The sequence below is a fragment of the Phyllostomus hastatus genome, unplaced genomic scaffold (assembly GCF_019186645.2).
Source record: "Phyllostomus hastatus isolate PE091 unplaced genomic scaffold, TTU_PhHast_1.1 phas_contig_65, whole genome shotgun sequence".
In the NCBI taxonomy this organism is placed as follows: Eukaryota; Metazoa; Chordata; class Mammalia; order Chiroptera; family Phyllostomidae; genus Phyllostomus; species Phyllostomus hastatus.
In genome coordinates this window covers 1,579,267-1,823,059 of record NW_025333932.1, presented here as the reverse complement: position 1 = coordinate 1,823,059, position 243,793 = coordinate 1,579,267, and the positions used below count along the sequence as shown (strand labels likewise).

The window sequence follows — 243,793 nt, the reverse complement described above, 5'->3', positions numbered from 1 at the left end:
CCTCATCCCCTCTGCTAATCACCCTTCTGTTGTGTGTGAGCTAAACCAAATATCTTTATTCAGTAAGACTCACAGAGTTGAAGTTTGGAGTGTAAGTATGCATCAGACATTAATCCCTAAGTGTGTAATGAGGACATTTATTATCCTGAGCAATTGTACCAATGTCTGATGAACACTATCTACTGGAACTCTTCCTTTTCATTGCCTGCTCATGGGTTCTGACAGCATTTTCAAGCAGAAGCTTTGAAACTGGATACACACGCCCAGTCATCTTGTAACAATGAACTTATACTGACATAAAAAGTAGTTGTCAAAAAACAGGATTTCCCATAATATGAGGATTTAGTTAATGAATATAGTTCACATTTTCAGGATTCAAGTGAAAACGATGGTTATTTAATAGGCTTGTTTGGGTTGTTTTTATGCTGTAGCAAAATATTTTTACTAGATCATATATATACTGGGTTTTCACAAACAGGATCACTTACTGTTCCTTAAAGATGAAATCTCTTTGAATAGATACTATTTGTTGAGAACACAGGCATTTATTTTTAACACCATAATGCATTCAATCTGTCAGTAACAGAGTAAATTTGAGAGTAAACAGAGTAGAGAGAGATATAACATATAAGATGAACATTTTGCTTTTGAAACTACATAAAAGCTATACACTAATTTGGGGAAAAAAACTTTAATGTTCCATATTTTTAAGATTATTATTTCTCAAAATCACACGAGTTTCCAGATATAAATGTTGGAAAACAATAATAAAAAAAAGTTGAAGGAAACCTGAAAACAGTCCCAGGTGGTAGAGGAGGGGAAGAGATTTTGTGAATGGAAAGAAAGACATTTTTTGTATTCCATAATTTGATCTTGCTGTTCTAGAATGCATGTTTTCTCTCCAAGTGAGGAATCTATTTCATATAGAGATTTATCTGATTTTCCTGGAATTGAAATGCTTAGTGTCAACCCTATCATCATACCTGGAATTCTTGAAGTTATCCTGAGTTTATCTATCTATTCATTGTGGTTCAGAACAACAAAAGTGAGTGCTAAGACTTTTTTTTTTAATCTGTCCTAAATACTCTCTCTTCTAGAGAACAATTCTATCATAGATGTCAAAACTAAAAGAATAAAATGAAAAAAGAAAATACTCTACAAAAATATCCTAACATATCAAATGCAATCATATCTGAATATAATAAGCCACAGCCACAGCTTTACCTGCTGTCATTATTCCTGCTCTGCTAACAGAACATAGCAACGTGTCAGTTGAGTGGTGGGCTTTACTTAGTGAATACATTCATCACAGTCTTAGTGATGAAGTGTATGGGTGTGATTTCCAATGTGCCCTAATTACCAATTAGAACCCTGAATGGAATGTTTACATATACCATTTATCAAGATAGTTGGTTTATTTAAGTCACAGCACTTGTAATATGCTATAATCTTTGTATGCATATGAGGCTGGGTATGTGTTTTTTATTAAAAGTCTGTTATAACCCTAGCCTAATTTTTATTATAACCCAAATATTCATTCATTTCAATATTCACTTATTCATCATGATCTTGATAAACTTCTGCTCTAAGACTATATCACTAATTAGATTTCTTCTCTTTAGTGCTTAAGGAAAATCAGCTCATTGAAAGTTTAGGAGATTCTTTAAACACTTTCATGTTTTTTATCTGCTGATTCCTACAGACCTCACATCCAGGGCTCCCATCCTGCCCAGGTTCTGCCCAGGATGTTGGGGTCTGTTGCCTGGTCAATCAAGCACTTCACTTGAACTTCTTCTGAGAGCCCACTCTCTGGTTCTTGGGCACGGATGTTGTGATCCTTGCTTCCTCGAGCTACAGCCACAAAATCATCGAAGGCAGGTGCCTTCTCATGGCCCAGGAGTAACTCCTCACTGGAAAAAATGTTAAACAAGTTCAGAAACACAAACCATGCATTTTTCCTTTGTTGCCTGCATCCTAGCTACTAAATATTCCCTCTCAGCGCTTATAGAATATTTCTGTTTTTCATAACCATGAAGTTAAGAGATTCACTTTGTAGAAAAATAGAACATGAATAATGCTGCTATTAATGTTTGTCTACAAGCTTTTGTGTCAGTCTATACTTTCATTTCTCTTGGTTATACACTGAGGAACTGCTAGACTGCCATTTTACCTTCCTACCACCAATACATGAGGGCTCCAACATCTGCACATCCTCACCAATACTAGATATGTTCCACTTTTTATTAGTGGGTGTGAAGTGGTATCTCTTTTGCATTTCTCTGATGACTAATGATGTTAAGCATTCACTTGTAAAATAAGGATAATATGGCTAATACCAAGACTAAATGTAAAGTTCTCAGCACTTTACACAGCATTTAGTAATCCAATAAATGGTAGTATCAAGCGTTTTGTTTGTTTTTTCCACAAATGATGATCTTACCAAGTAATAACTGCTGGATTGGAACCTGCTAACTTTCTCTTAGCATAAGATATTTTCTGCCGGGGATACCAACTTTTTTCTGTTATATTTATTTTTTGAATCCATGATCCTCCTTTTTTCAGCATTTTCTGTTCAAAATTCTAAAGGAAAAGAACACGATTTTTTTTTGCTTACAATAATAGTATATATAACCACATTTGAACAGATTAAATAAGTAATGATCTTAAAACAAACAAACAAACATCTCTGTAACTGGGAAGAGCTCCATAGCTTTTAATGGTAGTACATATAAGAGTGACAATGATCTTGAGGGGCAGTAGTTTGGCTTAACATATCACTCTCTACATAAAGGGTGCCATCACTAAGCTTCATTCTTTTGGGGCCATATTATAAAGAACACTTGATATTTAAGAAAGAACTATTTGCCTTTATGATCAAGAAACACTTCTTATAGGACAGACTTTAAATTAAAAGCTGTCTCCTAGAAAAACTGAACCCTCCATCAAAGGGTCCATGTTTCCTCTCCTAGTTAGAAATATTTTCTATTTAAATAACAGTTTTATCCAAATAAAAGTATGTTTTTTATTTGGTTTTCAGGCCAAATAATCCCAAATGTTAATTTCGAGAAATGCTGTAAACAACCAGGTAAATACTTCAGTAAACACAATTTGATGCATTTCAATCATATGAAAGTAGATGGCGCATCAATCACTGGTGCACTGTAATAAATGTGAAAGTGCATATAAACAACCCTACCTTCCAGTCGAAGGAAGGTTCCTTCACAAACACGTCCATGGTGGCAGTGAGCAGGTCAGGATGTGAGCGGAAGGCTCTCAGTGCGTGCACCATGACACTGTACATAACACCTGTTTCTTTCATTGGTAACATCAGATTGATAAACTGGCGAGTCAGACGGAAAGGCATCAGCTCAGGGACTGGAAGAAACTAAAGAGAAAAAATACATGCAAGAAACAGAATATATTAACTAGAAAGAAACCTCAAAATAACAAGCACAAACAGAACATCTCCCCATAGTTACTGTTCAAATTTAGTGAGAATATGAACAACTCTTTTCTCAAAATCAGCTGCATAGATATAAATTTACTGTGCACAAGAGGAATCTACAGAATCATCCTTGCAATGCAGAAACCTATGTGCAGAGGACCATATAACCTGCAGAGATTTAGAAGTGCAATTTAAAACTTTCAGAGTTCAGAGAAAATATTTGTATCATGTCTTGTACAAAGGTATATTGATTATGGGGCTTCAAAAACATCCTTATAGTCTTCCTTTTTCATAGGGACTCATTTCATTCTTAGCTCTGATTACATAATTTATGACCACACCCTCCATAACCTGTCTGAACCAGGACAAAATGAAGCTGAGAATATCCCTTTCTGTAAGAATGTCAAATTTAAAGTTCATGATAAAACTGACTCAACTGATACGTTATTTCTTTTTTAAAAACTATCCATTTCCATACTGTGCAGCCATAAAAAGAAGGAACTCTTACTTTTGCAACAGCATGGATAGACCTGGAGATTATTATGCTAAGTGAAATAAGCCAGTCAGAGAAAGAGAAATACGAAATGATCTTACTTATACGTGGAATCTAATGAACAAAATAAAACTAATGAAAAAAATAGAAACAGAGGCATACCCTGGCTGGCGTAGCTCAGTGGATTGAGCGAGGGCTGCGAACCAAAGCATCGCAGGTTCGATTCCCAGTCAGGGCACACGCCTGAGTTGCAGGCCACAGCCCCCAGAAACTGCACATTGATGTCTCTCTCTCTTTCTCCCTCCCTTCCCTCTCTAAAAATAAATAAATAAAATCTAAAAAAAAAGTATTAAAAAAAAACAAACAAACAGAGGCATGGATACATGGAACAGACTGACAGCTATTGGGGACAAGGGACTGGATAAAAGGTCTTGAAGGGATTAGCCAAATAACATACATGCATAACCCACAGATACAGACAACAGTGTGGTGATGGCTAGAGAGAAGGGGGAGCATGGGTGGAGGCAGGCACAGGGGAGGAAAATGGGGACATCCGTATTAGTGTCAACAGTAGAAATAAAGAAGGGGGAGAATCTATCCATTTCCAGAGGGTATTACAAAGTCCTATGACAATTGTAAATAGCCAAGAACAATGACAGCAAGATGGGCCTACCTGAGTAGCTGATCCAAATGCATGTCCAAAGTCGATTCCAATCATTCTGCCTGTCTCCATGCTCACCATAAAATTATTCAGATGTCTGTCCCCAATGCCCAGAATCCAGTGGCTAATGCACATCAGAGCATGAGAGCTGGCAAAGTGGGAGCGGAGTGCCAGAAAGGCCTCCGGGCCTGTGCTCATCTTCAGGAAGGCGCGCCTAGAACAGGGAGACACAAGTCTGTGGGCTCTGCTGCCCTACCAGGAGGCTGATTAAGATAGAAGTATACTCGTACTTACTTTAAGAGACCAGCTGGTACTCTACTTTCTCTTTTTCTAAACGATGAGACTGTTTCAGTACGATTAGCTTTCCTATGATTTAATAATAGAAAATGTCTGATTAGAACAAACTTCTTGTGACTGGAAATGTAAAATTCTTTGTTTGCATTGAAGCTCAAATATCAAGTAACTGGACTTTGACCTCTTTGAGATAAAACTTTCTAAGAAACAAAAGTATATATGTAACTCCGAGAAGCATGAACTAGTTATTAAAGGGAAAAATCAGAATAAACTTACTTATATATTAGCATGTAAGCACCAATATCATGTTTTCCAGATACCTTTCTCAGCCAGTCTCTATATTCAGATGGTGGTGCTTTGGGATCCCTAACAAATAGGAAAAAGGGAATCAGCATTAGGAAGATATTTAGCATTACATGATTTTAGGGGCAAAGATCACCAAGACTTCATTGAAAAATAGTGAAGAGGTAGGAGAAATAAGTATGACTTTTAATCGCATTTAATGTTACCAATGAACCCATGTTACTCTGAATCCAGAATTTCAACATATCATTATCCATTCTTAATTTCTCCTAAAGAAACCAAAGCTATTTCCTGTATAAAAATGCAGGCACAAAACAATCAGATAAAACAATCTTCCCACTTCATACAGAGAGAAACAAGATGACCTAAATATAAGTGTTTAATGATCTTGGCAAATGGTTCTAAAATTCTTGTCCTAGAAAATAACCACAACAACAGGATGACAGTACTACATGCAACATTTGAATTAGGCAAGAAATGTGAAACCATATTAGCACTTCAAACAAGACATACAGATTATTTGTTGAAGACAGACCGAGTCTGTTTTTGTCATTATTTAAAACATCGCCAAACTCTTTTTCTCATTTCCAGTACGCAGATACCTACAAAATCCATATTAAGAACAATAAAGTATTTTTTTTAGATGATAATAGATTTGAATTGAATTTGAAAAGCTTTTTTCAATAATGCTTCATAGGCAAAAGGCAAGTATGTAGGTAGTTGGAAACAATGTGATATTTGTATGCTTAGCCACTTTTGGGTTTGTGTCAAAAGCTTTAACAAGTTTTCCTAAACACAAAACAAACAAAACAAAAACCAGAGAAAGAACAATTTTGCAACATATTACTTAACAGTTCAATCACGTAAGTTGAATATAATTTCATTAATAGACACTCAATTTTGAGCTAAATTCTCTCCTAGTTCCAACTGGGATGAAAATTGTTAGTTTGAAAAACTGCATTATGTAAAAAAAAAATAGCAATGATTTTTAGTAATGAGGGTTGGAGGTGCCTTGCTTTAAAAAGGTGTAGTGGGAAGTAATGTATACATTTCTGTATCTGAAAAGCACTTTAAACTCTGTTGACACCTATATTTATCTTATTCATTTTACATTAGTATCCCATCTTACTAACTGGGGCATTGGAATAAGTAAGAGGTGAGTTGCTTGTCTAAGATTCTGCTTGTGAGTCAGGACCACTGAGTTAGCACCTGAGTGAGCTTTGGAATTTCTGACTCCAGGAAGTAATGTTCATCAGTTTTCCTGTCTCCCAGGGAAGGCAGAAACGATTCCAGACAAAGGACTCAAATGACTGAAATAAAAAGGTGGTAAATACTGTCTTATGTAGCAACTATAACCCACAAATAAGAATTTGATCAAAATGATTAATTTTATAGAAATCGTTCCTGACCAATGAGCATATTGCTCCTATGGAAATACTTTCAGGAAAGAATGAGAGCACAATGAAGAAAAAATAGGCCTTGACACTGTTTGTCACTTCTTCTACCTTTACTCTATACCTCATCATCAAAGCTGGTCAACTGCTCTTTCAAAATCCATTTCAAAGCTGTCCTTATTTTTCTTTATAGAAACAAACAACAAATAAAAAACCTTCTGATTAGCTATACCACTTACATGCTGGCTGATTGAGCACAAATTACTTAAGCTCTTTGGGCATCAGCATCCTCATCTGTACAGAGGTAATAATAATACCTCGTAGGTTTTTGTAAAAAATAAATGACTTCATTTATCTTAAGAACTGAGAATAGTGTCTAGCACATAGAAAATGTTTAATGAAATGTTAGCTGCTATTCTTATTATTTATCTTCTTCAAAATTTTCCCTTTTTTTCAAAGTTAGTACTTTTGTTTTTATTGTGGCAAAATGTATGCAACTACTGTTTAGACTTCTCTATTCTGTGTCTTATTTATCCAGACAAAGGCAGATTAAAGACTGGGCTAGGTGTGGCTGAGAGTACCAATTAAAAGGGGCCCTAAAATGTTACTGGAAACACAAGGTGGAGGAAACTGAATTTGAAACAACTCTACTGAGAATATTGTGTCTGGGTAGCAGCAGGCTTGCTGGGGTAAATCAGAGCAGAGCTGGAGAAAATATTTAGACTCCATATTACCTTGTATAAGCTGTTTTCTCCTCTTCTGACATGTTACTCAAAAGAAGGTCCTTTAAGGTAAAAGTATTTTCAATCCATTCAATCAATCCTAACCTGAAAAGGAGAATAAGAGGTTTATGAATACAAACCCAAACTGTCCTTTCTTCAGTAGAATCAAAGAAAAATAGATTTTTTCATGTCAATTCTTCACTTACCTTCTCCACATTAAGATGAAAAGCATAGGTTTAGGGTGGGAGGTGGGAGATGGAGGTGGGTGGGGTGGGGGAAAGTGGTGGTAGGAAAATGGAGACAGCTGTACTTGAACATTAATACAAAAACAATAAATAAATAAATAAATAAATAAATAAAATAAAATCATAGATTTAGAAGTGTTTATTAGTTCTGGTTAGCTCTCTGAGAAATTTAAAACACTGAATTGTAAGTGACCTCCTGCCCCATCTCAGCAAAATTAAACAAGGATTTGGCCCAGTGCTGAAACTTCCATTCATATAAATAAATCTTCTCTAGAATGATAATACCCATGTGGTCATACCTGGAGGTCATGGGAATGACGTGGTATGTCTTTAACTGCATGTTTCTCTGACTACAAGCAGCATCTTGGGACAGAATGACATTCATAACCTCGAAAAGCTGCTCAATGCGTTGGTCCTGCCGCAGGTCTTCCCCACCCTTCACAAGGAAAGGGTACTCTCGCTCATCATGGCCTCGGATGATGATGCGTTTTGGTTTTCTGATAGAAGTCATTGTTTTTACCTGTAAAAATTAAGACAATATTTTTAGGTGTAATCTGAAAAACTGAGACACTAATCCATCAAATCATCATCCAAAGGGAAAAGTAAGGAGGCGCACATTACTCAAAGAGAGATCTCTCTTTGAAGACAGAGTCAGGTGATACAGAGAAAAAAAAAGAGAACTTGAGGCCAGTGAAATATTTCTGATAACTGTTTCCACCGTACTATTGTGCCCACAGAATTTCATATTCCTGGTTAAAATAATTGCTTGTAAATGTGGATGTCCTTAGCAACAAGCCATATACAACTTTCTATAATTACTTAATTTTACATATATTTGATAGTGTATACACATACAGTTTACTCTTAAAGTGTATATGTCTTTAAATATGATTGATATTAAAACATTGAAAATATTAAGAAATTCAGTAAATAAGTGGACCAGAAAACTACATATATTTGAGACCAACAAAGGGAGCTAAATGTCTTTCTTTAGTCATGACAAATACTCTCCTATCTGAAGAACTGAGTGCCACACACTAACAGTCCTGACTGTGATGAATGGGGTCATGATCACCCACACCTACCCGCTCATCAAACCCAGCAACTCGTACGTGGTATTCTGGCACTGGTTTTCCTTTGCCATCATACTGACCTAAAACAAAACAAAAAAGCCTTATTTAGATACAGCTATTACAAAACGAGCCCTGTATTTTAAAATGTATCTGTTGATCTAATTTTAAAAAGCTTATCAAACATAATAAAATTTTTTACTAAAAGTTTACATTTAAAAAAAATGGCCTTAAAAAAATAAAATTAGCCCTGGCTGGTATAGCTCAGTGGATTGAGCGTGGGCCTGTGAACCAAATGGTTGCCAGTTTGGTTCCCAGTCAGAGTACATGCCTGGGTTGCAGGTCAGGTCCCCAGTTGGGGGAGCATGAGGGGCAACAACACACTGATGTTTCTCTCCTTCTCTTTCTCCTTCCCTTCCTCTCTCTCTTAAAAACAAATAAATTAAAAAACAAAACAAAACAATGTAATTACTTCTCCTCAATTTGACTAATGATAGAATTCCAAACAGGAAAAGTAATGCACTGAGCTAGAACACTGTATTATTTTAAGGAGAATCAAGTTGCATATGAGGAGGCTTATGTTTCAAATACTTTCCTTGAAACTTCCTGTATGCAGTGCACAGCTGTTGATAATAACAACGAAAAGTACCTCTCCAAATGTTTTTTGATATCCACTGGAATGAATAACCATATTAAAACATATTTTTTTTGGTCTTGTGAATTCTAGGGTGAAGAACATGGAATGTACAAAGATTGGCTTTGAAAAATCATGTCAGCTTCATCTGACCAACTTGTCTTTATTCTCAATGTCACAATTCTTTTTCCTGGAGGTAAGTTATTGATCATTATCTCATCACTTCATATGGGACCAACATGTACATCCCAAGAAATGACTTGCATTGATACCTATATTATATTTCTGAGAAAAGGTTATTCAGGAAGAAAGCATGGTGTGTTTACAAGAAATTACCAGTTACCATTATTATTAGATAAAAATCTGAATAGACAGACATCTTAATCAAGAATATAAGAAAACTATGATCTAATTGGACACTGGGTAAAGTGTACTGAATGACAGTAATTATTAATTTTCCTAATGATGAAAAATGTAGGAAAGTTTTAAAATTACAAAAATTACTGTCAGGATCCTGATATTATTTTAGAAATCAAAGATTCTTGCTACAGTACTATTCTCCTTCAAGTAGTTTGTCACTTCTAAAAGGTTAACTCACCAGGAATCTCCAGCTCATTTCTCAAGAATTCTACTCTGAAGTCACTCATCCAGGGGGAGCATTCTTTCAGGTTCCCAGGTGGCTTTGAGTCTTTGCCCATTTTTGAAAGTAGTAAGTTGGTAATGTCTTCAAAGTCACAAAGCTTCATTCCAGATAGCTTAGAACCTCCTTTCCCAAAGTGTTTATCAAATTCTTTTCCAAAAGCCTAAAATTAATAGCTTAATTAAATATTAACATTTATAGTAAATTTGAACTTTGGAAAAGGTTCTAGGCTTACGAATGTTTATAATATATAAGTACCCAATTAATTATATAGGTTTTTTTTCTATGTTTTCACGATTTATAGTTTTGCTTTCCTCGAATGTTTCAACACTCAAAAACACCTGAAGCCTGTCTTTGTTTGTGTTCCTTTGAAAGAGAAACAGAATTAAATGACATAGAGACTTAAAGAACAATTCAAAGGATCAAAAATACAGGAACTAGTTCTTTGAAAAGATAAACAAAATCAACAAGCCTCTAACCAGACTCATCAAGAAAAAAAAAGGACCCAAGTAAATAAAATCAGAAACAAAAGAGGAGAAATTACAATAGACACCACAGAAATAGAGGGGATTTTCAGAAATTACTACGAACTATATGCCAATAAATTTGACAACCTGGGTGAAATGGAAAAATTTCTAGAAACATATAATCTTCCAAAACTGAATCAAGAAGCAGCAGAAAGCCTGAATAGACTGATAACAATTTGTGAAATTGAAGCAATAATTAAAAAACTCCTGGCATACAAAAGCCCTGGACCAGACAGCTTCACAGGCAAATTTTACCAAACATTTAGGGAAGAGCTAATTCCTTGTCTTTCTCAAACTATTCCAAGAAATTCAAGAAGAGGGAAGACTCCCAAACTCTTTCTATGAGGCCAGTGTTACCCTCATTCCAAAACCAAGTAAAGACACAGTAAAGAAAGAAAACTACAGGCCAATGTTGCTGATGAACATAGATGCTAAAATCCTCAACCAAATATTGGCAAATCAGATCCAGCAATACATGAAAAGATCATACACTATGATCAAGTGGGATTCATCCCAGGGATGCAAGGATGGTATAATATTTGCAAATCAATAAATGTAATATACCACATAGAGAAAATCAAAGACAAAAATCACATGATCATATCAATAGATGCTGAAAATGCATTTGATAAAGGACAGAATCCATTTATGATAAAAGGCTCAGCACAGTGGGAGTAGAGGGAGCATACCTAAACATATATATAAAGGCCATATACGAGAAACCTACAGCCAACATTCACTCAATGGGCAAAAAAAAAAAAGCTTTCCCCTAAGATCAGGAACATGACAAGGGTGTCTGCTTTCACTACTTTTATTCAAAATAGTACTGCAACTTCTGGCCATAGTGATCACACAAGAAAAAGAAATAAAAGGCATCCAAATTGGAAAGGAGGAAGTAAAACTGTCATTATTTGCAGATGACATAAAGGTGTACAGAAAAAACTCTATAGATTCCACCAAAAAACACACAAAAAAATTCTACGTAATAAATGAATTTGGCAAAATACCAGGATACAAAGTCAATATTCAGAAGTAAAAGGCATTTTTGTACACCAAAAATGCAATAACAGAAACAGAAACTAGGAAAAGAAATCCCATTTACTATAGCAACAAGAAAAATAAACATAGGAATAAATTTAACCAATTAGGTAAAAGACCTATACTCAGAAAATTACAGAATACTGAAGAAAGAAATCAAGGAAGACACAAACAAATGGAAGCATGTATCGTGCTCATGGATTGGAAGAATTAACATCATCAAAATGTCCACACTACCCAAAGCAATCTATAGATTCAATTCAATCCCTATTAGAATACCAATGACATATTTCACAGATATAGAAAAAACATTTCAAAAACTTATATGGAACCAAAAATTACCGCAAATAGCTGCAGCAATTTGAGCAAGAGGAATAAAGGAGGAAGGATCACAATACCTGATATCAAACTATACTACAAGGTCACTGTAATCAAAATAGTCTGGTACTGGCATTAGAAGAGACACATAGATCAATGGAACAGAATAGAGAGCCCAGAAATAAACCCATGTCTCTATAGTCAATTAATATTTGACAAAGGGGCAGAAGCATAAAATGGAGTAAAAGTAGCCTCTTCAACAAATGGTGCTGGAAGATCTGGAATGGTACATGCACGAAATGAAAGTAGACCACCAACTTACAACATACACCAGAATAAACTCAAAATGGATAAAACACTTAAACATAAGCTGCCACGCCATAAAAGTCCTAGAGGAAAACATAAGCAGTAAAATTTCAGATATCCCATAAAGCAATATTTTCACTGATGCATCCTCTAGGGCAAGAGAAATAAAGAAAAGAATAAACAAATGGGGGCTATATCAAATTTAAAATCTTCTGCACGGCTAAAGAAAATATCATCAAAATGGAAAGGAAACCAACCATATGGGAAATCACATTTGCCAACAATACCTTGGACAAAAGTCTGATTTCCAAAATACATAAAGAACTCATAACGACTCCACATCAGGAAGATAATCCAATTAAAAAATGGGCAAAGGACCTGAATAGAGTCTTTTCCAAGGAGGACATACAGAGGGCCTGGAGACATATGAAAAGTTGCTTAACATCACTCACTAGCCATCAGAGAGATGTAAATTAAAACCACAATGAGATACCACCTCACACCAGTCAGAATGGCCATCATAAACAAATCAGCAAATAAGTGCTGGCAAGGATGTGGAAAAAAGAGAACCCTAGTGAGCTGTTGGTGGGAATGCAGGCTGGTGCAGCCACTATGGAAAACAGTATGGAATTTACTCAGAAAAAGAAAAATGGGAACTACCTTTTGACCTGGCAATTCCACTGCTGGGATTATACTCTAAGAATCCTGAAACACCACTTCAAAAGAACCTATGCACTCCTATGTTCATAGCAGTGTTTTTTACGATAGCCAAATTTTGGAGAAAGACTAAGTGCCTATCAGTAAATGAGTGGATAAAAAACCTGGAGTATATATAAACAATCGCATACTACATAGCAGAAAGAAAGAAGGAACCATGGATGGACCTGGAGAATATTACACTAAGTGAAATAAGCCAGTAGGTGAAAGGCAAATACCATATGATCTCACCTATTAGAGGAACCTAATGAACAAAACAAACAAATGAGCAAAATAGAACCAGAGGCATGGAAACAAGGAACAAACTAACAGGGAACAGAGGGGAGGCAGAGGGGGATGAGGGAGCAAAGAAGGGGAGGGGTCTAGTTAAAGAATGAGTACCAATGACCCATGGGGGACATGGACAACAGGGTGGGGACTGACTGGGGGGTAGAGGAGAGCAGTGCAGTGAAAATCGGGATAACTGCAATAGAACAACAATAAAAAAGAGAAAAAATAGAAAAGATTAGAAATAATATGGCTGGTAGTGACTTCTAGTCATAAATTTTAATAAGGGCTTTAAAAACTTGAGAAAGTCATTTAACCTCTTTGAGCCCATTATCTACTTACTGATCTACACCATTATGATAATAGGAGTAATTAGAAACAAAGCATAAAACAAATGGAGTAATTCAATTAAAATGAAGTTACTAAATATTCATCACAGCAGAAGAGAAAAATATAAGCATGCTACTTTCCTTAGTAAGGGTCTTTCAAGTCATTATTTTGAATCATAAACCAGTGTAAACATTAGATAATTTATATTTCTAAAAGCAATTATTATTATAAGTATCTTGGAACATATCAAATATTTCTTTATTTTAGACTCTACTGAAATATTTAAATTATAATTCTGGTATCAAAATGTAAAAAAGAGTTTTTACTAAATTTAGAACTAATCCCACAACCTAAATATAGTTTAAATGAAATATATTCTCTATTTTAACACAATTCATTATAGGAAAATTGACATACATAAAACAAATTTCTTCTTTGATCTATGTATGGATTAAAAATATAGAAACAATCTGCAATTCTTAGAATACATGGAAAGATCGGCTATTTCCCAAACATAACTAGTACCAAAAATAAATCTGAATGACTTAATGCCCTTAGGATCCTCTAAAGTGAAATTTGAGGCAATTTTGTTTTGGTAGATTATTATTTTAATTGATGCAAATTATTTGTTGATTTGGTACAAAGTAGAAAATTCTGGATTGATTTTCCCAGTAACCTCAAGATAAGTATCATGCCTAGTAGAAACAAGGAAGGTAGGTTTTGCCTCTGACATACTCCCTCAGTTAGGGCTGACGGCAGCCCTACTCAGCAGCAGTTGGGAAGAACTGTAAGTGGTCCACACTAAGAGATTTTCACATGGAGTCTTATGGTATCCAGCATGCATGGAAAGGAAGTGGCTATGAATTCAAAAGTTGAACATGCAGTCTTTTCTGGGGGCTGTGTAGAATTATTCAGCACAAAACAATGAACAGGACCACTGTAGACATTTTCACACTGGTTAAGGAGACAGACAGGTGGGAAACTACAGTGAAACACCTCCTCTCAGTCTGGGGTAGGGGCCAGAATCTCCTGGAGAAGAGGGTAGATTAGGGAAGGTTTCAGAAAAGAGGTACTGCTTGAATTAAATCTTTTTACACATGATGGATGGGACCTACTAAGTTGGGAGACTGGGTTCTAATTTCCATTCTGCCACTTTGTTTGACACTGGGCAAGTCACCTGGTTTTCAACTCGAGCTTCTTTGTTTAGAATAAGGTTTGGCAAACTACCAGTCAAATCCAGCCCCCTGCCTGTTTTTATAAGTAAAAATTTATTGGAATCCTGTCAGCTATGATTTTCATTTACATACAATATAGGGCTGCTTTTGCACTATAATGAAAGATGTGAATACCTGTAACAGAAACTGATATATGGCCTACAAAGCTGAAAATCTGGGTCTTTACAGAAAAAGTATGCCTAGAAGTTTACTAGGCCACTGGTTTAGGAAAACAAACAAACACACACTTTTCTAAATATAGTATTCTGTAATTCTATAAATTTGTTAATGCTAGTATATTAGTTTTAAGTATATTTACAATATATGTATTTCCTGTTCTGAGACCCTTGGCATGTCCAATGTGCAGCGGTATTGTGAGACAGATTTGATATGATGTGGAGCCTAATGCATGTCATAAAATGAAATACAAAGGTTTATGATTTTATCTTAACTTTTAGGATACATTCTTGGTCACATTTAGGCAACAATAGTTCTGTATATACTTATTCACTCATACCAGTAATTAAAACTACCCTAAGTAGGAATGACCCACCAAAATCTATCTCTGTTTATTAAAACTATACCATTCAGTCATCTAATTCAAGATTCCTCTTTCACATCAGGCAGAGTATTGTAGGTAGTGAAAAGAAAAGATGAACAAGACAAAAATCCCTGTATACAAGTCTAATTTAGGAGGCATAAATTAAAGAGTTAAACATAAATACGGCTTTCCACTCCTTAGGATTTCCCCCCAAAGAACTTGTACACTGATGTTCACTGCAGCACTATTCATAAGAGCTAAGGAAGCGGAAAAACCCTAAATATCCATCAGTTAATGAAAGGATAAACAAAATGTGGCATATTCATATAGTAAAATAATATTCAACAATAAAAAGGAATGATGTACTGACACATGTTATAACATGGATGAACTCTGAAAACATCATGTTGAGAGAAAGAGGCCAGGTCACATATTGTATGATTTCATTTACAGAAAATGTCCAGAACAGGCAAATATATAGAGACAGAAAGAAGCTCAGTGGTTGCTGGGGGCTGGCAGGAGATGAGGAGGAGTAACTGCTAAGAGGTACAGGGTTTCTTTTTTTGAGTGATGAAAATGTTCTAAAATTGATGTGGTGATTCACAACTCTGAATATAATAAAAACTATGGCATTGTATACTTTAAGGTAAACCGTAGGGTATGTGAATTATATCTTTTTTTTCCGGTTTTGTTTATTTATTTTTAGAGAGAAGGGAGGGGAGGGAGGGAAAGAAGAGAGAGATACATTAATTGGTTGTCCCTTGCTTACCTCCAATTAGGGACCTGGCCCCCAACCTAGGCATGTGCCCTGACTGGGAATTGAATCAGTGACCTTTTGGTTGGTGGGATGATGCCAAACCCATTGAGCCACACCAGTCAGGGCTGAATTACATCTTAATAAAGCAGTTATTAAACAAAACAGAAGGGGCAAAGACCTTCCTTTGCACTAGAGATTGTGGAACTTGAGAACTCTAGTGACATGAGTATTAGGACTTCTCCTTTAGGCTAACATCCTGAGGTTTAATGAATAAAGGTAGTTCAACCAAAATTGAGCGAAAAACCAATGTGATGAATGCTAAGAGAGGTGTACATACATGCTTTAGACAGCAGAGAGGAAGGGACACCTCATTCTTCTTGGGGACAGTTAGGAGAAGGAGGTTCAGGGAAAGGCTCTAAAGGAGAAATGGTACATAAGCTCCATTTCAAAGGGTGAGTTCTCCAGATGGAGGAGGGACAGAAGATGAATTCATTCAGAGGGAGCAAGAAGCACACGTATGGTGGTGTCAAATGCAGATACATCAAAGCTCATTTCCATCTCTACTTGCTCCAAGAGGCTTTTCCTCATTCACTCCAAACTGAGGTATATTCTCTTCCTTTCAACTCTAGAACAACTTTAAAACAGGTCTCACATATCACATTTGTCTTTATGTCCCAGTTCTTTAAAGACAATATTCGCCAAACTGTCCCTCTGAATTCAGAATCTGGGTCAATCTTCCCTTTGCACCTCTGTAGCACCCAGGAGAGTGCCTTGAACAGAGATAAGTGCTCACAGATAATTAACCTATATATTTTTATGATAACCTATATTTTTATATAAAAACACGTATTTTCTTGATTCAATATTCAAATCATTCTGAGAATTAAAAATATTAAACTACATGTAACCTTCATATCTAGGAATCTGTGCATGAAGGACATCAATGTAATAAAATCCCCAAGATTTTACCTATTATCCCACTTGCTATATACGTCCTAAAAATATGACATCAGTATCTGAGAAAGCATCAAATCTAAAGAGAGTTTACATATTCAACAGACATTTTAAAACCAGAATAGTTAACAAACCAGAAAATATCATAAGTATGGGTCTTCACAATCATTCTGTCATCAGAAAGGCAGACTGCCATTTACCCGTACCTGAATAAACTTCCTCCTAAAAGCCCCAAGGCCCGGAGCCTTCGAGTCTCCCAAGGCTGCATACATTCTTTCATACATCTTTTCAATGTTTCTTTTATTTACAGACTTTTTTGTTAATTCAACTTTGATATCATCAGTCCAGTCCTTTTCAAGGGAAAAAAAGAAAAAGAAAAATCAAGCTAGATTGTAAGTTTTACCCAAGTTCTATGTTTCATGTGCTAGAAGATATAACATTACCTTAAAGATCATTTCAGGATTAGAGAGCTGTTCAAGGGCATTAATAAAATCTTGAATCACTCCTCCTAGATCCAACTTATTTTTAATCCTGTAAAAAAGTTACCAAGTTCAGGTAATCAAACATCTCCCATAGATCAAGGCCTACAGTTTATAATTATCTTTACTTATATACCTATAACCAATTATAGTCCAGGGAAAAAGCAATTTAAAAATTCTATCCAATAGTGGATGAAGGACAATGCATGTACAGTAGTCCCTCTGATCTGTAGTTTCCACGGTATAACTTGCCCAGGGCTAACTGCAGTCCGAAATATTAAATGGAAAATATCCAGAAATAAATAATTCATAAGTTTTAAACTGCATGCCAGTCTAGTACAGTGACGAAATTTTGCGCTGTCCTGCTGGGACATCAGTCATCTCTCTGCCCAGTTTACCCAGCCCACTTCATCTCATCAGGTAGGCACTGTGTCATCTCACACCATCACCAGGAAGGTGAGTACAGTGCAACAACATATTTGTGCAAGAGACTGCAATCACAGAACTTTTATTACAGTATGTTATTATAATTGTTGTTTTATTATTAATTATTGTTATCAATATTTCTTACTGTGCTAATTTATAAATCAAACTTTATCACAGGTATATATCTATAGGAAAAAACAAAGTATATATAGTGTTTGGTATAATCTGAAGCTTCAGGTACCCACTGGGGGGTCCTGGAACATCTCTCTCATGACTGAAGCAGGACTACTATATTCTATAAAGAGGTTAGAATCTCAATGAGATACAAGTAAATCTTCTTGCAAATAACGTCAACATTTTGATGTATACAATTTGATACATGGAGTTCTGAAGTAATGCTATCAAAGAAAAGGCATTTCTCAACACATTTTCAAACCTTTTTCCTTTCATTGTTTTTAAAAAATATTAGTTGCATTGCAGTTGGTTCTGCAGAGTGGCCATGGGGCAGACACCAGCAGTGGCAGATGGTGGAAACACGGCCAACCCACTGACAAACCATGACAAAGCTATGCCCAACTCTTTGCTGTTTTCTTAGAAACAAAGCACTCAATAATACAGCAAATCAGCTCACAACAACAAAAACAACATAAAGCCTTTGATAAAGAATGTCAGCCTTGGCTGGCATAGCTCAGTGGATTGAGTGTGGGTGTTGCAGGTTCGATTCCCAGTCAGGGTACATGCCTGGGTTGCAGGCCATGACCCCCAGCAACTGCACATTGATGTTTCTCTCTTTATCTCCCTCCCTTCCCTCTCTAAAAATGAATAAATAAAATCTTTAAAACAAAAGAATGTCAACTAAAATACCATGCATTTATAAAATATTCTTGCAAAAGTGATACACCACTGGTAGTTATGTCTCCAGTTATAAATCAACTAAAGAAGTGAAAAGAATGAGACTTCAGGCAGTCTACTAAATCCTAATTAAGAAGAGGGTTCTCCCAGATATTTTCAATTAAAGAAGAATTTCAAGAACTGATTTCATAAAGCATCTCAATCAAATCTGTTTCCACCAACAGATTGCTATTAACAAAAGAACAGAATGTTTCATGAATAACATTCTAAGGAGAAATGTATTTTAAAAAGGAAAGAAATTCTGTAACAAATAACATACCCACAGTAAATGCATTCAACAAATATCTAAGATTTTCTACTCTTCAGTGAAAGCGCTAATTAATTAGAAGACAAATATAAGCTTTCATGTTTGCGCTTTTTATTAACTGTAATATTTAATGACAGTAGAAATCAACCTAATTTCTCTGCAATATTACCTTGCCACAAACTCCTTATTCTTATGACCAGTGGAAGTATCTTTGAAGGAATAGCTTTCACTGCTTATTATAAATGGGTAGACAATTGCCTGCGGATAGTTATCAGCAATCTCTTCCACAGTGCGCTGGACAGCAACGGCTTCCTCTTTGTCTAGTAAGGCCACCATGTGGCTGATCCAGCCAATGAACTGCCAGCAAGGAATGGAAGAAATCTGAAACACAGAGAGCTGTAACTTTGAATAATGACTACAACACTGAACATTGTTCTGCTATAAAAGTAATGTGTCAAAATAAAAAGTATATATATATATATATTTATAATAAGAAGTATCAAAACAGACAACTGTAAAATAAAGTGTCCTCTTCCTCTGGCCTCTCAGTTCCTATTCCACTGAGAACCATTCAATTCCTCCAGATGTTTTCTATGCAAGTGCACACATATCCTTTCTTTACAAGAATGTAATCAGACTAAGCATACTGTTGCTGATATTTCTTAGACTTACCTCATTCCTTTCAATGGCTATATGGTATTCCATTTCATTTAGCTACTGCTCTAAAATGACTTTTTAGAGTATTTTCTAATTTTTGCTATTACAGATAAATGCTACAATGGAAATCCATATGTTTATATCTTTGTACTTGTGCTATACACCCACAGGATAAATTCCTAGAAGTAAAATTACTATGTAAACATTAATTATAAAAAACATTGCTAGACCTCTCTCCAAAAGACTTCAAATTTTCTTATCTAAAAGGAAATTATGCAAGTACCAGGCTGTTTTGCTTACTATGGTCCAACTGGGTACTAGAAATATCAGGGGGAACACTTTGTAAAGCATGTTTGTCTAACCACTATGCTATACACCTGAAACTAATATAAAATACTATTGACTGCAAACTGCACTTGAAAAAAAACAAAACACAATACTCAAAAAAAGTAAATTAGATTGATACTTTCCAAAATCCTTAGAATCATTTTTAAAAATTCACTGTCAATCTGAAAAGGCAAAAATATCTAATTTTAACTTTCATGTCTTATTATGCATATGGTTGACCAGTTTCTTTGCCTCACCTACATTAATCATGCGTGCATTTCTCTTGACTACTTTCTGCTGGTGTATTTATTTCTTAGAGTGGAGACATCAAGTCTATCTCCAATATATAGTACAAATAGTTTTCTTCTAGTTTTTTAACTTGGGAATTTTTTTCCCTGTGTATCAGTGTCAAATTACTTCCTTCATGTCTTCTGGTTTCTCTTTACTCCAAGACCGTTTTCAAAATTTCTTTATGTTTTCCTCTAATGCCTCTTCATGTGTTAATTTTAAGATAAAATCTGACATACTTGGTATACTGGCATGAGGAGTGAATGAATGTAGGCAAGCTTCCTAACTTCATCCATAAAATGAGGAATGAGCAGGGTATGTGAAGATAAAATGCACCAGCCTACACATCTCACAGGGAATATTTGATAAAGCTTAGCTGCCCCATCTCAGGGGTCTCCCCCAGTGTCAAGACATTGACTAAATGCCCTGTTTATTTTCTCAAAAATTGAAAATGCTATCTTTATTATATATGCATGGAGTATTATTTAAAAAAATAATACTTATTAAAAAATAATAATAATAAGTATTATTATTTAAAAAATAATACTTATTATAACTTAAAATTATAACTTATTTCTTATAACTTATAAAATTATAACTTATTTCTTTACTTATCTTTAAGAAAAAATACATTTACACTGCATCTCTGAATTTACTTTAATCTGCTGTTTAAGACCTACTGAGAAACCCACCCCCATTCCACATGCACAGGAGGGTCAGAGGAGTGGTAAAGCCCTGACAGGCACTGAGTCTCCACAGCTCAGAGACCAGCATTGTTTAAAACTTACTGTACATAGCTAATAGGGTATTATGTCACCCTTTTTGAACTATTAATTATCAACTCAAAGGTTGGCCCTATTTTCCTGTTAAACACTTATTAAAGTCATTAAGGGGCCTTCCAGGTGGCCCTTTACTTTTTAGACGAGGCCTAACTGACAGGAAGGCAGCAGGATGAAGGAGCCCTGCATGGGTGAGGGCAGTGGGGCACACAAGCTGGTGAACAGAACCTATGAGGAACGGCAGCCTGCTCCTGCGAGCCCGCACTCACCAGCTGCTCACTGTGAATTGGGGTCCCTAGAACCCCTCTGGACACCGTGCTGCTGGCAGGAGCCACAGCCACTGGGGGCAGGATGCCAGCCAAAATGTACTCCTTTCTTCCTGAACTAAATAATACACTGAGCACGGGCATTAACAGTTATTACCAACCACAGCTTTGTCTCTATAGACAGAGAACTGAGCTACAGAAAATTGCCATCTCTGTCCCAACTACACCTCCTCCTCTCTTTCTTAGGGTCCTTGTTCAGACATAGCATTATCAGCACCCACTAAAGAAAAGTAGGTAAATGTGGACATTTCTTTATATGGTTTTAAATTACATATGTTCTTAGAATGTAGCAAAAGTGCATGTCTGTTAGAAAAAGCTGTAATATATGCATTATACACATTAATGTGTTTGGATGTAAATAAGAGCATGTCTTTGAGTTCTGCAGATGAAAGATATTACCTCTTTTGTCATTAGGCTCAGGGTCTCCTCGGGATACTGTTCTATAATCTGCAGTAGTCTGGGAAACTTCAGCCTGGCTTCATTGGAATGTAATTTTAAAGCTTTCAACATTTTGTCCACCACAAGGGCTGGATACATCTGCAGCTCTACAGACTCAGTAACTAACAAGGAAAGGAAAAAAAACAAAACAGTGGTACATATACATAAATTATAAATTTACCATGTAATTATAGTTTCACTTTTTGGCTTCTACTTTGTAGTATGTCATTTTTTTTCTAACAACTATTTTATATCAACAAACAGCAGACGCAATTTGGACTACGGGTAAAAGTTTCTATCTGAAAGCTGAACTTTTCTATTAGATTACCCACTCTGCATGAAGCAGTTTGCTTTCTTGGTGGGAACAAAAAGGGAAGAGCTGGTTATTGAGCAAGAGGCAAGACACATAAAGCCAATAATACCAAAGCTATAGGCAAAATATGAAAGTATAAATTAAGTAACTGGAAAGACAGAAGATAGTTTGAGAAAATAGTTTGTATCAGGATAGAAGATAAGCAGAACGTGTTGCTTGGAGATATCATTCCTTATTAAAAATGCAAGACTTTTCCCATTTACAATAAACAAACAAGCAAACAAAACCCCAAAAATATGTACAAAGTTCTTGAAATGCTACATGAACACAATGTGACACTGATTTTTTTCTTTTGTAATTCACCTGATGCAGTCTCTTCCTGTTTGCGGAGCTGTTGGTCACAGAAATCCACCAGAGTCATGTAAGCATCTGCTACCCCAGCTGCAGGCCGCTGGCCCCCATTGGAAGGACAGGCCTCTTCCTCGGCTGTCTGCACGGCCTCAGAAAGGTAATGAAATGCTCTCCGGTATAGCCCTGTGATCACCTAGAATTCACAGAGATCTCAGAAAACCTGTTGGTGTGATGGAGGCTTTGTGGAAAAACTATTTTCCACTTGTGATGATAAAGGAAGAATACCTGTGAGTCATTAGCCATAAAATAATAAATACAGAAAGCTGGCTAAATGAAAAAGGGAGTCTGCCCTGATTGTGAAAGAGTAAGCCATTCCAGTAAGATCCTGAGCACGTAAAATACAACCAAAGAGAAAAGTAAGCCAAGTGTGGGCCAGACAGTCCACTAGTCATACAGAGAAGGTACCAAAAGTCAATCCGATTGTATGGCTCTGTCAGAAATTTAAACAGAGATAGAAGTTGGCACCCTGTGGTCAATGTCCTGCATAGATGTTGGTAACACTGTGAAGGAACAAGGCAAGGCAACCCAACTACAGTGACGTGGACCATGGTGAGATAAGGAGAAGTGGTTAACTATCAAAATACAAATAATTTTTAAAAGCAGGCATTAAATAAAAAAGAGAAAAAGGCTGATTTGTACCACAAACTAGTGGAACACCTGAGTGGCAACTACTGGTGAAATTCCATTAGGGAAGTCATGCAAGAATACCCATATCATCCCCACACAAATTTCTCACTTTTAATGCTAAAAAAGTGTATCACTCAAATACACAGGAAAAACATGAAGTATGTGAATTTCCCACTAATAAACTTGGTTATGCATAATTGTCAAATATATTAGAAAAACATAAAGCAATGTCCATTATTTATTTATTTTCTTTAATTGTTGTCCCTTTTTTTTAGCCTTTAAGGTCCAGGTTAAAACTACCTCGGATCCTGAATGATGGCCCTCTCTCAGCTCACCAAAAGCAGCCTAATTCCCAACAGACTGGGAGTGTATTTCCACAATTTATTCTTTTGCAAACTGGTGTGTGACTATTCAAATAATGGAACAAAGTAGAATAAAGGAATTTCAGAGGTTTGTACTTTCTCCTAAAGATGTAATGTCTCTTTCTTGTTTGGTGCTGAGTTTTCCGTACTTTGATTTTTTAAATTTACTTTTCAGTTATAGTTCACAAAAAGTATTATATTAGTTCCCAGTGTAAGACATAAAGATTAAACATTTATACCTTACGAAGGGATTGCCCCAATGTGTCTTGTACCCATCTGGCACCATACAAGAGTTATCACAATGTTACTAACTATATTCCCTTTGCTCTATTTTCCATCCTCATAAATATTTTTATAACTGGCAATCTGTACTTCTTAATCCCTTTCACCATTTACGTCCATCACCCCAAGTCCTCCCATCAGGCCATGATCAGATTATTCACTGCATCTATAAATTTATTTTTGTTTTTTTCGTTTGTTTTCTAGATTCCATATGTAAGTGAAAGCATACAATGATTGTCTTCGTCTGACTTATTTAACTTAGCATACCTCCTAGGTCCTTCCATGTTGTTGCAAATGACAAGGTTTCATTTTTATGGCCTGGGAATATTCCATTAAAAAATGTACATCTCCCTTACCCATTTTTATATTGATGGGCACTTAGATTGCTTGCATACCTTGGTGACTGTGAATAGTGCTGCAATGAACACAGGGTGCATATATCTTTTCACATTAGTGCTTTGGATTTCCTTGGGTAAATACCTGAAGTGTGACTGGTGGGTCATATGCTAATTGTTTTTAATTTTTGAGGAACCTCCATACTGTTTTCCACAGTGGTTGCACCAATTTACAATCTGACTAACAGTGAAGGAAGGTTCCCTTCAATCCTTGCCAACTGTTTTGTTGATTTATTGATGATAGCCATTCAGACATGTATGAGGTGATTATCTTATTGTGGTTTTAGATGCATTTCTCTGGTGATTAACGATGTTCAGCATCTTTTCATTAAGTCTATTGGCCTATTTGGAGAAGTGTCTATTCCACTCCTCTGCTTATTTTTAAATTAATGTGGGTTTTTTTTGGTGTTGATTTGTATGTATTCTTTATAAATTTTGGATATTAATGTCTTATTAGATATATCATTGATATCTTCTGCTATTCAGAAGGCTGTCTTTTTGTTTTGTTGATGGTTTCCCTTGCAATGCAAAAGTTTTTTAGTCTGATGTAATCCCATTTATTTTTGCTTTTGTTGTATTTGCCATGGGAGACATACCCAAAAAAATATTGCTAAGAACAACATAAAATAGATTATTGACTGTGTTTTCTTCTAAGGAATTTTATGGTTTCAGTTCTTATATTTAAGTCTATAACACATTTGGTTTAGTTTTGTATATGGTGCAAGAAAGAAAGTAGTCTTTTTTTTTTTTTTTAATTTATCTGCCCATTTTCCCAATGCCATTTACTGAAGGGACCATCTTTACCCAACTGTACATTTTTGCCTCCTTTGTGCAGATTTAATTGAATATACAGATCAGGTGTGAATCTCTGGGCTCTCTATTTTGCTCCGTTGATTTATGTTTGTTTTTATGCTAGCACCATGCTGTTTTAATTACTATAATCTTGTACTGTTTGATATCAGGTAGTGTGATACCTCCAACTTTGTTTTTCTTTCTCAAGATTGTTCCAGTAATGTTTTGGGATAAATATTTTAGTATTATTTGTTCTAGTTTTGTACAAAGCTAGATATTTTGTACAAAGCAGTGATATTTTGATTGGGATTACATTGAGTCTGTAGATTCCTTTGGTGTTATAGAAATTTTAACTATGTTAATTCCTCAATTTATTTCTTCAATGTCCTAGTTTTCTGAGTAATGGTCATTTACTTCCTTGGTTAAATTTATCCTCAGGTATTTTATTCTTTTTGATGAAATTGTAAATGGGTCTTTCTTATTTTCCCCTTGTTATTGGTATATAAAAATGCAATTCTTTCTAAATATTAATTTTGTATTCTGTTACTTTCCTGAATTCATTAATTAGTTTTAATACTTTCTTGGTGAAGCCTTTAGGGTTCTTTATATATAGTATCATGCCATGTGCAGATAATGAAAGTTTTACTTCTTCCTTACAAATTGGGTCTGCTTAATTTCTTTTTCTTGTTTGCTGAGGTTGGGACTCCTAACACTATGTTGAATAAAAGTGATGAGAGTGAACATCTTTTTCTTGTTCCTGATCTTAAAGAAAAAGCTTTCAGCTTTTCATCATAGAGTATGATGTTAGCTGTGGGTTTGTCATATGTGGGCTTTATTATGTTAAGGTATATTCCCTTTATCCTCACTTTTCTGAGTTTTTTTTTTTATCATAAATGGCTGTGTTTTATCAAATTATTTCTCTGCAACTATTGATATTATCATGGTATTTTCTCCTTTTTATGTGGGTTATCACCTTAATTTGCATATATTAAACCTTGCATGTTTGAAATAAATGCCACTTGATTGAGGTGCATGATCTTTTTAATGTATTGCTGACTTTGGTTTGCTAATAATTTGTTAAGATTTTTGCATCTGTGTTCATTAAGGATACTGACTTGTATTTTTCCTTTTTAATATTTTTTAGTGCCTGCCTAGTTTTGGTATCAGGGTAATGCTGGCCTTATAAAATGGGCTTGGGAAACACATAGGCATCAATTCTCCTTTGGTAGAATTCACCTATAAAGCCATCTGGTCTAAAACTTTTATTTAGTGGATGTGTTATGATTACCGATTCTTTTTAATTACTAGTTATCAATCTGTTTAGATGTTCTGTTTCTTCCTGATTTATCTTGGAAGATTATATATTTCTGAAAATTTATCCATTTCTCTTAGGTTGTCAAATTTGCTAGCATATAAATTTGCACAATTTCCTTATAAAACTATGTATATTTCAGGTGTCGTTTCTCACTTTCCCTCTTTCATTATTGCTTTTATTTATTTGGGGTCCCCTTTTTTTCTTGATGAGTCTAGCTAAAGTTTATCAATTTTATCATTTCAAAGAACCAGATCTTATTTGCATTGATCTTTTCAATTTATTTTTTAAACTCATTTATTTCTGCTTTGATACTTATTATTTCTTCTGTCTATGTACTTTGGGCTTTGTTTGTTCTTCTTTTTCTAGTTCCTTTAGGTTTAAGGTTAGATTGTTTATTTGAGATTTTCCTTTTTGCTTGAGGTGGCCTGTATTGCTATAAATTTCCCTCTTAAACCTGCTTTGATTGTGTCCTATAGGTTGGGTCACTGTGTTTTCATTTTCATTTGTTTCTAGACATCTTGATTTCCTCCTTGACCTCATAGTTAATTCATTCATTACTTAATAGCATGATGTTTAGAATCTATGTGTGTGTTTTCCAGTTTTCTTCTCATCTTTCATTCCTAGTTTCATACCATTGTGTTCACAGAAGATGCTTGATATGATTTCATCCTCTTAAATTTATTGAGACTTGTTTTGTGGCCTAGCATGTGTTCTATTCTGGAAAATGTGTCATGAGTCCTTGAAACAAACATACATTCTGCTGCTTTGGGGTGAAAAAAGAAGTCAATCAAATCCATCTCTTCTAATGTGTCATTTAAGGCCTCAGTTTCCTTAATTCTGTCTCACCACCCACCCCACATTTGTTTTTGCCAGTATGTTTTACCTGTGTGTGTGAATCTCTTAATATATTGTATTTGCACATAAATTCATACTTTTGACTTTCAATCTAATACCTTTATAATTTGTTGAGTCACTGTTTTTACTAAGTGTTTGCCTGTGTCAGTGAGATTTTTTTCTGTTCCATATTTTATTTTTACTTTTGATCTTTTTTTTCCTACTTAAAGAAGTTCCTCCAACATTTGTTGTAATGCTACTTTAGTAGTAATATATTTGTTTAGCTTTACTTATCTGGTAAAACATCTCTCCTACAATTCCAAATGATAATGTTGTTGGGTAGAAAAACCTTGGTTATAGGTTTTTATCTTTTGTCACCTGAGTAGAATGTGTAATTCACCTTTGGGCTTGCAAAGTTTCTGTTCACCTGATGGTCTTATGGGAAATCCCTTGTATGTAAGTTGATGCTTTTCACTTGCTACTTTTAGTATTATCTTATCATCTTTAACTTTAGGCATTTTAGTTGTGGGCCTCTTTGGGTTCATCTTTTCTGGGACTCTCTATGCCTCCTGGACTTGGAGGTCTATTTCCTTCAAGAGGTTAGAAAAGTTTTCAGTCATTTTTCCTTCAGATAGGATTTTAATCTCTTTCTATCTTCTTCTTCTGGGACACCTATGATGTGAATGTTGGGACCCTTAATATTGTCCCACAGGTTCCATAAACTCTCCTTTTTAATGTTTTTTTTTTCTCTTAGCTGTTCTGATTGGATGTTTTCTGCTAACTTGTCTTCCAAATCACTGATGTGATTCTCTGCTTCATCTAATCTGTAGTTGATTCTCTGTAGTGTATTTTTCATTTCAGTTATTGTAGCCTAAAACTCTGGTTCATTTTTGTGTTTTCCAAGTATTTGTTGAAGTTCTCCCTCATTTCATCTATTCTTCTCTCATGTTTTTTAATTTAGGACAAGTTTCTCGTCTCCTTCTTTTTGCTGACTCTGTTTGTTTCCATGTATTAGGTATATCTGCTCCACCTCCCATTCTTGAAAGACTGGCCTTAAATAGAAAGTGTCCAGCGGAGTCCAGTGATGCAGTCTTCCCTGTCACTTGAGCCACAAGCTCCAGAGATGTTTCTGTGGGGGGGGTATATGCACCCTCCTGATATAATTTGGGCCTCAATTGCTGCTGGGACATTAGTGGGTGGCACTGACCCTCAGGTTGACTGGCTGTGAGGGATATCTGTGACTTCAGTGGAGCTGTCATTCTAAGGCTGATTCCACAAAGTGGGAGTCACTTTACGGGACTCTGGTGCCAGCTGAGGCTTTCTATCATGTGTGTTGATGAGATGGTTTAGTGGGGCTCTGGTGTAATCTGAGGGTATCCACGGGATATGTTGGGTCTGGAGCCTCTTGGAAGAGGCTCTGGTATGGGTCAAGGTCAGCCACAGCTTGTGCTGTTTGAGGCCAGTTAGTAGGAGCTATAGATTGACCTGTGGTTGGCTGCTGATTGTATTGGGCTTGGAGGTGCATGAGAGAGCTGAGCCAACTATTGCTTGTGCTGGTCTTAGGACCATTTGGTGGGCACTATGATGTCAGCTAAAGCTGGTTGCTGCTTGTGCTAGGTTTATGGCTGCTTAGTTGGAGCTATGCTGCAGCCTGAGACTGGCCACCTCTTATGTAAAGTTTGGGGCCACCTGGTGGGAGATACAATGTAGGCTGAAGTCAGATGCTATTTGTGCTATTTGGGATTACTTGGCAGGAGCTACAATGTACATTGAAGCTGCAGGTATGAAGCTTGTGGAATTTTGAGTCTTCTGCATGAGCTGAGAGGGTGGACAATACTCTTGTGAATTTTGTGGATTTTTGGAGAATCCTCAGGGCAAGCTAGGGAGGCTTGTGATCAAGTTTGGTGGGACATGGGGTCTCAGGGAGATATCAGGGCAGGGCAAATGTTCTTTGTCAGGTTAACAAAGAACACAGATTGGTAGTCACCTGTGCTGGTCCCACTGGGTGGCAAAAGAGTTCAACAAAGGAACACTGGTGTGACTACCAGTGCTTCTGTTCCCTAAAGGGTTCCCCTGTTCCCCAACCCTGCAGTTGTCACCCTGAAGTTATCAATTTAGTTCCTATCCTATATCACAAGCACAGGCTGGAGCATTGAGCAAATGAGTTTGCGCATGGGCCCTTCAGAAACAGCAATTCAGTCTCGCATAGCTATTTCTCTCTCTCAACATAATCCCTTCTGGTTTTCAAAGTCAGATGTTATGGGAACTCCTTTTCCCACATCAGGTGCCCCACACTGAGAGCTGGTGTGGGGTTGGGATCCCTCGGTCCTCAGGGGGGCACCTCCAAAGCCTGTCTATCCTCATTTCTTAATTGCCACACTATGGGATAGGGCTTGAATAGTCTGTATCTTTGCTCCTCCTACCTGTCTTGATGTGATTTTTTCTTTATATCCTTAGTTATGGGAATTCTGTTCAGCTAGGCTTCAGGTAGTTCATAAAGATGATCGTCCTGTTATTGAGTTGTAGTTATTATGACTGATTGGGGAAGAAGCAAGCTCAGTTTACCTACTCCACCATCTTGACTCTGCCCTCTACCTATTATTTATTTCATGTAGCCAGAGGCTGCACATTAAAGACATACAACACACAAAAATAAAAGGTTCATTCTTGCAATAAACATTACCTTTTCTGCATTCTCTGAACTGGATCCAGAAAGCTCTAAGATTCTTCTAGCCTTGCTTTCCTCAATTTCAGCAAGGCAGCTTGGCTCACTGCTGAGAGCATTAGCTATGATCCTGTAAGTTGTACCCAAGAGAATGTTATGGTGACGGAAAGCCGAAATATTTTTGCTTAAGTAGCTGGATGTGTTCTCGCCTGTTGGATTAAAACACACACATACAAACACACAAGATTTTTTCAGAAATAAATACCAAAAATTTAAAAAAAATTCATAGTACACAAAGTTATTTTCTATTAAGAAATCAACTAAAATAAATCTTTATGTTATAAGAAACTGAATTCAAACACTGGCTGGGTAACCTTGAACTAACTTTAATGAAAAATGTTCTTTGTTAGCAGTGAATATATCTAAGTACACAGAGGCTAAACAAGCAATTAAAACCCTAACTTTTATTCAAGTATCATCATTCCGCATTTTGTCAAAACACCTAATTCTATCTGTTACAAAGAACATGAGGTGCATCTGTGTATATACATTAATAACCCATTGTAGTATTTAAATTGATACTGTCACCCACTGCTGATAAAGCAACAGTGCCACATTTAAAGGCCCAGTTCTTCCCAGGTAAAAGCAATATTTCAAGAAATAGTACAGGGACTTCTTTAAGAAAAAGAAAAAATGAATATGAAAATACTGCAAAAAATTCTAACTAACAAAGTTAAACATAATAAAATCAGTGGATCAACCACAGCTAGTACAATGGTTAAAAGCCCCAAGTAGAGAGAACATATATAAATATAACAGTAGATTAAGCGGTATACAGAAACACACACAAAAGAAATAAAAAATAATGACAAAAACATAAACATGGAGGGGTTTAGTAACAATGGTAGTGATTTTAGAATGTCTCAAAACTTAAGTGACCATCAACTTAAAGCAGACTGCTATAAAAATGCTTGGTATATATGAAGTACAAGGTAGCCACAAAGCAAAAAATCTAGAAGAGATATATAAGAAATAAAGAGAAAGGAATCCAAACACAACACTACAGAAAGTATTCAACATATAAGAGAACAAGAGAATAAGAAAGCAAGAGAGAACTACAAAAACAATCAGAAAACAATTAATAAAACTACATACTATTACTAATTACTTTAAATGTAAATGGATTAAATACTTCAATCAAAAGACAAAAGGATAAAGAAGATGCAGCACATATATCATGGAATATTACTTGGCAATGAAAAAGACTGAAATCGTATCATTTTTGACAGCAATAGTGGATCTTGATGGTATTATGCTAAGTGAAATAAAACAGAAAGAACAATGCTATTCATTTTCACTCATATGTTGTACCTAAAGAACAAAGTAAACGAATAAAGAAAACAGAAACAAACTCATAAATACAGACAACAAACTGACTGATGTTTACCAGAGGGGAGAGGGGTTGGGAGGCTAAATGAAAAGGTGAGGGGATTAAGAAGTACAAACTGGCGGTTACAAAATAGCCATGGGGATATAAAGTACAGCTTAGAGAATACGGTCAATAATATAATATTATAATATTGTAATAACTCTATATGGTGTCAGATGGTACAAGATTTATTGAAGGAATTACTTCATAAACTATATAAATGTCTACCCACTATGCTGTACCACTGAAACTAATATAATATAGAATGTCAACTGTGGTTGGAAAAAAAATAAAAGGTCTAGTTCTTTGTCTTACTATGTAGCTCTAGAAAAGGAGCTCCCGTCTAGTGAGAGCAGCTTAGCTTGCAGAGATAGGAGAAGGAGGCATAAAAGAGAAGGGCGGTCTCCCTGCAAGTCCCATCAACTACACCACCCTGTTCATCCATGAGAAGACAATTCTGACAGATTTCTCTCAGATACATAACCACAACTACTAGCTCTGCTTATTTCACAAGACTGTTACAAAGTACAACCATACTGTAACTACTCAAAAACTAGAATTATTTTTATGAGTACCAATGTTTATCTTCATATCAGCACACTCCTCTTAGCTCTCCTTCCCCCTCAAAAACCCATAAAAATATTTAAACCATTGTAAGGAGGATTTTCTGATCCTGGGATCAATAAGGAAAGACTGCTTTTCTTGGTGGCACATTCCCTGAGGCCGATTCCCTGCTGAAGAGGCAGATTTGGGAATATGGTTGGGAGCATGTTCACTAATGGTGCTACAATGTACCTTTGGATATGAGGTAGCAGTGCCAGCATACCAGGTCCAAAACCCACACAGAAAAAGTTCTTCCCTCAGTCTTAAAGGCTATATTGTTATGAAAAGAGAAAATCTGAGGAGGATAAAGGCTTTTCATATCTAATTTTTTACAAGGTAATTCTTATACGTAAACATAAAGTTTCCTAAATAATTCAAATATTAGATTCATAATCAGACTATTTAAAAAACTTTCACTTTCAATTCCATTTTATAGATACAGAAATAAAAGCTCCAAATGTCATATTCAATAGCAATACTAAGATACAAAGTACCCTGGCTCCAAAGATTCAATTCCCAAATGTCAAATAAAGCAACACACATAATAGTTTTAAAAGACAGAGACATAATATAAAATACCGTTCTTAAACTTAAATAGATAAGAGCAGTCTAATACCCAACAAAGGGACTGTTTTCAACACAGTCAGAATCTGCTCAGGATGCTTCTGGGCCTGGCTCCGGCTGTGGCTGAGTCGACAGTAGCTATGCACCCATTTCACCAGCCAATCGTCTTTTGTTTTTGACTCTTTATGCATCTCCTTCAGTAGTTTCATGGCAAGTGCAAAATTGTTCTATATTAACAGAAGAGAGAAAGTGGTTTGATGACATAAATATAAATTTAGAAATAAAACTATTTTACAAGAGAAGTTTTTTGTTAATAAGCCTGGTCTCCTTTTTGCATGACACAATTCACCTTAGAGCAGCTAATCCATCTCCTTAGCTTAAATTAAATGCTTCATGATCCACTTCAAACCAGCCATCATGAGATCCCCCCCCGCCCACCATCTCTCTGTTCAGAGCACACTCTGCCATTCCCAGTTTCTCACCTTCGTGATTTGGTTGGAATACATCTTATACCTATAACACACTTGTCTCCTCTCCAAGTCCAAATGCTACCATTCCCATAGAGCCAGGTCAAGATGCCTCCTTCTCCACAAAGCCTTTCTATTCCAGGTAGAATTTCTCTTCTTCCCTGTGCTCTTTTAGCATTGTTGACATCTCTTTTCTCTGCCCACCTCATGCTGCTGTTAGTTTTAAGTGCAGTTCATGCTCTGTCACTAGACAGTGATCGTGAGGGCAGGGATAATATCTTTCCTCCTTAGAGCACTGGTGTAGTTTCTCAGCTATTCCACAATCCTCATCGTTATCCAAAATTCCCTCACCACTAAATTCTTAAACTCAAACCATCCCATTCAGACCACAAACCTGTTCTTCCACTCACCCAATTCCTTCTACTGTTAACTGTATAATCTACTTAAGATCTCTGGTAAATTTACTGGCCTTTTTTTCTGCTTTTATTAACACTTCCTTCTACACCCAATTGAGCAAACCAGCATTCCCACCATTCTCTTAGTGGTACTCTCAGAGCACTGGCTTTTAGGTGTCATTTGCCAGGTGTCACACCTATCCGGAACACACACACTCTGGGTTAATCGAAGTGCATGCCTTCTCTGCTCTTTCACTTCAACTCCAGACTCACTGGAGACAATGCTAGCCAGGTTCAATGACATCTGACAATCCTTTCCTAGTGTGCCGGTCAGCTTTCCACACCACAGGCCCGAGTCATCTTCAAATCTCCTCACTTTCTTCAAGTCTCCTTCCTGCTCACTAGCTGCAGTTGACATCACCTCCCACTTCTCAGAGAAAACAGATGAGCTCTCTCGCTCTTCCTCACACATGTAAGCTCATTCTTCCTTCCTGCCCTCCATTATGATACAACACTCACCTCTACCCTGAGTCCTGTCCCCATCTTCCTCCACAAGGAATCTTATTTCACCAGTGAATCCTCCTCTGTCAAATCTCTCCTGATCTATTAGTTCCTTTCATTAGGATTTAAACATCTCCAGTCTCTTTAATCCAAAAAATATGTCCTTCATGACTCTACTTGTCATGGTTTGTTGAGAAGCAGCCTATGCTCACTGTCACTATATCCTTTCTTCCAACTTTTATCCATCCCTCCATCCACTATAGTCTCATTTCTTTTACTCCAGGGAAACTGGTTCTCAGCAAACTCAACACCAACCTCTTTTTGTTATTCTTTTAAAGATTTTATTTATTTATTTTTAGACAGGGGGTTGGGAGGGAGAAAAAGAGGGTAAGAAACACCGATGTGAGAGAGAAACATTGATCTTTTGCCTCTCGTATGCCCCCAAACCAGGGATCAAACCCACAACCCAAGCATGTGCCCTGACCAGGAATTGAACTGGTGACTCTGTTTTATAAAAAGATGCCCAACCAATTGAGCCACACCAGTCAGGGCTGAATTCTTAAAGTTGTAACACTCATTTTGTTCTGAATGTTTTACTTGTCTTCATCATAAAATGTGACAAAAAAAGAAATTTTATTTTTACTTGTTACTACCAAAAAAACCCCCTACCTTTTTGATGTAGTATACACATAATTATTGTACTGCAGAGTTCCTGGGTGAAATGCCCTGACGGAATTGAATTGGTGACCTTTTGCTTTTCGGGATCATGCCCAACCAACTGAGCCACAAAGGTCACTTTTCAATCTTTTTACACCTGCACTCTCTTTGGTATTGACACTGATGATTACTGGCTTGCTTCTGTGTTCTCACAGTTCCTTTGCAGACACCTCCTCCTGTGCTCACCCCATAACTATTGGTCTGTTTTGGGGATTGATACTGGTTACCTTATCCACTCCCATGGTTTCAGTGACATGCTGATCACATTGAGACCTCCATCACTAGAATAACTTTTTTTAAAAATCCTCACCTAAGGACACATTTACTGATTTTAGGGAAAGAGGAAGGAGGGAGAGAGAGAGAGAGAAAAACATCAATGTGTGAGAGACACATCTATCAGCTGCCTTCTGTGTGTACTCTGACCAGGGATAGAACCCACAACCTTTTGGTGTATGGATTATGATCCAAGCAACTGAGCCAGCTACCTGGCCAGGGCATCTTTTTCTACAGAGCTTCAGATTTCTTATATACAAATTATTTAGTGGAAATTACAAATTGCTTGCTTTAAAGGCCTTGCAAATTCAACATGTCTCAAAATCAGTATAACATCTTCCCTGCAAACTATTCTTCCTCTTGCATTCCCATCCACTCAGCTACTCAGTTAAAAAATATGGGTATCATCCTTTCTCCTCCCAAATAGAACTATTCACCATGTCTCACCTGAGCAAGTCTTCTCATTTTTCTTAAATTGGTCCACTCATCCTCATTTCTTTAACCTCTAACCTAGATACGGCCACCATCATCTCTCAAATAGGTTAATACAAAAGTTTGCTAATCCTTTGCCGTTTCTTAGATCCTTTCTTATCACAACAACCAAAGTACATTTTAAGATTGCACATCTGATCACCTTGATTACAGGGCTTTCTGGCACAAAAGTTCATAGACGTTAAGTAGGGGCTAAAATTTATCCTTTGCTCCAGTCAGGAAACCAAGTGCTATGCAACATTCCTGGGTCTTATATGTTATTCCCACTGCCCTATTTCATCCTTGAGTTCCCAGCATTACCTCCTACTCCTTTCTCTGTTCTCATAAGGCTAAGTAAGGTCCTTCCCATATGACTGTCTTAATATTATATATTGTAATTGTTTGTCCATTTGTCCATATTTTGTTCAACGTGGTATCTCTAGCACCTAATGAAGTGCTTAGTAATGAAAAAAGGCAAAATTCAAATTTCCCTTCTGCTATTTTTAAGTTTTGAAGAGTATGGGAAGGTTCAGTTGAAAAAGCCTGAAGGTTTTATGTCATCTGAAGATTTAAATTATTCCTTTTTTCTCCATCTTCAACATTACTGGTATTGACAATTAACTCTATTTAGCCCATCTTTATAAGTGAATATATTGCTAAAATATTCTGGGTAATTTTAAATGTTTCTTATTTTCTTATACAGAGAAAAATTACTAACTACTCCATTAATTTTAAGATTCAGATTATGAAGAAAAGTCAAGTTAAAAAAGACTAATCTTAAAAAATTCTGTGATACAACAGAGGAACAAAAATACAATTACCTACCTGTTTTCTTGCGCTCTCTATCATCTTCATTTTCATGGAAAACTTACAGCTCTTAACCAGAGAACAAATATCCTCTTCCTGCTCCTGCACTTCCATCCTGTCATTGGAATCTGCATCTCCATGCATATCTATACTATGATCATCTGGAAGAAGAGTGAGTTTCTCCTCTATTTTGTTGAAAAAGAAACATCTCCACAAAACAAACAAAAATGAGAATTAATGCCTCATTAAAGAAATATTTGACATATTGAAGGTTACTGGATAGCATTCACAGAAAAAAATTCTACAGATACTAAATGTTTGCTCCTTTTCTAGATTAACTTTCCATTCACCCAGGAATTAATTTCAATTTTCTTAGAAAAACTGGGGCCTGATAAACTAGCATGTCTCATAAATCTCTTCCTTTTTTTTCTTTGGTTATTCCAAAGATATAAGCCTCTCTAATAATCTATCTGCTTCTGTGTTCCTTGGCCTCTACCCAATAAACAAGGGTCCCCACCCTCCCAAGAGCTGCTACAGTTTTTTAAAACTTTCTTTTTTTAATTATAAGAATAAGCAAGTAAAAGTGGTGTAAGTACTTAGTAAATTTGAGGAAATAATTAAAGAATGAAACATAAATGTTATACTACCAGTATGAATAAAGGGCTTTGGGCTCAAAGAAAGGAGAGCGGGGATGAATAGATGACATGAATAACTTTTCACAAAATGAGGTAGACTTTTTCCTGGGCTTTGAAAAATGGATTCAATTTCAGGTGATAGCAGAGGTAATTAAGTTTCTGATAGAAGAACAAGTTAAACAAAGGTAGAGATCTGTTATAGAGCATAGAATATTCTTCCATCAGATTGTGAAGAATGGAGCCAGGAAAAGCACTATGTTTTTTTTCTTTTATTTTTTAATTTTTTTTTTAGATTTTATTTATTTATTTTTAGAGAGGGAAGGGAGGGAGATAGAGAGAGAGAGAGAAACATCAATGTGTGGTTGCTGGGGGCCATGGCCTGCAACCCAGGCATGTACCCTGATTGGGAATCGAACCTACGACACTTTGGTTCACAGCCCGCACTCAATCCACTAAGCTATGCCAGCCAGGGCTAGAACCATGTTTCTTAATAACAGAGTTCTGGTTCTGGTATGTCAGTGTGAGTCCCTACAGCCCATGCTTTTGCTGGTAACACCTAGAAACTCTGGATAAAATGCATAGTATAGTCACCTAAGAATTCTAAGAGTATATATAAGACAGCAGACTGTATATGCAAGGAAGTAAAAACTGGGAGATGGTATGAGGTTCCTGTTTTTTCTTTCCATCTCCAGTTTTGCCATAGGATAAAAAGAGTTGTGGAGTGGTGTGGCAGCGTGAGTGACTATGGATTCTAATAGAAACCCTCTCGTATTGTGTTGGAAGAACCCTGAAAGGAGCCTAGGCAGACCAAAGATTGTTATGGGACCCTGGAGGGGAGAAAGCCAGAGAAGGGACCCTTTAATTCTGTACATGAAGCCACACAGGTCTCAGCCTACCCCCAGCAGTACGCATGTGCCAGACGGACTCAATACAGTGAAGGAAAGGATTGAAAAATGAACTAAAACAGAAAGCAAGACAGAGTCTACTATCTAAATCTAAGTGGGATCATATAATATACATTCTCTTGATAATTATAAAAGAACTCAGAGTCGACACAAGATGATATTCACAATTTTCAAGATACAATTGAAAATTAACTGATAGACAAGGCACTAAGAAATTGTATTGTTCTCAATGGAAGACAGTTGATGCATGCCAACAAGAAAAAGCAGTCCAAATACAGACACACATATACATCACATACAAATAGGCATATGTCATTTTATTGCAGTGGGCTGGAACTGCATGCAGTATCTCTGAGGTATGTCTGCATATCAATATATTACTTCAACAAAATGATAGAAGAACATTTCATCAATAAGACATAGGAATCATCATTGTATGTGTACTTAATAGCAGAGTTCAAAATACAGTACTTAAAGAGAAAAGAGAAAAAACAGACAATTCCATTATCATAGCAGATTTTTGAAGTCCCTATTTCAGCAGCTGATAGAATTGTACCAAGAAAAAAAATCAGTGAAGACATTTAGATTCTGAAAAATAACCATGAACTACTCTGAACTAATTAAAATGTATCAATATTAGCTTGTTTAGCTAGTTCCGGCCAAGAGGGAAGCATAGGTAGAAATATGTTGCCTCTTTGCATAAACAAAAGAAGGATAACAACCAATTTAAAAACAATAAACAACCAGAACTGCCAGAAAATCAAACTGCATGGAACTCTGACAACCAAGGAGTTAAAGAAACATTCACCCAGACCAGTAGGAGAGGCAGAGACTGGCAGAAAGGTGGAGGATGGCATGGGCCAAGCAGGGCTGGCTGACCAAGAAACTAAAGACTCAAAACCTCTAGCTACAAAATTCTGTGGGGGATGAAAAGGCGGGAGAAACTCCGTCTCACAGGAAAGTTAATTGGAAAGTGGAGATAGAGTGGAGCAAGACAGAGGCATTGTTCCCTCTCTGACCCCACCCCTACAAACAGCTCCAGGGTGTAGCAAAAAGGGTTGTTCTGCCCTGGTGAATATCTAAGGCTCCATCCCTTACAACAAAACAGGTATGCAGAGACAAAGAAATAGGTCCCAAATGAAAGAACAGATCAAAACTCCAGAAAAACACCTAAATAGCAAGGAGACAGCCAACCTATCTGATGCCAAGTTCAAAACACTGGTCATCCAATGCTCACAGTATTAACTGAGCTCAGTTGCAAAATGAAGGAAGAAACGAAAGCTATACAAAGTGAAATAAAGGAAAATAGACAGGGAACCAACAGTGAAAGGAAGGAAACTGGGACTCAAATCAACAATTTGGAACAAAATAAAGAAATAAACATTCATCTAGAACAAAATGAAGAAACAAGAATTAATGGCCAAGATGAGGGTATAGGTAGACACACTGTACCTCGCACAACTAAAAAGGACAACAATATATTTATTTAATTCTTGGGGGGGCATTTATTTTTTTCATTAAATGTATTTTATTGACTGTGCTATTATAGTTATCCCATTTCCCCCCCTTTATTCTTCTCTACTCTGTACATGCTCTCCCATCCACATTCCCCACCTTTAGTTCATGCCCATGGGTCATACATATAAACTCTTTGGCTTCTACATTTCCTATACTATTCTTAACTCCCTGTCTAATTTCTACCTACCACTTGTGCTACTCATTCTCTGTATCATTTGCCCCTCTCTCCTGCTCCCACTCTCCCGCTGATAAGAATCATGGTGATCTCCATTTCTCTGATTCTCTTCCTGTTGCAGTTGTTTGCTTAGTTTGTTTTTGTTTTGTTTTAGGTTTGGTTGTTAATAACTGTGAGTTAGTTGTCATTTTACTGTTCATATTTTTTATCTTCTTTTTCTTAGATAAGTCCCTTTAACATTTCATATAATAAGGGCTTGGTGATAATGATGAATTCCTTTAACTTGATCTTATCTGGGAAGCACTTTATCTGCCCTTCCATTCTAAATGACAGCTTTGCTGGATAGAGTAATCTTGGACTAGGTCCTTGCCTTTCATTACTTGGAATACTTCTTTCCAGCCCCTTCTTGCCTATAAGATTTTTTTGAAAAATCAGCTGACAGTTTTACAGGCACTCCTTTGTAGGTAACTGTCTCCTTTTCTCTTGCTGCTTTTAAGGTTCTCTCTTTATCTTAAATCTTGGGTAATGTAATTATGATGTGCCTTGGTATGTTCCTCCTTGGGTCCACGTTCTTTGGGACTCTCTGAGCTTCCTGCACTTCCTTGAAATCTATTTCCTTTGCCAGATTGGGAAAGTTCTTCATTATTTTTTCAAATAAGTTTTCAATTTCTTGTTCTTCCTCTTCTCCTTTTGGCACCCTTATGATTTTGATGTTGAAACATTTAAAGAAGTCCTGGAGGTTCCTAAACTTCTCCTCATTTTTTTTTAATTCTTGTTTCTTCACTCTGTTCCAGGTGGATATTTATTTCTTCATTTTGTTCCAAATCATTGATTTGAGTCCCAGTTTCCCTCCCTTCATGGTTGGTTTCCCGTCTATTTTCCTTTACTCCACTTTATACAAGCTTTCATTTCTTTCTTCATTTTGTGACCAAGCTCAGCCAGTTCTGTGAGCATCTTAATTACCAGCGTTTTGAACTATGCATCTGATAGGTTGGTCATCTCTTCATTGCTTAGTTGTTTTTTTCTTGGGAGCTTTGATCTCTTCTTTCATTTGGGCCATTTTTTAAAAATCTCAGCATGCCTATTAAGTAGCAAGGGGCAGAGCTTTACATGTTCACCAGGGCAGGGCAACCCAAGTCACTGCTATATGTGGGGGAGGGGTCAGAGAGGGAACAATGCCCCTTGCTCTGCTCTCTGCCGATTTTCAGTCACTTCCTCCACCACCTACAATCAAATTGGGCCCTTCTGGTGTTGATTCCCAGGTGGGTGGGTTTGTGCACATTCAAGGACCCTGTCGGTCTCTCTAATAAACTCTCCTAAGAGGCTGGGAGTTTCTCCCACTGCCGCTTCAATCCCTGAAGGTTTTTTCAGTCAGAGTTTTTGAGGCTTTATTTCTCTGTGCTGGAGCCCTCAGTTACACAGTCTGTCTCGCTCCCCAGCTGTTCCTCCCACTCTACCAGCTGCCGCCTTGCCCTCTCTGGTCTCCCAGCTATAGCCTTGCTGGGAGTCCTCTCCACCTGGTGCCCATCTCCGCCCCTCCTACCAGTCTGGATGAGTGTTTCTTCTTCAACTCCTTGGTTGTTGTACTTCCATAGAGTTTGATTTTCTGTCAGTTCTGGTTGAATTTTTGTCTTTAAATTTGTGTTGTCTTTCTTTTGGTTGTGCGAGGCGGTACAGTGTGTCTACCTACACCATCATCTTGGCTGGAAGTCTATTTACAACAACAAATTTAAAAAACAAAAATGACCAGAACTGCCAGAAAACTGAACTGTATGGAAGGAAGCCTGGCAACCAAGGAGGTAAAGAAGAAACATTCATCTAGATCAATAGGAGGGGTAGAGATGGGTGCCAGGTGGAGAGGACACCCGGCAAAGCTATGGCTGGAGGACTGATGGGCAAGGTGGCAGCTGGCAGAGCAGGGGGTCCCACATTTGTTTGTGGATAAACTGGGAAGATCAACTGGGGAGCAAGACAGACTGTGCAACTCAGGGTTCCAACACAGGGAAATAAAGCCTCAAAAACTGACTGAAAAAACCTATGGGGGTTGAGACAGCAGGAGAAACTCCCAGCCTCACAGTATAGTTCCTTAGAGAGACCTAGAGGATCCTAAAGCGTACACAAAACCACCCACTAGGGACTCAGCACCAGAAGGGCCCAATTTGCTTGTGGGTACCAGAGGAAACAACTGAAAGCTGGCTGATTGCCAAGCAAGTGGCCTTGTTCCCTTTCATGCCCCTCTCCCACAAAACGTGCCACAATGCAGTAACTTGGGTTGCCCCACCCTGGTGAATACCTAAGGATCCTCCCCATACTACATAATAGGCGTGCAAGACCAAAAAAAAAAAAGGCCCAAATGAAAGAGCAGATCAAAGCTCCAAGAAAAATACAAGTAAGCAACAAAGAGATAGCCAACCTATCAGATGCATAGTTCAAAACACTGGTAATCAGGATGCTCACAGAAATGGCTGAGTATGGTCACAAAATAGAGGAAAATGTGAAGGCTGTGAAAAAGTGAAATAAAGGAAAATGTATAGGGAACCAACAGTGACAGGAAGGAAACTGTGACTCAAATCAATGGTTTGGAGCAGAAGAAGTATAAACATTCAAACAGAACAGAATGAAGAAACAAAAAGTCAAAACAATGAGGAGAGGCTTAGGAACCCCTGGGACAACTTTCAATGACCCAATATCTGAATTATAGGGATACCAGAAAGAGAAGAGGAAGAACAAGAAACTGAAAACTTACTTGAAAAAATAATGAAGGAGAACTTCCCTAATCTGGCAAAAGAAATAGACTTCCAGGAAGTCCAGGAAGCTCAGAGATTCTCAAAGAAGTTGGACCCAAGGAAGCACACACCAAGGCACATCATAACGGCATTGCCCAAGATGAAAAATAAGGAGAGGATCTTAAAAACAGCAAGAGAAAAGTAGACAGTTACCTAAAAAAGAGTTCCCATAAGAATATTAATTGATTTTTCAAAAGAAGTCTTGCAGGCAAGAAGGGGCTGGAAAGAAGTATTCCAAGTCATGAAAGGCAAGGACCTATATCCAAGATTACTCTAGCCAGCAAAGCTATCATTTAGAATGAGGGGGTAGATAAAGTGCTCCCAGATAAGATCAAGTTAAAGGAATTCATCATCACCAAGCCCTTATTATATGAAATGATAAAGGGACTTATCTAAGAAATAGAAGATCAAAAGCTAAAACAGTAAAATGATGACAAACTCACAACTATCAACAACGAAACCTAAAACAAAAACAAAAACAAACTAAGCAAACAACTACAACAGGAAGAGAATCACAGAAATGGAGACCATGGAGGGTTATAAGTGGGGAGGGGGAGGAGGAGAAAGGAGAGGGAAAGGTACAGGGAATAAGAAGCATAATTGGTAGGAATAAAATAGACAGGGGGAAGTTAAGAATACTATAGGAAATAGAGAAGCCAAAGAATTTATATGTACAACCCATGGAAATGAACTAAGGGGAGAGGGAATGCTGGAGGGTGGGGGTTACAGGGTGGATGGCATATGAAGAGTAGAAAAAAACTGTGACAACTGTAAGAGCATAATCAATAAAATATACTTAAAAATAAAGAATAAAATATTCTTGTTTAAATAAAAAAAATAAACATTACCTCCAAGAACTACAGAATATATAGGATTTTGAAGTGCAATAATATATTTACTAAAACATGTAATATGCTAGACCCTAAACCAGGTCTCAATAAATTTAAAAAGATTGGTACCGTATGTGGTTTGTGACCACAATGGAATTATTTTAGAAATCAGTAACATTAAGGAGGACCAAACATTCACCTATTTGAAAATTAAAACAGTTCTAACTATTTGAAAAAGAAATCACATGAACATTAAAGTATTTTGAACTAAATGATAATGCAACCACAACATACCCAAATTTGAAGTATGCAGCTAATGTGATGCTTATAAAGACATGTATGACTAATGTTTATATTATGGAAAAAAGTATAAAATCAATTATCAAAGTTTCCACTCCAAGAAACTAAAAAACATAAGAGTAATGTAAGTTTAAAGAAAGTAGAAAGAAGAAAATACTAAAAATAAGGCCAGAAGTGAATGAAATAGAAAACAGATAGATAATAAATAAAATTAGCAAAGGCAAAGGCTGGTCCTTTGAGATCAATGGACAAACCTCTACATCTAGGCTGATCAAGAAAAAACAAACAAATAAAAAACACAAATATCACAAATGAAAAAGAAGTTCCCACTCAGATAATACAAATAATAAACCTCATGTCAACAATTTGACAACTCATATGAAATGGAAAAATGCAATTTAACAAAACTGACACCCAATAGAAAATTTAAATAGCCTTATATTTATTGAAATTACATGCATTATCAAAAACCTTCCCCAAAGCAAAACCCCAAGCCCATATAGTTTTATTCATAAATACTTTCAAATGTTCAAATAAGAAATAAAAAGAATATTACATAAGCTTTTCTAAAAGGGAGAAGGGAACTTGACTGAACTCATTTCATGAAAACAGCATCATCCTAATACCAAAACTTGACAAAGACAATACAAAATAGAAAATTAAAGACCAATATCCCACTTGAATATAGACACTACAATTCTTAAAAAAATATTAGCAAATCTAAGAATATATAAAAGGGATCATTATAACGATACAGGTTATTCCAAGAAGGTAATATTTGTTTCACATTCAAAGAGCAAGCAATGCAAACCACCATGAACACAAAGAAGAAGTGGTGTCATCAAGATGGAGACACAGGTTGCTCTCGAATTGTTTGAAAAAATAATGGCTAAAAACTTCCCTAATCTGGAAAAGCAAAAAGTCACACAAGTTCAAGAAGCACAGAAGGTCCCAACCAAGATGAACCCAAAGAGGCCCTCGCCAACACACATCAGAATTAAAGTGCCAAAGGTTAAAGACAATGAGAGAAATATTAAAAGCAGCAAGAGAAAAGCAATCAGTTACCTACAAGGAAGCTCCCATAAGGCTATCAGCTGATTTCTCAACAGGAACACACTTTCAGGCCAGAAGGGACTAGCATCAAATAGTCAAAGTGATGAAAAGCACTTTGACTATTCGACCCAGAAAGGCTATCATTAAAATTGAAGGCAAAATAAAGAACTTTCCAGAAAAATAAAAAGCTAAAGGAGTTTATTACCACCAAACCAATATTGCAAGAAATGTTAAATGACACAATTTAAGAAATAAGAGAAAAAGAAATTGAAAGATAAAGGTATAAAGAATAAAATGGCAAATAATAAGTACCTATCAATAATAACCTTGAATATAAACAAATTAATATTCCAATCAAAAGACATAGGGTAGCTGGATGGGTAAGAAAATATGACCAATGTATATGTTGTCTACAACAGACCTACCTCAGAACAAAAGATACACACAGACTGAAAGTGAAGGGATGGAAAAAATATTCCAAGTAAATGGAAACAAACAAACAAACAAAAAACGCTGGGGTAGCACTACTTATATCTAACAAAACAGACTTCAAAACAAAGTCCATAACAAGAGACAAAAAGAGTCACTACATAATACTAAAGGAGATCGATCCAACAAGATATAACCCTTGTAAGCATATATGCACCCAATATAGGAGCACCTAAATATATAAAGAAAATCTTGGTGGACTCATAAGAAGAGATCGACAGTAATATAAATCACTGTAGTGCTGGGAATGATCCTACCTGGTTTCAAGAGCTGAAAAGGCCCTACATCTAGAGGACCCTGGAACCATAAGCCACTAAGGAGACAAAACTTGTCCTCCCCATCTAGGCACAGCCTCTGCCCCCTTTACTTCAACCTGTTTGGCCCCTGGAGAATGGCTGGATAGTCAGTGATGGGTAAGATTCCTCAAGAAAGGAACAACCTAAGACAGGCACAGTCATGAAGGGGCGATCAGGGAAGGACTTAGGGGATTGTGGAGAAGGCACAAAAAAATCCCCACCCCTTGGCTTTATCATAGCCTGAGTCCTCATTCTATCTGTAAAAAGTTTCCTAATCTCTTGGCTGTCTTGCTTCCCCCACCTGATTCAGGCCTGAAACAATGCCCTGTGCTGGAACCAGCAGGTCCTGGTGGGAGAGTGATCAGGCCTAAGAAAGAATGCATAAAGTCCTGCGAAACCTGCTTTGCTAAGACTGTCCTCAACTTAAATGTTAAGGATCCAAGCACAAAATAAATTTGTTTCCCAAAGTTTTACTGCTGATTGGCATCACACTGTCTACCAGACCTTAACTCAAAAAGGACCCCCGTGATCCCAGAAATGTTATCTGTAAACTATACTTTTCTTTGATATACATCACTATGTAAGCTAAATTCAATAAAAGCCCATAGAGAGAGAGGCAAAAGACTTTTCTCCTCTGAGAGACTAGTTAGCCTTCCTCCTCAAGCAGATCATGTCTTGGTAGAATTTTTCTCATCTGCGGCAGCCAGGGGAGCTCTGCTAGACAAAGCTCCTGACACTGTAGGGGATTTTAACACCCCACTGTCACCAATGGAGAGATCTTCCAGACAAAAAAATCAACAATGCAACAGTGACCTTAAATGAAATACAGGATCAGATGGATATAATTCATATTTATAAAATATTCCATCCTAAAGCAGCAGAATAGACATTCTTCTCAAGTCCACATGGAACATTCTCAAAGATAGACCACATGCTAGGACACTAAATAAGTCTTAACAAATTCAAGAAGACTGAAATCATATCAAGCATCTACTCTGACCACACTGTTGTGAAACTAGAAATCAACTACAATTAAAAAAAAAAAAAACACCTGAGAAACATTCAAACACATGGAGGCTAAATAGCATGTTTAAAAAAACGAATGGGTTAACAGTAAGATCAAGGGAGAAATTTAAAAATTACCTGGAGAAAATGAAAATGAACACATAACAACCCAAATTCTACAGGACAGCAAAAACAGTCCTGAAAGGAAAGTACATAGCATTACAAGTCTACCTCAAGGCGTAAGAAAAATCTCAAATAAACAATCTAACTTTTCATCTAAAAGAACTCAAAAAAATAAATAAATAAACATGCAAACCCAGAGTTAGTAGAAGGGAGGAAATACTAAAGATCCAAACAGAAATAAATGACATGAAGACTAAAAAAAACGATAAAAATGTCAATGAAACCAAGACCTGGTTCTTTGAAAATAAAAGCAAAACTGATGAATTTTAACCAGACCCATAAAGAAGAGAGAGAACCCAAATAAATAATATCAGAAATGAAAAAGAAGTGACAGCTGACACCACAAAAATACAAAGGATTGTAAGAAAATACTATAAGTAATTATATGCCAAACAAACTGGACAACCTGGGTGAAATGGTAAATTCCTAGAAACATACAATCTTCCAAAACTGAATTTTGAAGTCAGACTCACTGCAACTAATGAAATTGAAGCACTAATCAAAAACTCCAGCAAACAAAAGTCTTGGACTGGATGGCTTCACAAACAAATTTTATCTAACATTCAAAGACGTAAGACCTATCCTCCTCAAAATATTCCAAAAAATTCAAGAGGAGGGAAGGCTTCTAAGCTCTTTGTACAAGGCCCACATAATTCTAATTACAAAACCAGATAAAAGCACTACAAAGAAAAAAAATTATAGGCCAATATCCCTGATGAACATGGATGCTAAAATCCTCAACAAAGTATTAGCAAACTGGATCCAACAATACATTGTATAGCTCATGCACCACGATGAAGTGGGATTTTTTTTTTTAAGATTTTTTATTTATTTATTTTTAGAGAGGCAAGGGAGGGGGAGAGAGAGAGAGAGAAGCATCAATGTGCGGTTGCTGGGGGTCATGTCCTGCAACCCAGGCATGTACCCTAACTGGGAATCGAACCTGCGACACTTTGGTTCGCAGCCCGCGCTCAATCCACTGAGCTATGCCAGCCAGGGCTCCGATGAAGTGGGATTTATTCCAGAGATGTAAGGTTGATACAATTTTGTAAATCAATAAACATGATATAGTACATCACATAAACAAAATGAAGAATAAAAATTAATCGATCATATCAGTAGATACAGAAAAAACTTGATAAAATCCAGCACTCATTTATGATAAAAACTCTCAACAAAGTGTGAATAGAGGGATCACACCTTAACATAATAAGGGCCATATATGATAAATCCACAGCCAACATCACACTCAATGAGCAAAACTAAGTGTTTCCCTTAAGATCAGAAATAAGACAGCAATGTCTGCTTTCACCACTCTTAAACAGCATAGCACTGGAAGTGCTAGCCACAATAATCATACAACAGGAAGAAATAAAAGGCATCCAAAACTGGAAAGAAGGAGGTAAAACTGCCATTATTCACAAATGATATGACATTATAAACAGAAAACCCTAAAGACTCTACCAAAAAACTAGTAGATCTAATCAATGAATTAGGCAAGTGGTAACATAAAAATTAATATTCAGGCATCGATGGCATTTTTATACAAGGCACTATCAGAAAGAGGAATTAAGAAAAGAATCCCATCCAACAAGGCTAGTGTAATCAAAACAGCCTAGAAATGTCATAAGCACAGGCATATAGCTCAATGGAACAGAATACAGAGCCCAGAAATCAACCCATGCCTTTATGGTCAATTAATATTTGACAAGGGAGGCAAGATTATATTATCGAGTAGAGAGTCTCTTCAATAAGAGGTGTTGGGAAAACTGGACAGGCAAATGCAAAAAAATAAAACTAGACCACCAACATATGACATACAGAAGAATAAACTCAAAATGCATGAAAGACTTCAATATAAGTCATGATACCACAAAAATCTTGTAAGAAAAAAACACAGGCTGTATAAAATATCATATATATTTTACAGAAATATTTTTGCCAATGTATCTCAGGCAAGGGAAACAAAGGCAAAATAAACAAATGGGACTACATCAAACTAAAAAGCTTTGCACAGCAAAAGAAACCATCAACAAAATGAAAAGGGAATGCCCTAAATCGGAGAATATATTTGTTAAAAATACATCTGGTAAGGGGTTAATTTCCAGAATATATAAATAACTTATACAACTCAACACCAAGAAGACAAACAATCTAATTAAAAACTGGGCAAAAGATCTGAATAGACACTTCTCTAAAGAGGACAAACAGAGGGCCAGTAGACATATGAGAAAATACTCAACATCACTAATCATCAGAGAAATGTAAATTAAAACCAAAATGAGATACCAACTCACACCCACCAGAGAAGCTATCATCAATAAATCAACAAACAGCAAGTGCTGACGAGGATGTAGAGAAGGGGGAGCCCTTGTGCACTGTGGGTGGGAATGCAGCTACTGTGGAAAGCACTGTGAAGTTTCCTCAAAAAATTAAAAATGGAACTTCCTTTTGACCTAGCAATTCCACTTCAGTGAGTATTTCCAAAGAAACCCAAAACATCAATTGAAAGAATATATGCACCCCTATGTTCACTCCAGTGTTATTTACAATAGCCAAAATCTGGAAACAGCCCAAGTATACATTAGTAGATGACTGGATAAAAAAGCTGTGATACATTTACACAATGGAATGCTATGTAGCTGGAAAAAAAGAAGGAAATCTTAACTTCTGTGACAGCATGGATGGACCTGGAATTTATTATGCTAAGTGAAATAAGCTGGTCAGAAAAAGACAAATACCATATGATATCTGTTATATGTGGAATCTAATGAACAAAATAAACAAAAAAGCAAAACAGAATCAGAGGCATGGATACATGGAACAGACTGATAGTGACCAGAGGGGACGGTGGTCTGGGGACTGGATGAAAGAAGGGGAAGGGATTAGCCAAAAAACACATATACATAACCCACAGGCACAGACAATAGTATGGTGATAGCCAGAGGGAAAGGAGGATGGGGGCTAGGTGGATGTAGGTAAAGTGGAGATAAATAGGGATGGAAAGAAACTTTGCTTTGGGCGATAGGGATGGGTGCACAATGCAGTGTGTAGGTAATGTTTTATTGAGTTGTACGATTGAAACATGTATGGTTTTGAGAACCAGTGTCACCCCAATAAATTCAATTAAAAAAATGAAAACTGTAAAGTTATTCTTGTACCATGGTTACATAAGAGAATAAATACTCTTTTTCTTAGGAAATGTTCACTGATAAAAAGTAAGCATACAGATACACATATTCGACTTATCCTCAAATGGCTCAGAAAATAAAATGTGTATGTGGAGAGAGAATTAAAAAGCTAATGTGGCAACATGTTAAAAATGTTAAAAAAACAGGCCATCATAAGTCAACGAACAAGTGTTGGAGAGGATGTGGAGAAAAGGGAACCCTAGTGCACTGTTGGTGGGAATGCAGACTAATGCAGCCATTGTGGAAAATAGTATGGAATTTCCTCAGAAAAACTAAAAACGGAACTGTCTTTTGACCCAGCAATTCCACTGCTAGGATTATACCCCAAGAGAGCTGAAACACCAATCCAAAAGAATCTATGCACCCCTATGTTCATAGCAGCACAATTTACAATAGGCAAGTGTTGGAAGAAACCTAAGTGCCCATCAATAAATAAGTGGATCAAAAAACTATGGTACATTTATACAATGGAATTCTATGCAGCACAGAGAAAGAAGGAGCTCCTACCCATTGCAAAAGCATGGATGGAACTGGAGAGCATTATGTTAAGTGAAATAAGCCAGGCAGTGAGGGACAAATACCATATGATCTCACCTTTCACTGGAACATAATCAACAAAAGAAAATAGCAAACAAAATATAACCAGAGACATCGAAATTAAGAACAATCTAACGCTAGCCAGAGGTGAGGGGGGAGAAGACTGTGAGGAGAAGTGTTTTCCAGAACTACTATAAAGGATACATGGACAAAACCAAGGGGGAGGGTGGAAGCAAGGGAGGATGGTGGGTTTGGCTGGGTGTGGGGGAGTGGTGGGGAGAAAATGCAGACAACTGTAATTAAACAATAAAATAATTTTTAAAAAATGTTAAAAACCAGTGAATCTGGGTGAAAGGTACATAGAAGAGTTCTACTTTTCTTGAAACTTTTCTACACATAAGAACCTATCCCCAAATCAAAAGTAAAAAGTAAGTATACAAAATTAAAAGTATAAAAAGTAAATTAAAAATATAGTGGCAAGACTACTACATGTGGGATCACAGTCCTTGAGTCCTATTTACTGTGTATATTTGCACAAAATAATTCACAACCTATCTGGATCTAATGCCTCTTCTTCTGAATATATGATTAATAACTGCTTTATGGATTACCCAATCTCAATTGATTGATTACCCAATCAATCAATTGAGATGCAGATATAGATATAAATATAGATATAGATATATCACTTTATATATAGACATAACAACCATTGTTACCAGTTGAGGAAAAGAAAATGATCTCAGACTTGGTAAAGTGATATATCTATATCTATATTTATATCTATATCTGTATCTCAATTGATTGATTGATCAATATAATTATGTAATAAAGTTGGGAGGCAGGGAAGTTATGATAACAGAATAAAAAAACATTAAGGAGTATTTTCTTTGCTTCCGTATCACTACCTCACATTTAGTCCTGAGACAGAAGGACATGGACCACATCCCCTGCTGCTCCCTTGCCTTCTCTCACTGCCAGAGCATGGTCATCAACCACCCAGCACAAGATGAACTCTAAGTGACTGGGCAGCAATTCCCCCACAGGGGACAAGTGGGGACAAAGGACATATTGCTGACATGGAGAGTTTTTTCAGAACAACTTAAATGGGAAATTGGCAAGATGAGAGATATCTACACTAGAATCAAACCCCACATTTTTCTAAATCATAGTTTGGGAGAAAAACAGTTCTGGCAGTTGCAGAAAATAATCTATATTCAACTCAAAAGGATCATATCTTACCGATTTGTGATGATGTCATCCCAGATGTTCATTGGATCCATTTTAGCATCTGGATATCTGTTTGTCCAGGTTTTTAGAAGTCTCTTAAGGGGAACTTGAGATGATAAATTACCTACAAATAATGTTAAAGGATACCTCTATCCACAGCTTAATGACCAAATTACAATGTAGGGCTGTCACTAGTAAACAGAAACTTAATTTAAATTTTTTGTCCAAATTAAATTTTTTTTCTTTTATCAACAGAAATACAAAGTTACCATATTAAATGTAATATATTCTGACATTAAAACTCAATTTTTAAGGCTAAAGTGGGGAAATAAACATATAATTTTTACATTTAGTAAAGGTCTACTTCATCCACAATTCCAAAGTCAAAAAAGCACTGAAAGCTGAAAAGGTTTTCTTGAAGTTGCAGCCAACTGTCTTGGCAAATCTAATCTGAACTGGCGTAGGGCTATGTATAATCTTTGTATGCCATTCACATGAATATTCACTACTGATGCTAGAGATGCATGGTTGTATTTAATTATGGAATACTGCCCCAGCCTTGATGTGTACACAAGGTTACATAATAATAATATCTGAAACTATCTGGTTTCAAGGGTTTTGGAAAAGGGATTCATAATAATTCTCATAAAATTTAAATTTTACATTGCTAATGCTTTCAAGCTTGACTTTTCTTTCTTTTGTTGGTAGAAAGTAGTGGTTAAGAACACAAGCTTAAATTAGACAGTTCTGGGTTCAAAATCTGGATCTTTAATAGTATGGGAAAATTAATCTTTAAGCCTCTATAAAATGAGAAAAAAGAATATTCGTCTTATAAAATTGTTATTAAAACTAGATAATAAAGAAAAAAGAGATTAACATAGCTTCTGAAAATAGAAAGCACTTAATTAGTACTCTGAAAAGTATCTTCCATGCTATTTTGAATTACTTAAGACAACAATTAAAATTCAGATTTACAAGGAAGTACTCTTTCCCTTTGGCTTTGGGTGGCCTCCAACGGGCACCAGAAAAAAAATCTATGTGATGACAGCAGAAAGACCACTGTCTGAGCACTGCAGCCTCCCTTCCCCTCAGGCCAGTGCACCTGGCAGCTAGTCACAGAACTTGGGCATCTCAAGGCAGTCTTTCTGTCAGGTAGGCACTCTGCAAACCCCTCTCCACTTCTACAGTCAACTCAGGCTCTTCCCCCAGGAGCCTTTTGCACCCCTCAGTCCAGGTTCTGTCACTGTGTTTCACATGGGATCCTGTACACACCTCTGCCTCAGCCTTTATCACACCATGTTGAAATCTCCCCACTAGTTTGAAAGCTTCCTGAAGAATGGCAGTCTGTTTTATTTGGCTTTGCATTCCCAGTGCCTAGAATAGTGCTTGATTTTTTTAAACATTAATTTCAATAATCTCAAAATGCATATTTTTACAATGAACTCAAAGCAGTTTCTAACTCATATACTAACAAGATAGATACTTTCAATAAGAAAAAAAGAAAAAATCAGATATTAAAATTCTTCCATAACTATGAAAGAAAAAAATAATGGTAGGTTAAAAAAATTACCTTGTTTGTTTATAAAGCTGATGAATTCCTGAGTTTCTATTAAAGTTTGTACAGACTGCAATTTGGTGAGTCTACTTCTGTGTAAAAGCACATCAATACTAGAATAGCTCTAGAAAAAAGGCATTTAGCATTGTTATAAATCAATTTAAAACTTGAAATTTTAATGTAGTGCTATAAAATGTGAAATACAGCAACTACCATACAAATACATAAATTACACAAAATGTCTCAGTGTGGTTAATAATTAGGTCATACAAGCAATTAACAAAAATTTTTTAAATTAGGTTTTCAATCATATTTTGGTTCATTGAAATAAAATCAATACAAATGGCCTATCATTGCCTCTATTTGACAATGCTTTTAAAAATCACAACATTCTATAATGTAAATTGCTAAGTATAGAAGCCAATTCTTCTTTCTTCAGCAGACTTTCTCCAATGAACTATTCAACTTTTTTTAAAAACAAGAATGTTTAAAGATAAAAGGCAATAAGTAAATATGCCTCCATGATCAATGTATGCCAATGATAAATGTGAGTAGGCTATATAAGACAATGATTTTAAAAATAAATATGAGAAGATTTTCAGACAAGCAAAAAAAGGCAAAATAGCAGAAAATGAACAGGGAAGATTGATATTATTTTCCACAAAGCAAGCAAATTTCTATTAAACTACTCCAAATGTGCTTTAATGACTTTAAAAATATCACAGAAATAGTACATTTCATATTAGTGTATCTCTATTACCTGTATAAAATTCTGAATGCAATTTTCAATATAATATTTGGCTCTGTCAACATCATTTTGTAAGATGTAAAGAAGACTCAATTCCTGACTATAATGAAGCTCTATAACAGACTTCTGGAGCTCCTTATTCACAGCCTCATCAATAAATGTCAACAGAGACTGGTCATCCTCTCCTTGAAGCAGTAACTTCAGCTTGCTGCGGATCATGTACGGTAGATAGGTCTCCTAAGGAACATAAGAATCTACTTGTAATTCCATAGAGACAATTCAAGCATGTTTAATTATTTTTATTACTATAATTTCTGTAGTACAACTTTATAGGGCAAGATTTAGAGCCAAAGTGATTATGTTCATTACTTCAAACCAAAAAACTGTGTTTTTTAAGACATATTCATTTACAATTGCTCACTGTGTAACCACAAAATATATAGGAACATGTTCTATAGAAAGGAGGAACTATGTACTTTTAGCTGAAAGAAAAGTGGATGTTACATACAAAGTGAGGAATCTTAAGCATAGCCAAGGTAGCAGCTGTGTGAAAGGGACCAGGAGAGCCACTTGCTGAGGAGTTGGGGTGACCCTGTGAATGGGGAACTCCAGGAATTAGGGCAGGCCCATGTGCTGCCCGTCACCCAGTGCACAGAAAACAGAAAATATCTTTCCATGCTGTCATATCAGGAATGTTAATTTTAATTTTTAAATGCATATAATTTATTTTGAAAGGGTTAGCTACAAGTGGTAAGAGATTTAACAAAACTAAGGAGTTTGTGGGGTGAGTCAGGTTATATAAATAACCTAATGCTTCACAAGTACTACTACCTTATTTTTAAAAGTTTTAAGCAACTTCATTAATTAGAGAATACCTGACCCTCTGAAATATTTCCTTTAGTGACAGCAAAAATTCTACTGACCTGATAAAATGGTTCACCCCACATTTTATTTAGATCTGGAGGGCTCTCACTATCAACATTGACTGTAGAACAATATGCCAATGATTTCCACTCAGCAAGTTGGTTATAACAGTCAAGGGATGCACGTTCCCAAAAATCCTTCTCAGCTTCTGTGGGCTCACTGTCCACCCACTCTTGTTTATTGAGAGCCTGGCAAAGAAAAGTTCCTAAGATTATGTTACAAAGTTTGAAAGAATACAAATGAAATACATTTGAAATAATGCAAGTAGTATAATATTCATAGCAAGGACAATCATTTTTAGGTTTATGATAAGGGAAGAGAAAACAAAAGGAATATTACAGTAACAAATAAATATAAAAACCCTAACCAAACAAACACCATTTCTCTGAGAAATTCACCAATGAAGCCAATTAACAAAATGAAGACTTTAAATGACCCATAAGTAGAATTAAATCAATATTGTGGGTTATTTACTATGTAAAAAGTTCTTAGAATAAAAATTGGAAAACAGAATATTTACAGAAAATTGCAGAGAATTATACAACCTGAATTGCTCATTCAAGGGTCTCAAAGGTCACAGACTCTGGATTTCAAATACTTGTGACACATCTACACTTGGGATAGCCACTGGCAACTCAAAACACAAAATTTATAAAAATTGAGTTTATAGTCATCTCCCCAAAACCAATTCTCACTTACCTCTTCATTTTTACTTGCCAAAGGAAAACTACTCAAACATAAATTCTTTAATACTAGCAGATATTGAAATATTGAAATATCTTAGTTTTATACTATTTGGTAATTTATGAAGTGTTTTCTCTTTTATTTTATGATGTTTTATTTTCTTTTTCTACTTATTGAGAAAGGGGGAGAGAGAGAGATTAATTTGTTGTTCCACTTATTTATGCATTCATTGGTTGATTCCTGTATGTGCCCTAACCAGGGATCGAACCCACAACCTTGGTATATCAGGATGAAGCTCTAACCAACTGAGCTACACAGCCAGGGCTTCAATGATGTTTTCTTAAAAAGTGTAAGTGACACAATATTTCACATTTTGGTTATTATAAAACCATTCTCTGCTAGTTGTGTAAAATCTAAGGAATAAAGCTAAAACACTATGAAGCTCTCAAATTTAAAACTAACAGTTTTTCCAACCAGGGAACACAAGTATTTAATCAACTGACATTTGCTAGAGACCAGTTTTACCTCGTTATACTGCTTAGCAGCTTCAGAATAATTACTTCTGGCTTCTTCTAATAATGCTTTCTGAGTGACTTGCTTTGTTCCTATCTCACTGCTAAAAATGCCACGGAGGACATCATATTCTCCAATTGATCTATATAATCTATAAAACAAATCAAAGGAAAAGTCCAAATTAATAAGTGTCTCAAAAATGTTAAGTATTTATTATAATAAAATGATATTAAGTCAAGATATCACATATTAGATTAACTATAAGGTATCTAATAATAATAACTATAAGATATCTAATAACTATAATTTTGTTTTATAAAATTACATAATCTTGAAAAATTTGAAGTTACCATTAGGTTTTACTACTTTAACCATACATAAGGCAGAAATTATTCTAAGGCACATTTACAGTGCAATATGAAAATATCACAGGTTTACAATGCACAAATTATGATATCAAATAAATTTTTTCCATGTTAATGGTACCATTACAGTAACACTGCACACATCCACAGGTGAGCTATTTAGAATCCTTGTCTAGCTCTAACATTTGGAAAGTAGTCAAGAACCCAGAAGTGAGTCAAAATTAATCCAGGTCTTACTGATGCCATGCTTTAATCTGTGTTCTATGGACAATCTCAATCCTATTGACAAATAATATTCTTATAGCTTAATGTTTGCTAGAACATTCTTTATCCTTTCACATTAATACGAATCTGCTTGACCCCATCAACCACATTTCTCCCTTGGTTATTCAGAAAACTAAGATATTCTAAATTAAGTATCTAATAAGTTTGTTTCTTTCCCCATGAAAATTTTTCCCTCCTATAAGTGCTTCAACACAAATGTCACTGTTCTTAAATCTGCAGTCACTTGACTAGTCAGGCAAGTGTGGCTTCCTCTGTGGTTTTTCTCCAGTTTAGTCCCTTCCCAGGTATGAAATCTTACATATCTTCATCAAAAGAGACCCATGAGCTCTCTCTCAGAGCCTATTGTTACAAACTTAGATAAAAATCTTATACATATGTCTCTCTTATTGCCCCACTCATAGAGCATTAAAGGTAAGAAAAAAGTAAAGGTAAACCTTAAACTTTAACAACTCAAGAGCCCAAGAGGAGATGAGGGCTATAAACATTTTTCAGAAACTTGGCAAACAGATCAGCCTCATGTCCAACTTACACTGGCCCTGAAATCCCTGGGTTCTATATACAGTAACAGGGAAAAACCATGACTGTGACATATCAAGAAAGGCTAAATTATGTTCTCAAAACTGCTTGAAAGGAATGCAAAAGCATTATATACAAAAGTATGAGAAAGTATTAAAGTTAGAAAAAATATTTAAAAGTGTGTGCTTCATTTACCCAGTAAATACACATTACATGAGTTATCCCTCCCCCAAAATGCTAAATACACAAAGTGTTACTTGCTGATCATACACAGGGTAGGGCAAAAGTAGGTTCATAGTTGTTTGTATGGAAAATAATACAATAGTTAAATAAATAGTACAAGAATAAACTGTGTTTCGTGCATTCACAACTATAAACCTACTTTTGCTCCACCCTATTCACACGAAAGACAGAAAGCCAAGATGCACTCTTTGAACCGTCCTAGGATTTATGTCGCCTCTCAGAGAACTCATCACCTCCTACTTTGTATTATGGTTAGTTAAGTATATAAGCACACACATTTTCTACTAGACAGCTAGTTTTGTGAGTTGTGAGAAAGGTTGAATTTATATTTTAATTCTTCTCAGCTGACACAATGCCTGATTTACTCATAGCCTAAATTTAAAAAGATAGAAATAATCATAAAACAGTGAAAAGTGCAAAGAATCTGTACTCCTTTACTCTCTTTTTTCCTAGAACCTTGAAGATCTAAAAATCAGTGTTATAAAATAGAAGTTCAAATTAAATTTCAACACAATCCAGCAGGCTTCTCAGGATAAGCCTTCTCAGGCTTCCCTAACCTGTGGTTTTACCTGTTATGATAAAACCACAGGTAAGGAAAGAATGAGATAATGCAAAATGACATGGCTACATGACAGGTGAATTTTTTTCCTGAAATAAAGAAAATAACTGGACAAAATTATTCCTAAAAGTTTGAATCCTGATGAAAAAAAAATAAATCACCCTCTATTCTGTATAGCAAAGCAGCAAAAACATTCAAAATACTAAAAACTGTAAGTTACAGCCAAACTTTATAGGAAATTAAACTTGGTGCATAATACCCCAAGTCCAAAAAGACTGAATAATGAAATAAATTAATCAGGGTTAATTAACCTTTCCTTGGGCAAGACACTCCTTGTCATGGCAACTATTCTTGACTCATGGAATGATACCCAACCTGAAAGATTTTTCAAAAAATTTTATAAGTGTTACTATCAACTTTATTTGTTCATTTTCTGCCAAAGTGAAGTCAAGATTTTTCTGTATTACTTCGGTGAAATTCACTGTTCTCCCAAGGGTGTCTGGATCACAGAGCTTACTTGGCAAGTTCCATCCATCTGAGAACATCAGGAGAGAGGCAGGGCCTCCCCCGAACTCGCTTAGCAGGTGGCTCTTGAGGTACCAGGTGGAGCAAGGCCTCCTCCAGAAGGCGGATGCCCACTGGCTGCTGCAGACTGGCCAGGCAGCCAGCACTGACAGAAGCTGGATCAAGGCTCAGCAAGTCTGTGTGTTGGCAACTTATTTCCTGTGAAACCACAAACACATGTAGCTAATTAGCTTGTGGAACTTTGGCTGTGTCTTCACAAGTCAGTAAGTCATTCTACTAAACATAAAAAAAAAAGAAGTTTTGATGTAAGTAGTGATATAACCAAAAGTTTCTCTGTATAATTCTTTTAAATTTTTCTCAACCTTCAATTTACTCAAAGGAGCTTTTATTTTTATACTTCCAATCCAGGTATTAATTTAAAGTTAAAAAAAAACTAGCAAAATATGAAGATTTTAATATATATTCTATATATCCAAACAATAATTGCAGTTTCCAGGAATATTCAGATGATGAGAATTGATGAGAAAAGCAGCTGAAACACAAAGATTTCCTGTCTGATCATCAAAAAGTAGGCACACATATCTCTGTTATTCTATTTCATACCTTTTTTCCCCATCTCTTATCACCCAGGAATTATTATATCGGCCTTTACATTGTAACTCTCAATTTGAGCCTCCTAGAGACACCAAAAAATGTTTTGTCTGATTGCATGTATCTTAAGATTTATCCCTATTTGCCCAAGAGATGTCTTTCATGAGATGGTTTTAATTAATAAACAACTATTATTGGGATATAATTTCTTTATATGTAAATATGTACTCATAATTTAAATGAGTTCTGTAAGTCTGTTTTGAGGAAGATTGACTATTCTGTATAATCTTGTTGACAGTATCATTTCACTCTATAAAGTATAATTTGCTAGCTCTGACTGGCTTGGCTTAGTGGGTTGGGCATCGTCTCACTGAGAGGTCATATTTCAATTTCAGTTTGGGGTACATGCCTGGGTTGAAGGCAAGGCCCCTGGGTGGGGGTGTGTGAGAGGCAGCCAATCCATGTTATTCTCACACATCGATGTTTTTCTCCCTCTCTTTCTCCCTCCCTTCCTCTCTCTCTAAAAATAAATAAAATCTTTAAAGAAAGAGAATGATTTGCTAAGCAAAAAACTTTAGGTAATTTTCACTTCTTATAATTCCAAAACAGAACAAATGAAACCTAATTTGTAAAATATTGACTGTTCCTAGAACTAATAAAATCACTCCTTGTTTTTAACCTTTATCACATTGTAGTAGGTGAAGGCAGGCAGACTTTCTAGGGTGGTTAGAAGTTATTTATTTACTTAATGACAGTTAATGGCTTTCCTAACTAACAATGAAAAAACCTATTTTTTAAAATAAATAAAGGAACAAAACTGTAAGTTCAGATTTTAAAAATCACTTCAAAATATCAATATAAAGAGAAAGTTACTTTGAAACACTGGCTGATTCAATAAAATTACTCAAACTTTATCTTTATGTGGCCAGGACAAAAACAACAAAGGAATTCTACTTGTAAATTATAAACCAATAAAATTAGAATGTATTTAAAAAACTGTAACAGTTTCATGCTACATCAGAAAGAACAAAACAGAAAAACCAAGTACTCATCTTAGGGAATTATTACCCAATTAGTGTGCAAACCAAAACTACTAATAAATAATATTTAAAAATGTAATTTAAAAAATTAGTCCATGAAGATTATTAAAAATACTAAAACAAACCAAAAAGATTTTGTATTACAGACTTATTAATGATCCATGTTTTTAATGGCAAAGAAAATATTTCTTAAATGAAAAAGTAGTCTTCTGAAAAGTATGTTTTAGCAAAACTCAGAGTTTGCCTACATTAAGTTCTCTGCTCAAACCACACTGCCTTAGAAAGGCCTTTTCTGACACTCCACCTAAGTGGTATGTATAATAATACACATATCCCAGATCAAAAGGCATCTTACATGTACCTGCTTAATTATAAGTTATATTCTTTAGTTAACTTCTACACTACTCAAGCTTTTTCTTTAAAGATATTATTTACTTTTAGAGAAGAGGGAAGGGAGGGAGGAAGAGAAGGAGAGAAATATTAATGTTTGAGAGACTGCATGCCCCTAACTGGGGACCTGGCTTATAACCCAGGCATGTGCCCTGACTGGGAATTGAACCAGGAACCTTTTGGTTCACAGGCTGGTACTTGATTCACTGAGCCACACCAGCCAGGGCTATACTACTTGTGTTCTAGGACATCTTCTACTACCTCAATTTCTATATCTGCCTTTTATTATTATCTATTACTCATCTGAAATATTCTTTGAGGATGGAGAGACTTATGCCTCTTCATCACGCCCCCCCCCCGCCACTTAGAACAATGTCACTCAATATCTCTTGAAGATAGTCAGGAAGCCAGAAAGAATTTGGTGCAATACTACCTAAGGAAAAACAACTACACAATATGCAGGGGTAAGTAAAACCTGAAACGAATGGCTTATTAAAAATCAGAGAACTGTGATATCAAGTTTGATTTCTGATTATCCTGTCACATATATATACATTTTAAGTACAAATAAATCACATTTACCAATCTGGGAAGAGGTAACCAAAACAGAGTACATTTCCTCTGTTGAATACCTTGTATCTGAACTTGTGAAACAAATGAAATTATTATGATACAGTCATGCAAAGGCAAAGTAGATAATGCACATATTATGAAGTGTGTGTATAGACTTTTACCTGGATACAAGAGACAAAAGGTGGGAAGAAATAGAAACTGGTGTTAAGAAAATGACTGAAGTCCTGGAGCAACTTTTGAATAATGTTGTTTTTCTCGGACATGGTCTTATATTTATCCATCTCTTTTATAATTGAGGAAAACAAGCTGCCAAAAAGCTGTTTTGCAATTACTGGGTCTCTCTGTAAAATATTCAAAACAAAGACATATTAGGATCTGCAGTAACAATGCTTTAATTTACCAACCGTCAAAGCTTTATTTGAAAACACTGTTTTTTTAAAAAATATATTTTATTATTATGCTATTACAGTTGTCCCATTTCCCCCTTCACTCCCCTTCATCTTGCACACCCTCTCCCACCCACATTCCCCCCTTTAGTTCATGTCCATGTGTCATAAGTTCTTTAGTTTCTACATTTCCCATACTATTCTTGCCCTCCCCCATCTATTTTCTATCTACCATCTATGCTACTTATTCTCTGTACCTTTTCCCCCCGCTCTCCTCCTCCCACTCCCCTGTTGCTAACACTCCATGTGATCTCCATTTCTGTGGTTCTGTTCCTGTTGTAGCTGTTTGCTTGGTTTGTTTTTGTTTTGTTTTAGCTGAGGTTGTTAATAATTGTGAGTTTGCTGTCATTTTACTATACATGTTTTTTATCTTCTTTTTCTTAGATAGTAAGAGCTTGGTGATGATGAACTCCTTTAACTTGACCTTATCTGAGAAACACCTTATCTGCCCTTCCATTCTAAATGAGAGCTTTGCTGGATAGAGCAATCTGGGATGTAGGTCCTTGCCTTTCATGACTTGGAATACTTCTTTCCAGCCCCTTCTTGCCTGCAAGGTCTCTTTTAAGAAATCAGCTGGCAGTCTGATAGGAACTTCTTTGTAGGTTACTGGCTCCTTATCTCTTGCTGCTTCTAGGATTCTCTCCTTCATTTTTACCTTAGCAAATGTAATTATGATGTGCCTTGGTGTGTTTCTCCTTGGGTCAAATTTCTTTGGGACTCTCTGAGCTTCCTGGATTTCCTTTGCCAGATTGGGGAAGTTCTCCTTTATTATTTGTTCAAATATCTTTTCCACTTGTTGCTCTTTTTCTTCTCCTTCTGATATCCCTATGATTAGGATGTTGGAACATTTAACGATGTCCTAGAGGTTCCTAAGCCTCTCTTCATTTTTCTGAATTCTCGTTTCTTCATTCTTTTCTGTTTGGTTGTTTCTTTCTTCCTTCTGGTCCACTCCATTGATTTAAGTCCCAGTTTCCTTCCCATCACTATTGGTTCCCTATGCACTTTCCTTCATTTCACTTAGCGTAGCCTTCATTTTTTCATCTAATCTGTGACCAAATTCAACCAATTCTGTGAGCATCTTGATCACCAGTGTTTTGAACTATGCATCTGATAGGTTGGCTACCTCTTCATCGCTCAGTTGTATTTGCTCTGGAGCTTTGATCTGTTCTTCCATTTCGGCTTTTTTTTTTTTATCTTGTGGTACCTGTTACATATGGGGGACAGAGCCTTAGGTGTTCACCAGGGAAGGGCAACCGAGTCCTCTGAGTTGTGACACTGTATGTGGGAGCAGGGTCCTAGAGGGAACAATGGCACCTGCTCCACTCTCTGACAGATTTCAGTCCCTTCCACCGCTTCCCCCAAGCAAATTGGGCCTTTCGGGTGCTGATTCTTGTGTGGGTGGGCTTCTGTATATTCCAGGACCCTGTGGGTCTCTCCAACGAACTCTCCTGTGAGGCTGGAAGTCTCTCCCTGTGCCTCAACCCCTACAGATATCCTCAATCAGTGCCTTGAGGCTTTATTTCTCAGTGCTGGGACCTTGGGCTGCTCCGTCTGTCTTGCTCTCCAGCCTTGCCTGGTTTATCTGCATACAAATGTGGGACTGCCAGGTCAGTGAGCAGCCTTGCAAGCTGTGCCTCACTTCACAATTGCTGCCTTGCTTGGTCTGCCCATTGCCATCCTGCGCCCAGGGTCTGCCCACTTCTGTCCTGCATACCCGGTTCCACCACTTTTGGTGGCATGACCCCTCTCTGCCCGGCCACCAGACTCTGCTCTGCCTGCTGGTCTGAATGAATGTGTCTATTTTAACTCCTTGGTTGTCGGACTTCCATACAGTTCAATTTTCTGTGAGTTCTGGTGCTATTTTGTTTTTAAATTGTTGTTGTCCTTATTTTGGTTTTGTGAGGAGGCACAGTGTGTCTACCTACACCTCCATCTTGGCCGGAAGTCCTGAAAACACTAACTGTTGCAAACATATCCACTAAACTTCTCTTTTCTATTTCAAAAATTTTAATAGGCATTGACAAGGGGACTATTTGGAATTTAACCAAAGCTATCTGTTTGACACGTGTCTTATGAAAGGCATGACAGCACAGATTTTGGACCCAAAGATAGGAATTTAAAAGCTGGCTTAATCACATATGTAACCACATACTTTAACTCCTGAGTGACTCTGGGCCTTCATATTCCTCACAATTAAAATGAGGGTAATAGAACACCTCTCATAGGGTTTTGGTAAAGGCTAGCCAAGATAATGCATGTCAAGTGTTCAGTGCAATAACTGATAAAATCTTGGAGAAAGACTAAAATAGATTTTTTGGTATTAATCTTCACATGAGCATCATTGTAAAGCTTAAGATAACTAACTAATGAACATAACTAAAATGCCACTTTTAACATTCAAAATCCCATCATTTTGACCATTCAAACTATTAAAACCAGAAGGAGCCATTTGTGTGTTTTTATGTTTTGGCTATTCATCTCTCCACTGCTTTTACAGCTTCACCCTCATACTCCATCACCTTGGAACACTACCCTTTGTCTGTGTCTGTAACACCAGTTCTAAGGAGAGTTTCTGGCATGTTGTGTATATTTTTTTAATGACGGCATGAGTGCACGAATAAAAATTTTAAATTACTTTGTTTCAAAAAAATTGTGTCTGAAGAAAAAGTACAATTTGACTTATACTTTGTTAATTTAAGAAATGTATTTATCTTATGAAAAGTTATAATAGTTGCTATATAAACTTTTAGAAAATACAGATTAGAATAAAAAAAGAAAATAAGTATCATCCATAATTATACTACATAAAGACAGTCACTGTCATGGTTAGTCTCTTACTGACACGCACAGTCTGTTACACAGTGTCTTGTTTTGTAACCTGCTTGTTTCACTTAACAAGTAGCAGACAGGTTTCCATGTTTAAAACCCACTGATTTTTGTGACTCATGTAGAAGTTCCTTTATTTTCCAGGGAGTCTCACATGGTCAGTCTGTTACGATAACTGCAGTGGTAACTAAGACAAACAATGTCTTCAGAGCAATAGGAGTCTGCTGCCAGACCTGTTAATGGCTAATTTACATGCTCCTTTCTCACTCTTTCTGCAGGCAAGGCCCCTGATGAAGACCAGCAGTCCCAGGACAGCAGAGGGGCCCTCCTCTGTTTCATCTGCAGCTGCATCCTAGCTTAGAACAGTCTGTGGCACATAAGAGGAGTTACTCCATACAGTAACATTTGTTGAATAAATAAAGTATTGGAATTTGAAAAATTAATAAAAATTTGAATAAACACACTCCTCCTTAAAGAAAAAAAATATATAGTCATGCTTTTTCAAAACAATGTCCACCATCTTTTTTTTATCCAAGAACAAATGAGATGAGCTGGCTTGTACACAGGCATCCAGCAGTCTCAGGCTTGCTAACCTATTACCAGCATCACAGATCGCATACCTCTCCAGTGTAAAGAGGAGTGAATTATGACTACAAGGGCAGGTGTCAACATCACTTTTGAAGCAATGATGTGAACACATGCATGCAAGGCACTGGAGAAATTGGGAAATAGTAGTAACATAGAAAAAGCACTGGATGAAGCATCAAAACACAGAGGCCACTGTCCTTACTCCACAACCAGTGAGACATATGGCTTTAGCCACACTATCCATTCTTTGCTAATCTTCAAGTCCTCATTTGTAAATGTGTCTAATAACTGCTTCAATGTCACAAAGTTACTGGGAGAATCCAGTAAAAGAAATGTGAAAGCAGTCCATAACAACCAAGAGCAACTGTGATGGTAATTACATGAACCTGTACATAGGATAAAACTGCACAAAATCTCTCTTTCAAACACACACACAAATGCAGAGGAAAACGAGATTGAACAAGGTCTGCAGTCTAGCTGACACTGTTGTGTCACTACTGAAGGAAGCTAGATGAAGGGTACATGGGACTATGTGTTACTTTCACAAATTCCTGTCAATATGTAATTATTTTATATTAAATAAAAAGCTTAAAAAATAGTCAGGGGCTATGCTGATATAACCTATTATTATAATCAATATTAGTATTGGAAACTTAAGTACAATAAAATATAAGGTATTATATTTTACTAACTAGCATACTATATACTATAAACCCTTTGATTTAAAAATTAACTCAATAAAAGTCAAAAGAATCTTAATCAAGCTGTTGGGGGATAAATATCCTGTTTTTGTAAAACAATTCAGCTAGAAAACTTCTAATGTTACGCCTAATGACTTAGAAAAAATATTTCTAGTCCTCTGCTATTTAGAGAACACAGAGAAGGAAGAATACTGATCCCACTGATAAACTGATAATCTACTGATTCTACACCTCTCCCAAAAGGATTTTATATATGCAGTGATATAAATGGCTTAGCACATTAAAGTGATTTTTTCCCTTTACTTCATTCTAACACTGTTGGTAAGATAATTACATTTTACTCCCTCATTTCAAAGATTAAAGCACTGGGTCAGAGCATTACACGTCTTGACAAGCATTCCCATCGTAGGGCTATCTTCTACAGGACTCCAAGTCAGAGTCTCACTGTGTGAAAAGAAGTTTTGGTGTGAGGAAATGGCAGAACTCAGACTTGGAACAAGGTCTTCTAACCAAGTCCAATGTTTAGGACAAATCAACACTTCATTTATGATATAGTGGGACTGTTTTAATGGTTTTTATCCACCCATAGAACATGCAGTGTTCAAGGACCAACCTGAGCCACAGCTTGCAAGGGGGTGATGAGGCTGCTATATTTAATCTGAATGTCAGGAAGGTCTCCTTGACGGTAACTTCTGTACAAAATGACTTGGGCATCATGCTTCATTCTTAACTCACTCTTCATCTCCTATAATAATTAGAACCAAAATGGATGATTTGAGATTTGAATTGCTATTTGAGAAAATCAGTAGTACGTGAGCTATGAAACTGTGAGTGCCTACCTTTAACATAAAAGTGAATCAATGACAATTTGTATACAAAATGGTTCAGTCACTATCTTTTACCAGTTGATAATAGATGCTAAGTCCAAAAAAAAAAATCACTATGGCAAATGAGCCGTAAAAATAATTTAAATATTTACTACAACATAATCTGAAAACTTTTTAAAGCCATAAATCAGAGAGTTGTATTTCCTTCTTAGAAAGGAAAGACATACAACTTAGAAGTTGTATTTTCTTCTTCTATTTCTTAGAATAAACCTTAGCTATGAGGCCCAGCGAGACCATGGTTAACGTTCAACAGTGCACATATTACACCCACCTATTTAACACCAGCACTGAGTAGTTCTAGACACTGAGCACAATGCTCCAACAAACAAATGACCACAAGTGCAAGGCCTTCCGATGATTGTTTTTTTCCATGTTGTTCTTAACAAGTGGCCAGCCACTTCAAATCAGAACGCCAATGTCAGAGGGAACGTGTGGCCTCATGGAGCAGGCTTTCCACATTTCTTAATTACTAAGAAGGCCTTTGGATCAGGCCAAAATAACTGCCAATTCTATCTAACCATCCTGATTTTCTCTTTTCCTTTTGCTGCCTACATATTGTTATTTCCTTCAGGCATGCCTAGTCAGGGTTCAGGTTTATTCAGGAGCCCTCCAGGTGTGATGGGGCCAGTAAGATAAACTTGGGATAGTGATTTTGGACCCTAGTCCTCAATAGTTGCAGTTACAGAGACAAGAGTAAGAAAAATAGAGTGGATACAGAAGATATGGTGGAACCATTTAACCACTTTATACTCAGATTTGGAAGTTAATTCTGTGGTTAAGGATTTAAACTGAATTAGAACAAAGACAGAATTTCTTCTTTTACTCATAATCTATTCTTTTTTTTCTTGAAAATTTTTATAATTATTGATTTAGAAGTAAGACTAAAACTATGGCAAATAAATTATTTCATTGTTTCCACATTCTGAAAAAGATTTAACTGTTAATTCATGCCACATTTGTGCCTCAAATCACTGCTTTCAGCAAATAGCTCTGGTCTTTCTGCCTAGCCCTGCTCACCCCTTCCTCTGTGCCAACCATTCCCTCCATCCAGATACCTCCAAGAAGAGTAAGTGGGTCAAGACTCTGGCCTTGAGGCAGAGGGTGGGGCAATCCCTTCCCTGCAGCTATAGTTATAATACATAAAATTCAGGGGTAATGGGTGGTCAGGGTTCCACCACATAGAGAAAGTCAGTCTGTTCAGAGAGAACAAATCTAAACTGTGATGAGAGGCTGAAAGAAGGGACAGAGATGGGGTCCTGCCAGTGCCTATGAGCCAGGATGCACCAGATTCAGGGGATGACCCACTCATGTTTCATTCCAATTTCCCACAACTTCATCAGTGAGTCTTGAATGCCCTCTACATCTACATCTACATAAATACCTTCAGGTCAGACAGTTGCTGCTTCAGTGATTTTGGTTTGTAGACCAATATTAGAACCAATTATCTGGCAGAAAGCTTGTTTCCTTAGTGTATGAGTATAAAATAAATATTTCAAACCAATCAAATTCTTGAGAAACATACCAACCTTCTCTCGTTTTTGTTCAACAACACTTTTTTTTGCATAAATCAAACTGAGCTTTTCCTGGTCCTTTAAAAATCGTCTGCGTAATCTTAATATTTCTGCCCAATTGTCTGTACCTGAAGAATAAAAAGCAGGTTGTTACAGTTGACCAATTTAACATTTATAGTTGACTCTGCCCCATTCCCAGAATCCCCTAAAATAAAAGTGAGGTTTGCTTACCTCCATTTTTTACTTATATTTTAGTTTTCCTTGTTTCTTTTTTTTTTTAGTTTTATTTTTTTCTTATTTTTAGAGAGGGGAAGGGAAGGAGAAAGAGAAGGAGAAACATCAATGTGTGGTTGTCTCTCACACGCCCCCCTTGGGGACATGGCCCGCAACCCAGGCATATGCCCTGACTGGGAATCGAACCGGCGACCCTTCGGTTCACAGGTCAGCACTCAATCAACTGAGCCACAGCGGCTGAAGCTTCTTTATTTCTTTTAAATGACATAAGCCTATGCAGTGGAAATAACTCACCAGTTTTGGAAACTAGAGAACAGAAAGCTAAAACTAGCTCAATCCACTCCTAGTGCTGCGGTGGAGAGAATGTGCCAGAACAGTGACAGTGGAGAAGACTTGAAAGGCTCAGGGACTGACAGCAATGGCACCTCCAGAGAAGGGGGAGAAAAGTGAGGCTGAAGCACGAGGTGTAGACTGAAAGCTCAGTCCCCAAGCTGTGGGTGTGGAATGGGGTAATGGACACAGGGTCTGGGAGTGAAAAAAGGTTAGCAGGGTTGGAGGCAGAGAAGATACAGTGATCATGAAGACATCTGGAATCTGGAGCTTCCTCCTCCCACTTGGTCCCCAGACTTCTGCACCCAGGCCTTTATCCTGCAAGCCGGAGATCAGAGATTTTGCCACTACACAATCAGCCAGTACAAAAGAGCACACAGATACAGTGACATGAGTTTCAATGTCCTGGTGCAGTCTGACCTCTGCTCAGTGAAGACTAGTCACTAGGCACTCCCAATTTGCAAGCTATTCCAAATGCCTTTTTAGTGCCCTACCTCGGAACACACACAAAAAAGCCAAAAATCAACAAGTATTAGGAGGAAAGCTTCAAATATGAAAGACAGAAACCAAAATAAACAATAGCAAATGAGCCATTGCTGAAATCGGACTATGCAGAAAAAAAATTAAAACATTATCATTTATCAGAAAGATAAGAGTAGATACTGCAACCATGAATCAAGTACTGAAGGAACGTTGAGAGAATAAGAAAGGTTACAGAAATTTAAAATATGATATCATAACATAAAAGCAAGGGTTAGAAAATAAGGTTGAAGAGATTTCTTAGAATATAGAGCAAAATGGACAAAACAATAAAATTAGAAGAATAATCTAGAAGATCTGATATCCAAGTAACAGGATTCCAAGAAGAGAAAACTGAGATAAGGAAATCATCAACACAATCGCCCAAGAACATTCTAGAACTGAAACATATGAATTAGCAGTCTGAAAGAGCCCTGAAAAATGGACTAAAATAGGCCTGAATCAAAGAATAGTTTTGTGAAATTTCTTAAAGCTGGTTTAAAAGAGAAGATCATAAGAGTATCCATAGAGAAAAGATCCAGTTCTTACAAAGGATCAACAAAAAGAATGACATCATGTTTCTCAGTCACAATGCTGTGAACTAGGAAACTTCTACGAGTTCACATTTGGAATTCTGTAGCTAAACTACCCATTAGGTGTGAGTACCACTAAAAGCAATGCATGGCATCAAAGATTCTTAATGCTTCTGATCCCCTTTCTCAGGAAGCTAACTGAGGAGGTATTCCACCAAAAAGAAGGAACTAAACTAAAAGAAGAAGAATCAGGAAAGGTGAACAGGACCCTCAGGATGTAGGGGAGGTCTCTAGGTGACAGGTAAGAAGACACACCAAAAGTAAGCACCCTGGAATGAGGCAGCTTGGAGGCTCCAGGAAAGATTTCTTTTATTTTTAAAGATTTTATTTATTTATTTTTAGAGTGGAAGGAAAGGAGAAAGAGAGAGAAACATCGATGTGTGGTTGCTGCTCATGTGGCCCCCACTGGGGAGTAGCCCACAACCTAGGCAAGTGCCCTGACTGGGGATTGAACCGGTGACTCCTTGGTTCTTAGCCCATGCTCAATCCACTGAACTACACCAGTGAGGGCGAGATTTCTTTAAGAACATGAACAATTTATATATGTTGGGATACAATAAAACTATACAACTCAGAGGAAATTTTTGATAAATATGTAGAAATCTAAGCATCTAAACCAAAATATTATTAATGCCCAGAAAAAAATATTGTATAAAAACGAAAACTAATCATCGACTCATGGTTCAACCACAAATACTATTTATGTAGTCAAAATGAAAGGAAACTGAATATTGATGAAATGAAGACTAAGATATAACTGTATCAGAAGATGAAGGCATAGAAAGAATTCATTGTGTGTGAGAGAGAGAGATGAGGGTGCGGGGCAAGAGGGAGCCAAATCCTTAATGTTTGTGATGTAAAGCCAAAAAGCATGACGAATACTGAAAGAAAATGAAGGTAAAAATATAAAGACTGTTTGGAGAGATGGAAGTAAACACCAAATCTTGGCTAAAATGGTATAATTGGTTGCATCTTTCATTTCTTCTAACAAGATTTGGAGAAGTATTTGACTCTTTAAACTACATGTATGAATTACTCTGATACAAATAACTAAAGGAAACTGAAATAAAAAAATTAATGACAGAAAAATGATATTTTAATTAGATTACAATTTCAAGTTTTTGCTGTATTCTCTTTCAATGACAGTAATTAGTAACATAGTAAGTACTAACTCTGTGTATTATAAACCTCCAAATGTTCTTCTTTGGGCAAGAAAATACATACATCTTAAAGAAGACAAGAAGTGAAAATATTTTAAATCTACAAAGGTACATGAGGAGATTCAAGTATAGTACTCGAATTACTCTTAGTATTTATTTTACCTACTCAGTTCTATGACTGAGTTTTTTCAAATCCACATATAAAACTTTTATAGCAAATGGTTTAAAAATTAGGTTTCACCTCTTATCTTCCTATACATGGTCCCCCAATTCTACTTACATCATCAGTGACATTTTTTTCACTCTAAAAACGTAGACAGGGGGAAAACTGCAACAATCTGCGTTCTGTACAATAACTCCTGTCATTCTTAACAATTTCATTTCTCTCTGAGCCTCATTCCCCATTCAGTGAAGAAATTCAACCAAGAAACTAACCAGCCCAGAGCTGGTCTGTTATAATCACTGTGAGTGAACTGGACTGCCCCAAAAGTACACATATCTGTAGCAATTTTACAGAAAGCTGCACATGGGTTTGAGATAAGCAGACATAAAGGGTCAGAGAGACAATCTATAAAAAATGGGAAGATAACAGTCACTTTGGGACTTCATTTTTAACTTTGGGGCTTTTATAATCAAAGTTATAGGGAGGACAGAGAACCATGCACTCTTGGAGGATCATACACTAGTTTGACGGAAAGACAGAAAAGGAAGAAGACTGTAAATAAAAAGACTGGTGGGAAGTAGTCAAGTGTGGAGGAAAAAAGAAATTGGATTCATAGCCCTCTGTCAAACTCACAGTTATGAACAAAAAGGACAGGGTAGATTTATCTTTCTGTAATAAACTTAGAGAATTGTGTATGGCCACAGATGTGCAGCATGAAATTGTGAAAAAAAAAAAAAGTAGTTGGGGGTAAGGAAAGTATTTGTGTGTGCAATTTTTAGTTCTTACAATTAAATAAAAAGGAGTTTACTGTCACTCTTAATTTTACTTATATCTATTTAAATCTATATGTTGGCATTCCCTACATTTCTGTCTTAGGACTGTTTCTCTCTTCATTTATTTTTCTTCCTCTGGGTTTTCACGCACTCCCAGAGCTACAATTCTCATATAGCACTAACTCCCAAACTGACCTCAACCTCGGCCCTCTCAGTGCTGCGTCTGGAGGCTCTGCCAGCCCTTTCCACTCAGCCCTCTTCCAATTGCCCATGGGCTCACCCCTTGTCTTTCCCATCCCACCTTCCTCCCGTGACCTGTAGTTGCTTTGACCTCTACCTGTCCATCCTCCTTAGGCATTCCATATGCTGTTCTACACAAACCTCCCCAAGAGATCATTCAGAGACCTTGGACCTATCTCTGCTCAGTTCCTGACCTAAAGCTGTGGTTCATTCTAAAGCCGCATCCCAGTCTGTTTTCTCAACGCTCTTTACTTTTACTCCCCGTGTGTTCTGAAGCATCATTTAATTGGACTACTACAATGCACTACTAGAGTGGTCTCTCAATAAATGTTCACATGTTCTGTACTCCTCCATCTCTGTCCTTGTTCATCCTTTCCCTTCCCCTATCTGAATCCCCCAATACTGGTCTCAAAGGCCAACTCCTCCTGCAGGTCTTTCCTGATGCTCCCTCTGGAAAATGTCTCTATTCTCTATCTGGATTTAAACCCTCTCTTTGAGACTTAGTTTACTAATTCTGCCTCATCCCAAAATCACCTACCTTACCCGCCCCTACTGTTCTGGAAAGTCACTAAATAAATGGATTAAGTTCAATTTATCAATAGCTTTTCTGGAACACATAAAACTATAATTTCAACATGATAAATGCCCAGACAACATTTACCAAATTAAATTTTAATTACGGGCTATAAGTATATGTGAATACAATCAGAAATGTGATTTCCTTATCTAAGCCTCTGCACTGATTTAGAGGGCAGGTCCTTTTAAACACATTTCAGCAAGCTTACTTTACCTTTTGCTTTGTCATCCACCTTGTCCCCTGGAAGGCCAAGCCTTTTTCCCCCAAAATCAGGTCCCACTGACTTCAAGGGTGTTCTTGGTGATTTTTCACTCCTCTTGTGAGCAAACAGTAAGGAGGAAGACAAGGAATCGGATGATGGAGAGACCATATAATCAACCAGTGGGTCAATACTGCTCCCAGTCAGCCAATTAAAGGAGCTTCTTCCATCTGCAAATAGGCATGACCAGAGATGTCACATCATGTCAGCACCGTACAGCCCTGCCACATCTGCCCCACTGCCACTGCACCAGGACAGTACCTGCCACAGCACTGCAAGAGAAGGAGGCTTCATCTGGCTGGCCCCTGGGGCCTCCATATGCACACCTGTGATAGTGACTATGGACAGCTCCTCCAGGGAGGCAGTTGTGTCATAGTAGGACACTGGGTGGAGGCTCCATGAAGTTACCAGTAGACAACCCAAGGCAGCTCAGGTGTGTCCTCATTTGTAAAGCAGAAAACACATCACCTGTTCCTTCAGCTGCTGTGATCATTACAGGAATAATATTTTGTATCTACTAGGATCCTTGATTTCTAATATCAGTGTCATAAAATTTCCATTGTAGTTATTCAAATTAGCCCTACTTCTAGAACCAATAGAATGTGAAAAAATTTATACAAATGAAACATGTTAAAGTGTTTCTATAAAATAATTCAGATATTTTACTCTACAACTTGTACTGTGATGATCAAATGAAACAGCTGAAGCTTTTGAAAAAGAAAAGTACAGTATACTATAAACAGTAGATAAATTTGGTTTAGCTCTCCTTTGCTTCTGAGATATGAAGTTTTGAATTTGATGTACTAAACAGATTTTTCTGGACAAAACTGAAATAGAACATAATGTATTAAAACTTTTATTTTTCATAATGTATTAAAATTTTCTTTTCCAAAATAACTTTTTGTTTATAGGAAAAAACTGGAAACAGTTTTTCCAGTCTGGAATAACTTTTTTTCCAGAAAAACAATCTTTTTCTCCTTTTTAAAACATTTGTGATAAAATATATATAACATCAAATTGACTATTTTAATCATTTTTAAAATGTAACATTCTATGGCATCAAGTACACTCACATAGTTGGGCAACCATCACTATTATCCACTATCACCACTACCTCCAGAACTTCATCATCTTCTCCAACTGAAACGTTATACACATTAAACTGTAACTCCCCACTGTCCCCTTCCCCAGACCCTAGAAACTACCCTTCTACTTTCTGTCTCTAAGAATTTGACTATTCTAGGGGTTTCAGTCCTTTTCTCCTTGACTGACATAACCTTTTTTGTGGTTCTTATCCTTTTTTCCTATGATTGTTTCTCTTATCTTAAATGTGGTCAAGTTCTTGGAGCAGAGGTTGCCTCCACAGGTAATAAGCCTGGCACACAGAAGGTAGGCCTTCAGATTGATGGTTACCTGTGTTTTGTGTAGGTGTGAAATCATACTGCTGCTGGGTGGCCCGTATGTGCCTAGTCGTAGCCCCTTGAGCAGAAGGGGATCCTTCCTGGGTCCAAGTCTGGAGAGCACTCTGGGAAGCCTGGGTCTCAACAAACATTGGAGTGAGAACAGTACTTCGAAAGCGCCAGTCAGAGTCAATAGTATATTCCTGCATATAAGAGAGTTTCAAATAAAATAATGGTCCTTCGTTAGCAACATGGGAATATTTTTATCTAAAATCCAATAGTACTATCAGCAAGTTTGTACTATAATTACATATATCTGTGTGGAAAGCATCTGAAGAAGCTTTTTAGAATGAAAAGTTATAATAAGAATTATTTGCCAACTAGAAAAACTAATTGGTGCTAGGGGAGAAATACCATTTTTCTACTCTTTAACATTCTGCATTAAAAGGCTTAATGAACACACTCAATAATGGCACCACAACTGCAACAAGTTAAATGACTCAACTCCTTCCTAAGTACTCACCACACGCCTAGCACTGAGAAAGCTACTGGAAATACAAGTGCATGCAGAACAGAGTCAGGCTCTGCCTAGGAGCTCAGGCAGAAGGGAAGTGAACTCTTTTGTAAATGTGTAAATATCAGCCCTTAAGGCTGCCAGGAGATAACATAAACTCAGCATGTACACAGTGAACAGGAGGGATGGTAGAAGGGAATAAAGGTAGTAAGGAGAAAGGAAAATTTAAGTGGAGGCTGAAAGAATGAGAAGTATGAGCCCTGTGAAGGGAATGTGGGCAGAGGTGGGTAAAGCAAATGTGAATGTTTCAGGAAGGAATGTGTATTCCAAATATTAAAAAAAAAACAAACACATCACTAAACATCAGGGAAATGCAAATGAACACAATGAGATATCACAACTGTTAGAATGGCTATTATCAGGAAGACACAAAACAAGTGTTGGAGAGGATGTGGAGAACAGGGGACCCTTGCACTCAGTTGGTGGAAAGGTAAATTGGTGCAGCCACTGTGGAAAACACTGTGGTAGTTCCTCAAAAAATTAAAAATAGGATTACCATATTATTCAGATATACTACTTCTGGGTATTTTTCTGAAACAAAAACACTAAGTTAAAATGATACTGCACCCCCATGTTCATTGTAGCATTATTTACAATTGTAAAGACATGAAAGCAACCTAAGTGTCCACTAATAAAGAAAATGTGATATATATGTATAATATTCATCTACAAAAAAGAAGGAAATATTGCCATTTGCAACAACATGGATGAATCTTAAGGCCATTATGCTAAGTAAGTCAGAGAAAGACCCATATGATCACTTATATGTGGAGTCTAAAAAAACAACAGCAAAACAAAACAAAAAATTTGAACTCACAGATAAAGAGAATATTGGTGGCTGCCAGAGATGGGGGCGAGGTATGGGCAAAATGGGTCAAGGGGGTCAAAAGGCACAAATCTCGTAATGTACAACATTGTGTCTACAGTTAATAATACAACATATATTTGAAAGTTGCTAAGAGAGTAGATCTTAAAAGTTCTCACTGCAAGGAAAAAAACTGTATCGTGATGATGTTAACTAGGCTTAGTGTGGTGATCATTTTGTAATATACAAATATCAAATGGTCATGTTATGCACCTGAAACTAGTATGTTATATGTCAATTATATCTCAATAAAAAAAGAAAGCCGATTTTACTCAGTAGGAAAATGTTGATAACAAAGGAAAGCTTATAAGATTTATTATTACAGAGACAAATACTTCACCTGAAATCTGCATTCTGACAGAGGATGCTCAAACACAGGGTTTAGATAATCTGGGCTCATGCTGGTCATTTCAAGGAGAAAATCTGTTGCTAAACTTAAAAAGTGCATTTCTATTTTAGGAGAATATAAGGAATTTAGTGCCAACAATCGATCCAAGGTATTTGAAGGTAACCTAGTTTCATGGCTCCAGAAATTTCGAATAATTAATCTGAAAAGCACACAAGGAAAAAAGCATATTGCTCAGATATTGGCAAATGAAAAAAATGTCCTACACACAGTGTTATGTGGAGAAGGCACAGTTTTTCATTTATATAAAGTTTAACATAGAGGGAAACCACATTTAAAATACTATAAACAGTATAGTCTGAGTTATGAATAATATGCATTAAAGGAAGGAAATATTGTAAAATTTTAGCATATTTAACCAGTGAGAAACTGGGTGGTTTTATTCTCATCTTTATTACCTGGGAAATTTTTAATGATAAGTATACATAATATTAACTATTTTGAAACTGAGAAAACATCTTAATACAGTACATATAATTCTTTGCTGCCTTGCTAAAACTAGTGACTTCAAAAATTAGTGCCATAAAATATTCAAAACTTAAACTAGTTAAAAACCAGTTTATGCTTTATAATTTAGATATGCTTATGAAATCCAAATGCAATTTTTAAAGGCTCTATGAATTTAAAATTGCAGCAGAACAGAAAATTAACTGATATTTAGAATCATATAAAAAGTTTATGCCCCTTCTTATGTCATTACTACTTGATAAACATTCATTTAACTGACTTAGGGTAGGCATTTTAGATGAGAACAATCATCATATTTCCATGTAAAAGTAACATTACAGTTTCCTCCTATTTTTAATGTTTCAAACAGTTCATTCAAATAGTAATATGTATTGTGTGATCTCAACTATTTGAATTAAATGAAAAACATAGTAATTATCATTAGACTTTTTTCATTTTCTACTGCTTTAATTCACTGTACTGGCAGAGACAGCTTTATCCACACCACTTTTATAAGAGTTTCATATTAAAGTAACTTGTCAGGGTTTTTAAGTCTAATGTGATTAAAATACATTTTTATTTAATATTATGAACACAAGAGGCAGAGAAAATGCTCATACTACAAATATATTTCTAAAACTGCTAAAAACTACACTATGCTAGTCCAGAAAAAAATACCCCTAAATTTATTGGTCCTGGATCAATTATTCCAGGAGGAGCACATACTGAAGGCCAAGGTTCTCATCAGTCAATCCCTGAATCAACACATCTTTTGCCAACTTAAATACTTCCTGGGAGTCATCATCTGCTTGACTTTCTGGATCTCTGAGAAAAATAACAAAATGACAAAGCATTAATACTCTCATGTATTACTTTTGTTCAAACCAGTAACACTGTCTAGAATTAAAGAAACCTGGCTTTCCCTATGGAATTTAAATTTCAAATTAACAGTAGAGTCCATTCTCTTGTGTATGTACTCTAACACCCTCCCCTTTGATGCCTCTGTGAGCCCATTCAAGTGACTGCCCCTGACTCAAGTGTGTGGGGGGTGGGGTGGGGGAGGAGTAGGTGGTGGGAGCAGGGCTTCAAAGGGTTCCCTGGGAATGCTAGGAGGTGGCCCAAGTCCCATGGAAGTGGTATGACAGTGGTCCTGAAGAGGAAGACATCCCAGTAGAGTTCATTTCCTTAATCTTATCAGATCTTAAAGAGATAAATATGAAAACAAATTACATTTTTCAAAAAATCCTCACTGGTGGACATTTTCTCATCATTCCTAGAGAAAGAGAAAGGGAGGGAGAGAAACAAGAGATGCCAGAAGCATTGATTGGTAGCCTCCTGCATGCGCCCAGATGGGGAATCCTATGTACCCAAACTGTGGATTGAACCTGCAATCTAGGTATGTCCCCTGACCAGGAATTGAACCCACAGCCTTTTGGTTATGGGATGACGCTCCAACCAACTGAGCAGCACCAGCCAGGGCAAAAACAAATTATACTTTTAACTCAATAATTTCAAGATTTGAATATTTACCATAGATACATAATACAAGTTAAAATAAGGATTAAGGATACATTCTGATATACAAAAATAAACTTGTCTTAATTATTAATCATATGTTGAAATGTTTTTATTATTTATTATAATCTGTTTCAGATAGCTAAAAGCACCCAAGTTTTCCCATAAGAAATATAATACAAAATGTGAATGTAGAGCTTACCGGTAATTGTCATGAATCCACATAAGAATATTATACATTTGCTCCCTACACACTGGAGAAGGATGAGAAATGAATTCTATAATAGGATTCATAAGTTCTCGGAGTTCTACTGGTTTCAATTTTGCCATCATCTTATAAATTATGTCCAAACACACTTTTTGTCTTTCATCATCTCTATAATAAGGGAGATTTTAAGAACATATAAATTTATCATTTTTTATTATTATACTTTCAGATATGACAGATTAACTTTTCTGTACACTGTTCTATATTTCAAAATTTATTATAATAGCTAATACTACACATATAAAATTATGTCCTTAAAAATAATTATCATGGGTTAGATTATTAAAAATAAACAAATTATTTCAACATGGAATTTTGGATTGGACCCTGGAAAAACTGGTGAAATCCAAATAAAATCTACTTTGGTTAACAGTAATGTACTAACATTAATTTCTTTACCAATGTACCACAATCATGTAAGATGGAAAACTGGGTGAAGTGTATATAGGAACTATGTGTGCTATCTTTTAACTTTTCTGTAAACATGCTTATTCAAAATTTTAAAGCTTACTTTTTTTAAAAGATGAAAATGTCAAATACAATAAACTAAATATAAAAACAAATTTCATGATTTAACAAAATGACTTCACGTGTCAGACCTGGTGTGTTGTATGTGGGGTTAAATGCAGTCTTGGTCCCAGAGAAGGTGTACACCTATCTCCTTGTTTTGTATATTTTTTCCTTAAAGTGTTTTACACACAATAGGTTTTCAGTAAATGTTTAATGCAGGATATTAGGACACAATGACATGTGTTCTTTTTTCACTTGCACAGTACACATCAATAATTTATCAATATGTAAAAGATATGAATACAGACAAGGCTGGAAAAGAGTACAGAGAAGTAAAAATATTTTAAATGGTCAGAGCATTCTCTGTTAACACTTACTGGAGATTGCAATTTTGAAAGTAGATGAACAATTTTAACAACAATCACCACAAAAAGGAAGCCTCTTACCTGGCAAAATAGATGCATTTTACATCTGAAAACAGCCTTAGAATGCCTCAAATGTGGCCACCCCAAGGTGCTAGGTAAGAGGAGGCAAGATGACCAGGCCCCACTACCTTTTCTTCTCAGATTCATATTGAACAAATTTAACAAAATTAACATATTCATGAAAACCTACAAGCTCTGAGTTGCATGAAATAGCTGAACAAATCGACATTTTATGAGCTTGTTGCACTGAGAACATGAGGCTGGTCTCCCACTCACCTGTATCTCATGACTTGAATGAAGTCCTTGCTCTTTAACTGTAAGTACAGATCTGTTATCGCCTCTGAACGACACAGCACCACTTCTAGACAGAGAGTCTTCATCACACCATGAAATTTTGGCAACAGGAAGAACACAGTATTCATAAACCTAACCAGGGGACATGGTCAGTGAGTCAGAGGGCAGTCTCAATCACCTCTTGCCACCAGATGTTCACCACCAGCATCTTACCTATCGGCAAAAGGAGGGAAGCTCTTCACAACTTTGTTCAAGCACACGATAAATTTGTCCTCCATTGTATTCTGATGTTGCTTCAACTGTTTTACAATCAGTTCACACATGGACTCCTCCAGAATCTGAAAAATTAAGTTTCTTTTCTAATATACAAAAGTGGACACTTACGTGAAGTTTCTGAAAACAGGTTTATCTTGAATAGTTAAGTGTTCGGTGCTATCATCTCCAACATGGTCACCATGGGAAGCTCCAGGAGCACTCGCAGGTTTGCATTAACCACTAAGTACCACAGACGCTCTGGAACCATGAGTATAGGGAAACCAGGCTGTGGATACATGCGCTTGTGTTGCTAGCATTGGAGGTGTCTGGCTCATGTCATATGTCAGATTGATAAAGAAGACTAGTACTTCCTTCTGACAATGAAACATGGCCAACAAGTCATTTAAGAAGCTGAACTAAAATTAGTGTAATGCTGATTAAGACACATTGTATGGTACCAGTATTCACATCTCTGCTGGAGTATTCACACAAACCACAATTTTCAAGCAACTCTATCTAAACTATCACTATCTCCCTACACCCTGCTTTCTCTTGATCATACATTTCTACCTATTATAAAAGATTTGTCTGTGAATTACCTGTCTCCCTTCACCAAGTGCCAGGTCCCTGAAGGGCACTTGAACTGTCCTGTTTCTAGCTGATAACAGGAGCCTGGAACCAACTAGTAAGTACCTAATATAAGTATATGAGTGACCAACATGCAGATCTGCCAAAGTTATAAAACAATGTGAGCCTGCCAACATGAATAAAACAGTGGAAGATGAATGCAGGCACACACGCTGATGACTGGAGTTTAGTGGTTAGAATATGAGTGACTCTTACCTCTTTATGTTTCACTTTCCCCAAATTTCTACACAGAAAGCCAATGCCATTTTACATAGTTTTAAAAAACTATGTAAAACAAAAGTGCTTCCCATTTCAATTATGTTAAAATTTAGGTTAAGAGAGATTGAGCCTGGGATCTGCTGTAATTTGCTCCATCCACAGTAAAAATGAAGCACACTATGTAAACTGATGCCAAACATTTAGGAGACATTAGAATCATGTCATAACAAGGTTATTCTGAATTTTTAAAATTGCTTATTTTACTAAAATATCTGATAATCCTTAAATAAATTATATATTTGATTTTCCCAAAGATGTCTATTTCCTTTTAGCTTAATTTAATTCCATTTTAAATCTAAATGAATGCCTAATTGGTGAAATGGACAGGGGGTCCAACATGCTATTTTGGGATACCCTGGGTACCTTGGGACTTCCTGACTTCCCTTCACTGACAATGAATGGAGCCCAGACTCCATTCTCACCCTTTTCTTTCAGGAGAGGAAGTGGGCTAGAAATACAACTTTGGGAATCATGAATATAGAGGAGGTTTTTAAAGCCATGAAGATGTATGATCAGCAGGGGAGCAGTGAAGCAGAGCAAGACCAAAATCATAGCTATGGACATGGCCTGGGAAACATGCAACTAAGGAAGGGAGAAGAAACTGCCCAGGAAGTAGGAAGAGAGTCAAGAAGTGTCCCAGAACCAGTGACAAAAGGAAATCAAGGAGGAGTGGTGAACGTGTCATTGTGGACAGACTGAAACAGAGAGACCCGGCACAAATATCACAATGAGTGACAAGGGCAATGTAGCAGTAGACATTGTTCCACTACACTATTTTCCAGTAAGTTATAATATACTTTCCATGCAACTTTATATATATGTGTGTGTGTGTATGTATGTATATATATATATATATATATATATCTTTAATAATTATATTTTATTGAAAATTACAGTACTCTGAATGTATACTGTGCTTAAACATTCAAGAAGGTACTTTTCAAGATCCAGTGAAGTGGGCAGAGCACACAAGACTGAGAAAGGTTCCCTAGGAAGCATTTTCTCCCATGTAATGACTGTATTATGTAAAAAACTGGAAGCAGAGGATTTTAATAGCTTACCAACCCTAACAGTAGCAGGTATCTACCTCCAAAAGGATATCCTGAGACCAAGTTCAGAGGAATGAAAGCTGGTTAAATAGTCATATCCTGACTTTTAGAATAAAGAGTAAATTACCAATCTTTGAATATTTAACCACTTTCCAAGTCTTCAAAAAACCATATATCCTCTTTAAAAAAAAAAGATGAGAATTATATACAGAAGGAGAGAGAGTAAAATATTAATAAATGCTGAATGCCCACTTTGGTTTCTTATAGTATAGAGCATATAAGTATCAAGTGTCATGACGAATTAAAATTGAAAAAGCATTTATTTAAAATTGTACAACATACTTACATCCTTTCTCTCAGTACAATATTGAAGAATAAGCCCCAGAACTTCTGCTGCTGCTGCATATACCTCTTTATATTTTACAAAAGACATGTTATTGACCAAAGCTTGAAAGTATCTGTAACAAATATAGAAAATAAATATGCATAAAATAATCCATCCTCTTGTTTGACATAAAATTATAACAATTTTATTCCTTGCACTATATTAATTAGAAAAAATTGAGAAAATATGAAACCTAAAATGTGATCTGAATTATTTGTGTGAATATATATAAAGATGTATTTAAGGCTCTGACATCATGACATCAGGAAGGCACTTTATAGTCAGGTCAATCACACTGAACATGCCGTAGTCAGAGCAAAACCTAATACTGTATGTAGAGGGGAAGTGACTCCAGCTGAAGAGGAGGATGGAGAATGAAGACCCTACGCATTTCCTAGGCTCCATTAGCTCAATCACCTGGAGATGCTTGGCGAATGGAGTGGCTGAAAAACAGAACTTACTTCTTTCAGGCAGACCATGATGTGCCAGTGAACTTGCAGGGTGAAGGAACTGACTATATCCTGTACTGACTGACCACGGTGTTATCTGTGTTGTGGGGGCACTGTCTATAGCCTACATTGCGTTAACTGGGCTTCCTTCCCCTACATGAAGTGAGACCAAGAAGCCTGCAGGACCTGAGGAACTTAAAGACACATCAGTAACTGTGCTGGTTTCTTGGGGAACCCCCACCAAAAACCTTCACTGTAGTTTCATAGCATCCAGCATATAAACTATAGTGAAGAAAAAGCTATTGCCTATGATTATAATGTCATGACTCCCTCTTAAAGCCATGGACTAAGACAGAGAGAAGCAATAAAATAATAAAAAATAAAGCGAGCACAAATGCAGTGCCCCCAGATTTTATAGCCAGAGGGACGTTTAATTTCAGCCCCATAGAGTTTTTAATTTCAATTTAATTTCTCTGTAGAGTTGTCACTGGAGAAAATCAAAGCTCAAAAAATAACTTGTCTAACAATAAGCTATTTCCTGCTGACTGTGTTAAGCAACATATTTGTGTAAGATACCAGGTTAGTTGGAGAGGACCAACTAGACAGAGTGAGACACTTCCAAAGAAATGGCACAGCATGGAAGGGAGATGCTGAAATCTAGAGAGTAACCACAATATTAACATTGACTTTAAGTTCCTCCACCCTGACCTGTGAAGGGTCCTAATGGGAGGGGAGCAATGTGGCTGCAACCACACATGAAAACAGAGACCGGGAAGGCCGCATGAGGACCATCAGCATCCCTTTCAGGGTCATGATTCTATAATGAATGGTCTCACAGAGCTCATGTTGCTTTCAGGGGTAAATGCTAAAAATGTCACTTTAGAAAATAAGAAAAAAAAACTTAACACCTCCTATTTTCCAAAATGTACATGAAAAATTACACTAATTTTTAAAAAATTTTCTTTCCTCATTCACTCCATTTACGTACTTCTCCCAAATGACCTCTAAACCCAAATATTTAAATTAAGATAGAAATATTTAAAATGGGTTTGGCCCTTAAACTCATCAAAATTAAACCAAAATTAAACCAGTCTATTTCCAATTCAGGTATACTTTAACTTAAAAAAAAATCAAAGTAAAAGTGATACTTACTTTGTACTCTCTATGCCACATTTTGGGTCATAGGGAGGGAAGTTATTGGCGATCACAATGCCTAATAATTGAATTCCTACTGAATTGTCTTTAGAATTAGGATCTTTCCTGGAAAACTTTTCAAATATTAAGCTGAAACATAAGCATAAAAATGTAGATTATCATATAATGAAATAAAAAGAAGGGAGACAAATAAAATTTTCTACAGCTAATTTTCAAGGTAAGAAATCCTTTTTCCTTTCCCACATCTAACACCCTTCTTACTAATACCCTCTTTGTTCACATCCAGGTTATTCTAGCTCTGGACCAGAGGCATTTTTATATCATGAAAGTTTTCTGTTGCCTAAGGCAGTGCCAAAAGGAATCAAAGAAAAGTTCTACAGTCCATCCCTGGGCTGTTATAGTAAAAAGCAAAGTGCTTCTAGTGTCAAACTTTGAAAGTTGTAACTTTATGAGAGCAATATTATACCCTCATAAATGGATTCTATTTCAAATTATAGTAGTCCTTCTATCATTTCAAGTAATTAAATTTCATTGTAATCACTATTTATAACATGCTACATCTTTAAAACTTCTAAACAATATTGCATAATCTAGTAAATTTATACCTGTAAGGGATGGATAAACAATCCTTCCAGCATTCAACAAGGGTTTTTATAATTTCAAGGTTGTGGCTAAACACAGCTCTTTTTTGATGAAAAACATGTTTCATTAGGAAATGAAGCAATCGGTTTGCTAATACTTCATCTTTAGGAACCCCCTGAAATGGTATAAAAAAAAATCCACATTAATGTGTAGCATTCCATTCTGAAGGAGCAGTTTTTAACCCAAAAGTCCATTTATAAGAGAAATGTGGCATTCTATTGAGGAGTCTGGCTCCTGGTTAAAAACCTGTGTGTGATTTTTCAGGTCCAACCACAGGAAATTACAAAGGCTGTCCTTGATGGGCCTTTAAGGGGTAAAGCTGCCTGCCCCCAACCCCCAAAACACTCAATGGACTTGGAACATAGCCAGTACACTGCAGTCTCAAAGGGTAGCTGCAGTCAGACACTCAGGCCCCCTGTCTGGTCATGCTCTTTCATACATGTACATTCCTAGTCCAGGTGCCTTCCCTCCCAAGTCTCTATCTTTTTCAGGTGCCTCTGCTAAAACTTCCTCAGGAAGGAGGATAGGAAAACTTGAAAACACTCTTCCCTACTCAGACTCAGCCCTCAGTGCTTTTCAGCTCCTAGCCTTCTTCCCTTGCACTCCTCCCAATTCCATGGTCCTGCAAAACAGCTGGGGTTTTTAATTAGTCGCTCCCTGAACAAAGAAATCACCCCCATATCAGTACTGATCCATCTGACCCTTGACTAGTATGCTGTTCCAGGAAGGAAAATGGAACAAGAAAGTCGTGGCTTCCTCTGCTTTTAACCTCTTGCATATATTATTGCAATGAGGTTTTTGATTAAAGGCTTCACTGTGACTTTCACTTTGGCTCACTGTTGATTTAATCAGCTATTCTGCCACCTAAGCAATTCAGCTCCTTCAAGTCCAGCTGAGCCCCTAACATCTAAATCAATCTTTTCTAATAGTTCCTAAGTTAAATTAAACATTCTCTTAACTTTTTCACATTAGTAAGCAGACTACAATTATTTCATCACATCAAGACTAAGGAACCTACATATCGTTTACTTTGAAATGAGAGGTACATCCAGACACAAACACATGTATAAGCTCTATGTACATCATTATATTTAATAAGGACTGTTCCCAGAATATCCTTACATGAAAACTCTTATACTTGATTAGTGCTAACGTTTTCAAGTGACTGGGCAAAGCTCCAGCACACACAAATCTATACCGGTGAACACCACAAGCTGCAATACGAAAGAGTGTCATGCAGCTCACAGTCACTTGAGGAACAATCTCAGCCATTACAGAGCACAGTCAGTACTCTGGGATTAGAGAGGCTGGCAAAATAAATGCCAAAAAATTCAGGGACTTTAATCACAACAGAAGTCTACTGCCATTTATTTCTCATACTTTAATAAACCAATTTCCTAGCTTTCAAACTCCTTGCAGGTAAAAGCAACAAATAAAATTAAACAAACATCTGATAGCTTAAGAATGAAAGGCCTGAGGAATTACCAAAGCAGACAAAAGAGAACTAAAACAGTATGCCATTCAGTATAATAGCACCACAACAGTATAACAATTAATTCTAAGAATGAAGACTCTAAGTCATTAAGAGGAGCTTGAATTATTTTTTATATGCTCTATTTAAGATAGCAAAAAAATGATAGATTACTACATAAAAGATGTATCCATGCTTACTATAGGAGTAGCTAATCCTGTCCATGAAAGAACAGTAGCCACGACCTCAACCACCATATAGTGAATCCCTTCTCCTCCATTAGTTTCAGAAACCACCAGCTGCAGCAAGGGACTAAGCCAGTACTTCGCGTAAGGGCGAAAGACCTAGAAGAAAATTTAGAAGTCAATTATCAAAGAACTATTTTGAATAACCAAAATATTAATCCAGAAACATATCCTCCATCAGCTAAAATTTTTATGTTATGACATGACCTAAATCAAAAACAGATGTAAATTCCAACAATTACACTGATTTATCAGATCAGATTGTCTGTTGAATTCTCTTTATAGGTCCCTAAAACCACAATATAATGGAAGGAAATTTATTACTGATGTTTTCTTTGCTTAAAACCTTTCTGGTATAACTATGCTCATAGAAATCAAAGTTATTCTGTATCAACATTGTCCTATCTGAACAATATGCAGCTCTAGAGAATTTAATTTTATTTTATGCCAATGCATAGGGTATATGAAAAATGAGAATATGCAAGTTAGGTGCAGGTGGCTAATTTTTCCCCCATTTCTTCCTATATTGCGGAAGATTTCATATACTTAAGACTCTGAAATCTAAATAAAATGTACCTATATATTAAATTCCATTTAATTTACTCTACAAATTGCAGAAGAATGCTATTTTGATATAAAATAATAGACTAAACTGATTCAAGTTATTGTATTAACCTCTGCAACCTTTTTAAAAAAATGTTTTCTCAGATATTTCTTATCTACTCTCACTGCAACAAAAGATATGTTGTCTCATATCTTTTTTGTTTATGTACCCCCAAGAGTAAAAAAAAGTCTGAACACTTTCCATATATTGGTTTATTTGTAAATTATAAATACAAACTGTACTATATTAAAATATAACAAATAGATAAATTAAAGGTTATAATTTTTTAAATGTAAATACAAGTTCTAATCTTTCTTCCATAATACAAGAGATTCTTAAACATGTGAAAGCCGCTGTCCTGATAATTCCGGAGCTTCAGATACACATAACGCTCCAGGGACACATCTCAGTGCTGTCTCAGCGTCACCTCATATCCACACACGTGAAAAAATTGGGTAGGTTTCCTTGTCAAACCACATATCCATACCCAGCCTACCAAGTCATCATCCAAGAAACAAAGATGCCAGTTCCTTTTTTGCTAGCCATCAAGTCAGCACTTATAAGAATGTGAGCCAGAAAGCACAAGTGACCTCATGTTATTATGGCTTGAACTGAATCTCCCAAAAGAATGTTGAAGTTCTAACTTCCTTATTTAGGAATGGGATCTTTGAAGATTACCAAGAGGTCATTGAGGGCCCTAATCCATTAACAGTGTCCTCATTAAAAGGGAAAATTGCACACATGAGACAGACATAAAGGGGAAGAGAGTGTGAAGGCTCATGGAGAACACCATGCTGACATACCCGAAACCACTATCTGCTGGGTGAGAGGCCTGAAAGAGATTTTTTCTCACGGCTTTCGGAAAGAACCAACCCTTCCAACATCCTGAACTTGAACTCTGGCTTTCGGATTCTGTTATTTAAGCCATCCAGTTTTGTGGTACCTCTAAGAGCTATGTTATGGCAGCCCCAGGAACTAGAAAACACAACCCTGAGGAACACAGGCCCTGCTGCAGTCTCAGGTCAGCCCTTTCAAGCACCTTCCGACAGCCTTGTGGCTTTCAGCTCACATTCATAGTACTGCTTAGAAGAACCTTCTGTGGGGCCAAATAGATCATGTCACTCTAATTAGCACCCTTCAGTAGCTCTCCACCACTCAGTGAATGAGCTAGACCCTTTGTATGGACCCCTGAGGCCTGGCTCAGCTCACCCGCCCTCAGATATGTAGCCATGGCACTTGTGCTGTTCCTCCCGACCGTGTGCCCATGCTCTGTGCAGTCAGAGCGGACATGCTTGGCCCTCTCAGAGGCCACCCTTACTCACACTGCTGTTTCTATGCAGAATGCCACCTTCCACTGCTACTTTACAGAACTTAACTCAAGGGCTCTCTTAAAAATCTATCCTAACTTCCACCAGTGAAAGACACCCCTCCCTAACACAGTGCTGTATGTAGACCAAGTGATAAATTCAGCAACTTTCTAAGAGAGTAAGTTATTTTTTTTTACATAGAGTTAAGAGGAATAATTTTGCCACTTTATTTGCTACTACAAACCAAGGAGGTTGGCAGCCATAAGAAAGGGCCATCATGTGTACTCATAAAAAGATCACTTTAACTCAACAGAGGTTAATGTACATGTTTTCAAAAGAAATGATAAAAGAATGATGTTGAGGAAATAAATACATATGGTTGGTTAATTTCTTCAGAGAACATCTTTCTTTGTGGTGGGCTTTTAAAGGAGATGCAAAGAATACTTAAAGAAATAATAAATCACTTACTTCTTCTGTATTAATAATAAGCTTAGCTAAGAAGAGACGAATATTTAATGATACTGATGGATTTCCTAGTTTGTCATGAAGAAATTTCATCCAAGGAAGAAGAGTTCTTGGCATGGAACCCTGAAATGAGACATTCAAAATTACACTGAAAAGTAGAATAAAATAACCTCATATTTTGACATTACGAGACAACAATGACAAAGTACAAGATGAGCAGCAAAACTCATGTTTATATGATATGGAATGTGGTTTAGTCTTTGTTATTAAATGTTCTTTCTTAATATGGTATCAATTGAACAGTATTAAGTGAGACAATGAAAGATTAGCAGAAAAAGAGACCTCTTCTTCTTTAGGCAGGATCTGGTTTCTCCGCATGTGCTTAATCAGGGCTGTCATGGTTGCCATACATTCGTGTTGATTGAGTTCGTCCATCTCTAACTCTAGGAAATCATCTTGGATCTTGAAGTCTTTATGTTCCTACAGAAAGGTAAGAATCCAATTTATGAAAAGGACACTGTTAAAATTTCAGTGTACATGACATTCTGATTTTGGGTACAATATCATGAAATACATACTTAAGTAACAATGCTAATTAGATAATAATATCACATGTACTTGGTATATTTTCTTATTAAACAACCAAAAAATAAACAGGACCTCATTATGTCTTCCTTACATTCTATTTCCCCTCTAACCCTTGTCTATGTGGTCACTCCCCTGGGGTCACACACAGCATACAAAAATACATAACATGCTGCTTTATGCCAACACCAACATTTTTACAAAGGTCTGTGTCTTGGAGGCTCTAGCACCCTCAACACCTTAACAGCAATAATCCCATGATTCTTAGTTGCTGCTTTATGGAGAAAGTGAAACTACGAAAGTATAATTATAAGATAAATGTTTACCTACTGTTTTTCCTTGATAAACTGAAAAAAATTTTTCTCTGAAAATCTTTGTAATGTCCTTAATTAGCCTTGAAATCTTAATCAGTAAAACAAAACTTTTAAACTATTCTTGATCTTAAAATTCTCTGAGAAAACAGAGCAGTGAAAATCATTTTATAAGTGTAATGATGAACTGAGGTCTGACAGACACATTTAGTAAATTACACACACACATGCACACAAAGAGGCTGAACAAATGACCTGGGTATTTTCCAGCACAGATAACTTCCAGAAAATACAGACTTGAGAAATCCTAAGAGGAAGTTTTTAGACAGCTTGGGGCTACAAAGTGCTTGCAGGATTGACTAGAAAGAGGGCTAAAAATGGCCTTAGATAAATTTTCTAATTCTCTCTGTCCTGGTGGCAGTAACTATTCCAGACTGTCACATTCCAAGATGAACAGCAGTATTTAGAAATGCATTCCCCTTACAACCACTGTGCCCATGGTCTATTTCCTCCCAAAGACAATGGATCATTTCCATAAATTGAGGGTTTAGAAATAATACAAAGTAGTATCATATTTTAGCACAGCACGACTAAGCAACATTGAAAGAGAAAATTTTATACACAATCAACATTACATGTGACAAGAAAAAACAACATTCATGGGCCATGAAATCAATCACAGCTATCTTAATGTTCTATTTCCACATACCTGGTAAGGTGTCAAAGGAGTTAATCATGATATTTGACTGCACTCAGATCTACTCAACAATGTTTTTACTCAGAATCACTGTTTTTCAACATGCTCCTCACCAGCACTGGATAGATCTAAAACTAGAGACTCATATTTCTTTGAAAATTCTTAGTCTACTCATGAGACAGCGTTAGACAAACACTGACCTATGGCCACTGTACTATAGGTATACTACAGGGTTGTGGCAGCTGGGTGTATCTCATGGACTTGGACTGGATCCCTATGCTACAAAGGATGTTATGAGACAACAGGCAAATCCTGAGCAATCTCTGGGTTGCAACACTTGTCTATGTTAGAAATTGTTCCAAAACTCAAAACAAACAAACAAACAAACAAACATGTCACTTTACACAATAAAGACTGATAAGAAAGATGGAAAAAGAGCACACACAGGTAAACTAGTCCTACCCACCTATAACATCAAAACAGATAATTTCAAAGGCGGCTAAAACTGTCATAAAGGAATGCTGAAGAATGAGTTCCTACTGGGATGCAGACAGGATGCCACAGATGATAAGAATTATACTATCACTGATGAAAATTGACACATTCCATCATCTTTGTTTGGTAATATCACATATTTGAAAAGCTTCTTCAATCTCTCTAGAGAGAGATGGTAACAACACATCAGCACACACATTTCAGTCTTTATGGCAGTTATCTGACTGACCTAGCTAGGCCTAGAAGGAATGGAAAATCACCAGGTGGGAAAACTGTACCATGGGAAACTGTAGCCTGGGAAACTGCCTGCCAACCCTACCCAGGACAAACAGATGTCCGGCTAAGATTGGGGTCTGGGGTTGGCCTATCTGGCATCACAGGATGTAGCTTTAACTTGAGACTGACAAGATGTATCAAGAACAATGGTCAGCAGAAATGGCACCCAGCAACTAGCTCTAGCCAGTCAGACTCTAACACCCCAACCAGTTACCCTCTGCAAGTTTTTGTGCTTAAAAACCCTGCCCTAAGAACAACTGAGGGAGTCCTAACCTCCCTTGGTTAGCTCCACTTGCCCTTTAATTCCCCACTAATAAACCCTGCTCGTTAGCTCGCTGCATCGTCTGGTTTCTTGAGTGATTCTGACCTAACATTACCCTTCTCATTGGGGCCCCTTAAATGCAGTTTTAATTTAATACATTAATCTCAGGGAGATTGGCTAGTGGGAGTGAGCCCTTAGAGAGAGAGAGTTCTTTTACTCTGCTGATGAAATCAGATTGCTGAGTACAGAAAGAGAGGCTGGGTCTTAGACCTTGGAAAATTCTCCGAACTAATACTATTCCCTGAGGACTACTACAGGGAACTGGCTTCCTATAAAACACAAAGCCTTTCTTCCTTTACAAATGCTAATGTATTTTAATACGTGAAATGTGATCACCTGTCTTTGAAAATGGCCAGAGGTAGATTTGGGGTCTTGGAAACTGTATGAATAGCTCTGAACTCCAGTTGAGAAGTCAAATTGACTCATCTCCTCACTCAGGCTACTGTCTGCCAAATATGATAAGGAAGATATATATCGAGGACCACCTGAAATATATAGAAAGAAATACACTTATTCAAATATAGTTAGAAATGCATTTCTCTAAGCTCAAATAATATTAAAATTAAAGGATACTGTCAACTAAGCCTTTCATCAGACCTGGGATTCTCAACTCATTACCCAAATTAACAAAGCAAAAAGAAAATGGGGAAAAGACCCCTTTTGCTTTTCTCATTATCAACCAGTTATTCTCTACTGCCATGGACAAAGAAATCAAGTTAAACTCGATCCAATTTTTAGATATACTATTAAGAGAATTTCTTCGCATTTAAAATTTTGATGATGTACATTTTGCCTGTGAAGTATAGCATAAATATGGGAAAAGATACTATTAAATAATAACTAATCCTAAATACGTAAGAAATTAAGAAAACTGGTCCAAATTATATCCGCAAGAAAACAAAGCTATATAGAAAAAGTAAGCAAAAAATTAAAACAAAGAGTATATGGAGGGAAGAGAGGGTTAATTTTAAATAGGGAGGCCAGGGAAAACTTCCTTCAGGAGTTGGCATTAAACAAACTGTAATAAACCATGCTGATATCTCGGGCCAAGATGATTTCAGGCTGAGGGAAGACACATGAAAATGGAGGCACAAGTTAGCCCCGTGCTTTCAGGCACACACAGGGAGGTGGGAGCTAACGAGAGGTGTGGAAGGATGGGACTTGTTATTTTTCACAGAGATTTCTAAATATATCTAATTAAAGAATCCATATGCAAACAAATAAACACCAAGCCAATCTTGGACTTTCAAAAAAAGTGTACAATATCCAAGTCCTCTGGGGCCACTGAGAGCTTTCTATGCAGTTAAAGTTTAGCTGATTGCATTTATTTCAGGATAGAATTCCATTCACCACTTAAAATTTTTTCAAACTGAATTTCAATGTTTTGGGGTATTTAAAATATTTTCTATTATGTAACAAATACCAAGCACTAGAATCTTTCCCATCATTTTGCAAACATCCTACCTGAGTCCCCATCTGCTGTTTCCCTGGCTTCTTTCCTAATTTCAATGTACTTTTTCTTTCTTTCCATAGGAACCTATTAGGCAGAACAAATACACAATTTAAAACTTCTTAGAATCACAGCCATCTGTTTTCTACTTAGTAGTAATCTGGCAAAAATTAACTAATTTTTAAATAAAACTTTTATCAAACTTATAAGCATTAAAAAATATTCACAAAGAAAGACAGGTGAGTACGCCACAGTGTTTGCCAAGCTCTTATCACCACATGCCTGGATTACCAATAGTTTATACTTGACCTGTGAACCTCAGTTTCCTCAACTATATGGTTATGTTATATCATAGCACCTACAGTGCTATTATAAAGTTTAGAAGTAATACAGCAAATGTCTGAATGCTTAATCAACTAGTGATATTATTTTTTTGATTGGTTTTTTGAACATCTGTCTAGAAAAAAGTTTCCCAGTCTTGTTCCAAAAGGGCACATGGCAGGAAACAACCATTTATGGGAACTTGTGAACCACTAAGACATGGTCGAGGTTAGCAGCTGCGCAGAGATATGCCAGTGACAGCTCCTGGCCCAGCTCTGCTTGGTAGGACATGGTGTATGAGCTCTGGCACTCTGCCCAACTTCACTTTCCAAAGGACTGAGAAGAACTGCAGCTGCTACCTTTCCACCGACTGTTTAGGGTGTTACATCAAACCTAGCTTTGCTAAAATCAAGCTCGTCACATTTCCTAGAGCAAGTTTTGCAATTATCCCCATGACTTTTCATGGCACCCACATTATCCTGCCAAATAACCCAGGCAGGGCCATAGGGTCATAATTCTGTATCCAGATGGATCTCAATTTCATTGACCAGAGGAATTTACTCAGAAAACAACTTCTGGGATATGTCCTAGCAACTTCTTTTATTGGCACTACCTTTTATTTACAAGTCAATAAAGGGAAAATACAAGGTTGATAAATTTCACTGTAGTTGCTTGAAGATGTACTCAGGTTGAACCACTCGAAACTATCAGTTTTTATAGTTCCAAGCAGATCAGAGTACTGGCAATTTAATGTGTTCAGTACAATATGCATTTTTCTGTATACATACTTGGTAAGTATTTTGACTTAGAAAAGACCATTAAAAATCTCACTCACCTCAACTTCTATAGGAAATGTATAACAGCGTTTCAGGTCTATCAGATTTTCAAAGATAAGCAAGTTCTGTGAATTCGAAGAATTACATAAAAATATATGAGTGGTGAACATCCGTACTACTGATGCAACTACAAAATTAATAACTCATGGAGTAGCACTTCAGCTTTATACATGAGGAACTAAAAAAACTTCATGTACAGTATTATAAGAAGGTACAAATGACGATATTATTTTGATTGATGTAATCTACCTTTTGAAATCCTATAATGACAGCAATACTGAACGCCTCAGGAAAGGCTTACCTTTTCTGGTTTTTCACTAAACAGAAAACCTTGGTAAAATTTTAATTCATTGAAGACACAGCAGATAACAGAAATGGCACAGTTGTATGCAGCACAATGGTAAAGTCTTCTCCTCTCTAGCAACTGATTCTCACCAGCCATGTTTTCTGTAAACGCATCATAGCAAAGTCTGCAGAGTAGATCCAAAATAACAATTAATTCATGCAACAGGGAGATGGTTGCTCAAGTGCAACAATGCCAGACAACATGATTTCAATTCAATTTAGCCTTTTCTGAGTGTCAGGTTTGTACCCAACATAGTACTAGTCACTGGGAATAGAAGACTAAGCAAGTCACTGTACCCCACCCACATCTCAGGGTGAAGGCCATGTCTGTGGACTTCACCACACTGCAGTAAGAACAGAGATAGTAACAAGCACAGTAAGGTAAGAAATGCAAGCAAGAAGACAGAAAGTAGTCCAGCCCAAGAAGCCAAAAAAGAAGTTTTAAGAAGAAATATCTGAGTTTCAAATTATAAACTATCCATAGGAAAATGTACCCAGGCATTATAAGTAGAGAAAGAATGTCACTTATAAAAAGGGATAAGCTGCATGGTGTGTTCAAAGGATAAAGTGGGAAACAGCAGCAGGTGGAAAGAGATGCATCCCGGGAGAGCTCACCTGCCATAATAAGGAACTTGGACTTCTTCATATAGGTTAGGGTCACCAGACCATTCCCTGATAACCATCTATTTTTGAAAATAGTTTTATTGGAACACAGCCATGCCCATTATACTTGCAACAGACCAGATGGCCCACAAAGCAAAAAATAGTTTCTAACAGGGCCTTTGCAAAAAAAGTTTGTCAACCCTACGACTGAAGATAAGGTTCCTTTGAAGGTCTTTAGGCAGGGAAGTTTAGCAATCAGAACTGAGAGAGACAATCCTAGGAGCAAGGAGAATAATTATGAAGGAGATTATGGCAGTGGTTCACCAAAGAATAGCAGACGCTACAATAAGGCTATAGAAAGGAGAATGAAATAAGGACACTGGTTTCAGGAATACTGAAGAGATAAAAATCCACTGGTGACTGACAGGGTGTGGCTAGAGGTTGAAGAGATGGAGATAAAGAAAAAATAAACTACCAATCTCGAGTCTGGTTTATGAAATGACTGGCAGGCCTGTCATCAACTGAGGAGGTAAAGCAAGGATTAGGGCATGAGGAAAAGTAATGATACATTTGTTTTGGATACACAAAACTGATATGCCAATCAATGTCTGTGTTCAATATGTACTAAGAGTAAACCTTGTTAGAAGGCTGGTTTTAGATAAAATATATTTGATTACTTTGTGTTTTATCGAATGCACACTCCTTTAATTTCAAATGATAGTCAGAAAAAAATAAGATATACCAAATTCCTTGTTGCTACAGAGCACACCACTAAAAAACATATAGAACTACTGAAGGGAAAAAATGGTAGGAGAAACAATAAAAATTTTTTTTTCTTTATAAAAGATAAGTATAGGATAAAATGTTACCCAATAACATTTGTTACCCAATAACAAATTAGTGTGTGCACAAGAAAACAAGAAAACTATAAAATTCAGTATTCAAACATAAACATTTATTCACATTATATTCGCATACAAACTTTGTATCAAAAATATGATCATAAATACAACATAAAATTAATTAAAACCTTACTTAATAAGTGTCTTTGTAAGTTCACTTCCTTCTGTAATATAGGAGCCATGGAAAACTTGATTAATTTTGGATTCCTTAGAGTGAACATCATCTTTCAGAAGACGAGAATACATCACCTCTAGCATTTTATAATAGCCCATTTTCTTGGTGATTTGAGTATCAAAGGTAGATTCATTTAGCTAAGAAAAGATAACAAACATCATTTTTTTTAAAGATTTTATTCTTTTTATTTTTAGAGAGGGAAGGAAGGGAGATAGAAAGGGAGAGAGAGAGAGAAACATCAATGTGTGGTTGCTGGGGGTTCTGGCCTGCAACCCAGGAATGTACCCTGGCTGGGAATCGAACCTGGGACACTTTGGTTCCCAGCCCGCACTCAATCCACTGAGCTATGCCAGCCAGGGCCAAGCATCATCTCTGATATTATCAAAAATGAAAAATATTTTATAGACTATATCAAATTTATTACTCAATGACCTTTACATAAAAAGTAATTTTACATGATGTAGGCGTAGGGAGATACACCTTGACACACTGCACAATCATAAGAAGGAACACAACTAACATAAAAATAGAAAACACCCAGAACTGCCAGAAAATTACCTAGAAAAACACCCAGAACTGTACAGAAGTCCAACAACCAAGGATTTAAAGAAGCTATATTCATCCAGATAGGTAGGAGAAGCAGAGACAGGCTCAGAGGGTAGAAGGAGTTGGGGCAGAGAGGACTCGGTGTGGCGAGCCAGGGGCAGAGAAGCAGAGAGGCTGAGAAGTGGCAGCAGCAGGCAAGTGAGCCTGGCCACAGGCCAGACTGTGCAGCCCAAGGCTTCGGCATCTGGAAAAATAAAGCTGTGTAACTTCTGGCTATAAACCCAGTGGGGGTTGGGGCAGTGAAAGAAACTACCTGTACATAGGCAAACCCATCCACCCCAGGAACCAGAACCAGGACAGCAGCTGAAGGAGTACCAGTCCCATACGAGAAATGGGTGAAATGACTAGAAATGGGGCAAGGGCCAGGCAAGCACCCAAAAGTCAGCCAGCAGCAGTATTGTCCCTTCTTCTATCCCCCACACACAGAGCCACGGCTGCCCCGCTCTGGCAAATACCCAAGGCTCTGCTCCATATGACTTAACAGGTGTGCTAAAACAGAATCAAAGCAGCTCTACCTAGTACACACACACACACACACACACGCGCCCGCGCGCCCGCTCACGTGCGTGGAGACTGCCAAATCAGGAGACAAAGAAATATGGCCCAAATGAAGAAACAGAACAAAACCCCTGAAAAAGAACTTAAGTGATGCAGTAGCCAGTCTATGAGACACAGAGTTCAAAACACTGGTGGTCAGAATGCTCAAAGGTCTCACTGAATACAGCAAAAGCATAAGAGAAGAAATGAAGGATCTACTAAGGGAAATAAAGAAAAATCCACAGTGAACCAACAGTAAAGGAAAAGAAGCCAGGATTCAAATCAATGATTTGGAACATACGGAAGAAATAAACTTAAAACCAGAACAAAATGAAGAAACAACAATTAAAAAAAAACAAGGAGAGAATAAGACTCTGGGACATCTCCAAAAGGGCCAACATCTAAATCATAGGAGAAGAGCAAGAAATTGAAAACTTATTTGAAAAAATCATGAAACTTCCCTAATTTGGCACAGGAAATAAACACAAGTTCAGGAAGCACAGAGTCCCAAACAAGTTGAACCCAAAGAGGTCCACACAAAGACACACCATAATTAACATGCCAAAAGTTAAAGGCAGATAAAGGATCTTAAAAGCAGCAAGAGAAAAGGAGATAGTTACTTACAAAGGAGTTCCCATAAGACTACCAGCTGATTTCTCAAAAGACTTTTCAGGCTAGAAGGAACTGACAAGAACTATACAAAGTGACAAAAAGAAAGGACCTACAACCAAGAATACTCTATCTGGTAAAGCTATCATTTAGAATTGAAGGACAGATAAAGTGCTTCCCAGATAGGGTAAAGCTGAAGGAGTTCATCATCACCAAGCCCTTATTATATGAAATGTTAATGGGACTTATTTAAGAAAAAGGAGATCAAAACTAGGAACACTAAAATGACAACAAACTTACAAACATCAACTGAATCTAAAAAACAGAAACAAACTAAGCAAACAACTAGAACAGGAACAGAATCATAGAAATGGAGATCATTTGGAGGGTTATCACCTTGGAAGGGGAAGGGGGATAATGAGGGAGAGGGTATAGGGATTTAGAAGCATAATTGGGTAGGTACAAAATAGACAGGGGAATGTTAATAACAGTATAGGCAACAGAGAAAGAAGCCAAAGAACTTACATGTACAACCCATGGAAAGGACCTAAGGGGGGATTTCTAGAGGAAAAAGGGGAACTCGGCAGAGGGGAGCAAAGGGGGAAATTGGGACAATTGTAATAGCATAACCAATAAAATATACTTTAAAAATTAAAAACAAGTAATTTTAGCAAAGAAGATAAATCACTTCAATATGAGACAGCTCAGCTTAAGTATTGATGTGTTATATTCAGTGCAGAAGGAAATGTCCAAATAGTGTGCTTAGGGTATGGGTATAAAACTTTTGCATAAAATCTTATTGAAGGTATAAGAATAGCAAGTGAAAATTCAATTCTTAAAAAATAAAAATTTCAACTATGTATATTGAAGTCTATTTTAAGAATCTGCCATTTGAGTATTCATACTATTTCCAACAGTATTCTGCAGACACTAAATGATGCCTCACACCCCCAAAAGTTATCCAAATCTCAATCCCCGGAATCTGTGGAAATAACTTCATAAGGCAAAAAAAGGAGCTTTGCAAATGTGATTAAGTTAAGGATCTTAAGATAGGGAAACATTCTAGGTTGTTCAACATGGACCCTATAAAAACCACATATAGTAAGAGGGATAAAGAGGGAGATCAAATAGACAGGAAAAGGCAATGTGAGAACAGAGGCAGAGTGGTGTGATGCAGTCACAAGCCAAGAATGCCACCAGCCACCAGAGGCAAGAGGCAAGGAATGAATACTCAGAGCTGTGGGGCAAGTGAGGTCCCTGTAACACCTTTATTTCGGCTCAGTGAAACTGATTTTGGCCTTCTGGCCTCCAAAACTATGAGAGAATAAATTTCTGTTGTTCTAAGCCACTATATTTATGGTAATTTATTATAGCAGATACATGAAGCTAACACAGATTTTGGTACCAAGAGTTGGGGGCTACTGTAACAAATGCCCAAAATATGAAAGGGGCCTTGGAATTGGATGACAGGTACAGGTTAAAGTATATGACATAAAAAGCCTAGACTGTCTTGTAGAGATTGTTGGTAGAAATAGTGACATTAAAGGTGTTGGTAGTAAGGGCTCAAAAGGAAGTGAAGAGCATGGGCAAGAAAGCCAATATCGTCTTAGAGAACATCTCAATCATGATAAACAAGCTTTCATAGAAATAGGGACATTAAGTAGTTGCTGCAAGGTCTCAAAAGAAGATACAAAACATATTTTTGCAAACTTGAAGCAAGAGATCTTTGTTATATAGTGGCAGAAAACTTAGTTTAATACTAGTCTATAGTTATGCAGAAAGCAGAACTTAAAAGCTATGTAATTGCATATTTAGCTGAGAAGACTTACAAACAAATTTGCTGAAGGTGCTGCCTGGTTTCTTCTTTGATGCTTCGAATAAAATGTGAGGTATAAGAAATACACTGAGAAGGACACATGGACAAAACCAAGGGGGAGTGGAATTAGGGGAGGGAGGTGGAGATGGCTAGGGTGGGAGGGGAGTGGTGGGGGGTAAATGCAGACAACTGTACTTGAACAGCAATAAAATAATTTAAAAAGCCAAACAAGCCATGGTACATCCATACAATAGAATATGACTCAACAATAAAAAGGAACTACTGATAAACGAAGTGTTTAATCCATCTGGAGTTTACTCTTGTGTATGGTATAAACAGGTGGTCTAATTTCATTATTTGTATGTATCTGTCCAGATTTCCCAACACTATCTGTTGAATAAACTATCTTTACTCCATTGTTTAAAAAAAAAAAAGGATACACTGAGGTAAAAACTGTTAAGTAAAAACAACCAGAACTTGTTAACTTGGGAAATTTTCTGTGTATCCACACTGTAAAAGATGCTAACATTAGAAGATTCACTGTGAGGAAACTGTGCTCTGGAGAGAAGACTAAGGACAATCTTTGGTGCTGAAAAAATTAAGCATGTGATTCATAGACCAGGATTAGAGATGAAATCATTCCACAGACACTGGTGGTGACTCTTGTCTAATGGAGTAAATCTGCAGATACATGTAAGATAGGCATACAGTTTTTGCGAAAGTTATACTGGAGGAAATACCACTGGATGAAATGAAAAAAGGCTACTGTACTCCCAAAATTCTACAGGCAAGAAACACATTGATAAAACTACTCAACTGTAAACATATGCTACCTTCAAGAAAAAAGAATAACTCTAAGGATGTTGCCTTTTGGTCCAGAGGACAGAGCATCAGGCTACAGAGCATTGTTTCTGGTCTTGAAACCTAACAGAATTTAGCTGGCTGAATTTTGAGATTGCTTTGGAACACTAACTCCTTTCACATATCCACTTTCTGATTTTGGAATAAAAATATCTATAACTGTCATTCTATACTGGTTCCACCACTGAGTTATGGAAGCAAATAATTTTCTAGTTTCACAGGTCCACAGATAGAAAGAATTTTGTCCCAAAAGGGATCCTATACAGAATCCCACCTATACTTGATTTATATGATACAACTTTGGACTTTGAGCTGATAATATTTAAATGAGATTTGGCACTTAAAAGTTGATGCTGTAAAGAGTTTAGACTTTGGGGGAGGTTAGGGTGACATAAACCTAGTTTACAAGTGAAAACATCTGGGCAGGTGAACAGTGTTAAACTGAATAACAGCCCCTAAAAAATATCCACATTCTAATCCCTAGAACCTGTGAATTATACTTTATATGACAAAAAAGGATTATACAGTTGAAATGAAGTAAAGGACCCTGACATAAGTATTCAGTGGGTCCTAAATGCAATTACATATTTATAAGATGGAGGCAGAGAAAGAGATTAGACAAAAGAAAAGGAGGCAATGTGACCACATAAGCAGAGATAGGAGTAATGCAGCCACAAGCCAAGGACTGCTGAAAGCCCCCAGAACCTGGAAGAGGCAAGGAATGGATTTTCTAAAGCAAGCGCAGTCCTGCTCCTCAGAGGAGAGCACCACAGCAGAGGTATCCTCCTGATATTTAACTGACATGTGTAGATGTGGGACCTGCCAGTTCTGCATCTCCACCCCTCCTACCAGCCTCAAGGAGGTTTATTCTGTACGTCTTTAGTTATAGGGCTTCTGTTCAGCCAGAGTTGAGGCAGTTCTCAATGTGTTGTTCTGTAGTTTAGTTGTAATTTTGATGTGGTTTTGGAAGGATGAGAGGACCATATTTACCTACGCCATCATCTGGACCAGAAGCCTCCACTTGGCAGATTCTAATGACACTGATCAAGTTCTGTCAATTCTTATTAACATTTAATTAATAACAGATACATGATACCTTTATGAATCTGGACTTTAACATGTCAATGGCATCCACCACAATTTTGCAAAAAAATTCTCTCAAGGCATCCTGGCCACAGTGCAACAGCAGCGTGAGAAGAGAACGGTCTACAAATGCTTGGCGAGTGACACTTGAAGGTAGGTCATCCCTCCTGAACATTTTATACACACTTTCCAGAAGGCTAACTTGTGTGGCACATGAACTCCTAAGAAAAAAAGAAAATTATATAAATATTTATGCTTTGAACATACACTTTATAAATGCCTACTATATAACAAAGTAAATGCCAAAGATCATTAATTAGAAAAATAACTTTAAAGATGTTACATACATAAAAGCCATGAAATAAAAAAGCATGTGTATATAAACCATATTATTTTACCCATACCCAGAAATCTTCATGACAAATTTAGGCATTAGGAAGAATTTTTTCATTTACTTTCCAATCTGGTCCTCTTTAGAGAACATCTAGAAGGCTTTGGGAGAGCCTAAGGCCTAAAGATGATCGCATTTACAGAATCTAAAACTCATGAATTATGATTTAAAATTCCTAGTAATGAAGTACCACTTCTATTTTGTTGGGAACCGCCCTGACTGGTATCAGAAGCTGAAACCCCCGCCTAGGCTAAAGCTAAGGGAACGCCCTTGGGACCGTGAGCCAGCAAGGAGACAAAAGATTATCTTCCTGGCAGGAATGCTGCTTCTGCTGCTTTATTCATGACTGAATCCCAAAAAGCTTGGTCGGTTAGCCAAAGATGGGTAAGATTCCCCACGGGGGGAACGACCTAAGACAGGCACGATCACTTTGGGAGGCCCCCCAAAAGAAGGACTTGGGGGGCTGCAGCAAAAGGGGGGTGATGGACCCTCGCTCCTCGGCTTTGACATAGCCTGAGTTCTCAGCGTCTGGGGAAAAAAACCTCCTTGTCTCCCAGTTGCCTTAGTTCCCTTGCTCCACCTAAGCCTGAAACAATGACAGGGTGGTGCAGCTCTGTACTAAGAAGTGCAGATTCCCCGGGGTGATCAGGCCTAAGAAAGAACATGTAAATTACTGTGAAACCTTCTTTGTTTAGAATGCTCTCAGTTGAATGAGAAGGGTCTTAAGAGGAAGTTATTTTGTTCCTCAGTCTTACAGCTCTTTGACCCCCAACTCAATAGACCGGCAGAGTTCTTTGTTTTCTATGGTTCCTTATTTCCCCCTAATGAGTACTGTACTTTACCTGAATTATTATGCAGAATGAGCCCAATAAAAGCAGGTATGGACTGTAAATCGGCGCGCTCCCCACTAGGGGGGGTGGCCATTTCGTCCCTACTTCCCCACAGAAACTAGTTTATCTCTGTGCATGTGTTTTCTCTCGCGTGTTTTCGTCGAGCCATCCACAGCGTTCCGTGGTCACTGCTGGCCAGTGACCCACGCGCAACACTATTTCCTATACACAGATATATTCAGTTTTTTCTAATGTTGGAAGCAAGATATTTCAATGATCACTACAAGGTTTTATCTATAAATTTATACAATTAAGGCTACAGGTTAATAGGTAAGGACCAAACAAACATGAAAATCCTTTCCACTTTTAAAATCCCAATGCTCAGAAGTTAGACATGAATTAGGCCAAAAACATTACATTCAGAAGGCAATTCAGTCATAAAATTTTAAGGTCACAGGGCACTACTAGAAGCAACATGGACTTTTGTAATATTCATCTGGTCACTGTCTTAGATTTAAATTCTCTTGAGGGGCTTCCTATACTGAGCACCATAGAAATGTACAGCCCTAAAACATTCAAACCATAGAACTAAAAAATCTAATTTTAAAAATGGTTCAACAGCCTTGACTGACAGGGCTCAGTTGGTTGAGTGTCTCCCACAAAGAAAAAGGTTGTTGGTTTGATTCCCAGTCAGGGTACATGCCTGGGTTGTGGGCCACATCCCTGGTTGGGGAAGTAGGAAAGGTAACCAGTTGATGTTTCTCTCCCTCTCTACCTCCTCTCTTTAAATAAATAAACAAATAAACAAATAAATATAATCTTTATAAAAGGGATTTACTGAAATGTAAACCAACAGATGGTTTACTAAAATATAAATGCAAATAAAGGTTAAATATTTTATCTATTTCACTCATAACAAAAGAAACACAAATTAAAGTAACACTGACAAATGCTTTCTAAAATAAAAAATTGGGAAAAATCTAAATATATGACAATATACTCTATTGTCAAGACTGGGATGAAACAGGCATTCTTATACATTGATGAAGAGAATGCAAATATAGCCTCCAAAGAAGTTACATGGAGCCCTGGTTGGCATAGCTCAGTGGACTGAGGTGGGCCGCAAACCAAAGCATCGCAGGTTCAATTCCCAGTCAGGGCACATGCCTGGGTTGCAGGCCATGGCCCCCAGCAACCACACATTGATGTTTCTCTCTCTCTCTCCCTCCCTTCCCTCTCTAAAAATAAATAAATAAAATAAAATAAAATAAAAAAGTTACACAACATTTTATTTTTTGATGCAATTATAAATGTGATTCTTTTCTTAGATTCCCTTTCTCATGGTTCATTACTAACATATAAAAATGTACCCTGGTTCTGAATATTAATTTTGTACCTTCCTACTTTACTGAATTCTTTAATCAGTTCTGATAGTTCTTTGGTATAATTTTAGGGTTCTCTATATAAGGAACCCTATATCATGTCATCTGCAAATAATGACAGTTTTACTTTTTCTAATTTGGTGCCAGTGCTTTAGTCCCCACAGAAAGCTACTCCTACACCTAACCCTCCAGCCCTCACCCTGAAGTTAGTCAATTTAGTTCCTCCCCATAGACTCTTGGCACTTTTTGAGCTACTGCTCTTGCAAGGCAGCTCAGAGTAAATTTGTGATAAGTAAGTCTCTGCATGGTCCCCTTGAGGCCTGCATCTCAGTCTCCCACAGTCCTTCGTATTTCTCAAATACAACCCCTGCTACTTTCCCAGCCAGATATTATGGGGACTCCTCAACACTGATACCCTGGGTTGGGAAGCCCAGTGCAGGGCTGGAATCCCTCACTCCTCAGGGGGAATTTCCACAGCAGAGATATCCCTCCCCGTTTCTTAACCACCACACCATGGGGTGCCCACCTGTTCCGCATCTCCTGCCCTCCTACCAATCTAAGCGTGGCTTCTTCTTTATATCCTTACTGATAGAAATTCTGTTTAGTTAGTCTTCAGGTTGTTTTCAATCATTATTATTCTATAATTTAGTGGTAATTTTCTTGTGGTCATTGGAGGGGGCAGGCAGAGTTTACCTACTCCGCCATCTTGGCAGGAACTCCCTTACAGTGAAAGCGGACATCCCTGTCTTGTTCCTCATTTTAAGGGTAACACTTTTAGTTTTTCCCCAGTGAGTGTGATGTTAAGTGTGTGTTTGTCATATGTAGCCTTTATTATGCTGAGGCATGTTCCCTGGATTCCCCACTTTGTTGAGAGTTTTTCATCATAATTTGGATATTATTTAATTAGTTCAGTATTTAGAAATATTTTTGGATTTCCAACGTTCATTTTGTTTGTCCATTTATAATCTAACTTTACATGCTTAGAGAATATACTTTGTAAGATTTTAATATTTTAAATGTATTAGGACTTCTTTAATGACCTACCATATGGTGTGTCCTGAAGAATGTTCCATATATACTCAGAAAGAATGCAGTTTTCTATAGTTGTGTGGAATGTTCTATAGTTGGTTAACTATGATTTTTTTAAATGTCAATAAAAAGGAACAAATTACTGCATCATGAGACACCATGAATGAACCTCAAAAACATGCTGAATAAAGAAGTCACGCCAAAAAGGGGTGATGAAGCTGGAAAATGCTGATGCTTGTTTAATCTGGAGATTCATTTACAGTTTTACCTTCAAATTTGAGTATGTTTAAAACTTTTAGGATAAAAATCTTTTTTCTTATGAAAAACAAAATAAAATTTAGTTATAACAGTTAAGTTCAATTGTCATTCAACTAATTTTTGGAATGGAGAAGATAAATTTCCCACAGAAACATAATGAATATGGTTCCTGGCATCCCAGACAAGAATGACTTACTTTCTCGCAATATTTTTGAAAGTGGATTGAAATAAATCTTCCATAATGTGTTGTTGTTCTCGACAAAGAATTTCAGTCATCAACTGCAACAATACAGGACTTTGAGATAATTCCAATGCATCTAAAAACTGAAAAAGAAAAAAAAAACCCCCAAAATATTGATGATAATAATTTCGTTGGATTTTCATTTTTGTTTTGTATTTAACAGTTCTAAATAAAAAACTGATTATAACATAATTTCATAGAGAATTAAGAAATACTAATATTTTAGTCATTGTGCAGATATAATAAATGTCTGGCATATAACAATTTTGTTAAATATTTGAGCGTTTTTGAGGTTTTGTAGATATTTTTCTCTCTAACACCTTTTAGAATTTCCTCTTTATTACCAGGTTTTGAGATTCTATAATTACAGGTCTTCACTAAGGTCACTTTCCTTCACCATTCCAAGTGGGACTCTGTGGGGTCTTTTATTCCAGAAATGGGTGTGTTTTCAACACCGTCTTAATTGTACAGATGGCTAGGCTGCACATGTAGCATTTTCACTTTTACTCCCAATTTCTATCTCAATGCCTGTTTGTTCTACTTTCTAGGAGATATATTCAATTTTATCTTTTGTTCAGTAGAGAAATGAGGCAGTCACAAACTTAACCAGGCCACAAGACTTGAGGTCAGTAACAATGGGACAGTGGCACTATTTGCCTCCTGATATGCTATTGTTGCCAAAAAGATTAGCCTGAATTTCATGACCAAGCTTTAAGCCTCACTCCAGTTTGGAGGAAATACAAAAGATTAGGGACAAGTTAAAGAACACTCCAAGGAAGCCCTGCCTGTTGTGGCTCAGTGGATTGAGTGCCAGCCTGCGAACCAAAGCATTGCTCGTTCAATTCCCCAGTCAGGGCACATGCCTGGGTTGTGGGTCAGGTGCCCAGTAGGGGGCACCTGAGAGGCAAGCACACACTGATGTTTCTCTTCCTCTCTTTCTCTCTCCCGTCCCCTCTCTCTAAAAAGTAAATAAATAAATAAAAATCTTAAAAAAAAAAAAAAAAAGAACACTACTAGGAAATAATCATCCAAATATGGGACAACATCCAAATGGGACAACGTCCAAGAGTAGTACTCTGGTTTCTTCCAAAAATTAAATATCATGAAAAAATAAAAGGGACAGGGTAAAGTAGTTCTAGATTAAAAGATATGAGAGACATGACAATTCAGTGCAATCATTATAGATCCTGGTTTGAAAAACCAGTTAAACATGAAGGTACCCCAAAAAATGTGAATGTGGACTACATAACATATGACATTAGAGAAGTGTTCATTTGCCTAGGTATGATAACAATATTGTGGATTATTGGTAGGACATGTATAATGAAGTATTTAGGAGTGAAATATCATATCTGAAACTAACTTGCAAATATTTCAGTCAACACACACACACACACACACACACACACACAACAGGATGTTAACTGTTCAATATAGGAGATGGCAATATGAATGCTTGTTTTACTTTCCTTTCATTTTTCCTGTATGTAGGAAAAATTATGTCAAGAGAATGGGGAAGAGAGATTCTGTATAGTTGGGCAGGGTTTGTACACTGGTCTTTCCATGTGATTGAGTCCTATAAAGAAGAGTCCCAGGAAACAAAGTCGGGAGGAAGCTGTAAGCCTTTATAACTAGTGTTGGAAGTCATGCAGCATTACTTCCTCTGCATTCTTTTTATTGACTCTTTAAGGACAACCCATCCCCAACAGGAGGAAAATCAGACTTTATCTTTCAATGGAAAAGCCACACAATAAGAAAAACATGTGGAAGGGGATACACTGGTATAGCCATCTTTAGAAAATACTGTATAATCTGTCACACCTATGTTTATCTCTATCCTAGCATTTAGTAAAGTGTGTTTTAATCATCCGGTTTTGTTTGTTTCTTCTTTGTTTTACTATAAACTTTTTGAACACAAAGACTGTCTTCATTACTTTTAAGTATTCAGATATCGGTTCAGGGCTCAGTCCATCATGAGTATGATAGACCACTACTCACCATGCAATGGTCATTGCCTTAGTTTTTCTTGACCCCTGAGTTTTGGTTGAATATATGTTTGCTCTAATAACAACATTCACAGCCTTGCTTACAGATGTATATGGCAAATTGTATATCAGCATAATTGATATGTACAAGTTCAGAATTAAGCACTTAAAAGGAAGCAATATGTTCTCTACTACACTTCTCTACTTCTTATTGGATACAAAGGAACAAGACAGGAGTTGCTGGAGCAGCCATTCTGGACAAAATAGAAGCTATATATGATGAATGACAGAGAACAAGGTAAAAGGAGATTGGGTCCCTGTTGACTGAGAAGCTACCCTAAGTAGTCAATCTAGAATTGTACAGAAGAGAGAAATAATCTACCACTTTGTTTACTGGTATTTCAGGGACCTTCTGCTGTATATTAAATAATATGGGTAATAATCACTGAATGTTTCTCAAATAACCAGTACTCAAATTTTAGAAAATGAAACATACTGATAATAATCTATTTCTTAGCTCTTTTTGATACTATTCTTTAAGACTTAGCCATTACACATAAAATAATTCACAATATGTTTATGCATAAAATATTTCATAATTTAAAATTAGAGAGAAAAGTGAATTCCATAGGATTTAGATATGTATCTGCTTCCAGTGTTACCCAGCTTTCAAAATTAAATACCATTGAATTATTTTATTTTAAGATTTTATTTATTTATTTTTAGAGAAGGAGAAGGAAGGGAGAGAAACATCGATGTGAGAGAAAAACATTGACCATTTGTCTCTTGTATGCATCCTGACCAGGGACCTAACCCACAACTTAGGTATGTGCACTGACTACAAACAGAACTGGTGACTCTTCACTTTACAGAACAACACCCAACCAATTGAGCTACATCAGTCAGGGCTGAATTCTTAAAAGTTATAACATTCATCTTATTCTGAATGTTTCACTTACTTCTCTTCATTACAAAATATGACAGAAAAAAACACATTTTAAATTTACTTGTTATTACTAAAAAAAAAACTACCTTTTTCATGCAGTCCACATAATTATTGTACTGCAGAGTTCCTGGGTGAAATTCTTCTGACTTCATAGGAAAATTAGAAACGATGAGCTTTTCAAGAACATGCTTAAGGTCCTCAAGACTGCCTCCAGTAAGACCAGTGAAGAATGGAAGCAGAATTATAGCTTGACCCTGTGGAGCAATGCAGACATAAGAAATTGTACTAGTTGTGGCTTATAGATCCTATGGGATAAATAAAATTACTGCTTCTAAAGACTTTGCAAATAAAACACTAGTAGTAGATTCAACAAAACACTTCAGAATACCTTCTAGATTACATTTAAAAACCCTCAACACCTTGTGTATCATGGCTCTTACTCTAGAGGGAAGTAAGCCAAGTCAAGGCTGTATACACGTAAATACAAAGGGCATTGTATAATTCTCTCTGTTGTTTCTCCTCAAAATATAGACTCTAGTAGAAATAAACCAGACAAGTTTTGAGTGGAAAGAACATCATCAATAACCTATGGAATAATTTGCAGATATTTCTTGCAGAACTAACTCAGAACTTCATACCAAGCTTCAAAGAAACTAGCTGTTATTTCCTATCTCCGTTATGTGGCAGGTTAAGTTCATAGACTCCCTCCTACTGAGAAAGGAGAAACTTGATTAACCAGAGAGCAAACATTCTAAAGAAAATTTTCATGATACAGTAAAACAATGATTTTCATTAGGCCACATTTTATTAGATTGTAAAGTCTAATTATTAAAGAACTCTAAAAATGAAAATATTATGTCTTCACCTAAAAATTATCAAGATACTTTATATTACCTATTAATAGAAAAATGATTAATAGTTTAAAGTCTATCATTCATTAATTAATACAGCAATTCTCAAAAAAGCCAATTTAAATAATCTACATGTAAAGACAAATGTAATTTCTTCTAAGTTTGGTAATCTCATTGTGGTTTTACTTATCTTTGTGGAGAGACATACTAAACAAAGTATGTGCAGATCAGATAACATGAAGCCAAGGGTTTCCTTCACGTGATGGGTAGAAGTGACTGTATAATTGGAACAAACAAGCCTGCAGACAGATGGCTATCAAGGTTGGGTAGAAAGTGCATGGGGATTTATTGTGCTAGCCTCTCTGTCTTTGAATACTTGAAATTTTTCATTATAAAAAATAGTAAGCATCACAAATAAGCAAAAATATAAAATGGAAAAATAATGAAAAACATAATCTGAAAAAAAATTCTTTTTAAGACTTACCTTCAAATGTAGACCCAACTTCGAATCAGCAAGTATACTAGTGTATGTTGTAAAGACTTCAGGGAATGCACTGTGATTTGTATTAAAAGATACAGATGAATCAATCTAAAGGAGGGGAGATAAAAACATAATACATTTCTACATCATGTCTCTAATTTCCTTTAACATAGTTTTCAAATTTTTCAATTTCAGAAATAACCTATAAAGTTGTTTCTGGGCTTCAACAGTATTTCAGCAATTCTTGTTCAAAAATACTTTAAATGCATGTAAACACACACTAAAAAGATAAAGTATTGTACAAGAAATGATAATGAGCATGAATAATGATGAAGTAAAATAACAGAAAAAGTATAAAATGTAAGATAATCACCAACTGTCCAGTAAAAATATTTTTATCAAACTTCCATCAAATTTTTAAAGATACAAGTTACAGAGTCCAAAACAACAAACACAATTGTATTTTTAATGTTTCTCAAATTACCTGTAAAATTTTTGCCAGTAAAGTCAGCACTGCCACTTTACTTTCAGGAGCAGAATCACTGGCCCACCACAAATCACACTTTTTCCAGTTTTGCAGAATTACAGTCACAAGTTTTAGTGCTTGATGTTTCTGACTGGCCCGATCCCTGAAGCTCTGATCTAACATACCATTCAAAACGGTGCTCACCTGAAACAATTGTGTGGTAGTTGAAGAAAAATTCTTAACATCAAGACCAACATATATAACAAAATTTACTTTTATTTCAAAACCATTCTTGAAACATAAACATGTTAATTTTATAATAGCTGTTAACTTTGCAACTCCTCCAATTTGAGAACAGCACTTGAACATGTAAATTTTCCCACAGAAGTATAATGTTTCTCATTCATAAAATGATGCTCATACTGCTATTTCTTGTGTTCTTAGTTTGGGGCATTCTCAATGGGAGGAAGAATTAGCTTTCTTCTCCCACCATCACCACTTTATACGCACATATATTCACAGACCTGCACATCTGTACACATGAGCAGAGGCTGGCATACACACATTTCCTGTCCCACCACCTTTTCAACAGTGCTTTCTATTTTGCTAGACAAATATTCAATATATTCCTATCATTATGATAATGTAATCATTTTTCACAGGTAATCCAAGTCATGTATGACCGATGCTTTTCCTTTCTTTGTTCTTTTCGATGTGCCTACCATTGTTTGTCATCAAACTCTCTCAAATTAATCAAATCTCCTCAAGACATTCAAATATCAAGAAGTCTATCAGCTCCCTCTCTGTGGTAACGGCTCTCACTCTGGAGTGTTGTGACTGCTGCCCTCAGGTGTTGCTTCAATACCCTCTGGGAGACTCATCCACTTTTACATGTTCAGGCCATCTTCCTAGATCCAACATGATGATCCTCTTTCTTGGCTGACTGCTTAATTTTAGTGAAGTACATACTTCCTCCAGGAGCTTCCTGGTGAGAAAGGCACAGAAAATATATTCCTTCGGCACATCTGAAACATTTATTCGACTTTTGCACATAATTGATAATCCAGCCAGATTCAGAACTCTGTGTTGGGAATCTTCTCTCCTTAATTGTGAAGAAAATTTGACAGCATCCACTTTGCTGCTACAAAGATAAAAGCAACCCAATCTCTTGATCCTTTTAATGTAATCAGGCTTTCTCCTACAGAAACTTTTCAGGATCATTTCTAATGGTGAAACACCAGGGTTCTAAATTTTTGAGAAATGTGGAGGTGTTCTCATACACTGTCCTGGGCACTCAACAGCCCTCTTCCACCTGGAAACCCAAGGTCTTCCTTTGTGGGAAATTCTTTTCTGTGGTGTTAGTCATGCAGGTGTATCTTCCTCTGGGGTAGAGGCTCTGGTTTTCCACCTTGTAGACTGATCCAAGTTTCCTCATCTTCCTCTCTTATGTTCTGTTTTGTCCTTTTTCCTCTATTCTTCGTAAGAGTTCCTGAATATTATCTCCCAAACACATTTCATTTTTAATTTCTAATTATGCATAATTCCCCAAAATTCTCTTCTGTCTTGTGATGTTTCTTTTCAGTAACAAGTTTTATTTCATGGATACACTCTCTTCTCTCATCTTTCTGAAGTGTTTTGCTTTTTACATTTCCATCTCACTGAATAGTCTCTGCTTCACATGTCTTTTACCCTGTCTGCCCCTTTGGAATCCCTTTCCTCAGAATCCCTTTGCTGTTGGTACATGTTAAGGAATTGACTAGAAGCCCTGTGCAGTGGGCTGGGCTCACTGGTCATGGTCACTGCTGTAAACTGATCTGGCTTGGCGGTGAGGACAATATCTTTATTTTCTCTTAGGCTTATTACAAAAATTCCAATATTCTACCTGAGAGTATATTCCTAGAAGACCATCTTCTAGAAGCCAAATTGGGAGGAAAGGCCTAAGCCCTAAAGATCAGAATTTAGGCAGGCTTTCATTTAACTTCCCTGTATTCAAGAAGGTATCCTTACATCACAAAAAATACAAAGGATCACGAGACTACTATAAACAGTTATACACTAACAAATTGGACAATTTGGGAGAAATGTATAAATACCTAGAAACAACCTAACAAGAATGAGTTAGGAAGAAATACATAATCTGAATAGACCAATTAACTAGTAAGAAGAGTGAATCAGTAATCAAAAACATCCCAACAAACAAAAGTCCAGGAAATGATGGCTTCTCTGGTAAATTCTACCAAACATTTAAAGAAAAATGAATGCCAATCATTATCAAACTATTCCAAAAAATAACAGAGGGAACACATCAAAAATCACTTTACGAAGACAGAATTGCCATGATACCAAAACCAGATAAGAAAATACCAAACATACCAGACAAGAAGAAACCAAAAATACAAGAAAAGAAAATTACAGGGAAATATCACTGATGAATATAGATGCAAAATCCTCAAGAAAACAATAGTGAACCAAATTCAGCAGTACATTAAAAAGATCATACACCATGATCAAGTGGGATTTATCCCAGGGAGGCAAGGTTGGTACAATATCTGCAAATCAATTTATGTGAGACACACTACATAAACAAAATGAAGGATAAAAACCCACGATCGTTATCAACAGATACAGAAAAAGTGTTTGACAAAATTCAGAATCTACTTATGATAAGAAGTCTCAATTAAGCAGAAACAGAGGAAACATACCTCAACACAATAAAAACCATATATGACAAGCCCACACTAACATCATATTCAATGATGAAAAGTTGAAAGAGTTTCCTCTAAGACTGGGAACAGGACAAGGATACCCACTGTAAACACTTTTATACTGGAAGTCCCAACCAAAGCAGTTGAGCCAGAAAAACAAAAGGCATCCAAATCAGAAAGGAAGAAGTAAAAATGTCTCTATTAGCAGTTGACATATTACATATAGAAAATCTTAAAGACTCCACTAAACCTATTAAAAATAAGTAACAAATTCAGAAAAGCTGAAGGATATAAAAATCAATATTCAAAAATCTATACTCCATGACAAACTATCAAAAAAAGAAATTAAGAAAGCAATCCCATTTAAAATTGAATCAAAAAGAATAAAATACCCAGGAATAAACTTAACCGAGGAGAGGAAAGACATGTAATCTGAAAACTAAAAAATACTGATAAAAATTGTAAAAGACATAAAGACATTCCAAGCTGATAGAAGAATTAATATTGTTAAAACATTCATACTACACAAAGAAATAAACAGATTCAAAATTCCAATGGCATTTTCACAGAAATAGAATAATCCTAAAATTTGAAGGGAACCCTAAGAGACACCAAACAGCCAAAGTAATCTTGAGAAAGAACAATTCTGGAGGCATCACATTTCCTAATTTTATATTATACTACGATGTCAAAGTATTCAAAGTAGTATGGTTCTGGTATAAAAACAGACACACAGATCAATGGAACAGAATAAAGAACCCCAAAATAACCCACACAAAAAAATAGACAGAGGAGTAAAGGATATACAAGGGTGAAAGGATAGTCTCTTCAATAAAAAGTACTGGGAAAACTGGATAGCCACATGCAAAAGAATAAAATTTGACCCCTATCTCACACCGTACACAAAATCAACTCAAAATGTATTAAAGACTTGGATGTAAGACCCGAAGCTATGAGGCTCCTAGAAGAAAGCTTGGAAGGTAGAACCCTTGACACTGGTCTTGGCAATAAATTTTTGGATTTCACACCAAAAGCAACGGAACAAAAACAAAATAAACAAGGACTACACTGAACTAAAAAAGCTTCTGCCTAACAAAGAAAATCATCAACAAAATGAAAAGGTAAGTTAAAACATTTGCAAATCATATCTGATAAGGAGTTAATATCCAAAAATATAAATAACTCATACAACTTAGTAGAAAAACCCAAACAATCCAATTTAAGAATGGTCAGAGAACTGAATAGCCATTTTTTTAAAGAAGACATACAGATAACCAACAGGTACACGAAAAGGTGCTCAGCATCACTAATTATCAGGGATATGCAAATTAAAATCACAATATCACCACATACCTGTTAAAATGGGTATTATAAAAAAGACAAGAAATAACAAGTGCTGGTGAGAACGTGAAGAAAAGTGAACCCTGTGTACTGTTGTGGGAATGTAAACTGGTACAACTACTATAGAATACAGTGTGGTGGTTCCTCAAAAAATTAAAAATACAATGATCATACAGCAACTCCACTTCTGGGTATATATCTGGAAAAAACAAAATCACTTCCTAGAAAGGATGTTCACTGCAGCATTATTTACTATAGGCAAGACATGGAAACAATGTAAGTATACATCAACAGATAAATGGATAAAAAAGATGTATTATGTACAAAGAATAGAATGTTCTTCTACCATTTAAAAGAGGAAATTCTATCAATTGCCATAATATGAATGAACCTTGAAGACACTATACTAAGTGAAATAAGCTAGACAGAGAAAGATAAACACTATGATATAATATATGTGGAGTCTAAAAAAACCTAAACTCATAGATATTGAGAACAGACTGTTTGCTAGAGGCAGGGTGGGATTAAATAGTTGAAATGGGTCAAGGTGGTCAAAAGTTACACATTTCCTGTTAAAGGTTCTGGGGATGTAATATACAGCATCATGACAATATCACAAAGTTAACAATACTGTACAGCATATTTAAAAGATGGTTAGAGAGTAAATCTTAAAATTTTTCATCACAGGTAAGAAAACTGTAATGATGTGAAGTGAGAGATGTTAACTAAACTTACTGTGGTGATCACTTCAAAATGTACACATATATTGAATCAGCATGTTGTACAGTGAAAACTAATACAATGTTATTTGTCAACCACATCTCAATAAATCTGGAAAAGAGAATATCCACTAATGAGAGTGATTACCAAATAATTAATAAAATTAGTAGTTTTCTAATATACCACATCTTACAAAGAAAATATTAAAAAAATATTCCATTTACATTTACAACTAAATAGTGTATAGTATCTAGAAATAGTCTTAGCAAGAAATGTGCAGAAAAAAAAGAGGTCAATTCCATTTAAATTTACTCTATACATAGTATATTATCAATCAAAATCCCTAAATGTTATGGGGAGGGTGGTGAGGAACTTAACAAAATGATTCTAAATTTCATTTTGAAGAATAAATATGCAAGCATATCTAGAAGAATTCTGATAAACAAAAATATGAAGAAGAAACATTGCCTTACTGCATGTTAAAATGTATTTTTAAATTGCTGAAATTAAAACAATGCAGTACTGACTGAGAAACAGATAGTTAAGTAACAAGTTAAAAATGTTTAACCGCAGACCCAAATATGTATAGGAATTTAGCATTTGAAAAAGTTGGAATCTTGAGTGAGGAAAATATGCATTAGAGAATAAATGTTGTCCAATACGTAATTATTTGGGGAAAAACGTCATATACAATGCTCTTTGTATTATTTAGATTTGCTTTAAAAAAGAAACCATAAAAGTAACAGAAGAAAATATAGGCAGATTTAAAAGACAATATAGGGGTGGAGAATGCCTTTCTCCAAAAGACAGAAATAATGAAAAATAAGTGAGGTTCACTATGAAAAAATAAAATACTTCTGTACAGAAGAAACACTCTGAGTGAGAATGAAAAAACAAATGGCCAGTAGGAAAAAGTCCTTTCAACATACAGAAAGAGAGAGGTCTACCATGTTTAATGTACTAAAATCTCTTACAAATAAGAATGTACATCCCATCATAAAAGTAGAAAAATATAGCATATACCAGAAATACTTTGGTTGTTTAAAAAAATTAGTGGGAGACCAAGAATTGGAGAACTGACATTAGACTAATAAGATAAAAGTACATAACAGAACTCTCCCTAATAATTACTTATTAGTTAAATAATAAAATGTTTGTTATGGTACAAAATACTCCAAACTTTACTGTATTGCTTAAAGAGCTACTTGTATTATATACTAAAAATGAGTCTAAATCTTCACTAAAGGTCTTTCTTTAAAAAAAAAATCCTTACATTCACCTATGCCTAGGGTCCTCCAGTCCCTCTGTCCAGAGACTCTCCAGTGTCCTCAATTTAGGAAGGGTCAGTCCCCTGTCCATACGGCATGACTAACCTTCAAGCAGTTTTCCTCTTTTCAGTTTGTTCTTCACACCCTGCCCTCTCTCTTCTTCAGAATCCCAGGGTCTCCTTCGCATGGCCCCTTTCTGAGTTCCACAGCACCACAAGCTGCCCATGTTCACACTTTCTCAGACTCTGAGGTCTGTTAATGACAACTTGTGCTTTGTCTTCCAGCTTCAAAGTTTTGCACTCTTGTCACTTTTCCTTTCCCGTGTCCTTTAACACTGTACTTTTTTTGAAAACCCTATTTCTGTCATTTTAAAGGTATTTGAGGTGGAGGTAAATGCATGTGATATTTATCCATAATCTTCACCAGAGGTATGAGTAGTTTAAATCCTGAAATTGTATTTTCTGAGTGCTGTGACTCTACTATTATTTTAATTCTAACTTTAAAAAATACAAATTAGTAGTGCAATCTATCACAAAATATTCCCCTCTAGTACACAGCAAGCACTGTTTGGAATAAAAGCTTAACCCAGTAGGAAAGTACACACTCTTCCCTTAAAATTGACATTCTAACAGTTAACAGTTTCTGATCATCTACAGTCCAGATTAAATTTCAAAATTTTGTATGTTTAGCAAACCAGAGTCAACCGTATATTAAATATTGATCTCTAAAGGTTTGATGTGAGGTGGCAAAGTGGGCTATTAACAGGAACTTACAGGAAATTATACCAGAATGTACAGGACCTGCTAAGCACTGGAGGAGAAACAAAGGCAGGCTTGGACCTCAGGATATGTTCATGAGTTCCACTGCCAAATCTTGACAAAAGTCATTATCCTGTATAGCTGTGCCTTACACAATTAGGCCTAGAGATTGTGGGAGAGTGAGAGATTAGAAAAAATGTTTCAACATCCATTATTAACTATTCATAAAGGCTGTGTTTAGTTTCCTTAGATTTTGTTTTTAAGCATCGGCAAGAACTTTAAACCTTGCAAGAAGAAATCTTGTTTTTGTTTTTAATAATATAGTTTAGGAATATAAGCATTATATAAGAAAATAGACTTAAAGTAAAATTTCATTACCATTTTGGGATTATCCACAGATGATTTCATAAGCTCCAATACAGCAAGATCTAGATTTTTCAACAATTCAGTATTGACTGTTTCTGAGAACAAGCTATAAAAATACTCCCCGTGACAGAAGCTGACGATGCTTCTCTGGGAGCCTCCTGAGGATGGCATGGACAACACAGCCGCATCCAGGAGAAGGCTCACAAGGCACTCACACTGAGAAGAAAAAAGAGAAGTGCGATGACGGGAATACATATCTTAAAGGTTACAGGGTACAGAAAGACTCCTTGGATGGCTGTTAACTTAAAGTGGAAAATCACACGAGAGCCTGATATTTAAAGGCCTGGGTTCAAGTTTGAATTGTATACGTTTCAATGAGTCTCCATTTTCTAGGTTTCAATTTTGGAAAAATATTTTCCCTGACTCATGTTTCTCCCAAATTGCCAGACATCTTATTGTTGTATTGAAGGGAGAGTCTAGTAAAGGTGAGTATTATTTGACAATTCAAGCATGTAATTTGTTTACATTAAGTGGACAAAGAAGCAAAAAGGTTTCTGCTGCAGGTGGAAAGACGGGTCCAAAGGAGTGAACAAAGGTACTGTCCGGCAGGTCTCAACTACAGCAGAGACTATTGAGGCCAACCCTGTACAGTTCAGACAGTGAAGACGTTTTTGTGTGGTGCCTCTGGAATTATCCACCAGGGGCTTTCCCAAATCAGCCATCTGGAGAAACACCAGGGACAAGGGGAAAAGGTCACTGAGTCAACACTGCTCTCAGCTTTAAATTCACAAAATGTTCTTTATCTAAAGTCCTTTTGGAAACAAAGAGGGGTAGACAAAACCTTAATTTAAGAGAATGTTGTTATTTCTTTCTTTCTTTATTTATTTTATTTATTTATTTTTGTTTATTTCTAAAAACCTTTCAGAAAGTCAGCTCATGTAAATTAACTGAAGTACTTGTGCAGCTAAGAATTTATCCAACTAAATTCCTGTTTTTAAAGACAGAATGCATGTGAATTACATATTTACATTATCAGGATAGAATAGCATGTAGCTCTTTTTCCTACCAGTCCTCCAAAAGCAAAGGCCAACTCCAGAAGTCCATTGGCCAGTCGCTTACAACTGGGGTCAAGTGAAGGAAGGCACTGTTGCTCATGTCCAGGCGCAATGCTTTTATAAACCAGGGAGAGAAGTTTTGTGCCAAGAGAATGATTCTGATCTACAGGCTAAAATAAAATCAACATTGAAATATTTAGCAATAAAATATTTCCTAGAAAAACAGTTTCACACCTTTCATTAATTAAAAATCCATTATGGCTAACACTGCCAACTGCCTTCCAATGGTCAGAAAAAATTTCACCCCACCCTGCTGTCCAGGCTGTATTTTCCACTGGTTCTGCCCAGCCACAAAGGCACAGGAGCAGTTAAACTTTTCAAAAGGCAGCTGGAAACATTCAGATATCCTTTATTATATTTTTATTTTATATTTATAAATTTTTATATTTATACTCATATTTATATTTCTGGTAACACCTACATGACTGAATCAAGTGTTTCTGTAATTCCCATTTCAGCATGATAAAGGATGTTTTGAAAAGAATACAAATAATAGACTAATTAGCTTAATGACACTAAGAAAAATGTAAAACAAAATGTGGTTACCTGAGATGGCAATATAACATGCAAAAATCCAGCTTTATGAAGCTGTTTACAGGCCGACACAATAGACGACAACTTGGCCCTCTCCACAGAAGCATCAAGGCCATACAGGTCAGCAGCACAGAGCTCCTCGATGCTGGCCATTCGAGAAAAGCAAAAAGGAAACCAGATGAGTGTTCATCTCATTCAATTATCAGGACACACTGAAAAATGTGTGTCTTCTGTTACTAACCACCTGCACAGGAATTCACTACACAGCCCTGGAAAACAATCATGGGCTAATACAAAACAAAGGGGCTATGAAAATCAACAAGGGGCACAGGCTAGACTTGCATGCACTAAGGGGCAGGGAAGGCATTTGCCAAGTGGATAACTTTCAAATTGATGGGATCCTCTGTACCATACACTCCACTGATGAGATGCTTAACTTGAAGAAATGGAGTTAGAGTGGACATGCACACAGCCAGCTGACAGAGCACACTGCAACCTTCAATTCCACCACAACACTGACCCTCAGCATGCTCCGAATGCCCACCTCTGTGCTGTTATTTTTTCCTTGAGGTGTATCTCTAGGATATCTTCATACGGGGACTTCTTTAGTGCTTTCATCAGGTTCACACAAACATTAGGGAGATGATCCATAATGTGGACATCACTGATATTGAAACCTATGCTTGAGGGCTCACATAGAGTTCTCACCAAAAGTTTCATAAGGTTTGTGTTACATAAATACTTCTCAAGAAGCTGTAAAAGACAGATTTAGATAAAAACACATCTATCAGCATTCAGATTTTCATAAGAGTGTAACATCCATGAAGTTGGGAATTTTGCCTGGCTAGAGCAAGGGTTGGCAAATGTTCTCTGTAAAGTGTCAGACAATAAATGTGCTTGGCTTTATGGGCCATAGAGTCTCTTCTGCAATGACTTGACTAACTGCCATCGTAGTGTGAAAGCCACCATGAACAATAGGTGAACACATGAACCTGGATGTATTCCAATAAAGCCTGCTTTACACGAGCAGGCAGCAGGTAGGATCTGGCCTAGGAACCACAGGTTTCCAGCCCTTGGTTTAGGTCAATCTTGTACTGGCAGGACAGAACCTGGTACACAGTAGGTGCTTAGTATATATTAGCTAGATGAACTGACTGGAGTTTGTTTATGTAATAAGCCTGACAGATACATTTATAAATATTTGCTAAATACATATTTCCTAAGGCAGATGTTTGGTCATAGTATAAAATAAAATAATCCAACAAAAATTTGGAAAAATTATTTGTATTTTATTCACAGAATGGGTATCTGAAGTACATGAAAATTTTTATTATCTTTAAGAACAGATAAATCCTGCAGCAATGGATAATTCTAACAAAGCAAAAGCCACTTCTAGTAAGTACTTTACTGTATTTTTCCAATGCCAAGTACTATTCTCAGATTAACGAAGCAGCAGGAGTGACCCTACCTTCCAGCCTTCTGGGTGGATGCTGAGCAGCGTTGTGGTAAATTCCATAATCCGAACAACAATCGTGCATTTGCTGTAATTATATCTCTCTTCTTCCTGTGGGCTGGGTCTGTTTCCTGCTGCCCCAGTGCCAAAGCACTTCTCGGCTGCCATACTGTCATGCAGAGAGATGTTTTCTAAAAAGAAAGCCACTGCTTCCCAAAGTGAGGACTGTGTCTCAGTACCTAGGAAAAAATTCATTAAAATATCAACCTTTGCTTTCTTCTCAAATGAGGTTAATGTAAAATCCCTTCTTTAAATAGAGGCATGATGTCAAAACTCAAAAGTTCAATAAAAGCTGAATAAAATGGCACTCATTTCTTTTCATTTCAAAATTTCAGAATTAATACCACCCAAATAGAATTCAACTTTAAACTCATAGAGTAACAACACATCTATGGAAGATCTGGTCTTGCTTCTCAAACACTACTTGTAAGATATAAATTAATATGATCTTTTTGAAGGGGAATTTGGCAAATCATACCAAAAGCTTTTTTTTTTAATCTGAATGCTAGTTTCTATCATATGTTGAAAAGCTCATATACTTTAACCCAGCACTGAAATTTTATCCTAGTGAAATAATGGCAGAATTATGAAGATGAGTTTGTAAGGATATTCATTTTATCACTGTTCTTAATAATGAAAAAATAGAAACAACCTAAATGTCCTTCAAAGGGCAACAGAGAAACCAATTATGGCAGTCAACTGCAAACAGGTGTATTATGGAATCAATTTCTGGTCCGCTCCCAAATGAACTTTTTCATAAAATTCATCTATCTGAAAGGATGATTGTGCTGGGTGCTCCTTTACCCTCTCCACCCCTTTCATGATTGCTCTTCTGTTTAACAAAAGAAACACAGATACACATTCCTTCTCTCCTCAATCTTACTGTAGTTTACTGTCTCAGGGTACAAAGACCTTCAGAGCCGCAAAGTGATTATTTAAAATAGTGACACACATGTTGAAAGAGTGAGTAAATATAATAACTGAGTAAGAAATCCTTTTATAAGTCTGAATGTTTCCAATTCTTTGTTCTCATAAAATTTTTTAAAATTAATCAAGCTGTCAAATTATTAAAAATAATATTGTAGACAGGTCACTATGTATTCAAAGAATGGACAAAAATACATTAAGAATTACATTCTCAAATACCAAATATTCTTGACAACAACAGACCATGAACTGTTTGACACTTTCCAACTGAAGATATGTTAAATATGGAAAAATTATGCATTTTAGAATTATTCAAATATGGCACATGTTTATGTGAACATTTTTAGTACTAAAATCTAAATAAAACAAAAACAGAATTCTAGACATATTTTATTTTTTATATGTAATAACTATAAAAATGTTTATTATATTTATATTGTGGTGGTGGTAGTGAATATAATGTGCCCTAGTAACAAAGTAATGATAACTCAACACAGAAGAAACCTTTAAACAAATAGACCCTTTGTTCCAAAGAAACAAGTAAGGTTATATGTGAAAACATAAGCATAAAAGCAAAAATACTTTAGAATAAAAACATGTTAAGAGGCTCTGGCTGGTGTGGCTCAGTGGGTTGAGTCCGGCCTGTCAACTAAAGCGTTACTAATTCGATCCCGTCAGGGCACATGCCTTGGTTGTGGGCCAGGTTCCCAGTAGGGGGCAGGTGAGAGGCAACCACACATCAGTGTTTCTCTCCCTCTTTCTCCCCTCATTCCCCTCTCTCTAAAAATAGATAAAAATAAAAATCTTCAAAAAAGAATGTTAAAAGGAATGAAATAATAATAATAATTCAAGGACTTTGCAAAATTTGCAGTAAAGAAACTATTTTAAAGCTTATTATGTTGACTATAAAACTACTATTGTATTAGGGTCCACTGAATACATTTTTTTCCATGTAATATTAATAATTTTATATTAAAATGTTAATGTTTACAACACATCAGAAAGATATAAGTAAAGTATTATATTTTGGTCAACTTTAATGTTTGAAAGAAACATATTGCTTTTAATGTCTCTCTCCCCTCACAGGGTAAATGAATAAAACAGTTTTAAGGTTATTTAGTGGTAACACATTCACATAACTTAGAAATACGTTGTCATTCAAATTAGAACAAGCTATATATATACCTACATAAAAAGATGTCTAATATACTGTTTCTTTTTAAAAAACAAATTATAGTAAATCGTGTTAATCATCCCATGAACTACAAAAATGAAAATTTAAAACAATATATAATACATATATAAAAGTTTTAGAAAAGTAAATACTAAACTGTTAGAGTGTTTAGCACTAGGAAATGTGATTAGGGAAGGGATTTTGCATATTTTCTATGCTATTTTCCTTGTTTAAATTTTCAAAATGAGGGTATCTGAGAGTTCTTAAAACAATAAATTTAAGGTACTATTGGCAATTGAACAGCTACTATTGCTGTTTTTAAAGTTTTACAACTTTCTGACTGACCTACTGAGAATCTTGTACTGAAGAGTCGTATTTTCTCAGAGAGGTATAAAATCTCTTTTCCGGAACCCCAGCATGGATGCATATATACATATTATACATTCCACACTATGCCTGGCTCTGTCATCCTCAAGCTAGAAGGAAAATATCCTGGTTCCTTTTCCCCAAATTCCTATAATATGGACGTCACCTCTGACAAAATAAAAGAGAGAACGGTAGTTCCTTTATTCAGCCACCACCACTAGAGTAGATTCTCCGCCTATGTTAAAAATCAGTTAAGTAACTATGTTCTGAATGGCAAGTCTGAGATTCAGCTCATGAGAGAGAGTCTTCTGAGGTTTCATTTAAGTGAAACCTCAGAAGACTAATAATACATGCCCGCTCGGAGAACCCTGAAGCAGAGAGCACATCTGTAAGCCAACAGTCTGCTCCAAACATTCTAGGCTCAGAGACTTGTACCTCCCAAAAGCCACCTTCAGCCCTCACAGATCCCATTTAAGTCACTAGAAGGATGGAGCCCACCTATCTTCTTCCCAGCATGGGTTAAGCAACAGACAAAACATTCCACATTATATTGTTCTTCTCTGAAATCAACAATGTTGTTACTGTACTACAATAAAAATGCTAGGAATAAAAAACAACTAGGAAAAAACACACTATACAGAAACATGGAATAAAATTGTAAAGCCTCAGATCAGGAAGAACTCTTTTAATGTACTACCTGGAAACAAAAACCTCAGAGGTTATTTTTATAAAATGGTCAGGAACCCATGGACGGGGCAAAAAGAACATGGCACTGTAGCCTTAGTTGTGTCATCAATATGCACACCCTCATTGTGAGAGTAAGTAAGAGTGCAGATAAAGCACTTCGCATAGCACTAAACAAATGATATGTTATCACCACTGTTATTATTATTTTGTGATAGCAGCAAACTAACCCAAAACGCCACTAACCTCTTCCCCAGAACAACTCCAGGCAGAACTGAACAACACTAACATATGGGTAAGCTTTACCTACCCAGGACTTCAGATGTTTCCAAGGTTTTCTCTGCAATGAATGTGTTGTAGCACTCCAATGCCGCCAGGAGCATGTCCATCCACTGCAGGGTGGCTCTCAGACTGAACTGCCCTTGCACATGGAAGAGGGTTGGCTGAGCAAGGATGCCTGACTGCTGATCACAACCTCCTCCTCCCCCCTCGAATATGTTTATGAGAAAGGAAGCATCTTCTTTCTTGATAGTATCTTTCAGCCATAAAGAAGGGGATCTGTTGCCTTAAAAAAAGAAACAAGATTAAACACAATAAATAACATTCACATAATCAAGTTATTTAATCTAACCACTGTGCCTATTTAGAAATAGCATCCCCCTGAAATAATGATAATAAGTCTTTCAAGTTAAAAAATGTAATCAGACCAGAACAGGACTGGCACCACACAATATTTCAAATGTAGTTTCCCATAAAAGTCCCACATAAACTATCTACCAAAGCAGCATAATTTTAAAATAATGCAGGACAATCTTTTTTTAACTATACTTGTTTGACTATAGTTATTGTGAAGAAGTATTTCCACCAAAAGCCATTCTCTTTAATTTCTTTAAACATTATAAAAATAGTTGGACACTATTTGAATAGCTATAAATTTCATGCCCTTTCCTTTGCCTTTTTTCTTAAATATTATTATTCCTTTTTTAATGGAATTATTTAAGAAATAAACACACACAAAAACTACTGTGACTCTTAGGTTCCTGTGCCGGCTGTTCCTGTCCTGGCAGTGGGAACCTGGTTTTTCCTGGGTCTTAGTTTACTTATTTGTAAATGAGAGCCATAGAGTATCCACCTCTGAGGTTGTTATAAAGATTACATGAATTAAAGTAGTGAACATTTAAAAAAGTGCTTAGACTAGCACCTACCATACTTAGGTGTTGCATGTATTAAATAAGAGTCAAATGATCTGCTTCTTAAAAGGTATTTTTCTTTCAAGAATTATTTTCTAAATTAGAAAAAAAATAAAATTTTATTTTTTATTTTCTCATGAGAGGCTCTGAAACGTCAAATCATTTTAAGCTAATAAAGTTAGTGAAGAATCCAAAACAGTAATGTAACTCTGATGTATTAAGAAAAGTTTTTCTATTGTGTCAAAAAAATCCATTACTAGTTGTATAAGAAAAAGATTAATATCATGTTTGCAGGTTTTGTTTTAGAAAAAGGTATTAATAAAGCTATAATACGTGAAAAGTAAGATATTTAAATTCCACATTAAGTGCTAGCTAAGAGTGATATAAAGCATAGAAATAAAGGACACAAAAAGACAGATCTAAAGAAAGAAGATAAGAACAATGAATAAGAAGGAAGACAAGGCTGAGAAAAATAGGAAAGCACATTTGGAGAACTTGGAAACTTCCCAGCTCTCCACTTCTTTTTCACTATTCTCCTCGTGACTGTGTCACTCGCTTTCTGTACATGTCCCACCCAGAATAGAAGCCCCTGACACATGCCATAGGGACATACCTGCACTGCACTCCACTGATCTGGGTGTTAATGTGCCCAGGACCCCCACTCATACTGCAGGACCTCTAGACACAGAATCTCTAATCTAAAAAAATGCTTAATGCTGTCCCTTAAAAACCAGTGGAGGAAACGGTAGAGAAGAGAGAGGCAGATGCACCATGGAGGACACAGAAAAGGTAAGTCAGAGAATGTTCATTAATTTATAAAAATTATATGTTGATAGTGGGCCAAGGTTCACCTACTTGGCACCTGTAGTTTAACCAAAACAATTCTAAGAGATAGAGCTCATTTATTCCATTGAAAATATATGAGGTTCCTATTAGAAGCAATTAAAAAGAACATCAATAGAAATGTCTGGGATTTGTCAAGTTGACATCATTAGAAATCACTTGGGCCAGAGAACCAAATGTGAAGTAGGGCTTGCCAACGAATGGTTCTACCTGTGTAGTATCTGGGCCTTGGTTTCCTTTAAGAATAATAAAAACATGCCTCACATCTCCACCCATTCACTCTTCACTGACTTTACAGGATTGGTGATTTAATTATAAAACAAATTTTAAATGCTGTAGGCAAATATAAAATACAAGTAAACAATTCTCTAAATTAAACATACATATATATATTTCTACTATATAAATTATAGTATAGCAAGTAAATACATACCATATTATATCATATGGTATACAATATGGCACACATAATATATAATATGAATACAACTATAATATATACTATCTAAAATATGGTACATGGGACTCTTCTCTGTTAATGAAGCTACAGTCCCTGAAACCAGGCATGATGGTTCCCAGCACGTAACACTGTAATATATTCCATAATATAACAAAACACTGAATCCCTCTAAGTTTTAGAATTACATGAAGTAACTTTTACCTCTTCATCCATGAAGAAAAAGCCAAAGGTAGCACTCCACCCCATTTTCTAAAGAGAACTAGCTGTTATCATACGCTCACTGTGCACTGCCACCTTCTCACCCAGATGCACGTGGCAGAGTGTGTACTGATTCTAGACTAGTAGTACACAGTGCACTCGAAGTGGGTAAGCCAGAGCTTGCGTCTATCCTGAGGCACAGCTTCACCATGCCAAAGCTACCAAATCTGGGGTTCAACTTCTTGGAGAAAACAGAACAGATTTATTCTTGACAAGGTTAATAATTATTTCAAGTCTATTAAGTTCAGTATAATGATTTAGTGCAGTAATTACTGAAAAGCAAAGGTTCACTTCTTTCCTTTAATCTCACAATGATCTGAGATCATTCAGACTTAGGAGATGAGCAGTTTCTTATTAATTACACATTAAAATAAAACAAATGCATTACTTCAATAACAATACAATTTTTAAATCTTAATTGAGTGTCATGTTAATAATCTGACTCTTCTTTATTTCTTTTAAATGGGACAGAAAAGCGAAAACTGTAGTGGAATAAATAATGATGCTGGGGGATTCTAAATTTACTTCCTCTGTACCATTTGACTAACATCAAAAGAATGTCTTTTTTCTTTCCTTCTCCAAATCTTTGAGAAATATAAAATCGTAATTTATCACTTGTCATAAAATTGATCTGTAATGATTATGGAACTTATTTATTTTTTATATTTGTTGGAAACATATTATTTGTTACATTCATGTAAATAATGGAAAGATCACACTTTAAATAAGTATGCATCTTTAAACTACTTGTAAAGCAAAACCATCATTAATATGGCATGAAGGTCACCATACCTGGCAATAAAGGAACAAATTTATAAAACAGCTCCATGGATTTGTGTCGACATTCTGTCTGGGGCCTCCCACAATTGGCTAAAAGCCACTGGACCACATCCAATAAACACAATGACGCCACCGGTGGAAATCCTCTAAATGGAAATAATACATGGTATATAATATACAACCCAAGATTCAACATTTAACTGATCCAAAAGTCTAGAAATCATAAACTCAATTTTGCCACTCTGATATATGTAAAAACCTCATTAAAAGGTAGTCAACTTATTTTACTGTATTATTATAATAAAAATGTTACAGATTAAATAGGCCCTAAATGCTGCTTACTTTCATTTTTTAGAGAAAAATTTAAAAGCATTTCTTAAAAAAAAAAACAGCATCAAATATTTTCATGTTTCCTTTATACGATACTTTAAAACAAAATAAGGTTTAAGGTATAAAACAGTGCTGCTCAAATTGTGGTCCCTTGACCAGCTGCCTCAGTATTATCTGTAAACATAGCAGAAATGCAAACTCTTGGCCCCACCTCTGACCTACTGAAAGGTTCTGAGGGTAGGGCCCAGCAACCTGCATTTTAACTAAACCTCCAGATAATTCTGATGTATGTTCAAGTTTGAGAGCCAATGATTTAAAGAAATAGAAGTTAATGGAAGAATCTGGGAGAATACATTTTAACATAGAGGACATAGTACTACCCAGCCTACATGAGCCAATGGTTTCACAGAGTAACAGCCACCAGCAGACACCAGAGTTCCCTGCACAGATACAGAGGGGCGACTGTGTGGCACACCCCCATCCTGTCTGAGAATGAGCCCCTGCTGGGATGGAAATGGGAGCAGGGACTGAAAACCACTCAATAACCTAGCCATTGTTTTGAGCAGCTTTATCTCATAATGTATGATTCCATGTCTGTCAAAATCTTACTATTTTAACATTTCAGTTCTTATGTTTTAATTACTCCAAAATTCATGAATATTTTAGTCAAATAATTCCATCTTGAATTTGTATTCAAATTAGTGCAAGTAAAATAAATTCTCAGTCACAAAACAAATTTTCAAATTGCATAAACTATCCAAACTGAGATCAAATTATAGCTTAAGTCATTTTTAAACATAAAGCTTTTTATTGTGTTTGGAAAACTGACTCTTCATTATATCCATATATTCCTTGTTTAGAAAACTAATTGTTCCTATTTTCACACATTCCTCCTGTATTCTCTTTTATTAACTGAGAATTAATGTTATGTTGGGGGAAAAAATGGAAAATGAAGCAATATCACCTACCGTGGCCTACGTCGTTTTTTTTCTTCATTTAGAGAAACGTGCTTCTTTTCAATGATACGCCTTAGGTGATCAATGGCATCACAACACTGTTGAACTGTACCTATTCTCAAATACAAAAACATGTTTACAATGTTGACTATCATTAATAAATTAATATTATACATTTATTGGTCTAATTTTTAATTAGAGGTAATTTTACAACAGCTAGTATCTTTTCATCCTTCAGAATATAAAATATAAATAACTCCTTTACATTGCATGCCCAAACCAAAACTAAATCCTGTGTTTATGAATACAATACAGGGAGGGGGGACTGGATAAAAGAAGGTGAAGGGATTAGCCAAAGAACATATACATAACCCACAGACAGAGACAACTGTATGGTGATGGCCACAGGAAAGGTGGGTACCGGGGACTGAGTGGGGTGGGCAAGTGGGGGAAAGTGGGGATATCTATAATAGTCAACAATAAAATTTATTTAAGTACAAGATAATATAGTGCACACTCACACATATAGCAATACCACACTTAATTAGAAACTGTTCTACCAGCCCATCAGTTGGCCAAAGCAAAGCCTCATGTAACAGATTTCAGATGGAAGAGACTTTGGATGTATTACAAAACCCACATAGCACACAAAAGCCTCTGTACCTCAATTTAAGGCTTTTATTTAAGGGGTATAACTTCATGACATTCCCTTCTTATTATGTATGTTGAACTATTATAGCTTAATAATACAACCACCAAAGGAGGATGGAAATAAAATAGTAAAACCATCCACAGATAACTAGGGTTATTTAGGAAAGAAGCCTTACACAACTTGTAACTTCTGTTATCAAGAAAAAGTTTCCTTTCTATGCTTTTTAACTATGGCAGTGATTTTTAAAAGAGTAAAGTTTCACTTGTTGGAAAAGTAACTTATATAAGATAATAAGATAAATAATACAATATTAAGCTATTTTATGGCAAGGACTAAATTTTAAGCATTTGTGTCCAACGTGGACTATCAACATGAAGGCTACTAGAGCTCAACTTGTCTTTTAAAAAAATAATCATAAACCATTACCCAAATAAATGAAAGAGAAATTCTGCCACCCAGCAGCTTTGTGACCTCTATCAGTGCTTACATTCTTTGGGTCCCTGTGTGCTGACTAGTATGGAAGCTGAATGGGGAGATCTTTAAGAAGTCTTCCAGCTCAAAAATTCCGTGATGTTTTTAAGTACTTCTGGACAGAATTTAATTGTAAAGACTATCATTTATTATTCTCTTAGTCTCCTCAGCCTATTCCCGACTTAGTTTTTTAATTTCTTAATTATCGTCAAAATAGTTTTATCATAATCTTGTAATGAGACCTATGTTCTACTTTCTAAATTATCGTTAGTGAGTTCTGAGACACTGACCACATCTCAGGGGTTACTATACCTAGCTTTCCTTACATTTTACAATCCACACACTTTCACATTTTGTGTTATCATAGCAACTGGTTGGCTTCACTGGAACTCACAATAAAATTGTCTCACATGCCCTGGGCGGGATCTCCCACCAACCAAGGGTCAACCTCAGTGGCCACCAGGGGTACATGGTGAGTCTTAGAGAAGAAGGCCTGGCAGCCTCTTCTACAAACTGGAACTGAGGCACTGGAGGGGTATAACTCCCCTCAAATTTATCACCCTAAATGGGAGGGGTGAGAAAAGCACACCACTGTGTGACAGAAGTAACTGAGGCTTAACCCGAGTGAAAAAACTCTTAAGACTTGAAAGGCACCCTACTGGTGTGGCCCAGAGGACTGACCCTGCAAACTGAAAGGTCACAGGTTTGGTTCCCAGTCAGGGCAACATGCCTGCATTGCGGGTGAGGTCCCCACTTTGAGGCATGTGAGAGGCAAATGATCACTGTGTCTCTTGCACATTGATGTTTCTCTCCCTTTCTTTCCCACTCCTTCCCCTCTCTCTAAAAGTAAATAAATAAAATCTTAAAAAAAAAAAAAAAGAGTTGTAAGGCACACAGATTTGGCATGCAAAGGAAGCTCAGATAAAACCTACCTAAGGCTTTCTCATCTGTATGTGCTAAGGCCAGACTTTCCATATATGTAACCAAGGCTTCAAACACAAACTGTTCTACCAGAGACTCTTCTTCCCTGTAAAATAAGGAATACTGATTCTAACATAAGAAAACAATGAAGCAGAAAAATGAGGACAAAAAATAATGTTATTAAACAATAAAGACATTAATTTTGTTTTAAAAAAATGGCCTAATTGTTTTAAAACATAAAACCACCTAAAATATTTTCAGGAAGAGGACTTCCTCAAGAGCAGGCCAAAGATGACATATATCAAAAGAGGAAGCACTGGCTTATTCTCTGTATACAAGTACCCCTCCCTCTTCCTCTTATATCTGCAATTGCTCATAGCACATAATCTTAGAACTGCTGTTGTGACCACACTTTTACATGTATCATTAAAATTAAATGTAGTAGAAAAGTGGTATCCCGCAAGAGAATGGTGCTGTGACCTGCTCCCGACAGACAGGGGTAGGACACTGAGAACTGAAAAGTAGAATTAAAGGGTGTTCCACACCCTGTGATGATATTTCTCCCAGGTATTAGTCGTTGGTCTACTTCATAACATTTCTGGACAGCTCTGCTTCCCACATCTAATTCTTTTAAAATAACGGAATTTTAAAAGCTCTCAACCTATCCAAAACTAAGTCAACACCAAGAGTTAACTCTAAGCCTTTTGCAAGCATATCCAGTAAACGTAAATAAATGTCTGTGGACCACTTATGCAGAGTAAACTCGTGGATTGGCCAAAGACAGAAGCTAGATCTCTCACTAAAAAATATGATCTTTAATAACATCAGACAGTAAATATTTAAGTATACAAAATGACAGATATAGGCACTAAGTCTCATAGGAGTTCAGACAAAACTAAGTGTAAAAAGTTCCAGTTGTGTGAGGAAGGGCTGGGTCACAGCACAGCCACTGGGAAGGAGCATTTTCCTGGAACAAACAAAACCAGAGAGTGATGATGGAGAATGGGGAGGATTTAAACAAGAATTGCAAACTGGTATTTGGTTTTGCAGAAATATCATCCAAATTTGTTTTTTTTTAAAATCTCCGGAGGCGCAGGGCCTCTCAGACTTCCAAGAGGAACATATCTCCCCCAATGTTGAACACTCAAATCTGACACTGAAAAATGAAGGCTATTGCCCAATAAATGAACGGTATAGGCATGGACATGGAGCGCAAGCTGAAAAACATGCGTCAGCAAGCACATTGGCAAAGCTAGGAGGTTCATTTGGAAGATCAATTTGGAATGAGACTGCAAAAGTTAGAGCTGAATTGTAGAGGTCTTCCAAGGTCAGACAAAACACAAGTGTTTTTATCTTAGACAACAAAACCAGTTAAAGTAGGTAGGTTGAGAAATAACATGACAAAATGATACTCTACAACTGGTCTCCCCAAAGGTGTGCAAAACAGTTCATTATCATGCAAAAAGGAAACAAAACTAGTAAGATCTCAAAATATTGATGTCTCAGATCTTTTCTCAAAGAGACACTTAGAATGCAGTCCAACAAGTCAGAGAAAAGGAAATAGAAGACCAAACAAGGAAAGGAAGAAAGAGAACACCTAAGAAAATTGTCAAGGAGATTCAGACAAGAAAGTTAAGCAGGAACCCAAAAAAGAGACTTGACAGCTATCTGCATGAGGATACCATAGTATGGGTTTTTTGATCTGGACAGAATGGCCAGGTGAGCTTAATTCAAATTCTTCTTTTTGGGAGTTTGGCCCACCAGCAGCCCTACGATAGCCATGTACTTGGAAGTTTTCTCCTGTCCATGTTCAGCCCCCATCAGCTGACAGTGCTATTTTATCCCACAAGAGAATGGTGCTGTGACCTGCTCCTGACAGACAGGAGTAGGGCACTGAGAACTGAAAAGCAGAATTAAAGGATGGTCCACAGCCTGTGATGATATTTCTCCCAGGTATCAGTTGCTGGTCTACTTCACAACATTTCTGGACAGCTCTGCTTCCCAGAATTAATGATGGACCTTGTCAATGTACTGTAATTCCTTGGAACAGGCCCCTGAAATTTCTCAGAAAAGCTGATGCCAGTTTCCATTCAGTAGAGAATGTCCTGGGATCCATCACCTAACAGTGAAAACACTACCACATGCTTACAGTTGTGTCTATGCTTACTGCTTTCCAAAACAAACCTATAGACTTTAGGGTACATACAAAAATAGTGAAACAGAAAAGAAGAGCAAGAGAATAAGTTAACATAAATTTCAGGATAATGAGTAACTTATGGCAGGGGAGGTTCTAAAATATTAACAGTATTCTATATCAATTCGTTAGTAAGCAAAAACATCTTTTGTTATTATTACTCCATATTACGAATTTTAAAAGAAGTATAATTGATACATAACATTATGGTAGTTTCAGGTATACTGCATACTGATTTGATTTTTGTGTATAACAAAATGATCATCAGTCAACTTAGTATCTGAGACCACATAGTTAGTTACAAATGTTTTCTTCTTGTGATGAGAACTTTTAAGATCTATTCTCTTAGCAATTTTCAAATATGCAATGCAGTATTATTAACTACAGTCACAATGCTATACATCACCTCCCTATAAGTTATTTATAGCTAGAAACTTGTACCTTTGCACTCCTTTACCCATTTCACCCATTCCCTCTCGCTGCCCTAGCTACCACCAATTTGTTCTCTGTATCTATCACATTTTTTAAAAGATTACACATATAAATAATATTATCAGTATTTGTCTTTCTCGCCTTGACTTATTTCACTTAGCATAATGACATCAAGGCTGATCCACGTTGTCTCAAATGGCATATCCTTTTTCTTTATACCTGAGTAATATTACACTGTGTATATATGAGACATATCTTTAGCCACTCATCCACCAGTACACATTTATAATGTTTCCATGTCTTGGCTATTGTAACTAATGCTGAAATAAACATGGGAGTGCATATATCCTCTTTCCTTCAAGTATATTTTGTTGATTATGCCATTACAGTTGTCCCGTTTTCTTCTGCCCTTTATCTACCTCTGCCCTGTGCCCCTCTCCCACCAGCATTCCACCCCCCTTAGTTCATGTCCATGGCTCATACATGTTAAGTTCTTCCCCTTCACGATTTCCTATAGTATTTTTAACCTCTCGCTGTCTATTTTGTACTCACCAATTATGTTTCTTATTCCCTGTACCTTTTCCTCCACTCTCCCACCACCCACTCCCTGCTGGTAATCCTTCATGTGCTCTCCAATTCTGTGATTCCTGCTCCTGTTCCTGTTCTAGCTGTTTGCTTAGTTTATTTTTGTGGGGTTTTTTAGGTTCAGTTGTTGAGAGTTGTTTTTGTTGTCATTTTACTGTCCAGAGTTTTGATCTTCTTCTTTTTCTTAGATAAGTCTCTTTAACATTTCATATAACAAGGACTTGGTGATGATGAACTCCTTTAACTTGACTTTTTCTGGGAAGCACTTTACCTTGCCCTTCCCTTCTGAATGACAGCTTTACTGGATAGAGTAATCTTGGATATAGGTCCTTGCCTTTCGTGACTTCAATTACTTCTTTCCAGCCCATTCTTCCCAGTAAGGCTTCTTTTGATAGATCAGCTGATAGTCTTATGGGAACTCCTTTTTAGGTAACTGTCTCCTTTTCTCTTGATGTTTTTAAGATTCTCTCCTTATCTTTAATCTTGGGTAATGTAATTATGATGTGCCTTGGGTGTGTGCTTCCTTGGGTCCAACTTTTTGGAGACAGTCTGAGCTTCCTGGACTTCCTGAAAGTCTATTTCCTTTGCCAGATCAGAGAAGTTCTCCTTCATTACTTTTTCAAATAAGTTTCAATTTCTTGCTCTTCCTCTTCTCCTCTGGCACCCCTATGATTCAAATATTGGAACGTTTAAAGTTGTCCTGGAGGTTCCTATGCCTCACCTCATTGTTTTAAATTCTTGTTTCTTCATTCTTTTGTTTGAATGTTTATTTCTTCCTTCTGCTCCAAACTGCTGATGTGAGTCCCAGTTACCTTCCTGTCACTGTTGGTTCCCTGTACATTTTCCTTTATTTCACTTTTCATAGCCTTCACATTTTACTCCATATTGCGACCATACTCAACCATTTCTGTGAGCATCCTGATTACCAGTATTTTGAACTCCTCATTTGATATGTTGGCTTTCTCTTCAGTGCTTAGTCATTTTTGGAGTTTTGATCTGTACTTCCATTTGGGCCACATTTCTTGTATTGGCACACCTGTTATGTACCAAAGGGCAGAGCCTTAGGTATTTGCCAGGGCTACATTGTGGTGCTATATGTGGGGGAGGAGTCAGAGAGGGAAGAGTGCCACTTGCTTGGCTCTGGCCAGCTTTCAGTCACTTCTACTGCTACCCACAAGTAAACTGGGCCCTTCTGGTGCTGATTCCTGGGTGGGTGGGTCTGTGTATGTTCTACGAGCCTGTGGTCTCTCCAACAAACTCCTGTGAGGCTGGGAGTTTTTCCCACCACTGCAAGCCCCAGAGGTTTTTACAGCCGCAGGTTTTGAGGCTTAATTTCCCCACATTGGAACCCTGGGTTGTGCGGTCTGTCTCACTCCCCAGCTGTTCCTCCTGGCTTATCCACATGCAAGTGTGGGACTGCCAGCCACTGCCTCACCCACCCAGTCCTCCAGCTGCTGCCTTGCCACACATTCTCTTCCAAAGTATAGTATTTTGGATATCAGCACCCTGGCTGCCTATCTCTGCCCCTCCTACCAGTCTGAATGAAGGTTTCTTCTTTAACTCCTTGGTTGTCAGACTTCTATACAGTTCAATTTTCTGGCAGTTTTGGTTGTTTTCTGTTTTTAAATTTGTTGTTGTCATTCTTTTGGTTGTGTGAAGAGGCAAAGTGTATCTACCTATGCCTCCATGTTGGCCAGCAGTCCAATTATCTCTCTTTCTTAAATGCAAGCTTCATGGTGGGCTACATTTTTTAAGTCAGCAGTCTTTGGCACATATTTTTAAATATTTTTATTAAATTTATTTCAGTAACAGTGGTTAATACCATTATATAATTTTCAAGTATGTAATTCTGTAATACATATATATATATATATGTAAAACATACATATATTCCTCACCTGAGGATATGTTCATTGATTTTTTATTTTTTACAGAGAGAGAAAAAAAAATATTGATGTGGGAGAAAACACTGATTGATTGCCTTCCATAGGACTCCAAACAGGAATCAGACCACAACCTAAGTATATGCCCTGACTGGGAATCGAACCTACAACTATTTGGTATACTAGAAAATACTACAACTGAACAACCCAGCTGGGTCCCATCACCGTATATTTGACCTCCTTCCCTCCTGGTAACTATAATATGGTTGCCTATATCTGAGTTTGTTTGATCATTTGTTGCTTTCTGTTTTATATCCCACATATGATAGAAATCATATGGTTCTTTTTCTTTTCCATCTGACTCATCTCCCTTAGCATGGTACTCTCAAGATCCATTGATGTTGTTGCAAATGGCAGTAGTCCATCTTTCTTATGACTGAGTAGTATTCCATTGTATATATGTACTACATCTTTTTTATCCAATCACCCATCGAAGGATGCTTAGGTTGTTTCTGTATCTTAGCTACCCTGAACAATGCTACAATGAACAAAGAGGTACATGTTTTTGTTCAAATAAATGTTGCAAATTTTTCAGGTAGATATCCAGAAGAGGGACTGCTGGGTTATATGGTAGCTCTATTCTTAACTTTCTGAAAAACCTCCATATTGTTTTCCATAGTGGCAGCACCAATTTACGTTTCTGGCAGAGTATGAGGTTTCCTTTTTCTCCACAGCCCCTCCAACACTTTTTATTTCTTGTTTTGTTGATTACATTCATTCTAACAGGTATGAGGTGTATCTCATTATGGTTTTGATTTTGCATTTCTTATACTAATGATGTTGAGCATCTTTTCATATATTTGTTGGCCATCTGTATGTCTCTTGGGAAAAGTGCCTGTTTTGGTCCTCGACCAATTTTTAATTAGATTGTTTCTTTTTTTGTTGTTGAGTTCTATTAGTTCTTAATATAGTATTTTGGATATCAGCACCTTATCAAAGATATTATTTGCAAGTATCTTCTGTCATTTGGCTGGTTGTGTTTCTTTGTAGTTTTCTGTTGCTGTCCAAAACCTTTTATTTTGATGCAGTGTCATTCACTTATTTTGGCTTTTACTTCTCTTGCAATTGGGGTCAAATTCATAAAATCCTTGAGACTAAGGTCTTTAAGATTAGTGCCTATGTTTTCTTCTATGTATTTTGTTGCTTCAGATCTTATATTTGGGTCATTGATCCATTTTGAGTTAATTTTTGTGTACAGCAAAAATTAACATGCAATTTTCATGCTTTTGCATGTACCCTTCCAATTTCCCCAGCACCATTTATTGAATAGGCTTTCTTTTCTCCACCATATATTTTTGGCTCCTTTGTTGAAAAGTAGTTACCCATATATGTGTGTTTATTTCTGGGCTCCTAATTTTGTCCCATTGGTCTATGTGCCCGTTTTCCCACCAAAACATACTGTTTTGCTTCACAATCCAGTGCTCAATTCATTAAGCCACACCAGTGAGGGCTATACTGTTTTGAGTGGTAATAAAAGCTATGGTAATAGCTTTGTAGTATAACTTTAAGTCAGGGAGTATGATATATCCAGCTTTGTTCTTTTTTTTTTCAGGACTGCTTTAGCTATTTGGGATCTTTGGTTGTTCCATACAAATTTGATGATTTTTTTGTACTATATCCTTGAAAAATGTCATTTGGATTTTGATGGGGATTGTATTAAATCGGTATATTGCTTTGGGTAATATGGCCATTTTAACTATGTTAATTCTTTCATTCCATGAACATGGATATCTTTCCATTTCTTTCTGTGTCTTCCTCAATTTTTTCAGCAATGTCTCATAGTTCTCAGTATATAGATTTTTCATATCCTTCGTTAAATCTATTCCTAGGTATTTCATTCTTTTTGTTGCAGTTGGAAATGGAATTTTTTTCTGAAAAATTTTTTTTTCATTTGTTGGTATACAGGAACACAACAGATTTTTGTACATTGATTTTTGTATCCTTCAAATTCACTACATTTATTTACTATTTGTAATATTTTTTTGGTGGCCTTGGGGTTTACTTTATAAAGAATTGTGTCGCACTGGCTGGCGTATCTCAGTGGATTGAGCACGGGCTGCGAACCAAAGCATCGCAGGTTCGATTCCCAGTCAGGGCACATGCCTGGGTTGCAGGCCATGGCCCCCAGCAACCACACATTGATGTTTCTCTCTGTCTCTCTTTCTCCCTCCCTTCCCTCTCTAAAAATAAATAAATAAAATCTTAAAAAAAAAAAAAAAGAATTGTGTCATCTACAAAAATAGCAATTTTACTTCATTCCCTATTTGGATGCCTTTTATTTGTTCCTGTTACCTGATTGCTCTGGATAGGACTTGCAGTACTATGTTCAATAACAGTGGTGAGAGTGGTTATCCTTGTCTGTTCCAAATCTTAGAGGTAAAGCTTTCAGGTTTTTTGCCACTGAGTATGTTATTAGCTGAGGCTTTGTCATATATGGCATATAATATTTTTAATAAGTTAAATATAAATTATAAAATATAATTATAAATTATGAAATAGAAATGTTAATAAGCTAATTGAATGAATAAATAATTAAATACAACTATCACTTTAGGTCAAGGACTAATTATCTTTTCTTGGTCTTTTACAGCAGTACCTTCATTGGCTCTCAGTCTTGTCCCACTCAGATTCACAGTCCATACAGCTATCAGCAGGTGAATTTAGTAGGAAATCTAACCACGCCACTCCCTGTTCCCATACTCTAGACTTGTCATCACTAAAAGTAACCTGTGTTTCTTTACTCAACAGACAAAGGCTCCTGGTTGGCCTCACTATGTTCCCTTCCAAGCTTCAAACTCCATTGTCTGCACAAATATAAAATGTCTTTATCTTCTTATTTACTATTATATTTCATATCTGAAATGCTCTAGCTGGTTTTCATTTTTCCTTTAGTCTCATTTCAAGTACAAACGCTATAGGAAGCCTTCCCTAACTTACTCACACTGTGTTAGATACTTGGTTCTGGTGCTCCAAAACCATACTCATACTGTAGGATGTCTTTTGTTTTATTTAAAAGACTACTGTGGTATTATGTTTGTATGCATTTCTCAGCACTTTGCGCTTCATGACTACCAACTACATTTTATTATTGTTTTAATCCCCAGAAAACAGTATTGCATTCAGCATGCACTTACTAAATACTTGATATATGAATACATGAACACAAAAACACCAAGTAACTTTTCCAAATCAATACAGGTAATTTGAAGAACTTGTTTTACACTCTCTCCTGTCATGTGGCTTACTTACCTGAATTCCTTGTAGATATTATTAAAAGCAAGTGATGCTCCTAGCCTCTTGAAAGCATTGGGGTGAAGTGCAAAGCTATACAGTCGCTTAAAAAGTGATTTGGTGTTTACTGAACTTTTCTCCTGCTGCTGTGGTGTTGTCTGTTTAATGGACCATTTGAGGAATTCTTGAATACACCGACCACAAAAATCTCTCAAAGTACTGTCAATGGGGTCCACAATTCCATCCTAAAACAAAGCATAAAATAATAACTGAATACCCTGGTGAGTCTCTGAGCATAATTAGAATATATTATACAAATGTATAGCACTATTCAAGAAAAAATAAACTCTTGTAATACCAATATGTCTAGAATCTAAATTCTAATAATTTCCTTTTGACATAACAACACTTTCTTTTTAAAAATCCAGACTGAAAAATCCATTAAAAAAGGGAATACTTTAATAAGTAACAACAACAAAGCAGTCTTCCCTTTCCCTGAAGCAACACAATGACTGCATCCTAGAAATTTTTGTTGATTTGACCTTATAATAGTATCTGAGATGCTTTATTTATTGAGGTTAAAGAGAATAGACCCTTGCCAGTTCCAAAGAAATTGTACTGCTAAATAAAGAAAAATCACATGGAGATGTGGTTTTGAAAACATAACTTTCTATAAGGGCAGTCTCCATAAAGGCACAATCTCTAAATACCTGAAAAAAACACCTAAGGAAATTTGAATGCTTTTTGTTTCCCATAGGTATTATTTCCTCTCAGATCTATAAAGAAAAAGTTTAACTTGAAAAAGTACATTGAATACTGAAATAAGGGAGTACTTTCTGCCTAATACCCCCAGATATTTGCTACATGCAAAATCTTTGATTACAGTGTTGATTAGAATCCAAGAAGGTAGTAATCTATGAAAATGTGAAGAGGTGTTATTTATCGCTTCTCAGAGTAGAAGTATACAGTGTATGTGTTCACATTAGGAAAGAAACAGTTCTTAATAGAAGACATGCTCTTTCACTGGAGTGCTGTATTGCTGACTTTACATTTCCTCCTTTATCTTTTCTTTCCTCAAGTGTCTCATTTTATATTATTATTATCTTACCTGGTTTCTTTCTGAAGCCCTTACTTAAGCTAATTTCAAGGTTCAAAAGAGGAAAAAATAGCTAAAACTGAAACTTCCGAATAGAAACATTAGAATAAATCAATATGAATGCAAATTAGCCAGAAATTAAATTTAATTTAATATGCTTACATGAAGTTCAATATACACAAAGCTAATCTATGATAATAAAAGTCAGAGTGCTAATTTCTAAGTAAAAGGTAGTCTATACTGAACTTATGTAAATGGGGTCACTCTGTACCTACTCTTGTGTCTGGCTTCTTTTATTCAACTTGATGTTTTTTAGACTCATCCAGATATTACGTGTCACCAGTTCATTTTTATTGCAGTGTAGTATGAATATAACAGTTTATGAATTCATTATTCTGTTATTTTCAGTATTGGGCTTGTTACAAAGTTGCTTTAAACTTTAAAAAGTAATTCAATGTGTTTATTATAGGCAGGATTCCCTGGTAGATACCACAGAGAAATAAACCATAGGTATAATTATGTCACTATCCAAATAAAAGTGTACAGTAACTCCCCACTCCCTACAACATGGCATCCATCCAATAAGGGTCACCTCAAGAGTGAAAGAAGTACTATCAATAATTACATACACAACAGGCATAACCAGGACTGTCCTGGACAAACTAGAATGTATGTTCACCGTATCCACAATGTTCTGCTATTTTGCCCCAATATACCTTCCCAGCCCCACCTTGCACAATGTTCCAATGCAAGCAAAACTCAAAACACCTAATTCCTCACAAACTCACCAACCACCTAATGCCTTTATTTTCTCTGTCTGGATGCCCTTGTTAAATTCCCTATTTCCTCTGGCTTATCTCAAACTAAACAGAAAGTAACACACAGATTCAAACTGGAATCAATTTGCAAAAACATGGAAGTGAAGGACATTGTTTGGATGAATTTACTATATGTTTAACCGGCTTTTTTCATTCCAAGTCAATACATGGTAAAATAAAAATTATAAGCTAAGATGATGGGGAAAATCAAATAAATGACATTTAGTGAGTCAAATTTAAAGTTATTTGTATGAGTTCAGAAATTATAATAAAATGTCAAAAGACACTACGGCTTTAGTTAACCTCATTTTTTCTACCTTTAATGCACCTGTGATCAAATCTTAATATTCTACCTCTATAGTCTCAGGACAGTTTTAAGTAAATGGTGAACGGCTATTTCTAAAGTTCCGTTAGTTGTTGAATCTGAATGCAGGAGAAAACTGGATAAGCTCAAAAAATCCTTTTACTCTAAAGTGAATTATTCTACTATAGATATTTTTTGAAAGAAGGGTACTACAATTCTGATGAAAGAACATTTTTACTCCTTCCACCTTCAACCCCCAACCACAGCCTTAACATAGATGAAGTTTATCAAATTTATAACCATTCTCCCAAAAATCAGAAAACAAGTAAAATGTGAGTATTTGCTTGCAGAGGTTTAAAAGTATCACTTAAGCAAATAAATACGGTATCCTGATTATTAAAATGCCATTTCACCAGTTCTCAAAAGAAAAAAAGATAATATGATCCAGCTAAATGTTATTATTTTGGTATCTTGACTGGTAACTTTGTGAAAAGAACTAAATATACATTAAAATATAGCTAGTCAATTAGAGTAGCAGGAAAAGAATCAGCCATTACTCACCAATATTGTTTCTAGTAAGGCGACAGTATCCTGACTTTCAAATTTCTTATTGTTAGTGAACCAGTGAATCAGTTGCATAACTAGTGGCTCATATAGCTGTCTTGTCACCTGAAGAAAAAAATACTAGAGTTTATTTTCTTCACATTAAAGTAATTTTATATTGGAAAAGAGTTTCATATATGGCAGAGGCCAAATTAAGTGATAATACTAACATGGTTTTATTAGTTTCCTTTTCCAGTTAAATTCTACAGTATAATGAGCAGATTCTTCCCATTTCTCCTCCCTAGAAGTTCAACAAGGAAAAATATACATACTACAACTAACTCATTGTTCATCTAAGTAAAAGGGCAATTTAGGGTAGATTTTTAAAAAATATTCATCTTTATTAATTTGATCTTGAACATGCCCTTGAGGCATTATGGATCAGAGACATTATCATTATTTAACTAAAAAGCAAATAATGAGTGCATGATTCCCTATGCTCAAATTCACACACGTGCAGAGACAAAAAGAAAGCTACACTTCAAAATCTGTATCTTTGGAGAAGACACCTGCCTCTCCCAATACGGCCCAAAGGAAGAAGAAAAATCCTTACTCCTTGGAGATAAGATGGAAAAGATCCTGAGTTCTCACTTTTAACTTCCAGAATGTAAACAAAGTCTCTCTAGGGGCCAGAGAGCCCTGTGGGTCTCTGGCTTTTACTATCCACAGTGTCTCCTCACCTGGGCCACTCCCTTCAAAAAGGAAACACCCAAGGAAACAGTGCTTATCTTTCTGGAACCTTGGGAGTTAACTTAAGTGGCCTAGTCTGATGTGACCATGTGAGCATCTTGGGAGAGAGGAAGTTTATTATTCTTTTGGATCAGAGCACTTACCTAGACAAATCTAACCCTCATTATATATGAAGAGTGAAATGTCTGTAGTGAAAGTGAAGACAAACATTCCCTGTATTTAAACATTATACATTTCTGCATCTTCCAAGACTAGGGCTCCCACAGGAGCCCTAGAAATCCAGGAGGGTTTTATTTCCCAACTAATACTTCAAGAATGAAGCATCGTGGTATGAGAACTACCACCTCAAAAACCACGTAAGATGTCTCAGGACTCAGACCAAACAACACAGACCTCTTGTACCTAGACATGGTTCTAGTAACAAAAAAAGTCTTTCTAGTCTTCCTTTGGAGTAATTTTTAGGATTAATCAAAATAAAAGGGTCTTACCTTTCAGTTTGAAAATCTAAACTGGTCTTAAGGTATCACTGTTTTCTTCAAAAGAATTACACTCTTTTATCCTGAGTACATAAGACACCTTTGTATGTCTACATACATACAACACACATATACACCCCTTAGAGGAATTGTAGAAAATGTAGAAAGCCATTCATCTACAATCTTATCCCCTCTAAGGTAAACACTGTTAACATTCAAAATTGCTGTTAACTTTCAAAATATTTTACTTATACACAAAAGTATGTATATACATGTATATATACATACATGTGTGTAAAAATAAATATACTTTTTTGTAACCACTTTTCCTCTTAATTTTGAATATTTTCCTTATAAATACATAAGCTCTATCAATATTTTTATTAGCTGCCCAATATCTCATATATGGATGCCAATGATCCAGTTACCCAATTCTTGCTATTAGAACTGCAGGTATTTCTAATGTGTGACTAACAGAAAGAAATCAGTGAAATGTCTTATACACACTACTCGGAGTACATTGCTGGGAATGAAACTGCTGGGCAAGGGCTGCAGGTTACTGAGCCTTATGCTCTGTCTGCATAGAGTGCATGCAAATCTACACTCTCACCAGCCAGAATTCACAGGGCCCTTTCCCTATGTGCTTGGCAATATCAACACTGTCAATTTTTAAAATACTTGACAAATACTTGACAAAAGCTGAAAGCAATATCATTTTAATTTCTTTTTTTTTACTAAAAAAGTTAAATGTTTTTAAATAGTTCATTGGCCATATATATTTCTTTATAGGCTATCTATTTTTGTTTTTTAATCCATTGCCTATTTTTAGATCTTGTATCTTCAGTAGAATATAGCAAAAACATTCTTCCCACAATGTGTATGTTAAAATTGTGGTTTTGTGCTATTTGGTAGTTTTAAACATTTGTAAAGTCAAATTATCACTATATTAGCATATTTCTTCTATATATTTTCCTTCAATATCTCATAGGAAAATCTCCCTATACAAACTTTATGAAAGGACAATTTTTTGGTAATCTATCTTTAATGTAATAACAAAATCTATACAAATCAAATTTTGTAAAAAAAAAATCATTTTTGAATGCTATGATCCTATTTTAAAAAAACAAAACAAAATATACACACATTTGTAAAAATGTGTTGGGGAATAAGAGTGAGAAAGAGGTGACAATGTGGAGTTTCATTTTTAGCTTCATTGTTGTTATATTAAAGTATTTTATCAATGAAAAAGTCTAACCCAATCAAGATACAGACAGATGCTATAAATTCATTAATTTTTCTATAATATATTTAGTTTGTTTTTCCCTCTAAATCTTTTAAATTTGAGATTAGTTTTTCATGTTAGTCACCTGGCCTAATATGATTTAGTAAATGACCCATTTCTCACTAACTTAAAATGTCCTTTCTACCAAATTTACCATCTTTACGCATGTACGGATCCACTTCCTAACCACCAGATACTCCTACTAAATTATCTGTGCAGTAGTTCAACCCTGTTAAAATCAATGTGGCTTCTTTTTAACATCTGTTAGGGTAAGACTCCCTTCAGTACTCTACCCTTTCAAAATGTTTCTCAGTTAGGTTCAAGCAATTATTCTTTCAGAGTACTTTTTAGGTTCAAAATGAACTTAACTGTGGCTTTTTGCTGCAATGCTACCAAACACTGAGTGATTTGGGAAGATCTGGCAATGTCTTTCAACATTGATTCTTCTAACGTCTACAAAACATATTCATTTTATATTCATAAAATGTTTGCCTAACATGTGGAAATTTATGCCTAGACTACGTGTATGTATAGATAGATAGATAGATAGATAGATAGATAGAGATAGATAGAGAGATACATGAGGTTTGTCCAGAAGGTACCCAACCATGTAACATGAAAAATAGAGACACTTACTGAAGAAGATACAAGAAACATTATACTTAGGACAATGACACCTCAGTCCCCTTCAAAGTTGGCACCATGGTACCTCATACAGTTCTCCCAATCCCCATCAGGTGCCCTGCTGTATCTTCCTGAATCTTATCAATGGTCTGAAATATCTTTCCTATCAAAGGTGACTTCAGTTTTGGGAAAAGCCAGCAGTCACAGGGTGCCAAATCTGGACTGCAGAGAGGTTGAGTCATCTGGGTGATTTGATGTTTTGCCAAAAACCTCTGTAGGAGACATGATGCATGAACAGGCACCTGGTCATGATAAAGCTATCAATCACCAGCTGCCCATAGCTGTGACCTTCTAAATCATCTGAACAGTTTCTATAGAGGAATGCTTGAGCTTAACACAAAATTTTATGCAGATTTGTTGCTCTACTCGCTCAGTCATTTTGAATATGATGGCTGCTCATACCCATGCTCACTCAATAGTGTCTACTGCCCCCACTGACTAGTACAATGAAGGCATCATTGTTCACACATGTGCATTCCAGTCCATTCTCCTTGGCTGCCAGGTTACATAGGTGTTGCACAAACCATTCTTGTTCTACTAACAATGGCTGGACTTTTTCCGGACAGACCTCATGCGTGTGTGTAAAATCTATTATGAATGGGATGTTGTAAATATATTTTTCAAGTGGTCAATAGTAATACATGACACATATGATGATACTGATATACAAGAATTTATCAGCTTCCAGCTTTATTAATGCTTAGAGTTTATCAGTTAATACCCTTGAGATTTCCAGACTGTTAAAAAACTGTATTACAAATAATAATCTTTTCTCCTTCCTTTCTAATGTCCCTACCCTCAGGAAACTCACAGCCTGAGTTGAGAAGCCCAGACAGTAACCACTGTAAATAACGAACTAAATGTAAGTGAAGCTATACTGAGCAACCAACAACTCCAAGCCATAGGCGCTGCTCCTGCAGGTGCTGGAGGCACCTATGAATAGGTCACATCACTGTTCACCAAAGGCTCTGTCCAAGCCAAAGCAGAAAGCAGCACTGGTGCTTCGGGACTGGGTGTGATTTGTGACGTTCAGGTAGACATTCTTTATCATATTAAGATTAATAGTGAACTATCCCTAGTTTACCAGGAGCTAACAAATGCCCTTTGGGCTTCTACGGAGAAGGGCAATGCTCCTGAAATCCTTTCTGTGGTAAATTTCCAGTTCTAACCAAAAATCCTGTTTAATCATGGTGCAACTCAGTACTGCTGGATTGTATTCATTCATATACATATTGAAGATTTTTCCATTTATATTTATGAGTTTTTCATTTTCTTTTTTATCTGTGTACCCTGATATCAGAGTTATGCGAGCTTAATAAAGTAAACTGAGAATTCCACTGTTTTCTGCTTCATGACATCAGTAAGAATTTGTCCAGAAACAGGCCATTTGCCAACATTTCCAATCTCTTTCATGACTACTGTATGAGTTCCTACATGTGAGGGGCAATGGTTAATTCAGCTTTAGATGCCTAGACTCAATCCTAACCAGAACAACGATTCCCAAACTTTGTGGCATGTGAAAAACCACCAGGACAACCTTTAAAAGCCAGGATCCCCAGATCAAATTCCTGAGGGATTAAATCTGAGTCTGGGGTAGCAACCAGGCAGCAGCACTTTTTAAAAAGATCCCTAGGTGATTCTAATGTGAAGCAAAATCTAATGTTCACTGAACTAGAAAGAACTTAAAAAAATTTTTTTGCAATTGTTTCAGATTCAAAATCAATCACTTACTTGATCTACATCACATGCAAGTTGAAGTAGCACAGGAAAAGTTCGCTTATAGAGTTGGTACATGGGTGCGGAACCCTGACCACCTTCAGGTATTTGAGTGGCTTTTCCCAACATAAACATAACCATGCTGTGTAAAAGTTCACAAGCTGCAACCTAAAATAGGCCAGGAGTTCAAAAAAGTTTAATTTTTCAAGTTAACAAGAACATTTTGAAATAATACTCAGTTTAGCCCTTTAAAAAACAACTATCATATCCAAACACAAATTAACTAGAAGAAGCACTTCTTGTATAAAATTAATGCTTTTCTATTCACTTCAATCTTTACTTGAGTTCATTGAAATTTAGAAGCTTCAGATATTGAGATTAATACATTCATAAGAAATATATTTCAATGCTCCCATATTGCAGAACTTTGCTTTATTTGTTAGCACATTTTCAATTGTGACTACTTTAATGAATATTTGAAGCATTCTGAAAATTTGCAAATTAAAAGAAAAACCTGAAATTATATGTTTCTAGTCTCCTTGGTTGAGAAAATAATCAATCACAGACTGAAAAATCACTTTTAAATGCTCTTTGCACTGCATTTTCTAATATAAAGTTTTTGGTATACTAATGTTTTGCCAGGTTATCACCTAGTAAGATGATTTATGTTTAAGTTGCATGTATCAATGACATTTACTTCTGATAATTAAGTAGTTTTGTAATTACTATACTACAGGAAATATATAATTAATAATAGTGGAATGGCTGAAATATATTATTAATTTCCTAACAAAAATATGTCTTAATAACAACAGACTCTAAATAATGAGCGAAATAAAAAACACAAGTACCTTAGTTTGTCTGTCACTAGCTGAAAGAGCTAGTTCTGTAACCCGAGGCAAGAATATATCCAGGTAAATGACAGGCTTCATGTCTTTAAATGGTACTGCAAAACTGAGTCTTTTTTCTCTATCCCATGCTACGTATTTCTTCATCATTTCATCTGAGGATGCAGCTGTTAAAAAAGATTAAGAAGAGCATTTTTTTTCATTCAAAATCATTCTAATACCATTTCATTAGTGAAACCAGAGTACTTTGTTAATACTTTTAAGTTGAGCACTTTATTCATCATTCCTTTTTTTGGTTATTTCACACATGTAACTACATTAGAAATCACTTATATACTCTTTTTGAATTTAATTTGAAGTAATATTATTTTTAAATAAGTCTAACAGTATGGGATGTTGAATTTTCAATTTCAGCAAAGACTTAAGGTAGTCTGTGGAAAAATGATAAACAATATTCTTATTAAAAATCTCTTTATGACACTATTTTCCCACCATAGACTGTAACTTCTTAAAATAACCAAAAGTCACTAGTATACTAAATATAAAATCTCAAAAGTAAAACTAAAGATGAATTCTTACTAAAGAAAAATGTTAATTCTCACAAAAAAACACTCAAAATATCCAACTATTAAAAATACCAGGTTTAAAAAATTTTGACTTTGAATTTCTGACACATGTTTAATATAGAAAAGCATGCCAAAATAGGTTCTGTTTAAAACAAAAAATATGTTTAACATTTCAAACTAAGACATTTTCCCTAGTAGTATACTGAATAATCAGATTGCTTGGATACAATCAAAGCAATTCATTAGGCAATTATTCTTTGTAATCCTATTTGAAAATATGTAAATCACATATAGGAGCAAATATCCGAATATATGAGGATCTGCATACATCTAAATTAAAGCACAAATATATCTATAGAGGTTTACTTATTTTAAAGAAAAGTTTATTTACCTGTTATAAGATTTTTGCTTACTTTTCCTCCTAGAGTGCCAAGTATTTGTACTACTCTAATCCTTATTTCTTCTAAGGACAGTGCTTCATTCTGCAATTGAATAATTGTATTACATGTGATGATAATCGAGTTGACAATTAAAGAGAATTACAAGAGAAGAGAAAAACTATTTTGAAAACATCTCTATGTTATTGTCTCCCAATGGTTCATCATATAACAGAACTGCTGTTAATTTTATTGCAAATTCATAAAGTCACATCTCTTCCAACTTTGCAGTTAAATGTCCATTTCCTAGTCCAAAATTTTCACAGAACCCTTCATACTCCTAAAATTTGATACTAAGGATTCCACAAAAGAGCTTCAATATTGGTAATATATATCAATATTTATCTAGTATGATCTATATAGTAGATAAATATATTAGATAAATATTAGTACATATAAATTATAATTTATCATAAATATGATAAATGTATTTACTAAATAGATAGATCTACTATCTATCTAAAATGTATGCTCTACTATATAGATCATACTAGATAAGTATATTTATCATATTAGATAAATATTGAGAAATATGATAAATATGTTAGATAAATGTTGATAAATTCAAATAATTATTTTATTTAAAAAACTAAACCCATTACTTGTTAACAAGTGAAATAGTTTTAGGAAAAATAACTATACAGGATGGGGCAAAAGTAGGTTTACAGTTGTGAGTATGCAAAACCCAAAACTTATTCTTCTATTATTATTCATTAACTAATGTGTTATATCCATATGAACAACTGTAAACCTACTTTTTGCCCCACCCTGTATTTTCCAAATAAACAAACAAAAAACCTTAGAAAAATGGAATTCTTTAATTGCTTTATTATCTGGCTCACTAGAAGACAGTTCTCATGTTGTTAGGGCTACAGTTGGAAGGTAGAGAAGGAGCAAATAGTATTTTGATATTCCTTTCAGATGACTGGATGATTATTCTTTGATAGTACACAGAAACTAAGCAAGTGACAGTATTTTGATATTCCTTCAGTTGGTGATTATTATTTGATAGTACACCAACACTAAGCAAGTGGTAGTTTCTTAGAGATTAATTACAGTGAGAAATCTGAAACTTTATCAGTATATATTATATACTCTATTACATTAAAATTCACTGGTTTATCTTGCACATTGAATGGATTTCTTTTACCCATGCATGGTCTGATAACATAATATATTGATCATTTGAAGTCACTGGTTCACTGGGTTATTCAGATCTACCAAATGTTGACACAATTCATTATATATGCAAAAAAATCACACTTGGTAATGTTACTACCAATGTCATCAGAAAAATCTTTTTTAAGTATTGAGGAGCTGTCAAGCTCATAGGGATGGTTACTAGTTTTCCATCACTAGCTTTAAAATTTTAATTTTAACTTTCACATAACTGCTTAGATTTTATCATTGCCAAGAAATATTCTCAGATGTTTTCTTTAAAGTGACAGGCTCACTATTTATTCATAAAAAATATTTGCCAAATTCTACTTAGCCAGTATGTCTGTCATTTGTTCTTTCAAATAAATATGTCCTTGAAAAAAAAAAGTGGCTACCGTACTTGAAAGCTCACAGAAAGCATCACACAAGTGCTCTTCTTGAAGACGACTGTCACACATCACTATGCAGCAGGTTGGTTTAGGCAAACTCCATTTCATCACAAAGAATATGAAAAAGATGTGTGCTCAAGGATTATGATTTAATAAAGTGCTAAGGAGCCAACAGTGTTACCCATCATTACACCACAGTACAAATGTCAATGAGTAAAAAGTAGCACACTGAAATTAAAAAAAGCTGTCCTAGGGAACAGAGGTGATGTATAGAAATTTTCTGTAAAGAAATTTTATTTGCAACACTGAAAACAGACTCAAATACTTTTACCTTGTTTCATGCATGTAATAAAATAATTTTAAAAAATTAGACAACCGCCTGGCTGGCATAGCTCAGTGGATTGAGCGAGAGCTGTGAACCAAAGCATCGCAGGTTCGATTCCCAGTAAGGGCACATGCCTGGGTTGCAGGCCATGGCCCCCAGCAGCCGCACATTGATGTTTCTCTCTTTCTTTCTCCTTCCCTTCCCTCTCTAAAAATAAATAAATAAAATCTCTAAAAAAAATTAGACAACCATTTCTAATTTCATTCAAGTCTCTCAACCAAAAAACTATCAAATATAATGGGGGAAGAGTTTACCTTAGAATTTGCATGACCAGTTCTAGACAGTAACAATATTTCAAATTTTTATACTACAAAGTAAAAATTATCAAAATAGCACAATATCAGCAGAAAAACAGACCAACAGAACAGAATTGAGCCCAGAAATAAACCCACATAAATGGGCAAATAATTTTTGCAAAGGAGCCAAAAGTATACAATGAAGAAAAGAAAGCCTCTACAATAAATAGTGCTGGAAAAACTGGAAAACACATTTCATAAGAATAAAACTAGACTATTTGTCACCATACACAAAAATTAACTAAAAATGGATCAAAGACCTAAATAAATATAATAGCTGAAACAATAAACTATTAATACATAGAAGATAACATAGGTACTAAACTTGTGGACATTGGTCTTACAGAGGATTTTATGAATTTGCCCTCATACACAAGGAAAGTAAAAGCAAAAATAAATGAATGAGATTATATCAAACTAAATAAACAGCTTCTGCAATGCACAAAGAAACCATCAACAAAACAAAAAGACAACGAACAAATGGGAGAAGATATCTGCAAACAATACCTCTAGTAAGGGGTTAATATCCAAAATATATAAAGAACTCATACAACTCAACACCACCACCAAAAAAAAAAATCCAATTAAAAAAATGGGCAGAGAATCTGAACAGACACTTCTCTCAAGACAACATACAAATGGCCAATAGATTATATGAAAATATGCTCAACCTCACTAACTATTAGAGAAATGTAAATCAAAACTACAGTGAGCTACCACCTCATACCTGTTAAAATGGCTATCATCAACATAACAAGGAATAACAAGTGTTGGAGAGGTTGTGGAGAAAAAGGAATCCTCATTCATTGCTGGTGGGAATGTATAGTCACTATCGAAAACAGTATGGAGGTTCCTCAAAAAATTAAGAACAGAACTACCATATGACCCAGCAAGCCTTCTTCTGGGTATCTGACTGAAAAATTTGAAAACATTTATTTGTAAAGATACATGCATTCCTATGTTCATTGCAGCATTATTCACGGTGGCGAATACATGGAAACAACCGAAATGTCCTTCAATAGAGAATTAAATAAAAAAGATGTGGTACATATATACAATGGAATACTCAGCCATAAAGGATGAAATACTGTCATTTGTGACATGGATGGACATTGAAAATATCATGCTAAGTGAAATAAATAAGACAGAAAAAAGTCAAGAACCATATGAATCCACTCATATATGGTATATAAAACTGAAAATAAATGAGCAAACAAGATAAACAAAAACTCACAGATAAAGACAACAGCATGGTGGATACCAAAGGGAAAGAGAGGTGGGGAAAGAAGCAAAAGGCAAAGACAGTCAAATATGTGGTGATGAAAAGAGGTTTGTTTAACTTTGGGTAGTAAACACAAAATGTAGTATACAGATGATGTAATTACAGAATTCTACACCTGAAATCTATATAATTTTATTAAAGTGTCACCCCAATAAATTTAATTCTTAAAATTTTAAGTTTTGCAAATTTTAATTTTTACTTTATACTAAGTTATTTTCCCTATACTAATTCAATTTTTTCTATTTACATCATTTTTCCAATTACATTATATGCCATGTCTGAAAAATACTGTCAACAAATTATCAGAAAAAAATGATATGAATTACACTTGACAAAATTATATACTTAATATCCAATCAGTAAATAAATCAATCTTACATAATATCAAAATTCCCATTGTTTACTGAATATGAACTAATTACTTTTTATTATCTACTAACTATACTTAAAAAGTAAATAGGAAAACAAGATTAAGACAATAAACCAAACAGTTAATTTAGCTACATTGTTATTGCTAAAAATATACTGAAATTATTTCTATATTGCCTTTTAATTTTTATGTAAGACTAACATTTTAAATGAAGATTTTTCCTGTTCACAAGCATTAGAATCTGATCTTTGCATTATTTAAGGTAAAGAAAATGCAAGGGATTTCTTACTGATAAAGTGTTCTTTGTCCTTTTCAGATGCTTTAACAAAACTTTATTAAATCCTTTCTGGGCAGCCCGAGAAAGTGCTGACACTTCCCAGGTATTCTTGTTCTCATCTATCAACAGAAAACAAATGTCAATTTTAAAAAGCATTCATTCATTTACTTGATGAATATTAGGGTGAACATACTATATTACTAAATGGAGACATTAAAATCCTAATTTTTTAAAGATTTTATTTATTTATTATTAGACAGAGGGGAAGGGAGGCAGAAAGACAGGGAAAGAAACATCAATGTTTGAGAAAAACATTGGTCAGTTGGTTGCCTCTTGCACATCCCCAACTGGGCACCTGGCCTGCAACCCAGACATGTGCCCTGACCAGGAATCAAACCAGTGACCTTTCAGTTTGCAGGATGCTGCCGAACTCAATGAGCCACACCAGTCAGGACAAAAATACTAATTTTAATTATGATTGAAAATTACATTTCTAGAAAGAAAATATATTAATAGTGGCTCTGTTGGTCTTAAATGCCATTGCCTACACAAAGAAATATGGTTCCTTGGAGAACCATATGAACCAGAGACTGGGCATGAAATACACTAAGGTAATAATCAGAGGTAGTGGGGCTTTAGGAAAGAAAGTTATATACTATACATCCAAATTTTATGTAAGTTTACAATTATTTTCAAAAAATATTTCTCTATATAACAACCACACAACTATCCAAATCAGGACAGTGCCCTTGAGACACTACCCACATTTAATCCTTAGCCCCGTTCAGGTTCCAGCATTGATCCTAAGTTCAGAATCACATTACATTTTGTTGTCTGTGTATTTAGTACCCTTTACACTGAAACAGTTCTTCACTCTTTCCTTGCATTTCATGATTTAAACATGTTTAAAATTATATGCTAGTAATTTTGTACAATGTCCCTCCATTTGGGTTTGTCTCATGTTTTCTTGTGGTTAGATTTAGGTTAAAGAAGCCAGCTCTAACATCCTGCTAGCTCCTTTACTAATTACTTAGTTAAATAAAATCTTTGACACATGTTCACTTATATCAGCACAGAGTCATACTTTTATAGCTATAAAGTTACTTCTCACTAGCTATGGAGATGCCTAGTATTTGCTGGTAGAGCCAGGTAAACTGCATTGTTCGAAGATGCCTCACAGATGACTTAATCCCAGCCTATCTTTTTTTAGCTCCAAGAAAGTATTTATTTTTTTAAATTTTATTTTAATTGTTGTTCAAGTACAGTTTTCTGTCCTTTACTCCCATCCTAGCCCACCCACCCATCCCTCCCCACCTCCCTCCCATTTCCACCCCCCCTTGTTTTTATCCATGTGTCCTTTATACTTGTTCCTGTATACCCTTCCCCTTTTCCCCTGAAATTCCCTCCCCTTTATTTCCAAATGACAAAAAAACCTTATCCAGCTTTCTGCTACTCTAGTTCCTGTCTTTCATATGATTTCATGCTTTTGGTTTGGTCCCCATGGGTGTGAGTAGTGTCTAAAAATTTGGGTTTATGGTCTGCTGACCATTTGGTAACCTTCTGTGGATAGATGCTAGAGATCTACCCTCTGATGAGCCAGAAATGAAAAGAGGACTTGGTTTTCCATGTCTTTTTATTACCATTATTTTCTAGATCAAATGTCAATCAAATCAGTTCAGAATTTCATACACTGAGAAAAAAAGCCCTTTGATATATGTACCAGTCAGTGTTTTGTTGGTGTCCTCTGTCTCTTGAGCTGATTCAAATTGAAGAATTGAAGCTATTAGCTCTCCATGTGTCTGTGTATCTAAAGGTCTTATTTGAAAAAGGCTTTTACTTCTCTCCTTATGTGTATGATGTTCTCCTATATTTGGAGGATATTAATAAAAGAGGAATAAAGCCTCTTAAATTAAAGATCTTTTATGACTAACACAGATTAATAAGCTTATATAAAATGAACAGTAGCAAAATTTTTTGAAAATAAGGATACTGCTTACAATGCCTTAAATGGACCAGAGTCTTTTAAAGCTCTTGCAGAAACTAGCTCAGGAGCATTTTAGGAATCCGTCTTTGGCAAACGAGACAAGTTTAATTAAGGCACATCTTTGGTATATGAGACAAGTTTAATAAAATGTCTTTTTTTGCCTTTTAGTGTTAAACATAATATAGTATACATTTTATTCTACTTAGGTTTGTTTTTCCTGAATGTATTCGGGCGTATTAAGCCTGGAAGTTAACATTACTTCTCATAACCTTTTATTGTGGCATAAAACATATAACATAAAATGTAATCTTTTAACTGTTTTTAAATGTACAATTAAGTGGCATTAATAACTTTTACAATATTGTGTTACCATCACTATTATCCATCTCCAGACTTTTTCATCATCACAAGCAGTCCTGCACAACTTTTAAGGTTATGTTCAAATAAACTGAATCTTTATTTGGGCAAAATTTTTATTTTGCAACATGCCAGCTAACTAAAAGATAACTTCTAAGATCTACTGGTAACTTGAAAATTTGGACTGAGTTAATTAATAGATAATTACTGAGTACCCAGATAATTTATAAGTAAAATATAGCTATACAACACTGATTACTAAGCATCACTTTTAAGTTTGTGTGCTTTCACTTCTTGTTTTTACAGGCTATAATGAGACTAGAGCTGGGACCATGTGAATGAATGTATCAGCAGATGTGTGCCCACAGGCTCCATGGGTCTGGCAGACAATTTTCAATTATCCACTTCAAGTTTCCTCAGTGAAAGAGGTAATTCTAGTACTAAGATATAATTAATGAGTGGTTGAAACTATAGAAGCAATAGCACAGAAATACAATTGCGGGTGTGTTTTTGATTTTCAAGGAAGGAGAGTTTTTCATAAGCAAGAGAATCTTGTGCTTTTTGTTGTCTGTCTGGATCTCTTTCCACAACTGTGAAACTCCACAGGTCTTTGTTTATGTGGGTTAAAACTAGCAATAACTACCACATTGGAAGTAGAATTGATTTTTTTTAAAGACTTACATATTTATTTGAAGATCACAAGTTAATATACATAACACATTAGTATTACTTTTAAACAATTTGTTATTATTGACTCCCTAAGACAGGCTGCTATTTTAAATTTGTGTTAGTTTATTTTAGAATATAAGAGTATAATAAAGTTGTAAAGTCAATCTGAAAAGAAACCATAATATGAGTTAAAATTTTAGCAAAGGTGATTCCGTTTTAAAGGATGTACTTTGTTGGTTTCCTTTGTCTATAATATGAAAAGTTCTCCTTACTTTCTGTGTAATCTTCCAAGACTGCAAAATTCAGGATCTTATCAGAATAATTTCTGAGCTGCTCTGGCTGGTGTAGCTCAGTGGATTGAGCATGGGCTGTGAACCAAAAGAATAATTTCTGAGCTTCAAGTTGACTTTATGGCCTAAAAAAGAAGACGGAGGCTGTGCACCTTTGGCAGGAGTGGCACAGAGCAACTCTGCATTCTTCTCAGCAAACCATTATTAAGAAGCACTGCTATGAACTGGTCCCACTACTAGCAATTGGCCAAGGAGGTGTCTGCCAGGTGTCTCCACTATAAAGTTGCTATTTTTATCCATGGTCATTGGGTAAAACAATGTATGTTTTGGGCTAAGGTGCTTTAAAAGTATATGTGATAGGCAGAATTTTAAGACAGCCCTATGACCTTCCACCCAGTATTATTACCATGATTGTGTTCCCTAATATAACAAAAGGGAGATTAACCAGGTAGGCCAAATTGCATTATATAAGCCCCTTAGAAGCAGAGTTTTCTTCAGCAAGTAGAAGAAGAAGTAACAAAGATTTGAAGCATGAAAAGGATTCAGTGCTGTTGCTGGATGTAAAGGTGGAGGTGGCCATGAGCAAGAACCAGAAATAGGCCTCCAGGGGCTGAGAATTAGCCCTGACCATTGGCCAGCAAAGAAGTGAAATATCAGATCCTACCAACAACCTGGATAAAACTGAAAGAAAATTCTTACCCAGAGTTTCCAGTGAAGAGCCCAACATGGCCAACACTTCATTGAAATTGTGAAACTCTGAGTAGAGGACCAGCTGAGCCTGCCTGGACTTCTGACCTCCAAAACTGAAATAATAGATGGGAAGTTTTTTGCTTTTTTATGGATGTTGACTTTAACTGCTAAATATGTGGTAACTTATTACACGGCAACAAAAAACATGAAACTTTCAATTTGCTCATTTTATTTATGTCTCTACTCAATATTTCCTACTTGAGCCAACGGAATATAACCTCTTTTTAGAATGATTTACTTTGATGCCCAAATTATCCTAAATTTTGCCTGTGACATTTTCCCATCGTCCTTTGAACAATTCCTTGCTTTCTGGATGTTTCAGAAAATATAATATTCTAGGTTTATCTTGTATTTTCTCTATCCCAAGCTGCAACCAGTCATTTACCCAAGGAATGCTGGTTTCTTTTAATGGAAAATGACATTTAAAAGCCATGATCTTGACACTAGGTTTGCTCATTACTATTAAGGTGTTACTACTCCCAAGAAGGCCCTTCCAATGTCTAGAACTAGAATATACAAGGTCTGTCTGGAAAAGTCCAGTCATTGTTAATATGAGAATGGTTTGCATGACATCAATGTAATGTGGCAGCCAAGAAGAGTAGACTGGAATGCACATGCATGAACAATGACGACTTCATTGTACTAGTCAGTGGGGACAGTAGACACTGTTGAGTGAGCATGTGTACTGTGTGGCTGTCACATTCAAAATTCAAAATGACTGAGCAAGAGAGCAACAAATCTGCATCAAATTTTGCATTAATCTTGAACATTCCTCCATGGAAACTATTCAGATTCAAAAGGCTACAGCTATGGGCAACTGGTGATTGGCAACTTCATCATGAGCACACACCCGCTCATGCATCACATCTGGTGGAGAGGTTTTTGGTGAAACATCAAATCACCCAGGTGATTCCACCCCCCTACCATCCAGATTTGGCACCCTGTGACTTCTGGCTTTTCCCAAAACTAAAATTGCCTTTGAAAGGGAAGAGATTTCAGACCATCAATGAGATTCAGAAAAATACAATGTGGCATCTAATGGTGATTGGGAGAACTGTGTGAGGTTCCAAGATGCCTACTTTGAAGGGGACTAAGGTATTGTCCTATGTACAATGTTTCTTGTATCTTCTTCAATAACTATCTCTATTTTTCATATGACATGGCTGAAAACCTTCCAAACAGACCTCATATATGTGTTACATATACATATACACACATACTTTCATCTCCATTTCTACATTTATTTTTCTATATGTGCATGTTTATGTACATATAAATATGTATAGATGGACACATATAAAATAGTCACCCTCCTCATCCTTCCTGTCTGGACCCCCATATCTCACAAGGCTGCCCCAACATGTTAGCTCCCCCCACCCTGCTCTAGCTCTGACCCCAATGCCAGGCCAACCCACAGGGCTGCATTCCTCATGCTCCTCAGGACCACCACAGCTACCCTGACATCTACCTTCCTCTATGCCATCTAAAGGCCTTAGGACTCAATTCTTCAAGAAGGTGAGAGGGAGAGGACCTCAAACAATGGGGAAAAGAGTTACTTTGAAACTATAAAAGATGGAGCAGACACTCACTAATCAAATGGTCAAAATGAACATGACTGGTAATGGCACCAACTGCCATCATGATGCTATGAGGACACAGCATCGGTTCTGAGTGTTTCTGCCAAAATGTATGAAGCTTAACCTCATCATAAGAAAACATCAGACAAACCCACACTGAAAGACAGTCTATAAAATAACCAGCCTGTAATACTCAAAAATGTCAGTGTTGTGAGAACTAAGAAAGATTGAAGAACTATCCCACATTAAAAGAGGCTACAAAATTACAACAAATAAATGCAATGCATGGTCCTAAATTGGAATTCTAGAAGAAAAAGAAATACATCTATAAATACTGCTATAAAAGAAATTAATGAGCCCTGGCCGGTATGGCTTAGTGGATTGAGAGAGCTAGCCTGTGAACCAAAGGGTCACTGGTTTGACTCCCAGTCAGGGCACATGCCTAGGTTGCGGGCCATGTCCTCAATAGGGGGTGCATTACAGACAACCACATACTGATATTTCTCTCCCTCTCTCCCTCCCTTCCTTCTCTCTAAAAATAAGTAAATAAAACCTTAAAAAAAGGAAATTAACAAGACAACTAAAATTTGCATATGGACTGTATTGTATCCATGTTATTTTTCCTAATTTTTCCTGATTTTGATAATGATACTATGGTTATGTAAAAAAATATCCTTCTTGCTCTGGCTGGTGTGGCTCAGTGGATTGAGTGCTGGCCTGCAAACCAAAGGATGGCGGTTTTGACTGCCAGTCAGGCCACATGCCTGGGTTGCAGGGCAGGTCGCCAGTTAGGAGTGTACAAGAGGCAACCACACGTTGCTGTTTCTCTCCCTTTCTTCCTCCCTTCACCCTCTCTAAAAATAAATAAATAAAATCTGTAAAAAAAAAAAAAAAGAATATCCTTGCTCTTAAGAAATATATACTGTAGTATTTAGGCATAAATACCTGCAACGCCTGCAACTTACTCTAAGAGTTCATATATGTCAGTATATATTGTATATGTTAAAATGTACAGGGTAGGGCAATAGATTTACATTTATGAGAACACAAAACACAGAGTTTATTCTTATATTATTATATATTAATTATTGTATTATTTTCCATACAAACAACTCTAAATCCTGTAAAACTTTGCCCCATCCTGTATACACACACACACATTATCACACAATATATAGAGAGTGACAGTACCTGCAATAATAAAGCATAAGGGACAAAAATCCTAACTGCTGAATTTTGATAAAGAATATACAGGAATTCTTTTAATATTAATGCAACTGTTCTGGAAGTTTGATACAGCAAATAAAACATTACTAAAATTAGTGACTGTCTTTAAGATTATGGATTTTCTTGTTATTTAACTTTACTTAGTCTCTGCTTTTCCCTATCTTCTATTTATCTACAGTTATATATAGTTATCAATAGATAAATCCTTTGCTTAAAAGAATCACAATAATTTCCCTTATTAATTTAAAAGCATAAATCATTTCAATGAGCTGACAGAGCTAAATTCTGAAAAGCAAATAAAAGCACCACAATATTTGCCTCTAAATATATTAATTTTTAGTGAACTACTCAACAAGCAACATTCCTTATATAATGTGAATTTTAAAAGCCTACGTAAGCTATACACATTAACTAGTTTGTATTTTTTATCTCTACATGATATTGGTTATTACTATCATTTACAGAAATATCTCTCAAAATTTGACTCCTTCATGATCTCTGCAGTGAATGAAATTCGTCACACACCTTTCACTTAATGTTCCCAAACGAACAATATTTAAGTTGAACAATAAAATCATGATTAACACAGATGAAATTTTACGAAATAACACTAGATTTTCTATTTTGATGACAGTGAAGTTTTGGTTCTTACCAATATTTCAGTGTCTTTCTTCAAACTGAATCTTTTTGCTTCATCTGATTACAATGTCCCTTTTCACTGTGGTTCAAGTAAAATCGTTCCCCTCAACTGCAAGTACCACTTTTCTTGCCTGATAAAACTTTTGTCTGGAATTTTTTTCTCTGAACCTTTCCCCAAGCCTATTTCTCCTATGACAATTCTTCTTAACTGGTTAACAATAGCGCTTCATCAGTTATATTTGGAAAAACTAGTGAAAATCAAATGAGATTAGGTCAAAATATAAAATTACTACTGAAATCTCTTATAGTTTTAATTTCTGTTTGATTGATTGAAAACACATTTTTACAAGGCAGTGTATCAGAAGCTATAAGGAGTTCAAGATATTTAAGATAAGTTCTAAGCCTTAAAGATTTTATAAAGCTTGGTAGGATATAAGAGAATAAAATGAAAAATAGGTATAATGCTTCAGTTATATGTCCTATCTCCCAATTATATTGAAATGAATTGGGGAGATTATAAAAATACTAATAAATATATTTTGAATAAATCGGGTTCATATTTCAGAAGTTACACAATTACAAACAGTAGTTGTATTATGATTATTACATTCCCATTTTATTTAAGATACACATCATAACTCTTTTAAGCCTTACCTGATAAGGCTGAAGTTTTCAAGTATCCATCAAGTCCAGGTAGAATGTCCTTATAATAGGGCTGAATTACTTGTTTGTCGATGTAAGCTGACCATTCTTCCAGGGCATTAAGGCCTACTTCTGCCAGTGGGGTATAGCTCAGGCCAAGTTTAAAAGCCATCTATATGTTAATACAAACATGGTAAACAGAAACGCAGGGAATTTAAGAGAAAAACACCACCAATTAATTGTGGCTTCTAATGAATAAACCTTTCTAGTGCCACAATGCCAGGCACTGCTGGAGGTGGGTGGGTACATCCCAGGTCATTGTCAGAAAAACAAGCACCATTATCTACATGGTTGGTGATATACTGCAGAATTTCAACACATGGAGGTTCAAACCTCATATCCAGCTGTAAAGAAAGTTCAGAGAGGCCAAGCTAGGTTCCAAGTCACAAAGCTACTAAGTAGCATAAGTAGAACTTAAACCAGGGGTGTCTGTTTGGTAAACACCTCCTGTGACTACTGTGGGAAGACCTGGATATTTTTGTGTTTTCTAGGAAATCCTACATAAATGAAATGGATTTACCCAAGACAATGCATCTACCTGTAATGCAGGAACGTAGGCTCTAACATCAAGTTCAATGATGTCACATGGCAGGGACAGAATAAAAGTCAAACAGGAGGCCAAAAGTTCATCTTTGTACTGCTTCATTTTAACTGATACCTTAACAAGAAAGAAGAAGAAAGACAGTGCTGTGCACCTGAATAGAGCTTGTGCTTTGAAAATCAACTAAAAAATATTTACTTATTAAAATGATTATGTAGCCTCTAGATGACATGGCCATGATCATTTTCAAATTAAAAAATAACCTAGAAAAAGTTCATTTCAAGTCATTAAATCCCCATATATGGAAAAGCTAAACAATCTACTAATTTAGAGTTTTCACCAAATTATTTTAAGAAAACTCAAGGGACTTTTGTAGCACCATGGCTTCCTGTGTTAGTATTTTTTAATCCTTTAATTTTGATCTGCAAACAAATTTTTAAGTAAATAAACCATTTATGATCACTAGGAATTTGTTAATATGTTTTTAAATAGTCCATGATAACACTGGATAAATCATTTCAAAATTACCTCTTTACCAAATTTTGCAAATAAAGCAAAGCAAGAATACTTTTCTGGGTCCTCAGGAGATTTTTTCTGACTCTTAGGACCAACTCCCTGTTGAATAAAATAGTAAATTATAAATTAATACAACAAATAATAATCAGTTAATTCTGTGTCCTTTAAAATAGTAGTTCCCAGCCTTCCTTCTGAGGGATGAATCCATTTTCACTTTGCCAACATCTCATGTGGAAAAGAAGGAAAAACTAGCTCTGAAAACATTTCAGGCAGAAGCCAGTGAGAAACAGAGCAGAGGTGGGAGGTGGATGGCTGATCAAGAGCCACAGGCCTACGTCCATTCCTTCTTCCCCATCTTCTAATACATGCACTTAGGAGCACTGAACCCTGCTCATCCTGTAATTAACTAGTGGGACTGCTCATGACTGACTGGAGCCTTAGGTAAACTAATCCAGTTATTCTCAGACTTCACTAGCCATCTGAGTGGCCTGGTAGCACAGGATGCTGAGCCTTGTCCCAGTGTTTCCAGTAAGCCTGGAAGGGGTATTAGATTTCCCAAGTAATGCGGGTGATGCTGGTCCTAGGATCCCATTTTAAAACCTCTGTTAACATACCATAACTAGCTAGGTGCTTATAAATCAGAACAGAATATGCTATTAGTTAACGTTTTTAAGAGTGTCATCCAATTGCTACTCACACAGCAATCTTTACAAATACATAATAAATTTAGATTTTTAGAGTGCAATATGCTATAATCTCATATTTTATAATGTCTTTATACACTCATGCAATCTAAAAACACAAGGAGCCCTGGCTGGTGTGGCTCAGTGGCTTGAGCACCGGCCTGCGAACCAAAGGGTCACCAGTTCAATTCCCAGTCAGGGTACATGCCTGGGTTTCGGGCCAGGTCCCCAGTGGGGAGTGCCTGAGAGGCAACCACAAATTGATGTTTCTCTCCCTCTTTCTCCCTCCCTTACCCTCTGCCTAGAAATAAATAAATAAAATCTTTAAAAATAACTAAACAAATAAAAAAACACAGGCATATTCAATGTCCTCTAAATTAAAATACTTACCTCAAAATATTTTATTTTCTTGGCATTATTCACAGCAGTAGAAAGCAATTTGTAAAAACCACTAACAAGTGGCAACCGTGTACATTGCAAAATTAAGTCATATGCAAATGAGTATACCCATGGCTCAAAATATTCTACATGCTTCTCAGGAAGAATCTCTCTGTAAAAACAAATTAAAAGTTTACTGTAGGAGAAAAAGTGGGACAACTAGAATGGTATAAACAATAAAATATTTTTTAAAATAGAAGAGCTTAATGTAGAAATTTTTTGTCATTATTTTTATTGAGCTTTGAAATTATATGGCAAATAATGAAAAGGTCTATGGTTCTATTATATTACATTTTTAGATGTGTGTGTGTGCGTATATATATATATTCCTTTGTTTCCTACTTGAGAATCTTTTAAATATTAAAATAATATCTCCAAGCTGGTACACTTAGATCTATTTTAATGATTCATATAAACCAATTAGATTATATGTCTTTTGCTATTTTATTTTTTATATCTATGTAAGGATTTCCTATATTACAGCCAATAACTGATCATTTTCACTCATAAATAATTAGAATTTTAAAAAAATACCTGCAGGCTTTCCCCCTCTCTTTCTCCCTCCCTTCCCCTCTCTCTAAAAATAAATAAATAAACATTTTTTAAGATACCTGCAAAATTCCACCAGGTTAATGAAAGCTGAAAAATCCTTAGGTTTAGCAGGATGCAAGTTGGCTGCTGGATCTGAAGTTGGGATCACCCAAACACCAGTAGGTTCATTTTCATCCTTAAAAATTGTACCAAAACAAACATTGTACCATTCTATCACACATTCGTTCAACAAATAACTGAAATAACTGACCAATTGACTTCACAGTTAAGGCCTCATGCTATAAGGAAGGGATGCAAAAGTGAAAAAAGTACTGATGGATCCTCAAAGCTTATAGTTTGAAAAAAAAGATGGAATGCATAGAAAACATTAAATAAAAGGATACATGGGAAATGATGAAGTGATAAAAATGGTACAAAAACAAACATACAAACGGAGAAATATCATTTCTTAAAGGAGCTAGCAATGAGGCTTTGACAGAGATAGAATTCTAAAACTTGAAGTTTTACAAACTACCAATAATGACTTGGAAGTTTCAAACTAAGAAATAGAAATAATTAACAGTATTAAGTAACAGTAACTTAATATTAAGCTGTGTTATCAAATTTAGGGAGAAATGTTAAACAACTAGTTAGGAATGCTTTATTTGGGATGTGCTACCATAGGTGGCATACCTGACCTGCTGCAATGAAGCAAGAAGGGCAGGAAACATGAAGAAAATAAAAGTGCAAGGGAAGCCACTGAAGACAAAAAAAATGATCAACATGCATGCTCTAAAAAGTAGGTTTGTTTGCTTATGCAGTTCCACAAAGTACCTTTTGACAAGTTTTTTAATTATTCAGACATACACAAGGCATAAAAAGCAACAAAACACAATTGGTGTTCCCATCAACCAGCAGAAAAATTTGATTACAAATGTAATAAAGTCCATGTGACAAATGAACTTTTTCTGTTTATTATTCTCTGCATATACTTCCCATTATCTCTTGTCTAACTTCATAGTATAACCATGGAATTGCATATGCACTAACTCAAACAATCATCATCTAGTCCATAAAAAAAAAAGTCACCGGGCTCAAAAGCAAACTAGATGTTTTTACTAAAACTCAAGCCCTTTGACACTAGTCTTATTACTATAGTGTTTTGTTGCTAAAACTCTCCAGATGTAAGCAGAGCAACTCCCAGCTGGCAGCCAAAAGCCATGAAAACTGGGTACAGAGAAAAGGGAGGCTGCATTCTTCCCCTTCTGACTACTGTGTATATTCTACAATCGATTTGTGTATATTCTCAAGAATCGATTTAACATTGTGCAGCCCGAATCTGGAGCTTCCTTAGCTATGAACAAGAGGAATCTCAGGTTTTCCTATCCTACTACAGGGTCATCTCTGCACAAAATGAGATTTGACTCTTCAGTGTTGCTAAGGAATAAATAGTAAATAAGCCTAGCAAACAACTTTTCATTAAAAAATTGTTTTAGACTTCCGGCCATGATGGAGGTGTAGGTAGACACACTGTGCCTCCTTGCACAACCAAAATAAGGACAAAAACAATTTAGAAACAAAATAACAACCAGAACTGACAGAAAATTGAACTGTATAGAAGTCTGACAACCAAGGAGTTAAAATAGACACATTCATCCAGACCGGTAGGAGGGGCAGAGTTGGATGGCTGGGCGGAGAGGGGGCACAAAAAGCAGTGGCACCGGGCATGCAAGGAACCCCAGGTGTGAAAGACGGCAGCAGGTGGACCCTGGGTGAGTAGGTGGCGACTGGCAGACCCTGGGTGTGCGGTAGCAATGGGCAGACCCAGTGAGGTGGTGATTGTGAAGTGAGGCATTGAGCGCGAGGTGGCTGGCTGTCCAGGCGGTCCCACATCTGCACACAGATAAGCCAGGCAAAACTGGGGAGCGAAACAGACCTCGCAACCCAGGGTCCTAGCGCTGGGAAATAAGGCCTCGAAACACCGACTGGAAACACTGACTGAAAACACCTGTGGGGGCTGAGGGGCAGGTAAACACTCCCAGCCTCACAGGAGAGTTCATTGGAGAGACCCACAGGGTCTTGGAACTTATACAGGGCCACCCATACAGGAATCAGCACCCGAAGGGCCCAGTTTGCTTGGGGGAAGCGGGGGAGAGAACTGGGATCCGATAGAGAGTGGAGCAGGCGCCATTGTTCCCTCTTGGACCCTACCCCCACATACAGTGTCACAACCCAGTGACTGGGTTGCCCCACCCCAGTGAACACCTAAGGCTCCGCCCCTTATACGTAACAGGCAAAACAAGATTAAAAAAACAAACAAACAAACAAACAAACAAAAAAACAATGGCCAAAATGGAGGAACAGATCAAAGTTCCACAGCAAATACAACTAAGTGACCAAGAGATAGCCAACCTATCAGATGTACAGTTCAAAGCACTAGTGATCAGGATGCTCACAGAATTGGTTGACTTTGGTCACAAATTAGATGAAAAAATGAAGGCTACAATAAGTGCAATGAAGAAAAATACACAGGGAACCAATAGTGATGGAAAGAAAACTGGGACTCAAATCAATGGAGTGGATCAGAAGGAAGAAAGAAACAACCAAACAGAAAAGAATGAAGAAAACAAAAATTCAAAAAAATGAGGAGAGGCTTAGAAACCTACAGGACATCTTTAAACGTTCCAACATCCGAATTATAGGGGTACCAGAAGGGGAAGAGGGAGAGCAACAAGTGGAAAAGTTATTTGAACAAATAATAAAGGAAAACTTCCCCAATCTGGCAAAGGAAATAGACTTCCAGGAAGTCCAGGAAGCTCAGAGAGTCCCAAAGAAGTTGGACCCAAGAAGGAACACACCAAGGCACATCATAATTACATTAGCCAAGATAAAAATGAGGGAGAGAATCCTAGAAGCAGCAAGAGATAAGGAGCCAGTAACCTACAAAGGAGTTCTCATAAGACTGTCAGCTGATTTCTCAAAAGAGACCTTACAGGCAAGAAGGGGCTGGAAAGAAGTATTCCAAGTCATGAAAGGCAAGGACCTACATCCAAGATTGCTCTACCCAGGAAAGCTATCATTTAAAATAGAAGGGGAGATAAAGTACTTCTCAGATAAGGTCAAGTTAAAGGAATTCATCATCACCAAGCCCTTATTATATGAAATGTTAAAGGGACTGATCTAAGAAAAAGAAGATCAAAAACATGTATATTAAAATGATAGCAAACTCACAATTGTTAACAACCACCCCTAAAACAAAAACAAAAACTAAGCAAACAACTACAACCAGGAACAGAATCACAGAAATGGAGATCACATGGAGGGTTAGCAACAGGGGAGTGGGAGGAGAAGAGAGGGGGAGAAGGTACAGAGAATAAGTAGCATAGATGGTAGGTAGAAAATAGACAGGGAGAGGGCAAGAATAGTATGGGAAATGTAGAAGCTAAAGAACTTATGACACATGGACATGAACTAAAGGGGAGGAATGTTGGTGGGAGAGGGTGTGCAGGGTGGAGGGGAATGAAGGGGGGAAATGGGACAACTGTAATAGCATAATCAATAACATATATTTTAAAAATTGTTTTAACATAGTAAACATATAAATTACTTTTTTGGAAAATCTAGTGAAAACATTTTCTACACATTAGGCTATTAAAATAGAAAAATCAACAGGACAACAATTTGCTGCAATACTCTCTAAATGTGCTCTCCTTACAGAGTTGGTACACAAACAATGCAAAATTATTAGTGACAGAAGCTCTAACCTCTTGTTCCCCAACATTCTGTTTTTCTAGCGTAAGATCCAGCTTGTCAACAATCTTCAAAACAGATTTTACAAATTCATCATATAGCAAACGATTCAGCCTTTGAAGGGAGGAATTCGCAAATGAAAATGCTTCATCCACTAAAAAAGAATCCTTTAAAAAAATCATAAATGTCAAAATTTTGTGCAAAAAGTATCAGAATGAATACTAAATAAGCATTTTTAATGCTGATATATACAGATATACGTGCATTTTTAGGTATTATGAAAACTGCTGTGTACACTGTAACAGATTTATCTGGAAGTTTTCAAGCTCAAATTGTAGACACCTTCTTAAATTATTAGGCGAATATCATTTTGGTCAGATGATACAACTTATCCAGTCATGTAGCAAATAGTAAATAAGGACAGGCAGTAAATGAGAAGATTTAGGCCAATCCTTATTAAATCATTTGCCTCAATTCATTTGGTTTTGTGTGTATACACATGTATACTATACACACATACTGTGTGTATGTGCAAATGCACAGACATGTACATGTGTATGTACATATAGGCACATACACACGTCGATAAATAATGTATATCCTCAAAATGGATTTTAAAATATAATCTATCATTTCCTTAAAAGTGAAACTACTCTACCACTCCAAAAATATAAGCCAATTACTTTGCCTTTACTCAGTCAAATATTCTATGGAACTTAACCTCAAAATATAGGGCTATCTATATCATTTAAGAAAGGAATGTTTTACCTTATATAGGTTAAATTAGTAACACTGCTCTTTTACCTCAGTAAAAAAACAATTAAAAATCCCTAATGTTTTTCACCAGATAGGAATCATCTACTGACAAAAATTGCTTTTCCTAGCCTATTAAAGGCTTTGTCAGTTTATATTAAAATGGTGCCAGAGCCTGGCTTCAATATATTTATATATTATTTATTACATACATAATAGCTATACACCAATTTCCTCCATACAAATTAAACTGGATTTATGTCTTCATCTTTAACAAAAAAAGAATAGCTCTTCCATAATGATGACATTGTTATATTATTCATTGGATCTATTAAAAGAAAAACTTTAAAAATAAACTATTAAAAGTCAAATATAATTCTAAAATAAGTAAGTCTTAAGTACATAAAATATGCAGATTGATAAAGAGGAAGAAGGGTACTTTATGGCTTTAAAATTGTCATTTTACCATCATCTGGTCACAGCTCAGAAGATTTCTAAACAGATCCAAATAGTCTTTGTATGTGGGCACTTTCCATTTGCCAGTTCTAACTTCTCCTGATGCACGAAAGTCTTCCAATTCAGACTCAGTACCCTGGGCAAGAAGACATCATCCCAATATTTACTAATGAATTCAACAAAATAAACTCTGCTGCCAGAACTTTCTTATTTCCAGAATTTTCTAAGCTAAAACAGCTACCAGTAAGAGACTATAATTTGATTGAAGTAGATTATATAAGCATAATAAAAAAGGAAGCTGAAAAGAAGTTATGTTTCTTCTATTTCCTATAATTTCAAGTAACTAAGATACGCCTCCCATAACATGCCTAAGTACAATATAATGTCCTAGAATTAAGAGAGAGAAAATATTTCTTTCTTATAAAAATGTGTATATAACACAAAATTTATGTTTAAGGATGTTTCATAACTTAGGAGTTTATTCACCTGTAAAAAAATATAGAAGGATTACATCCTACACTTTTCAAAATGTAAAGCATGGCTACTAGCTAAAAGGGCTACTTTTATATATTAACAGACTGCAAACCACAGTAATATTTCTAACTTTCAGTGACAAAGAACTAATTTTCAAAACATTAGATTAAGAAAACTGTACTTGAATAATGATTAAAATTTAAAAAAAAATAAAAAACCATTAGATGAAGAATTTACCTTCTGAAGGATCACTGGTTTAGAACATATTCTGATTAAACTCTGATGCACTGAAAAAAGGAAATGAAAACGAAAATGAAGTGAACAATGAAAAATATAAACAAACACCCAACAAAAAATGACAGCTATTATTTTTTTAATATAACTTTACTTCTCAATTTTTTCTCTAAGTTTGTTAAAATCTTTAATTTTAGATGTGGGACTATAAAGATTCAGAAGCACAAGGAAATTTAAAAAAAACCTTTTAAACAGAAGAAGATTTTGGTACACCAAAGTATCAAAGGATACAAAAGAATTTGGCATGCAGATGCTCTTTATCTATATCATATAACATGTGAAGTGTTCATTATTCATTATCATAGAAACAAAAAAGAATTCCAAACTTACCTACAGTACTAATGCAATTCCACAGAACTGGTCCTTTTTCTGCTAGGGCTAGGAAAACTTTCACTATGGCTCTACAACATACCAACTGCATTTTTGGACTATACTGTGGGAAGCTGTCTATCTGTACCACTATGAGATGTTCCAGAACTGAAGTATACACCGCAGGAACCTACCAGAAATGGAGAGCAAACTAAAAGTTAGGGGAGGGAATAAATAAATATGGGAATAATATAAATATTCAAAGTAATTACAACTTAACTAGATATATATTAGATAAATGAAAAACTTTACTTATCTCCATCTACTAATACAATTTTAAAAACTTTGGAGATTTGAAATAGAAAAGGAGAGAGAGAGAAACATCAATTTGTTGTCCCACTTAAGGCTGCATTCATTGGTTGATTCTTGTATGTGCTCTGACTAGGGACTGAAGCCACAAACTTGGTATATCAGGACAACACTCTAACCAACTCAGCTACCTAGGCAGGGCATAAATTTAACATTTATAACTGTGATTACATTTTTTAAAATCATAGAAAAACCTTCTCAATGATAGTTAGAATGAAATTCTATCCCAAGCAGCAATCTTAACCTGTTAGAAACAAATTAACAAAAAGTAGTTTTATGACTATAAATTCTAGTGACACAAAATACTAATTAAAAATATCACCTTAGCCCTGGCTAGAGTGGTTCAGTGGATTGAGCGCTGGCCTGCAGACCAAAGGGTCACTGGTTCAGTTCCCAGTTGGGGCACATGCATCAGTTGCAGGCCAGGTCCTCAGTAGGGGGCACATGAGAGGCAGCCATACACTGATGTTTCTCTCCCTCTCTTTCTTCTCCCCTTTTTCTCTCACTAAAAATAAATAAATAAAATGTTTTAAAAAATGTCACCTTAATCATAACAGGGTCTTTGCTGAGTGTGTACAATTCACACAACTCCATCACATTATTTGAAAGCTGAGATTAATGCTCAGTTTAATTAATTATTCCACTTACTGCATCAAGGTAAAGTAAGACACTTGCAATCGACTGGAGGAAGCTTGGCATCTGGTAAACATGGTCATCAATAGTGTCCATCTGGGTGAGGAAGAGCTGCTTGCAGCGCTGAATGAGCTCAACATACATGAAGTCTACATCTTTTGCATTGATAACTTTGCAAGACTTTAGGAAGGGTAAATATAAATTTTTATCAATCTTATGAATGTCAAAATAACATTGAAGGTGTCTTATTAAGCCATGATTATAAACTAAATATTTAAAATGTTTTTTAATGGAGAATACAGATATAAAATACAGTATATCTTATAAAAATGCTTTTTTAAACAACCTGTTTTTTAAAAAATGCTTTTTAAAATAAACATTCTAAATATTTATTCATAGACAAAACATCTACAGATTTCAACTATATTCTAGGTACTGTTTAGATAGTTGGTATTAAAGGCAAATAAGATGCAGTCCTTGACCCCCTGAGGCTAGTCACCCAGAAGGAGAGGCTAAGAACTAAATTCAAAGTTGGAATACACTGCTATACCACACTGAACACTATGAGCTATCTTTAGAATTCACAAATCTGATAAATGCCACTACCCAGCCTCAAATTTCCCAAAGGCTTCCTTAGATTTCAGATTTAGTTTAGCCTCCTTGAGGATCTGACTAGTTTTTAGAGTCCTCTCTCCTGCCTTCCTTTGTCTATCATGATCTAGCTACACTGTGAACATATCTAACTATGGTGAACACGTTGAAGTTGGTTAGAATTGAAAATTCTATGGTCTCGTTTACCTCTGAACCTTCTTACATATTATTTCTTCTGCTCTAAGTATATTTAAAGGAGACAGCAGAAACAAATGGAAGAAAATGAGGAAGTATGAGGCATAAAATGAATAGTGACAGGGAAGGCTAGAAAGATGAGCTATCATTCTCTGAAACAAGGGAGTAGACACTGAAAGGATAAATTTGTAGAAAGAGAAGTAGCAAGTGATTTTCTCCATAAAATAGAATAGACCCACTAAGAGGGAAATAACTGAGTATTCTCACTATTCATAAATATATCTCTTTCTGTCACTAGAATTTTTCTTTTTAAGATGTTGAATACCATCAACTACAATACTACTTCATAAATGAGGCAATACAGCATAGTGGAAGAAAGCATGGTGTTTCTAGTTTTCACACCTGAATTTATGTCTTGGTTCTGTCTATTATCAACTGTGTCCTTTAACAAGTCACTCAATTTTTCTAGGTGTCAGATTCCTCATCTGTAAAGTGAAATAATAACCCTAAATGCCTGGAGAGGACTTACAAGGATTAGAGATAATAGATATACAGAATCCTAGTACATAGTAGGCACTAAACAACAATAAAGAAAGTAACGATGATATTGTCACAGGTATGAGATACTTTAAAAATGCAATAAATTATATCCCTTTAAATTCTCAAATAAAACTAAACAGTTAAGAGAAAATTAATGAATCATACTCCTGCAAAAAGTCCATATCCACGGATCGCAATAGATAAATCCTTGCTATTTGAATCCATGTTCCTGATGATTCCATAGAATTGCTCCATAAAGTACTGAAGCTTACTCTTATGCATTTCTGCATCTTTTGCCACCAAAAAAGACACCTGCAATTGCATAATATTAAATTTTTTAAAAAACATAATGTCAAATCAAGACAATCTATATAAACAAGAAAGGCTAGAACTGTTCAATTAGGTAGCATTAATGTGTTTTATAGTTTCATACAAGTACTTTTATTCACAAAGAACCACTGATTCAATCTACTTAGTCTCCACCAAGTTCAGGAAAGACATCCCTTAAATAAAGCATTATTATATGTCATGCATTTTTCCTAGAGAAGACCAGGGAAATGCTGGAAGATATAAGGAAAAAAAGGAGGAAATAAAGGTTTTCTTTTTCTTTTGGTCTCTATATTATTATTTTTAATATATTTTACTGATTGTGCTGTTATAGTTGTCTCATTTTCTTCTCCCCTTTATTCTCTCCCACACTGTACCCTCTCCGACCAGCAATTCCCCCATCTTAGTTCAGGTCCATAGGTCGTACATGTAAGTTCTTTGGCTTCTCCACTTCCTATACCATTCTTAACCTCCCCCTGTCTATTTTGTACCTACCAGTTATGTTTCTTATTCCCTGTACCTTTCCCCCATTCTCTCCTCACCCCCTCCCTGCTGATAACTGTTCATGTGATCTTCATTTCTGTGATTGTTTCTGCTCTAGTTGTTTGCTTTGTTTGTTTTTGTTCAGTTGTTGATACTAGTGCATTTGTGGTCATTTTACTGCTCAGAGTTTTGATCACCTTTTTCTTAGGTAAGTCCCTTTAACATTTCATATAGTAAAGGCTTGGTAATGATGAACTCCTTTAACTTGACCTTATCTGGGAAGTACTTTGTCTGCCTTTCCCTTCTAAATGATAGCTTTACTGGATAGAGTAATCTTGGATGTAGGTCCTTGCCTTTCATGACTCCAATTATTTCTTTTCAGCCCCTTCTTGCCTGCAAGATTTCTTTGGAGAAATCAGATGAGAGTCTTATGAGAATTCCCTTGTGGGTAACTCTCTCTTTTTCTCTTGCTCCTTTTAAGAATCTCTCCTTATCTTTCATCTTGGGTAATGTAATTATGATGTGCCTTGGTGTGTCCTTCCTTGGGTCCAACTTCTTTGGGACTCTCTGAGCTTCCTGGACTTCCTAGAAGTTTATTTCCTTTGCCAGGTTAGAGAACTTCTCCATTATTTTTTCAAATAAGTTTTCAATTTCTTGCTCTTCCTCTTCTTTTTCTGGTATCCCTATAATTCAGATGATGGAACATTGAAAGTTGTCCCGGAGGTTCCTAAGCCTCAACTTGTATTTTTGAATTCGTTTCTTCATTCTTTTCTGATTGAATATTTATTTTCCTTCTGGTCCAGATCATTCGTCTGCGTCCCCATTTCCTCCCCTTCACTGTTGGTTCTCTATACATTTTCCTTTCACAGCCTTCACTTTTTCCTCTGTTTTGGGACCATACTCAAGCATTTATGTGAGCATCCTGATTACCAGTGTTTTGAACTCTGTATCTGATGGGCTGGCTCTCTTCATTGCTTAATTCTCTTTTTGGAGCTTTATCTCTTTGGTCATTTGGGCCATATTTGTCTCAGTGGGTCTGTTATATAGTAAGGAGCAGAGCCTTAGGTATTTGCCTGGGCAGGGCAACCCACTTTGCTGTGTTGTGACGCTGTTTGTGAGGAAGGAGTCAGAGAGGGAACAATGCCACATATTCAGCTCTCTGCCACCACTACCCGCCACCACCTGCAAGCCAACTGGGTCCTTCTGGTGCTGATTCCCAGGTGGGTGGGTTTGTTACGTTCTAAGACTCTGTGGGTCTCTCCAATGAACTCTTCTGTGAGACTGGGAATTTCTCCCGCCAACTCAACCCCCACAGGTTTTTTCAGTCAGAAGTTTTGAGGCTTTATTTCCCCGCACTGGAATCCTTGGTTTGCAGCCTGTCTCACTCCCCAGTTGTTCCTTCCAGTTTGTCCACACACAAATATGGGACCACCCAGTCTACCAGCCATTGCCAGTTTGCCCACCCATCTTCCAGTAGCTGCCTTGCTGTGAGTCCTCTCTGCCAGGCTGCCCCTCTCCGCCCCTCCTACCTGTCTGCATGAATGTTTCTTCTTTAACTCCTTGGGTGTCGGACTTTCATACAGTTCAATTTTCTGGCAGTTCTGGTTATTTTTTGTTTTTAAATTTGCTGTTGTCCTTCTTTTAGTTACCCAAGGAGGCAATGTATATCTACCTATGCCTCCATCTTGGCCAGAAGAAAAAGGTTTTCAATTAAGCTCCCTGATGAAGCTCATCACCTGAATCACCTGAGAGCTCATCTGTGACTTATAGGGTAACACCTAGGTATGCAAGCCAAGTGGCCAGAAGGCTAAGTCATCAACAGACTGGGAGCCTCATTAGCAGCACAAAGTAAGTTCAGTACTAACATTCAGAAAGACAAATCATCTCATTTAAAAAAAGCCATAGACTACAAGGCTTAAATTAGGTGAGGAAAGAAAAAAAGTACTTATAGAAGCAAGTAAATAGATCACTATCTACCAAACTAACAACACCCTAAATGCAAGAACATAAGCATTCAAAAAGCATTCCCAATTTCAGCACAAAGACTCTCATGACTAGGATAAAAAGAACCTAGACAACTATCAAAGGCACAGAAAAGACACCTTTCATCTCCATGCTTCAACCTCACACAAAGTCCAACAGGTCTTTAACACACGTTCTTCTAGACACTTTTCTCCCTATTTATTTTAGAAGAAAAGGATACCATACATACTGCTTCATACTTTCTTTTTCCATAAACATATCATGAACATCTTCCTCAAAAAGTAAACAAACATTACCTACGTAATCATAGAATAGTTTTTTATTTTATGAATATACTATAATGTTTGTTAATTTAAAACATTGCTCATTTTTCTATTTTTGTACTTTCAACAAACATCCTTTTAATGTATTTTTATCCAAATGTTTTGTTTATAGTAGCAAAAAACTTGGAAACAATTATATAATAGTAGAAAAGAGGTTTAAATATTATGGCTTGTAATAATGATATATATCAACTATGTTGCCATTACAAATTAATCATGCAGACTTCAGTGTGCTATCAGAAAAACATATTCAACACAGCTAAGTCTTAAGGCTACAAAAATTATAAGTAATGTGCCTCTATATCGAGATATCTCTCTTCCTCTGGCCTCATTCCTTTCTTGTATGGACACAAGAACAAAAGGAGAATAAAACAGACGGAGCGACAGAGGAAGGGAGGGGGAGATCTAAAAGTATCACCACAAAAATAGTGATTTTTTTCCTCTTGGTGGCAAGTTTTCAGAAGATTTTAATAGTCGTCTTTGTACCTTTCTATATTTTTTGAAGTATAGACAACTAACCTGCAGTGTTTTTCATAAAAACTTTGGCCTTCACTGGTGTGGCTCAATGGATTGGGTGCCAACCTGGGAACCAAAGGGTTGCCAATTTGATTCCCAGTCAGGGCATGTGCCTGGGTTGAGGGCCCGGTCCCCAGTTGGGGGTGTGCGAGAGACAACTAACCAGTTGATGTTTCTCTCACACATCACTGTTTGTCTCCCTCTCTTTCTTCCTCCCTTCCCCTCTCTGTAAAAATAAATACATAGAATCTTTTTAAAAATTATCTCTTTAAAAAATATTCTTTGTATATAGGTATTACATGAAAAAATACAAATTTCTTTCCTACAAGAGTAATGTTTACATTTTAAAACTCAGGTCGCATAATAATAAAAGCAATAATGGAAAAGAAAAAAAGAGGTTGGAAGACATCAAGTAACTTATTTCAAGACTTAATATACAGAGTAATCAAGACAGTGAGGTAGTAGATGTAAGGATAGACAAAAAGATAAAATGGAACAAAACAAAGTACGCAACTAAACCCATCCATATTTGTTCTACTGGTTTTTAACAAAAGTACCAAGGTAGGTCAATGAGGAGAAAGAGTATTCTCAGCAAGTGGTGCTCTAACCAAAAAAGTGAGGGGGAAAAAAATCTCCAACCATTACTCTACACCATACACAAAAATGATTCAAAATAGATTACAGACCTAAATGTAAATGCTGAAAACTATAAACTATAAAACTTCTTGAAGGAAAAAAAAAAAGAAAATCTGTGTGCACCCATGGGATAAACAAATATTTCTTACACAGTGTATAGAAAGGAGGAACTAGTTGGAAAATTGGTAAACTATACTTAATCAAACTTTTTAAACTTCTGTTCTTTGGAAGATACTATTAAGAAAATGAAAAGGCAAGCACCATGGCAGTGGAAGACCACCTCTTCTTACCTCTCCTTAAATCCACAACTAGTCAAGCATCTATAATCCAATAAACATCCCTCTGCTCAACACATTAGGTCATCTAAGAGATCCACACATCAGTACATCAGAAGGTGGACATATTTTAACATGTACAGGAGACAGGCTAAAGAAGGACAGGGATGACGCCCATATTTGCAATTATCTGTATACCACGTTTGAACCTGTAGCCCATTGGGAACAGAGGAGTAGAGGAGACAGGGTCTGGACCCTCATAAGGACTGCAATGGAGGGTAAGAGAGGCAGCAGCAGTGTTGGCACCGAGAATCTGGCTCCCTATTCCAAGTTCAGTGATGCTTCCACTACCAGAAGGACTGGTAGCAGCAGCAGAGACATGTCTCTAGACTCCCACACACAGTGCAACAGTGCTAGCTGCCAGGAACCAGCTAACCAGGCATGATTACTTCATGAACAGAGTCCCCCCTCATTTGCCACATCCCTGCACTTGGTGGTTCCTTGAGACACAGGTGACCTGAATACAGTGAGGGCACCCACCACACCAGTCACCCAGGCAACAACTCCTACAGTCACAGCGATGTCCCTCCTACGAGAGCTGGGAGGCATAAGCAGCTCAGGTGAAAGAAAAAAACAAAACAAAACTTGCACTATTGCACTCTCTACTGGAAAACAAAAGAAAGACCTATATTATCATATATTGAATTTTCAAAATCAAGATTGTACCTAAATAAGTGTTCACTACTGCTAATGTGCTGGCAGAAGAACAAACCATTCAGCACCATGCACAACCGAGGTAACCAGAGGGAAAAAAAATGAAATTCTTCAGAAACCAAACTCAAAGTCATGGAAGATTGTGTTCTAAATGATAAGAGAATTCAAAATAGCAATCTTGAAGAAACTCAATGACATATGAGAACACTCAGAAAGGCAGTTCATAAGCTCAGGAATAAAATAAATGAACAGAAGTTGAACTTTATTAAAGTCATTGAAACTATAAATAAAAATGAAACATTCTAGAGGTAAAGAACTTCTAGATAAGTTTTTTCCCGGATAAGAAAAAACTAAAGGAGTTCATCATCATCCAACCATTATTACATGAAATGCTAAAGGGACCTTTTAAAGAAAAAGATCAAAACTATGAGGTCTGTCGGGAAAAAGTCCAATCATTGTTAATGTAACAAGAAAGGTTTGTGCAACATTGATGTAACCTGGCAGCCAAGCTACAAGTAGAGTGGACTGGACTATGCGTATGTGAACAGTGACAACTTCACTGTACTAGTCAATGAGGGCGGTAGACACCACTGCATGTGTATTGCAGCATGTGTATTGTGAGCATGTGTATTGTGTGGCCATCACATTCAAAATGACTGGAGGAAAGCAATGAATTTGCACAAAATTTTGTGTTAAGCTTGAATATTCCTCCACAGAAACTATTCAGATGAATCAGAAGGCCACAGCTATGGGCAACTGGTAACCGGCAGCTCCATCACAACAACGCATCCACTCATGCCATCATCACGTGCAGAGTTTTTTGTGAAACATCGAATCACCAGATGAGTCAACCCCCCTACAGCCCAGATTTGGCACCCTGTGACCTCTGGCTTTTCCCAAAACTAAAATCATCTTTGAAAGGGATGAGATTCAGGAAGATATGACAAGGCATCTGATGGCAACCGGGAGAACTGTGTGAGGTCCCAAGGTGCCTACTTTGAAGGGGACTGAGGCATCACTGTCCTATGTACAATGTTTTTTGTATCTTGTATCTTCTTCAATAAATGTTTTCATTTTTCATATTACATGGCTGGATATCTTTTGGACAGGCCTCAGATGAAGAATAAAATGGCAATAAATACATGTCTATCAATAATTGAATCTAAAACAAACCAACCAAACAAGAAGAACAGGGACAGAATCATGGATATAGAGAGCGCTTTGATGACTGTCAGAGGGGAGCTGGTTGTGGGGGAATGGATGAAAGGTGGGGGTATTAAGAAGTACAAATTGGTGGTTACAGAATAGCCATGGGGATGTAAAGTACAGCACAGGAAATGGAGTAGCCAAAGAACTTATACACATGACCCATGGACATGAACAATGGTGGGGAGATTGACTGAGGGAGTGGGGGGGGGGTAGTGCAAAGGGGAAAAACTAGGACAACTGTAACAGCATAATCAATAAAATATAATAACTAAATAAATAAAATAGGGGGGAAGAAACCTTATGGTAATCACAAAACAATAATGCAGAATTTAGACATAAAACACTAAAAAAGAGGAAATGAAGAAAAACATTATAGAAAACCATGAAACTAAAACAGGACACAGACACACAAAACAAACAATGGAGATATGAAGCAATCAGAAAACAAAATATAAAATGGCAGTAGTAAGTCTTCATATATCAATAATCACCCTAAATTTAAATTGACTGAATTCACCAATTAAAAGGTGAAAAGTAATTGCATGGATTTTAAATATAAGACTCAACTATATGCTGCCTTCAAGAGACCCATCTCAGCTCCAAAGACAAGCAGGCTCGAAGTGAAGGGGTGGAAGATGAATACTCCAAGCAAATAGCATTCAGAGATATGTGGGGATAGCTATACTTAGATAAAATGATTTCAAGATAAAAAGTGGTAAAAATAGAAAAAGATGAACATTTAAAAATGAAAAGTAGACAATCCATCAAGATGATGTAACATTTACTAACATATACACTCCCAACATAGAAGCACCAAAATATAACATTATTAACAGACCTAAAGGAAGAAAAAACAGCAACATAATAATGGAAGATTTTAATACCCCACTTGCACCAATAGACAGATCATCCAAACAGAAAGTCAATTAAAGAAATATCAGCATTAAATTACACTTTAAAGTGGATGGACTTAATAAGTATGTACAAAATTTCCATTCTAGAACAATAAAATACACATTGTTCTCAAGCTCACATGGAACAATGTAATGATATTGTTGGGCCCATATGTTGGGGTACAACAGTCTCAACAAATTTAACACTGAAATCATATCAAGTATCTTTTTTGACCACAGTGGTATGAAATGGGAAGTCAACCGTAAGAAGATTCAAAAATCACAAATAGGTCATTAAACAACATGCTACTGAACAACTATTGAGTCAATAAAGAAATAAAAAAAAGAAATTAAGACACAGATACAAATGAAAACAAAGATATGACATACCCAAATCTTTGGGATACAGCAAAGTGGTAAGAGAGAAATTTATAGCAACATAGGCCTACCTCAAGAAGTAAGAAAAATCTCAACCAATTTAACACTGTAGCTTACAGACCTAGAAAAAGGTGAACAAATGAAGTTCAATGTCAATAGAAGAACTAAAAATAAGGTGGAAATAAATAAAAAGAAAAAGAAAAAAGAAAAAGAAATAAAAATCAAGGTGGAAATAAATAAAATAGAAACTGAAAAGACAATGGAAAAGATTAATGAAACCAAGAGATGGTTCTCTGCAAAAATAAACATCGACAAATCCTTAGCTAGATTCACTAAAGGAAAAAGAGACTCAAATAAATAAAATTAGAAATGAGAGCAAAGTTTCAGTTGAAGAACCACAAAAAGACAAAGCACCACAAAAGAATGGTATAAAATGCTATACGTCACCAAATTAAACAACCTAGAAGAAATACACAAATTCTTAGAATCATACAACCTTCCTAGACTGAATCATGAAGAAATAAATAATCTGAATAAACTGATCGCTAGTAAGGCAATTTAAATAATAATCTAAAAGCTCCTAAAGAACTAAAGTCCAGAACCAGATAGCTTCACTGGTAAATTCCACCAAAAAAATTCAAAGAAGATTTAATACCTATCTTTCTCAAACGGTTCTAAAACACTGAAGAGGAGAAAATGCTTCCTCTTTTCATGAGGCAATATTACCCTATTACTAAAACCAGGCAAGGTCAACATGAATAAAGTAATTATAGGCCAATATCTCTGATGAGCACAGATGCAGAAATCCTCAATAAAATACTAGCAAATCAAATACAACACTACATTAATAGGATCATACACCACAATCAAGTGGGATTCATTCCAGGGATACAGAATGGCTCATCATCAGCAAATCAATGTGATACACCACATTAACAAAATGAAGAATACCTTATGATTGGCTCAATATAGATGCATTTACAACACCCATTTGACAAGCTACAACATCCATGTTTGATTTAAAAAAACCCACCTCTCAATTAAGTGGGTATAAAAGGAAAGTAGTTCAACATAACAAAAAAAGACTATATATCACAAACTCACAGCTAACATACCCAATATTGAAAAATTGAAAGCTTTTTCTCTAAGATGAGAAGAAAGAAAAGGATGCCCATTCTTGCCACTTTTATTCAACACAGTTGGATAAAAGTCCCTAGTTTTAGGACTACTTGAAGTCTTAGCCAGGACAAGAAATAAAAGGTATACAAATTGGAAAGAGAGAAGTAAAACTGTTACTATTTACAGATGACACAAGTGTACTATATATAAATTTAGTAGATAGTTAACTTGCTATATGAAATTAAGGGTTTTCTTTATAATACCCCAAAACACTCAACCAAAAAAACTTAGAAGTAATAAATGCAGTAAACACAACACTAATATACAAAATATGCTGTGTTTCTATATACTAACAATGAACTATCAAACAGAGAAATGAAAAACACTTTCCATTTACAATTGGAACAAAAATATAAAGTTCCTAGGAATAAACAAAGGTGAAAGACCTGTACATTGAAAACTACAAGACACTGTTGAAAATGGGAGAATTCACAGAGAAATGGAAAGACACTCCATGTTCACTGACTGGAAGAATTAACATTGTTAAAATGCCCCATATTTCCTAAAGCCATCTACAGATTCAATGCAATTCTTACCAAAATCCCAATGACATTATTCACAGAAGTAGAACAAAAAATCTAAAATTTGAATGGAAACAAAAAAAGACTCTGAATAGCCAAAGCAATCCTTAGAAAAAAGAACAATAGAGGTACTACACTCCCTGACTTCAAAGTATACTACAAAGATAAAGTAATCAAAACAGTATGGTATTTGCAGAAAGAAAGCTACACAGACCAATGGAACAAAATTGAGATCCCAGAAATAAACCTACACATATATGGCATATATGGGCAACTAATCTATGATGAAGGAGTCAAAAACATACAACAGAGTCTCTTCAATAAGCAGAGTTGAGATAACTAGACAGATACATGCAAAACAATAAAACTAAGGCAGGTTACTAACCATACAGAAAAAATTGACTCAAAATGAACTAAAGACTTGAATGTAAGACCTGAAACAATAAGACACATAGAAAACATAGGTACTAAACTTTGGACATCAGTCTCAGTGGGGTTTTTGTGACTTTGGCTCCAAAGGTAAGAGAATACAAATTAAACAAATGGGATTACATCAAACTAAAAAGCTTCCGCACAGCAACAAAAACCATCAGCAAAACAAAAATGCAACCAAACCAATGGGAGAATATATTTGCAAATGATATTTCTCATGAGGAGTTAATATCCAAAATATATAAAGAACTAATACAACTCAACAAGGAAACTAACAACCCTATTTAAAAAAAGGCAGAAGATCTAAATAGACATTTTTCTAAGAAAGACAACAACCACATGAAAAGATGTTCGATATCATTTGTTACCTGGGAAATAAAAATCAAAACCACAATGAGATGACATCTCACACCTGCCAGAATGGCTATTATCAAAAAGACAAACAACAGATGTTGGAGGGGATATGGAGAAAGGGGGGACACTCGTACACTGATGGTAAGAATGTAAACTGGTAACAGCCACTGTAGAAAACAATATGAAGGTTCCTCAAAAAATTAGGAATTACCATATGATTCTTCAATTCCTCTTCTACATATTTATCTGTCAAATATGAAAACTCCCACTTGAAAAGATATATGCACCCCATGTTCATTACAGCACTATTCACAATGGCCAAGTTATGAAAACAATCTAAGGGTCCACTGACAGATAAATGGGAAAAGGTGTGGTATATTTATATACAATGAAATACTACTCTGCCATAAAAAAATGAAATCTTGCCACTTGTGACAAAATGGATAGATCCTGAAGGTATTATGCTAAGTGAAATAAGTCAAAGAGAAAGAACAAAAAACAATGATTTTACTCATATGTGAAATGAAAACAAACAAACAAAAACTGAAATACTGACAACAGAATAACGCCTCTGGGGCGTTACCACAGAGGAAGAGGATTAGGAGGAGGGTGAAATGGGTAAAGGGGATCATATATTCATGTTCATATGCTAGGGAATGGAAATTAGACTTTTGGTGGTGAGCACACAAGAGAATACACAGATATCAAATTATAATGGTATACATCTGAAATTTACAAAATGTTCTTAACCAATATACCTCAATAAAAAAAATTTTTAAGACAATAAAACAGCAAGCCAGAAGAAAATCTATTTGCAATATTTTCAGAAAAGGACTTATATTCAAATTATGCAGAGCACTCTTAGAATTCATTAATAAAAATACATACAACCAAATTTTAAGATGAGCAAAGTATCTGAATGAATACTTCACAAAGCAAGATGCAAGTATGGCTAATAACCACAGCAAAAAAAAGATCATTATCAACTGTCACCACAACTGTTAAAGCCATATTTGGTTAACATTTAAACCCATAAAAAGGACTAAAAACTACCAATAGAACCAGATGTTGATAAGAATGTGGGATGACTGTAACTGTCAAGCATTGTTGGTTGGAAGGTACAATGAAGCAACCCATCTGAAGAAGAGTTCAGTAGTTTCTTATAAAGTTTAATATATATTTACCATGTGACACAACAATTCCACTTCTAGATTTTTACTCCAGAGAAATGAAAATATATGTCCACAAAAATAATTGGTCACAAATGTTCTTAGTGATTTTATTTCAAATAGCCCCAAACTGGAAACCATCAAATGTCTATAAACCATGATATGTCCCTACAATGGAATACTATCTGTGCCATAGTTCAAATTATTTTTCATTAACTAGCTTATGAATTTAACTACCACTTAAACAGTGATCCAAAAAAAAAGTTTTATTGTGACTTTTTAATATTTTCCTTTAAAGCCAACCTAAGAAGTTTAATTTCATAACACAGCCTGAACAGCAGGTATTTCCAGACACCTTTAGATGTTCAGAACCACAGTCACAAGCACATTCTCCTTAGCCAACTGAGACACGTTTCCAAACTTGAAGGCTCAAATTCTGCAACCACATTCTATCCAGATGAAAAACACCCAAAAGTAAATGGGGTCTCCTTGTTCTTGAAGTAACAGAAACACAAGCAACTTATCCTAATATGATAACTGACCCTCATCTCCCAGGAGATGTGTTTCCTCAACCCCACTTGGCTCCCCAGGCTCAAAGAAGTCCTGACATCAGAGCCATTGTTTCCTTCTTGCTCCTCATTGCCACTTTTGAAGAATCTGGGCTCTGAGGTATGGATCAGATCTGGTATCCTCCTATCTTTCTTTCAGTCCTGATGTTATTTATGTTGTTCATCAATGACCAAGCTTTTTTTGTTAAAATACTACAAAGCTAATGAATAAACTTGTATTTATTTATCAAATGTGCATGTACAAGACTGGAATTTAATTTTTCGCATAAAAAATTTTTTAAATGTAAGTTACATTTTAGTACCTGTTTCAAAAAAGATTCCAGAGCTGAATGTGCAGCTTTTTTCAATTCTATGTTTGTATGGCTACACCACTTTGACAGTACTTCAAATATAGAAACATAGTTGTCCAGAAGGCAGGTGCTAAATTGAGATGCATGAAGGGTAAATAAGCATAAGCCAGCTGCAAATACAAAAATCATTTTATTTAAAATAGGACCACAAAAGGCACAATAAAGAACTTAACTAAGCTTCAGTATATGTCAAAATTAACTGTGTTCATGAAGATCCAGTATCACTACACTATAATGACCTAGGGATCCTGCCTCCATCCTCCATTTGAATTAACAGGCCCATGATTTGGCCAATGATCCCCAAAACAAAGGTCAGAAACAGGAGCAAGCCACCTGGATCCCCTAAAATATACTCTAAAGTAACTTTTTTTAAAATCATGAAATCTAGATCTATCTCAACTAAAATTTGTGCACTAAAAACAAAGTCTTAAAAGCCTCCCTGTAAATAGTTTCATGTGAAGTATCACAGATGTTATCACTCTTTCTTTCTTTTTGTTAAATCAACAGCTTTATTTCACGTCGGCCTGAGAGTCAAGCCATCCAGGCATCAGCCCTAGAGCCTCATTTACTTTCATTTGTAGTTTAAGTAAAAGTTTACCAAAGGCATTCATTTAATAACCTGAAATATTCTACCTTATTAAATATAGAATTTGCCCTGGCTGGTGTGGCTCAGTGGGTTGAGTGCCAGCCTGCAAACCAAAGGGTCACTGGTTGGATTCCCAGTCAGGGCACATGCCTGGGTTGCAGGCCAGGTCCCACTGGGGGGGTGTACGAGAGGCAAGCACACATTGGTGTTTCTCCCTCCCTTCCCCCCTTTCTAAAAATAAATAAATAAAATCTTTAAAAAAAAATAAATATAGAATCTTACCTAAGGGCACCGCATATCTCTTCAGATCAATCTATTTAAAAAAAAAAAATTACATCAATGTTTGACAATCATTAGTCTCAACTGTAAAAGAATCAGAATATTAATCCCACCTGAGGATGAATTGCCTTTAATGCAAAATCAAAAATCTCCCTTGAAGTCTGGGGCTCTGGGGGAAAAACAAAAAGAAGCCTCTGTTACGAATCGTAATACTATTATCTGACAAACCTCACAAATGACTTTACAACTAACAACTTTATTTCAGACAGCCTGACAACTACATTAACCCTACTGTCTCTTGTAAATTTAGGAGTAATATCTTCTCTCATTCAATTCATCTAGAGAGCTGCAAGTTATCACTGCTACATAGTTATTACTTCAGTAAAGTGGCAAAAAATCTGGAATAAAGACATAAATTTATTTTTTTTAAGATTTTATTTATTTATTTTTAGAGAGGGAAGGGAGGGAGAAAGAGAGAGAGAGAGAACATCAATGTGTGGTTGCGGGGGGCCGTGGCCTACAACTCAGGCATGTGCCCTGACTGGGAATGGAACCTGTGATGCTTTGGTTCGCAGCCCACGCTCAATTCACTGAGCTACGCCAGCCAGGGTGACATAAGTTTATTTTTCAACTCATCACTTACAAACTCTGTTAGATAATCTCTCAGAGCCTCAGTTTTCTCATCTGTAAAAAGGGGTACTATATACCTTCTTTAGAGTTTTATGGAGGATTAAACAAGGCCAAACACATTGTTCTTCCACTGCTTCCAAGCATTTATTCTACACATAGTGTACACCAAATAATCATGGCAATTACAATAATGAAAATATGATCTTTGACCTTGGTACACTTATTACCTAAAAGGGAAGATAAGATAGATAACCAACTATAATCTGAGGCTCTTTTTTGGCCTGACAGACATCACAATTACTACTAACTCTCTCCCACCCGTAGTCACTGCTGCTGTCCAGAAATCACACTTTATGCATCACTGAGTTCTCTCCTCTTGTTAACAGTGAATTGCAAATAGCAAAGATTCAAGAATTGTTTGCTTTGATTGCCAGGATTGATATATTTGAAAACTCGGCCTAGATGCGACAGAGGGAGAAGGGGTCAGAGAGAGCTTAACATAAGAGACATAAGCATGTTTGGAGGATACTGCCATGAAATAGATACCAAAAAGCTACTCTGGCATTCAATACAAGGAAAGAGACAAAGTAGCACCTGAGCTAGGCCTAAAAGGATAGGTACTAGTTGGGGAAAAGGTCACTTCATAGAAAGTGACAGTGTAAACACAAGCGTGTAAACACAGGTATGCAGACACAAGGCACACTAGTCAGTGCACAGTTGGTCTGGAATGAGTGAATTTGTGAACACAGTGAGGCCCAGGGATTCTAGGGCCTGATGGCTCAGTGGTGGAAATGAACACCTTCCTAGCCTTCATGCCTTCTCCCAGGCTCTGCCTCCCACTGCACACTCCCCAGTGTCCACGTCTCCCTTCTAATGAACCACTTCCTCTACAGGCATGCTCAAGTGAAGCTGCCCTTGTTGAGCTAGACACACTCTGTCACTCTGGTCTCTGTACTCAGACCCCTCCCAGAGCAAGGCAGTAACACACTCCATCCTCCCAACTTTCTCCTTATATCCTTAGCTTAGTGTCTTTGCACTTGCTCTCTAGCTAATCTTGCTCACACTCATAGCTTTATGTATTATCTCCATGCTGAAGACTTCGTATTTGTATCTTAAAGCCTAATTTCTCCCGCAAGCTCCAGTCTTACACATGCAATTTAAGCTTGGATGTTCCTTAGCTTCCAGGTTTCTGCCTGATATCTGGTCCTCTCCCATCCCACCCAGCTTAAAAATCAGTGCACAGACTTCAGTTGCTTACTCCCACACTCAAGAGCAAAGTCTCTCAATTCTACACCAATATATCTCTCACACCCAACAGCAGTCAAGCAGACCACTACAAAATAACAATTGGCCCATACACATTCTTTATTTTAAAAACCCATGGTTTTCTATTCCATTTGGAATAAAACCACAACTCAGAAGCTCATCACACACTGGCTCCACATCCTGCCCAATGTCACCCCAGGCCTTCTCTGTGTGCTGCTAAGCTCCAGATACTCTAGCTCCCTTGAGCCTCTCTGACCACCACATGCTAGCCAGGCTTGCGGCCTGCTTACTTGCTGGTCACTCTGCCTTGAATACTCTTCCCAGCTCTTCCCCAGCTGGCTCCTTGCCATCTTGCAGGACTTAGCTTCTTGTTACCTCCTCAGGAAGAACTGGACACATGCATCCTCCATCTCTCCATACACCAATATTCCAACTTACTGCACCCAACTTGTTTGCATAACCGAACCTTGAATTCTCTAACAGTTTGTCCATCTGTTTATTGCCTGTCTCCTCCATTAAGCTGAGCTCATGATTGCAAAAACTTGGTAACTCTGGAGGAATCCAACACCTAATTCATTACTCTTTACATCAGAAGTGTCCAATCTTTTGGCATCTCTGGGCCACATTGGAAGAAGAAGAGTTGTCTTAGACCCCACACTAAATACATTGTGATACATAATCACAAAAAAAATCACATAAGGGTTTAAATAAATTTACAATTTTGTGTTGGGCCACATACATAGCCATCCTGGGCTGCATGTGGCCTGTGGGTCACAGATTAGATACTCCTGCTTTAAATAGAAGGCACCCAGGAAATACATACCATGTAAGTGAATGTTTTAGTATTAGTATTTAGTGCTTGAAGCTGCATAATCATGGCATTACAGAAAAACTATAAATATTAGCCACAGAACAATACTTAAATCCCAGTCTTGCCACTTATTATATTAGTTTCCTATGGCTGTTATGACATAATTGTCACAAATTCAGTGTCTAGAAATAATACAAACTCATTACCATACAGTTTTGGAGGTGAGAAACCTGAAATAAGTCTCACTGAGCTAAATTAAGATGTCAGCAGAGCTCTGTTCTTTTCTAGGGGCTATAGCAGCTGTCTTTTCTAGCTTCTGGAGGCCACTCACATTCCTTGATCCTTTCATCTTCAAAATGGGCAATGGCTGATTGAGTCTTTCTCACATTGCATCATTGTGACATTGACGTTTCTGCCTCCTCCTTCCACGTTTAAGGACACTTGTGATCGCATTAAACCCACATGGATAATCTCATTTCAAGGTCAGCTGATCAGTAACCTAAATTCCACCTGCAACCTTGATTCCCATTTGTAAGTGGCCTAACATATTCACGGGTTCTGGGGATTAGAATGAGGACCTCAGGAGCCATCATTCTTCCTACCATGCTAATTGTGTTACTTTGGAAAAGTTAGTTAACTTGTCTTGGTTCTAGCTTTCTAATATATAAATCAGAGATATTACTACCTATCTTAAGACAGTTACTTCACCAAATGTCAATTAATATGCCAAGTAAACACAGACAAATGATCAATATTACCTGACAGCAGTTTCAAGTGATAGGAATAAACACACAATCTGGTAAATTAAAAATATATTATAGTAACTGCTGTAACAAAGGGAAATATAGAAGCCATAAAAAGTCACTCACCTCAGCAGAATCATAAACGCTTTATAAAATGAGTGAAATTTGAGCAAGAACTTAATGGAGTAAGAAGCTGGCAAGAGGATATGTGAGATATGAGAGAGAGGAAAAGGAAGGGAAATCACATAGAGCTAGTCCAATATTCTTGGTAAGAAGCAATAAAGAAGGAGTGAGTAGAAATGTTAGGTCAAAAAGTATGAAATTTCTATTTTTACAGGTTAAAAGTAATTGGATATAGGCAGTTTCAACCTAATGAAAGCAAACACATACTGGAGGTAGAAAAATATGGAAATTACTTGAACAAAAATGATAAAAAAGGGCATACAAGAGTTTTTTTTTAAAAGAATCTTTTAGGTTTAAAAGTTTTACTTGATTTTAGAAAAGAAATGAATTTTGACTCCAGTTCAGTTGGTGGGGTAGGTAAACGCTGTGCTCACCTTCTCTCATAGCTACATCAAAATTACAACTAAACTACAGAACACCCACCTGAAGACTAGCTGAACATAAGTCCTATAACTAAGAATACAAAAAAAGCCATGTCAAGACTTAGTAGGAAGGGTGGAGATGCTGATTGTGCACACCCACTAGTCACTAGTGACTAGTGCCAATTAAAAATCAGGAGGGATATCTCAGCTGCAGAGGTTCCCTCTAAGGAGCAAGGGATCCAGCCCACATCGGCTCCCTATCCCAGGACACCAGTACAAGAAAGAGAAGTCCCCATAACTTATGGCTATAAAAACTAGTGGCTGAGTGACACATAAAGTAGAGTGTCCCAGGCTTTTATTTTTCTTAAGAGAGAGAGGGGAAGGGAGAGAGAAAGGGAGGGAGAAAAGCATTGGTATGTGAAAGAAACATCAATTGGTTGCCTTTTATATGCCCCACTGGGGACCTAGCCCCCAGCTCAGGCATGTGCCCTGATCAGGAATCAAACCAGAGACCTTTCAGTTTGCAGGATGACATTCAACCCATTGAGCTACACCAGTCAGGGTGGCATTATTCTTAAAGGGCCCATTACTTTTAAAAGGCCCATGCATGAATTTAATTGCTGATAGACTCACTCATTCTAACCTCTGGGGCTGGAGCAGCAGCTTGAAAAGCACGATGGACAAATGGGGAGGAAATAAATTGTGGCTGCAGAGTAAGGGCTGGAGGGGCAGCTATTTCCCAGGTAGAAGTGATGGCAGAAGCCATTATTCCTTTGCTGAGCCCTCCCATACCTGAGTTTCTGTCATCTTGGCTAACACTGTTCACCCCACCTTGATGATTCAGAGACCTGACTCACCAACTTGCAGGCCCACTAAAGCCATTTCCAGTTGCTTTCCCATATCTCTTGGCTCATACTGAGGATTTTTCTAAAATCTCTCAAAGGTTCACAAGCCCCAAACAAGTAACATCTAGCCTCAGCATGCCATGTACCTCTTGCTAAGTAGCTCCAAACCTGAAACTAGCAGCAGTGGCCTCGAATCACAGCTTAACTTCATCCAGGCTGCTCCAAGAGTAGCAGAAGCAACAACCATCTACAGATCACTTCGTAGCTCATACCAGGTGGCCCCAGGCAGAGCAAAGGCAGAGGCTGACGTCAACCTGCACCAGAGCCCTTCTTCATAAGAGACCCAGAACTAACACATCCAGTGATCACTTCAGACCATACCAGAGCACCACACAACTACCTCCAGAAACAACAAACCCAAAGGGCAGACTCAGCAGATACCAGAGCCCCTTCAGGCACCAAAGCCTAGCTAAAGCAAATCTTGCTCTTTGGGGTCAGTCCCTGTACAACAGCTTCTCCACTGTAGTCACAGCTAGTGCTCAGCCAATCAGCTTGAAGGTTAATCCCTCCCACTTAGGTGTCACAGAAACCAAGGCTCAATTGCAACAAGAGGGTGCACACAAGCCACACAAGGGATGCATGTGGAGCACTCAGCTCAAGTAACTAAGGAGACTGGGCCCCTACTAAATAAGGCCAATCTACTAAGACTAGGAGATATATAGCAGATCTATGCAGGATGGCAGTCAAAATGAGGAGACAAAGAATCATGTCCTAAGTGAAAGATCAGAACAGAACTCCCCCCAAAAAACTAAATAAAATAGAAACAAGCAATTTAACACAAGCAGAGTTCAAACTTTTTATAAATATGTGTAATGAAACTGAACGAGAACTTTAACAGATTAAAAAATGTAGAAGTAAATACAAAACATAAATAAAATTTAAAAATTAAGAATACATTAGATGAGATCAATAGTAGATTGGATGGTATAGACTCTATACTATCGAGGATGGAATCAGAGATTTGGAAGACAAGGTGGCAGAAAACTCCCAATCAGAACAGCAAAAGGGAAAAAAAATCTTTAAAAAATGAGGGTGGTTTAAGGGTCCTCTGGGAAACATCAAGCATAACAACACTGGAATCACAGGGATACCAGAAGGAGAAGAAAAACAGCAAGGAATTAAAAACTTATTTGAAGAAATAATGGCAGAAAACTGCCCTAACCAGGTGACCTAGAAGCCTAGGAAGCACAGAGTGCTTCCAAACAAGATGAACCCACAGAGGACTGCATGTAGACAAATCATAATTAAAATGCTAAAATTTAAAGGCAAAAAAAAAAATCTTAAAATCAGCAAAAGAAAGGCAGTTAGTTACCTACAAGGGAGCTCCCATAAGACTGTCAACTGATTACTCAACAGAAACTTTGCAGGCCAGAAGGGACTGGCACAATATATTCAAAGTGATGAAAAGCAAGGATATACAACCAAGTTTGTTGTACACAGAGCAAAGCTATCATTTAGAATCTAAGCATAGATAAACAGCTTCTCAGACAAGAAAAAGCTAAATAAGTTCACCACCACCAAATCAATAGTATAAGAAATGTTAAAGGGACATCTTTAAGAAGAAGGGGGAAAAAAGATAAAAAATGTGAAGAATAAAATAGCAACAACTACACACCTATCACTAAATCCTTTAATATTCATGGATTAAATGTTCCTATCAAAAGACAGAGGGTGGCTGGATGAGTGAGAAAAAACAAGACCTATACATATGCTGGAAACTCACTTCCAGATCAAAAAACACACATAGACTGAAAGTAAAGGGATGAAAATAGATATGTCATGCAGAGAGAAACAAAAAAGCTGTGGTAAGCAAAACTTATATCAGACTTTAAAACAGGGGTGTCAAACTCATTTTCATGGGGGGCCACATCAGCCTCATGGTTGCCCTCAAAGGGCCGAATGTAATTTAGGACTGTATAAATGTAACTACTCCTTAACTAGGGTCAAGGAGCTCAGTGCTGCTGCCAGGTAGAAACAAGGTGTCAGTGGATAAAACAATGTGGAGGGCCAGATTTGGCCTGTGGGCCTTGTGTTTGCCACCTGTGCTTTAAAACAAAGGCTATAACAAGAGACAAAGAAGGGCCCAACAATTTCACTTCTATGTATTTATCTAAAGAAACTCAGAACAGTAATCCGAACAGACATATGCATTACTATTTGCGCTGCAGCATTATTTACAATGGCCAAGATATGGAAGTAACCTAAGTATCTACTGATAGATAAATGGGTAAAAAAGAGACTTATACACAATGGAATTATTACTCAGCCATAAAAAAATGAAATCTTGCTTCTGCAACAACATGGACATAGCTAGAAGGTATTATGCTAAGTGAAATAAGTCAGACAGAGCAAGTTAAATAGCATATGATTTAACTTATATGAGGAATTAGAAAAACAAAATAAACAAACAGCAGAAACTCATAGATACAAAGAATACTTCAATGAATGCCAGATGGAAAGGGAGTTTAGGGGAATAGGTCTAAAGGGGAAGGGATTAAGATGTGCAAATTGCCGTAAATAAAACTAGTCACAGGGATGTAAAGCACAGCACTGGGAATATAGTCAATATTGTAATAACTATGTGTGGTGTCAGATGGGTACTAGACTTATTGAGGTGATCACTTTGTAAGTTATATAAATGCCTAATCACTACATTGTATACCTGAAACCAGTATAATATTGTATGCCAACTATGATTGAATAACAAAAAATTCTTTAAAAAAGAAATTTATTTCATAATGCTTATAATACTATCATAGTTAGATTATCCTCTAAACCTTTGTGAGATACTTTAGTAGAACACAACTTACTGTATTTTTCAGACTATAAGATGCACTTCCCCCTGCAAGTTGGGAGGAAACGGGGGTGTGTCTTATAGTCCGAATGTAGTTTTACATTTACATTGGTGAAGTATTATGTTATTTATGTTATTAAATATTTTACCACATTTTTTGCTTCAAAATTTTTTTTCCTATTTTCCTCCTCTTAAAACCTAGGTGAGCTTTACGGTCCAAAAAATACGGGTAATATATAGGAAGAAAGGTATAGTAAACAGAATTTTATACTGGTAATCAAGGATCCTAAGAATTAGAAAATGCTGATAAAAAAAAAAATCAAAGTAGATCTAAACAAATGGAGGGACATATTGTGTGCAGGGATTAAAAAAATTCAACATAGTAGAGAGGTCAATTATCTCCAAATTAATGTACAAGATTAATACAGCAACTACAAAAACCCAAGCAGTTTTTTTGTAGATACAAACTTATGCGAAAATGGACATGAAATAACAAAGGTCTGAAAATGCTGAAATGACTCTGATAAAGAATAAGATGGGAGGACTTAATTTGTATCGGACATTAAGGCTTATTATATAGTTAATATCAAAAGAGTGTGGTGCTGACAGGGGCATAGACACATAATGGACCAAGGCAACAAAACAGAAATCAGAAACAGACCCACACAATGGCACAAAACTAATTTAACAGTAATTTGGCAATGATTTCATAGATGATGCCCAAAATACAGGCAACAAAAGAAAAATAATAGATAAACTGGACTTCAAACTAAAGAATTTTTGTGCATCAAAGGACACAATCAAGAGTGAAAAGGTAACCAACCCACAGAATGGGACAGCAATTTTCAACCTTTTTTACCACATGGCACACATAAATTAACTACTAAAATTCTGTGGCACACCATAAAAGATATTATAATTTTTGCCAACCTGACAAAAAAAATAGGTATAATTTTGATTCATTCGCACTGCACAGCTATTGTTATGTTGGCTATTGCCACTGTTTTTTATGGGTTGGCTAAAAAAGTTCATTTAGTTTCTTCCATAAACTAAAAGACACATAATAACTTTACTGATTTGGATATTTTATGGTGGCTATCTTCCACATGGTATAACATTTACTGTTTTCAATTAATGTCTCAATTTGATCACTCTCAACTCCTACTGGTCTACCCAACCATGCAGCATTGTCCAGCGAGAAATCTCCAGCATGAAACTTCACAAACCACTTTTGGTATGTTTAATCAGTCATGGCACCTCCATACACTGCACAAATCTTTTCTTGCATTTCAGTTGCGTTTTTACATTTCTTGAAATAATAAAGCGAAATATGCTGAAAGTGTTGCTTATTTTTTCCATCTTCAATATTAAACTGGCTACACAAAAATTTATCAGTTTTCACTTTTTTTAATGCATGCTGTCACAATTGACAGCTGTCACAATTCAATCTAACAAAATTTTTTTCAAATGAAGTTAAAGACAACTAAGTGCTACTAGGGCCATCTTATGAAAAAAAAATGAACAATCTTTTTTGGCCAACCCATATTAGACAATCTACAGGAAAAGAGGTCAGTGCCCCTTACTAAATAGTTAGCTTTTGCATGTTTTAAAAATTCTTGCAGTATACCAGTCTGCCATGGCACGATGGTTGAGGATCACTGGAATGGGAGAAAACAATTGTAAATCATGTATGTGATAAGGAATTGATATCCAGAATATAAACTCCTACAACTCAATAATGAAATTCAAACGATCCAACTGAAAAATAGGCAAAGTACTTGAACAGTTATTCCTCCAAAGAAAATAAACAAATAGCTAATAAGCAAATGCAAAGACACTCAAAATTAATTATAAGGGAAATAAATATCAAAACCAAAGTGAGACTGCACTTCACACCCACTGCTGTAGATATTATCAAAAAGCAGTAACAAACAAGCATTGGTGAGGATATGGAGAAATTGGAACCCCTGTGCATTGCCAGTGCCTATGTAAAATAGGGCAACTCTTGTAGAAAATAGTACAACAATTCCTCAGAAAATTAAATACAGAATGACCATATTAGCCAACAATCCAAACTTGTGGGTATGCACCCCCCAAAATGCAAACAGGACTCCAACAGAAACTGCACACCTATTTTCCAGCTGCAGTATTTACAAGTGTCCTCTGATGTATGAATGGATAAACAAAATAGAGTATACACATTCATAAAATTGAATTATTATTCAGCATTAAAAAGGAAATTCTGACACACATACAACATGGATGAACCTTGAAGACACTGTGCTAAGTGAATAAGCCAGCCAAGAAAAGTTACATATTATGAGTCCATTCATATAGCCTTGAAATAACAAAACTTAAGATGGAGATAGATCAATTGTAGTGGCAATAGCAGGGAGGAGAAAAAGAGGTGAATATGACTACAAAAGGTTAGCAAGAAGGAAACTTACGGTGATAGATTGTTTAACATCTTGACTTTGGGGGTACACACAAACTACACAGGACAAAACTGCACAGAAATGAATAGAGACACACAAATGTGTGCACATAAAACTAGTGAAATCTGAATAAAGTCTGTAGGTTTTATCAATGGCAATATTCTGTTGTGCTATGAATGTACTATATCACTAGCTGAAACTGGGTGAAGAACATATGGAATTTCTCTGTATAATTTTTCACAACTGCATGTGAATCAGAAATTGGTTTAACTGTTTAAAAAATAAATGGGCAATTTATTTCGGACCTATAATTTTTGAATAAACAAAGATAATCAAGTGAAGTCAAGCAATACCTTCTTCCATGGATTTAGTGAAGTTACACATAAGAGATGACAGTCCCTTCAGACAACCTGCCACGACAGGTAGTTTGGGCTCCCTTACTGTTGATGTCATCTAAAAGGAAAGTTTTAAGAAATTACCATTAAAAGACAAAAATACAACCAAAAATATGGAAGCAGAATATCATCAAGTTTACATACCTGGGTCTTAAGCTCACCCAAAAAAGCCCGGAACAGTTTTTCCGAATGATTTATCATATCACTAGGATGAACTTCCCCTAATACTCCTAGGAGTTCATATATTTTTTCTAAAACTGAAAAATAAATTTTAAATAAATAAAGGTCTAAAATAACATTAAAATAAGTTGAATAAACAAAAATGTATGAGACGGAAAATGAGAAGATGTTTAGTTTAAAAATAACAAAACATATAAAATATCTACTTTTATGTACTAGAATCTTTCCTGATAAGTTTTATGCAAATCTAGTATTATAAACTAAACATTTGACACATATTATGAGATTTATATTTAAAGAAATCATGTTGTAAAGATTAAAATTTTTATAAGCAGAAGTCTTCACACACTGTTTTTGACATATATGTAAATACCCTGGTAGAGACAAACCTAAGTTTTACATGTAAAATTTTTAATGTAAACTTGTTAAAATATTTTAAAATAACACTTTAATGCATCTCACCTGTATCTGGTATTTTTGTTTTCAATGCAACTTCTCCGTAGAATTTGCTAAATAATTCCCCAACTCTAAATTCATCCATGAGTCTAGAGCTTCTCAAAGTCTGAAGTAACTAAAAGAATACAAATAGGCATCAACTACCTAAGTCCACATATAGCAAAGTTCCAGAATTATGTGTCTCTAGGGGATTTATGTTTAGTCTCTCAGGACTTGTATTAGCCAGATTATTTGGGAGGTAGAGGGTAAGGATGGTGGTAAAAGAGCACAGGAGAGTTTCAAAAGGGAAGAAGGTATAAACTTATTTTTACTTTCTCAAGAAACCAGTAACACGAGTGGAACCATTCTCTTTGAGGCACTTAAGAACAGACCCAAAGGAATTCCAAAACAGAGATGCAAAAAGATCCATGTAAAAGAGAGATGAGAGTGGGAGTGAGTCCCAATGGTCACTTAAATACAACATACAGACCCATTCTCATGGGAAGGTTTTAGGAAAAAACTCAGAGATGTCATGAGGTGAATTCTGATAATTCTTAGTAATTTTAAGAGTAGGGATAATGAAAGTAGTAGAGGAGCAGTAAATTTCTCAGTTATTTTTCCCTTTCATTCCCTTCAAAAACCCAAATACTTCCTTTGCTACCCAGTAGTCTGAGAACAGAATATCAAGGTCTTGTTAAGTGATGATTGCAAAATGTGCACCTTATGCACACATGAGTGTGTTTTGAGCCTATTCTCCAATATCTCCCCCCAAAACTCCAATTTTCAGTTTTTTTTAAGTTACATGTTTAATATAAAATGCATGCACTTACAAATATAAAATTACCTTAATAAGAAGGTCTAGGGCTGGAATTTTACATTTAGCAGCTTTATCTTTTATATAAACACTGGTACAAGTATTCTAGGTTTTAAAAGGGAAAATATCAAAAAATAAGATTTAAAACTATATCTCCGAGAGGAACAACATCAATTTATAACACAATTTAATATTTAGCCGTTAAAATAATACACAGTATATAAATATACAGATTAAAGATTACTGAAAACACATTGATGTAATATGCAATGGTAATAATATCAACAACAAACAAAAAACACAATACAAATGGAAACCTCAGCAGGATAAAAAAAGAGAAGAAAAATAAAAATCACTCCTCCTTATATACTTCCCACAGCACTTGTTGCCACAGATCAAGAAAGAAAGAACAAAGAACAAAAAAGATAACTAAAGCAATTCAGAGAAGAATGTCTGGGGCTCTATAGGAAACAGAGTGTAATGAAAGAAGCAGGAGCTTTGGACTACAGCAACCTCGCTCCAAGACTGGGGTGGGTTTCTTAACTTCTAAACCTCATTTGTAAAACTAGAGAGATGAAGAATACTTAAGAGAGATTTGGTAAAAATTAAACGACAAACTGCATATTAAAGAACTTTGTAAACTATGTAGAAGTATTCTACAAATGTTACTCTTACCCTTTAGACAATATTTTTAAATATTAAGATTCCAATCAAGAAAGATTAGAAGTCAAAAGAGAATAAAATCAAAACCTATTTTAAAAGACTAATTATCATTAAAAGCATTTTATATATTAAAGCTACTTATAATTTATAAAGTAACTTTCTATAAATTCCTCAAATTGAATACATGCTTCTTCATCAAAACTTAGCATCAAACACTAGAAGCAAATTTGGGACCAATAAAAACAACTTACCTCAAGATGTGGCACTTGTTAAAAGTATAAATAAGTCTAAGAAAAAACAACTTAATTTATGGTTACCAGTTCCATAGTAAGCTATGAGGAAACCTTGCAGAAGGCAGATTTAAAGAAAATGGGAGGTACAAGACATGCAAACTTTCAGACTGTTGTCAAAAAGAACACAGGAACTATAGGAAATATGAATTTTACTCTTAGGAAGAATTCTTTAAAGTCATTTTTTAAAGTGTTCTAAAATCTTCCCACAATTTAAAAACCCAACTTATTATAACTTCTTATAAAAAGCATTATCAATGCTCTGTGCAAAAAGTTATCAAACCAATTATAAAAGTTATCAAAATAGTTCTTGACATGTGCCTTGGCTTATTAAATATAAAAAAAATAAAAAATAAAACAGCCCACTTCACTTCTAACACAATCAAGCAAAAATAAACTCCCCCATGAGAAAGGAAGAAAATAAAAATCCAAGTTTAATTTACACCATAGATTAAAATGAGCCCTGGCTGGTGTGGCACAGGGGATTGAGTGGTGGCCTGAGAACCAAAGAGTCAGTGGTTTGATTCTCAATCAATGCACATGCCTGGGTTGCTGGCCAGGTCCCCAGCTGGGGGCATGCAAGAAGCAACTGATTGATGTATCTCTCACACGTTGATGTTTCTCCCCCTCTCTTTCTCCCTCCCTTCCCCTCTCTCTAAAAATAAGTAAATTAAATTAAATAAATTTAAATAGAATAAAATGAATGTTGGTATATCGTGAGATGTTTTTTTCCTCCTTACCTTAATATCAAGAGAATAAGGTATAATCTTCTGGCCAATTTTTTCTAAGAAAATACATAAGAATTTTAGGACTTCTTCTCGACAATCACGAAACTATAATAAAAGAAATACACGTTGTAGTAAATATGGATAAGAAAAAGAGTCACTCCAACATAACAGAATATACAAGAAAAGCAAAATGAAATTTTTCAACTTACTTCATCAATGCTAAGTGATTTCCGAACGAATACAAGCAAACCGAAATCTTTGGAAAAAACTAAGGAAGTCTGCAATGCTGTACAAAAAAAAAAAAAAATTTAAGGTAACACAGCTACAGGGGAACAATCTATAAACTCACCCTAAAGGAAATGCATGTTTCTCAATTCAGCTTTTTAAGTGATGATATGCTACCCTATGGTTGCTGTGTTTAGAGAAGAAAAACAGGAAATTCTAGATGATGTTCCACAGGGATGCATGGGTACCTCATACCTGTAAAACTGCTCACTTTAAGAGGCAAATGGAATTACGGTTGTTAATCAACTGATTTTAAAATAGAGAGATTATCCTGGATTACCCATGTAATCACATAAGTGAGTCCTTGTCCGTGGAGGTAGGAAGTGACTTGGGAACACAGGAGAGCAGGAGAGATTCCAAGTTTAAGGTTTACTTGACCCCCTATGTACTACTGGCTTTGAATATGGAGGATGGGGGCCTGTGATAGAAAAAACATGGGTGGCTTCTAGAAGCAGGAAATGTCAGGGAGAAAAAAGGTACCTCGTTCTACAACTGCAAAGACCTGAATTTTGCTAAAGCCCTAAATGAAAAAGAAAATGAATTCTCCCCCAAAAGCCTGCCTGATACTTTGGTTTTAACTTGGTAGAACCTGTGTTGACTTCTGATTACAAAACTGTAATATTACAAACCTGTGTTACTTTAAGCCACTAAATTTAACAGCAGCAATAGAAAACTAACACACTCCTCTATAATTTCTCAAGTGAAAGGACATACATTGAATATTCAGAGTAAACTTAGAACTGCATTATAAACAAGTTACTAAAGGTACAACAAAGAATCCTACTTTAGAAACACTGAGGCTAGAAAGAATTTACATAATTCTGTTAGTCTTTAAGTTTTTCCCCATTAATATATCCTTGACAATATATAGGTACTATGTACCATCTTGTTTAAGGTGTTGTTCACATTATTTCTCCACTAGATTCAGCAAGGACCCCTAGGAAGAAAATCTCACCTATCTTTTAATTAAGAGGACACACCAGGAGAAGTTCTGCATACTTTTGTTTTTAAAACAGAATATTGTGGTTTTCTAGCAGTCTATTTTACAAGTACAAAAAGAGGAACTTTTACTCAAAGAGAAAAGGTTTTCATCCAGGCATTGCTAAAAAGTTAAAAGAACAGCATGATTTTTCAGTTATATTTCTGCAATGTTTCTCAAAAGTAGGAACAGCAATTATAACTATTCGGAAATTGGTGAGTTTAGGCCAGATTAAGGTGATCTGGCCTTCCTCCCGTTCTTTCCCATTTTGGACAGCAATGGTTGATAAATTTAGGGCATTTTCACCAAGTTGTTCTACGGTATCTGTCCTCTGGTGTTTTAAAAAAAGTATGACAAATCACTTTTTATACACAGCCACAGAAATTATGGTGACCCATAATCAAATGTCTGGACTTCGAAACACTTGGAAAAACGCTGGGCTGAAACTCTGGTCCAACTCTAAACCTATAAAAGCCACAGACCTCGGCGCAGTCCCACCGCGACGGATCCGGTAGGATACCCACCCAGAACCGCGGGGCTGGTGCTTAGCACGCACTCCTGACCCAGGCCCCGAATCAGCTGATGACTGGCCACCGCAGCGCTGTAACGGTCCGCAGTGGACAAAAATTCTTGCAGCTGCAGCAGGGAACCCTGCACACCAGACCTAGAGTCAGCCATGACGCCCAGCCTGGACCAGGATACTGCGCCCGCCTTGCCCGGACCGGAAATTTCGCCAGCACGGAGGCGGGGCTCGCGGGTACGGGGGCGGAGCTCGCGGCGGCAGTGATACTTTCGCGGGATGGTCTTCCTGATAGGAATACCCCGCTTAGACGTGAGCTTATTTATGTCAGGGTTGTGAATTCATATTGCACAGAATGCACTTAGCATCCATACATCGAAGCTTAGAGAGAAACAGAAACCCAACGGTGTGAGGTCCGGAAATAGACCGGGAGGACAGTTGGTGAATTAGAGTTGACTTACTAGAGGCACAAAAAGAAAAGCTAATGTCTCTGACCGAGATCTACAGTTTGTCCCTTGATAAAGAGTGAAAGTGCATTTGGACTGTCTTTAAAAGTAAAAATGCTTAAGTGATAAAGAACTATTCTAACCTTGGCCAGCGCTGCAGCCAAGATCTACTCTGCAGAGAACAGAGTCCAGTTGGACTCCCCAGATTTCCCGCGAAACAGCGGTCCAACACTGGGTCAGACCATCTGAATGGAAGGGGGTACCGAGCGAGGTCTGAGTCGGCTTTCTGCGAAGAGCCAACGAAGGTCGTTCAGTCCCCCCTCTCGGTGGGCAGTGGAGCCTCCCATAGGCGGAGCTATGCGAGAGTGCCTCTATGATTGGTGGGGCTCCACCGAAAATGGTGACGACACTGCTGCTGGCGCGAAACCTTGGGCCAGGCTCCTGCAGTACCGGAGGGCGCTCCACAAAGTGCTACCTTGGTCTCTACTTGCGTCCGGGGCAGCGGCTTTTCTCCGGTAACTGTGGACCAAGGGAAGAGCAGTGTCTCTGCTGCGTGGCGGAGGAAGCCGGAAGTGGGTGCGGCGTGATCCTATACTGTCAGTCTCGTAGGTACCCGCAGCATCATGTCGTCCCCGGCGTCTACCCCGAGCAGCCGTCGAAATCGTCGCGGTAGAACCACGCCCGCCCAGACGCGTAAGTCTTGCCCGCGAATCTGCTCTGACAAGTACCATCTCTCTTCCCATACCCCGGTTCTGCCTTTCACCGCCACCTCTGAGAAGCATTGGCTTGTGAATAAGGCCTCTCGACGCTGAGTCCAGGTCCCGATGGGAGGGGGGGCGGGGAATAAGAAGTTGTGCGGGTGACAAGCGTTTGTATGTGCCCTACTCATTGTAGTGTGAAGAGACTTAGTGCTGGACGCTCATTTCCACCCTTTCCATAGCACTTCCTAATGCTGATTGGTTAAACATGTCCGTACTCATTTGTTTCGTTTCTGTTTGGCTTGTATTTGTTCAGTAATGAAAAAAACTGTCCCAAGAGAAAGACAGCTTCAGGAAGATCAACCATGAGAATTGATGGCCATCTTTTCTGTTTTGTATGTCACAAGCTCGAAGTGAGGATGCCAGGTCATCTCCATCTAGGAGACGGAGAGGCGAGGATTCTACCTCCACAGGAGAGCTGCAGCCATTGCCCACCTCACCTGGAGCTGACCTGCAGAGCCCTGCTGCACAGGACACAATATTTTCCAGCCCTCCTCAGATACATTCTTCAGGTGTGTTTCTGAACGTCTAAGTTATACTGTGGCTAGTATACAAATGATGCTTCATTGTTCACCAAGAGTACAGAGATAATAATACATCTTAGAACTTAGTGAGCAGAGAAAGAAAGTTGGTGCTTTTTTATAGGGCATTTAGTAGTCCTCAGAATCTTAACCATCAGAGATTACAATAAACATTTAGTTTAATAATTGTGTTCAGATGACTTAAATCAACCAAAATAACATGCTATATTTTCCTGTTTGATATACTACCTGAATTTCATTGTAAATTTCCAAGTTTTGTTTTTATAGCTATTCCCCTTGACTTTGATGTTAGTTCACCACTGACATATGGCACTCCCAGCTCCCGAGTAGAGGGAACCCCAAGGAGTGGTGTTAGGGGTACACCCCTGAGACAGAGGCCTGACCTGGGGTCTGCACGGAAGGGCCTGCAGGTGGATTTGCAGTCCGATGGGGTGAGTACACAAATACAGTCTTCTGATAGATTTATTTGGGGAACATAAAATGATTCACTAACATGGTTCTATCATATTTTTCTTTGTAGCCAGCAGCAGAAGATACAGTAGCAAGTGAGCAGTCTCTAGGCCAAAAACTTGTGATTTGGGGAACAGATGTAAATGTGGCAACATGCAAAGAAAGTTTTCAGGTGAGCTGTATGTGTTCAAATTCATACTCTTAGGGCTGAAAATGCTGGGAGCAAGTGTTTGTAACTTGTATCTAAGTAGCCATAATACTTAGGGGTAGATTTTTAGGTGGCCTAGAATTGTTAATGTTTTTCTTGTTTTTAATAGGAACACACTGTCTTCAAATAGTGACTGACTCGTAACTTTGTATTTTAAATTTTTGCTTATTTTAAATGCATTAAGCTTAATATTTCTCTTTTCACATCAAGAGATTTCTTCAGCATTTTATTGACCCTCTGGCTAAAGAAGAAGAAAATATTGGTATAGATATTACTGAACCTCTATACATGCAACGACTTGGGGAGGTAATTATATTTTTACTTGCAAATTCAAATTATGTGTTTCAAAATAATTAGACTGTAACTTGTTCATTTGATCTTATAGATTAATGTTATTGGGGAACCATTTTTAAATGTGAACTGTGAACACATAAAATCATTTGACAAAAATCTATACAGACAGCTCATCTGCTACCCACAGGTAAGAATTTGGCTTTGACTTTGATTAATTACAGTAGACATCTAGAATATCTTAAGAGTTTCTGAATAGGAGAATTTTCTTTGTAGTAACAGAGAATGTTCCTCCCATAAAAAGAACCTTTCTAGAAAGCCATGTTTAATCGCCTTTAAGATAAGCACTTTTTCACACTGACATTTCTGAAATTGGGATGTGTATTACTGTCAGTGACATTGTAGTTTAATTGGCAGTGTATCAGATATAGATACATATACATACACATATATGTGTATATATGCAGGCTTGGTTTTAAATCTTGTTTGTTTTTTTTCCTAGTCAGGTTAATAGGTGTGTAACCTGAATCAAGTTACTTATTGCCCTCTCCCCCAAAGGCTGTTTTCTTATCTGCAGAATGGGAACAAGTATTAGCAAATTTGAATAAAATAATTATGACTCAGTTGCTATCATTTGCTATCATTTTATTGTGGAGAAAAAGACATGAACGTGTGTGCTCAAAATTCATTTTATTATTAATTAAAAGCCTAAAATATGACAGTACATATTGGAGTTACTTTCATTTCATATGCAATCACACTTAATCCCAATGAGAGCATGCAGATGTAAGATAGTTGAATGAGTTGAGTGTGCTCAAGATTTATAAATGATATATGTGTAAGTATGTAGGGTAATGCTTTTGGATTATGCCATGTGTTTTTACTTTTACACTTTACTAATATGAAATGCTTATTTATATTTAACCCTAAGATGGGCACACAAACACACCTTGACATCCTCTCTCATTTTTTGTAGGAGGTTATTCCAACTTTTGACATGGCTGTCAATGAGATCTTTTTTGACCGTTACCCTGACTCAATTTTAGAACATCAGATTCAAGTAAGACCATTCGATGCATTGAAGACTAAGAATATGAGAAACCTGAATCCAGAAGGTAATATTTCTAATAGCAGAGAAATACTTTACATGAAAATAAACAAAACCTTATTTTATCAAGGAACTTTAAAAGAATTGGTGGTGATGGATTACCAATGACAAAATGATAGTAGATTTAGTTACCCTATGCAATTATGGCCCCACTATACCTTTATTATAAAAGATTTTGTAACTATTCTCTATCTTAAGAACTATCCAGGTGTTAAAATTTTACACTTTCTTAGAATCACTGTAGAAAACAAGTACAAATATGTTCCTACCCTAGTGCTTAAGAAATAAATCTAGATGGGAAAGTAAATAAAAGAAGAGGTAGAATAACTGAAGAATAGTGCAGGAAATGTCTTAGCCCAGGGAGAGAAGGAGAGCGCCAGGCCCAAATGTGAAGAAATCGTGGTGAAACAAATTGGGAGCATAGTAAGGATTTGGGAAACAGACATAAAGGAATTCTCTAGACAGCAGAAAGAAGCAATATAGCCAGAAACAAAGAAGCAAAACAACTATATGTGGACAATAAGTGATGCTGAAGCAGGTTGTTTGTGTGGAGGCTGGAAAGCTTAGGTCCTAAAGAACTCTGTATTTCAAGTTAAGATTTTTATTCCAAAGTCAATAGGGAGCCATTAAGGAGAAAGATTTTCCACTCTTGAGAAGTCTGTGGTAGGTCTAGTATGCAAAGTATGTAGAGGTTCAGTAAGGAGACAGTAGTTCAAATATGGGGCAGCAGGTTCCTAAACTAGACAGTGGCCATAGAAGTAAAAAAATAGGACAAGTGTATATTTGCCATGAAGATTGAGGTATAAAAGCTATTGAGAATTAACGAACGCTGCTTCAGGTAAGTGTAAAAGACACATTTCAGTAAAAGAAAATAAGACAGTTAATATGAGCAAGTATTAGACTTCATTATTTATTGAAGAATCGTAATTTTTTTTCAGTTTATGAGATTGCCTCCTTATGTCAAATCTGTGATAGGGATTTCTGGGGGACCTGGAGGAGAGAGAGCTGTTGGGTAAGCGTGCTGCATTTACATTTTCAGAGACAGCATTGTTACACAAAGAATTCCAGGTTAAGATTAGAGATTATAAATTACCAGGTACTTAACTGATTTCAAAAGTATTTAGCTTTACCCTTATGTTTATAACTTATTACAAAAGTGATATTTTAAAGTAAAAGAAAGGTTAGTGAGGAGAGAAGCAAAGATTTACAAGTAGGTGGAAGGAGGACAGGATCAAAGGGAAGATCTTATGAATCCGCAGTAAGGCCTTAAGGGATGGGAAGTTATGCCAGGCCAGCAGTAGCCAACTATGGGGCGTTTTGTTTTTTTTGTTTGTTTGTTTTTTGTGGGGTTTTTTGTTTGTTTGTTTGTTTGTTTTGACTACAAATAACAGTGTAACTCATTTAGAGCAATGGGAATTAGCTGGGGGGGGGGTGTCCAAATGATAGAGCAAGAGCTCAAAATAGTCTATAGAAGACCTTTCTTATATAGTGCAGATTAGCTAAATTACATAATGCCTATTCTTTGTCAGTTACAATTCTTAATAGGCTTGTAGTGTATATGCTGACTCTTAATCCTCAACAACTCTCTGAGGTATATATTGTCATTACTCTCATTCCCTAAATGAAACACAGAGAAGCTGAGGGTGTCTCCAGTGTCACACAGATACTTATTAGTCCAGGCCATGTGGCTCCAGAACCCATGTTTTTTTGTTGTTGTTGTTTTTGGTTTGTTTTCTTTTTTTTTTTTTTTAAGTTTTTATTTATTTATTTTTAGAGAGGGAAGGGAGGGAGAAAGAGAGAGAGAGAGAAACATCAATGTGCGGTTGCTGGGGGCCATGGCCTGCAACCCAGGCATGTGCCCTGACTGGAAATGGAACCTGCGATGCTTTGGTTTGCAGCCCGCACTCAATCCACTGAGCTATGCCAGCCAGGGCCCATGCTTTTTCACATACACTGAGACAGCAGAACTTGCATGTGACACACTGAGTGAGGCCATAGGACAAAATAGACAAAAGCATTGAGGTTATAATATGAAACTGGAATGTGGAACCAGACAGGAGACAGCTGAGAAAGACATTGGTGGAATGCTTATCGGATAGGGGTCCCTGAGGAAGGAAGGGCAAGAGGTTCATTGGGGTTGAGAGGGAGGCAGACTGGACACAGGAAAGGCACTCCAGGCCAGACTGGAACATACCCAATGAGATGTTTGTGCTCTGGCCACAATGCCTACCTCTGACTCCAACCATTGCCAGGTATCTCTGCATCTCCAGGTATGGTTCTTCTGGGCTTGACAGCAGACCCAGATCTGCCTTGGCAGGAATCGAGCTCAAGGAGATACCACATCTGCCTGAGCCAAGGGCAGTGGCTAATGGACAAGCTGTCCTTTCTCTCCTCCTTGCAGACATTGACCAACTTATCACCATCAGTGGCATGGTGATCAGGACATCCCAGCTGATACCAGAGATGCAGGAGGCCTTCTTTCAGTGCCAGGTGTGCGCCCAAACAGCCCAGGTGGAGATTGACCGCGGCCGCATTGCTGAGCCCTGCGTGTGTGAGCGCTGCCACACCACCCACAGCATGGCATTGATCCACAACCGCTCTGTGTTCTCCGACAAGCAGATGGTGCGTGTCCTTCCTGAGTGCTCTGGTTGGCATCCCCTTTGGCTTGTTTTGCCTTTGTTTTGCCTCAACCTGGATTCTCAAGAAGCCAAATATAATTTGTCTACTCATGAATCCTTAAAACTTTGCTTCCTCTTATCCACATACTAACCAGGCTCGACCTTGCTTAGCTTCCTAGACCAGGCACAAAACCTTGCTTTCTAAATGGTATTCAGTTACTTCATTCCTTCTCTGACAGTGTTGGTTTTGTTAACAGGGCTGTGGGTGGTTGGATACTTGGAGCACACTTAAGTCTTCTACTTAGGGATAGCAGTGTCCCAGTTGTTGCCAGTGAGCACCAGTTCATTATTAAATGCTTCACATTCTCATGGCCTAAAATACTTCAGAAGAAGAAATAGAGTGCATTCTCTCACTATACATATCTCAAACTTAATGATATTAACAGATCCAGTTAGCCTTTTTGATTTATTAAATTTAACCTGAGATGTTTCCATGAGAAATATTTAATATATTTTTTTAGTATTTCAGATAAGTACATAAGACATTTTAAGATTAGTAAAAATTATTTGGTTAAATTCTGTCATTTTGTAACTTTTATAGTAAAGAATGGTTTGAGGAATTTTTCTGAAGTTTTTCTCACTGATTTTATTGTATAGGAAATCTGACCTTTTTCCTGTTTAATCATGAAATTCTTAAGATAAATATTAAAATGACAAGTGGGGAAAGGCAGGAAAATTATTTACTATGATCATAATGACGTAAAAGTATGCACCAGGACCAGGACTTCGGTTTTATTTCGTTACAGAGTTTAAACACTTTTAATGTATTTTAAATAGAATGTGTTCAAAATACTACAAAAGATAATTTCCCTTGTTGGGAGTCAATAAGAAAAAATATTAGCAATTGTGAAAAATAATTACTAACCAAATAATTGCAAATTAAATTAAGATGTAAATTTTTATCTGATATTGATACAAATTATTACAGCAAATGTACCTCAACTCCTAGAGATATGAAGGTGGAACCGCTGCTCCCAGAGAGCTTTAATGTAGTATCCTTAGAGGGCTTCAAAGACTCCCAGACTTAGAATAAAACCTAATGTCTTAGTCTCTAAGAGTACATGGCCCATCATTACCCACACTACAACTTTGTACCCACAGACCTCGCTGATGACATCGTTGCAACTGTTTCCATATTCCTAGATCATTAGCCAAGCCCAAACCTGCCCTGGGACCTCGGAACTTAACTGTTCTTTACATTGTGAACACATGATTCTTCCCTAACATTCTTAGATCTCTATCCAGAGGTCAGCTAACTTGTGAAGGGCCTTCCCTAGCCTTGCTTTATGTAAAGCATCTCCTACATCCCCACTGCCTGTGCTTCTTACTCTTCCGTCTCTTGTATTTGTTATTGTCAGAGCTATTACACGTTCACTTGTGTGTTTGTGTATTGTCTATCCCCTCTCCACTGTGAGGGAAGAGATTTCATTCACTATGGAGTCCCCAGCACCTAAACAGTGCTTAACAGAGCCTATCAGATGAGTGGATATAATTGTGTAAACTGGCAGGTATCTGTGAGTTGCATGCAGTGACTAGGAGAGATGCACAGAAGTGCTTAACCCTGAACCTAAAAAGTGTTTGCTTTCCACCCAGGAAATCTGCTAGAAATAACCTCTAAAAAATTAATTAGAAATGTAGACAAACATTTATGCAGAGATATCCACTATAGCCTTAAAATGGCCAAAAATACTTAAATTGCCACCTCCTGTTCCCCCCAAGTAGGGGAATGTTTAAATAAATACAACATCCTCACAAAAGTGTATTCATGTCATATACAAGCTTTAAAAAAAAAAAAACAGCTATCTAGAGGTTAAAACAAAGAACAGTGTTTTAAAAGGTGAAGATGCTAGGTGTCAGAAATGGTTCTAAGTGGTACACACTTGTGGTTTTGTCTCTAATATGCTTTCTTCTCTGAGTTTCTGTTTTCACTGCTTTTTTTCAGGTCAAACTTCAAGAGTCTCCTGAAGATATGCCTGCAGGTCAGACACCTCACACTGTCATCCTTTTTGCCCACAATGATCTTGTTGACAAGGTTCAACCTGGGGACAGGGTGAATGTTACAGGTAAGACTGTAGGTTGTATTAATGCTATAAATCTGTCTTGCTTTTAATGATAGTTTTTAGTCCTTTGACTTCGTCATGAATTCTTTGGCATGGGCATTGGTCCTGCCTCCTCCAGCTGTCACTCAGTTCTTGAGAAGATATGGTGTACTGTCTTAGTCACCTTTTTTTTTAAAATCCTCACTTGAGGCCATGATTATTGATTTTAAGGAGAGATGAAGGGAGAAGGAGAAACATTGACTGGTTGCCTCCTATATGCACCCCAACTAGGAATCAAACCAGCACCCTAGGTGTGTGCCCTGACCAGAGATCAAACCTGCAGCCTTTTGGTGTATAGGTTGACATTCCGACTAACTGAGGCAGCCAGCCAAGGCTTATCACATTCTTCTTAACCTACCTAGCAGGACAGAATGTTTCAATGCATTGTGCATGCAGTCACTTGCTTCTTTTTTAAAAAGATTTAACTTTATTGATTTTTTAGAGAGAGGGGAAGAGACGGAGGGAAACATTGATCAGTTACCTCTCGTATATACCCCAACAGGGGACCAAACCCACAACCTAGGCATGTGCCCTGACTCGGAATCAAACTGGTGGCCTTTGGCTTTGTGGGACAACTCCCAACCAAGTAAGCCACACTGGTCAGGGCATTTGCTTCTTGCCATTACAGTATCCCAGAGCCATGTGTGTATCTTGATTTGATAGCATTGGTATGTTGAGAAGACAAGTTTGATATTGGTAATTTTGAGCTATGCCACCAGCTCTAGGAAGTAGTGCTCCCAAGTCTGAAGTTTTAAATTTCTACCTCCCAAATGCACAGCTAAGGGTTAAAATGTATTATAGGATAGGATGAATTAGAGCACCCTGCATCCATGTTGGGAGTTACATAATGGTATTTTTAGAGATAAGGAGGCTAAGATTCAGAGAAGTGTAGATGCCTGCAGCTTAAGATTTTATAGTAATTTGTGACACTAGGACTTGTGCTCTGTTACTGCCAACAGAGTCGTCTTTCCACTGCAACACATGAATGTGCCAGAGTTTCATGTCATGCTTCACAGCAGTGTGGGCACTTGGTTTCCCACAGGGGTGGGGGTAGTTGTTTGTGTTTGTGGCAGGCATAGTTATTTATTTAGGGACAGTGTGGGAATTGCGTGTAAGGAGTGGCCAAGGCTCTCGGAGCAATCCATCTCTTCCATTCAGTGAGTCAGTCTTCTTATCCTATGTCTTCCCCAGTATGAAGTTCAGCAGCTGTCACTAGTGATTTTCAGTTACAAAGGTAGGTCTAGTAGTTACAGATTTGAAAGAATGTGTCATCTTTCATGAAAGAGATCGGCTATCCTAGTTCTGCCACTCTATTGCTCTGAAACCCTTGATATTATATTTTATTAGTGTATACTTTTATACTAATGAAAGTTTATTAAATACTCAACAAAGTATTTAATCCAATATTTTAAATGGGATATTGGAATTAATGTGATACACATGAAAGTATTTAGGAGGGGGGGTTGTGAAGAATGCTGTTTACAGGTAAAAGGAGTATTAGTGCTGTTCTATGAAGATGGATCATTATAGGCATCAATAAAGACAACTAAGCTGCTTTATACATAATAAACATAGTCATCCATTCCTAGTCTCTCTTGATGTGAAGGATAGTGTGTATTCTAAGACTGTTTACTTGTAAAATGATTTTTATGTTTTAAAAAGAATTGATCTGTTAAACGGACGAAGGACAGGTGATCTATGGCAGTGGGTTGTGAAAACTGTGAGAGAGATTTTTCTCTTCAAAAAGCAGCAAGAAACTGAGTGGTCCAGGGCTCGAGGATTCTAGTTTGAAATTTAAAAACAGATAAACAGTGCACACATCAATTTAGGAAATTTTTGTTCTTAGAGAATGTATGAGTTAGTATGGTTAAAGGGTTGATTGTTCATCTACTTCTTTTAATGTTCTTAAATTGTATTAGAAAGCAGGGCATGGCTATTCACTTAGAAATATCTTATTATGAACAAAATTGTAATTTTTCCTATATCATATCTTTGCTTTTGACTCAGTAGATTGTCTTACTGTGTATGAAATAATTCGTGAGTGATTTTAAAAGACTTGAGCTTTTAGGATTTTCTTTCTTTCCAAGTTTCTGATGCAGGATTTTGGTAGTATTTTGTTCCAGTAAAAAATTACTAAGATTCTGTACACTCAGCTTAAGGGAAATGAAAATACTGTTTTTGAAGTATTTATTGAACACAGCCACGAGCCAAGCATTGTTCTAAAAGCAAAGTAATTCCATTTAAACCTCAGAATGATTATATGCAGTGTGGTTATCCTCATATAGGTGCCCAAGGTCACAAAACTAGCAGATAGGCACTGATGAACACATTTTTAGGTCTGCCTTTTTCAGACACATGTATTCTCTCCAACTTGTTCCTGTCACCTTGAGCAAAGAGTTTTACAGTGCAATCCTGCATCCTCCTCACTGGGAGGCCCATGGAAGCAATGTGCTTGTTAGCTCACCTCTCCTCCAGTGCCACCTGTCAGTTCTCAGCGCTGCCTGTTGTCTGTGCTGGTTTACTGAGTCCATTAATGGAAAGTAAAAATATATCTCATGGTTTTTCCCCCAGGCATCTATCGAGCTGTGCCTATTCGAGTCAATCCAAGAGTGAGTAATGTGAAGTCTGTCTACAAAACGCACATTGATGTCATTCATTATCGAAAAACTGATGCAAAACGTCTGCATGGCCTTGATGAAGAAACAGAGCAGAAACTTTTTTCAGAGAAGCGTGTGGAATTGCTTAAGGAACTTTCCAGAAAACCAGACATTTATGAGCGACTTGCTTCAGCCTTGGCACCAAGCATTTATGAACATGAAGATATAAAGAAGGTAACAATGGATTTTTAATTTGTAGTTGGGGTTTATAGTTCTTTGGAATCAAATAATGTAAACATCCATCCCTCCTTTCACACCCCCACCATAAAGGATAAGAGCTGCTGCCTGTTTGGCTGAACAAGGAACTCACAACCTGACTTGGTTATAGGTTGAGGAGAATCACAGCATTATTGTCCATTTCTTTATACCAAACTCACATGCTATTTCTATAAGAAGAGGCACACAGAGCCAGAAGAGGGATTTACATGACCACCATTCTGGCATGATGGTGTGTGCTTATGTATAAATAGGTTAGTAGTAACTTAAAGCAGTGTCATACATTTTTATGCTTTTATTTAAATTTCTTAACTGTAATTCATGGAGTAGAAAAGTACCTCTAACATTTAAACTATATCTCAGTTACTCTACAGTAAATGAGCATTTAGACATGTTTCTTTGTTTAGGGAATCTTGCTTCAGCTCTTCGGTGGAACAAGAAAGGATTTTAGTCACACAGGAAGGGGCAAGTTTCGTGCGGAGATCAACATTTTGCTATGTGGTGACCCTGGGACCAGCAAGTCTCAGTTGTTGCAGTATGTGTACAACCTGGTGCCCAGGGGCCAGTACACATCGGGAAAGGGCTCCAGTGCAGTCGGTCTCACTGCCTATGTAATGAAAGACCCTGAGACAAGGCAGCTCGTCCTGCAGACTGGTGCCCTTGTCCTCAGTGACAATGGTATCTGCTGTATTGATGAGTTTGACAAGATGAATGAAAGTACAAGATCAGTACTGCATGAAGTCATGGAACAGCAGACTCTTTCTATTGCAAAGGTATGTCACATTCTCCATCCATAAATATGGACATATTTAAAATGTGTGGACACTTCAAATAAAACATATGTGGAACTGTTCAGTGTTACCTTGGTTCTAAACTTTGGGAAACTGGTAAATACTTTCACTATTAGATTTCAGCCAGATGTGAATATTTTCTACAGGGTCTTCTATTTATTTTTGCTATACTAACCCATTAATGATTTTGTCCTAAATCTCATGCAAGGGGGTTAGTTTCTAAGAAAGATGCAATTATAGCATATATATTTACCTATAACTCAGTCCTTTACATAAATCCAAGGACCAGGGTATTGTCCCAAGTAGAACTGCTGAAGTCACCTTTGCAAGGTGATATAGCTCTAGGTGACATTGCAGACATGACAAAAGCCATGCCAGGCAAAGATGTTTCACGCAGTTCCTGCCATCATGGTGAGACTTCTAACTGCAGTATTTTCTCTGATAGGCTGGGATTATTTGTCAGCTTAATGCACGCACCTCTGTCCTGGCAGCAGCAAATCCTATTGAGTCTCAATGGAATCCTAAAAAAACTACCATTGAAAATATCCAGCTACCACACACGTTATTATCAAGGTATGAAAACATTTTTATATGTAACAGGTATTTGTTCTGTGCTTATTTGTAGAGTTTTCTAGGTGAGATTGAGAAAATACTAATACTTAGCAACTGCTAATATCAAACTTTTTAATGCAAAAGTTTTCAAATTTGGTTGCTCAACGGTTTTCATGACAAGGAGTTTGTGTTTCTCTACTCAGCTATGGGTAGTACCTTAACAGTCATTTGTGTTTTGAAGCAAATAGGACACTTCACCTCAACATCTATTTTAGAAGCTCCTCACTCACTACTCTTGTCGGTCTTAAAGCCACTAGTGAGAATCAAGCACTACACTCTGTTCTGCAGAGAATAGCTTCGCATGGATAGATAAGATTCTGAAAAGTTAAATTTGTTAAAGCAGAGTCATATCATCCACACTTTTGCTCAACCTGGTATTCCAAGTATTGCTGTATATCATAAAGTTATTTTAGGGGTTTTTTTTGTTACTTTCATTTTTAATTTACTTTTTAACCAAATAGTTGCTTTTTTCCAGAATATTTGCATGTGTTTTCATTCCTATCTTCTAGTCTTCAAAATTATAGTAACATTTGCCTCAGGGAAATCTTAATTCTTTGACTCAGCTGTTTGATGACTACCTATTTTCTGAGCAAATCTAAGGGCCAGGAGAACAATCACCTGCTGGGGACATAGCAGGGTGAATTGGATTTATCTGAAGGCTCTGTAGACAACCTGGGCAGAAGATACTTGGAGAGAATCCCCAGCAGCCCTGACCAAATGCATGTTCACTATATGTGTGTGTGTGTGTGTGTGGTGTGTACATGTATATGTATATGTATATATGCGCCTAGGTGACCCAAGAGCAAATTTTATTTATTTTATATAATTATTTATTTTTATTTATTTAGAAAGAGAAAGAAAAATGTCGGTTATTCCATTTATTAATGCATTCATTGGTTAATACTTGTATGTGCCCTTACCAGGAATTGAACCTGCAATCTTGCTTGGTGTATCAAGACAACATCTAACCAACTGAGCTACCTGGCCAGAGCCCTAAGAGCAATTTTTAACTTATGCTTATAGGTGTGTTGGTGTCCCAACTAGGAAAACATTGTTTTTACAATATCTTCTCAGGTTTGATTTGATCTTCCTCATGCTGGACCCTCAAGATGAAGCCTATGACAGGCGTCTGGCTCACCACCTTGTTGCTCTTTACTACCAGAGTGAGGAGCAAGTAGAGGAGGAGTTCATGGACATGGCAGTGCTAAAGGACTACATTGCTTATGCTCACAGCATGGTCATGCCTCGGCTGAGCCAGGAAGCTAGCCAAGCTCTCATTGAGGTAACATGTGTCCATGTTTAAAGCCTGAAAAAATGTCTTGCTGAGCCTCTAGCTAAAAACCTTATGTCCTCTTGAAGGAGTAATTATTTTATTAAGAAAAGTATGCTATTATCTATAACTGTTTCTTCTCTGTTGCAAAATGACTTTTCCAAATGTAAAATGGGGGAAATAATTCATTTATATAGGCTGTACAGATACTTTTTACATTTAAATACTAAGTATAGTGAATTTACAGTTGGAATATTGGAGCTAAACTAATAGGTCATGCTACTTAGTAACTTTGTAACTCTGGACAAGTCATCCAATTTCTCTGAGCTTCCATTTTCTTATTTCTAAAAAATAAATTGAATTAAAATATTTTATGTTGACTTTTCAGTATCTTCTTATGTGGGCAGCCATGCATGATGATGCATGTTAGGTAATTAAAACATTGTGATAGGAAGAGGATTTTGATGGGCTTTGCATCATAATGAAGCTCCCCAAAATGCTGTAATGAAAGTTGCAGGTGATATATAATTTTCCATTTGTATCATTCTTAGGAGTTACTCAATAAGAAATAAAATTATGCCATCTATATATAAGTTGAATGCAACTAACCTATGTGACATCCCTATAATCCTTTGTGTGCCTTATCAAAAGGATCCTCAATTGGGGTATAAATCAGAGTAAGTGCCTGAGGAACTTTTTCAGATGGGCAACCTTATTGTCCTCTGCTCTAATTGCAGCCTGCCCCTTACTCCAATATATGTGTCTTCTGAGTACTGGGCTTCATGAACCTTCACTGTCCATTTTTGTTCTCATTCTTTAAAGCTGCATTCAGACATCACCTTCTTGGCTTTGAGGCACAAAGCTTGATCTCATTTTTTTAATATATATATTTTATTGATTATGCTATTACAGTTGTCCCACTTCCCCCTTCACTCCCCTCCACCCTGTACACCCTCTCCCACCCACATTCCCCCCTTTTAGTTCATATCCATGTGTCATACTTATAAGTTCTTTAGCTTCTACATTTCCCATACTATTCTTACCCTCCCCCTGCCTATTTTCTACCTACCATCTATGCTATTTATTCTATATATCTTTCCTCCCTCTCCTCCTCCCACTCCCCTGTTGCTAACACTCCATGTGATCTCCATTTCTGTGGTTCTATTCCTGTTCTAGTTGTTTGCTTAGTTTCTTTTGGTTTTGCTTTAGGTGTGGTTGTTAATAATTATGAATTTGCTGTCATTTTACTGTACATTTTTTTTAATCTTTTCTTAGATAAGTCCCTTTAACGTTTCATAAAATAAGGGCTTGGTGGTGATGAACTCCTTTAACTTGATCTTATCTGAGAAGCACTTTATCTGCCCTTCCATTTAAATGAAAGCTTTGTGCCCTGGCTGGTGTAGCTCAGTGGATTGAGCTCGGGCTGTGAACCAAAGTGTCATGGTTCGATTCCCAGTCAGGGTACATGCCTGGGTTGCAGGCCATGACCCCCAGCAGCTGCACATTGATGTTTCTCTCTCTCTCTCTTTCTCCCTCCCTTCCCTCTCTAAAAATAAGTAAATAAAATCTTTTTTTAAAAAATAATTAGATGAAAGCTTTGCTGGATAGAGCAATCTGGGATATAGGTCCTTGTCTTTCATGACTTGAAATACTTCTATCCAGCCCCTTCTTGTAAGGTCTCTTTTGAGAAATCAGCTCACAGTCTGATGGGAACTCCTTTGTAGGTTACTGACCCCTTATTGCTGCTTCTAGGAGTCTCTCCTTCATTTTTACCTTGGCTAATGTAATTATTATGTGCCTTGGTGTGTTCCTCCTTGGGTCCAACTTCTTTGGGACTCTCTAAGCTTCCTGGACTTCCTGGAAGTCTATTTTTTTGCCAGAATGGGGAAGTTCTCCTTTATTATTTGTTCAAATACATTTTCAATCTGTTGCACTTCCTCTTCCCCTTCTTGTATCCCTATAATTCGGATGTTGGAACGTTTAAAGATGTCCTGGAGGTTCCTAAGCTTCTCCTCATTTTTTTGAATTCTTATTTCTCCATTCTTTCCTGTTTAGTTGTTTCTTTCTTCCTTCTGGTCCACTCTATTGTTTTGAGTCCCAGTTTCCTTCCCATCACTGTTGGTTCCCTGTGCATTTTCCTTCATTTTTTTTAATTGTAACCTGCATTTGTTCATCTAATTTGTGACCAAAATCAACCAATTCTGTGAGCTTCCTGATTACCAGTGTTTTGAACTGTGCATCTGATAGGTTAGCTTTCACTCGGTTGCTTAAAAAGATGAGTTTGGGGCACTGATTTGTTCTTCTGTTTGAGCCATCTCTCTCTCTCTCTCTCTCTCTCTCTCTCTCTCTCTCTCTCTCTCTCTCTCTCTGTCTCTCTCTCTCTTTTGGTCTGGTTGCTCCTGTTATGATGAGGAGCAGAGCCTTGGGTGTTCACCAGGGCTGGGCACCCCAGTCGCTAGATTGTGATGTTGTATGAGGGGTGCGGGGTCAAGAGGAAACAATGGTAGTTGCTCCGTTCTCCTGGGACCTCAGTCCCTTCTCTGGGTTCCTGGGTTGCGTGCTCTGCCCTGCTCCACAATCGCCGCCTCACTGGGTCTGCCGCTTCCGCTTGGGTACTCAGGGTCCACCCGCTGTGATCTTGCGCCCCTTGGATGCCTTATGCTCCCAACTCTCTCTGCTCTTCACCATGACCCACTCCTGTCTGCTTGTCTCCGCCCCTCCTACAGGTTTGGATGAATGGGTCTATTTCAACTTCTTGGCTGTCTGACTTCCATTCAGATAAATTTTCTGTCAGTTCTGGATGTTATTCTGCCTCTAAATTGTTATTGTTCCAATCTTGGTTGTGCATGGAGTTACGGTGTGTCCACCTATGCCTCCATCTTGGCGGAAGTCCCTTGATCTCACTTTTAATTCCCTTCAGTACCTGCACCTGGCAGCCAGGCAGAAGCTTAGTTTATTTAATGGAATCCTAAATGTTCAAGGTTTAACCATGAAACTAAAGTAATTGTTAACAAGGAATTGTGGGGTTTTTTCCTATCTACATTAGGCTTATGTAGACATGAGAAAGATTGGCAGTAGCCGAGGAATGGTTTCTGCATACCCTCGACAGCTGGAATCTTTGATTCGCTTAGCAGAAGCCCATGCTAAAGTACGGTTTTCAAACAAAGTTGAAGCAATTGATGTCGAAGAGGCGAAACGTTTGCATCGGGAGGCCCTAAAGCAGTCTGCCACTGATCCCCGGACTGGCATTGTGGACATATCTATTCTTACTACAGGTTTGTTATTTGCATAAACATAAAAGCACATGAAAATTATTTAATATACAACTGAGTGATTTTTTTTTTGGCACTCAACCATTATCCCCTAACCTTAGCGGAAATTTGAAACATTTTACTTTCTCATAGAAGAAATATTTTCATTGATTTCTTTTAAATCAGGAATGAGTGCAACATCTCGCAAACGGAAAGAAGAGTTAGCTGAAGCATTGAGAAAACTTATTTTATCTAAAGGTAAAACACCAGCTCTAAAATACCAGCAACTTTTTGAGGATATTCGTGGACAATCTGATATAGTAAGTATTCATATAGTTTGTTCTGTGTGTAATAGAGTTTTTTTCTCTGAATACTGCTTTAAGGTTTTTTTCTTTTTTCTTCATTTATTGTTTAGTAAATATTGATAAGGATAATGAAGAAAGATCACCCATAAATCTATCAAGAAATAACTACAGATAAAATTTCTGTTATCTTTTATAACTTTTCTATGTGTATATGTTCACATGAGGTCTTTTCTTTGAAAAATGAACAGTTATATTGTTCTGTAACTTGCTGTTTCTTTTTTAATTAATGAGTTAATATTACTAGTATCATCTTTAAAGGTAAATAGATTTCATGACATTAATCATAATGGTTGGTAACATTCTTCTGCATGCAAATATCATCATTCACTTAATGAGTTGTTGGACATTTAGGATATTTGCAGGTTTTGCTATTATAAATAGTGTTATAATCACATATCCCAATTTGATTAATAACTGTCAAATTTATTATATAAATTTGTTTTGGGAATGAAATACTCAGGTGCCCTTTTGTGAATAAGTAAAGCAGAGCTGGTTAGTAAACCAACCCTTTACCTACTATTATAATGCCCCTTATGTATTATTCATGACTGCATTGGCACACAGGGACAGAGTTGAGTAGTTACAACAGATACCAAGCCTATGATATTTATCATCTGGCCCTTTATGGGAAATGTTTGCCACTCCTGAGTTAGAAAATAATAAATGTATATAACTACCAAAAAAAGAAAGACTAAAATTATTGTATCGCTGTGACAGATAAGGAAGTACTTCGCATGTAAAATATTTCTTTCCTTTTCTTCACAGGCAATTACCAAAGATATGTTTGAAGAAGCATTGCGTGCCTTGGCTGATGATGACTTCTTGACAGTAACTGGAAAAACTGTTCGCTTACTCTGAAGTTAATGTGAGCAGTGCTGTGTGTTTTGCTTGTCTGTACTGTCATTTGGCTCCATAGAATTTTCTAACCTCGGTTTGATTTTATTAGTGAAATCTGTGCTTTCACTTTTTTAGCATTTTCAGTAAAAAGTCTCTGCCAGTTTACATACAGTAGATACTATTTTTTTGAAGTGATACTTCTTTCAGTACCAAAACTTTACTCTGTATTTATATTCAGATAACAGGATATCAGTCTTTTTTTTTTTTTTTTTCTTAATCCTCACTTGAGGATTTTTTGGTGTTTTTGTTTCGTTTTGTTTTTGAGAGAGAGAGACACACACACACATTAATCAGTAGCCTCCCATACATACCCCAACTGGAGATCAAACTCACAGTCTAAGTATGTGCCCTGACCAGGAACAGAACTGTAACCTTCTGGTGTATGGGATGATGCTTCAACCAACTGAAGGCACCTGGCCAGGGCAGTATATTACTCTTTTGAAGATAGCAGTCTAGATCATGGTATTTGTGCTAGACATTCTAATAGCAATCATTCTTATGCTTGACGTGTTTGCAGCATGAGATAAGACTTTTAGCCAGTGTGTATCATTCCGAATGAGGTAATAAAAGACCATACCCTTTCTTTTCTCCTAACAGCTTTCAAGTGTAACTACTTCTAACGGCTTGTTCTCATGGCTCTCATAAGTTCAAAAATGGATGGTTGAAAAGGATTAGGTTCTAGGTTCACTTTTACTACTCTATTCTAGTGTGTGAAACTTTACTAAATAAATGATAGATGAAACAATACTTCTTTATCTGGCATTATTTTTAATACAGAAAAAAGCTTTAATAAATAGAGTATATTCATGAAAATTCAGCATGGTAAGTACTTTATAAGTCATTAAAGCATAATATAGTGAATTCCAATTTTATTTATTATTTATTTATTTAATTTATTGGCTGTAATATTTGTTCAACTTCTTTTTAAATCTTTTTTATTGTTTTCCAAGTACAGTAGTCTGCATTTTACCCCCATCACTTCCCCCAACCCTAGCCATTCCCATCTCCCTCCCCTGATCCCACCCCTCCTTGGTTTTGTCCATGTGTCCTTTATAGTAGTTCCTGAAAACCCTTCTCCATTTTCCCCTATTATTCCCTCCCACCACCCCTCTGGTTACTGTCAGATTGCTCTTAATTTCAGTGTTTCTGGTTATATTTTGCTTGCTTGTTTGTTTTATTGATTAGGTGCTAGTTAAACGTGAGATCATATGGTATTCATCCCTCACTGCCTTCCTTATTTCACTTAGTATAATTCTCTCTAGTTCCATCCATGCTGTCGCAAAGTGAAGGAACTCCTTTCTCTCTGCTGTGTAATATTCCATTGTGTAAATGTACCGTAGTTTTTTTGATCTACTCATTTGCTGATGGGCACTTAGGTTGCTTCCAGTGCTTGGCTATTGTAGATTTTGCTGCTATGAACATTGAGGTGCCTAGGTTCTTTTGGATTGGTGTTTAAGGGTTCTTAGGATATAATACCAGCAGCGGAATTGCTGTGTCAGAAGGCAGTTCCATTTTGTTTTCTGAGGAAATTCCATACTGTTTTCCATAGAGGTTGCACCAGCTGCATTCCCACCAACCGTGTATTAGGGTTCCCTTTTCTCCACATCCTCTCCAACACTTGTTTATTGCTTTGTTTATGACGGCCATTCTCACCAGTGTGAAGTAGTATCTCATTGTGTTTTTAATATTTATCTCTTTGATGGCTAGTGATGCTGAGCATCTTTTCATATGTCTCTGGACCCTCTGGATGTTCTCCTTGGAGAAGTGTCTGTTCAGGTCTTTTACCCTTTTTTTTTTTTTTTTTTTTAAGATTTTATCTATTGATTTTTAGAGACAGGGGAAGGGAGAGACACAGCAATGTGTGGTTGCCTCTCGTGCACCCCCCACTGGGAACCTGGCCCACAACCCAGGCATGTGCCCTGACTGGGAATCGAATCAACAACCCTTTGAATCACAGGCCAACACTTAGTTTACTGAGCCACACCAGCCAGAGCCTTTTACCCATTTTTTAGTTGGGTTTTTTGTCTTCCTAGAGTAGAGTCATGTAAATCTTTCTGTATTTTGGAGATCAAACCCTTGTCCAAGGTATCACTGGCAAATATGTTTTCCCATATAGTTTGTTCTCTTTTCATTTTAATGCTGTTTTTTTTAGCCATGAAGAAGCTTTTTATTCTGATAAAGTCACATTTGTTTATTTCTTTTATGTCCCTTTCTCTACGAGACATATTCGTAAAAAAAAAAAATTGCTGCATGGAATATCTGAGATTTTCCTTCCTAATCTGTGAAGGATGGGGTTTAGCTCTTCCTTAAATGTTCTATAAAATTTTCCTCTGAAACCATCCATTCTAAGGCCTTTATGTGTCAGTAGTATTTTGATTACCACTTCGATTTCATCACCTGTTATTGTTCTGTTCAGGCTTTCTGCTGCTGCATTCAATTTTGGAAGATTATATTTTTCTAGAAATTTGCCCATTTCACCCAGGTTTTCAAATTTCTTGGCATATAGTTCTTTGTGGTACTTTCTTACAACCCTTTGTATATCTATGGTGTCAGTTGTAATTTCTTTTGTTTCTGATTGTGTTTATTCGAGTCCATTCTTTTTTCCTTGATAAGTCTGCTAAAAGGTTTATCAATTTTGTTTATCTTTTCAAAGAACCAGCTCCTGGATTTATTGATCCTTAGAATTATTCCTTTAATATCTATGTCATTTAATTCTGCCTTGATCTTGGTTATTTCCTTCCTTCTACTTGCTCTGGGCTATCTTTGTTGTTGTTCCTCTAGTTCTCATAGATGTAGGGTTAGGTTGTTTATTTGAAATGTTTCTGTCTTTTTTAGGTGGGCCTGTATCGCTATGAACTTCCCTCTCAGGCCTGCCTTCACCGTGTCCCGTAAGTTTTGGATTGTTGTGAGTTCATTTTCATTTGTTTCCAGAAACTTCTTGATTTCTCCCTTGATCTCATTCTTAACTCATTCATTGTTTAATAGCATGCTATTCAATCTCCATGAGTTTGAGTGATTTTGAGTGTTTTCCTTGGAATTGGCTTCTAGTTTCAGTCCCTTGTGATAAGAGAAGATGCTTGCAGAGCTGGATGCTAAAGGGTCTGCTTAAAGAAAAGGGAGTTTCTTTAAACTACCTACTCTGTTTGGAGTAGGTATATTCTTTGAGGCTTTTTTTGTCTGGGAAAATCTTTATTCAGCCCTTCTTTTAATTGAGAGTCTTGCTGGGTAGAGTAATCTTAATCTTGCAGACTTTTGTTTTTCATTACGTGGAATATTCCTTGCCAATCTCTTCTGGCTTGGAGTGTTTCCATTGAGAAGTCAGCTGCTAGTCCTATCAGGGCTCCCTTGTATGTTACTTACTGTTTTTCTTTTGCTGCCTTTAAGATTCTCTCTTTGTCTTGGAACTTTGCCATTTTAATTTTGATGTGTCTTGAAGTGGGCCTCTTTGGGTTCCTCTTGATTGGGACTCTATGTTTCCTGGGTTTGTGTGGCTTTTTCTCTCATCAAAATAGAGAAATTTTCCATCATTACTTTTTTAAACAGATTTTTCTATCCCTTGCTCTTTTTCTTCTCCTTCTGGTATTCCTATTATATGGATATTATTATGTTACATGTTGTCCTGCATTTTCTTTAACCCTTCATTGTTCTTTCTCAGCCTCTTTTTCTTCTCTTGCTCTTTCTGGGTGTTTTTTTCTATCTTGTCCTCCAGCTCTCTGATCTGAACCTCTGCTTCATCTAGCGTGCTTTTGATTCCTTTTACTGTGTTCTTCATTCAGAGATTATATTCTTCATTTCCTCCTGGCCCTTGTTGATAGTTTCTATTTCCTTTTTCATGTTGATATAATTTGCAGTGAGTTCACTGTAGTTTCTCTGTAGTTTTTGATAATTCTCTGTGAGCTCATTGAGCTTCCTCATAACCATTGCTTTGAACTCAGTATCTGATGGTTGACTTGCCTCTACTTCATTTAACATTCTTTCTGAGGCTTCCTCCTTTCATTTGGGGATTCTTTGTCTTCCCAGTGTTTATGAGACTCATTTTGTTAGCTTCTGCTTCTTAAATTGATCTGTTCTGACTCCCTGGGTTTATGGTGTGAACTTCTATGGTAGAAGACCTGTGAGATTCTGTGGTGCAGTCTTGATCTCCTGAGCTCACTGGGCTGTTGTTTATGTTGGCTCTCTGTATTTCTTTGGGTTTTGATTGTGGAGTCTTTCTTTGGCGGGTCCTTCCCTCCATCTGGTTGACTGAGAGTTACTCTGCCCACCACATCTTGTATGCTGTTGTGCAGGTACGGACAGGTTGTGTTGAAGCTGTTTCTTCTGTTTGCCCGAGGTCATGAGGCTTTTCTCTCACTATTGTTCAGTTGTTTGTTCTGGGTAATTTCTCCACTGTTTAGTTGTAATTCCAGAGTGGTGCTGGGTGGAGTTTAGTATGGCCTCCACTCTGTCCTCCATCATCTTCCTTTATTATGTGTTAGTGGTTCCCAGTTGGTGGGTTCTCTTCCAGCAGGTGTATTGGTGTTCACAGTTCCCACCTACTCTTGTATGTAATCAGATGGAGCAGGAAGGCAAAATGGATTAAGGCAGCAGGAATGTATTCTGTGGGATTTAAAGTACCAACACATAGAGAAGAGATAGGAGATCTTTTGGATAAAAATAGTGTTAATCATGGTATTTCCCTCAACTAGACAGTTTTTGTAATAGGTGGAAAAGAGATAAGACTCTTGTTAGAGGGGGAAGGATTATGTGCTGTATCTAGTAAACAGAGCACTTTCGGAGGTCAGATTATCAGATATAGTGAAAGTAAAGGATAAAAAATAGACATAGTATGCAAGAGAATAGAATTAACCACCACTTTGATAAAGCTCCTGAAGATAGTGAAATGGGCTAAGATCCGGGACAGATGCCATGCAATATTTACAATTATATGGAACAATTATTTACAGTAATACTGGAACAACAATATGACAAGAACTTTATGATCTGAAGAACAAGAATAGGAAGTACACAACCTGGAGAAGTTTGCTGTTGGATCACAAGTGAAGTGAAAGAAGGAAAATTAAAATACACTCTGGAAGAGAGAACAAGGAAAACCAGTCAAACAATGCAATTAAACAAACAAATGAAACAAAACTAAACAGAAAGAAGAGAAATTAAAAATACTAGTAAAATAAAAAGTAAAAATAATGAAAAAATAATCATGCAAATAAACAATAAAATGCAAGTTCTCTGGAATAGCAAAGTGAAATTTGTCTCAGTTTCTCAGTTGTTGGGGTTAGCCTTGTGTTCCCTCTTTTATTCTGTCTCAACCTTTCACAGCTCCAGGTCTTACTGTCTCACTTAGAGGGGCAGGGAAGCCTCCTCCTGACTTTAGCCGGGGCAGTTCAGCTGGTCTTCCTGGATGCTTCAGGCTAAGGGGGATTGGGCTTGGCTTTTCTCCCTTTCTATGGTTTTGTGAATGTGGGGACCAAATCTGGGCCGCAATATTCACAGTGGCCCAGCCTCCAGCCTAGGTCCTCCATGGGCTGCCGGGCCCCCACTGTGTGTCCGTGCCAGGGCAGTGCCTTCACTCCACCAGTTGTGCTGTCCTTGAGGTGCACTAATTATGGGCAGCTCGCATACCACCTTCTCCCTCTTTACTGTCGTAGGTGCTAAGGACTCTCAGAGTCTCTTCAGAGTAGTTGGCTCTTCCCCCAAGTTAAGTCTATCTGGGGACTGCTAACTCCCTGATCCCTGTTGCTCTCCACCATGGGGGTTGCCTCCTCCTTCCTCTTAGCAAGCTTGCTGTCCTGCTGCAGGGGGGAATAGGGGTGGTGGCCGCTGTGGGAGAGTTGCCTAAACAGTGACCAGGAGCCTTTTATTGAATAAAATCTTCCAGATCAAGCCCTCCACTCTTAAGCACCCAACCTGTCATGCAGCCGAACTTTCCAACCAAACTGGAAGCTCTCTGTTTCAGGGTCTGTCATGGCCCAACTCTTCTCCCTTCTCCATGTGTCACCTGGCTCCCCAATTTCTCTGGTAATGACCCAGCCAGCATCCAAAATCCCAGCAGGCGAACACCGCCCCTGTGTCTTCCACTGCATCTTTATCCCCCCACCCCTACAACTTAAGGCATTCAGGTCTATCTGGGTGTCACTCTGTCCTCCCTGGCAGGGGAGGGAGCTGTTGATTTGGCTCTTGTCCAAGGATCCTGGGGCAGGTGCTGAGCTGGGGGCTGTAGCAGCCCTGGTCCCCATGCTGCTCCTAGGGACCTTACCACCCCAATGCAATCTCCTTACTGTCTGTTTTTCAATGTCCTCTACAATTTTGTCTTCCAACCTTTATATATGCTGGGATTATGTTGGCTGTTCACTCAGCTCCTGAGAAGATCTGCTAGGTGTTCCAGCTAGGCACAGGGGGAAGTGAAATCCACTCCTACCTATTTCACTACCATCTTCCTGTCATGAATTCCATTTTATTCAAAAATTATTTAATCCTAGCAGTCATTATAAAACCATTATAATCTGAAATCATATGGAAATACAACTATAATAAATACCATATTTTGCTGTTTATAATATGCACTTTGTTGCCCAAATTTTTAAGGGAAAAGGATGGGTGCGCATTATACACAAGGCAGTTCTAATTCCTATATATAATGCAAATTATACGTGGAAATTAGTACCAAAACCTAGGTGCACATTATACATAAGAGTGATTTATGCACAGTGAAATATGGTAATGTGAAACATTCAAGTCATTGTATCAGGGTTTTTTTTATAACTTAAGAGTCAACATTCATTAATAAACATCCATAGAAAATGGTATACCTTAATTGAATATTTTAATGGCATTAAAATGTTAATGTTGGACTCATAGGTCATCTGACCAAACTCATTTTTATGAATCATCATTCTTGGCTGGCCTTGACAGATTTACAAAAACCTTATTTTGGAGGAGGCAGTAGTTAGGTTGGTGTGTCACCAAGGGATGCAAGCGTGACAGCTCACCAAGTGGCTTTACTAATGAAGTTTCCTTGGTGAACTCATTCTATAGGAGATGTTTTTACATATAGTCTTCAGCTACTGTGTAGGTTCAATTTTTTTTTACAGATGAAGAGGGCAAGAGATGAAACTGAAATTTAAACAGTTGAGTCTTCTGACTCTAGAATTTTACTTAACTATGCCCGCTCAGTCTATTGCTCGGGTTTTTAACTCTGTTCATGCTGTTGGATTGACTGCGTACACTTCCAAAATCATGCAAAATCACATGGTGGGTACTTTATAAATGTTCCATTGAGTAGAGAAGCCTTACTTTGTTGAACTGTGTTCTTGTGGCCACATGGTTTTCAGATTTGAAATAAGTTTTATTCACAGCTCTAGAGATACTCAAAGATAACTGGCACATAGGTCATATTTGAACTTGGCACCAACCAGCTGTGAATGGTACACATATTGAAATTACACATTATGTGGGGTGTTGTGAGGCTAAGTTACCTGAAAGTGATGAGAAAACATCCTATGGTCACAATGAGAAAGAGGTCCCTTGACTTTTCCCCTAAATTGCAAAATGGATAAAGTCACCAAAAATGTCCCTTCTTTGCCCTTGCCAGTGTGGTTCATTTGGAACCTTACTCACAAACCTTTATGGGTTTGCTTCCCAGTCAGGGCACATACTCAGGTTGTGGGTTCGATCCCTTGTCCAGGCACCTAGGGGGGAACAACCAATCTCTCTCACATCAATGTTTTTCTTGCTGTCTCTCTCTAAATGCAATAGAAAAATGTCCTTTCACTATTATAAAACATCTGCCACTAAGTCGAGGTGTATAAAGTTGTAGAGCTGATTCCTTCATATAACTCAGTTTTGTAGCACTATGGAATTGATGCAGGCAATAAAAGGCACTTTCTCCAAATTAAATTCTGTTGCAGTAATGATTAGAAGGTTGGAAGCTATGTATATGCATAGTACCTGAAACATACTCAAATACTTGTTGACTAAGATGTTTTTCCCCCTGAAGTTTATGCATTAGTAATATTTTTCTAAACCTTATCATTCAATTCCAAGATGGAAGGTATATACAACTACATACGAAGTACATATATAGTTTGATTTTAAGGAAATTTTAGTTGAATGAAAATAATGTGGCTGTCCTGCTGCTGGCAGGTTCCATTGTAGTGAATCTAACTAGGTTTACAGTTGTGAGTACATGAAATACAGTTTATTGTATTATTATTTTCCACACAAAGTGTAAACCTACTTTTTTGCCCCACCCTGTATATGCAGAGAATTGACTCCTATGAAGGGAGAGTTAAGGGTATAAAGGTTATCCAAGGGCATTCTTGAAGTCAGTGAAATCTCAGGATGTAAAGTGAAAGAGTAAGAGGATGTGTTCAAATTGGAGTTCTCCCTAAATTCTGATGGATGTTCCCTTATATGGTGTGCCATATGACTCAGTGGGAACACAGTGCATTCTTTAGGAGTGCTGTGCAGGAAAGATGGAGAAACATTGCCTTGGGCTGAAGAGCATCTTCCTTATTTGTACAAGGTGGCTTATGGTATAAAGATTGAAAGCAAAAATGTTGGCTGCTCAGGCTCAAATTCTAACTCATCACTTATTCTCAACATGTAATGTTTATTGAGCACATGGTGAGTGCTCAATGTTGTTACCATAAACAAAGAAAATGTATTTTTCTTGGGATAATATAGTTTCAGCTGAATTTCTATGAATATTTATTTTTAAAACACTAATTCCATTTGAACTTTTCCCTCTGACTTTGACCTGGAAGATAACCAAACTTGCTAAATAGAATGGCTTTATTTGATTTACTCAAATATACATGTGCCATTCTCCTAGTATCCATAAATGTAACCAACTCAATGCATAGGAGTAAAAAATTATGAAAAATGAAGAACCCGAGAATTTGATAACTCCCTCTTAGTACACAGGTTAGGAAACAGTAACTTAAAGACAGTGCTGTTATTTATTAAATTTAAGATAATTTCTTAAAATACCTCAGTAATTCAATTTTTAAAACTTTTTGAAATAAATTTTAGACTTACAATAGTTGTGAGAATAGTATAATTCTCATAACTTCAAATTCCTTTAATGTTAACATTTTCTACAATATGTTTCTACAATACAATAATTTTTTTAATCATTTGAGAGTAAGTTAGACAGGATGCTTTACTACTAAATACTTCCTAAAACCTATATACATACTAAAAACAACATTTATACAATCAGAAGCATTACATAACAATAAAAAAATGTATTACCTACCTAATCTATGGACATTCAAACCTCATCAATTGTCTCAATGTTCTTCATAGCAAAATATATATATTTCTGTTTCTGGAACACAAGTTGCAGTTAGGTATGTGTCTTTAGTCTCCTTCAATCTAGAGGAGACTACAGACACATTCCTCAGCCTTTTCTCATCATTTCATAACCCTAACATTTTTAAAGAGCACAGGCCAGTCAGTTCCTTTGTGAAATGTCCCTCCATTTGGATTTGTCTGATATCTTTATGATTAGTTTCTGGATATCCATTTTTGGCAGGAATACAGTGCTGCTGTGTCCTCAGTGCATCACAGGAGGATCAGTAAACCTGACCCTTTACTGATGAGTTAACTTGATCACCTGTGTAAAGTCATGTCTACCAGGTTTCTTCATTTTGAATTACTGTTTTTCCCTCTGTGATTTTAATTATCTTGGGGGGAGATACTTTAGGGCTATGTAAACATTCTATTTCTTACCAAATTTTGACAATGAGCTGCACACATGAATCTCTTTATCCCTAAACATTAAAATTGGTCTTTCAAAATAAAATCATGCAGCTTCAATTTGGCAATGCCGTGCAAATTGGCACTGCAGTTCTTAAAACCTTTCAAAAATTGCCAACTAATTAAAATAAAAACTTGTCATTTCATAATTAGCATCACTACAGGATCTTACCCCCTCTCTGCTTCTAGGATCCCATGACTAATTCAAGGAATTTCGGTCACACTAGAGTGTGTGTGTGTGTGTGTGTGTGTGTGTGTGTGTATTTCCAAATTGACCCTATGCTTAAGGCCTGTAAGAGAGACCGTTGACCGTCTCTCTCACAGGCCAACTTCCACTAGCCCAGGCTGCAGGCTCTAGACCCCAGGCCTCACCCTCAGCTGGAGGAGCTCTGAATGAACTTCTCTAGGGATTCAAACAACTGTGTGATCCTTTATGGAGAGAGCCCTTATATAACTATTGTTCTTCATTCTATCACACTGTTTTCTCTTTAACACTTACCATGGTCAGAAATTATACATTTATTTATTTAGTAAATAAATGTATAAATTTATTTGTTCAGTAAACACTTATTTATTAAATGAACAGTTTACTGTTGCACAATCATGGATACTTCCAGTCAGTGTGGCAGCATAGGTAAACATGGCTCACTTCCTCACACAACCACTTCAAAATCACAACAAAAACATAGAACAATTGAGGGATTCAGAAGACAGTGGCTGAGTATGTGGAAGCTGAGCGCACTTGCTTGTGCTCCCAGCATAGGTTTTCAGCTGATCTTCCGACAACTGACCTGAACAAACAGATTCTCAGCTGATAACGAATTTTTGAAGCCAAGGGGTTTTTGTTAGTTGAGGGTGAATGCTCTGCCAGGCACCTGAAGCACACGATAGAACAGACTGAAAATGCAATTTAGTGGCTCCCTCCCCTTCCAGAGCAGGACTCTGGTCCCACACAGGGTACCACCAACTGTAATTGGGAGACAGTTGGAAAGACAGACAACTTCTGGGAGATTTAGGCTACACACACTCAGTGAGCATCACATCCATAGCTGCAGCACCATCCAGGAGAGTTCCAAAGAGAAACTCTATCTCCTAAAACTGTCAAGAGTCACTGCAGGCAGACAGGCTGTGGACATCCCTGACCAAGAGAGATTTTGTGCTTTTTGGAGAGGTGGAATGTGCAAAGAACCTGCCCAGGTGCTGCAGGGAGGGTGCAGAGAGTTAAAAGAGAAGCTGAGGTGAGACTCCCCAGGGACCCTAAGATTGCATGTGCATACACTCAGCGATTCTGCCAACAAAGAAACCAGAGAAAAAGTGCAGTTTGCTCCCACTGAGTTCAGCTGCACAGGAAGAACAGAAAGTGTCATGCTGAAGGAACTGTGGCTAGGGCTAGGCTAGGATCACCTGACATGACCAGGGGTGGATCCAGAAAGAGACAGTGGCAAACACTAGACTGCTGAGAAAATTCCATTGTGCTCTTCTTCATTATTTGTGTTATTTTTTGCTCCTTCATAGCTTTTTAATTTCTTTTTCTTCAACTTTGTTCCTATTAGTTCACTATGTTTAATTTTAGTTTATTTCAGAGCTCATATTTAACTCTTTCCTTCTCTGATTCCACCATACCTTCTTTCTTCCTCATCTTATTTTTGTTTTCAATTTCATTTTTCCCTTTCTGGGACTTGTTTCTATTCCATACTCTTACTATTTCTCCTCCCTCCAGCCCCTCAAAAGCATTGTTCATGACAGTAGTCATCTCATATTCATTTTCCACTGATTATAATATCCTAATTCTCTCTCCACTTTCATTAATCTTTGCTCATGGGTTGTTGAATGGTGGTGGTGGTTGTTTTGGTTTTATTCTGAGATGTTCACTACTTTTTATTTCAAATCTCAAATTTAACTGTTCCCCTCTCCTCCACTTTTCCTTCTTCCTGCCATCACTTTTTTCATTTTAAATTTCATTTTCTCCCCTTAGCCTCGTTTTCATTGTTCACTCTTAATATTTCTACCTCTATTCTCTCAAATTCAATTTTCCTTCCTTTAGACAGATAATACTATTTTTTTTCTTTCCTTCTTAACCCATCCACCAGTATTAATCTTTGCTTATTTGTTGTTGATACTTTTTTGGTAGATATTTTTCTTCAATTTTGTTCCTATTCTTTCACTGTTTTCTATTTTTTTAACCTCACAGTATACACTTTCCTTTTCTTACTCCATGTTGCTTTCTTCCCTCCCATTTTTTAAAAGATTTTATTTATTTATTTTTAGAGAGGGAAGGGAGGGAGATAGAGAGAGAAATATCAATGTGCGGTTGCTGGGGTCATGGCCTGCAAACCAGGCATGTACCCTGACTAGGAATCGAATCTGCAACACTTTGGTTCGCAGCCTGCACTCAATCCACTGAGCTACGCCAGCCAGGGCTACTTCCCTCCCATTTTTATTAAGGGTGTATATGCTCTTTCCTTTCTTTCTTCACCTTGGTTCTATTGCCTACACTTATATTTCTCCCTCTACCCTTTCATAATCATTTTTCATTGGTCATCTCATGTTCATCTTTTCTTATAATAGTCTTACTGCATTTCCACCTTTATTACTGTTTGTTCATTTATTGTTGATAGTATGGCTATGTGCAGGGGTTATTTTTGCAGGTGTGGGTTGTTTCCTGGGTTGTGTTGTTTTGTTCTGGCAGCATTTGTAAAACAGCATACAAGACATGGGGGGCAGTGTGACTCAGTCAACCAGCCAGAGGGAAGAACCCACCAAAAGGGACCCAAGAACAACTAAAACCAAATTACAACAAGAGAGCCCACATAAAGGCCATAAAGGCCATCCCAAGAGCATCCAATTCAGGAGATCAAGGAGCCAGCACCACTGAGTTCCACATCCCCTACCACAGAGGGTCACCCATGAAGATGGGGAGTCAAAGCAGACGAATCTAATACACAGAAACTGACAAAAACAGTCACCTAAACTGGGGAGAAAAAGAAAGAACCCCCAACTGAAAGGAAAGGAGGAATCCCCAGAAAAAGTGGTAATGAAATTGAGGCAAGCCATCTATCACAAATAGAGTTGAAAATAGTGGTTATACAGATGCTCAAGGAACTCAGTGAGAACTACAAGGAACTTACTGGGAATACATCAGCATGAAAAAGAACATAGAGTCTATGAATAAGAGCAAGGAGGAAATGAAGAATACAATATCTGAAGTGAAGAATACACTAGAAGGAATGCAAGCAGGCTAGCTGAAGCAGAGGATAGAATCAGTGAGTTGGAGGACAAGGAAGGAAAAAACATGCAGAAGTAAAACAAAACAAAAAGACTCAAAAAGAATAAGGATAGTTTAAGGGAGCTTCAGGGCAATATGAAATATAATAATATTTGTATGATAAGGATACCAAAAGGAGAAGAAAAAGAACAAGGGATAGAAAACCTGTTTAAAAAAGGAATGACAGAAAGCTTCCCTAATTTGGTGAGGGAAAATGTAATGCAAGTCCAGGAAGCACAGAAGGTCCTAGTCAAGATGAACCTTAGAGGCCTACTCTAGACACATCATAATCAAAATGGTGAAATTCAAAGACAAAGAGAGAATCTTGAAGGGAGAAAGAACTACTAACATACAAGAGAGCTCTGATAAGGCTATGAGCTGATTTCTCAAGAGAAACACCACAAGCCAGAAGGGAATGGCACAAAATATTCCAAACAATGAAACTCAAATACCTACAACAAAGACTACTCCATCCATAAGGTTCTCTCTTAAAAAGGGAGGAAAATGAGGTGCTTCCCAGATGAAAAAAGAAAGGCTAAAAGTGTACATCTCCATCAAACCAGCATTGCAAGAGATGCTAAAGGGTCTGCTTTAAGAAGGAGAGAGACAGAGACATAGAGAGAGGAACACAGGTACAAAGGAAAAAATGGCAATGAACAAGTACCTATCAGTACTAACCTTAAAGGGAAATTAATTAATTGCTTGAATCAAAAGGCACAAGGGAGCTGAGTGGATAAGAAAATGCCATCCACATATATGCTGTCTACAAGAGACCCACCTCAGAACAAAAGATGTACACAGGGTGAAAGTGAAGGGATGGAAAAATTATTCCATGCAAATGGACATAAAAAAAAAAACCTGAGGTAGCAATACTTCAGACAAAATAAGCTTCAAACAAAGGCCATAACAAAAGAAAAGCAGGTCATTATATAATACTTGACAGAATACTTAACCAAGAGGATATAATCCTTGTAAACATATATGCACCCAACATAGAAGCAGCTCAATATATAAAGAATATCTTGGGGGAGTTCAAGCAAGATATCGACAGCAATAAAGTCATTATAGAGCTTTTAATACTCCACTGTCAACAATGGATAGATTTTCCAAACAAAGAATCAACAAAGATATTGTGTCATTGAACTACATTCTAGATCAAGTAGACTTATTTGATTATACATACATACAAGGTTTCAACCCAAAGAAGCAAAACGTATGTTCTTCTCAAATGTATGTGGAACATTTTCAAATGTAGACCACATGGTAGCACACAAAACAAGCCTCAACAAATCAAGAAATTTTAAATTATATCAAGCAGCTTCTTGAATCACAAGGGCTTGAAACTAGAAACCAACTTCAGGAAAAATACTCAAAAACATTCAGATACATGGAGACTGAGTAACATGTTATTAAATGATGAATGGGTTAATAATGAGATCAAGTAAGAAATAAAAAATGGTCTGGAAACAAATGAAAATGAACACACAACAACCCCAAACCTCTGGGACACAGTGTGCATAGCTGCAACAAGGTAAAGATACTAACCAACACTACAAAACAAGGAAAGGAAAGAAATTTTAGCGCCAAAGAAGAAACAAAATTATTTTTATTATCAGGTGATATAAATTTTCCACATAAAACTTCCAAGAGAATATATAGACAAATTACTGTAACAAATGGGTTCTTCAGCATAGCCAGAAAAAAAGATAATAAATTACATTATTTATCTACATAGCCTAGAAGGATTGTCATCTCTTAAATATCTCATTCAAAGTACAACCAAACTACAAGGTACCTAGAAATAAATCTAACAAAAGATGTGTCAGACTGGTATTGACAAAAATTATTATTTTTGAAAGCTATTATTGTGTGTTAACAAGCAAATAAAATATTCATAGGTAGAAAACTCAATATCCTAACCAAGGTAATTTCCCCCAAATTGACCCATAAGTCTAATAAAATCCCAATCATGATACTAACCACATTTTTTTTAAAAAGCTGACAAGTCTTCTAATTTGAAGAAGTTAGATGCAAACTTGCCCATGTCTGTATTCCATGGGACCAGTTCCTCCTGCCCATTGTCACACTGAGTTGGTCTCACCAGGTCTGACCTTGCTCCCTGCAGGCCATGTTTTTGTGTTTTGGGTGTGGACACCGCCCATAGGTTTGAAGAGCAGTTGAGAGATTGGGAAGGAGACTGTGACAGCTGTTGGGAATGTGAACTTCAGTGACATGCCCAGTGGTGACTGGGTCTGGATGCCACTCCTGCTAGAGTAAATGTGCTGACAACTCTGTCACCTGTTTTCAGAGCTCTCCATGGAACTGTCTAAGGGGCCTGATGCTCCCTGTGTTTGGCCCCACTGTTGTAACTACTTCCAAGGATATACAGAGAGAAAAAAATGTTTTGTTGCTCAAACATGAGGCTTCTACTAAAGGGAAAGTTCTTTGATGGCAAAATTTTAGTGGCTAAATATTGGCCTGGGGTGTGAGTGTGTATGTGACTTTTCAATGTGTACAAATGGTTCTGACCTTATTTTAGCAATTTTAATGCAGGTTACATGCCTTCTTTCAGAATTTGGTCTCTTGCTGTGTGGGTACCTCAGCAATTTGCTGCAACCTATCCATGGTCTGCACTCTTGAAAGGGCACATGGACTTCTGGTGGGGTGTGATGAAAAGCTGCTGCTTCCAGATGGAGAGATAGCCTGGAGCAGTGACATGACCTCCAACCCTGGCAATTCTGAGATGCACACTTATTGTCACCCTCTTATCATATATTAGTAAGTCTAAGCAGGTCTTTAACACTCTGAATTTTTTCCATCAGAATTTTGACAATGTAACAGGACTTGATTGACTAGCTTACTTCAAAAGTACCTTCCTGTTATAAAGTAATGATCAAAGGTGAAATGATAGAAGAGTTGTCACCTCATCATCAGATGCATAAATAGAAAATTCATTAAATATGTAAACATTTGAAAAATCATATAACATGCTAGGAATCCAGCAGGTCCCAGAAGTGAGGTTATAACCAGGGTATAATTCAATACCCTTCAAAATCCCCTTTAGTAAATATTGCATGACACAAATTACTGTTTTGATCATTTACTCATAAAATATTTTGGGATTCATACTCTGTGGGAAAAGGGTTACAAGGTGCCATGAATGTAGAGACAGGCTTGTGCACTTGCTACATGTTTGTAAGTGCTGATCAGAAATAAGAACACACTGGGGCTTTGGGTCAGAGCCCTGGTCTATCAGTGGTCATCAGAAAGTGTGGTGGAGTTTGCAGGGAATGGCAGGGAGGTAGGTTGTGCCACATCAAACAGTGGCCCATGGAGCCTCCCTAGAACCTGGAGGCTAGTGGGGCAGTACCTGAGGGAGAGCACTGCAACAGTGGGAGTCCCGCTTCCCTGGTCCAGGCAGCAGCAGTAGACTCAGTGCAGGCTGGAAGGTCCCAGTCTCTGGCAAAGGCTGGGAGAAGCCATTTTATGCAATTCACCCTCACGGTGCCTTTCTAGTCCAACATGGAAGCACAGGTTGCCTTTTGGTACCCGTCACCAGGTGCTGAACCCACTAGTTGGAACTTGCTTCAGGAGCTTACAGTGACTGGCAGTGACCTGGTTATTTGATTATCTGCTGAAGACTGGTCTGCTGCAGCGTTCTACCACCTCCTTGCTCAACCAGCTGTCCACATCACTGCAGACCATGCAGCACTATTGGGGACCGCTCTGTGTGGTTACAGAGATTGTAGCCCCACAAGATCAAGCTCTGAAAGGGACTACTAAGTCTCCCTGGAAAACCAGGTCATAATGCAAGTGGTAGGCATGACTTGAATCTAACACTGAGGGTTCTGTGCGAGTCACACCTGAAGTGCAGATTTTTGTCCTTTGAAACTGGCTCTGCTCAGTGGTAAGCCCTGTTGGTAAAACCCAGATGTTTGAGTTCAAGGCATAAGAAGTGAAACTCCCTACTTCATGATATACACCTTTACAGCCATCTGGCGTGTCACCATGTCTTGCAGACCCCAACCTGAAAAGATTGCTGTGTTTCTTTGTTATCTATAGATAGTGTTAGTTTTTTTTATCACTATAGCCTGTTGGCCATCAATTGATAAGCTATATACATGTGTTGTATCCCCCTTCACTTCCCAACCCTAATAAAAGCCATGTTGGAGAAGGGCTTGAGGCATTCTTTTCTAGAGGAAATCGCCACCCTTTTTCTCTCTGGAGCAACAAGACTGCATCCGGGACTACTCTTTGTCTCATCTGCAGTGGCCTGGGGAACTTTGCTGGCTGAAGTTCCCCTCACAGCATATGTGACCTTCTTTTTTGCTAAGCCTTAGTTTGAAAAGGCAGTCAAGGCCACAAGTGTGCCATCCTTGGCAGTAAAGTCTTTTCTTAGGTTCTTGATTTTTGCAGAGGTCACCACCATATTTTGGGGCCTAATTGTTTGCCTTTACTGGCCCTTGGGCACCCTCTACTCTCTTGTTTTGACTGGTGCTTAAATATTGCCTACCGTAGATGACAAGACTGAGCTAATTTTAAAAAAAAAAAACATCAATAAAAAATGGGATGTGTTTTTTCCATAACAAAAATGTTTCAAAAGTTTGCTGGGCTCCTGCCCTACCCAAAGGAGCTACTTAAGCTCTCACATTTTTGAGACTCAAATAAAGACTCATTAAACTACTTGCCAGGTTGGACTACCCAATTCAGAATTTTAACAAATCCAATTGCCCTTCACAACAGTGTTTTAAATTCCTCAGCATACCAGAGTTTATCTCTGCTGACGTGTACCCCTCTTCTCACTTGGTTCCTGGTGAAATGCATGGGGGATCCTTCTAGTGTGGGATTTTCTTGCTTTGGATGGAAATACTAAGACATTTCATTGTGGGAGGGGGAAACCAATGGCCCATAGACATATGATAAAATGCCCAACACCAGCAGCCATCAGAGTTGCAAATTAAAGCCACAATGAGATATCACCTCACACCTGCAAAATGTCTATCATTAGTAAATGAACAGACAAGAAGTGCTGGTGAGAGTGTAGAGAACAGGGAACCTTAGTGTACTAGTGTACTATTGGTAGGAATGCAGACTGTGGCAGTCAGTATGGAAAACTGCATGGTCTTTCCTTAAAAACCTAAAGATGCAACTGGTTTTTCACCCAGAGATTCCACTTTTGGGAATCTACCCTAATTATTTGGAAACATCTATTCAAAAGAACTTATGTACCCCTATGTTCATAGCAGTGCTATTTACAATTGTCAAGATTTGGTAACAGCCTCTTATGCACTTCAGTAGATGAGTGGATTAAAAAATTGAGGTACATTTACACAATGGAGTATGATGAAGCAAAAGAAAAATTCCCTACCTTTTGCAACAGCATGGATGGAAATGGAGACTATTATGCTAAGTGAGATAAGCCAGTGGATGAAAGGAAAATACCAGATGATCTCACTTAAAGAGTTATCTAATGAACAGAATAAACTAATGAGCAAAATAGGACCAGAGGCGTAGACTCATGAAATGGACTGACAGCTGTAAGATGGGAAGAGGCAGGTGGGGACTGTTTGAAAGAACGTGAAGGTTAGTCAAAGAACATATATGAAGAACCCACACACATTAACAACAGTGTGGGGAATGAGTATGGAAGTGGGAATGTGTGGAGTGGAGAGGGAAAGGTGGGAAAAATTGGGAAGACTGGAATAGCATAAACAATAAAAAAAACTAGATTTAACACAAATAAATTTAGAGGGCATAAATTTAAATGTGTCACAGAGATTAGGCTGATGAAGCTTTCAGAAAACCCAAAGTGTAAAGGAAAATAGGTTGATTAGGAAAACACTCCTATGTACCAATGACAGATATGGGATACATATCATGTAGGTTTAGATGCTTATATTTTATGTCATAAATATAAAAAATTAAGAGCATTTAAGGATGTAACAGAAATAAATATGTACACACACAAAAAATGCTTTACACTAAATCTGTGCTAGCTCTGTGTGCCAGAAAGAGGTTCCTTTCACATCTTCACAGTGTCTTTTTGACAAGAGTTTACATTTTTTATAATTTTTTAAAATTACTTTATTGTTGTTCCATTACAGTTGTCTGCATTTCCCCACCAACACCACTTCCCCCCACCCCAGCCAAACCCACCTCCTTCTCTTGCTTGTACCCTCCCCCTTGTTTTTGTCCATATGTTTTTTTATAGTAGTTCCTGAAAACTTTTCCCCCACTATCCCCTCCCCTCTCCCCTCTGGCTATTGTTAGATTGTTCTTAATTTCAGTGTCTCTGGTTATATTTTGTTTGCTTTTCTCTTTTGTTGATTATGTTCCAGCTGAAGGTGAGATCATATGGTATTTGTCCCTCACCGCCTGGCTTATTTCACTTAGCATAATTATCTCTAGTTCCATCCAAGTGTCACAAAGGGTAGAAGCTCCTTCTTTCTCTCTGCTTCTTAGTATTCCATTGTGTAAATGTACCACAGTTTATTGATCCACTCATATACTGATGGGCACTTAGTTGCTTCCAGTAGTTAGCTATTGTAAATTGTGCTGCTATGAACATTGGGGTGCATAGGTACTTATGGATTGGTGTTTCAGGGCTCTTAGGGTATAATCCCAGCAGTGCAATTGCTGGGTCAAAAGGCAGTCCCATTTTTAGTTTTTTGAGGAAATTCCATAGTGATTTCCACAGTGGCTGCACCAGTCTTCATTCCTGCCAACAGTGCCCTAGGGTTCCCTTTTCTCCACATCCTCTCCAACACTTGTTTTTTGATTTGTTTATGATGGCCATTCTGACTGGTGTGAGGTGGTATCTCATTGTGGTTTTAATTTGTATCTCTTGATGCCTAGTGATGCTGAGCATCTTTTCATATGTCTCTGGGTACTCTGTATGTCCTCCTTGGAGAAGTGTCTGTTCAAGTTTTTTCTCCATTTTTTAATTGGGGTTTTTGTCTTCCTGGAGTGGAATCATGTGAGTTCTATATATTTTGGAGATCAAATCCTTGTCTGAGGTGTCATTGGCAAATACATTTTCCCATATAGTTAGTTTTCTTTTCATTTTAATGCTGTTTTCTTTAGCCATGAAGAAGCTTTTTATTTTGATGAAGTCCCATTTGTTTATTCTTTCCTTTATGTCCCTTGCTTTAGGGGACTTATCAGTGAAAATATTGCTACGTGGAATGTCTGAGACTGTCCTTCCAATATTTTCCTCCAGGACATTTATGGTGTCACAACTTATATGTAAGTCTTTTATCCACCTTGAATTTATTTTTGTGTATGGTATCAGTTGGTGATTGAGTTTCATTTTTTGGTATATAGCTGTCCAGGTCTCCCATCACCATTTGGTAAAGACGTTATTATTACTCCATTTTATGCTTCTGTCCCCTTTGTCAAATATTAATTGACCATAGAGATGTAGGTTTATTTCTGGGTTCTCTGTTGTGTTCCATTGGTCTGTGTGTCTGTTTTTATGCTAGTACCAGGTTGTATTGATTATAGTGGCCTTGTAATACATTTTGATATCAGGTATTGTGATCCCTCTTGATTTGTTCTTTCAAAATTGCTGCAGCTATTCAGGGTCATTTATGGTTCCATATAAACTTCTGAAATGTTTGTTCTATATCTGTGAAATATGTCATTGGTACTTTCTTAGGGATTGCACTGAATCTGTAAATCACTTTCGGTAGTATGGCCATTTTGATGATGTTAATTCTTCCAATCCATAAGCATGGTACATGCTTCCATTTGTTTGTGTCTTCCTTAATTTCTTTCTTCAGTATTGTGTAGTTTTCTGAGTACAGGTACTTTACCTCTTTGGTTATATTTTTCTCGTTGCTATATCAAATGGGATATTTTTCTTGATTTCTCTGATATTTCATTGTTGCTGTGTACAAAAATGCCTTTGATTTCTGAATATTGACATTGTATCCCACCCTGTTGCCAAATACATCTATTAGGTCGAGTAGTATTTTGGTGGAGTCTGTAGCATTTTCTATGTACACTATCATGTCATCTGCAAACAATGACAGTTTTACTTCCTCCATTCCTATTTGGATCCCTTTTATTTCTTTTTCTTGTCTGATTGCTGTGGCTAGGACTTTCAATACTATGTTGAATAGAAGTGGTGAAAGTGGGAATCCTTGTCTTCTTCCTGACCTTAGTGGGAAAGCTGTAAGTTTTTGCCCATTGAGTATGATGTTGGCTGTAGGTCTCTGATACGTGGCCTTTATTAGGTTGAAGAATGATCCCTCTATTCCCACTTTGCTGAGTGTTTTTATCATAAATGAGTGCTGCATCTTATCAAATGCTTTTTCCACAGCTATTGATATGATCATGTGATTTTTGTCTTTTGTTTTATGTGGTGTATTTTACCTTGCTATTGTGTGTATTCAACACTCGCAACCTGACCAAATGACTACAATTTCCACTGATCAAAGTTAGCACTGTGAGTACTAAGCCATGTTGACATCATAGCCTCTTGATAGGATATGCTCTCTCTGATCTCTCAACATCTAGCTTTGCCCCATGTCAACCATTCTCCACCATACCTGAAGCCCGATTGATGTTTTTATCAATCAGATCCTGTCATTTACATAACACTGATCCTGTTGTAAATATGATCCTCTTGTTTATGTAAAACTTACAATGGTTTCTTAAGGCCTTTAGAAACAAGTCCAAAACTCTTAGTGTGTCCCTTCAGGATCTCCATGATCTGACTGGCTTATTTTTCCTCTCTTATTGCACTTTCACCACTTTTGTCTGGTCACACACTGAGACCTCATGTCATCCCAGCTGAGAGCTGTGTCATGCTTTGTGTCCCACAGTTCTCCAACAGAACAGTTGGAAGACAGCTGATACTTCAAGCAACTCCCATCTTTATTCTGTCCTCCTCCCTGCTCCCACATTTACATATTTCTCAAAATACCATGAAATTATACAACCTTGCCCACCATAAGAAGTTTAAGGATCTCATTTAGCATGGGTGCTGAGGCTTGTAAGCAGCAGAATACTGATGAGACATGACTTAAACAATAGGCATTTGTTTTTCTTACAAAATAACAAATGCACATGTAGGTGATTCTAGAATACAATTCAGCTACTCAATGATGTTAAGATAAGCTGCTTCTTCTTCACTGTTCCCTCCTGGTCACAAGACAACTGCTGGCAGACAATGACAATAGCTCCCAGCATAAAAAGAGAGAAATGTCTTCCCTTCACTACTGTTCTTATCAGAGAAGAAAATATTGCCTCAGAAATCAACTAGGAGACTGATTTTCATGAGCCATTGGCCTGAACTGTCCAAATTGCCAGGGAAAGGAGGAAGTTAGTGTCAAACTGCTACTGAAATAGGCTGCCTCTGCCTACAAGGTGGAGGTCCAGAAATGGCAGGTGGAAACTACCTGATCAGGATCTTTCTGTTGATACTGTGAACACTGATGGCCCTGTAATTACTTCTCTATGGAACTAGTGGAGGAGAAGTATCCTGAAATTCAGGGATGACGATTTCAAATCTAGTGGGTACTATCTGGAACTACTCTGTCCAATATGGTCATCACTAGCCACATACAACTCTTTAAAATTGTTTTTATTAATTTAAATTAAGTAAAATTTAACATTAAGTTAGTGTAGATAATTACATTTTCATCTTGGAGACCTGGGAAGTGTTGTCCTGGTTAATAGAACAGCCAGCTGGTTTTCATTCAAAGCAGGTAAGAATCAAAGGACAGAAAGGAGGTTTTCTCTCAGAGTAAGAGTACATACATGAGAATGACTGCCTTTGTGTGTCAGCCATAATTTTTATGCTTTTATGTGATATGACTTCATTTTACACAGCACAATTCATTTTCAAATACTTGCCTACAGATTGTGTTCCAGTATTATTTAGTAGCTTATAATTTTGGATAGGTTGGACTTCAATTAAGTATAGATTGTTCTACTGTGTCAGTGAACTATGGCCTTACACTGCCATGGCTCTTTCTGGGCCTGAATGTTTTACTTCCTCTTAAAATGAAGGATCCCCATGGGACTTGCAACCAGGAGAACATCTGACAAAGGCAGCTGGTCCTGGGCTTACCTCTGATCCTGTCTATGACTTGCCAGTGAGCTAAAAGCAGCCCTGCCTTGGCTCACTTCTTTTGTATAAAGTTTCTAGGAAACCAAAAGAGAGAACTACATATGCTCTCTCCTGTTGCTTCCTCTACCCTAAGAACTTCCTTGCTTCATTCTTCTCAGCTTTAATGAACATACTCTCAAAGTCACCTGGACGTTGTCATGAAATCATTTTTATGTGAAGGCAAGAACCCATACACTACAGTCTAGCCTGAGGCATACCTGTTCCATTCCCAAGACAGTTCCATAAAACCATTGCCTATTCCTAAGTTGAATTGGACTGTTATGTTAAATTCTAGGCTCAAAAAAGGAGAATGAGTGTTTGGTGGAGCGAGTTCTTTTGAATGAGTTTAGTTAAAACCAAGGAAATGCAGTCTCTGTCCCCAGTAATGGTAAGAGCTAATTAGAGTGGTTATTGCTGCTCAAATAGAAAATTTAACTAAATGTTGAGTGAAGTAAAATGTAGCCCATTTAAGTAATTTTGCATCTAATGTCATCATTTCAAGCTATAAAACAGTGCTAGGGAAAATTTAGAAAGATATTGATGATGGTCACATTGTTGAATGTAAAGACACTCAAGTGTAATATATAAAAATGTTTAATATTAAAATGTGTTACTGTAAATATTTGATCCTTGTACAAAAACCAGAAAAGTTAGCAAAAAGGGAAGGAGCAGTCACTTCTACTAGTTCCATTTTCTATAGTTACTACTGGTAAAATATTGGTGCATGCATTTCCAATTTGATTTCATCATTGTATCACTTTATTTTTGTTGAAGCATAAGCTTTAAATGTTTTAGATTTTAAAAATATGTGGTATAGTGAACATTTTCTACATTCAGCCACATATATGTACACAAAATTATATTATGTATAAGTACATATTGTCCACACATCTTTTTAATTAACTTTATTTTTTTTCTTTTACAATATTTTATTTCATGAAATATACTTTATATAAACAAACTAGTATTGTTGAAAATTATCATTTTTGCTATTATAAATCTATTGTTGGGTTATGTTCCTCTCATTTAGGTTTAGCTTAGAATTCCTAAGAGGGCAAGAAAAAGAAAGCACAACAGAAGGCTCCATCCTGGTTCCAAGCACTGCATCAGCCCAGGCCAATCCAGGCCAGGCCTGGGTGAGACAGCTAGCTGAACCAGGCACTAGCCAATGAGCATCTACTACCTATGGATGTGCATTGCTCTCAAATTCTTGAAGAGGATCTTGAGGAGCAGGAGAAAAAAAAAGATTCCCACACATATACCTTATTTTTCCTTGTTTTTTTTTCAGAGACAGGAAAGGTGCCCCTGCCTTTAAGGGAACTCCTGCCAATGAACTTCCCCTTCCTGGGTCATCTTCCCAGACTGCAGTTCCCTCACCTTCTGGTGTTGCATCCTGGGGCTCTGGATATTCCAGACTGACCCAAAAAAGTTGGACCTCGCACAGCTGCTGTGAAGTAGGGAAGCTGACTTGCACCAAGGCCTGCTTCAGATGGAACAAGGACAAATGTAAGGGCTGGTCGAACTCCTGCACCTGGTCTGGCCAGGCTCCCCCTGTAGAAGCAATAGCCCTGGGGAGAGGCAGTTGGGCAGCACAGTCAGAGTCTGAAATTCTCCTATGCTGCCCTCCCAGTACAAACTTGTTTGGGACAGGGTCTCTGAGCATGCCCACGGTCAACCAGGAGCGAGCCCAATGCCAACCCTAACCCCTGTCCGGCTGTCCCAGGAGGAGCAGGCTTGGTAATGCTGCAGTGTCAGGATGGAGAGCCTGTGAGTTTTTCTTTCCAAGGACATTTCTTCTCAAGGTCGATACCCTGCCTACCCCAACCCTTCATGCACATGCTCATCTAGACTGAAGTTTGAGGTAGATTGGTGAGCAGGCTCTGACTACATCTGCTGTTTGGAGCCTGGGGATGGTGGTGAGACTTGACTCGGGGAAGGTCAGGCTAAGTGGGAGTGGATTGTGGTGGTTTTGGAACCCTAGGGCCATATGCATCCCAGCCTCCTTCT

At 36.7% G+C, this 243,793-nt stretch overlaps 2 protein-coding genes and 1 long non-coding RNA gene across 7 annotated transcripts in view; 1 reads left to right on the top strand and 2 right to left on the bottom strand.

Annotated features, from left to right (window-relative positions):
• Positions 1-525: 525 nt before the first annotated feature.
• On the bottom strand, positions 526-200,185 carry PRKDC (protein kinase, DNA-activated, catalytic subunit). Of its 2 annotated transcripts, XM_045849401.1 has the most exons (86): positions 200,011-200,185; positions 198,432-198,508; positions 198,235-198,327; positions 196,572-196,646; positions 195,755-195,863; positions 195,257-195,369; positions 195,071-195,170; positions 184,702-184,757; positions 184,592-184,622; positions 183,676-183,833; positions 171,578-171,724; positions 170,102-170,266; positions 169,106-169,274; positions 168,719-168,768; positions 168,018-168,143; positions 166,813-166,965; positions 163,129-163,244; positions 162,470-162,629; positions 161,409-161,495; positions 160,878-160,997; positions 160,292-160,451; positions 152,157-152,263; positions 147,942-148,032; positions 146,988-147,151; positions 146,152-146,304; positions 141,247-141,354; positions 138,486-138,712; positions 130,094-130,188; positions 128,051-128,150; positions 126,765-126,898; positions 123,532-123,786; positions 120,026-120,249; positions 119,102-119,310; positions 118,570-118,702; positions 117,975-118,133; positions 116,921-117,124; positions 109,769-109,954; positions 109,288-109,392; positions 108,039-108,206; positions 104,977-105,104; positions 100,904-101,111; positions 95,337-95,515; positions 93,655-93,823; positions 93,353-93,418; positions 92,211-92,283; positions 91,083-91,231; positions 88,403-88,540; positions 88,064-88,183; positions 85,640-85,783; positions 83,932-84,083; positions 83,324-83,455; positions 81,684-81,795; positions 79,341-79,465; positions 79,110-79,259; positions 77,833-78,006; positions 76,842-76,940; positions 75,603-75,810; positions 73,837-74,026; positions 72,378-72,593; positions 67,591-67,703; positions 65,791-65,922; positions 60,778-60,957; positions 58,015-58,220; positions 55,542-55,680; positions 54,332-54,520; positions 53,421-53,645; positions 52,676-52,784; positions 51,118-51,229; positions 35,991-36,180; positions 32,394-32,568; positions 29,764-29,954; positions 22,426-22,606; positions 21,711-21,871; positions 19,104-19,315; positions 17,314-17,401; positions 17,077-17,220; positions 9,860-10,064; positions 8,643-8,710; positions 7,857-8,077; positions 7,325-7,417; positions 5,170-5,259; positions 4,894-4,965; positions 4,612-4,813; positions 3,197-3,385; positions 2,441-2,580; positions 526-1,910 (listed from the first exon to the last, which is right to left on the bottom strand). In XM_045849401.1, the coding sequence occupies exons 1-86, from the start codon at positions 200,162-200,164 to the stop codon at positions 1,706-1,708; spliced, it is 12,405 nt and encodes a 4,134-aa protein (XP_045705357.1). In that variant the 5' UTR covers positions 200,165-200,185; the 3' UTR covers positions 526-1,705. The 2 variants fall into 2 exon arrangements, with proteins under 2 accessions (XP_045705357.1, XP_045705358.1); XM_045849402.1 differs by lacking the exon at positions 196,572-196,646.
• A 693-nt stretch (positions 200,186-200,878) lies between these two features.
• Positions 200,879-223,800, top strand: MCM4 (minichromosome maintenance complex component 4). Of its 3 annotated transcripts, none has more exons than XM_045849525.1 (17): positions 200,879-201,145; positions 201,558-201,722; positions 202,020-202,183; positions 202,273-202,374; positions 202,621-202,716; positions 202,796-202,891; positions 203,678-203,816; positions 206,211-206,431; positions 208,430-208,550; positions 211,158-211,417; positions 211,867-212,232; positions 212,696-212,823; positions 213,937-214,144; positions 217,179-217,407; positions 217,570-217,703; positions 218,514-218,613; positions 223,589-223,800. In XM_045849525.1, the coding sequence occupies exons 1-16, from the start codon at positions 201,076-201,078 to the stop codon at positions 218,604-218,606; spliced, it is 2,592 nt and encodes an 863-aa protein (XP_045705481.1). In that variant the 5' UTR covers positions 200,879-201,075; the 3' UTR covers positions 218,607-218,613; positions 223,589-223,800. The 3 variants fall into 3 exon arrangements, with proteins under 3 accessions (XP_045705481.1, XP_045705482.1, XP_045705483.1); XM_045849526.1 differs by lacking the exon at positions 223,589-223,800 and adding an exon at positions 219,243-219,392; XM_045849527.1 differs by lacking the exon at positions 223,589-223,800 and having other exon boundaries at positions 200,880-200,967; positions 201,062-201,145; positions 218,514-218,953.
• An 18,954-nt stretch (positions 223,801-242,754) lies between these two features.
• Positions 242,755-243,793, bottom strand: part of LOC123825819 — an 11,155-nt gene continuing 10,116 nt past the window's right edge. Inside the window, exon 7 of one of the 2 annotated variants that reach the window (XR_006786960.1) lies at positions 242,755-243,354. This is a non-coding gene — a long non-coding RNA (uncharacterized LOC123825819). The other variant, XR_006786959.1, reaches the window with a different exon arrangement.

Coding starts and splice junctions, on each gene's coding strand:
- PRKDC (XM_045849401.1), bottom strand. CDS start 200,164: ATGGCTGACTCTAGGTCTGGTGTGCAGGGTTCCCTGCTGCAGCTGCAA. Junction 195,171..195,256: donor TGGGTGAGCTTAAGACCCAG/GTATGTAAACTT, acceptor CTTTCCTTTTAG/ATGACATCAACAGTAAGGGA. Junction 85,784..88,063: donor TTATTATTAATACAGAAGAA/GTAAGTGATTTA, acceptor ATTTTCTTCTAG/GTCTTTCGCCCTTACGCGAA.
- MCM4 (XM_045849525.1), top strand. CDS start 201,076: ATGTCGTCCCCGGCGTCTACCCCGAGCAGCCGTCGAAATCGTCGCGGT. Junction 201,146..201,557: donor AACCACGCCCGCCCAGACGC/GTAAGTCTTGCC, acceptor GTATGTCACAAG/CTCGAAGTGAGGATGCCAGG. Junction 202,717..202,795: donor ACATGCAACGACTTGGGGAG/GTAATTATATTT, acceptor TTGATCTTATAG/ATTAATGTTATTGGGGAACC.